The sequence below is a fragment of the Typopeltis vanoorti genome, chromosome 21, assembly GCF_054136105.1.
Source record: "Typopeltis vanoorti isolate ZY-2024b chromosome 21, IOZ_Tvanoo_1.0, whole genome shotgun sequence".
NCBI classification, from domain to species: Eukaryota; Metazoa; Arthropoda; class Arachnida; order Uropygi; family Thelyphonidae; genus Typopeltis; species Typopeltis vanoorti.
Genome location: NC_143569.1, coordinates 92542357 through 92786149, shown reverse-complemented (window position 1 = coordinate 92786149; position 243793 = coordinate 92542357). Strand labels below are relative to the sequence as shown.

General features: G+C 35.8%; 1 protein-coding gene and 1 pseudogene across 1 annotated transcript; one reads left to right on the top strand and one right to left on the bottom strand.

The window, feature by feature from the left end:
• Nucleotides 1-16081: 16081 nt before the first annotated feature.
• Nucleotides 16082-210797, bottom strand: LOC150095112 (protein phosphatase 1A-like). Its single transcript, XM_090410848.1, has 7 exons — nt 210669-210797; nt 175460-175531; nt 157248-158123; nt 75631-75748; nt 56064-56166; nt 39518-39572; nt 16082-21512 (listed from the first exon to the last, which is right to left on the bottom strand). Exons 3-7 carry the CDS (start codon nt 158100-158102, stop codon nt 21495-21497), a joined length of 1149 nt encoding a protein of 382 aa, XP_090266974.1. The 5' UTR covers nt 158103-158123; nt 175460-175531; nt 210669-210797; the 3' UTR covers nt 16082-21494.
• On the top strand, nt 184438-184556 carry LOC150095113 (5S ribosomal RNA; annotated as a pseudogene).
• Nucleotides 210798-243793: the final 32996 nt, after the last annotated feature.

Sequence of the window (243793 nt, the reverse complement as noted above, 5' to 3'; positions counted from 1 at the left end):
AGCCGTATATACAGTTAACTTCCAGAGTGTTATTTACAATAACATCTAAAACAAACAAAGTTTATTTTTACAATATTCACATGGGACTTAACCTAAGTAAACAATCGAATGTAATCTGCTTTGGAATATTTAAGCTACAATCGAATTTTTACAGTACCATATGACTGGTTACATAGCAACAAATGTTTTGTATGAAAATTCGTTTCTGCACATAAAAACCGTTCACCGTTTCACTTTAGATTCTGGAGGCAAGCATTTAGCCTGCTCTCGCTGCAAAATTGTAAACAGCCAGCAATATATACAATTTTTTAAAAAATTTTATTCGGTGTATCCAGCATTATTTATTTTAATATTGATCATTTCATGAATTTTGTTTCTTAAAAATGAACTTATGACCCGTGCCCCGGCGCCCCCTTCGTAGCGTTACCTGCATGCCCACCCTGCACATATATGTAGAAAGTTTTTACCTTGGGTGTAATATACGTTAAAGATACTAAGAAATTTTATATACTTGGTTTTAATCCTTTTCTCAAGTAAGCAAAACAAAGTTTTGCACATGAAATATATTCACGTCTGAGCTACTTGTATATAGAGGCTAAGGACTTCATATCACTTGCCTTAGTATGTATCCCACAATGCAAAGCACACCCCTTTCAGGCATGTATAATGCAATGCATAATGGGAAGGGCCACTACCCAGACCGGTTTCGACCTTTATCGAGGTCTCTTCAATGGGAGCCAGACCTGGTAGAGATACCAAGGTTAAAGTAATGCAGAAGTCATATCTCTTATACAAGTAGATAAAAGGTGCTTGACCTTCTTAATAAAAATCTCTGGATGAGAAATAGATGTAGAAAGTTTTTTACCTTGGGTGTAATTAAAACTAAGTATATAAAATGTCTTGGTATTTTTAACGTATATTACACCCAAGGTAAAAAAAAAATTTCTACACCTATCTCATCCAGAGATTTTTTATTAAGAAGGTCAAGCACCTTTTATCTACTTGTATAGGAGATATGACTTCTGCATTATTTCAACCTTGGTATCTCTCCCAGTTCTGGCTCCCATTGAAGATACCTCCATAAAGTTCGAAACTGGTCTGGGTAGTGGCCCTTCCCATTATGCATTGCATTATATACATGCCTGAAAGGGGTGTGCTTTGCATTATGGGATACATACTAAGGCAAGTGATATGAAGTCATTAGCCTCTATATACAAGTAGCTCAGACGTGAATATATTTCACACACAAAACTTTGTTTTGCTTACTTGGGAAAATTAAAATCAAGTATATAAAATTTCTTGGTATCTTTAACACACATATATGAGAGAGATAGTGAGCATAAATTTTTGTGATTGGATATGTATCCAATAAAAAGCAAGATAACACATACAGCAGACTAGAAACACTAAAATTTACTGTCTTTTTAAATGTTCCTCTTGTTTTCACTTTAGATTAGTAAATAATTAAGTTGGACTATTGTACTATTTGAAGTTATGACCAAAGCAGCTAAATCAATGAGGAACGTGTAACTTATCTGGTAATTGCGCATTTTTTTTTTGGTCATGTTGGACCTCCCGTTTTAAGGGAGTAAAAACTCTGCTCTCTGTATTAGGAAATAACTAGGTAATTTTCCAATGCTCTCCAGTCTGCAATGACAAGATGTGTAGCAAATTTATTTTGTTGTAGATCTAAATATAGTATTTTTTTTGTTAATTTGGTCTTACAGATGTAATTATATATATATATATATATATATATATAATTACATCAATTCTTTGCAAGGGAAACAAAATAAAATGTATATTTTGAAGTTAAAATGTGCTCAGAAAACTATATTTACACATTTAAATTTTCCTGTAGAAATACTAGACATCCATTTGTAGGATTAGTTCAGCTCCTAGCTTCTTAGATGATAAACAAAATGCCAACTATGCTGGCCATTTATGTAACTAAGATCTTTCCTCTTTTGTTATCAGTTTATCATACTACTGATGTTGATCCCAGAAGATAACTTTTTTTTAACGATAATTTCATGTATAAATATAAATGGTTATAATCCTATAGTATTATAGTACTATAATATAGTACATTTCTGCAATTCCAGTGGATATAAGTAAATTATCATTCAAAGACTTAAATACTTTAAAGATATATAGTATCTAGTTTAAAGAGACATAGTTGTTTGTAGAAGATGCTAAATTAGATAGGTATGAATAATTTGAAATAGAGGATTGCATCAAGGTGTAATAATAAATTGCTGAGTACCAAAATTTTATACTTAGTTTCTCTGAAAAAAGATGTACTTAATGCATCTATTTCAGAGAAACTTATGACTTAACTCACAATACCTGAAATTCTGAACTCTGTTCCACTAAAACATTATCAAGTACATATCAGTTGTAACAACTGACTAAATCAATTAGAATTTCAGCATATTTCAAGAAATCATACTGAGTAGGATTTATAGAACAATATGGACATACTTTTCATAAATCCAAGTGATGCTTCACTATCATAAACAAAACCTACATTTAGCAAATTGAGACATGTGGCCATACTTATTAAAGCAAATAATGAATTTTAATGTTTAAGAACAGTTCATAACATAACTAAACCTAACAAAATTAAAATAGGAGTTTTATATGCAATGCTCATACCAAGATTTTCTTAATAAATTCCCTTACTTCTCTTGAGAAAAGTAATTTAAAAACTGTACTGCATATTCACTTATAGTGAAGTTGCTGGAAAAACCACAGAGTAGTTAACATCTTTGTAAACGTACTTATAAAAATCCAAACGTTTTCATGCAAAAGACACCAGATCCTTGAGACAACAACGGGTGGGGGTATGTAATATTCTGTATGCATGCAAAAGCAAGACGATAAATAAAAAAAGTTTTATATTACATACTGTACCGTCGACAGGGTGTAGCATAGAGGCAGCCTGCCTCACGTTGCGGCTTAATAAGGGCGCTCGTTCAGTCACACTGGGTAGGCGCAGTCGCTACTCTATCAATTTCTGTTAGCGTAGCTAGTGCGGAAAGAAGTTTTTCCAAGCTTAAACTGATTAAAAATTATTTGCGAAAGCAATGACCCAAGAAAGATTGGTTGGTCTAGCAACTATATCGATAGAGGCAGACATAGCTTATAAACAGTTTTATTTTGGGATATCCCCATAGAGCAAACATTTAATTATTATGTAATCGTTTTGCATTAATGTTTCTCTTGTAATAAAAAAAACAAAATAGCAATTGGAAGTTTTCTTATATATTTTGTCTTATAATCCATCAGGGGCGATATTTGATTGTTTGCCTGAGGACGCGATCTAATCTGGCGACGGCCCTGATTACATAAACACATTGAGTTTATCCATACAAAAATTTAGGTAGACATAAAAGGGGACTGTATTTCACCACGATCGTACCATGAATATTTCTCCGATGAAATGATCTTAATAGCAAATTTTGGTCTTTCAACACCTTATTATAAAACTTCTTACAATGACACAATTTTGTCTTACAACTAACATAGCCCTCATTGTCTCAACACTTAATCTATATTTCTCCTTTGACCTGTTCATAACAGAAAATATCATTCGGGACACCTCCAAATTCTCTCAACAGGTGCTGTACTTCTTGTAAGAAAGAAAAGACAATATTACAAGTCTTAAGTCTAGGCGCATGTTGCTCATTTCAGAAAAAAATCTGTACCCAGCTATCAGATACAGGAAAGTTTTCTTTATTCCATATATCCAACTGACTCACAATTATAGATTTTATGAGGATCCACTGATCAAATACACGAGTTTCTTCTGTTTCTGTGCGTGTGATGAGTTCCTTGTCCAGGCTGTCCTGTATTTCTTTCCATTCAGGTATCTTCTTTAGTAGCGCCCACTTGAACTTTTCAGTGTTTCCTAAACTGCACCTCCACTTGTTGACATATTCTAATTCTAAGCTGGTTTCATAGAAATTCTCAACTACCTCAAAAAAACTTGGCCTCATTAATTTCTCCTGAATCTACTAACATTTTCAGTTGTTTTTGAGCTGATTTTTTAACTGAAGCCAGTCTTTTCAGCATCCTTATGTTTCTGGCTACGTAGATGTTGGTTGATATCGCTTCTGCCTCCATGAGCAACGGAAAAATGGGCATTACAATGTTGGCATACTACTTTTGTTCCATCACTACACAGCTTGTCCAGTTTAATAAATTTGAATTCTTCTGGAGATCGTCATTAAAACTGCAGTTTTGCCTCTTTGACATTGCAAGGATAGATTCAGTTTTAAAAAAGACTTAAAACTTTAAAAAATAAGAAATTTATACCACCGGCATTGAATAATAAAGCGCCACCAGCATACAGGCAAAACAAAAACTAACGCTACAGCAGAACAGACGTCGCGCAAGTGTTGCTAACGTTTTTTTTTTTTTTTTTTTCCTGAATAAATCACTGCAGATGTCAATATTTAGTATCTGACAATACGACTGCATGGTTATAAAAATTACTGGTTTCCATATTGATATACGTTTATGAATAATAATTTATGATTGACCAATATTAAAGTATATTTATAGTTTTTATTAAAAAAGGAACAAATTTGATATTTTTATTAAAACGACGAGACGGATAACTGCAACACCTATGCTTAGGTGTTGCAGTTATTCATCTTAGGTTCAGTAGTATTAAACACAAAAACTAAAAGAAAATAAGATGTCTATAAGGATGCTAATAACTGATGGATTTCAAATCAGTATCTTGAGAGCACCAACTTTTCACTGTACACAGGCATTAATAACCAAATTACAGTGAAAAGGTTGGTCGATTGGTAGAGCCTCTGCAACTAATGGCTCAGTTAAGTAAGTTTGAGCGCGGTTAGTAATTGGAAGGAGAACAGTCGTTCGATGCTGTTGGCACACTCTCCCTCGATGAGTCCTTGGACTCCCTGGAGGTGTCAAATAATAACTATTTTAACTGTGAAAAAAAAAAAAAAAGAACCAATATTCCATAAAAAGAAGTTTTTGGTAAATTAATGAAGTCATACTAATTTTTTGAAGTTTTAGGAGTGTTGTTGCTTACACTCCAAAAATAGCCCGACTTATAATTTTCACACATTAGGTTTAATAGAATAAATACTGCACAGAAGAACAATAAAATTTATTAGCTGATATAATATTTCATCTGTCACAGACATTGTCAGGGATATAATTTAAAAATTGTAAAAGTCTGCATGTGTACACGTGCGCGCGCACACACACAATAAGTGGGGAAAAAAATAGGCTAAAAGCCTCAAGTCCTATGAAAGATGTCCATATGGGTATGGTTGACTAGCCTTAGCTGTCTGACAGAAGGCCTAAGAACTAGTTTCCCAAACCTTGAGAAGTTTAAGAACTATATTTATTAAGATTAGGCTCATTTAATAAATCTGCAGCTGATTCTAAGAAAAGTCAAGTTTATATTTGTTGAGGTGAACATACTAGTTTTTTATCCCACCTGATTCTGTGCAAGATATATAAAGCACCATCAGCTATACCACACTGATCATAGTTATTGCAGTGGATATATTCGTTCTTCTAGGTGGATGTTGTCATATCTTCCAGTTTGACCATAAGATAATTTGCAAGAAGTAACCATGTAAACGTCCGCGCGGTTAGCCTAGTGGCTTTGCGCTTCGCAACCATATGCCTGGGGAAGGAGTGTCCTAGGTTCGATTCCCGTCGGAGACGTGAGGAGCTGAAGGATCTTCCTCAGCCATAGCCAAGTTAGCCGGTCTTGGGCGCGGGCAGTAGGGTTTTTCCCGCCAGTTTATCTGGTGTTTTTCATCCCGCAAGCAGGCAAACCGGCCCCTTGAACACACAGGGATACAGCCAAGAATACCTTGAGGCATAGGAGTGACCATTCTATCCTCATATTTCGGTTACGAAATCCAAGCATACTTGGAAGGCTGTGGGCCTTAAAGGCCTGTTTAAGCCATTGGGATAGATAGATAACCATGTAAACACCTGGAACAGAGTAGTAGGAGGGGGGGGGGAGGGGGAGGACAGTGGATCCTTTGGAGAGCAGTTAAGGTTTGAAAGCAGTATAGCTATTACACTTTTTTTTTTTTGTTGTTGTTGTTCTATTTGTTCTAAGGAACCCTGAATATAGGAAATAGTAATAGCACTGCTATAGTCTTTTTTTTTTTTTTTATTTTTTACTAAATAATTTAAGGAAATTAGGTCAACTAGGATATACATTAAAATAAATTTTAATATACAAAAGTATATTAAAATTTATTTTAATGTATATCCTAGTTGACCTAATTTCCTTAAATTATTTAGTAAAAAATGCATAACCAATGTCTAAGCTTTTCTACAAGAATTGCTATAGACTGTTTGTAGGGCGTGATGTGGGGAGAAGGGAGTAAAAACCAATGTTAATTTTTTTTTTTTTTTTTTTTTTTTTTAAACATTGTAATCATTTGACAATTCAACATGTTTATGTTATGCAAAACAGATCTTTCTGGATGTGATAGAGAATGGAGCATGTCTTTTTGAACAGTTCAGGATTGCTAGTTTGATGTGTGGTCTGAATGTGGTGAGATTATATTTAATTAGCATTTTGGCTTTATCTTTTGATATATCCCAGATATACAGGATATGAATAACTGTGCTAAAATTGTGTATGCCTGGAGAGGAGGGATGCAGTGTTTTATAAGATTTGACTTGTAGCCATTGGCTAAAAATGTGGTAAAAACAGCTGTTTTGTGGTAAGAGCTGTAGTGCTGGAACAAACAGCCATAACATAACACTGTCTGAACACTTATAGGCCCTGTTAGTGTTCTGAGGAGACTGAATGACTTTGATTGTAAGTCTTATCCCAATACATGCAGACTTTCTACAAACACAAAATTATAATGAACTTTTTGAGAAATGTGGGACTAATGTACCTAGGAAGAGCAGATAGTTTATTCTTCTAGTGAAATGTAATTTTAGATGTTGGCAGTTATTAAATATACACTATGAATGAATATAATGTTTCTGGGTTAAATCATAAACATCAAATGCAAAGCACAGCCAGACTACAGCTTTCAGTGTAGCACAATGCTTTGCTCTTTAAGTGTTCTTATAGAAATCTGCTAAATTCATTGCATCCCCCATTCACTTGTATATTTTCTTTTACATGTAAAATAACCTGCCTGTACCATAAAATTTGAATTCAAAAGATTAGGAGCTTAATAAATATTCTACTCCCCCCCCCCTCCCCGCTCGTGATATTGTATTTTTTATTATTATCCAAGACCTCTGGGAGTCAAGGACTCATCGAGAGAAGTTATCACATCACTTAAACCAGCTGTCATAATCCGATCTTATTCCAACCAGATGTATTTACCATTTCAAGATGCCAACTGTTCCGCTCATTCATTCACTGCTCTGAGAGAAAAAAAATTAGCTCTTACTTCTTTCATAACCACGAACTTAACTTCAATGGAAGCCCAGTGTTCTCTCCCCACCTTCCATATCATAAAAAATTCACTAGATGATATCCTATAACACCAATTCAGAAGTTTCCGGACTTTATCATACGACCCCTCTTTCTCCTGTTAACCAGTGTGTGTGTGTGTGGGCACATACTTGCAATCTGTCCTCATAATCTAAATTCCACAATCCCAATATAATCTTTGTGGCTCTTCTTTGCATGCTTTCCAAAGCTATTTTTATTCCCTTGAAAACCAGGAGATCAAATATGTGCACAGTAATCCAGGTATAGTCTTATAAAGAGGCAAAATGACTTCCTTATCACTATATGTCAAGGTTCCTTTCAATGTCACAATTATCTTCCAAGTTGTATTTACAATTTTTGCCATGTAACCTTTGAACTTCAAATTCCTATGCACCATAATGCCAAGACCTCTTCAAGTTATTCTTGAAGCATAACCCCAGTAATGTGCCACTGAAAATTTCATCACTCCAAAGTGCATAATAACATTGAACTGACAGCTATTATCATTTGCGTAAATTTCCAGCCTACTTAAATCATTCTGTAAGTGCTGGATATCAGTAGCATTCCTGGTTGCACTCACTATCAGCAAACAATTGCGCATCTCCTGTTAGATCCTTTCTAATGTCATTAATGTACAGATTAAACAACAATGGTACAAGGATTGATCTCTGGGATAGTACACCACAGGTCATTTTTAATCTGGCAGATTCACACCCACCACATACACAGCACTTTCTGATACATGTCCATCAGCTAGTGATCCAAGTCGAGTTTATATTCCAAACCCATACTCTCCACTTTATGCAAAACACTTATCCAATCAAATGCTTTAGCAAAATCCAACAGTACAGGCATATCACAGTCATACTCTTTTAAAAAAAAAAAAAAAAAAAAAAAAAAAAAAAAAAAAAAAAAAAAAAAAAAACCCACTCATAGATGAATATAATGGTTCAATAATGTTTTTAAACAGTCAATATATGTGCATAAATGACTTGAAGCATTTATTCGTGTCAGATGCGCAAACAAAAATTGAATCATTTTTGCAAACAAAAGTTATTCTGAATAGCTTGGCTTAAAAGGAACATGCCAAAAAGTGTGGTCATCAATCTACACCATTAAAGTTTTTACAATTAGGAATAAGATGGTCAACTTTTACAGATAAATGTAGAATAAACTAGTGTAGCACTTCACATAGAACTTCAGTTTTTTTTTTTAACAACAGTAGTGCAAGATAAGTTTTGCTGGCAGCCTATCTTAGTGTTTGATACACCATCTTCATTAAATTTAATAATTTTAATTATAGCATGTAACATAATAGGTTTATGCATCTTTTTGCTGGAAGGCATTAATTTCAATTTTATCTGTTTTATTACCAATAATAAAATAACAGTTATAAATAATTTATAATTCACAGTGAAACACCAAAATACAGAGATGAAACAATCAACATCTTCAACAAACAGTTCACAAAAAGTCTGCATCAGTTGATTCACGGGAGCACCGTGTTGCTAAAACTGTCATATGAACAAATGCAGCATCATATGAATGGATACTGATCATGATCGAGATGTGCCATATGAATGGATATGCTATGATAAAGTGTATTACTTTATCATAACATATCCATTCCTTGTGTCCAACTCAGCTGTAACATTATAAAACATAAGCAAACTGCTAAAACATGACCTCCTTTAGCAAACCCAAACCCAACAGAACATAGTTTGTCACCCTATTTCTGTATGCAAGTTCTAACTTCTCTAAAATCTTCACTACCACTCCAGAGATACTGATAGATCAGTTGTGAGATACGTTGGTTTTTGCACCACCCTTGTACAATAGAATTATCATACATTCTTTCCATTCTTATATGTTTTCTGAGCTGAGACTCAGGTTGTACAACTATGTCAAAGGCCTAGCAATTCAGTTGAACATTCCTTTTAGCATGTGCCGATATTCTATCTGTTCATATTGCTGACTTCTTATCTGGGTTAAGCTCTTGACCTCACTCTCATATGCTTCTATCTTTTCATCCAATGTAGTGGTAGCACTATGTACCATATCACATACACCTGGTTGACAGATCTTACTGAAGTGAGCACTCTATCTGAACAATCTCATCACCTTCTGATATAATGGTACTATATACATTTACTAAAGTTATTCTTCCTTTAACTTATGGCATAATGATAACATTCTTTTGAATTACCTTTAGCCTGCACACTTAATTTGTTTTTGTACTGTGATTTAGCTTTCCACACAGTATGTTTAACTTTTCTGGCTTCTGCTTTATATATTTCATAACTCCTCTCACTCTTATTCTCACAATATTCTTTCCACATCATCTTTTTTATGGATCTCTTGCTTAAGAATGCATATCCATTTCACTCCCATGTATTATTCATTCTTCATATTCTATGGATAAATTCCAATACTGCTTCATTTACACACTTTTTTCAAAGATTCCTATGCATTACTGATATGCTTCCCATTCAGTAACTGATACAATGAAACTAAAGGTGATATTCTCTTGAGTTGGTCAAAATTTACAGCTTTGTAGTTCAGCATGTAACCTGTCCTAATTAGAACTACAACATAATTAGTTACTTCCCATGAAAATATGGCATAATCAGTGTCACCCACTAATGGTGGTCACATTCTTAAATCACGTTCATACCTGAAACCCATTCTGACGCTATGATTAAATCTAACACTTTTTGATGAGTTCTTTCTTTCACATGTCGATTGAGAAAGTTGTCTTGCAACTGAATAAATTCTTCTTCATTCTTGTCATGAGATTTGTCTTCTTCCCAAGCAATGTTGGGATGATTTAAGTCATCTCTAATGAGTATCCATCAGGGTAGTTTGTTGAAGCATTTCATTGTCCCAAGCAGCTGACCCACCAGGTCTGTGGCAACATTGCATCATATTTCATCCAGTTAGCCTCAAACTCACTGCTACATGGGCCATTATTACCATTACTGCTTTCACGTGTCTCCTACCCTAAATGGACTCAAGTCATCTGATACCAATAGTAGTACTCCCTCCTCCATCTTTCCTGTCTCTTTTGTCATTCCTAAAATATATACCCTTTATACTTGATCTGAGTCAACATCTGACTCTGATAGCCAGCTAATGCCAACAATCTTAAGCAACAACATATTCAATAAAGGAACATACTTACACAAATGCCTGGAGCATCAGGAAAAAAGGTTGAGTTTGTTCCTTTATTGAATATGTTGTTGCCTAAGATTGTTGGCATTAGTGAAATCTGGCTATCAGAGCCAGATGTTGACTGGGATCAAATATAAAGGGTATATATTTTGATAACAAATTATCATCTGGCTTTTTCTTCTATTTTTTTTTTAATTTTTAATGTTGAGCCCATACATGAGAGGTTGGTAGATCAACCTATAATACATTAATACTGTGTATGGGTTGGGAAAGAAGGTAGTTCGCATTAGATTTAAATGACTGTAGATTGTATTCTCTAGGGAACACATCAAGGGGAAGGCTGTTCAATAGTGTAGCAGTTGCAGGGACAAAGGAGGAGAAGAAATTTGTTCTGTCATTTCAAAGTACACTGTGTAGGGATGTTGAGCAGCAGCTGCACGTGTTCCAATGAGATTAAAACTAAATGGAGGAATTATTGATGCTATTTTGGATGAACATTTTCCATGGAAATATTTGTAGAAGACACATAGTGCAAAGACCAATCATCTGTACAAAAGTAGGGGGAGTGAGTTGGTAAGAGATGGGTCAATAATAAGTCTGACTGCTCTCTTCTGTATGCAGTCGAGCAATTTGAGGGCTCCACCCCATATGTAGGAGCAGTATTCGATAGTTGGGCAGATTTGTGATTTGTATAAGGTTAATAGCTGTTCAGTGGTGAAGTAACATCTTGAGCAAAAGAGAAATCCTAGTTTTTTAGAAGCTGAGGATGCAATGGTTGTTATGTGTTTATGCCAGGAGAGGTTTGATGTCAGGGTAATTCCAAGTAGAGAAATCTCAGATTGTCTGGAAATTTGGGTTTTGTCAAAAATAATACTGGGAGAAACTGTTTTATGAGAAATGAGACAGTACTGGGTTTTATTTGTGTTAAAATTGACTAGGTTATCTGAACCCCATTGGAGGTCTAAATTGAGGGCAGGGGTGGTTGCTGTTCTGTAAGTTGAGGTGAGTTGTGTAGTGTAAGGTTTATCAAAAGAAAGGGAGGAGTGCAATGTGCTGTCATCTGCAAAACTGTATTGGGTTGGAGGTAAGCTGAAGTAGGTCATTGATATATAGTAGGAAGAGGGTTGGTGGGAGGACAGAACCTTGAGGAACTTCGGCATTAGTTGAGTGGTAAGAGGATAAGAAATCATCGAGCACCCTCACATAGTGAGTATTTGGACAGAAAGCTGGCAATCCAATTATTAGAGAGGTCTTGAGATAGACTAAATGATGGCAGTTTGCTTAGTAAGCCCTTGTGCCAGAGTCGGTCAAACGCCTTGAAAATATCAAGTCCAACCACTTGTGATTCGCCAAACTTCTCCATGGCATTTGACCAGAGATGGGCGACATATGTGAGCAGATCTCCTGTTGATCGGCAGCGATGGAATCCATACTGGCAGTCGTTTATTAGACAGGTAGCTTCAAGGTAGTGTGGGAGTTGGGAATTGATGATTTTTTCCATTACTTTAGACAGGACTGAGATGAGCGTGATGGGCGGTAGTTGGAAGGCAGTGACTTGCCGCTCTTTTTTGGGAATGGGTTGAATATAGGCCAATTTCCAGGCTGTGGGATAGATACCAATGGAGTAAGACAGTATATATAAGTGACATAGGACAGGTGACAGTTCTGGTGAACAAACCTTCAGGACAATTGGAGGAATGCCATCAAGGCAGGAGACTTCTGTGTGTCTGATTTGGACAGTATTTTACTGATCTCTTTCTGGCAAAAGGATATGGTGGGCATCTGGAATGGTTGGATGACATTTGCCACTGTCGATTATGCGTGCATTGGAAGCAAAGTGTGAGGCCAGGAGACTGGCCTTTTCTGTAGATGATGCAATGGAGCTATCTGGATATGATACAGGTGGGAATAGTGTTGGACAGGCTGCTAATTTCCTGCTTTTTGCTCTTTCAACTCTGTTTTGGAAGCAATGATTGTTTTTTTTTGCATTTATTTCGGGCTTGGGTATAAGCTCTAAAGGAGGATGGGGTTCTTGATCTGAGCCAGTGAAGGTATGTTTAGTTTATTTGTACTGCCTTGGCTGGCACATCTTTTGGAAAACCAGGGTTTATATAGGGAATGGCAGATCAGAGTACTGTGGGAAATGTATGATTCCATGCCAGTGAGGATTACTTTGGTTATGAGTTCAATGTATGTGTTTGGGTTGGAAGCAATAGTCTAAACATGGGAATGAGGCATAGAAGTTGCAGAGGCTGTCCCACTTGGCACTGTTATAATGCCAAACTACTCTTGTATGGGAGTGGCTGTGTAAGCGTTGTTGCATGGGGGAAGAGATGAGCACTAGGTTGTGGTCAGAATTGCCTAGCGGGCCCTCTATATTCACTGTATATTTGGATAGGTCATTGGTCAGGAAGAGGTCTAGGGCATTTGGAGAGTGGTTTGGGTTATCAGGTATTCCGGTTGGCATCTGAACGACTTGTGTAAGGTCATTAGTGATAGTGAATGTTTCAGCATCTCTGCCTGCAAGATCTGTACAGCTGGAGGAGGAAAGCCAGTTGATATTGTGGACATTAATTGACGATCTACAGTTTGTTTGGCTCTGCTGGACAACTTACTCTTCTCCCTCCCCAGAAGCTTTAGAAATTTGGACAGAAGTCCAATAAGATAACTCAGCTGAATCATTCTGTCAGATGCTCACATCAGTACAATTCTGAAGGAAGAAATGAGACAGCAGACTCCAGTTCTTCCATGCACAACATGAATGAAAATTATTCCTCTAATGAATATATTTACCTTAAGAAGGTAATGAACAAAAGTGCAAATTTTTTTTGGAAGAGAATTTGACAAAATATATCACTCTCAAAAAAGTGAGATTCATCATGAGTTTAGGGTCACATTACTCATTTCTCTATCCTATTCATCTACTGAAATTCGCAACGACTGTGGCATCTTGCACGTCAAAATTAAATCAGATATCTGCACTGATGATTTAGATTCTGTTAAACCTATTGTCAAAATGATTTGTTTGATGGAAGTCACTGATTATTTAGTATTATAAGTGAGGCAACAAAGGATACAAACTATATGTACATCTGCTATATGCATCCTGTGTTATTTTGTGAAGAGGAAAAGTTCATCTTCACTTGAGAGATTGGCTAATTCAATTGAAATGTCCATATAATTGTTCTCTGTACTCTAGACAGGATTCTTTTGCAAAAGGTCTGGGCTACAAAGGCATAATGCCTATGAAGCCCAAGACCTACAAACAAAGCACAAAAAACCATTTATAAACCACAAAAGGTTATAAATATAGTACTACCATGAGTCAGCTAACGATGAAATAGTCATGATGGTAATGTAGGATATTCTTACCCAGACAATGAACACTTATCTGGTTTCTGCTGCATTCTTTTATTTTGGTTATATACTATTAATTAAGGCATTCTATTCAAAGTCGGCTTACTGAATAATAAGTAAGGAAAGACAGTAGATTCCAGTTAATTGGTCCACTGGTTAATCAGGGCAGCCATTTTATTGGGACACGTCCACAAGACCAAAAACAAAATGAGAATATAAGAATTTGCTGTTATTTGGGACGTAATACTGTTTAACTTGGCCAGCAAGCCAGTAACCTTTACCATATCGAGTGTTAGAAAAAATTATGTACTTTTTTCAAAAATTTAGTGCTGATAACACCTGCAATACTGATGAAACAGGACTATTTTATCTTTGCCACATTGGATGGTTACCTATGTTATAAACATGCTACACTGTTTGGATCAATGAAAGCATTGCGTAACAGTGTTATGCTGTTCGAAATTGTTAGGAACTAGTAAACAAAAGTTATCAGTTATTGGAAAAATGACCAAACCATGATGCCTTAAAAGGATTAGAATGGAGAGTTTACCAGTTTGATATCATGTGAACAAAAATGTATGGATGATATCTGAATTTTTTAAGAATTGGTTAATGAGTTGGGAAATAGAATTACAACAGAAATCAAGAAAAATTTTACTGGTTCTTGAAATTGCAAAGGAGGTCAGAGCAAAAGTTAATCTTTTACAAGCTATATTGTTTATGACTGATTTGGTGAGGGATAAGCAACAAAACCATTCAAAATGTTTTGTTCACTGTTTTAAGCATTCAATCATGGATATGCCAAATACAGACAATAGTGAAAATGATGTCCCATTAGATGTGAACACACCAGAAACTATGAAGCATTTGCATCCATTGATGGTCATCTTCAATACTATAATGAAAATGAGGACAATACTCCAGAGCTTGGATGAGTGACAACCTAGGATACTAGAAAATTTATTACTGAATTACAACTCTATTTCATGTAGGAAGACAGTATTATATTGCATTAAATACCTCTGTGATTTTAATTGCAGCCAATAAAAAGACAGAGTATGTTCAATCTATTCATACAATCACTAACGGCTAAAAGAACTGCACGCATCTTTGATATGCATATAAATGAAATTCTTTTTATAACAAATATTTTACTTTAATTAAAGAAGTTTATAAGTCGGTAATTTTACTACACAATAAACAAACAAACAACCTTTTGTTTGTTTGTTTATACAACTTTTTATGTACATACAATTTTTAAACTCTTGATGTGAAACTTTGTTTAATTGGGTCAAATTAAACTTTTAAATGAAAGCCAGTGAAAAATTATTCAAAATTTTAATCATTTTGGCAATAAAAATGGAATGATGTGGAAGTGGCAGGAAGAGAATACTCAATACTCTTCAATACTGTTAAGGATTTTTTAAAAATTTATTTTGTCAGTCGCAACACAAGAGACTACAAAGTATGTGTGGGCAAGCGCCCACACACACCTTGTGTGAGGAAAAACTATTCCAAAGCTAGAGGTAAATAATAGAAAGCTGAGTTAAATGAACTTCTGCACACATGAGCAAAGATGTATGTGGGGGTATTCAGGATAACACTAATAAAAAGAAATGAAAGAGTGAAACAGTTTTGAGTTTTCACATTATATGAAAGGAATTTCAAGAAAGGAACTCTTATTTATGGATATGCTGTGAGCTAATAAGTGTATAATATAAGAGAGTTTATCAAAATCAACCTCTTATAATTGAAAGTGGTTGATGCTTTCTCCATATTAACAAATGTTTCAAAAGTACAGAAAATAGCAATTCGGGTAAGTAATATACATAATATAATTTCCAAATTATAGGATCCTTAACATTATATGTTACAACTTCAGTAAGAGGCAGATGACAGCTATTGCTTTCCCATAAGTGCTTTGGGACATGCTCATAGCTGAATTTCTTGAAATTAAAAAATTAAAATGGCTCCCTCATAAGCTAAAGCAGCTAATGCTCATATTCCAATTTTGTTTACATCCATGTGCTACTACTGAAGCTTCTTCACATACAAATATTTCAGCAAGAGTACAGAGAATAGTAATTCAGGTAAGTTTAATACGTATAACAATATAACTTCCAAATTACAGAATCTCTTAATTTCATGAATGTGTTACAACTTTGATAATAGCCACATTACAATAAACTACAATCATTACATATCTATGTATGCAAGCTGCTAAGCAAGTAAGTGACTGAAATTTTGAATGGAGGTAACAGCAGCTAAAGGGATAGAGCACTTAGTTTTTCACATATTATCAGTAACCAAAATAGTTAAGTAACGAAAACAATTTTTTTTTACATTACCAGAGCAATCCAATAAAATTAAAAAGCAAAATAATTCTTTAAAGAATTCAATGTAAACCTGGTGTAGAACTGTTTAACAAAATGAACTTATAATCGCAATCAATAAGAGCAGATATCCAATGAAATATGAAGCAAGATATAATGTTTATTGGATCAGTCCTAGTTTACAAAGGCTACCCTCATAAGATCAATTTCAAGAATATTCACTATCCAGCCATTAGCTTGCGCCATTCACAAAAATATTTGGTTCAACTACTTGATATCTGAACTGAGTGTAGATTATTCTGACATGGAATAATAACTGAAAAACTCAAAGGCACTTTTCATGTTCCAAATATAGTTCAATGCATGATGCTTATGCACTGAACGATATTTTACAGTTCTCTCTCTCTCGCACACAAACAAACAAAATGAAGTAGCGCCACACCGAGAAAACTTTACAACTCATTTAAGATAGGCACAATATCTGAAGTCTAACAATGAAGTCATCTCTAGTGTCATACTTTAAAAGCAATCCAGCATTCTGAATTCTTACATTTTGAAATCATTTATAATGGTTATGTATTGAGAGTACAATTTCACTATATTACTGCATATAAAATTGCTAACACTATATCCTGAATCAAATTAGCACTGACATTTCTAACCAATTATTATACCTACATAAAAAAAAGTAAAAAAAAAAAAAAAAAAAAAAAAAAATACTAATAACTTACAACAAAACCTTCAAAGCAATCTCTTGCAAAAAAGGGGGATCCAGTAATGTGTTTTAAAACTCATACAGCTCATGGTATTTTAAAAATTGTGGTCTGATAATTTTTTTTCCCTCTTTATCTACACTGCATTATTAACTTACAGACTTCTTTTATTATTTTTTTTTGCATTATTAGAGTATAGAAGGAAAGATTTCTACTGCAACATGTATAAAAAGACACTGCTCATAAAGTTTAAATATTTTTGGATCTGGAGCAGAAAGACAAATATGCATAAAACTTGAGATTATGACCATTATCATGTTATAACTCATTTTACTACAAAGGGTCAGTTTCGGAAAAGTCAAGTGTATGGAGATAATTCTTGCATTTCATGAATGGAAAGAATATGATGTAATATCTTCAAGTTTTAAACAAAATGTCATAATTCATATCACTGCTATAATTGTGTATATTAAAATACAGAATAAGACATAATATAGTATAACATAATAAGACAGAATAAGATATACTAATTCATGATGTTATAACATCCTGATGAATATTCACAACAGTGATGGGTTAAAAATAGCACAGAATGTATGAGAAACATAGCATTTTAAACAGAAAATTAGGAAAATATAATTTTATGTGCTGTTTCATAGAGAACTGAAGGATGTGAAACGTTTTCTTTATGTGTGTGATAGAAGAGCATATTAAGAAACCGATATTGCAATAATAGCATCCATGTGTTCATTAAGAAATCACTTGTTAATTTTATAAATCATAATTAAAATTACTTTGCATAAAAAACAATGCACACAAATATACAATTTACACACACACACACAAAAGGACCAGCAGAATCTGATAAGTGTGAATTCCATGGTTTGACATTTTCACTCAACCAATTACCTTTTTTCTAAAAGCACAAAAAAAAAGTGATAGGGCAGAATGCCTGTACAAACTGCAAATTAGCTGAACACATTTCGCACAACATTCATACATAAAAAACTGAAAGTAATCTGATAGTAAATTTTGCCATAATTAAAAAGAAAAGAAAATCATTTAAACAAGTGATAAATATTAACTCCCAAACATATCACTGACTAGAATAACATGACTCCACTGTATATCAGATAAAAAACATGAAATTACAATATGCAGAATCACATATGTGCATGAATGCAATAGCATCCATAAACAATTTCATAATCCCTACTGAATAACCATCAACAAACATTTCTATATGAACAGATGTCCAAGTAAGGCTTAGAGCCTACAAAAGGAGCAATTTACAATGAAAAAAGATGAAAATTCAAGAGAGGGCTTTTCTCTAAAAATAAAATTATATGAGAGTGAGAGAGAGACTGTACTTTCTTAGTCATTGAATAATCCTTATATTTTTTGTAAGTTCTGAGTACTACTTAGTTGTTAAACTGCATTATCAAATTTCCAAATAATATAAAAAAAAATAATATAAAGTATGCTGCAGTTTGAAACAACTATTCAATTTTCTACAAATATATATGCACTGCTAAACACCATTCACATATTTAACACTGTTAAACGAACACACCGAAATACTTTATTTCAAAAATGAAAATTCAAACAGTAATCAATGATTTCAGGCTTGTGAATTTTGTACAATTTAATCCATTCAAGAGAATTAAAAGCAATCTTGCTGTAGTGAAATATTTTAAGGTCTGAAATATCAGCTTGAAGGAATCTGCTATTACTATTATATTATAAAATGCATTTTTTTAAACCTATACTGATACTTCAACATCTGTAGGAGATTAAAAAATAAAACTAAATTATGAATTTCTTTGCTGCTAAGGGCTGCAAAAAATTCAAATGGTTATAAAGCACCATTAAAATATCTGTAATCAGATTTATAAAATTGTAGAAAAAAGTCATTTTAATGGCACATCAACATTGTCTTTTATATAAAAGTGCAGTATTTATTAATTTTTTTTTCTTTTTAAATGGAATCTGATTGTTAGAGTAATTTTTTTTTGCTGAAATTACATATTATTGATTTACACCACAAAACATCTTCATGCTTTTAAATATTTTTTTAAAATAAAATTAGGTAAAGTATATGTAAAAGTTTCTAAAATGAAGGTCTACATTTTTGGTTATTTCATTAATATTCTAAAAAAGTAAACAGTTTAATATATATATATATATATATATATATATATATATATATACTGCAAGAAAACAACTGAAATTAGCAACTAAACTGAGTTAATTCAAGTTCCAGTGGAACATAGCCATCTTTGATGCAAAAATGATTGTGTTGAGTGTAACAAGTTTCATTAAAAAAAAAAAAAACTAAAATAAATAAATAATGAATAAATAAATAAACTTGAAAAGTTATTCAAGGAGTGAATATTTACATACTCCTAAATCTAATAATGTTAAAATGTTTCCATGTTTATATAAGACCACAATAATAGCACCTCCAATACGTGTAAATTTTCAGAAAAAACAATACAGTGATAATATTGCTAAAGCAATATTAAAGCAATCACCTAAATATCTAAAATGACTTACTTCATAATTATTTACTTGTAGAAAAAAAAAAAAAAACAGCAAGGGAAAGTGATATTAATGGAAAATGCTTCCAAAAATGACATTATATATTTAAATATTTGATCATTTACTCTTAACACTAAACCCCCAATAAAATCTCAATCTAATTCATTTTATGCAAAAAATATGCAAATAGAGAAAAAGTTTATTATAACAGTACACTACTATAATAAACTATATAATTAATTTCAATATTTTATAAGGCTAGCCAATGATCAGAATTACTGCTGATGTAATGTAGTTGCTAATTAAAGTTGTTTTATTACAACACCTTAAGTTTTAGATGAACAAGAATTACTATATCAAATTAAGAATTTGCATGAATGTTTAAATTCTGAGACCAAATAAAGTAAAAAGAATCTTCATCAAGAATTTGCATTTATTTCAGTAGCAATAACGGCTCTTGTTCACCTTGCTGAATCAGCACATACATTCACGAGTATGTTTACTAAGAATGATGGAAGGATTTGTGATGCCACTAACACTGCTATTTTGTACGTTTCAAATAGATTTTTAACTACAGCAGTTGTGACAAATTGTTCCACATAAGCTGTCTTGTAAAACATTTTTAGATTTTAATAATCAGTGAATTCTTTTCCTTTAACTGATCATAGAATATGACATGACTTGGTTAGAAAATCTTTTACCTAAGTAGATATAAAATAATGATTCAGATCTGTTCAACTTAATTAAAAGTGCATAAAATCGATATGATTTATGTATGGAGGGATCTCATCATGACGTGAATCAATAATAGTTGTTTCACAGGAAATAAAGAAAACTTGTGTAATTTATATTTTTTAAACATGACATTAAAATAAACTAACGAGCTGAATTTTCTGGAGTGACATGCAATAAAGCAATTTTAAAATAAGAGGGATCAAGGGAAAAAAAAAGATGCATGTGATTTCCACTTTGGAATATCTGTGAAGTGATCTTAAACTATTCTACAATATAAACATACATTTCATGCCAAAGACAGTGCCAAACAATGCAGCCAACAGGCAAGAGGAGTACAGGTCATTAGGCTAATATCCACAATGCCACTGTTCCCCAGCGTTAGCTGTTATCATAACTTCTACTCTGATGAGAAAGAGATTCCAAAATTAACAGACAAAACTATTACAGATATTCTACATAAGCCTACTTCATTTCAAATAACCACCAATTACATATCAACTTCAGCTAGGTAGATTAGTTAATATACATCAGTGCACATCCTTTTCATCAAGGGGAAAAATATATGCCAAAAATTCAATAGCCCTGTCTCTAGCATGGAAACTCTTAGAAATAGGTTCAAGTGCTAATATTTCCTCCAATTCTACTGCAAAATGGTGACATTTGAAAGCAACATAGCTGTTTAGTCCAGGACGTTCCAGGGTCACCATTTCATGTGGCTGGAGTGATGGCCCACTATATACAGCATACTGTACAATAAGTACACCTTGGACCTTAAGGTATATTCCTGATTTCTACAGTGGAGACTGAAGCATTTGAACTAGCAGTATTCTTCTGTATGACTGCCACTGAGGATATTCATACAAAATATCTTTTCTTTCCTATTTAACCTGCTGGGACTTTAATATGAAGGACAGGCATTATGGTATGAGTGGCTACATTAAAAGCCTCACTACTATTAGAATCACGGGTAATATGTGGAGTGGAAGGTGCACCAGGAGAGGAAACAGTCCCTTAATCATAGCTCTAGAGTCTTGCCTGATAATACCTGCTCAACACTTTAATTACTTCTTTTCTCTGGTCTACAAGACAAGAAAGGCTCACAACGACATGCAGACAGAGTGAGCAAAATGCTAACACTGAAGTACAGCAGCCTTAGGGACTGTGCTTATCTCATGTACGATCGTCAGCCTAGAAAGAAGGAGAAAAAAGGAAAAAACATTTTATTAGACATTGTTAAAATTTACAGTGCAATTTACTAAGAAACATTTATAAACAAAAGAAAATAACAACCCTATGAGATATACTAACCTGTATTATATATAATACTTAACAAACCTACAATTTATAGAATTAGAAATTACTGACAAAAATGATAATATTACTTAGCATCACAAACACTATGCCAAAAAAGTGCAGATACAGTTGACTCTCACATTATAACAAATTACTATGACATCGTTGACTGCAGTCCCAAAGACATAATACCATTATAAAAGAAGTTCACTATAGCAAACTATTCCTAATAAACCATTCGTTGGAATCTGAATTTATTTTATTGAGGGTGAACTTATATCTTCCACCTATAACATTTTTATGTTCTTATATATTTATACACATTTGTAGATGTTACACCTTTGATTATTACTGTCTCTGGATGTAGTCCGGTCTGACAGGCACAACGACACTCCTACAGATTATTATGACTTTTTTGAAAGACAAATTGAGTCTCACAAATCTTAAGTCAACTTGATGATCCTTCTTTCTACTGGAGAATAGTTGGTATTAAGATCAGTGTTTAAGAAGAGGTACATTTTCTTGAAAATCTGTTTTATCAGTTTATATTAGGTTTTTGAAATTTTTTGCAGCCAGAGAAAGAAGTCATCACCAGGGATCACAAAAAAAAAAACAACGATATATGCATGCAAGCACTAACACACAGAGCAAATGAGGCATAAAGGCAACAGAAGTTGGGCCTAGAGTCCTAAACGATATCCCCTAGTGGTCTTGGCATTTGGGCTGACGATCTTAAAATGCTTGCTTCCCAAATTTGGGGAAGTCTAATACACCGAAATTTGTTGACGTTTGGAAAGTTTTTTTGAAGCTGAGGCAGATTTGATGAATAGTCTTTCATACTTATATTTACTGCAGTGTAATAGAGTGACCTTCTTCCAGCATATCTGGTGGTGGGTGTTCAAAGTATGGTGAGCAAGTCCTAAATGGCTGTACTGGTGGAACTGGATGTAGTCCTTGTTTGGATATCCTGATATTGACTGTCCTGCCTGCTTGGCCATAGAAGGACAGTTTGAAACTGCAAGGGACCTAGTATACTCCTGGTAGGTCTAGGGGATGTGACTAGTCTCTGGTGAGCAGATAAGAGATACCAATTTCTTATGTGGTCTGTAACTGGTTGTAAGGAGATATTTCCTTAGGATTTTTTGTTAATTTTTCAGATGTGCCCCAGATATATGGAATAGTGATAGCTTTTGAGTAATCTCTGCTTCGAAGAGGGAGAAATTGCTGTTACATGATTTTATTATTTTCGAGGGGAAGGGGAGGGGGTTGTAGCCACTTGTTAAGAAAATGTTAAAGATATAGTCTAGTTCAGCAGTTAAGGCACTGTTATCCAAACAGATTAATTTTGCCATGTTATATAAAGTTTTTATAATTCCATATTGTTGGGGGGGGGGGGGGGGTGATTGCTGGTCAATGTATCTACCTATACGTGTAGAATGTCAGGGATCAGGCTGCCATGTAATCAGAGTATCTGGGATGGGAGAATGTTGATTGTTTAGGTGTGTTAAGAAATTATGGAGTATATCCAGGCCATGAGGCCAAATGAAGAACACATCATCCATGTAGCATAGCCAGACAGTGAGTTTATGTGGGGCAGAGTTTAAGGATTTTTCTTCAAAGATCTCAATAAAGAAGTTGAACAGGGGTGGAGAACCCATGGCAGCCCTCTCTAATCTGTTTGCAGTTGCCAAATGAAATAGCCTAAGTTCATGGTGACCTGAAATAGGGATGAGATTATGGCTTAGATGAGGTCTAAGTGGGACATTGGTGAATAAGGATGAGACATCATAACTGACCATTATGTCAGCATGTTGGTGTGTGAGGTTTTCTATACTGGCTTTAAAGTGGGCTGAGTTTATGTGTGAAGGTGTGTTGCCAAAGTGCTCATATATTGTATGGAAAGTATCATTGTGGATGGCATTGATTCACCCACATACAAAGGGACGTAATGGCACATTATGTTTATGGATTTTTGGTAGTCTATATATCCCTAGGGGGGGGGGAGGTCTAGGGTTATAAGGTTTTAGTTAGTAGCTTCCACAGGCCAAGAGGTAACCTTTTTAAGCAGCGTATGGAATTTTCTGATTTGTGTGCTGATGGGATCACAGTCTATAGGGTAATTACACAGTCCAACACAATTTTTGCTGACTTTTATATGAGACTTGTTTTTTACTAATTTGGGTGCGCTGATTTCAAATATCAAACCCATTTTTCTCTATCATGTCAGGTTTTTCCTCTATGGCATTTTCTTTTTGCTAATTTGTAAGTTTTTGATAGTTTTAAGGAGGCAGTACTATTTAGAGGATCAAAAAAAAATCGATTTTTTAATATTATTTTCTGAAAGTATGTACTTTTAAAAATCTGTTCCTAACTTTTTATCATGAAATTTGAAAAATTCCCGAAGATATAGCCTATTATTCAAAGCGGTGCGCAGATCAGAATCGGAGCACTCACCGCTCTCGCTTGTTAATAAACGAATAAATGCGTAAGAACCTGCAACACGTACTGGCGCTTTGAATGCGAGAGAGGCCGATAATTAGATACATAACTACTTACAAAACTAAACTAACAAAAATAGCAATCATCTACGTGATTTTTCGGTTCACGCCAAATCGTTGGAATGCGAAAAGCTAATTTTTGGCGTTTTCCCTTGCTCCACTGTCGTAAATCTTCTACACGACTTACACACTTTATTTGGAGCCCATGACTTGTCCTGATCTGCAATTTTTACATCAAAGTATGCAAAGTACACTTTCTTAACGAAATCAGCGATATTTGTCCTTTGACTGGAACAGTAAAGCTGCCACAAATGTAGCAGAAGGAATCTACACTATTGACACAATTTCGAGTAGTAGACATGATGTATTTTCTTCACCGCTGACTAACATGCAATTAACAAGACAAAAAAAAAAAAACACCAGAGACTTTATTGAAACATTATAAGCGCTCATCATACTTTCACGATCGATTAACAATTGACTGATTTCGATCGTTCTTTGTCCGCTATGACGCATATAGCATTCATTTGTTTTAGGCAGTTGTCATCGCCTACTTCTCCTGAGAGATTTGTGTTTTTTGTTGATTTATTGGTGTTTTGGATTCAATTTAATGGACTTAAGTGTGTAATTTTGGTATATTATTGGAGCTTTATTAGCGTGGTTAGTGTACTAAAGTGTTTTATAACATAATCTATGTCGGGAAGTCGCCGCTAGATGAATTCGTAATGTGTAGTGTTCGTGCAAGCTCCAGATAAGATAAGTATCATTTTCAGTTATCGATACAAATTACTTAATATTGTGTAGTTTTGTTTTGTTTGCCTTGCGTATTTTAGTGCGTCTATTTTTGGTGTGTTATAACGTATAATTTGACAAAACACGTTGCAAATAAATATGGCACCTGTGCGAAGGAAAATGGCGGCTAGTAATGAAGGTTCGCCATCGTTATCAAAGAACGGTAGCATAAAAGAAATGAGTCAGTGTACTAGCTGTGAAATGTACGCTTTGCGGAGTGCAGTCGGAGTGTGGTTAGATGATAATAAAGGATTGAATGTGTGTAGAAAATGTAGGGAGAATGAGGAATTGAAGTGTATTTCGGATCGTGAGTGTAATATTTTTGACAACCTTCAGAATGAAGGAAATAGGGATATGAAAAGAAACGGCAAGGTTGTACATGAAAATTGTGAGAGTGTGAATGTAGAAAGTGTGAATGATAGTATAAATGGTTTCTCAGAGAACAAAAAAGATGAGATAGATGCATTGAGTGAGATCGCGTTGTTGAATAGTGCGATAGAAAGAGCAAAACAGCAGTTAGAGTGCATGAACAAAAGTAGACTGAATGAACCAACCAATAATAAAAGGTATGACAGGAAAAATAGATGTATGAATTTAAACATGAACAAAATGAAGGATAGAGTGCTGTATGGAGACTCGTTAGTACGAGGTGTGTTAGTAGAGGATTTGACAAAATCGTACCAACCTGGTGCGACCATAAAGGACGTAACTGCATCTATTAGAGAGCAAAAGGAAAGGGTGAAAGAAATGATTGCTGTGGCAGGTACGAATGATTTGAAAGGAGATAAAATGGAAATGATAGAAGACCTGAATGAATTGTTTGAGGTAGCAAAAGAAAAGAGTGAGAGAGTTAGAATGATTAGTCTTTTGCCACGGTATGACAGTGAAATGTTTAAAAGGAGGACTATAATTGTGAATGACTTTATGCGTGGGTTATGTATGACGAGTGGTGTGGAATTTGTGGATGTGTGGAGTGAGTTTGATGGGCGAAAGGATCTATATAAGATGGATAGCTTGCATTTGAATGGTTACGGTGTAAGAAGACTTGAGAAAGTGTTGCTGAATGTAGTGGATGTGCAAATTCAGGGAAACTAGATTTGTTAGTGGGGGGGGGGAGTAGAGATACAGTCCTTATGGAGGCAGTTGAATGTAAGAATGAATATAATATGCCAGAGCAAATAAGGACAACAAATCTGAGTGGGATAGTTAATATAAGGCATGAAGGTAGGGTTGGGGCTAATGGGGGTCTTAAATTCATGTACACTAATACTAGGAGTATTAGGAACAAGAAGGAAGAGTTTTTGGCTATGGTTGGCACTTCCAGACCACAGGTTATAGGTATTAGTGAAACATGGCTGACTGTAGATGATATAACTAGTGGGAATGAATGTGATGGGTATAGTGTGTTCAGGAATGACAGAGAGAATAAAATGGGGGGAGGAGTATTGTTGATGATAGCTGATGAGCTCCAGCCAAGGAGAATAGAAGTTGAATTGCAGGATAGAGAAAAGAGCACATTTGAGGCCATTTGGTGTGAGATTGTGGCTAGCAGAACTAAATATACAATTGGGTGCTGCTATAGACCAGGTGATGGAAAAGATGGTGGTGACAGTATGCACAAGCAAATAGAAGAAATGGGTGGAAGGAGGGTGATTATTATGGGAGATTTCAACTATGGTCGCATTGATTGGAGTGAGGAGAGGACACACGGGAGGAAGGAACTGGATTTTATGCGGTTATTAAGGGATAATTATCTGCGACAGCATGTAATGGAAAATACTAGGGGTCAGAGAGTGCTTGACCTAGTAATCACATCTGAGGATTTGGCTGTAACAAATATGACCACATTGCCACCAATCGGTGAGAGTGATCATAGGGTCTTAACTTGGGAGGTGGCTAAAGGTGTAGAATTTTCAATTAAGACATGGTACATGTGGAATTATCGGGCTGGAAAGTACGACAAGCTTAGGAGTTTGATTGGTTCAGTGCCATGGCATGTACAACTGCAAGGACTAGAAGTTGATAGTGCATGGGAGGTAGTTAAGAAGTGCTTGCATGAAGCAATGGCTGACTGTATACCTAGAGTCCGAATAATAAATCAGGTAGGGGTTAAATGGATGAATAACACCATTAAGCTTGAGTTGCAAAAAAAGAAACAACTATGGAGGGAATTTAAGGAGAAGGGTGACCGGCAGGCACATGAACAGTATAAAGCGCAGGCCAGAAGGATGACGAGTGTGGTAAGAAAAGCAAAAAAGGATTACGAAAGAACATTGGCCATGCAGGCTAAAGAGAATCCTAAACAGTTTTTTAGATATGTAGCAAGTAAAAGGAAAAATGTACATGGCAGATTGATTTTAAAGAATGCCGATGGTAGGGAGGTAACTGAATCAGTTGAGATAGTTGAGTTACTGAGTGAGCACTTTGCAAAAGTATATCATCCAGGTGGTGACATTGCAGAAACGAATAAACCAGTAGATTATACGGGAATTGTGGTTAATGAAGTGGAGGTGAGTAGTCTATTGCATAACCTCAATGTCAATACATCTGTGGGGTTGGATGGTATACCAGCTCGTGTTGTACGAGAAGCAGCTAATGAATTGTCAGTGCCCTTGACCATTTTGTTTAATTTGAGTCTCGGGTCTGGGTTGGTCCCGAGCGGGTGGAAAGAGGAGAAAATAGTTCCACTGCATAAAGGTGGTTCCAAGACTGCTGTTGTAAATTACCGACCGATTAGCATATCAGGAATCATTGTCAAGGTCTTAGAGAAATTAGTCAAGAAAAGAATACAGGATTGGATAGATGAAAATGGGATATTGTATGGGGGACAACATGGTTTTGTGAAGGGTAGATCATGCCTCAGTAACTTGCTCACGTTTCATAACACAGTGACGGCTGAACTGGATAGGGGTAATGGGTTTACAGTGATACTACTGGACCTTGCCAAGGCCTTTGATAGGATACCACATGGAACCCTAATCAGTAAACTGGAGCAGATGGGTATAGATATAGGGTTGGTGAGATGGATAAGAGGGTGGTTGAAGGAGAGATATCAAAGAGTGGTTTATTCAGGAGTGGAGTCTAAAAGACGTCTTGTGACTAGTGGAGTGCCACAGGGCTCTGTTCTTGGACCACTGCTTTTCAATTTGTTCATCAATGATATTGGAAAGGATCTGAGAGGAAGTGTTCACTTGTTTGCTGATGATGCAAAGTTGGGTAGAGCAATTGTGAGTGCACAAGATGTCAAAATTTTACAGGATGATTTGGATAGTTTGGAGGACTGGGCTAGGAAAAATGGATGTCAATTTAATGTGGCAAAGTGTAAGGTTATGCACTTTGGGGTGAAAAGAATAGCAGCAGTATATCGCATTGGTGGAATCATACTCCAGGAGATTGATGAGGCCAGGGATTTGGGAGTGTTGGTGGATAGGGAGTTGAAGTTTAGGGGGCACATTGCAAAAGTAACTAAAACAGCTCACCAAATCACTTGGCTTCTGAAAAATACTTTAACATGCAGAGACGAACAAGTTGTTGTGACTCTGTATCGAGCCTTGATAAGACCCCATCTGGACTTCTGTGCCCAGCTATGGGCACCAGGGTTTCTTCGTGATGGGGAGGAAGTGGAGAGGGTCCAGAGACGAGTGACCAAGATGATAGCAGGTCTGTGGAATGAACCTTATGAGAATAGGTTGAAGATTTGTGGGTTGCAGAAATTGGACGATAGGCGAAGGAGGGGTAATATGATTGAGACATTCAAATTACTGAAGGGTTTTTATAGGATTGATCCAGAAGATATTTTTGAAAATATGACTGGTGGTGGGAGGACTAGGGGCCATGCATGGAAGCTGGGCAAGAGCGTGGTTGACAAGGGTGTTAGAGCTAGGTTCTTTACTTGGAGAGTGGTAAATGAGTGGAATAAGCTTCCAGAGTCTGTTGTGGGTGCTACGACCGTGAATGAGTTCAAGGCAAGGTATGATAGATACTGTGTGAATGTTGAATAGTTGTTCTTGACATGATGTTAGGGCCTCCCTCGGTGAGTCTGTCGACTCCTTGGAGTTTCCCAGAACAATAATAATAATAATAATAATAAATATATTAAGTCAGTTATCAGCCTCTCTCGCATTCAAAGCGCCAGTACGTGCCGTTGCTGGTTCTTACGCATTTATTCGTTTACTAACAAGCGAGAGCAGTGAGCGCTCCGATTCTGATCTGCGCACTGCTTTGAATAATAGGCAGTATCTTCGGGAATTTTTCAAATTTCTTGATAAAAAGGAACAGATTTTTAAAAGTACATACTTTCAGAAAATAATATTAAAAAATCGATTTTTTTGATCCTCTAAACAATACTGCCTCCTTAAAACTATCAAAAACTTACAAATTAGCAAAAAGAAAATGCAATAGAGGAAAAACCTGATGTGATAGAGAAAAATGGGTTTGATATTTGAAATCAACGCACCCAAATTAGTAAAAAACAAGTGTTAGATCATAATCAGCAGAAAAAAAAATTTTTTTTGTTAGCCAGTGTTATTATTCTGTTGTTGCTTTTAATCTCTTGCAGAGCATTAAATTCTTTTTTTTTTTTTTTTTTTGCTAGGTTATTATTTTTTTGTGGTTTAGCTTGGAACACTGGTTACATCCAGTCTGATGTTGTTGGCAATATGGCTGGGGAGGCCAGATACGCCGTTCTACTTGTATCATTATTTCCTCTGCAGGAATTTTCTTAGGTGCTATTGCAAAGTTATGGCCACGTGCAAGAGCACTAATTGCTTCAGGCTTCAGAGTAAGGAGAAGATAGGCTTATTACTGTGTTATGAGGTAGTTGAGGTTTGGAAGCTGAGTTTTTTTGGAGACTTTCAAATTTCTTAATGTGCCGACATCGTATTCTTTGAAATTTTCTGTCTGATGAAGCATTCAAGATGTCGGAAAGGAGTGTCCAAAGGCCGATGTGTCATGGCAAGCTCTTCTTCTAATGCACAGATAGATTTGTTGGTGTTGGCAATCTGCTCCTGTAGAAGAGAGATGCGCATTTACAGATGCTAGTGCATCTGTAAATGTGCAGTCTTTAGTGATGTGAATCAGTGTTTTAATTTAAGCCAATTCAATTCATTTTCTGGAAATCATCAACTTCAACTTGCTGTATTGACAGGCCATGCGTGCGATGGAATCTCCGTGGATGTTCATACTTCTTGTGGTTAAGCTTATACATGGTTACACATAGCCTTTAATTTTTCAGGAAATGACAACATATACTAGAATATTTAATTATAAAAAACTTTAATATCTTCCTATATTTGGCAATGTTACTTTGCCATCATCAAGGATCACAAAAAACTATGTGCACACAGGCATTAACACTGAGAAAATGAAGCTCAATAAAGGCAACAGAAGTTGGGATTAGTCCTAAATAATGCTCTCTAGTGGGCAAAAAAGATCAGCCACATCCCCTAGACCTACCAGGCCCCTTGCAGTTGCAAACTGTCCTGCTACGGCCAAACAGGCAGGGCAGCCAATATCAGGATATCCGAACACAAGGAGTGCAAAAAAACATTTCAACCTCAACATATGCTATAATGCAAAAACAAGAAAAACAACTAACTTTGTGGGAAGTATTCAGTATTAAGACCACACTGTTAATTAATCCGTATTTTGGTTTATCAATTATATGTTACAGTTCTGAAGTTATCAAAAACATGTAATGTGTAATTAATTATTAATAGGTTTTTGTTGTGAAAAAATGTTTGGTACCAATGATGTAAGTCGTACAACTTATGAAACTTGTCGGGTATTAATTTTTTATTTTTATTAAACTCTTTAATTGCATAACAATGTGGTCTCAATACCAAAAACTTCCTGCAGAACTACTAAACCACAGAAACTTACGTTTGTAACAATTAGCTTTGTTTATCACTACACATAGTACAGAGACATTTAGAGTCTATGTACTATATTTAGCAACAATCAGTGTAAGAGACAACTGAAATGACACTCATAATGGAAACACTCCCCTCCCACACTATGCTACATGCATACAAGCAAGCAAAATAGATTTATTGTAGCACTAAACACATTTGTTCTAATATCCTCTTTCAAAATTTTCAGTTCCATAAAATATGTATAACAGTTGTTTATAATACAGTCATTAGATACAGAAAGCACACAATTTATGTAAAGCAAAGAAGATAAATATGAGGAAACACACACATGGGGTTTCAAAAGGGTGTGTACAACTTTGCAGGAGAATAGAGAATAACCCGTAAGACATACAAAAGCTGAATGAGTGTCATAATGCAGTGAAACCCAATTTTTGGTCACGTATTTTATTACTAAATGACAACACTAGATGGTGTGATACATCACACACCATTTGAAAATGGTGACTTTCAATGCTGCAGAGCAAGCACATTTTGTGTTTTGGTTTGAGGAAACGAAGCCTGCAACACAAGTTCAGAGGAATTTCCACATGCAATACAGCAAAGAACCTCCTAGTAGGTGCATGATCTACACATGGCACAAGAATTTTGTGGAAACAGGTTGTTCTGTGTGCCATCCAAGGTCAATGGGAAGGCTGCATGCTGCTGATGTGGAAGAAGTTTGGGAAAGTTTCCAGAGAAGCCTGGAAAGTCAACCAGATGGGCATCTTGTCAAATTGAAACTCCACAAGTGAATGTATGGTGTGTTTTATGACAGTGTCTACATTTAAGGCTGTACAAATTTACCCTCATCCAACATTTGAAGAAAGATGACAAGAAGATATGCCAAGATTTCTGTACAGAAATGATCAATAGGATAGAACAAAATGAGGACTTTTTTGGACATGATAGTTTTCAGTGATGAGTGCACTTTTCATATTAGTGGGCAAGTAAATACAACTGCAGAATCTGGGAAAGTGAAAATCCACATGCTATCACAGAACATGTTCATGGCACCCCAACGACTAACTTTTTTTTGCACCATAGCAAGAAGAAAGTGTATGGACCTTTACTGGTGGTGTGTATCTGGACATGCTACAAGGATACCTAATACCATAATTAGACGATGGCCAAGATGGAGCACCTCCTCATTACCTGACAGATGTAAGGTCGTACCTCGACACCCATTTTTCCAGGGGAGGAGTGGTAGTGGATGTCTGTAGAATGACTACCACATTCCCCCCAACCTTACGTCATTAGATTTTTGCTCGTGAAAAAATCTAATAACGCAAGGTTGTGGTTGGGATAAGGTTAATATTTTGTGAAAGATCAAGTGTTTGTACTACAGTTACCAGCTAATTTGGATGAGCTGCATTCCAGAATTACTGCCGCCATTACTGAAGTTACACCAGATATGCGCTGCCACGTCTGCCAGGAAATTGATTACAGATAGGACATCTGCAGAATTACTGGAGGCAGCATACTGAACTTTAACAGCCTGTGTTGAAACTTCAAGTGTTATGCTACATTTTCACCCTAATAAAAATTGTTCATCTATTGCTATTTACCTTCTATTGTCATTCAAAGTTGTATACCCTCCTTTGAAATATCCTGTATATACACACACACATACATATATGAGGTACTATCAAAAAGAAACTGGACTGTGCCTGACACTTGGCAACATGGCAGAGACATTGTTGAGTCATCAGCCTGGCACATGCCATTGAGCTATGTGCACTGGAACTCATGTAATGCGCGTTATTCTTATTAAGTGTTTGTGCTATTCTGCAATTTTACCAAGAATGCAAAATTGGAACAAAGGGCAAACGTAAAATTTTGCATAAAATTGAGGAAATCTGCCAGAGACCCTTGAATTACTTCATAAGGCATATGAAAATGAAGTAATAGCTGAACTCAGTGTTTTGAGTGGCACTTGCATTTTAAGAAGGGCAGAACCATCTTGGAGGAAGACAGTACACCAGCACAACAAATGAAAATATTGAAAAAATTCGCAGATCATCCATGCAGATTGGTGCATTACCATCCAGGAAGTTGCTGACAGTTGAGATTTCATGTGGAACAGCTCAAGCAATCATTACAAAAGATTTGAACATGCATTACTCACTGCCAAGTTTGTTCCCCATCTGTTGACTTCTGACTAAGAAGGAGCATCATGTGAATGTCTGTTAAGATCTTCACATGATAACCCAACCTTCATCTCAAGGGATGAGACTTGGCTTTACGACCCAGACACAAAACAGCAATTGTCACAGTGGAAAAGTCAACATTCCCCAAGACTGAAGAAGGCAAGTCAAGTCAGGGGTGCGACAAAGAGAATGTTAATCGTCTTTTTCAACATTAAGGAGACTGCGTACTGAGAATTTGTCCTGCTTGGTCAGACGGTAATGCAGAATTCTACTGCGGTGTTTTGAGAAAAGACATTCATTGCAAAAGACCAGAAGTGTGGTGAAGCTACAACTGGCTCCTCCACCAATCAATGTTCGCTCCCACAGCAGCTTAAGAACACGAGTTTTTTGGTGACCAACAGCATGGCAGTTGTCTCACATCCTTGTGACTTCTTTTTGTTTCCAAAAATGAAATTGAAGCTGAAGAGGTGGCTGTTCAACACCATTAAGGAGATCCAAGACAAATCGCAAGCAGTATATGATATACTTCAACAAAAAGATTTCCAGGAAGAATTTGAAGCATAGTGAAATTGGTGGGATTGCTGCATTAACTCAGAAGGAAACTAGTTTGAATGGGGTTGAATCCAAATTAATTTGGGTAAGTTGTAAAGATTTTACTACCCTAGTCTGTTTTCTTTTTGATAGCACCTTGTGAGTATGTCTACACACACACACACACACAAACTTGAAATCAGTTTGAATTACATTCGAGATATTTGATATCATCCAGATACTTCAAAAATGCTAATTTTACAAATAAAATTCTGCCCAAAACATTGCAATTATCATGTTGTATCAACTTTGTGAAAATGCAACCACCCAACACGGAAACAGCATACACATGCTATAGGAAGTTTACGCACATGCAGATACTGCCTGGCACAAACGTGTTAAGAAGCAGAGAAAAAAAATTTTTTTTTTATAGTCAACAGTTTCCTATAATCAACTTTCTTTAGAATAGCACTGTGCTTATAGAGATGTCATCAGGACTTGCTAATCTGTTATAGTAAGTAAATTTGTTATAATGGTGTTTGCTATAGCGGAAGTCAACTTATTAAGCTTAATTAATACAGATAACATTACCCTCATAAATAAATCAGCTAAAGTTTTTTTTTTTGAAAGTGTAGCTACATTAAATAATAGCTCTGCCAAGTTTGTTCTCTATCTGTTGACTTCTGACCAGAAGGAGCACCATGTGAATGTCTGTCAAGATCTTCACATGATAACCCAACCTTCGCCTCAAGGGATGAGACTTGACTTTATGACCCAGAGACAAAACAGCAATCGTCTGTTTTGAATATCAACAATGCAAAAAAAAAAATTAAACTTCATTCTTAATAGTGAACGTATAATATAGGCAATACAGTTTAGCTATCTAGATACATTTCATAGTGAAGATAGCACACTAAATATGCTTTGAGAATATGCTAGGACCTCAGACTGTAGGCATTAGTGAAATCTTGCTATCAGAGGCAGATATAGTAACTGGTGTCAAGTATACGGGGCACAGTATTTTTAGGAAGGATAAACAGGATAGAAGGGGAGGAGTGTGTGTGTGTGTTGCTATTGATATTAGATGATTTGAGTCCGGTTAGAGTAGAAATTCATTTTAGAAATTATGGACTTTACAACCGTGTTGTAACTATTTTAATTTCCTGACATTTCGACCTTCATATTAAGGTCATCATCTGGAGTATAAGTATACACAAATATACAAGGACAAGCTCAGTTATATTTCACACAGTGTGCTAAAGAGACAATGATTTGATCAACAGTTATTCTACTGGCATGACCTCTAGTGGAAAAAAAGAAAAAAAAAAATATATATATAAAATACAAATAAAATTAAAAAAATTACTTAGAAACTACACCAAAGCTATATTCTATTTAAGATAACATCAGAGAAACATTCTTTCATACAGATAGTTTTCTTACAGTAACAATGATGTCCTAATTTAACATGACAATTGTTATATTTATTATATAACAACTGTTATATGCCAGCAAAAGTTGGTCGATTGGTAGAGCCTCTGCTACTAATGGCTCACGCAAAAAGTTAAGCAAGTTTGAGCACAGTTAGTAGCTGGAAGGGGTTCAATTGTTCGATGCTGTTAGTAAACTCTCCCTCGATGAGTCTTTGGACTCCTTGGAGGTGTCACATAATAATAATATTAGATTTAAGATAATGGATTATCTACAGTTCTGTTTATAGTTAACTCTTAGGTAGAAAGGTTCCTTGGGTAGAATATGTGCCTTCCATATGCTTGGGATTTTTAGGCTATCATCATTGTTCAGATTGGGGTGGTTGATAAGAATCTCACAGGCTGGCTTCCTTAAATTTGCATTCATACCATGTTTTGGTGTGATGTAAACAACTGGTGCTTTTCCAGTCAATTCTATGTAAAGTGTTCATGGCATGACAGAAAGGCCAGCTTCACCATAGTTATTATATTTAATGTGTCGTTTATGTTCGTTTTGTCTGATAGGAATTGTGCGTCCTATTTCTCCTATATAGGATAGATTACAGGTGCAATAAATATGGAGTACTCCAGGGTGGGCTAGCGGAGGGAGTGGGCGTTTGGATGAGTTGAGTAAGCTTTTTAATTTTGCAGATTTAAAGGTGGCTTTAAGGTTGTATTTCTGTAGTATTCTGTTTATTTTATCTTATGTCCCTTTAATGTGTGGAATTGTTATAGTTTTATTGTAGTCTAGTTTATCTTTGTTTTTTATTGAGGTCTTGTAGAGAATTTTGTTGATAATGTTTTGGCTGTAACCATTTTTTTAGGAGAGTATTATTGATAACTTTAAATTCGTCTTTAAGGACTTGTTCGTTGGAGCATATCTTCAAAGCCCTGTTTTTTAAATTGTTAATGACACCTAGTTTTGACACCAGACTAAAAGAAAGAATTAGAGCAGAAATCTATGACTGTTATACTAGTTAAAAGAAACTAATTTCCATGCGGCAATGATTGAAGCCACCTGGTTGGTTGGTTTATGATTTATTGGTGCAAGGACAGCAAAGATTATAGTGGTACACAGGGTAATATTAAATGGTCAGAGATAAATTAGTACAATGCAGTATTTACATATAAATAAAATTTATAATCAAATGTGCTTGCAGAAGACATCTGGTGTGAGGTGGAGTCTAACAAGATCAAATACATAACGGAGAGTTGTTACAGACCTAGTGGATCGGTTGCTAGTGATGAAGAAATGCATTACCAAATAAAGATGGGTGCAAAACAAGTAGCTATAATGGGGGACTTTAATTATCTGAACACTGATTGGACAGTGGTGAAGAATAAAACTGAATTTATTGAACTGTTGTGGGACAACTTCCTCAAGCAGCATGTGACAGAAGGAACTTGAGATCAAAGCATTAGATCTGATTATAGAATCAGAGGGAGTTTCACTTAAAGATGAAACTGTTCTGCCTTTGGGTTGGTGACAGCAATTATGCAGTACTAATTTGGGAAGCAGCTAAGTTTATGAATGTTTGATTCAGAAAAGATTACAAGCTGAATAACAAAGCTGGAAATTATGACAAACAGTTAAGTATTCTAGGTTCTGCTCCATGGTATCAGTTGTAGATGGGCAGGATATCAGCAGTGCATGGAAAGCATTTGAAAAATACTTAAATGATGCAATATTGGAATATGTCCCTAGAATTTGAAGAATAAATTCTAGGGACACATCAGTTAAGTTATGAAAATTGCAAGGCTCAGTCCAGAAGAGTTACAAGTATTTTATGGAAAGCTAAGTTGAGAATGAAAAGAAACTGGCTATGCAAGCTAAAGACAACCCAAAGAATTATATCGTTATGTTGCAAGTAAAAGAAAGAAAATGAATGTGAAAGATTAACTCTCGTCAATGCAGAAGGCTGTTCAATTAATGAGTGCCCATTTTCTTAAATGCTATCAACCAGGTATATGCAACACTGAGCTAAATGCTTTCTTTACACTGGAAGAAAGACCTGAGGAGCATGAGGAGGAGTTGCAAAAACTAAATAGGAACCCAACAATTAGGGGTTGATGAGATATCAGCATGAATGCTGAAAGGGTGTGAACTGGATGTTCCTTTACCCAGGCTATATATAATCTGAGTCTCAGAACAGGAAAGATTCTGCAGAAGTGAGGGGAAAAAAAAAGTATGATAATCCCATTGCACAAAGGTGGAACAAAGACTGATGTATCCAACTATCGACCTATTGGTATCTCTGGAGTGGTGAATGTTTTGGAAAAGATGGTTAGAGCTCACATACAGAAATGGGTTGATGGAGAATCTATACTTTGCAATGAAGAGTGTGGGTTTACTAAGTGAAGGTCACATTTGAGCAACTTGCTCACATATTATAATGTTAATATTGAGTTACACAAGGGGAACATATATACACACCATGATGCTTTTGGACTGTGCTAAGGCTTTCAACAAGATATAGCATGGAAGATTGCTGCATAAACTGAAGAATATGGGATTGGATTATAAAATATTAGTGTGGGTAAGAGGATAGCTGACTAATGACCAAAAAAAGTGATATATGGGGTGTGCAAGTCTGTCTGCAAGATATAAGGTGACAGTGGTATACCATAAGGTTCAGTCCTTGGTCCATTGTTATTCAATCTATACATTAATGACATTGGGAAGGATTCGATAGGAGGCATACAGCTAGTTGCTGATGATGCAAAGATAGGCAGGGTAATCAGGAATGCAGCTGATATGCAGCTTACCGAATTATTTAAATAAGCAGGAATTGTGTATATGCGAAAAATGGTGTCAGCTGAATGTTATTAAATGTAAAGTTATGCACTCTGGCATAGAGATATCTAATGTTATGCTATATTGGTGGGATTGTGCTAAAGCAACTGATTAACCTAAGTATATAGAAGTTTTATAGAGAAGTTGCAATTCAAGTGCCATATAGCAAAGATTGCGAATACAACTCAGAAGATAATTGCAATGGCAAAACAAACCTGGACATGTAAGAATAAGAAAGTCATTTTGCCTGTTTACAAGGCCTTAGATATGACTTCACTTGGACTATTGTGCACAGGTCTGGGCTCATGGTTTCTGTTATGCTGATAGAGTGGAGAAAGTGAAAAGAGTGTTAAAGATGATATTAGGACTAGAATATAGATTATGAAAACAAATTAAGAATTTGTGGAACTGCAGACACCAACATCCTCTTCACACATTCATTTTATGAAAGGTGGGAAGAGGATGAGAATTCATCCATGGAAGTTGAGAATGAATGCAGTGAAGGGGACGAGAGTTAGATTTCCATCTCAGAGTGGTACATGATTGGAATCGATACTGTAGGTGGTGAGTATAGGCAGTGGGAACGAATTCCAGAAAAGGTATGCAGCTAGTAGGGGGTGATATATCTACTCTCTCGATGAGACCCTGGTTCCCTAGAGGTCTGTCTTCATAATAATAATAAGAAGAAATAAGAAAGTATATAATAAAATACATAAAGCTGTCATTGAAACTACAAAGTTAGCAGTATGCAAGATAGTTTAGGGATGGAAATAAAAGTTCTTCAGACTATTGATACAAGAGTTATGAGGAAAATCAGGAGTGAATGGATGATATCAATAACAAAATCAAATGTAGATATCATAAAACAAAATATTAATATTCAAGACTGTGTAAGCAGAAATAATCTAAGATGTCACGATCGCTTAAACAGAATGGGAGAAAAAGAGACCAAGAACAGAATGGAACAAAAACTCTTTTTGCTCTAAACACATATTTGAAGCAAAAAGAGCATGTAAATAACCCAGAGAAGACCAGATATAATAGGTGGATGCAGGAAAATCTTTAGAAAATCAAAAATACAAGAACAGATCAAATCAGAGACTAATTTGGTAGAAAACTCTGAACAGTAAACTAATCACAACATTATAAATTAAAGATACCAAGAAATTATATACTTGGTTTAATCCATTATCCAAGTGTAAGCAAACACAGTTTGCACCTTTAGTGTCTTTCAGGACTGGGGCAACTCGTGGCAAAGGTGGTATAAGTTCTCATCACTTGCCTCAGTATCCCATAATGCAAAGCACATCTCCTTGCAGACATGTATAATGCTATGCATTAAGGGAAGGGTCACTACCCAGACCGGTTTCGACCTTAACCTATACCACCTTTGCCACGAGTTGCCCCAGTCCTGAAAGATACTTCAGGGCAAACTGTGTTTGCTTACACTTGGATAATGGATTAAATCAATTATATAATTCCTTGGTATCTTTAATTTATAATATAAAATAACCAAGTGAAAAACTTTCAATAATCATGACATTGTTTTTTCTTCTTATAATATGCAGTATATCTCCTTGAATGCATACACCAGTAAATTATGATTTAACTGCACATTACATTCATCCCCATTTTTGTTTGTTTGTATGTGTTTGTACATGTTAATCATTTATTTCACTCTTTCAAAAACTTTATCTATTTGATTATGACATAATATATATAAAAATGATTAAGATGCTGAAGAAATGAACACTTACCAAGTCTGACATTTTAAGTTTTACTCTGCTGTATATATCTTCAATTGCAGTACGTCTAAATGAAATAGTAAAAGCAGAATTCATTAAAAGTTATAAGATCTAGAGAATTGAATTTCAAACATCTTTTCTAAATGATTATTCTAGATCACTATTTCATTTCATGGAGAAAGGTTATTCAATGCTTAAACTTATAACCATTCACCTTGAATAGATGACCATCAGGTGCAATTAGTGAAGTGATGAAAGTATCTACATATAACAGGTCATCAACTTATAGATGTATTATGTTCCAAAAAACTGTTCTTATGTCACACAACTTTGTTACAATGTAATCAGTAGTTAAGTATACAGGATTACAAGCCTACATAACCTATGAAGCATGTAGTTTTGCTAGTAAAGCTGTACAACTGAGAGGAGACCTCCACATAGCCTTTAAAGGAATGCAGAGAACCGACCAGGGCTTCTGACCTAATGTCCAATCCTCACCTTCTCGTGGTGCACCCTGTTGGGTATCTACTTTGATACTGAACGAACGAGGATGGGCTGGCAATTTAGGATTTAGCCGACCAAATTGTATTCTTATTGGTTAAACCAAAATAAAAAATAACTGGTAATTAATTTACGGAATTAACAACGCATATAAAGTAAATTAATTAAAGATAACTTTAATGAATCACTTCTATATTTCGACAATGTCACATTGTCATCTTCAGGAACATAAAGATATGGTATGTGCACTACAGGAACTAACAAAGCAAATGAGGCAGAATTTGCTTTTTTTAACAAAGCAAATGAGCAAAGCTCATTTGCTTTGTTAGTTCCTGTAGTGCACATACCATATCTTTATGTTCCTGAAGATGACAATGTGACATTGTCGAAATATAGAAGTGATTCATTAAAGTTATCTTTAATTAATTTACTTTATATGCGTTGTTAATTCCGTAAATTAATTACCAGTTATATCTAACCAACGTATAAGTCTTACCACTAGAATCAAAATAAAAAATGATGGTACAACATGACAAAATTTCATGCCGGCTGGGGCGTCGCCTGGTTAAACAAGGCTCCCGTTGTTTTCGCCAGGGAACCAGGGCGAACAGCGAAAAGTCAGCTACTGGAACAAATCTGAAAACAAACCCCAACTCAACATCACCAGAGTTAAAGATCGGTACTATCAAAGTAGCCTGAATGGCAAAGAAATGGAGCTAGCTGAGGAATTAGATAAGTACCAGATCGACATAATAGGGGTGAGTGAAACAAAAAAGACCAAAACTGGTGAGATCTTTCTGAGCAATAAATACAAAATGTTATATTCAGGCAATGACAATCAAGGAAAAGAAGGAGTAGCCATAGTATTCAACACAAAATACGACGCTAATCTTCTTGAATGGCAGTCAGTCTCAAGTAGAGTAATGTGGGCAAATATGAGAATGGGGAACTGGACAATGAGACTTATTTGTGCCTATGGTCCCACAGAAGGTTCTACTAAGGTAGAAGTGGAGGAATTTTTTGAGGCTTTAGAAAAAGCAACTGACACAATGAAAAAGGAAAAGTTGGTCATTGTTGGGGATCTAAATAGCAGAGTAGGAAATGATTGTGAGACATACAAAAATATTTTGGGAAATTTTGGTGAAAAGAGCAATAATAATGGCAAATATCTGTTGGATTTCTGCTCAGGACATGGACTGGTTATTACTAACACCATGTTCCAACATAAAAATGTGCACAAATTCACATGGAGAGAAGAGGCTAGATATAAGAAAAGTCTCATTGACTATGTTATTGTTGATAGTGATGTTTTCTCCCTGGTGCAGGACACCAGAGTGTACAGAGGATTTGAAATTGGAAGTGATAACTATTTAGTCTCGAGCAGGATAAAATTGAATTTCATATTCAAAAGAATAACATTTGAGAAAGTTTTAAAGCGAATAAAAGTTGAGCAGCTCTCAGATGTGAACTGTAGACTAAAATACAGAAAGATTATTGAAAAGAAAATGAAAGAGTTTGAGAACAGAAATCAAGCCTTGGAGATTCAGTGGCAAACTCTGAAGAAAACATTGATTGATTCTGCCAGAGAGGCATGTGGTGAGGTTGTGTGCAAGGATAAAAAAATCAGAACTCCCTGGTGGACACAGGAAGTTAAAGAGGCAGTGAAGGAAAAGAAGAAAGCATATCAAAAGTTCCTGGCAAATAAGTCAGCTTTTACTCTTACAGAATACAGAGACAAATGTAAGAAAGCTAAACACTGTGTAAAACTAGCTAAACAAAAGTCATGGGAGGATTTTGGCAAGAATATAGAAAATAAATATCAAGAAGGTGGCAAAATATTCTGGAGGTTGTTGAAGAAGCTTTGGAATGGAGGAAAGAGTGCTGTAAAAGGAGTTAGAGATGATAAAGGTGACATGAAAACAGGAGAAAAAGATATCCTTGAAGTATGGAGTAATTACTTGGAAAAACTGCTAAATGAAACAAGCAGTGATGACAGCACAGTGATAAAAAACACTGACCAGGCATGCAGTCAGGAATACATATCCATACTTGAAGTAGAAAAAGCCATCAAAGGCTTGAAATGTGGAAAGGCAGCAGGAGTAGATGATATTCGACCAGAAATGCTGAAGTATGGTGGTATAAAAGTCTTACAGTGGCTGCACTGCATAGTTCAGAAAGCCTGGACAAAGGGACGAATTCCCGATGATTGGAGTAGAGCTCTCATAGTACCCGTATATAAAAAGGGAAATAAAACTGAATGTGAGAATTACAGAGGTATTTCCCTACTGAGTGTTCCTGGCAAGATCTATGTAAGTATACTTGAGAAACGGTTGAGAAGAATTGTGGAAGAAAAGCTTGGTGAAGAACAAGCTGGATTCAGGCTAAATAGAGGCTGTCAGGATCAGATCTTCACTTTACGACAAATAGTCGAGAAAGCCTGGGAATATAACAAAGATCTGTATTTAAGTTTTGTCGATTTGGAAAAGGCAGATGACAAGGTGCCAAGAGAGAAGCTATTCAATACGCTGCAGTTATATGGTGTCAATGGGGCATTATATCAAGCAATACTTAGTCTTTATTTGAGTTGTAAGTCAGCAGTTAGAATTGAAGGAAGTACAGGAAGATGGTTTAATGTTAAATCTGGTGTGAGACAAGGATGTACATTATCCCCTCTGTTATTTGTTATCTATATGGATCACATTATGAAGGAAAGTGGTATTAAACCTGATATCAAAATTGGAGATGTTAATGTCAGCTCTTTGCTTTATGCGGATGATGTTATACTTCTAAATAAATCCGCTATAAGTCAGCAAGATTCTCTGACTAAATTGAATAGCTGTTGTAATAGATATGGTATGAAGGTCAGCAATAAAAAGACAAAGACAATGAAAATAGGCAGAATCATTGAAAATGTCAACTGTGTTGTGAATGGAGAACCTGTGGAACAAGTAAAACATTTCAGCTACTTAGGCACGATTTTTAGTGAAGATGGTAAATTAAATATGGAAATAGACAACAGAATCAACAAAGCTGGTATGGTAGGAAGTCAATTGAATAATTTCATATGGAGTAAGAGAGAAATTAGCCAAACCACTAAGTTGGCTGTATACAAGACAGTGTTCAAACCAGTTTTAACTTATGGATCTGAGAGCTGGGTCAGAAGTAAAATACTTGACCAAAGACTAGAGACCACAGATATGAGAGTCCTGAGAAAGATTTGAGGCGTGAACAGATGGCATCAATGGCAATGTCATATTAAAAATGAGGATATTAGGAAAGAACTTGACATTGTCAGCATCCAGGAATGCGTTAGCAGAGCTAATCTCAGGTGGTATGGTCATTTAAATAGAATGGGAGAGAAAAGATTAGCAAAACAAGTGTTCTCTGCCAGGTTAGCAGGAAAACGACCCAGAGGAAGACCAAGATATAGGTGGATCAATACGGTACAAAGTACCTTAGATGATAGAAATATAAGATCTGATAATGTTGGAGTCTTGACAAGTAACAGACTGATTTGGAGGAAAATTGTAGATAGGAAGTTAGTAATGATGTAATTTTTTCATGTAGTACTGTCATATCCTGTACACCCCTTGAGGGAACATGCCAGGAATTTGATGATGATGATGATGATGATGAATATACAGCTGAAGAGCACATTACTATCTTTTTTTCATAATGTGCTTTGATGTTTGCACTAGTTTAATTTGATAGAAGTTCTTACAGCAGACACCTCATAGTTCACTCTGTCATGGGATTTTCATCTGCTGCAACAGGAACTTCTTTCAGATACAAAGGTGACAATAAATAGGGAAATTACTTATTCCAAGAAATTCTTGGAATACTTTTTTTTTTTTAAATCTTTGAATACCTTAAGCTCTTTCAGATATCCCTTCTACATACACAACAAAAGTTTTGTCACTTGATTAATACTAAAGACCCACACCTTTCTTTGCAATTTTGGCAAATATTTTCACAAATGTCATGGCTGAATTTCTTAGGAGCAACAAAAGATCTCAATTTCAAAAGTATACTTGAAAATATGCTTAAAAGTTTTGAAAAAGATTAGGCTATATGACTCGAAGGCTCATTTCTTGCATTCTCATGTATGAGTATTTTCCTGAGAAGAATGCTGATGTATTGAGCAATGAACAGGGTGAAATCCCCCCCCCCAAAAAAAGGATAAGAAAAAAATAAGGAGGTTGAGAATGTGGAAACATTAACATGACAGAAGAGACCCTTCCCATAAGAAATAGATGAATGCAGGTTTGATTCTCAACTACAGATATTTGAAATGTAGCCCTACTCAAATGAACATAATTATTTATTGGAAGAAAAAAATATCACCTTGTATAGTTAATAAATGTTCATAATGCATCCAAGCTGCCAGCTTGGATGCATTCTGACATGGGACAGATGGATATTCTTTGGGATACTAACAGATCAACAATACTGTGTTATTTAAAGATTTGCCTCCTAAATCCACATTCTTCCATGGTATCAACAGAAACAACTTCCTCACAGATGTCATCAAATGATACCAAATTCACTTGATTGGAGTTTCTCATGAAAACTGTCACTGTTATTGGTAGCTTGACTTGAATTAATATATATATATATATATATTTTTGGCGGGAGGGGGGAGATTACATTGTATAGTTAAGTTTAAAATGTTCAAAATGAAACTATCCATCCAGCAACTTTCCTTCTCCAGTTCCACTTATCAATAGCAAATACCTTGGAAGGGATGTTAAGGTATCTGCCATCAACCGCAGTCTAATGCATAGAATTACATAAGTATTTCCCTACTGAGTGTTCCTGGTAAGATTTCTGCAAGTATACTTGAGAAACGGTTGAAAAGAATTGTGGAAGAAAAGCTTGGTGAAGAACAAGCTGGATTCAAACCAAATAGAGGTTGTCAGGATCAGACCGTTATATGGTGTCAATGGAGCATTATATCAAGCAATACTAGTCTTTATTTGAGTTGTAAGTCAGCAGTTAGAATTGAAGTACAGGAAGATAGTTTAATGTTAAATCTGGTGTCAGACAAGGATGTACATTATCCCCTCTATTATTCATTATCTATATGGATCACATTATTAAGGAAAGTGGTATTAAACCTGATATCAAAATTGGAGATGTGTCAGCTCTTTGCTTTATGCGGACGATATTATACTTCTAAATAAATCCGCTACAAGTCTACAAGATTCCCTCACTGAATTTTATAACTGTTGTAATAGATATGGTATGAAGGTCAGCAATAACAAGACAAAGACAATGAAAATAGGCAGAAGCATTGAAAATGTCAACTGTGTTGTGAATGGAAAACCTGTGGAACAAGTAAAACATTTCAGCTACTTAGGCACGATTTTTAGTGAAGATGGAAAATTAAATATGGAAATAGACAACAGAATCAGCAAAGCTGGTATGATAGGAAGTGAATTGAATAAATTTATATGGAATAAGGGAGAAATTAGTCGGAATACTAAATTAGCTGTATACAACCCAGTGTTCAAACCAATTTTAACTTATGGATCTGAGGAGCTGGGTCAGAAATAAACACTTGACCAAAGACTAGAGACTGCAGATATGAGAGTCCAGAGAAAGATCAGGGGCACGAACAGATGACATCAATGGAAATATTATATTAAAAACGAGGATATTAGGTAAGAACTTGACATTGTCAGCATCCAGGAATGCGTTAGCAGAGATCTCAGGTGGTATGGTCACTTAAACAGAATGGGAGAGGAAAGATTAGCAAAGCAAGTGTTCTCTGCCAGGTTGGCAGGAAAACGACCCAGAGGAAGACCAAGATATAGGTGGATTGATATGGTAAAAAGTGCCTTAGATGATAGAAATATAAGATCTGATAATGTTGGAGTCTTGACAAGTAACAGACTGATTTGGAGGAAAATTGTACATAGGAAGTTAGTAATATGTAAATTTTTCATGTAGTACTATCATATCCTGTATACCTTGAGGGTACATGGCAGGAATTTGATGATGATGATGAAAATATAGCACTGTTGCATTCCACCACAAAATGTGTATCAGAGCCCACTTCTGTAAACATGAGGTTTTTGATGACCAGACAATATAGGATGATACTTTGGGGTTTCTGTTGAAGTGAATATGTATGTGTAGTATTTCTGAAGAATCTTTGAATTTTCCAACAAAACAGTTATGGTCATTTTACGGCATTTCTGTTTTCCCAAAGTAGAATATAGCCTTCATTAGTTGTGTGATATGCAACTGGATTAATGTTTTCTCTTCATTTTCATATCATTAAGATCTCAGACATGTGAATCTCTCCAGAACAACCTGTTTGACCTATAGCATACATCAAACAGTGTATCTTGTACACACTACTTCTTAAGGAAAGGGTGAGGTGATTTCAAGGGATTTTGTAAGAATCTTGAAATTTTGTACAGAGAAATGAAAGTCACTTTTATGCCATAACCCTTCCTCACAACCATAATAAAATACACAAAACAGCTCAGAAACTTCAATGTTCTAGGTAATATTTCTAAGTTTGAAATATTCATAATTTCACAAGAAATAAGCAAAATAAAAACATCTTTAATCTTTCACCATTCAAAATATTACAAGATCTACTGCCAGTTTATTTAATTTAATAGTTCAAGGTGAGAATTAAATTCCTGGAATGGCCTTGTACTATAACACATATGGCAAGTTAGGCAGTATAATATGACTGTGGGTGCTTGGAGAATGCTGGGCTACTGCCTTGATTCTTAACAAAACAATCAAGCAAGTAGTTGACAAGCTGTGGAATTTTTGTACATGTGTCCGTTGATTTCAGCAGAAAAATGAGTAAACACAATTTCGAACAGCACATTAATGAGTTACGTGCACAGTTGGGTAAAAGCACAAGTGAAAATCTAAACATATTAAGAGTGGTTCATAGTAATGATGTCATGAAAAAGTCTAGCATATAATATGTTCAGAAGTTCAAAGAGAGATAGGAAGACATGAGAGACAAAAGAACTGGGCAACCAAACACTCACTAACGATGTGAAAATGAGGAAAAAGCACAGCAATTAGTTCAGGCCAACAGACAATTATGTGTATGGTAAATGGCAGAAGAATCAAATTTACAGAAACAAAACAGCGAGGAAAATTTTGATAGATGATTTGGGAATGAGAAAAAAATTCTACACTTCTGTGAATTTCGAGTGAAGATCAAGAGCAGCAGCAGCTTGATGTTTGGTCTGATCTTTCTTCACAATTGGCTGTTTTGGACAGTTATTACTGGTGATGAAATTTAGTGCTTTCAATATGACCCTGAAACAAAATGCAAAAGCATTCAATGGAAAACATCTTCAAGACAATGTCATGATCACAGATCCAGACTATTTGTGCTTGTTTGATTTTTGATCGTAAAGTCAGAGTTCACTGTGAGCTCATTAAACAAGAACAAACACCACTATTTAGAAGTGCTTACAAGGTTAGGTAAAGCCATTCATAAGTCCTAAGAAAAGACACAAATTTTGGCCAAATAACTAAATCATCTGTCATGAAAGTGCCTCTACCTACGATTGATGCAACAGATATTTATGAGTATAAAAATAATAAATAAAATAAATTGCACCATTTTCTGTATTCACTATTCAACCCTTGCAACCTCTAGCCATTCTCAAAACTGAATGCCATTTTTGGAAGGTGGCAGAGTGCTTGGAGCTTATACAGATTTTCTGAATCCAATGCCATGTGGTGACAGTAATAACAAGCATTCCAGAAATATTTTGATCAATGGCAACATCATCATCTAAGTGTACTGCTACATAAGGGATTACTTTGAATTCGTTTTAGATAAATTATGGACTCTACAACCATGTTATAAATAACTATTTTAATTTCCCAACGTTTCGACCTCCATATTATTTGAAGAGCATTCATATTTGAAGCGCCTCTGTAGCGCAATTGGAAGAACGACGGTACGTTGTGCCCTTCGATTCTTGTAATGAAGGGAGGATATGGACTTTATATGGACTTTTTCAATTGAAGGTGAGTTAGCCGATCTCATACGGAGGTAGCAGGGTTTTTTTTCTCCCAGAAACTCTGGATTTTCATCCCGCATACAGATAAATCAGCCCTTCAGAATACACACAATTTACAGACAAAAAATACTAGCTATGGTGGTTGTGAGCAGTAGATGTTGATGTAGGTGATTAGTAGTAGAGATTCTATGTAGTGGTGGAGATGGAGAGTTGTAGAGTGGGTGTCCTCCCGCGATGAGTCTTCGGACTCCTTGGAGGTGTCACGAATAATAATAATAATATTAAGGTCATCGTCTGGAGTATATACATATACAGAAAAAACTGAATTACATTTCACACAGTATGCTAACGAGACAATGATTTGATCAACGATTATTCTATTGGCATGACCTCTAGTGAAAATAGAATATAAAAAAAAAATAATTACTTAATTAAAAACTACATCAAAGCTATATTCTATTTGAGATAACACCAGAGAAATATTCTTTCAAACAGATAGTTTTCTTACAGTAACAATGATGTCCTAATTTAACATGACAATTGTTATATTAGATTTAAGATAATGGATTATCTACAGTTCTGTTTATAGTTAACTCTTAGAGAGAAAGTTTCCTTGGGTAGAATATGTGACTTCCATATGCTTGGGATTTTTAGACCATCATTATTGTTAAGATTAGGATGGTTGATAAGAATCTCACAGGCTTCCTTAAATTTACGTTCATACCGTGTTTTGGTGTGATGCAAACAGTGGTGAGCTATAAGGGGCTCGCCCGAGCCCTTTGTTCAATTTTTCTCAAATTTGCGAGCCCCTTGTTCTTCTTATTTACTTTATTTTTTCAAAAAAACACTATTAAATAAAATATTATAATTACTGTTACCACCATTTCACAAATAAGAATTGACTTTTGGTAATCGCATATAAATAAATAGGACTATAAAATAATGCCCCTTGATTGGTACCGTTGATTATCACTTGAAGTATAAAAACAAAGAGAAATATAATGTACTTCAATATTATTGAAGCCATTGATACCAATCAACCAACCAGCAAAGGTTGGTCGATTGGTAGAGCCTCTGCTACTAATGGCTCAGTTAAGTAAGTTTGAGCATGGGGACCAACCATTCGATGCTGTTGGCACACTCTCCCTCGATGAGTCTTTGGACTCCCTGGAGGTGTCAAATAATAATAATAATAATTATTGTGTTTAGATAATATTTATTTATTATTTATAGACTGTTTGTCATGAAAACTTCTATCGCAAACAAAAGAAATTTATTTTGTTTATAAAAAATGCAGACTATTTCATATGTGCGATTATAAAAGATTTTATTCTTATTATATTTTGATAGTATTTGATTGGCATTTGTACAGAAGCTGTATTAATAAACATTTTTGTGTGAAATACGGCTTTTTTTTTTTTTGCTCAACGATGCGAGCCCTTCGTTAAAATTTCCATAGCTCACCACTGGATGTAAACAACTGGTACTTTTCCAGTCAATTCTATGTAAAGTGTTCAGGGCATGATCAGAAAGGCCAGCTTCACCATAGTTATATTTAATGTGTTGTTTATGTTCCTTTTGTCTGATAGGAATTGTACATCCTGTTTTCCCTATATTAGGGTAGATTACAGGTGCAATAAATATGATATATTGACGAGTGGGGCAGCGGAGGGAGTGGGTCTTTAGATGAGTCAAGTAAGCTCTTTAATTTTGCATGAGGTTTAAAGGCTTTAAGGTTGTATTTCTGTAGTATTCTATTTATTTTATCTGATGTCCCTTTAATGTATAGAATAGTTATAGTTTTATTGTAGTCTAATTTATCTTTGTTTTTTAGTGAGGTCTTGTAGAGAATTTTATTGATAGTATTTTGGCTGTAACAAATTTTTTAGGAAACTATTGCTGATAACTTTAAATTCATCTAAGAGGACTGTTCGATAAGTCTGTGCAAAGTCTAAGAGATAGCACCGCCAGTATGTATCGAGGTTATTTTTAGTTGCTGGGAGCTGTTGGAGGATCACACACTTAGTTTCAGTCAGATCTATTACTCTGTGTTTGGCATTCATTTGAATCAATCAAGTACCCGATTTGTGAAAAATGGATGAGAAAGAATTTTGTGTAGTGATTAAACATTACTTTTTGAAAGGCAAAATGGCTAAGGAAACCAAAGCTAAGCTTGATAAACATTATGGTGAGTCTGCACCTTCGATTAGAACGGTTTATAAGTGGTTTAGTAACTTTCAAAGTGGCCATGTGAGCACAAGTGACGCTGCAAAATGCGCTCCTCAATTGCGGTTGTAATATATATATATTTTTTTTTTACTTCTACTACTTCTTGTAATTTTACTTGTGTTATTTATATTCTCTTAATTGGCTTTATGCTTTAAGGTTATCCTATTCCTAATGATATCTCGTCTTATTCCCCACAGCTAGCTCTTAAAGCTCCTATATAAGGTGATGCTGTTAGTGAATTGACTTAAGTACTAGACAATTCTCAGATATAGATAGCAATCTCTTACGCTGAAAGGAACTTAGGAAAATTTATTTGATTTGTGACTGCGTCACTTAAGTTCCTAATTAATAAGCATCAGAGATGAGCTATAACACCTATAGGACATTTCTACCAATTGTCTAAGGCTTAATTTACAATCGTGGCTATTCCTTAGTTTCCCTTGTTCACAGGTTCGAATATTTTTTCCAGACAGTGCATTAAGTAAAGATCAGACGAAGTCTCCATTTAACAAACAAAACATGTTTAATGCAACTTGAAACAAATTTTACACTATTCCATACACTTTGTACAGTCTTAATCATAATCTTAACCTTAAACAAAGAAAAATTTATCATTTACATAGAAAAAAAAACCTCATGTCCTACAATATCTCTTTTACTATATCATCTCCCCAAATTTATCTCATATCTAATGCTTCAGTCCTAAATTTTTGTCATCTGCCACAACACTAAAGTTCTATGAATGTTACAATCAGAAAGTCACAATTCTCCTTTCGCACTTCACTGATAATACTGGAAAATGTACTTTCCTTCAAGTCTTTATGATCCTAATCTGTTTCAGAGTTGTTCTTCTGTGCAGGCCTTCTATGCACGTTGCTCAATAGTCGTCCTTTCGTGGTTCACTTGTGGGAAAAGTGATTCCCATTTGCCAATGGCACTGGACCAAGTCGAAGGCACCCTACATCCGATGCACCGAGTGAACTCCTAGCTGCAATTTATCGCAGAAATTTCTGCTGCTCCTCCGCCGCCGCTGCTCCCTGTAAGCATGGATGCTTTCTGATGAACTCTAGTCAGGTCTGCAAACTGTCCCAAAAGAAAGCGAGAGTGACTTCCTTCCAAGGCTCCCTATATACTATTTTTTTCAGGTCCCTGTTTTAGGGTCGGAGACCCCCAAATGTCCCATGTGCACACTGATGTCAGTCATCGTGACCTTCATTTCAGGGCGGCAAGAGTTCGTTGCTTCAGGGTTGGAGACCCAGATAACCTGCGTCAGCGGCTGTGACCTTCAATCCATTGTTCACTATCACATACATAATCCTCTGTAATTCCTTTAGCTTGGGGTATAAAGGCTTCAAAAATAGGTCATCTCTACAATTTTACTCTAAGAATAAAATAAAGTGCACAATCTTAACAACTATTTTATCTTACAATATACAAGCATTTCTAAGTTGATGCAAGTTCCAGATACCCACATGGGTTTACAAAATTTTCGGCAATGAGTATTCTAGAGTTATTTACAATATGAATGACCTCTGTAAAAATTGATGCTACATTAAAGGAACTTCTGCTGCATCGAATTTTATAATGCTGAACGTTCTGGAAGATAGAAGAGTGAAGGTGCATGAAATTGCTAAGGCTGTGGGCATCTCAAATGACCACGTACATAATATTTTACATGAATATTTACATATGAGAAAACTATCCACAAGATGGGTGCCGCGGTTGCTCACACCGGATCAAAAATGGCAACGTGTGAACTGTTGCAAGGACAGCTTGAAGCTGTTTCAACGGAATCCAGAGGAATTTTTGCGTTGTTTTGTAACAGTGGACGAAACATGGATTCATCACTACCAGCCTGAGACCAAGGAACAGTCAAAAAATGGGTTGCAAGTAGGGAATCTGCACCAAAGAAAGCAAAAACCATTCCTTCAGCAAGAAAGGTTATGGCCACCGTCTTATGGGATGTTCGTCGCATAATCTTCATAGACTTATTGGAAAAGGACAAAACAATTACCGGAGTGTATTATGCATCCTTGCTGGATTGTTTAAATAATGAAATAAAGGAAAAATGACCATATTTGGCAAAGAAGATTCTTTTTTCACCACGACAACGCACCAGCTCACTCTTCTGCAATTAAGACCTCAAAATTGTTCGATTTATGCTATGAAGTCCTTTTGCATCCCCACTACTCTCCAGATTTAGCTCCCTTGGGCTACTATCTGTTTCCAAATATGAAAAAATGGCTGGCAGGAAAGAGATTTTCATCAAACGATGAGGTGACTGCAGAAACAATTGCCTATTTTGAAGAGTTGGACAAATCATACTATATGGACGGGATCAAAAAACTCTAGCATCGTTGGACTAAGTGTATAGACCTCAAAGGAGACTATGTTGAAAAATAAAAAATGTTTGTCCCCAAAAAATGATATTTTCTTCATTTTTGCACAGACTTATCGAACAACCTTTGTATAAGCATTTGTTCACTGGAGCAAATCTTCGAAGCCGTGTTTTTTAGAGTATTAATGACATCTAGTTTTTGTGTTGGGTGGTGGTGGTGGTAGGAGTTTATGTGTATATAGTGGTCAGCAAGTGTCGGTTTCTGGTAAACAGTGAAGGACTTCTGACAGTCTTTCCTTCACTGTTTATTGGAAACCAACACATACTGGCCAATATATACACAAACTCCTACCACCACCCAAAACAAAAACTAGGTCTCATTGATACTCTAAAAAAACAGGGCTTTGAAGATTTGCTCCAATGAACAAGCACTTATAGATGAATTTAAAGTTATCAGCAATACTTTCCTAAAAAATGGTTACAGCCAAAATACTATCAACAAAATTCTCTACAAGACATCACTAAAAGACAAAGATAAACTAGACTATAATAAAACTATAACCATTCCATAGTTAACTCTTAGAGAGAAAGGTTCCTTGGGTAGAATATGTGCCTTCCATATGCTTGGGATTTTTAGACCATCATTATCATTATTGTTAAGATTAGGGTGGTTGATAAGAATCTCACAGGCTTCCTTAAATTTACGTTCATACCATGTTTTGGTGTGATGTAAATATACTCGATTAAAGGGACATCAGATAAAATAAACAGAATACTACAGAAATACAACCTTAAAGCCACCTTTAACCCTCCTGCAAAATTAAAGAGCATACTCAACTCATCTAAAGACCCACTCCCTCTGCTGCCCCACCCAGAAGTATACCATATTTATTGCACCTGTAATCTATCCTATATAGGGGAAACAGAATGCACAATTCCTATCAGACAAAAGGAACATAAATGACACATTAAATATAACTATGGTGAAGCTGGCCTTTCTGATTATGACCTGAACATTTTACATTGAATTTGATTACATAAAGAAACCTGTGGAGAATTCATGAATTCACTAAATAAACAAACGTAAAACCACAGCAATAGGTTTTTTTAATACATAAATATTTCGACCTAAGTGTCTTAGGACATCGTCAGCACAGTTGGGAACAATACTAGGAATAACATACAGATAGGGCACATGAAATGGAATCCAAATGCATGCAGCAGCGTTTTCTAGCGTGTAAAAAAAAAAAAAAAAAAAAAAAAAAAAAAAAAAAAAAAAACAGATTATTTACATTAAAATTGAATTACTTTACACAATTTTTGAAAGACGACCTTTTCAGGTCGCTACATCCACAACTCTTCTCAAAAATTTGGCATCATCAAATCACTGGTAACCAGAGCACACAGATTTTGCTCCTCTGAGAAGCAGGAATTGGAAATAATCAAAAACACAGCCATTCTAAATGGATACAATCCTAAAACTACTCAAAAAATCATCAGCCACTTCTCCATACATCACCCTAGACAAGAACAAGCCCATAGAATTCCCATACCGTATATGAAAGGCATCTCAGAGCGACTTTCAAAAATGAAAATATACAATCTTGCTGCGACCTACAAACCCATCAACCAGATCTACAACTTGTTACCTTCACCTAAAGACAAACTCCCACCTCTGTTACTACCTGGCGTGTACGAGGTACTATGCTCCTGTAAACTGTCGTACTATGGGCAGACAGGCAGATCTGTTCTTAAACACATCTCTGAACATCAAGCAGCAGAAATCCAGCCTCTCCCAACACAGAGTTGAAAACCCAAACCATAGGATCCACTGGGAAAAGACCAAACTTCTGCACAGATCTTCATACAAACATAAACGTTTATATAAAGAAAGTGCTGAAGCCCTACTTCACAGACCCAATCTAAACCGCAATGATGTCCTTGCCATTCCTAAAGTATGGAAAATTGTCATACAAAATTGTGTAAAATAATTCCATTTTAATTTTAATGTAAATAATCTAATGTATTTTTTTCCTTTTTTTTTTTAACGCTAGAAAGCGCTGCTGCATGCATTTGGATTCCATTGTATTCATGCACCCTATCTGTATGTTATTCCTAGTATTGTTCCCAACTGTATTAGGAATAGAAATATTTCGTCCTAAGACACTTAGGTCGAAATATTTACATATTAAAAAACCTATTACTGTGGTTTTACGTGTGTTTATTTAGTCTTATATAGAATTGACTGGAAAAGCACCCAGTTGCTTACATCACACCAAAACATGGTATGAACGTAAATTTAAGGAAGCCTGTGAGATTCTTATCAACCACCCTAATCTTAACAATAATGATGGTCTAAAAATCCCAAGCATATGGAAGGCACATATTCTACCCAAGAAACCTTTCTCTCTAAGAGTTAACTATAAGCAGGACTGTAGATAATCCATTATCCTAAATCTAATATAACAACTGTCATGTTAAATTAGGACATCATTGTTACTGTAAAAAAACTATCTATATGAAAGAATGTTTCTCTGATGTTATCTTAAATAGAATATAGCTTTGATGTAGTTTTTAATTAAGTAATTAAATAATTAATTTATTTTTTATTTGTATTTATTTATTTGTTTATTTTTTTAAATATTCTATTTTCACTAGAGGTCATGTCAGTAGAATAATCGTTGATCAAATTATTGTCTCTTTAGTATACTGTGTGAAATGTAATTCAGCTTGTCTCTGTATATATGATGACCTTATGTAGATTCCACAATTTATCTAAAATGAATGCTGGTCATCATGTAACACTAAAGAAAAAGATTACTTTGAAGGTGATAAGTCATTAGTCTACAGGTAAGCAAATACAGTTTTTACATGTGCATTCCAGGAGTTGCCACAACTTGTAGCTAAGATAAGGAACTGTTGTGTTGTTAGTGGAGGCATGATGTTCCATTCAGATAGCAACTTTCGCTATTAGTTGTCAAGATATAACCTTCTTTTCTTTCATAGTTACTGGGTGATCAGCATTCATTCTAATACACAATAGAGACAACTACAATGTTAGATTAATTATCTCAATTTAATATATTAAATTGAAGTTATTACCCTTTAACATGGTAGTTGATTCCATAATTTATATTAGAATGAAAGTCGAGATATATAGTTAATCATTATTATAGAACTAATGAAAAATATAAAAACTATGAAAAATTTTGAAATCTTTTAGATCAACTTGTATGTAATAACATCTATAACTTTAATAAATAGACTTCAAAATTTGCTCTAAATTAAATGAAGAATGTTCAAAAATCAAAATACATTAATATACACAAATGTGAAGAATATACCACGCTATGCTGTTTTAAGCATTTGCATCAATGAGTTCTTCACTTTTTGTCCCTCATAAAATGATGCAGTATTGGCCACAAAAAAAAAAAAAAAAAAGATTTTTTTTTTCTCTTCTAAATTATAAACATACTTAGCCAAAAGGCCTCCTCCTGGGGGTAAACCAGATATATCTTCATCCACGAGGATTTGCATCACATCATTTAATTCTACATCATCCCTACATGTTACAATTTCTGCAAAAAAATTTTTTTAAAATAAATTTAAACATAATGGCAGGAAAAATTGATAACAAAGTTATCATTTAAATACCACAAAAAGACGACATAAAGATGATAATTATATCTAAAGAAGATACCTGATACATACAAATCAGAAGATTGAAAAAAAAAAAGTTTTAGTCATACTAATTTTCTGGACAATTTTATTTTATTAACAAAAATATTAAATAAAATATATTGCATTAAAAATAAATATTTTTAATATAATCAGTTTCAGAAAGCACTCCACTTCTTAAACTGTCACTTAGCACTCAGAAAGACGAATGAAAACTAAATTGGTAGGGAAGACTAAATAGGATAATGTTAGTTCAATATTAGTAAATAATTCAATATTTCATTTGAGTGAAATCTAGAGAGCCATACCTACTGTTTTATGCTCACTAAGCCTGTATACACTAATTCACTGCATTACATGTAGAAGGAGGAAACAAGAAGTTACCACCCACAGTTGTTCAACTAATGGCAGGCACCATATCCTCATTAAATACTGCCATATAAACAGAAGCTCAAATTTCAACCAAAATATCAACTATATACTTTATATACTAAAGACTTCACAGGTAATTTTTCTACTCTTTCTTTCATAGCCAAATTTTACTATTTCTTGAGCAAAGTGATATGCATTTTCCATTAATAAAATTCTTCTCCTCTTCAAGGATTAGGCATTTGCCTGTTCCAGCTTCACTGGTCTTCCTCTCTCTCTATTTCCCTTTGGTCTATATCTATCCACCACTTCTGGTAGCTGACATCTATTAATAAAATTAGTAATACTAATTTAATTAATATTACTCCTATCTACAAAAAAGGAGCAATAGTAAGATATCCTGCAATTATACTTGTGTTCAGTCTAATTACTGTTTGAATTTCATTCTGATAAAGAGGAAAAACTTATTTGTGCCTATGGTCCCACAGCAGTACCCACTAAAGAAGTGAAGGAATTTTTTTAGGCATTAGAGAAAACAACTGACACAACGAAAACAGAAATTGGTCCTTGTTGGAGATAGAAAGAGCAGAGTAGAAAATGATTACCAGACATATAGAAATGTTTTGAAAAAATTTGGAGAAAAGAACAAACCTAATAAAAATGGTATATGTTGGATTTCTGCTCAGGATATGGACTGGTTATTACTAACACCATGTTCAAACATAAAAATGTACACAAATTCACATGGAGAGAAGAGGAGGCAAGGAATAAGAAAAGTCTCATTGACTATGTTATTGTTGATAGTGATGTTTTCTCCCTGGTGCAGGACACCAGAGTGTACAAAGGATTTGAAATTGGAAGCAATCACTATTCAGTCTTGAGCAGGTTAAAATTCAATTTCACATTGAAAAGAATAACATGTAAGAAAGTTTTAAAGCGAATAAAAGTTGAGCAGCTCTCAGATGTGAACAGTGGACTAAAATACACAAAGATTATTGAAGAAAAAATGAAAGAGTTTGAGAACAGGAACCAAACTTTAGAGATTCAGCGGCAGTCTTGAAGAAAACCTTGACTGATTCAGCCAGAGAAGCATGTCACAAGTTTGTCTGCAAAGATAGAAAAATCAAAACTCCATGGCAGACTCAGGAAGTTGAAGAGGCAGTGAAGGAAAAGAAGAAAGCATATAAAAAGTTTCTGGCAAATAAGTCAGCTTGTGTTCTTAGAGAATACAGAGAAAAATGTAAGAAAGTGAAGCACCGTGTAAAACTAGCTAAACAAAAGTCATGAGAAGTCTGTGGTAAGACTTCTCATGACTTTTGAATACAGAAAATAGAAAATAAATATTTGGTAGGTAGCCAAATATTCTAGAGGCTATTGAAACAAAGCTTAGAACCAAAGGAAAAAGAAATGATAAAGGTGATATGCAGTAATTACTTTGAAAGATTGCTAAATGAAACAAGTTATGACATGGTAGAAAAACACTCTGTCAGAACATACTCAAACATGCAATCAGGAATGCATATCAATACTTGAAGATGGACAAAGCCATCAAAAATGTGGACAGGCAGCAGGAGCAATGATATTTGGCCAGAAATGCTCAAGTATTGAGGTATAAAAAGCTTTACAGTGGATGCACTGCATAATTCAAAAGACTGAATTCTGGATGACTGGAGTATAGCTCTTATAGTACCCATCTATAAAAAAAAAAGGAAAATAAAACTGAATGAGACTTACAGAGGAATTTCCCCACTGAGTGCTGATAAAATTTATGCAAGAAAAGCTTGGTGATAAACAAGCTGGATTCAGACCAAGCAGATGTTGTCAAAATCATATTTTCACCAAGACAAATAGTTGAAAAATCATGGGAATATAACAAGGATCTGTAATTAAGCTTCACAAATCTGGAAAAAGCATATCACAAGGTGCCAAGAGGAAAGCTCTTCAAAGCACTATAGTTATATGGTGTAAATGGGACATTATATCAAGAAATGTCTTTATTTGAGTTGCAAGTCAACAGTTAGAACTGAAGGAGGTACAGGATGATGGTTCGAGGTGAAATCAGGCATTAAGCAAGGATGTAAGTAATCCTCTCCATTATTCATCATCTATATGGATCACATTATGAAGAAAAGTGGTATTAAACCTGATATCAAAATTGAAGATGTTAATCTCAGCTCTTTACTCTATGGAGATGATGTTATATTTCTAAATAAATCCAGTACAAGTCTGGAAGATTCGCTGACTAAACTGAATAACTGCTATAATAAATTTGGTGTGAAAATCAGCAATAAAAAGAGACCAAAATATTGAAAATATCAATACATCCCGAAAGAAGAACCTATAGAACAAGAAAAACATTTCAGCTATTCAGGCACAATTTTTAGTGAAGGTGTCAAGCAAATTAAATATGGAAATGGACAACAGAATTAGCAAAGCTAGTAAGGTACAAAGTCAACTGAATAAATTTATGAAAGAAGAGAGAATTTAGTCAAAACATTAAATTAGCTTCATATAAGATGGTGTTCAAACCAATTTAACTTATGGATCTGAGAGCTGGGTTAGAAATCAGACATTTGACCAAAGACTGGAGACCACAGATATGAGAATTCTGAGAAAGATTAGTGAGTGAACAGATGGCATCAATAGCAATATCGTATAAACTAAAAATGAGGATATTAGGAAAGAACAAAATAAGTGTTCTTTGCCAGACTGGCAGGAAAAAGACCAAAATCTGGTAATATTGGAGTCTTGACAGATATATTAATTTGGAGGAAAATTGTCAATCATAAGTTTACATCTTTTCATGCAGTACTACCATAATATCCATACTTAATTGGATGTTAGTAATACCAGAACGGTTGTACTACCATCTGATTTCCTAAAACACGTCCTCTCAGGGAGTGAATATCCTATACATTCTGAGGGTACACGTCAGGAATTTGATGAAGATAAAAAGACAAAAACATTGTCACATGAAATATGTGAATAATAAATTTTTATGCATTCTAAACCTCTGAATAAAAGAATTAGAATAATCAAAAAATAATCAGCATCATCTAAATCTGCATACTTTGTAGATTATATAACCATGTAAACACATAAAAATGTAATATAAATGATAAGAAAACTTATTTGAAAACATTCACAAAATTAGAGTATTCCAAATTTTTCCTGATTGGTTGTAGAAATAGCATATATTTCAGTAGCTGTGGGACTGACTCATGTGTGAGGAATCGTTTGCATGTGGATTTCAGTTAATCATTTTCTAAACATATATCGAATGAGTGACATATCGGAAGCTAAGAAGTTTTATATAGTGTCTCTACACAAAGAAGACCAAACTCAACAGCTTATAGCTAAGGCATTGAAATGTTCTAAAGCAAGCATGAATAGAGTATTGAGACAGTATTCTAATAACCAGAGTTTTCAAAATAATTGCTGCAATAGCAGTCTAAAGGTAATAACTACATTATAAGATGAGAGGAGATTGAAGAATATCGTGAAGAAAAACCACTTCCGAAGTGTAAGGTACTTTCACAGATGAATGTGTCTAAATCTACAATGTTGAGGCGACTTCACAAATTGGGTTTTAAAAAAACAGCCAGCCTGGTTGGCTGAGTGGTTATCTCTCCAGCCAAAAGGCTGTGGGTTCGAATCCCACCCACAGACAAGGATGTTTGTGATTGTCTGTGAAAATACTAGTGGTGGTGGGCGGTAAATGGCATTGGTGTAACTGATGATTGTAGTTGGAGAATGGGTGGAGACAGAGTTGTAGAGTAGGTGCTCTCCTTCAACGAGTCTTTGGACTCCCTGGAAGTGTCATGTAATAATAAAATCAAGTGTGCTTAAGACGAAGCTGCTTATGACTTCCAAGCAAAAGGCAGTTGGAGTGCAATTGTGTAAGCAAAGAGTGTTGTGGGGTCAAGAGGATTGGAAAAATGTAGTTTTTAGCAATGAAAGTATGTTTTGTGTGTCCCATGGTCATCAAGGGATATGTGTTTGGAGTCTTAAACAAGCATTTGATAAAGAATGATGAAAATTTGCAACCTCTGCCATGGCATGGGCTTGTATGACTGCAGAGGGTCCAGGTAAGTTGTGTACTGTGTACGAAAGAGTCAATTCCAAAGTGTACCAAGAAATTCTTAAGTACTTTATGTTACTGGCATCAGAAGATTTATGTGATGTGATTTCCTTTTTCAGCAAGATTCAGCTTCTTATCACACTTCCAAGAGCACTACTAGATGATTCAAAGAAAGGCAAATAAACAGCAAACTCACCAGATTTAAATCCCATTGAGAATTGTGGGGAATTATGAAGAAACATCTTGAAGGAGTTGCCCAAAGAGACAAAATGAACTTTAGCTGATGCAAATTCATATTTGGTAATAATTATTTTCTATGCAATAAACTAGAATTGCAAATCGTCCAACACATTTTTTTTGATTATTTTAATTTTTTGATTTGTAGGTGTACAAACTTGAGACAAACTAAGAATGTTATAAGTATATAAGTTAAATGTAACAGAAGTTACTAAAAGTAACTTCTGTTACATTTTAGCTTACACTTTTCACTACTCAGTTAAATATCACTAACTTAAGCTTATCAGACTCTAGAATGGCTCATGCAATGTCTGGTCTCCTACTTTCTTCCTACATGTAATATAGGTGTGATAAAGCCTCCTCCTCAAGGGCAGCAGAAAGTGGTTCCACAAGCTAGGTGTTGGACAGTAAGAATAGCTAGTTATCACATAATCCTCTTCCACATTGCTACTTGGAGGAAATCCAAGTATAATGATGTATGGGGTGAACTGCTGAGACAAAGTTATAGCCAGGAACCCAGATGTTTGCATGGAAGATATCTCTGAATATCACCCTGCACTATACATCTAATCTCCTAAGACACTGATTAAAAAAACCTTTACACATCCACTTCAATATTCTGATCTAAGCATGATGTGTGCTACCACTCAGACATCCAAGAACTAAATACAAATTCTGAACCTCAACTTGAAGCCACAAAGACTATCTCAACTCTCCATACTAAACTTCACGCTGTATGATTCCTTCTGCCACAAGGGTTGTTGCTACACATTTGTGAATGATAACATCCCATACCAGAAAAAATGTCATATCTAGGATCTCCTCATTTTTGATTTTCTTTGGCTCAAAATTTTCTGGCTCCATTCACTTGCAATCTTTATAACTCTCCAAATTCTGATCATTCTGGCTTCTTTAGACTGTCATTACAAAGCTTAATTTTCTACAGTGTTGGAAGTTTTTTTTTTTTGCTTACACGTGGATAAAGGATTAAACTAAATTTATTACAGTCTAACCCTTTATCCAAGTGTAAGCAAACAAAGTTTGCGCCTGAAGTATCTTCAGGACTGAGGCAACTTGTGGTAAAGGTGGACCAAGCTCTCATCACTCCTTGTCTTAGTATCTCCCATAATGCAAAGCACATTTCCTTGTGTCAAAAAAATAGTCAAAAAATCTTCTCCCCCCATACAGACACCTACCTTTACAGGGTGCATTATAAAGTCAAAATCTGAAAGTTATATTTTATAGTGCTTTAGGCCCAGTGAGAATTTCATCCCAACTGGAAATAAACAGAATTGTAAAGGAAGAGAGTAGAAAGTAACATGCTGCAGACACAACTACAAATTGTATGATTCAAACAACCTCAATGACTCCAATCAACCAAGTATTGATAAAGGAGGAGATGTCAGATGAATTTAGGAACACCAACTTGGCTACCAGTGTTTTAATGGCTAAGAATTTAAATGCATCTGATAATTCCAGCAACACATCTCATAAAAATGTGCAAAGTAGCCACTTCTAAACTGCAGTCAAACTACTTTTTTCTGTACTTTGCTCATTTTTTACATATAAATTATATTTCAGGGGTGCTTAAGGGTCAAAGCTGTATAACTGAGAGGAGACCTCCACATAGCCTTCAAAGGAAAGCGGAGAACCGACCAGGGCTTCTGACCTAATGTCCAATCCTCACCTTCTCGTGGTGCACCCTGTTGGGTATCTACTTGGATACTGAACGAACGAGGATGGGCTGCCAATTTGGGATTTAGCCGACCAAATTGTATTCTTATTGGTTAAACCAAAATAAAAAAATGATGGTACAACACGACAGAATTTCATGCCGGCTGGGGCGTCGCCTGGTTAAACAAGGTCCGTGGCGAACAGAGAAAAGTCAGCTACTGGAACAAATCTGAAAACAAACCCCAACTCAACATCACCAGAGTTAAAGATCGGTACTATCAACGTAAGAAGCCTGAATGGCAAAGAAATGGAGCTAGCTGAGGAATTAGATAAGTACCAGATCGATATAATAGGGGTGACTGAAACAAAAAAGACCAAAACTGGTGAGATCTTTCTGAGAAATAAATACAAAATGTTATATTCAGGCAATGACAATCAAGGAAAAGAAGGGGTAGCCATAGTATTCAACACAAAATACGAGGCTAATCTTCTTGAATGGCAGTCAGTCTCAAGTAGAGTAATGTGGGCAAATATGAGAATGGGGAACTGGACAATGAGACTTATTTGTGCCTATGGTCCCACAGAAGGTTCTACTAAGGTAGAAGTGGAGGAATTTTTTGAGGCTTTAGAAAAAGCAACTGACACAATGAAAAATGAAAAGTTGGTCCTTGTTGGGGATCTAAATAGCAGAGTAGGAAATGATTGTGTGACATACAAAAATATTTTGGGAAAATTTGGAGAAAAGAGCAAAGCTAATAATAATGGCAAATATCTGTTGGATTTCTGCTCAGGACATGGACGGGTTATTACTAACACCATGTTCCAACATAAAAATGTGCACAAATTCACATGGAGAGAAGAGGCTAGGAATAAGAAAAGTCTCATTGACTATGTTATTGTTGATAGTGATGTTTTCTCCCTGGCAGGACACCAGAGTGTACAGAGGATTTGAAATTGGAAGTGATCACTATTTAGTCTTGAGCAGGATAAAACTGAATTTAATATTGAAAAGAATAACATGTAAGAAAGTTTTAAAGTGAATAAAAGTTGAGCAGCTCTCAGATGTGAATTGTAGATTAAAACACACAAAGATTATTGAAGAAAAAATGAAAGAGTTTGAGAACAGGAATCAAACCTTGGAGATTCAGTGGCAAACTCTGAAGAAAACATTGATTCTGCCAGAGAGGCATGTGGTGAGGTTGTCTGTAAGGATAAAAAAATCAGAACTCCCTGGTGGACATAGGAAGTTAAAGAGGCAGTGAAGGAAAAGAAGAAAGCATATCAAAAGTTCCTGTCAAATAAGTCAGCTTGTGCTCTTAGAGAATATAGAGACAAATGCAAGAATGCTAAACACTGTGTAAAACTAGCTAAACAAAATCATGGGAAGACTTTGGCAAGAATATAGAAAATAAATATCAAGAAGGTGGCAAAATATTCTGGAGGTTGTTGAAGAAGCTTAGGAATGGAGGAAAGAGTGCTGTAAAAGGAGTTAGAGATGACAAAGGTGACATGAAAACGGGAGAAAAAGATATCCTTGAAGTATGGAGTAATTACTTTGAAAAACTGCTAAATGAAACAAGCAGTGATGACAGCACAGTGGTAAAAAACACTGACCAGGCAGGAGTAGATGATATTCGACCAGAAATGCTGAAGTATGGTGGTATAAGAGTCTTACAGTGGCTGCACTGCATAGTTCAGAAAGCCTGGACAGAGGGACGAATTCCTGATGATTGGAGTAGAGCTCTCATATTACCCATATATAAAAAGGGAAATAAAACTGCATGTGAGAATTACAGAGGTATTTCCTTACTGAGTGTTCCTGGCAAGATCTATGCAAGTATACTTGAGAAACGGTTGAGAAGAATTGTGGAAGAAAAGCTTGGTGAAGAACAAGCTGGATTCAGGCCAAAGAGGCTGTCAGGATCAGATCTTCACTTTACGACAAATAGTCGAGAAAGCATGGGAATATAACAAAGATCTGTATTTAAGTTTTGTCGAATTGGAAAAGGCATATGACAAGGTGCCAAGAGAGAAGCTATTCAATACGCTGCAGTTATATGGTGTCAATGGGGCATTATATCAAGCAATACTTAGTCTTTATTTGAGTTGTAAGTCAGCAGTTAGAATTGATGGAAGTACAGGAAGATGGTTTAATGTTAAATCTGGTGTGAGACAAGGATGTACCCTCTGTTATTCATTATCTATATGGATCACATTATGAAGGAAAGTGGTATTAAGCATGATATCCAAATTAGAGATGTTAATGTCAGCTCTTTGCTTTATGCAGACGATGTTATACTTCTAAATAAATCCGCTACAAGTCTGCAAGATTCTCTGACTAAATTGAATAGCTGTTGTAATAGATATGGTATGAAGGTCAGCAATAAAAAGACAAAGACAATGAAAATAGGCAGAATCATTGAAAATGTCAACTGTGTTGTGAATGGAGAACCTGTGGAACAAGTAAAACATTTCAGCTATTTAGGCACGATTTTTACTGAAGATGGTAAATTAAATATAGAAATAGACAACAGAATCAGCAAAGCTGGTATGGTGGGAAGTCAATTGAATAAATTCATATGGAATAAGAGAGAAATTAGCCAAACCACTAAATTAGCTGTATACAAGACAGTGTTCAAACCAGTTTTAACTTATGGATCTGAGAGCTGGGTCAGAAGTAAAACACTTGACCAAAGACTAGAGACCACAGATATGAGAGTCCTGAGAAAAATTATAGGCGTGAACAGATGGCATCAATAGCAATATCATATTAAAAATGAGGATATTAGGAAAGAACTTGACATTGTCAGCATCCAGGAATGTGTTAGCAGAGCTAATCTCAGGTGGTATGGTCACTTAAACAAAATGAGCGAGGAAAGATTAGCAAAACAAATGTTCTCTCCCATGATGGCAGCAAAACGACCCAGGGGAAGACCAAGATATAGGTGGATTGATACGGTACAAAGTGCTTTAGACGATAGAAATATAAGATCTGATAATGTTGGAGTCATGACAAGTAACAGACTGATTTGGAGGAAAATTGTAGATATAAAATTAATAATGATGTAATTTTTTTACATGTAGTACTATCATATCCTGTACACCCCTTGAGGGTACATGGCAGGAATTTGATGATGATGATGAACTTATATTTCAAGTGGTGTCTGCATTACTCAAAAATAATACTTTGGAGAGGAACTTCTGAACCGAAAATAAACTTTGTTTTTTTTAAAAAAATAAAATAAAAAAAGCTGCAACAATTTTATCTAGAAATCTATGAAAAATGAAGCAGGGAATTTTTTTTTTAAAAAAAAAGAAAAAACGTTTTTTCAAAGGCACTAACTTCTGTTTATTTTAAACTCACATTTATTTTTAGGGTGAATTTTTTTTTAAATTTTCTGACACAAGAGATAACACAATTCGATATGTGAGCAAGTGGTTAAAAGATAAAGTAAGAATCTATTAACAAGTTTCTCAAAAAGCTGGAAGTTGTATTCATTTGGAATAACAGTATTGTAGAAGGCCATTCCAAAGAACAGAGGTAAATGAAATGAAGATAATGAGAAGTTGGTTGGATATATTTTGATCTGCTCTGTGGAGAGATGTGGACCAGTGGCTGCTTATGTTCTTTCATGATTAGAGGAAGGTGGGAAAATATTAGTGGACAGACTATGAAAAAGTGATTTAGAAAGGGAAAGGAGAGAGAAAGTGTTTTGAATGAAAAAGAATAAGTTTTTTTGGAAGCTGAGGAGATTATGAATGTAACATACTATGCAGTGATGAGCTACAGTACATGAAGTTTTTGACTAGAACTGAAGAAAAATTATCTTCTATGAGACAGGCTTGTGTTTTGACAGCATTGAAATTCACCAAATTATTCTTATCCCACTTGAGAATGGCGAAGAGGTCAGTTCTTAAAACAGCTATGGAAGATACCTTGAAGCCTGAATGATGAAATGGAATGCAGTGTACTGTTATCAGCAAAACTATGAACCGATATGAGGGGGGGGGTATTGATGTACAGGAAGGAAAGCATGGGGAGAAAATACAGAATCCTGAATGCTCCAGCATTAAAAAAGAAATCTGATGATAAGCAGGCATCTACCATGACGTACAATAAACAACAGAAGAGGAAGTTGGCAATCTAATCACAAAGGCACGAGGGAAACCATAAGATAACTTACTTGAGAATGGCTTCAATGCCAGATATGATCAAATGCCTTATGGATATCAAGAGTGATCATCTGATTTTCTCCAAGTCTTCCCAATGACCAGTGTCCACAGGCAGATAAGGCAGGCAAAGAATTCTGTAGAACAAGAATGGTAGAATACATACTGGTAATTACTAATTAACTGATGAGTTTCCAGGTAATGAAGATGATGGTTGTTGATGACCTCATCCATTATGTGTGAGAACAATGAAAAGACAGTCTGATGGCTGACTTGCATCTCCCCTTTATGAGGATAGGTTGGATAAAGGCATGCTTCCATGATGTTCGGTAGATGCCAGATGAGTATGACAAGCTTACAGGTAATAAAATAGGCATTAATTCTGGAGCACCATTCGGACCAGGAGTAGCAAGAATAATGAGAATTTTTTTTTTTATGTCCTTCTGGTGAAAGAGCAGAGACGGACAATACATGAACAGCTTATAGTATTGAAAGAGGTGATTTGCTTCGTTTGTCTATAGAGGAATTGGAGACAAAGCAGATCACAAGAGGTTTGACTTACCATGTGGATGACGTTACTACAGTAACATCAGGATGTGAGAGAGGTGAAAATGGGGGTGGGTGATGAGTCTTCTAGTCCCTTGTTAGGACCCAAATGCCACAACGAGGGACTATGCAGTCAAAGATACATACACTGAATGTTTTTATCAGGGATGCTTAAGGATCAAAGCTGTATAACTGAGAGGAGACCTCCACATAACCTTTAAAGGAATGCAGAGAACCGACCAGGGGGGCTTGTGACCTAATGTCCAATACTCATCTTCTTGTGGTGCACTCTTTTGGGTATCTACCTGGATAATGAACGAACAAGGATGGGCTGGCAATTTGGGATTTAGCAGACCAAATTGTATTCTTAGTGGCTTAAACCAATATAGAAAATGATGGTACAACATGACAAAATTTCATGCCGCCTGGTTAAACAAGGCCCCCGTTGTTTTCGCCAGGGAACTAGGGCGAACAGCGAAAAGTCAGCTACCAGAACAAATCTGAGAGCACACACCAACTCAACATCACCAGAGTTAAAGATCGGTACTATCAACATAAGAAGCCTGAATGGCAAAGAAATGGAGCTAGCTGAGGAATTGGATAAGTACCAGATCGACATAATAGCGGTGACTGAAACAAAAAAGACCAAAACTGGTGAGATCTTTCTGAGCAATAAATACAAAATGTTATATTCAGGCAATGACAATCAAAGAAAAGAAGGGGTAGCCATAGTATTCAACACAAAATACGAGGCTAATCTTCTTGAATGGCAGTCAGTTGGGCAAATATGAGAATGGGGAACTGGACAATGAGACTTATTTGTGCCTATGGTCCCACAGAAGGTTCTACTAAGGTAGAAGTGGAGGAATTTTTTGAGGCTTTAGAAAAAGCAACTGACACAATGAAAAAGGAAAAGATTGGTCCTTGTTGGGGATCTAAATAGTAGAGTACGAAATGATTGTGAGACATACAAAAATATTTTGGGAAAATTTGTAGAAAAGAGCAAAGCTAATAATAATGGCAAATACCTGTTGGAATTCTGCTCAGGACATGGACTGGTTATTACTAACACCATGTTCCAACATAAAAATGTGCACAAATTCACATGGAGAGAAGAGCAAGAAATAAGAAGTCTCATTGACTATGTTATTGTTGATAGTGATGTTTTCTCCCTGGTGCAGGACACCAGAGTGTACAGAGGATTTGAAATTGGAAGCAATCACTATTCAGTCTTGAGCAGGTTAAAATTCAATTTCACATTGAAAAGAATAACATGTAAGAAAGTTTTAAAGTGAATAAAAGTTGAGCAGCTCTCAGATGTGAATTGTAGACTAAAATACACAAAGATTATTGAAGAAAAATGAAAGAGTTTGAGAACAGGAACCAAACCTTGGGGATTCAGTGGCAAGCCTTGAAGAAAACATTGATTGATTCAGCCAGAGAGGCATGTGGTGAGGTTCTGCAAGGATAGAAAAATAAGAGCTCCATGGTGGACACAGAGTTAAAGAGGCAGTGAAAGAAAAGAAGAAAGCATATCAAAAGTTCCTGGCAAATAAGTCAGCTTTTGCTCTTAGAGAATACAAAGACAAATGTAAGAAAGCGAAATACTGCGTAAAACTAAATAAACAGAAGTCATGGGAGGACTTTGGCAAGAACATAGAAAATAAATATCAAGAAGGTGGTAAGATATTCTGGAGGTTGTTGAAGAAGCTTAGAAATGGAGGAAAGAGTGCTGTAAAAGGAGTTAGAGATGATAAAGGTGACATGAAAATGGAAGAAAAAGATATCCTTCAAGTATGGAGTAATTATTTCGAAAAATTGCTAAATGAAACAAGCAGTGATAGCACAGTGGTAAAAAACACTCAGTCAGGAATATATATCCATGCATGAAGTAGAAAAAGCCATCAAAGGCTTGCAATGTGGAAAGGCAGCAGGAGTAGATGATATTCGACCAGAAATGCATGTAGTGGAAAATACCAGGGGCAGGGAGTGCTTGACCTAGTAATTACATCTGAGAATGTGGCTGTAACGAACATGACCATGTTGCCACCAATAGGTATGAGTGATCATAAGGTCATGACTTTGGAGGTGGCTAAAGGAGTGGAATTTACAACTAAGACAGAGTGCATGTGGAATTACCGGGCTGGTAAGTATGACAAACTTAGGAGTGTGCTTGGCTCAGGTGCCATGGCATGTAAAACTGCAAGGGATGGATGTTGATAGTGCATGAGAGGTGGTAAAGAAGTGTTTGCAAGAGGCAATGGTTGAATGTATACCAAGAGTCCGAATAATAAATTAAGTAGGGGTTAAATGGATGAATAACACTATTAAGCTTGAGATGCAAAAAAAGAAACAACTGTGGTGGGAATTTAAGGAGAAAGGTGACTAGCAGGTGCAGGAACAGTATAAAGCTCAGGCCAAGATCGTAACAAGGGTGGTAAGAAAAGCAAAAGCGGATTACGAAAGAAAATTGGCCATGCAGGCTAAAGAGAATCCCAAACAGTTTTTTCAATATGTTGCAAGTAAAGGGGAAATGTTCATGGCAGAATGATTTTTAAGAAATGCTGAGGGTAGGGAGGTAACCGAATCAGTCGATATAGTGGAATTACTGAGCGAGCACTTTGCAAGAGTATATCATCCAAGTGGTGACATTGCAGGAATGGAAGAACCAACAGCTTATACTGGAATTGTGATGAATGAAGTAGAGGTAAATAGTCTATTACAGAACCTCAATGTCAATACAACTGTGGAATTGGATGGTATACCAGCTCGTGTCGTACGTGAAGCGGCTAAAGAATTGTCAGTGCCCTTGACCATTTTGTTTAATTTGAGCCTTGGGTCTGGGTCAATCCCAAGGGGGTGGAAAGAGGGGAAAATAATTCCGCTGCATAAAGGTGGTTCCAAGGCTGCTGTTGAAAATTACCAGCCAATCAGCATAGCAGGAATCATTATCAAGATCTTGGAGAAAATAGTCAAGAGGAAAATACAAGATTGGATAGATGAAAATGGGATACTGTATGGACAGCATGGTTTTGTGAAGGGTAGGTCATGCCTCAGTAACTTGCTCATGTATTATAACACAGTGATGGCTGAACAGAATAAGGGTAATGGGTTTACAGTGATTCTACTGGACCTTGCTAAGACCTTTGACAGGATACCACATGGAATTCTAATCAATAAATTGCAGCATATGGGGATGGATAGGAGGGTGGTTGACGGAGAGATATCAGAGAGTGGTTTATTCAGGAGTAGAATCCACAAGACAGCCTATGACTAGTGGTGTGCCACAAGGATCTGTTCTTGGACCACTGCTGTTTAATTTGTTCATTAATGATATAGGAAAGAATCTGAGAGGAACAGTTCATTTTTTTTGCAGATGATGCAAAGTTGGATAGGGCAATAGTGAATGCAGATGATGTCAAAATTTTGCAAGATGATTTGGATAGATTGGAGGTCTGGGCTAAGGAGAATGGATGTCAATTCAATGTGGCAAAATGTAAGGTTATGCATTTTGGGGTGAAAATATTAGCAGCAGTTTACTACATTGGTGGAACTGTACTCAAGGAGATTGATGAAGAGTCTTGGTGGATAGGGAGTTGAAGTGTAGGTGACACATTGCAAAAGTGGCTAAATCAGCTCATCAAATCATTTGGATTCTGAAGAATACTTTGATGAGCAGAGACAAGCAAGTTATTGTTCCTCTGTATTGAGCCCAGATTTGGTCACCTAGGTTTCATTTTGATGGGGAGGAGGTTGAGAGGATCCAGAGGCGAGTGACCAAGATGATAGCAGGGCTATGGAATGAACCTTATGAGAACAGGTTGAAGATTTGTGGGTTGCAAAAATTGGTTGATAGGTGGAAAAGGTGAGATATGATTTGAGACATTCAAATTGCTGAAGAGTTTCTATGGGATTAATTCAGAGGATATTTTTGAGAACAAGACGACTGGTTCTTGTTCTCAGAAATAAAGACTAAGTATTGCTTGATATAACGCCCCATTGACACCATATAACTGCAGCGTATTGAATAGCTTCTCTCTTGGCACCTTGTCATATGCCTTTTCCAAATCGACAAAACTTAAATACAGATCTTTGTTATATTCCCATGCTTTCTCGACTATTTGTCGTAAAGTGAAGATCTGATCCTGACAGCCTCTATTTGGCCTGAATCCAGCTTGTTCTTCACCAAGCTTTTCTTCCACAATTCTTCTCAACCGTTTCTCAAGTATACTTGCATAGATCTTGCCAGGAACACTCAGTAGGGAAATACCTCTGTAATTCTCACATTCAGTTTTATTTCCCTTTTAATATATGGGTACTATGAGAGCTCTACTCCAATCATCAGGAATTCGTCCCTCTGTCCAGGCCTTTTGAACTATGCAGTGGAGCCACTGTAAGACTCTTATACCACCATGCTTCAGCATTTCTGGTCGAATATCATCTATTCGACCAGAAATACCATGCTGCCTTTCCACATTTCAAGCCTTTGATGGCTTTTTCTACTTCAAGTATGGATATGTATTCCTGACTGCATGCCTGGTCAGTGTTTTTTATCACCGTGCTGTCATCACTGCTTGTTTCATTTAGCAGTTTTTCAAAGTAATTACTCCATACTTCAAGGATATCTTTTTCTCCCGTTTTCATGTCACCTTTATCATCTCTAATTCCTTTTGCAGCACGCTTTCCTCCATTCCTAGGCTTCTTCAACAACCTCCAGAATATTTTGCCACCTTCTTGATATTTATTTTCTATATTCTTGCCAAAGTCCTCCCATGACTTTTGTTTAGCTAGTTTTACACAGTGTTTAGCATTCTTGCATTTGTCTCTATATTCTCTAAGAGCACAAGCTGACTTATTTGACAGGAACTTTTGATATGCTTTCTTCTTTTCCTTCACTGCCTCTTTAACTTCCTGTGTCCACCAGGGAGTTCTGATTTTTTTATCCTTATAGACAACCTCACCACATGCCTCTCTGGCTGAATCAATCAATGTTTTCTTCAGAGTTTGCCACTGAATCTCCAAGGTTTGATTCCTGTTCTCAAACTCTTTCATTTTTTCTTCAATAATCTTTGTGTATTTTAGTCTACAATTCACATCTGAGAGCTGCTCAACTTTTATTCACTTTAAAACTTTCTTACATGTTATTCTTTTCAATATGAAATTCAATTTTATCTTGCTCAAGACTAGATAGTGATCTCTTCCAATTTCAAATCTTCTGTACACTCTGGTGTCCTGCACCAGGGAGAAAACATCACTATCAACAATAACATAGTCAATGAGACTTTTCTTATTCCTAGCCTCTTCTCTCCATGTGAATTTGTGCACATTTTTATGTTGGAACATGGTGTTAGTAATAACCAGTCCATGTCCTGAGCAGAAATCCAACAGATATTTGCCATTATTATTTCAGGTGGTATGGTCACATAAACAGAATGGGCGAGGAAAGATTAGCAAAACAAGTGTTCTCTGCCAGGAAAACGACCCAGAGGAAGACCAAGATATAGGTTGATTGATACAGTACAAAGGTATTGATACGGTAGATAGGAAGTTAGTAATGATGTAAATTTTTCATGTAGTACTATCATATCCTGTACACCCCTGGAGGATACATGTCAGGAATTTGATGATGTTTTTATCAAGGACTACAAAAGGCACAATTTTTAGAGAACAAAGACTTGAATAGAGTCTTTGTTCAGGAGGTTGAGGTGGAGAGGGGAATGAAGGCCTTCATTCCAGTAATGATTATTTCAGTCATTTGGTAAGAGCAGATGCTTGGATTGGGAGAAAAGAAATAGTAATCAGACCACAGAAATCAAGTGTGGAAATCCTAGAGGTGATCCTATTGTTATTGTTATAGTCCATAGGTTATGAGGTTGAGAATGGCTGGGAGGAAAGTAAACATCTACAGTATTTGCTGGGAGAGCTGATTAAGAAAAGGTCCAGAGTATAGGAAGAATAATGAGGATTGTCTGTTATTCTAGTTTGATAGGTTAGCAATTTGCATTACATTATGACTGAGAGCAAATAATTCAGCTTCTCTTTTAGCTTGATTCACAAAGTTAGAGAAGGGCAGACTAGTTTGTGTTTTGAATGCTATTCTGCTAAGAAGATAATCTCACAGTTTTAATAACCAAACTGTGTGAAATCAAGTTTTAGAGATGTGTTATAATTGTATATTTAAATTTGTCCAAAAAAATAAAAAATATGTAAATAATAAATAATCAAGTCTGGACTTTTTTTTTGAAAGGGTGAAATTAAGTGGAACGTCTTAATTTGGTTTATACTTTATCATTCAAGCTAATCAGAACAGTATGAAAATAATCATTATGGCAGTGACTTTCAAGCAAAGTTTTACAAATTTATTGACTACTCTTATTAAAAGAATTCTTAGGGCCAAAATTTCACCTTCTGCATAAACTTGGTTTTTTATATCAGTCTGTATTCAACAGATATTATTCATGAATAGGAAACACAGCCTGCCAAATTTGAAGTATTAATTCCAATTAATGAAAAGAACTAGAACACCATGAAAATATCAAAACCACAAACTAAAGCACCATTTTATCCTCCTCCATAAACATCACAAGTCACATCATTTAACTAATTTCAAAAGACATCTGGAATGAAGCTAAATAGCTATGTTCTGATATTGCAGATGGTCGACCTTTTCAATATATGCTCTCATCACTACAAAAACCAAAGAATCAAATAATCCATATGAGGCTTGATGAAGGCCTTATATCTCTTTACCTCATACCTCTATTTTGGCACATTAAGATTTTCTGCATCATTGCAATAATTTGATGTGATGACCTCACAACTTGCACAATATAACCTCTGAACTTCAGATCATTGTCCACCACCACTCTAAGGTCTCCTGTCTCCTCTACTTCCTCCAAAATTTCCCCACCAAGTACATATTTTACATCCCATTGTTGGCTACCAAATTTCAGTACCTTACACTCTGTAACACTGAATTGAGAGCTCCATACTGTTGCCCAGTATACAATCTATTCAAGGCCACCTCTAAAGCCACAACATCTGCTTGATCCCTCAACACTCTCCAGCATAATCTGCAAACAGTTGTATATCACCAGTTAAACCAATCCCAATATCATTTATATACAAATTATATAACAATGGTTCCAAAAAAGTCCCCTGCAGCACATCCCTAGTGACTTTCCTCTTCTAGGATGCTGCGCTGCCTGCAATACACAACTTGCTGATACCTATCCAATTCACGAATCTATCAACCAATCCTATATGTTCCAACTTGGGGTATAGCACTCTATCAAAAGCCTTTGCAAAATCTAAATGTACCATTGTATAAGCATCTTCCTTGTACAAAACATTCATCATCATGTTCTAATAGATAACATGATGATAAATAACATAAAATTCAAATCCTTCATAATGTGATCCATATAGATGATGAATAACAGAGGGGATAATGTACATCCCTGTCTTACACCAGATTTAACATTAAATCATCTTCCTATACTTCCTTCAATTCTAATTGCTGACTTAAAACTCAAATAGACTAAGTATTCCCAAGATTCGGGAAATTAATTCTAAGCATTAAAGTTTCATTCTTAGCATCAAATTCTCCCATCTAACAGCATTGACCGTTTTGTGCAACTGTGTGTGTGTGTGGGTTTATGAAATTTTAATATTGTTTCCTTGATGATGTCTCAGTGGCTGAGACAAAATATAGAATTGGTTAAACTTGTATTTAATTATTTATAATTTGCTGTATTTATTCCATTAACCCTTATAATAAATTAATGTTCTATACAAATTAGTAGAGTCCTGAGAAAGATTAGGGGGCGTGAACAGATGGCATCAATGGCAATATCATTAAAAATGAGGATATTAGGAAAGAACTTAACATTGTTAGCATCCAGGAATGTGTTAGCAGAGCTAATCTCAGGTGGCATGGTCACTTAAACAGAATGGGAGAGTAAAGATTATCAAAACAAGTGTTTTTCTAATATAAGCTCTGATAATGTTGGAGAGTTGACATTACTAAGTAATGTCAGGAATTTGATGACAACGACAAATTAGTAGAGTAATATTTTACAATATATCAAGTTAAAAAAGACCACATAGAATATACTGCAATTACAATACAATAAACTAATACGGAAGTCAATTCAGCTACAAAACATTTAATCAATTAGATACTAATTAAGTTTTAAAAGTGCCAAGTGCTTTTAAAAATTGAATTCTTTAATTATGAATTTACAATGAAGACATCTTAAATAAATAAAAATAAATAAAATTTTACCTTTAACTTTTCTTTCTAAAATATTATTTAATTCTGCTTCAATCCGTAAAGCTTCTTCTGAAAGGGTAGGTGCACCAGGCAAAGTAACAAGCACGATACTCATATTATCTTTACTTCCCTGTAAAGAATGATTTTTTTTGTTTTGTTTGTTTAGTACATACAGTCAACTCTCACTATACAAACAACATTATAACAAATTCACTCACTAAAACTATTGAAAATACTGACCAAAGTTCCCACAAGTATAATGCTAAAGGAAATTCACTATAGCAGACTGTCTACTCTAATAAACAATTCCTGGTGACTACAAGATTACTATAATGACAGTCAACCGCATGTCCTAAAATTAAAGTATTTAAAAATAAATCAGTTGTTCTTACCATACAATAAATTTCATAGCCCAATACAAATATAAAACTTCTTAGGTCTACACCTAAGAAGTTTTATATTTATGACTACATGGGTCATTTTTCAGTCTTTTACATCTCACATTCTCTTCTGCTTTCAGCAAAGCATACTCTGTCATAAAACAAAGTTTTTATTATTTTTTTTTTTTTGTAAGCTACCTTTTTCATATAAAAACTAATATATTTCAACTTATATAAGCAAAGTGGATATTAGATTCAGCATTATTTGAAAGCCAAATGTAGAAACTATGAAAGTTTCATAAGTTGACCAGAGTGGTGGTCAACTACAAGTTGACCATTGGTCGGCATTTACAAGTTGCCTTAGTGTGGACTACTTAAAAGACATAGGTGCTGCCCAAGTGTCTATATATTTGTCTTTTATTAGTCCATTTTGATAAGGTTTCATGGCCTGACAGCTGTTTCGAACGGGTTGGTTCTCTTCAAAGACTAGGCATAAACTTTAAGAGAGCAAAAACGCTCATTCAGTACTAAGGAACTTGAAATGTCAGAAATGTTTTGTAAGCGAACTCTTGGTCGGTGCATAAAAGTAATTACTAAAATAAAGAACAAAAAGGTTTCAGTTTGGTGATGCAAAATTGCATGATCAAAGTGGATATTACATCCAAGCATTATTTCAAAGCCGAATGTAGAAACTATGAAAGTTTTGTAAGTTGACCAAAGAGCTTATGGGAATACATTCCTCAGCATCCCCAAGTTGCCTTAGTATGGATTACTTAAAAGACATAAGTGCTGCCCAAACATCTACATATTTGCCTTTTATTAGTCCATTTTGATAAGGTTTCACTGACCTGACAGCTGTTTTGAACTGGTCGGTTATCTTCAGAGACCAACTGGTCTCTGAAAAGAAATAACTGACGATCTCTAATCTGCCTGGTCTCTGAAGAGAACTAATGAGTTTGAAAGAGCTGTCAGGCCAGTGAAACCTCATCAAAGTGGACTAATAAAAGGCAAATATATAGATGCTTGGTCAGTGCCTAAGTAGTCCACACTAAGGCAACTCAGGGATAACCAAGGAATGTATTCCTGCAAGCTCTTCGGGCAACTTGCATAGTTTCTACATTTGGCTTTGAAATAATGCTGGATCTAATATCCACTTTGCTTATGTAATTTTACATCACTGAAATGAAGCCTTTTGGCTCTTTATTTTAGTAATATTTAACTGGTTAAAAAAAAGAAGCAAACTATCCATTTAACACTAGGAAGAATTTTTGTTTTCAAGGATCTGAAGGTTTGTTAACTTCAAGTGATATGTGTGCACTATAGAAAAGCACTACAGTGGAACAGCAAATGTTTCACATCATTAAGTTAACAATAATTTATTTAATTTTATGTAATTCAGTGAATTAAAATCACTGAAACTTTCTAATTTATTCAATATTTAAAAAAAAAAAAATAAATAGCAAATAACTGTTTAGGCAAGCTTTCTCACAAGCAAAGGAAAGCACCAAATGTAACCTTCTTAAAGTTACACTTCAATAATTAGCAGAGTCAGAGTTAATCATAACTTTAGTTTCACATTCTATATGAATGTTTCCAAACGAAAGTTAGTATTTCCCTTAAATTGTTACTTCCTTTCAAACAAATGCAGAATTCTATCTCTCTCTCTCTCTCAGTTTATTTATTTATTGAATTTCTTTTGGATTGTTGTTAGAAAGAAAATGCAAATACCATAGTGGTTATTGGTAGTTATCTGCTATTAATTAGCGTTTCATAGCAGACAGGATTCTTTTCTTCTTTTTAATAAATGAATCAGAAAGAAAAGGCCTGCTGATTATCTTGAAAGTAAATAAAATAACAAAGTAGTCAACATTCCCTTTAAGCCAGGGAAGCAAATGCAGAAGTTACAACATCTTCTGAGCAACAAATGGACAGGTCTGAGTAACTCTGTGCCAGGAAATAAAACAAATATATTTATAAGCTCCCAAAATTACTTAAAAAAAAAAATTGAGACATTAGATATTTTATTCAGCTGAACATATATGTACATAAAATATACACATACAAATTGTACTGCATGCTTTCACATCTTTTTATTATTATTATTATTATTATTATTTTGACACCTCCAGGGAGTCCAAAGACTCATCGAGGGAGAGTGTGCAGACAGCATCGAACGTTTGGTCCCCTTCCAACTACTAACCGTGCTCAAACATACTTAACTGAGCCATTAGTAGCAGAGGCTCTACCAATCGACCAACCTTCGCCGGCGGTAAGGTGAGGTAAAACTTAAAACTTCTAAAAATCACATGCTACTTATCTACTGTTGAAATAATACTACAATAACAAAAACACACTTCACTAGAGAGCATCTTTTTTGATAGTGAGCTGGAGAATGAGGTGTGAAACAGCAACTGTATGGTTGAACAAGCACACAGCTTAGAAGGAACAATGATTGCAGTGAAGGAATTTGTATGATTATCCACAAATTAATTTGAACTACCATTTGTAAAATTAAAGTTTAACCTTCTGTACTGAAAAAATCCTTTAGTTAACAGTCTCAACATAACTTTTAGGATATTTTCTTCTCAAACATTTCACTAACATAAAAGCATCAAATAAATATAATCATTTATTTCACTGCAACATCTTTACCATGCTGACTTAATATTCTCTTCTCTGCCAATTTCTTAAATGCTACTTTTACAATAATAATATCAGCAACGAATAGTTTAACTGTGTGCACGTACACATGCTAAGCGAGTAACTGCAAAAAAAAGTTACTAGGCAAAGAATATTTGGTATTTTTCCTTTCAGATGCTTACTGAAATGAACTAGTTTAACAACACAAATTAAGGTACTGAAATACAGATATTTCTACCACGAGAACATTCATCAATATGCCATTAATATGCACTTCCTTTATGAAATACCTTAACTTGCATAATTCCACCAAAATAATCTTTCTGCAAATTACATCATAAAGAAAAAAAAATGACAAGTCAAAAATGCTGATTTTGAGTTCTGATACTTAAATAAAACATGGATGCACTTTAACCAGAAGATACACAAGTATGTTACAATAATCACTATTTTCCCCTATAGCTGAAATCACCACAAACTTCTCTGGAATTATTAACGCTTTGAGTCCATATGATATTGTGCAAGATAAAATATTTAGAGCAGTGAAAGTTTTTAAAAGAATATTAGTAAGAACCTTACATAAAAAATGGAAAGTCTTTATTGCATTAAGAATGTCAAGTTAAAATAGGTTCATAAATGTTTCTCTACAAAAGTTATGCACACCACAGGTAAACTAGCATTAATAAACTGATCCTTCCTGCATACGGGCGAAGCCTATTGTGAAAATTCACAAATCCAATATCCCATACTTGATATAGATAGTCCTGCTTACAAACTTACAAGTCAGCAAAGCAACTTGCTCCACCTCATAGGTAACTTTCATACTTAAAAAAAAAAAAAACATTTCATTTGAAACCTTCAATAAAAGAAAATCAAGTCCTTAAAAATTCAGATTTTCATTTACTAATGTACCAAACAGAAACTTGATTTTTATCAAGTCAAATCCCACCCCTCTCCCAACATTTTTCTTTTTCAATTATTCAAATTTATTATGTATATAGGTTACTTTACAGTACCTCCCCCCATCATTTTCTTCAGCTAGTTTTTATAGGGAACATTTGGAGAACAAAGAGATTAGCACAGCTACTTTCAATAAATTATAAGGGCCAAGCAATTATGTTCTAGCCTCTATATGCAAGTAGTTTAGTCAATGAAGGTACTTCATGTGCAAGTTTTGTTTGCTTACACTTGGATAAACAATTAAACAAAACTAATTTCTTGGCAAATATAATTTACTTTGTTACCAAGTGAAAAAAACTTTCTACAACTACTTTTAAACCTCAGTCTGGTGATCTGTGTGCAGGGTAATCAAAATTAAAATACCACTGTTTTAAGTGGTATTTTAAATTAATTTTAATAAGGTCTTGTGGAACTTGTGAGCATGAAGAAGCAATATCTTGGGGGGAATACTTCCAAAATTTGCTGCATGCCAAATGCATAGAATCTGCATATCTCACAACTTGGCAGGTGCCAAGAGAGTTTAAAAAGAAGGACATAGGAATTTTCCTCTTCATTCCGGTTGGTATTGTCCCCGATGTTCTTTGCTCGTGAAGCTGTACTACCTAAACAATTGCAATGGTATTGCTGTACTCTGCAAATTTCATTGCCTGAACAAATGTTGATGAGGTCTACCATCTCCATGTGCTATGCAACGAATGAATAGTCGTTTCGAAGAAACGGGATCATTAGGAGTTAGACCTGGCAGAGGTTGCAAACCAATCAGTTCACAGCAAGTGAATGAAGCTGCTACTGCATTTGTGGAGCAAGTCATGAATAACAGCATTGGTTCCTGCAACACGCACACACACACGCTACATCAATACACATGGATGTACCTTACACAGCCATATGAAAATTCTAAGGAAGATTCTGCATTTCTACCCATTAAAGATAACACTGACACAGGGGTTGCACCCGCAGGACTTTGAAAGTAGACTGATGTTCACTTTCAAATTTCTTGCTCAAGTTTAGTTGGATGCTAAGTGGCTGGGATGATTTCGTGGGCAGATGCTCACTTTCAGCTGAATGGAGCCGTGAATACCCACAACTGCTGAGTATGGGCTATGCAAAACCCGCATACAATCCAACAAATTCCTCTGCATCCATCCAAAGTTACTGGCTGATGCAGGTTCACAGCTTCATTTATCATTGGACCATTCTTCTTTGAGGACATTCGTCAGTCAGTATCATGATATGATAAACAATTTTCTTGTGCCACAGTTACAGCAGTGCCTATGCATGGATTCAGTTATTTTCATACAGGATGGAGCTTCTCCACACAGGTTGATTCGCATGGGAAGTTCTTCGAAAACATTTCATGGAAGCCAGGGTGATCAGCCATGCATTTCCTACTGCATGGCTGCCTCATTCACCTGATATGGCCCCTTATGACTTCTGGCTATGGGGATTTCTCAAAGACAGGGTTTATTGGTCATCCTGATAACCTGCCATGCTGAAAGATAGCAAAATACAGTATGTGTGTGACATCAGTCCCAACCAGCTTTGTTCTGCCAGTTCAAAGAACACACACATTCAAAGGATGCATACCAGGAAGGGCAGCACAATGAACAGAACAGCACAGCCCATGAATGTATAATGAAAGTGAATAAAAAGGTGTTATTTCTACTCGTGTTGCTTTTCTCTTTCTTACACACAGTGCTCCTGGTGGTGATTTTTGGAATTGCCTTCATTTTTCGCATATATCGCTTCCACTTGATGCACAATGTATTCCTGGTGCTCTACAAGGCCTTAAACAGGGAAAATTTAATTTTGATCATCTTGTAGAGTTTTTTGGCTCCATGAACAAGATACTTTAAAATCCTTTGTAGCTTATTTAAATAGCTATATAACTGTCTGCCCTTTCTTGACACAATAATCACATATTTTTCAGATGGTTCACTACCTTTTTTCCATTTTAGAAGATACTTGCATAAACAATCACACACCATCATCCAGTTCAAGAGCATGGAATCTTCAAAATACTAATGCACAGTGCTAGGATTATTTGTTCTGGTGATGGAGCTTTTGTCACAGAATTCAACTACCATTGCCACACTTTTTGGATAATGTCCTACAAAAGTGACAAAATACTACATGCTTCCATGCCTTCCCCTTGGCGAAACCCACAAGATCAAAACACTATTCCTCTCACATGTCCAGGGTACCAATGAAAAAAAAAAAAAAAAAAACTTAAGTGGCAAAGCAATATAACCTTCATATCATAGTCAAACCACGCTTAAAACTAGCAACTCTGCTCTACTCACAAAGGACAAAGTTTGGCCAATGACATGCCTTTTACCTCCACATCCCCAAACACACCAGACCAAGACACCATATTCCTCTCACATATGTCGGAGGTACATCAGAACAGATATCTCAAGTAGTAAAGAAATAACCTTCACACCACACTTGAAACTTCCATCCCCCCACACACACTGTTAACAGATGCCTCAGAAATATATTCACTATCATGACATGGACTGGCATTCACGACAAGCACTTTATGTTTCAGATTTATCAGCAATACAGGATTAGATGGAACAGAAACAATGTGGAATAAACAAGTTATTACAAGTCAGGACTAGTTTTAGATTCACTATGAAGCATTCTCCTAACACCGGCAAGTATGACTGCACTCGAAAAAAAAAATTAAGGAGACAGTTAGGTTAACTAACATCAACCTCCTCCCCATCAACTGTAAAGTACTTCTATTCATGCAACATTAGAGGGTGCCAAATGAGAATGATTCTGAATTCGTTCCTATACTCATTGCCACCTGCATACTCTAACAAGCAGTTGTGCTCTGAAGATGCTGGTTTGAAATTCAATGAAATATTAACAATCAATTTCCTAATATGTACCCTCAAGGAGATGTTCAGGCTACTATGACAGCACTACACGATTAAGTTGACATTATTATTAATTTCCTATCAACAATTTTCCTCCAACTTCGTCTATTACTTGTCAGCACTCCAATATTGTGGAAATCAACATTTTGTTCTTAAGGCATTTCTGACTGATTCAAATCCACATAGACCTTGGTCATCTTCTGAGTCGTTTTCCTGCCAACTTGGCAACAAACATCTGTTTTGCTAACCTTTCTTCTCCCATTCTATGTAAGTAACCATACCACCTTAGATTACCCCTGATCACACATTCTTGAGTGCAAACAATGTCAAGTTCCTTTCCCATTGTCTTAATTTTTAATATGATTCTGCCATTGATATCATTTGTTTGGGGCTCAAATTTTTTCAGAACTCTCAGATGTGTGGTCTCTAATTTTTGATAAAGTGCTTTATTTTTAAACTGCCTCTCAGAACATACTCAAAACTAGTTTGAACATTGTCTTGTATACTGCTAGTTTAATGTTTTTGGCTAATTTCTAATTCCATATTAATTTATTCAACTAGATCCCCATCATCCCAGTTTTGCTTATTATGTTGTCTATTTCTAAATTTCATTTGCCAACTTCACTAAAAACTCTACCTAAATAGCCAAAATATTTTACTTGTTCTATAGGTTCTCCATTGAGAATGCACCTGAAGTTTTCTGTTCCTGCCTATTTGTCATGGCAAATTTGTTACAATGTTATTCAATTTAGTTCTGGAGACTTGCACTGGGGTTCTTTGGTGAGTACATCTTCATAGAGAAATGAGCTAAGTCTGATATCTCCTCTGATTCTGACATCAGTACCTTGTCATATGCTTTTTCCAGATTTACAAAACTTAAGAGTATAGATACTTGTTTCATTTCCATGATTTCTCAACTATTTGTCATATACTGAAGAAATACTCAGAAATTATTTGCTCTCTAAAACTAGCATGACTTAAAAGTAACCTGATCTATTACAGAATTATATTTTCACAAAAACAAAACCTGCAATATTCGGAAATCAATTCAAATATATATACATTCAACTATATCCATGTGGATTTAAGTAACACTGTCCTTGTGTGCTCTCATTTTATGTTAGTCATCACAGCAGCATATGTACTATCAGCTAACGCCTTTTATTATCGTATAGGGAGTAGGTGAGGCCGTTTTAGCCGTATTTAACTTTTGGAGACTGAATGGGCAGTTCAATCTCCACTGGTACCCAATCAGAGATAGCTGGCCCAAGGTTATCACTAATTAAGCGGCACACAGTGAAGAGAGACAGCTCAACAAGTACTGCCATCTTGTGGTCCCTAATCCTAACACAATATATTTAATGTCTGAAATAGTGTGGGTTCTACGGTTGATTTTTTTGAGTTTCCAGAGGAAAAAAACCCGCTTGCCTGTGCCAGAGATCGACTAACTCGGGAACCAGTTGAAAAAAGGCTTAGAAAAATTTCCTCTAGTCACTGACTAGATTCGAAACCAAGAAGTCTTCCTTCGTGTACTATACTGTGACCTTAAAAGCAAGCTACAAAATGCTTAACACCATGACTCTCAACATGGAAAATGAAGCTTTCCCCTAACTTGCACATTGTTTATTACAAAGGAATGGGTGAGGTCAGAAATGAAATGAAATGAAATAAAATCATGGGTGCTGAAAAGATGAGTAGGTTGTTTACACAGAATAGCAGGAGGTAGTAGTGTAGAAGAAAATCTGATGGGCAAAATGATCTCAAATCAAACTATTATAGGATCATTTTACTGAAAGAGTAGAAGCAACATTCAGAATATTCGACAAGTAAACGTTTTATCAAAATTTTATGTGCCTAAAAATGAACAATTGTGTAAACCCACCAAGAAAAATTTTTTATTAAATAAAAAAAAAAAAAAAAAAAAATCTAAAAAATATATATATGATATACCACAATTTACTTAGCTTTCCAGAATATTTCTGCTCAATGGATTGGACAAGGTGGGTGTTTTCTCCTTGTACAATCCATTGAGTTTGATAATTTATATGAGTAAATTGTAATACTGATGAAGCATCATGCTTGTAAGAACCACACAAATGAACTGATACTCTTCAGCAGCCTTTTATTTTATAGGATGATCTTAACAATTACATCTGTCAACTTGAATTTGTATTCACAATAATTGTGCTTACATTTCAACAAATATAAAGGATATAAATTACTACATACAGTAAAATTTTCCAGTGGTTTCATTGTAAATATTACATTGAGATGACTAAACATACACACGTAATCACAGTAATAAGATTTTTTAATAAGTAAATATTTCGGCCTAAGTATCATAGACATCATCAGTACAGATAATTCAAAAAATACTGAGAATCACATTGTATTAACAATTACAATGGAGAGATTCCATTGTAAGCATGCGCTTACAATGGAATCCCTCTATGCGTGCAATAGCATGTTAAAGAATTAAATTAAAATATATCTGGAGAGGGGAAAAAAAAAAGATTACATTAAAAATCAGATAAGATATATGAATTATTTTACACAATTTAGGATGACAATTTCCCAGACTTTAGGGATAATAAGAACATCATCACATTTCAAATTGGGTCCATGATGTAGGGCTTCAGCACTTTCTTTATATAAACGTTCATGTTTATATAAAGATCTATGTAGAAGTTTGATCTTTTTTCAATGGATCCTATGGTTTAGGTTTTCAATTCCGTGTTGTGCAAGGCCAGATTTCTGCGGTTTGATGAGACGGATATGGTCTTGATGTTCTGAAATGCATTTGCTAATGGATCTACCTGTCTGTCCATAGCAGGACAATTTACAGGAACATGGGACCTCGTACACGCCAGGTAGCATCAGAGGTGAGAGTTTGTCTTTAGGAGAAGGTGACCAATTGTAGATCTGGTTGATTGGTTTGTAGATAGCGGCCAATTTATATTTCTTCATAATTTTTGAAAGATGTTTGGAGATGCCTTTACCATAAGGTACGGAATCCTAAGGGCTTGTTCTTGTCCAGGTTGATGTGTGGGGAAGTGACTGATGATTTTTTGAGTTATTTTTGGATTATATCCATTTCTATGGCTATATTTTGATTATTTCCAATTCTTGGTTTAAAGATTCTTCGGAGGAGCAGAATCTGTGCGCTCTGGTTATTAATGATTTAATAATGCCGAATTTTTGAGATGGATGATGAGTCAAAGAATTGTGAATGTAGCAATCTGAAAATGTCGGCTTACCATAATAATGCCAACTTACAGGTTTGATGCAATCCAAAATAGAAAATTTCCTTCTCACATCAATAACTATCAGTAAATTATCCTTATCTAATTTATCCAAAATGCACTGGAATGTTCTTCTTATATAGTAAGTTTTGAAGGTAGCAATCACACTCTGGTCAAGTGGTTGTGTTAAGGATGTTGTATTAGGCGACAGAAAACAAAATTTCACAAACGGGATGGACAGGCACATTGTTTATAATCAATAAAACTTTATAAAGTCCAGATTTTTTTCCGTCAAATAGCATTTAACTTCTGGAACAAAAGATTGATAGAACAATTCATTAAAAATTTCTTTTGTAACTCAAATTTGTTTTTATTTGCCTTCCAGTGCACTGGTAACATATTAAAATCCACACCTTTCATTGCCTGTGGTCTTATGGATCAATTAATGAGTAATGGGTTTAATTTAATATACGATCTCCTGAAGCATTGCTGCAAAATAATAGTCACACAATCCTTAGTTGCTTTAAAGCCACCATCACTTTTTTGTGATTTCACTATATAAGTTCTACTTGGCATTTCTCTACGTTCTATAGCTTAGAGTAATCCTTGATATTGAAAACATCGGGGGGGGTTTGCCAAAATTCAAGTTAATACATATATACTATACTACGAAATGATAAATATAATGGAAATACCCTTTTTAACAGAACTGAATTCAAACAGAAATTTTAAAAATAAGCAGCATTTGAACCATGTTAAAATCAAAATATACAGTGTAGAAATAGAATTGCTTTTGTTTTCTAAGTGTTATTTCAAAATTGTGTAAAAAAAAAAGCCATATAAAAAGAGAATTAGCTGTGTATGTATAAGCGAAACAATTTTTTTAATTAAAAGACATTTTAGTTATGACACTGATACACGCGTGTGCGCACGTGCACACGCACACACACACACAGAGAGAGAGAGTAGAAACAAAAATCATGGAATTTAAATTTTGAATAATAAAAAAGTTTACAAGAGACTAATGAAATTATTTGTCTTGGGAAAAAGCTAATTTGGTCAAATCTGGTTCTATATTCCAGTTCACAAATGTACAATATTTTGGGAAACACTGCAACAGGAGTAGCGCATCATGCTGGATTCAATCACTTTGTTCATTAAATCCCACACTCCAATGCTTCTGAAGCACTTTATCCTTTTTAAGGCTTGAACAACTCATATTCATGCTCTCTCCTTACCCTTTTTTCCTGAAAGCCCTCAAATTCTTATGAATTTATTACTATTAGAGCATGCTGGCATAGAGATTATGTATCTTCAGCAATCTGGCACAAAATTCCTGGAAATTCACAAAACATTTTTGTTGTTTCCACAGTGTCAAAAAATAGGCCTTACATCTAAATCCCATTACTTTGTTCAGTTGCATAAATTAAAATGTATCATCAATAATTCTGCCAACATTTCTTAGCTATAGATGATGAAATGAAAGCCGATATGCTATAAAATTATCAGGAATCTGGTATGGATGTTCAGATGCTGATTATTGTTCATATCAATGTTTGGTGGAATAAATGCACGTCTGCAGATTATTATTATTCCACATAGGCAAGACTCCTCCATGAGTCCACAGACTCATTGTAGGAGGTCCATTTCAAAAGCATTAATTAGATAATAAATACTAACTAAATTGCTAAGTTAATAAATAAATACTGGTATAATAATTAACTAAATAAATTTAGTTAGCATTTATTATCTGCAGGCATGTTTACCCCACATGAGAGAAAATAATTATAAGTTCTGATGGAGAAACTGAGAAGAAAATTTGAGTCAATTTCAAGATTTTTTTTTATGATTATTTTACTCTTGACTCCCACATCGAACACCTGCCATTATTCTGAAGAATAAGTGAGGAAAATGAAGGTTTTTTTTTTTTTTTTTTTTTTTTTTTTTTTTTTTTTTTTTGTAATGATCAAGATTTCCCTCTGATACATATTCTATGTTAATGTTATAGTTTAGCACTACTCTACAAAAAGAAGTGCTAATCAATATATCAAAAAATTATAAATAATGGAAAGCCACAAGCCTAACAACCAATGTGCATACAGAAGCACTTTACTGCAGTATGCAATTTGGATTTCAAATCTGTTTTTCAATCAAACCCACAACCCCCACCCTTTAGTATTATTTCATGCTTAAGTTTTAATAACTAATGTTTTTTTTTAATATTTAAAAGTTTAATACTTTTTTTTAAATATTATAAAGTTTAATAGCTTACAGTATATATTAGCTACTTTATCTATGTATTTTTTCATAAGCCAAAAAAATATTATTCAGGATCTGGGATGAAGTCGCCAGACTCACCGTGGAAGACTCAGAGACAATACAAAGTAACATATCACTCATTAAACTTGCCCCTCCCTGTTGGCACACATTTGTGGTGGAGGGGGACCTCCCACCAATGGACTGGTCCTTTTCATTCTTCCTCTTTTTTTTTTTTTTTTCCTTTGCTTTTCTTCCCATATTCTTCACTCTACTTCTCTTTTTTCCAGACCACCATCACTGGGATCCAACACCCTACTGCCATGCAGTGAGACTTGTGGACATCCAGCAAGTAGTGCAAGACTATCAGGTGGATCCTGGTAGTCTTGCACTACTACAAAACAAAAGAAATGAAAGTTATGTGATACCAATATAAATGTCCCAGTGTTTCTGATCATTCAATGCAACAAGTGAAAATCCAACAGGCAAAATGTCACCCTTCTTTATTCAACAGGGTGTAGAAGGACTGGCAGGATCTCCCAAAACTGTTAAAAAATTATATTTTGGTGATATCCTTGTGGAAACATCAGCAACATTCTGATGTTTCCACAAGGGAATATTAGGGAACAACATTAATGGGTAGAATTCCAATCAAGTAACACCTCATAAAACATTCAATTCTTGCAGAGAAGTGATATCAGAATGGGATCTCCTTGATATTCCTGATGAAAAGACATGTTCAGAGTTAAAGATCAAAGAGTGATGGTGTGAGGCACATCCTGATACATAGGGATGATCACCTGGTTCTAACCAGGAACATACCCCTTTGTTTCTGATACTCCTAACAGTCATGTAGAGACATAGTAAGTTACCTGGATGCATTTTTGTATACTCTTCTCTATAATCTGCATGGCACAGTTAGATAACTTGCAGATCTCTGTTCTTATATAGTGCCTTACTTATGCATACATCCTTGCATATGCTTGATAAGTCCAGACCAGGCAAAAATACAAACTCATTTCCTTCTCATAATAATGCACATTCTCACCATTTACACAGTTACATAACACTGTCACTCTTGCACAGAGATTCTCACCATTCCACTCAATCATAATCTAGTTTCCGTAATCTCTGTTTGGTCTCACACAGTTAATAATTTTTCCTGATACCAACCGCATTTAAGTGTAGGCCATCTACAAATCCATTCTTCAGACAAACTCACTCCAGATATGCAAAAACTGGCATCAATTACATCTATACTGCCTACGCATCAAATCCTTTCTTAATTCATTTCTATATAAATATCTAGGAAAAATACAATTTTCACTTTCTCACTCTTCACTCTCGCTTCTTCCAACAATCCTCACTCACATTGAACTCATTGTTTGCTCCAGGAAAACTTGGAATTATAACTCAGTAGCATGTTTTATGATAGTCACCACACCAAATAACACCTGTTTTACAACTCACTGACACTGCCTATCTGATTTTCGTTATGCAATAACTTATCTGATTTCATGCTTTGTTGTTTCTCATTTTGCTACTTAACTTTCTTATTCTCCCTATGTTCTTTAAATGCTGCTCAACCTTATGTAATTCCCATGCTTCCTGTCTAATAATCTATTTTAACTTTGCAATTGTGGAAGTTAAACTATTTTCAATATCAAGTTTGTCTTTAGCAGAGACAAACTTGTTCGAGTTCTGTTTTTTTGTGCCATTTTACAGTTCTATTTAATATTGCAATATCTCAATAAAAATATACTATGAAAACCCTAAATACTATGGAAACACAAAAATCTGCATAATAAAGTATAAAACACTATTTTTCTAGGAAAAAAACACAATTAAACAGGTAAAAAAACATCAATTTTACATAAGTGCTAAATACACTGACTACTCGAAGTGTAGCCTTGAATCTGAAGTCAATATTGCTCTGTATAATTGTATAATGTTCAATTTACTCCATATAATTGCAATATTCTGAAAAGCTTATCTCTTAGCACATGATCATTGGCCTTTTCCAGATCTACAAAATCTAAATATAGATCTTTGTTATATTCACAGGATCTCTCAACTATATGCTGTAACATGAAAATTTAATCCTGACACTTATTTGGCGTGAACCTGCCCCCCCCCCCCCCCAAGTATCTCTTCCACAATTTTTCTTAGCTGCTTCTTCTCAAGTATGCTTGCAAAAATCTTTTGTGGAACACTTAGTAGAGAAATTACTCTAATTCTCACATTATTTTCCTTTTTTACAGATGTAACTATGAGAATTGTACTTTTCCAGAATTCAACCTTCTAACCAGGCATTTTGAAGTGCACATAATAAAGTGTAGCCACTGTAAAAATTTTTTACCTCCATATTTCAGCTGTCTTTCCAATAAGGATTCTGACAGCTTTTTTTTCTATTTTAAGTATTGTATTCCTGATTACATTCCTCTTGAATGTTTTCTACCACTCTTCTCTCACTGGCTTGTTTCATTTTAGTTTTTCAAAGTAATTACTTCAGACATCTAGAATATCTTTATCTTCAGTTTTCACATCACCAACATTATCCGATTCCTTTTGCAGTACTCTTTTCTCCATTTTCATGCTTTTTTTAATAGTCTAGAACATTTTGTGACCTTGAAGAAGTACGTTTACTTCTTTTAAAATATTTTAGATAATGAACATACTTGCTATCTAAAGCTTACACCACCTTTTCACTAAAAGCATAAGCAAAGAGTCGGTAAAAGCATTTAGTCAACTGTATTAAATACAATCAACTCAATACACACAATGAAACAGTTTACAAGCTCTGAAAACATTTGCAAGATCTAGGGTATGCCACAATGTGTGCAGTCAGGCACACATTGTGGCATACCAATAATATGTATATATATATATAAATTTTTTTTTTTGCTTAAAATCACCTACAAAAACAAACCCCCTGAAGTTTGGCAGATTCCTCATTTTTATATGCAAAATGTGGTAAGATAGTTTAAAATTATAATAATAATTCTGTGAAGTTGGTAGGGATCCAGCTGAATAAATTTATGTGAAATATGAGAGAAGCAAACCAAAACACAAAACACAAACAGTATACAAGACAGTGTTCAGACTAGTGTTAAGTTATGGATCTGTGAATTGAGTTAGAAATAAGCATTTGATCAAAGACTTGAAACCACAGATACAAGAGTTCTGAGAAAAATTAAGGACCTGAATCAATGGCAGAATAACATTAAAAATGAAGATATTAGGAAGGAACTTGACATTTTTAGTATTCAAGAATGTGTGACTACAGCAAATCTAAGGTTAGCAAAACAGGTGTTTAATGCTAGGTTGGAAGGAAAAAGATCCACTGAAAGACAAAGAATAAAGGGGATTGATTGAATCAGAAATGTCCTAGAAATCAGAAATATTATGTTTGCCAATATCGAAGTGCTAAAAAGTAATAGACAAACTTGGAGGAATAGTTTTGACAGGAGTTTTAATAATAATAATATAAACTTAAACAATGTAGTACTGTTATAATAGTTTGTATACTCCCGATATGAGTACATATCAGGAAACTGATGATTCTGCTCTGACTTAACGGAATTTAATGAAATTATGGTGTTTTGAACCTTGAATAAAATTTTTCCTGTCACTTCAATGCTGGTTTTAAGTTAAGAATTTTTACAGGTAAAATTAAGCAAATATAATTACATATCTACTGTATGCCCACAGATGCGAGACCCTTCCGACACTTGCCAGAAGGAGAATCCATTTCAGTAATAGGGTAATCAATCCGTCTTATGGGATGTGTTTATTATTACACGTCGGAAAATTAACTTTTCTTTTATGAACATTGTAGTTTTTAAAGTGATAACTATTTTGCTTGTATAACAGTAGGAAAATTTTAGGTATAAAGCACATGATTTTGTGTGCTGGTGACCAATTCATACATCGCCTTATTCCTTTCTCCCCTTCAACATGAATTGACTATTCTTGGCAATCTGCCAGACCGGGTTCTATGAAATGTGGACACACAATGTAGCACATAAGCCTAAAAGAGCTCTAGGGTCAACTGTTGTAATAATTTTTCATAATAAGAATGCAAGATTATAAAACGCGTTTATGTTTTATAATCTTACATTCTCTGATCATTTCCCTACTTCAGGTGCTTTTCACAAAACACTTAAAACAAGTAAAAAAGTATTTGTTTTGTCTAGATATGGACAATCTTGGATCCAGGTGAGAAGAATTTTATTAAAATTAAGTATTTGAAATCATTCTGAAAATTTGTTTGGCCACCTTAATTTTCCACTCAACTGGACATTTGCAAGCAAAATTGGATTATTATTATTATGTTTTTTACAAAAAAAGATGTAATATATAATAACTGTGCTAAATGGAATTTTAAGGCAGTTTGATATCTAGGATGTTCTCTAAAATCTGTTCAGTCACTCATAATTTTGCCAATAAAAATTGCAACTGAGCAACTTTTATTGGCAAAATGATTTCAACTAATAATAGTAAGATTATCTACGGTATATATATCAAAAACATTACTAGATTTGTTTGATAATGAATGGTCTAACTATACAGGACAATATACAGGAATGCTATTATGGACTGCACCATTTTATGATAGTCTCTGATCATTTTCTTATTTTCATTTAATTGGCCTGAATATTACAAAAGTGAGACGAAAACTTCCTGCTCTGTCTTCTTTTGCTGAGATGAGATTTGCTGTATTTCCCATTTTGCTAAACGCTTTAACTGTATCTACACAACAACAACAAAGCTAATATCTGGATGTACCAATTAAATCGAAAAAGAAGTGGCTACAAAATGTATGCTAGAATAATATTCCCTAATTCCCATAGCAAAATCTCAAACCCACTTTTGCCTGCAACTGCTAAGTCTGCATGAAGAATAATTCCATATATCTGCCATTGTATAATTGCAATTAAAAAATATAATGTAAAAGTTAGTCTAATAATACACTGGTGTCCAAAAGCTAAGGACAAACTACATTTATAACCGTACATGAAAAAATTTTCATGATTACAGCAATGTGAACATAAATTTATTGCCAGCATACTAATAAATTATATTACACAAAAAATGGGTTATAAATATTATACAAATAAAACTAATGTTTTTGGCAAAATTTACAAATTTCCTAAGGATGTAGTTAAGGAATTAATGTACACTTACAGTCTACGCAGAGGGATATTTCAGTAAAGAATACATCCGCCATGAACTGTGATGCAGCTCTCACAAGGTCGTACCATGCTTAGCACCAAGTGATTCAAGAATTCTTGAGACAAACTGGCGCACTCCTTCTTCAGAGCCTTGTTTGTTTTCTGGAGGGGAGTCTGCCTATTATGTTCCAAACATGTTCTATGGGGTTGAGATCTGGGGAGCATGCTGGCCACTTGATTTGATTAATATCCTCAGTCTCCAGACATATCTCTACTGCTCATATAAGATGTGGTGTGGCACTGTCATCCATAAAAATGAATTCTTCGCCTACAGATTGTTTCATGTTTCGCCTACATGATACAATCGAACATGACACTGAAGAACTTTGTTGCAATATTGTTCACCAGTCAGTCCCTTTTTCCAGCACGTGTCATCTAGAATCAGAGGAAAGACTAAAACTGCTGTCATCTGCGGACTAATGTAATCTGTAAAGATTACATTAGTCCGTTTGTGTTTTATCTGATTTTTATATATACAACACCACTGAAACCATGCTCTACGATTAGCTGTGGATAAAGGGAAGCAAACTACAAGTCTTCAGGGAGTATAGGTCTACTTGTCGCAGATGTCTTGCTACAGTTTGTCGAGATATTGTACCTGTGCTTGAATGGAGCTGAAAATTTGAACGTGTACCTGCTTTCCACTAGAAATCATCACTTATACATATTGCCACAAGCTGATTCATCTGAATTTGCAGTTGTAATCTTCAGAAATAGTGTTCATTCTTAGGTTTTAGACACCTGTGTGTGTGTGTGTATATATATAAAACAAGCAAAGCAGAAAGTTTTCTTTTCTTTTTCTTTCTTTTTTTTTTTCAGACCAAGAGAAAACAATCCTAATAAGGAAATTCAATTTTTGAGGGAAATGTGGTAATATGCATAATTACCTATCTACTTACCAAAACGTAAGAAGAATCCACTTTTAATATAATGAATGGCATATCTACTTGTAGAGAAGACAAAGTTTAGATATACATTAAATAAGAAAATTCAGCTGTAGTTTAAATATTACAAAATTAATTGCTTAAAGAAGGACCTAAAAAAAAAATACTGGGAGAAGTTCTAATTACAAATTAAACCTTATTGTTAAAGATAATTAATTCATTAATGTAAAAATAGTTGCACAAATCTTGTGACTGTTTTTTTTTCTATGGAAGCATTTATTAGCTAAATATTTATTTTTTAAAGTGAAAAAAAGCTGCACTTCACTAGCAAGAATATAATACAGCGGATGCCGCTTATTGTGATCACTTTGGGACAGTTGCTTTTTGATAACATTAAGCAAAGGATATAAAAAATTGCATAATTTATTTCAATTTATTGTTATGAACATTATTTTAAAAAACTTATCTACTGTTGTCTGTCATATGTTTGAATATAGCAGTTCATGAATAAATTGTTCATATTCATAATGCCTTTCGAAGTTTGTTACTCTATGTTGCACACTTCAACGAAGTATTCATAGAGTTTCTTATATCTGGGCATCAGGACAATATTCTCTCACTTTTTCCACCTGTTAAACCATCCATCAGTTGTGGTGAAATTTTCTTTGCCCATTGTTTTTACAAGTTCTTCTGGTTTTTGACCACCAAAGTCCCGTTAATCAAAGTATTCTTTTCACGAACATTACTAAACCAAATTTTTAATGCTGGTTCAATTTGAGTATCCTTAGTAGATTGAGCTCTCTTCCATTTCATGTTCTCATTAGTAAGAGCTGAAGTTTCAATGTCTAATCTGTTTTTTAAGATCTCACAAAAGAGTGGTTGTGAATTTTTTTAAATGTATAGCCACACTATGCAGATTCATTTTGGGCAACTCATCATAGCACTCCAAAATTTTTTGCTTTTCTTGAAAAGATAATCTTTACATTTACTTGCTTCTTCCATAATGCTAAGAGCTGTTTTACCGAGCACTTAAAGTCAAATTCACTTACTGAAAGAGAGCAAAAAATAAACTCGAAAAATCACAATTCGATGTGTTTATACCCACCTGTATCTGCCTGGAAGATTTAAGATTTACGGAAGATTAAGATTATAAGAAGATAACCCACCTGCATTTGCCTGGAAGATATAAGATTTATGGAAGAATAACATTAAAAGGAGATTAACACAAAAGTCAGATTTCGACAAATGTTCTTTGTCAAATTTTCTCCTGATTAACCCTTAAAGTTCTTAGTTGATATGCAAAAGGCTAAACATTCAAGGATTTTGATAACAATAAATTCATTTTAATAAATAATTATTATTTATTAAAATGAATATGTGTTTTGGGACCGACTGATTTTGATAACAATAGCCGATTGATAATATTATCAGCGATCACAATAAGTGGATTCTACTGTATAACCTCTACTTTTGTTTTCTACATGAAACCAAAGCAAAAAAACTTCCTATTACAATAAGGTCTATTTTTGAAGTGTCCTACATGGCAAACCACAATCTCAATTTAAAGAGAGCTTGACAAATTAACTGAAGTATTCTTTAGTTGAGTTGTTTAAAGTTTTTATTATTCTCTAAAAGCAAAACAATCTATGAAAAACACACTTTACTGCTTTACATTCGTAACAACAAATTCAAATATTTACTTGGTAATTATTCACCTTCCAGAGCCCTAGTTCAAGACAATGACCCTGAATCCCTATGTTCTTCCATATGCAGGTGAGACATTTATCCTACAAGACAACAATGTTCGCAAGTCAATATTTTCCAGAAGAGACCATTGTACATATAGCATACTGGCCAACCAGGCCATTGGGCATGTCTGGGATACTATTATTATTATGTGACAGCTCCCTTCCCCAATGAGTCCTTAAGTTCAAGGACTCAGTGGGGAAGGGTGCTCTGTTCCACACATCTAATCATCTCCCCTACTACTTAATTCTCCTACTACACACAACTACCATCAATGCCATCTATCACCCATCACTACCACCAACAGTATTTTTTGTTTGCAAATTGTGTGTGTTCTGAAGACCGATTTGCCTGTATGCGGAATGAAAAAATCCTGCCTCCGTACAAGATAAGCTAACTCACCTTCAATTGAAAAAGCCATATAAAGATTCCTCTTGTAATGACGAGAATCGAACTTAGGCCTTTTCCAATCAAAGGGCATGATATAACATCATTCTTCTAATTACACTATAGAGGTGCTGGGTACTCTACTCAAACATGTTGCTGCTCTCAAATCCCCCCTGCCCCCCCTTAAAACCTTGATAGACTTAAGAGATATACAGGAGCAATGATTGCTTTTACCAACTGAGCTCCTGGACGCCATAAACAGTATGAAACATTGTTGAGCACTGTGTTGCTGTGAGGGCTGCCCACATTCTTTATCGAGACACTTTCACAATATCATTTTGTTCTCTTGTTTTGGACCATTGTCTTCATGTACCCATTTCTTATTGAATTAAACTATTTCTTTACATTTTTTTGGGGGGTTTCTTTCACATCTCATATCATACTGCATTAAACTGAAATGCATAAAAATTCATCAGTTTTTAAATTATTGTGATTTTTCTCTTTGTTCCTTAATTAATGGAAACCAGTGTAACAGAATCAGCCCTTGATGCTGATCGATGAAACCATGAGTTAAAATTCCACATTTCTATAAAGTGTCACTTAGATTGAAACATTATAAATCAAGAGTTGCAACTTATGGAAAATAAGAAGCCAGATTCCCAAACAAAATAGATAGGTTAAAAAAAATTAATTCAATATCCTATACTTAAAAACACAGCAAATGACCTCATTCTACGTCATCTGTAAGGCTGATGTAACATTTTTTTCCCCTTCTCGTAAGTAATCACATTCCACAGATTCACACATGCATTCCATTCTGAAAAATCTATGATAAGCACTTAAACACAGGCTGATGTAACATTTTTTTCCCCTTCTCGTAAGTAATCACATTCCACAGATTCACACATGCATTCCATTCTGAAAAATCTATGATAAGCACTTAAACACACACACACACACACACACACACACACACACACACACACACACACACACACACACACACACACAAAACTAAATTCTTACAGAAATTTTACACTGTAACAGATGTTTGGGCTATTAACTACAAAATAATTTTCCAATGTTTAAGATAATTGTTTATTGTTCTGACAACATTTGAGATGGTTTGGCAACTGTTTTCAGAATCGCTTCCTAGCAGAAATGGTTACCAGGCATACCATTTTATCTTTGTTCATTTTTTGTTACATCAAAAATTCAACATCTCCTACACAGTATTTTATATTCTACTGTCTAACCCTTCATATATTTCCACGTTAAGTACAAGATCAAATATCAGAAAAAATTCATTCTCTATTCATGTCATTAATTCAGTCTGAAACTCAGAATAACCAGCATACATGCTGATGAAAACAATCATACAATGCAGTGATTAATTTTAAATAATGAATTTAAATCAATGCTCAACATATCAGAGATTATTTAAAAAACTTATTTTTAACATTAAAGTAAAAAGACTTTAATGGAAATGGGAGAAAGAGATATCCTTGAAGTATAGAGTAATTATTTCGAAAAATTGCTAAATGAAACAAGCAGTGATAGCACAGTGGTAAAAAACACTTAACAGTCATACAGTCATGAAAATATATCCATGCTTGAAGTAGAAAAAGCCATTAAAGGCTTGAAATGTGGAAAGGCAGCAGGAGTAGATGATATTCAACCAAAAATGCTGATGTATGGTGGTATAAAAGTCTTACAGTGGCTGCACTGCATAGTTCAGAATGCCTGGACAGAGGGACGAATTCCTGATGATTGGATTGGAGCTCTCTAGGACCCATATATAAAAAGGGAAATAAAACTGAATGTGAAAATTACAGAGGTATACCCCTACTGAGTGTTCCTGGTAAGATATATGCAAGTATACTTGAGAAACCGTTGAGAAGAATTGTGGAAAAAAAGCTTAGTGAAGAACAAACTGGATTCAGGTCAAATAGAGGCTGTCAGGATCAGATCTTCACTTTATGACAAATAGTGGAGAAATCATGGGAATATAAAAATCTGTATTTAACATTTGTCACTTTGGAAAAGGCATATGACAAGGTGCCAAGAGAGAGAGAGAGAGAGAGAGAGAAGCTATTCAATAGGCTACAGTTATATAGCATCAATGGGGCATTATATCAAGCAATACTTAGTGTCTTTATTTGAGTTGTAAGTCAGCAGTTAGAATTGAAGTACAGGAAGATGGTTTAATGTTAAATCTGGTGTGAGAAAAGAATGTACATTATCCCCTTTGTTACTCATTATCTATATGGATCACATTATGAAGGAAAGTGGTATTAAACATGATATCAAAATTGGATATGTTAATGTCAGCTCTTTGCTTTATGCAGACAATGTTATACTTCTAAATAAATCCGCTACAAGTCTGCAAGATTCTCTGACTAAATTGAATAACTGCTGTAATAGATATGGTATGAAGGTCAGCAATAAAAAGACAAAGACAATGAAAATAGGCAGAATCATTGAAAATGTCAACTGCGTTGTGAATGGAGAACCTGTGGAACAAGTAAAACATTTCAGCTACTTAGGCACGATTTTTACTGAAGATGGTAAATTGAATATAGAAATAGACAACAGAATCAACAAAACTGGTATGGTGGGAAGTCAACTGAATAAATTCATATGGAATAAGAGAGAAATTAGTCGGAACACTAAATTAGCTGTATACAAGACAGTGTTCAAACCAGTTTTAACTTATGGATCTGAGAGCTAGGTCAGAAGTAAAACACTTGACCAAAGACTAGAGACCGCAGATATGAGAGTCCTGAGAAAGATTAAAGGCGTGAACAGATGGCATCAATGCCGATATCATATTAAAAACGAGGATATTAGGAAAGAACCTGACATCGTCAGCATCCAGGAATGAGTTAGCAGAGCTAATAGAATGGGAGGAGAGATTAGCAAAAAAAGTGTTCTTTGCCAGGTTGGCAGGAAAACGACCCAGAGGAAGACCAAGATATAGGTGGATTGATATGGTACAAAGTGCCTTAGACGATAGAGATATAAGATCTGATAATGTTGGAGTCTTGACAAGTAACAGACTAATTTGGAGGAAAATTGTAGATAAGAAGTTAGTAATGATGTAAATTTTTCATGTAGTACTATCATATCCTATACACCCCTTGAGGGTACATGGCAGGAATTTGATGATGAAGTAAAAAGACAGCAAAAATTCCTTAATTTTGCATTGTTTCTTCTTGAATCTCAGTGAGAAATAATTAGAATCAAAATTTCTTAAAAACTTTTGGTGAAAACCCAAAACTTGTCACAATTTCTGACCGTGTAAAACAAGTACTCTGCGAATTGGACATTGACTGTACTATATATTTCAAGACATAAAGAAAATAATTTCATTAAAACATATATTAAGTATTTATATGCTATTATAGGCCTGGGGGAGACCTGACTCCTACCAGGCGCGTCCCTCGGGTGGCGGATGAGGGAAACCCCAACGGGTTGCTCTGAATAAAAAATAAGGAGTCGTGGACCAAAGGATGCAGCAGAGGAGTGGCAAGCCAGCTGCATTATTCTGCCATTCAACCCTATGAATCAGGAGTCTCCACTGTGTCAAGAGAATGCTACTGTGTCCAAGGAAACCAACGCGACTCCTAGATCACAGGGAGCAGTCGAGAAGTTTAGTATGCGGTCAGCCAATAGAATTTCGCATCTCTTAACCTTAAATAAGGACACTGTTAAAAGCTGGGAAAATAAATTTGATGGAAAATTAACTTGCTAGGATTAAATGGGACATTTTAGGTTTGGCTGAAACCCATTGGACAGGAGGAGGAGGAGTTATAAATCTAAATTCAGGAAAACTATTCTACTCGGGCAATATACATAGAGAAGGAGTCACCATTTTAGTGAATAATAGTCTACAAAATGCAGTCATGGCCATAGAACCACATGGCCCAAGAATGATCGCTATCAGATTAAAAGGTAAAGAAAAAAATGTTCACTGTACAATTATTCAAATCTATGACCCTGACCAGTCACATGAAGATGAAGAAAACGATACCTTTTATGATAAGTTGCAAGATCTAATAGACAAGACCAATAAGAAAGCTATATTAATAGTGATGGGAGATTTTAATACCAAAATTGGGAAGTTCACCCCAGGCATGGAGGATGTTATGGGCAGGTTCGCAGTTGATAACAGAAATGAAAGAGGTGAAAGAATTTTAGAATTTTGTAAAGCAAATAATCTATTTATCTGTAACACCCTTTTTTTCCATAGACCTTCCCACAAATACACATGGACCTCACCAGATGGTACAACAAAGAACTGTATTGATTACATTCTAATCAAACGCAATTGGAAATCATCAGTGCAAAATGTTAGAACTTTAAAAACTCCAGACTTCGACACTGATCATGAACTGCTAGCAGCAAAAAATTAAACTAAAATTCAAGTATCGTAAATCACGAGCTCCTATCAACAAAGTGGACCTGTCAAAACTGAAAGAGAAATCTATGCAAGATAATTATCAGACACTAATAGGAAATGAGTTTAGAAGATTATCCTATGACAATATAGAAAATACATGGAATCAAGGTAAAAAAATTGTTACAAGTACTGCAAGAAACATACTTGGTACAACATCAAGACCAAATCATGAATGGATAACCCCTGAAATTCTAAATACTTTAGAAGAAAAAAGAACAGCAAAGCATATATTAAATATAAAAAATACAGAAGAAAATAAACAACATTATAAGAATCTTAAAAACAAAATTGATAAAATGTGCATATCTGCCAAAAATAACTGGTTGGAGGAAAAAGCAAAACTCTGCGAAGAAGCTAATAAAAGAAATGATAATAAAACGGTATACAAAATTATCAAAGAATTAACTAAGATCTATAAAGATAAACCATTAACAATGAAAGATAAAAACAATCTCGAAACTGGGTCAATACAAAATATTAAAATAATTTGGAAGGACTACTATCAAACATTATTTCAAAAAGAACAGGAGGAGGAAAGTATAACAGAAAAGATGATATATGAAAAGGCACCACCAATAACCTCAGCAGAAATTATAAATGTAATAAACCAAATGAAACTTTCAAAAGGTATGGGTAAAGATGAAATATCTATAGAACTATGAAAATATGGTGGCAAGGAAGCCATTAATTTCTTAATGAATTTATTTAATCAAATTCTTTATACTGGAGTAATTCCAACTGACTGGAAAACAGGAATTATTATACCAATTCACAAAAAAGGAGACAAAAGAATATGTGAAAATTACAGACCCATAACACTCTTAAGTCACAGTTATAAACTATCCATTCGAATTATACACAAAAGAACACAGGTTCTTACAGAAAAAATCATAGAGGAAAACCAAGCAGGATTCAGGCCACATAGATCCATATAGACCATATCTTCACCATTAATAATATAGCAGAAAAATATTGTGAATACAACCTGCCCATATACTGTTGTTTTATAGATTTCAAGCAAGTCTTTGATTCAGTTAATAGAAACAAATTGATTACTATCCTAAAAAACGTAAAAATGGATTCTGATATTTTATCATTTATTACAAATTATTATGGAGACTCTTAACCTTAAATATAAGGTTAAGAGTTTTAACCAAAGCTTTTGTTAAAACAAACAACATTAAAACCGAGAATTTCAGAGTCAAGAAAGGTGTAATGCAGGGATGCCCTCTCTCACCTCAACTCTTTATCCTCTTCCTAGAAGAAGTCTGTAAAACCATAGCCGATGAACCAGGTGTAAAATTCAATGGTACCAACATTAATCACATAAAATACGCGGATGATATCATTATTTTAGCAGATTCTAAACCACAGCTAGAAAAAACTATTAATATTTTAAATGACTATTGTAAAACTTATGGTATGAAAATAAATCTTCATAAAACAAAAATAATGAAGATAGGTAGAGAAGAAGAAAATATTTCTATAAATCTTAAAAATCACCTGTTGGAACAAGTTAATAAACATGTTTATCTTGGCAGTCTTATATCTAGTAACCTCAACAATATGGAAACAGTAAAACACAGGCTAAACCTAGGTTGGACCAACATGAATAAACTAAACAAAATATGGAAAAATAAAAAAATCCCAACGAGTCTAAAATTAAAATTATATAAAACAATTATTCTTGTTGAGAGGCTTATACGCTGGTTAGACATAATAACTAATATTTAAGGAATTGACAGCGTATACTGGAAATATAGATTAAATAAACTTTAATATACACTTTCCGATATTTCGGCGAACGTTACGTTGCCATCTTCTTGGGAACTTACTAAAAGGACACGTGCACACAAGTACTAATACAACAAATGAGACTGAGGCTAGGACGCTAACGTTTTCCTAAAGTCCTGATGGTGCCCCCTGGCGGGCTATATTGGTAGTTCTTGGCCTTTGGGCTGAAGTTCTTTTGATAAAAGTTTCCCAAATTTGGGGCAGTTTCATGCATCCAAATTTGTTGAGGTTTGGCATGTTCCTAAGGGCCGAGGCTGATTCCATGAATAGTCTTTCATACTTGAACTTGCTGCGGTGTATTACTGTGGCTTTCTTCCATCTTATTCTGTGGCGAGTATCCAGAGCGTGGTCTGCAAGCCCAGAGTGGCTATACTGGTGGAATCGGATGTAATCCTTGTGTTCTGAGATTCTGATATTTGCTGTCCTGCCTGTTTGGCCAAAGTAGGACAGTTTACAGCTGCAAGGGACCTGGTATACACCAGGTCCCTTGCAGCTGTAAACTGTACAGCTGCAAGGGACCTTTCAATGTGTATTTGTACTGTACAGTACAAATACACATAGAAAACTGGCATCCCTTATCCGCTCTACCAAAGACCAACCACTTCCCCTAGACCTACCTGGTGTATACCAGGTCCCTTGCAGCTGCCCACTCAGCCCACTTCAAAGCCAGTATAGAAAACCTTACACTCCAACACAATGACATAATGGTCAGTTTTGATGTCTCCTCCCTATTCACGAATGTCCCTCTCAAAGAAACCTTAGAGCTAATCCAAGCTAAATTTCCTCCCGATATCTCAGCCCTATTTCAGTTTACAATGAACTCAGGCTATTTCGTTTGGCAGGAAAAATTCTACAAACAGATAGAGGGGACAGCCATGGGTTCACCACTTTCTCCACCCTTGGCCAACTTTTTCATGGAGATGTTTGAAGAGAAAGCCTTAAACTCATCCCCACAAAAACCTACCATATGGCTTCGCTATGTTGATGATGTTTTCGCTATTTGGCCACATGGCCCGGATTCACTCCTCTCCTTCCTAACACACTTGAACAACCAACACCCTAGAATCAAATTCACCCTGGAAAAAGAGGAAAACAATAACCTCCCCTTCCTAGACACACTAGTCACCCGCCAACCTGATGGAACCTTGGTTTTCTCAGTTTATAGAAAACCCACCCATACAGGCAGATACATCCACCAACAATCCCCCCCCCCCCTCACAACAATATGGAGTTATTAAAACATTATTCAACAGGGCAAAAATAATCTGTTCTAATGATCAAGCCCTAACCTCTGAACTAAATCATATCCGTGACACTTTCTCAGCCAACGGCTACCCCCTCCAAAAAATACTTAACCCAGTTATCCACAACCCACCACCCCCCTCCCCCTCACAAAAAAGATTACTCTAAATCCATCACTATTCCCTACATCAGAGGCACCTCAGAAAAAATCAATAAAATCTTAAAAAAACATGACTTGACCACTTGTTACAGACCACATAGAAAACTGCCATCCCTTATCCGCTCTACCAAAGACCAACCACTTCCCCTAGACCTACCTGGTGTATACCAGGTCCCTTGCAGCTGTAAACTGTCCTACTTTGGTCAAACAGGCAGGACAGCAAATATCAGAATCTCAGAACACAAGGATTACATCCGATTCCACCAGTACAGCCACTCTGGGCTTGCAGACCACGCTCTGGATACTCGCCACAGAATAAGATGGAAGAAAGCCACAGTAATACACCGCAGCAAGTTCAAGTATGAAAGACTATTCATGGAATCAGCCTCGGCCCTTAGGAACATGCCAAACCTCAACAAATTTGGATGCACGAAACTGCCCCAAATTTGGGAAACTTTTATCAAAAGAACTTCAGCCCAAAGGCCAAGAACTACCAATATAGCCCGCCAGGGGGCACCATCAGGACTTTAGGAAAACGCTAGCGTCCTAGCCTCAGTCTCATTTGTTGTATTAGTACTTGTGTGCACGTGTCCTTTTAGTAAGTTCCCAAGAAGATGGCAACGTAACGTTCGCCGAAATATCGGAAAGTGTATATTAAAGTTTATTTAATCTATATTTCCAGTATACGCTGTCAATTCCTTAAATATTAGTTATTATATAAAACAATTATTATCCCAAAGCTACTTATGCTTCAGAAGCCTGGAGATTAACTCAACAACCAATCAAGAAACTTCAAGCATTTGAAATGAAATGCCTCAGAAAAATTAATAACACCCACTGGATGCAACACAAGACTAATGATCAAGTCAGAACAGATTTAGACTTCCCAGATAATATAATAGATCCAATCATTAAGCATCAACTGAGATGGTTTGGTCATATTCAGAGAATGGCCCCCTCATAGACTCCCATATTTAGCTCTGAATGGATATATCGGAAGAAAAAAAGACCTAGAGGCAGACCAAGAGGTACTTGGATAAAGTTGCTGAAAGAACATTCACATCTACCCAGCTATAGAGTCATGATTGAGATGGCTAAAGATCATGATAAGTGGAGAACTTTTCTTCTTAGTGGACTCAACCTGTTACCAATCAGATGAGATGAGATGAGATATGCTATTTAGACTTTAGGGCACAAATGTTTTGCAGGTAAGTTCAAAAATATCCATTTGCGATGGGGGAAGTATTATTAGAACTTTTTTCTGAAAGAAATCAAAAGTGATCAAGAACACACACACCACAGACAAACAAGCAAAACTTCCATTATAGTCCACTGTATCTGCCCATTAGATTTAAAAACTATCTAAGCAGCATTATAAAGTGCACTACAAATGACATCAAAATTTTGACTAAAAGTTATCATAATTCATCCAGAGTCTAAGGACCCATCAATAGAGGACTATTTTTAGTCAATAAGGCCTCAAACTACTAAAACATTTCTTTGCATATATTTGATTTTAAATAATAAAGAAACACGTAAAAACCACAGTGATATCTTTAATTAGTAAAAGGACAAATATTTCGTACTAAAATTAATAGTACATCTTCAGTGTCTGTTACAGTAATAGGAATGGAATACAAGCAAAACGTTCAGTGGATCACCTATTAAAATACAATTGTTACCATGTGCTAGGAAATAATAGAAAATAACAAATTTAATCTATTAAGATAAATGTTTTTTTTTTTTACATAAGATAAAAGTCTCCCAGATCGTTGCATATATTTATCAAAGATGCACTTACAACATTCAACACTAGCCTGTTTCACACCCACCCATCCACCACATTATCAGAGGACCTGGACTTCACCTGCTTTCTGACTGAATGCTTAGTCAAATTCCAGGGATGATTCCAGTAGTTTTACTACCACCTACTATGTCAGGTGGAGTGGTACATTGCCACTCATCAAACTGCAACAACTCCCTTGTATTTATACTATATAATCCTCTTATTAACTCGCATTTTTCTGTCATATCTCTTCTCCTGTGTTTATTCCTTGAACTGTGAAGGCCACAACATTTGTCAATGTCATCCTCATACATCCAATTCCATAGGCTAATCATCTTGGTTACCTGCCAGTGGACCTTTTCAACAGTTCAAACTGCATTTCCTTTAGGACCCAGGTAATATAGCAGACCAGATGTTACCTTATCAAAGTTTTGTAAAGAGAGAGAGAGAATAACTTTCTATTTCTTAGAAATTAGGGTTCTCTTCAACATTGCAGTTATCCAAAGCAATGGTCTGAACCATCTCAGTAATGTGGTCCCTAAACTTTAATTCTCTCTCTCTCTCTCCATCATAATCAAGGATCCTAACACCAATAACTACTGGCAACAAATTTCCATTAATATAATCTGCTGGCAATGTGTTCAGTCCAAATTCTATAAACTTGAAATCAAAAAGAATAAAGTGTTATTTGTGAACATTTGTCCATAGAATATGGAAAGTCTGTTCAAATCAGACTGCAAAAATTTTGTATCAGACACGTCTTGTCACCATCCTTTATCAACTGCCTCAATGAAGCATCTTCAACAAGTAACCAGATATTATCTTCTAAGACCAACCTCAAGATAGCTAATATACAGTTAAATAATGGCCAAGAACAGAAAGCTCTGTTCTTTACCATTATTTAACTTGTACATTAATCAGGTCATTTTCCTTTTAGAAGCAGCACCTCCATTACTTTTTCATACCTGTCAATCATTCATCCTCCTACCCGTGTTGCAAGTCTATTTTGCATATCCATTCCTTTGAGTCTAACAAACTCACATACATAATCCCATCAAATGCCTTAGTTAAATCCAGAAATATCCACCTAATAGAAATATGAACAGATTGCTAAAGAAAGATGTATCTTTTAACAAAACCATGCTGTTTTCTCTAAACAGGATCATAGCAATATACTCACTTATGGATGCAAGTCCTTTCTAATACTTTTGATGACCACCAAAGACAATGATTAATCCATTATTTAATTCCAACAGTCCTAGCTCCACCCTAGTGTAATGAATTATCTTGATTTCCTTACACTCATTAGAAATCACACATGCTGGTAGCAGATGGAACAAGAGTCACATCTGCCAAAGATATGGTGGAAATGTTTAATGAGTATTTTGTTAGTGTATTCCATTATGGGGGAAGGGGAGCTAAGAGGAGTGTTGAATGGCAATAAGGAGGAGGACAGATGACTGACAGACAGTACAAGAATAAAAAGTGTTTAGAATTGTAGATAACCCTGATGTTAAATAAGGCTGTGGGATTGGATGGAATATCACCACATATATTAAAGGAATGTGCAAAAGAGCTGGCTGTATCCTTGATTTCATTGTTCACCAAAAGTCTGAGAAAGGGAACAGTCCCAGAAGAGTGGAAAGAAGGAAAAATAGTGTCACAGCATAAGGGAGAATCTAAGTCAGTAGCATCAAACTATAAGCCAGTGTATATATTAAGTGTAATGGTGAAGGTGTTAGAGAGGCTGATTAGAGACAGAATACAAATTTGGATTGATGAGAAGAGAATTGAAGGCTTTGGAGAGAGCAGTATGGGTTTATTAGGATGACCTAACAAGCCCATACTGTTGTTAGGATTTAAAATAGGATGACCAGTGTAATGGTCATCCTATTTTAGAGGGAGAAGACTCTGGAATAAACTACAAACAATACCTGATTACAGATTCAATTATGAAACTCTACCTTGACACCGCTTGAGCCAGGACCAGATAAGGCTGCTGTGCTCACTTTTCAAATACAAGGTGTTAAGCAGGGATGTGTATTTCTCCTCTTCTGTTCAATCTCTACAGTGAAGAAATTTTTGAGAGTGCAGAACAACTGGAAGGAGTAAAAATTGGAGAAAGAAATACAGTCTTTGTTATGCAGATAATACTGCTGATTGCTGAGAAAGAGGAAGACTTGCACAAGTTAACAGAGCAAATAAATACACAGTAAAAAATATGGCCTTACATTAAATTCAAAAAATTATAAAAGTAAGCAGAGAAAAACATACCCCAAAGTTAAAAATTAAAGTAGAAAATCAAATTATAGAACAAGTTAAATGTTACACTCATTTACAGAGGATGGAAAATGCAAAACAGAAATTAGAAAAATATAAACTGCAAAATCAACCTTTAACATAATCAAGAATACATCAACATCAAGAGAAATAAGCAAAAAAAAAAAAAAACTAGATTAACAATGATTAAATGCTTTACTTGGTTTTCTTTTCTCGATGGAGCAGAAATTTGGACAAACAAGGAAGAAAGTAGAAAAATCTTCAGTGCTCTTCTGTACTGCTTTTGAGATGTAGTACAGAAGAGCACTGAAGCTCTCGTGAATTCAGAAAAAGAGAAATCAAGTTTTGGAGATGATGGGCATTAAATTGGAACTAACATACAACCAAAAGAAAAATATCATATATGGGTCATATTGTGAGACATGCAAGTCTTCAAAAAGATTTATTAGAGGGAAGAAGAAGAACATATGCCTTCGTAGCACAACTGGAAGAATGATGGCACATTGCACCCTTAGGCTGGAAAAGAACTGCGTTCAATTCTTGTTGTGACAAGAGATATCTTTATATGGGCTTTTTCAATTGAAGGTGAGTAAGCCGATCATGTACGGAGGTAGCAGGGTTTCTTCTCACAGAAACTCGAGCTTTTCATCCTGCATACAGGCACATCATTTACAGACAATATATATTAGTGGTGGGCAATAGATGGCACTGTGTGTTGACGGTAGTAGAGTCATGTTGTAGGAAGTAAGGGAAATGGCAAGTTGTAGTGGAGTAGTGTGCTCTTCCATGATCAGCCCTTGGACTGCTCGGATGTGTCATATAATAATAACTGAAAGCAAACGAAAAAAAAATCAAGACAGCAACATACATGGTTCAAAAAATAAAGAAATACAGGACAGGATAATATACCCTGAAACTAACACATTCCCTCCTCAACACAGATTTGGTTATAATTGAAGAACACATCATAACACATACTGCATCCACCGATACGCAAACAACAAACTGTAGTACTGTGATATGCATACTCTAGCCCCATCCCAAGGTCAAAGTAGCAACGACAGTTTTCCACTCGCCCCAGCATGAACATGTTAAGAGTAATATGCTTACACAAACACAAAGTTTATTATTTTGGTGGTCCTATATCATATAAAAGTAGTTCAAAGAAGAAAAATGACAGCAGTAAGTTGTATAAAGTAATTTTTATTAGGCTTAGAACAAATTAAAGATAGGAGACATTTATGTGCTATATGTTCATGTTGGGACGATCAGCACTCTTTCACTACCACCATCCTGGTGAGGCAAGAGAAAACAGCGTTCCCCAGCAAATTTGTGTCGCACACATCGTGATGGGTTTTCAATTGCAACCAAACAAATCTACATGGGGTGGAGAGAAACAAATGCCTTTGTTTTATGATATAGAGGTATCCCTTGCTTAACGCGGGATTTGATTAATGCAGTGAAATTAAATACGACAATCACTTGATGTACGCAGCAAGAGTTTTAATTAACGCGCCTTTAAATTTACCATGCAAACACATGCAAGCCTTGAGGAGTGTTTCCTGGCCGAGAGAAAGTTGTAAGCAGATGACGTCATTCCTCCCATTAAGCATTAAGAGTGGGTATATTACAAGCTCCAATTGTTCTGTTGTATTTAAAAAATACAGCAGAACTTCACATTTAGATAACGCACCTGGTCATCCAAATTCTCTTAATGATCTGTGTGATGTGAAAATTTTATTTTTTCTACCAAATACAACATCATTGCTACAATCCATGGACATGAGCTTCATTGCAACTATCAAAGCCTATTTTCTTAAAAAGACATTCTCAAAGGCAGTAGAAACAACAACGGGAGAAAATGCAATTATCTCCAAGAATTTTGAAAAAATTTTAACATTAAACATGCAATTGAAAACATTCATGAATCGTGGGAGCAAGTGTCTTTTGGCTGCATGAGAGCTGTATGGAAAAACATTTTGCCAGAACGCTAATGAATTAGGTGGTTTTCAAAATCCTGTGAACAACGTGGTTGAAGAAATCGTTGCAATTGGTGAAGACTTTGGTTTTGATGGTGTTGATGCAGAAGATGTTAAACAATTATTTGATTCAAACTCAAAAGACTTCAGTGACAACGATCTTCTTGAAATTGAACAACTCGCATATGAAGACAACGAACAAATGGAATGTGAAGATGAAGTTCAAAAGGAGACAACAATCAAAGAACTGGATGGAATATTTTGCAGTTTAGAATCGCTTAAACAAGTAATGGATATGGATCCAGATGTTAATCGAGGAATGCTTGTTTGCCAAGGTCTAGAGAGTCATTTTGCTTATCGTAGAATTTACGCTGATAAGAAAAACTAAAACTGTTCAAACGACTCCTGATAACTTTTTTTGATACATTTACTTTGCATTTATTTTTTATCTTTCCTAAAAGACTACCATATAAAACAAATTATTAATACAGTAATTGATCATGGAAGAATTGTAATTTTTAGCATTGATTATTATATTTGATTAGAGCGATTTTGATATACAGGGTAATATTGAGGGATTAATTAATCGTGTTAATCAAGGGATACCTGTATAAAAAACTAATTAAGGAGAATGTTATATTTGGTTGGTATATGTGAATTACTAAAAGTTGTAAATATATGAACTATCATTAATGAGTCATATGTAATGGGCAAATATGAGTAAGAGAAAGAACAGTTGTGAATAAAATACGTCATCACTGGAAGCTAATTATTAATAATTAGCATATGTGATATTATATGTGTGTTCAAAAAGTTGCTGGGTGGAGTGAATAACTTGTGGTTCTAAATAAAAACTCTAGACATAATGATGGCATAAATAAATAAATAAATAAAAAAAAAACAAAAAAACAAGGAAAGTGAAAGAGATCTGTTTGCAAAATATAAATAGGTAACCAATAATACACAGCAGCTGTACACATTTGGTAACTGATTAAATGAATATAGGGAAGAGCGAATCCAATAAACTAATAATGTTGATCAGATGATTCATGTGGGATGATGGAACAGCAAATCTTTTCAAAATTTGTTTGCTTGTTATGTGTATTTATTTCTGTTTTATTTATATTTTCTTGGTTTTCTAAGAATATCCTTTTATTCAGTATGGGGTGCTTAATGGTCAAAGCTATATAACTGACAGGAGACCTCCACATAGCCTATAAAGGAACGTGGAAAACCAACCAGGGCTTCTGACCTAATGTCCAATCCTCACCTTCTTGTGGTGCACCCTGTTGAGTATCTACCTGGATACTGAACGAACGAGGATGGGCTGGCAATTTGGGATTCAGCCAACCAAATTGTATTCTTATTGGCTTAAACCAATATAGAAAATGATGGTACAACATGACAAAATTTCATGCTGGGACATGGTTAAACAAGGCCCCCCATTGTTTTCGCCAGGGAACCACGGCAAACAGCGAAAAGTCAGCTATTGGAACAAATCCTAAAACACACCCCAACTTAACATCCCCAAGGTTAAAGATCGGTACTATCAACATAAGAAGTCTGAATGGCAAAGAAATGGAGCTAGCTGAAGAATTAGATAAGTACCAGATCGACATAGTAGGGGTGACTGAAACAAAAAAGACTAAAACTGGTGAGATCTTTCTGAGCAATAAATACAAAATGTTATATTCAGGAAATGACAATCAAGGAAAAGAAGGAGTAGACATAGTATTCAACACAAAATATGAGGCTAATCTTCTGGAATGGGACATCACCAGGTTGAATTGAAATATTGAAAAGAATAACATATAAGAAAGTTTTAAAGCGAATAAAAGTTGAGCAGCTCTCAGATGTGAACTGTAGACTAAAATACACAACGATTAATTAAAGAAAAAATGAAAGAGTTTAAGAACAGGAACCAAACCTTGAAGAAAACCCTGATTGATTCAGCTAGAGAGGCATGTGGTGAGGTTGTCTGCAAGGATAGAAAAATCAGAACTCCATGGTGGACACAGGAAGTTAAAGAGGCAGTGAAGGAAAAGAAGAAATCATATCAAAAGTTTCTGACAAATAAGTCAACTTGTGCTCTTAGAGAATACAGAGACAAATGTAAGAAAGCGAAACACTCTGTAAAACTAGTTAAACAAAAAGTCATGGGAGGACTTTGGCAAGAACATAGAAAATAAATATTAAGGAGGTGGTAAGATATTCTGGAGGTTGTTGAAGAAGCTTAGAAATGGAGGAAAGAGTGCTTTAAAAGGAGTTAGAGATGATAAAGGTGACACGAAAACAGAAGAAAAAGATATCCTTGAAGTAATGAGTAATTACTTCGAAAAATTGCTAAATGAAACAAGCAGTGAGAGCACAGTTGTAAAAAACACTCAACAGGCATATAGTCAGGAATACATATCCATACTTGAAGTAGAAAAAGCCATCAAAGGCTTGAAATGTGGAAAGGCAGCTGGAGTAGATGATATTCGACCAGGAATGCTGAAGTATGATGGTATAAGAGTCTTACAGTGGCTGCACTACATAGTTCAGAAAGCCTGGACAGAGGGACAAATTCTCAATGATTGGAGTAGAGCTCTAATAGTACCCATACATAAAAAGGGAAATAAAACTGAATGTGAGAATTACAGAGGAATTTAAACTGTTCATTTTTGGTCTAAGCTGTTAAAACTGAGAACTTTTATTGTTAAAAGACCATAAGATTTAATGATTACAAATACAAAGAGCCAACAAGTTTCACTAGCCACTGTCTTGCATTTTCAAGGCTGTACTGGTGTGAAAACAAATGCATCAAGTTACATGAAAACATACATTTTAGTAACTGTTAGGCCGTTACATTTGATAATTCGTGTTTGATGGCGTGCATGCGAATGGTTCAGTCAGAATCCGTTACATGACCACGTGTTGTGTAGTTTTTCGCATATTGTAGTTCTGTTGAGCTGAGAGAATTGATCAGATATTTCCATATGTCTTTAAGAATAGCACCTTGATTTCTATTTAAATTTGTTTAAATAGGATGCATTTCTTTTCACACCAGTACAGCCTTGAAAATGCTAGAGAGTGGCTAGTGAAACTTGTTGGCTCTTTGTATTTGTAATCGTTAAATCTTATGGTCTTATAACAATAAAAGTTCTCAATTACGAAGGAATTTCCCTACTGAGTGTTCCTGGCAAGATCTATGCAAGTATACTTGAGAAACGGTTGAGAAGAATTGTGGAAGAAAAGCTTGGTGAAGAACAAGCTGGATTCAGGGCAAATAGAGGCTGTCAGGATCAGATCTTTACTTGACGATAAATAGTTGAGAAATCATGGGAATATAACAAAGATCTGTATTTAAGTTTTGTCGATCTAGAAAAGGAATATGACAAGGTGCCAAGAGAGAAGCTATTCAATACGCTACAGTTATATGGTGTCAATGGGGCATTATATCAAGCAATATTTAGTCTTTATTTGAGCTGTAAGTCAGCAGTTAGAATTGAAGGAAGTACAGGAAGATGTTTTAATGTTAAATCTGGTGTGAGACAAGGATGTACATTACCCCTCTGTTATTCATTATCAATTCATTATCTACCTATTTTCATTATACAATGAAAATAGGTAGAATTGTGGAAAATATCAGCTGTGTTGTGAACGGGGAACCTGTGGAACAAGTAAAACATTTCAGCTACTTAGGCACGATTTTTTAATGAAGATGGTAAATTAAATAATCAACAAAGCTGGTATGGTAGGCAGTCAAATGAATAAATTCATATGGTATAAGAGAGAAATTAGTCAGAACACTAAATTAGCTGTAGTTTTCAAGTTTTCAAGCAAGAGTGTTCAAACCAGTTTTAACTTATGGATCTGACAGCTGGGTCAGATGTAAAACACTTGACCAAAGACTAGAAACTGCAGATATGAGAGTTCTGAGAAAGATTAGAGGCATGAACAGATAGCATCAATGGCAATATCATATTAAAAATGAGGATATTAGGAAAGAACTTGACATTGTCAGCATCCAGGAATGCGTTAGCAGAGCTAATCTCAGGTGGTATGGTCACTTAAACAGAATGGATGAGGAAAGATTAGCAAAACAAGTGTTCTCTGCCAGGTTGGCAGGAAAATGACCCAGAGGAAGGCCAAGATATAGGTGTATTGATACGGTACAAAGTGCCTTAGACGATAGAAATATAAGATCTGATAATGTCGGAGTCTTGATAAGTAACAGACTAATTTGGAGGAAAATTGTATATAGGAAGTTAGTAATGATGTAAATTTTTCATGTAGTACTATCATATCCTGTACACCCCTTGAGGGTACATGTCATGAATTTGATGATGATGATGATATATATATATAAAGACACAGAGAGAGAGAGAATTTCCAATCATCATCAAAATTATCCATCATTTCGCAAATCCTAAGTTCGTTTTTTTTTTTTTTTTTTTTTTTTTTTCAGTGGTACCTGTCATATCAATAGTAGACATCTCAATATGCTAGTATTTTGCTGGAGATCAATGAATACAGTCCACTTTTTAGCATTAAAAATATTCTATCCTCAACAGACATTATACTGCAGAAGCAAGATAAACAAGTAGTGTTCTTGTATCACTAAATGCGGTACAGAGACATTTACAGTCTATGTGCGATATTGAGCAACAATTAGTGCAATGAAAAATCTTTGCTCCTACAGACACCATGCTGCATACACAGAAGGAAATTTATTGTAGCACTAAACATAGTCTAAACACATTTGTCCTAACATCCTCTTATAAAAATTTTCAGTTGTAGAAAATACATATAACAACTGTTTATGATGCAATCATTGGGTGCAGAAATTATATGATTTATGTAAAGCAAATAAAAATGCATCAAGGATACATGTTGAGATTTTAAATATTATTAAGACATTTCATAAATGATAATTTTACAAATAAAATTCTACCAAAAAAAATATGTACTTGGTTTAATCCTTTATCTGAGTGCAAGCAAACAAATCTTGCACCTGAAATACTTTCAGGACTGGGCAACTCGTATATAGAACCTAATGACATCACATCACTTGCCTTAGTATCCCATAATGCAAAGCACATATCCTTACAGATATATATAACACTATGCATTATGGGAAGGGTAACTACCCAGACCGGTTTCGACCTTTGCTGAGGTCTCATTAGTGGGAGCCAGACCTAAAGGCAATACTAAGGTTGAAGTAATGTCGAAGTCATATTTTTTATATACGAGTAGCCAAAAGGCTTCAACACACCTTATTATTAAAATACTCTGGATTAGAGATAGTTGTTGGAAGTTTTTCCACTTCATTATACTATAAATGAAAGATACAAAGAAATTGTATACTTGGCTTAATCCATTACCCAAGTGTAAGCAAACAGAGTTTGCACCTGAAGTATTTTCAGGACTGGAGCAACTTGCATATAGAAGATAATTACTTCACATCACTTGCCTTAGTATTGCATAATGCAAAGCACATATCCTTACGTGTATGTTTAATGCTATGCATTATGGGAAGGGTCACTACCAGACAGGTTTCGACCTTATCACCTCTGGGTCTGGCTCCCACTGATAAGACATCGATAAAAGTCGAAACCGGTCTGGGTAGTGACCTTCCCATAATGCATAGTGTTAAATCTTGAATGAAAGGTTTATTATATTGTAAAATATTTCATTCAGATTTAACAGGTACAAAAAAATTCCTGGAGAAAATGCTTGTATATAGGTATAAGTGAAATTGTTGACAGAAGTAACGAAATAATCATTTAATTGGAAATTCTCCTTTGTATTAGATTGGAAATAAAAACTTTGTAAAACTGATAAGGTTGGAATTTAGTGAAATTTATGTTAACATGAGAAAGTTACATCTAAATATACAATGAGATAATCGGCTTAAAGAAATGACCCCAGGTAGTCATGTAAGCGAGGTCCAAGTTGCGTGCGTGGAGAACGCAATGAGGAGAGAACGGTACCAAGCAAGAAGTTTAGGTGCCAGCCGGAAAAGAGTGACATAAGAGGGAGAACAGCTCAGCAAGGATATATATAGAGCTTGGTGATCACGCCAACTCAGAGCTCTTTTTTTTTTGTTCGGGATTCCTGTTCCATTCGTTCCTGGAGAAGTTGCGTGAGAGCAGTCGAAAAGAACGATGTCCAGATAGTGATCCAGTGCGGGCATAATCATCGGTACAGCGGAAAAGTCAGCGCAAACCGATCAATATGCAGAACCACGTGGACCGAACCCGGCAGAGCAGCTTTGCCCACATCAGAAAGGGTGATTCGTGATCGTAATCACTAGTTTGTCCTACCTGAAGACAACTGACCATAAGAGAGGGTAACAAGCCATGTGAATTTTTCGGGAGATCGAGAGAAAAAGGCAAGAGAGATCCTGATGCTCGGTAATGTATAAACCTTCCAATTCCTTTGTATGCAAGAAATAGTATGCAATATTGTGCAGATATGCTCAGTGATTGGACTTACAAAACTGAACCAGGACTTTAGTATCTAATCAACTGGTAAATTGTCTTAGCTCTGAGTAAGAATTCATGTACAGTGTGTGGTATTGAATTGTTAAAGTTTGTTATAGCCTGATAGTTCTTGAATCTAGAATAAGATAAATGCTTGCACAAGAATGTTAGTTGAATAGGATCAAACCAGAAATTTAAGTGGTAGTAGATATTGTATCATATTGTTTATGACTAGGAGTATTAAGGTTATGTCTGGTTAATCATTTTAAATTTTGTAGGAGAGATTCAGTTTTGTTAAGTGATCTTAATATTTGTACATCATATTAGAGTAATGAATAAACCTTTCCTTTTCTTATCTAACAAGTTGTCTGATCTGTGAACTCAATGCACCACTCGTAAAAATAGAACCAGCACGAGTTAAATTGTGGGGATAGCCACAACTGCAGTAAGAGTAAAGATATACAAAGTTTTTTTTTGTAATTGGGAATTTTAATTGCTTGATTATCGAATAGTGTGTCATTCTGAGTGTTAACTCCCTGACAAGGAAGATTCTCCTGTCTAAGAATTTGGATGGCACAGCTTTAACAAACAAATTTTTCCATATTCTGACATGGAGTTAATTCCAGATTTGTATCAAAGAAATTTGGCTCTAGCCATGGGCAATTTCTTTGTCTACCAAGTTTTGCACACGTGAGCAATTTAAGTAGTGGTCACAGAGCAAAAAGGGTGAAAGCAAGCACGAGAAATTATATGAAGTAATAGGGATATTCACTAAAGATAATAATCATAAGTTTTAATAATAACAAATTATAAACACACACACAAGGTAAGAATTTAAAGTAAAGTAAAAAAAAAAAAAAAAAACAGAAATTTAACAATTGCATCATACATACCCATAAGGATATGTGCTTTGCATTACAGGATACTAAGGTAAGTAATGTGAAGTCATTAGTTTCTTCGATATACGAGTTGCCCCAGTCCTGAATGAAAATACTTCTGATTGCCTATCAAACTTAGAGACTGGGGGGGGGGGAATTCAATCTCCACTGGTAGCCAATCAGGGATAGCTGACCCAAGACTATCAATAATTATAAATGACACCCAACAAACAGAGGAAGACCAGTGCTGCCATCTCGTGGTCTCTCATATAGTATATTGTTTATCTGAAATAGTGGGGTTCTATGGTCAATTTTCTTGAGTTTACAAAAAAACACTAAGTTTCCAGGAGGAAAAACCCACCTGCCAATGCCTGAGATCGACTAACTCAGGAACTGGTCAGAGAAAGGGTTAGAAAAACCTCCTCTAGTTGATGATTAGATTCAAATTGAGAATGGCTTTCTTCAGGAAGCCTAGTGCTATGGATAAATACCACTTCCTCAGGACTACACAGGACTCCACATGCAGGAAGTTAAAATAGCCCTGCATTCTGAAAAATATTCTTCCCACATAAGGCACCCACAGTCATGCTAGCAATTTCCACAATCTGATGACAACATGTGATATTGTTGGATCCTACTTCTTTTCAATCTATACCTTGGATCCGCCATGTTAATCACTATGATGTTCTTAGACAAAATAGAAGGTTGCTAGTTGATTCCTAATTCAAATATAGAGAAAATTTATATTTAAAGACTGTGCCACTCTATATCTGAATTAGTTCAAGAACTGAAGAAAAACCAACTCACAACTATCTCTCCTTTTAGGTGTTAATATTGTATATACTGGCCGAGTATATTTAACTTATTTATCTCTCCTGCTTTGGTTCGAATATTTTATGAATGGAGCAGTAAAAGAGATTCAGGCAAAACACAACTTTAGATTAACAAAAACAAACATTTAATTTAGAATCACAATTTACACTTAAGTTCAAATCACTAAGTAAGATATTATAAACATTTCAGCTCTCACAAAATTCAATTAACTACTTGGTAAAGCTCAAAGTCACAAAGTTCCTCAGTAACCGATTGCACAAATATCTCACAGTTTTTTAAGTTCCAAATACAATAAAAATTCAGTAACACTTTTTCTGAAGCAAACACTTTTACATCTACACTTCAGCTAATCTCTGCAATAGTTACTGTTAATATAAGGAAAGTCTAGGATGAAACTCACACACTTCTCTGTATAGAAATATTAATGGTTGGAATAATCTTACCGATAATCTTTTTTCTTCATCTACTTATACGTAAATACTTTTTATAACTGTAAACACTTAAACAGTATACAGCACTCATTAAATAATTCTTCTAAGCAATAATTGAATTAATCATCGGTCACTATACACATAAACAAACGTTCTTGCATGAAATACTACTGATCACTCATGAATTAAGGCAACACACAATAATTCTTAACTTGAGGTTTTATATGCACAGTTGTTCATTCTTCCTGCATTCAATTAATTCTTCAGGCACTATAATTCTAAACACAGCTAACGGTAAACTTCAACTTCACAGCCTCTACTATTCTCTAGAAACTTCGTACTTTGCTTCAAGGTTCCATATGTCCTTGAAAGGTCGGTGCTGAAATTAAATCTCAACTCAAGTATCGCTAGTCTATTTAATAGTCTCTCAGCTGTTTTCCGTAGCTATAATTGTTATTCTACAACTTATTAGCTAACTGCTTCTCGATTAGTAGACTTAATTTAGCTGCTTGAGTGACTTGCCGACTCTCTAATATCGCACTCTGATTCCCGAATGCTGAATACTCCGATTCCAACCGAATGCCAATCTCTCTTTTTTCCTCTCTAATCTATCTCCCTCTAATCTATAATTTTAGTGTTCTTCCTTTTTATATCCATTCTTCCCGCCTAAATTGTTCTCGTGATCTCTTTAACTAAAACTCTTTTCAATAATTTTCAACATTCTCCCCACGTGCTGTTCCAAAAACGTGCATGCTCACTTACATACGTCTCCATGACAACCAAACAAAATATAATAAAATTGAGGTATTGCATAACGCTAAACTTCTACAAATAGGAATAAATAAAGAATATTTACATTTCAATTAATGCACAGTTAAAATATCAAATACAAATTCTTATAATATTAACATAGTAATAAATAAAATAGCTTAATAATATTTAATACAGTCTTTTCATTATTAATACATATATCTTTGATTAAATAATTAAATATTAGACAAAATTAAAGGTAGTTATATGAATATTAAATTGTAAAATAAGTTGTTTACATTAAATATTTACAAGTCTAGCCTTTGTGATGGAAGATCATGTTGGATTCTGAAGCAAATAATAATTACTTAAATCTCTATATATTCAGAATCCAACAATTAGTGAAAGAAGGAGCTATAAATATTCAAAACAAATCATGAAGATTTTCTTAAATAATAGGACAATTTCAACTAGTGATGTGGACAAATATCAAAATGAAAAATTAAACAATGAGGCATGTTGTTCCTATAAACACACAAGAAGACTGTAGTAAGAAAGATATGGAGGAATTTGAGTCATGAGAGAAAGGAGATGATAAAGAAAAAGTCAACTACCTGCTGGATTTCTGTTCAAGACATGGACTGGTCATCACAAGCACAATGCTCCAACATGTGCACAAATTTGCATAGAGGAATGTTATTAGAAATTAAGAGAAGTTCTATACTATTGTTGATAGTGATATTTTCACTACTGGTTTGGGACATAAAAAAGTACACAGATTTGAAGGAGGAAGTGATCATCACCATTTACTTTTAAGGAGGATGAATAGTGAATATTATACTAAAAAAGAAAAGTGTGTAAGAAAGTTTTAAACAGAATCAAAATTAACCACTTTTCAGGGATGAGTTATAGACTCAAACATACAATTATTCAAAAAAGAGCTTGAAAACAAGAACCAAACATTTGGGACTCAATATTTTCTTTTGAGTCTGCAGAATGAAGACCTTCATTCCCCAGTTCACTGCAAACACTGATTCTCTAAAATTTGTGCCTATGCAGTTCATGAGAAAATTAAAGCATGCATTCAAATGGCTCAAGTCAAAAACTCCAAGTTCTCACTCACTATAGCCCAAGAAGAAACAAAATTAACAAATCAAAAGCACATCACTTTAAATTAAAGATGCCAAGAAATGATATTCTTGTTTAATCCCTTATTCAAGTGTAAGCAAACTTTGTTTGCATATGAAGTATCTTCACGACTTCACATTAATGGCCTTAGTCAAGTCATTAGGCTCTTTATAAAAATAGCCTAGTCATGAAGATACTAGTCGTGAAGATATGAAGTATCTTCACGACTTCACATTAATGGTCTTAGTCAAGTCATTAGGCTCTTTATAAAAATAGCCTAGTCATGAAGATACTTCATGTGCAAAGCTGTTTGCTTACTTACATAAGCAAAGTGGATCTAATATCCACTTTGCTTATGTAATTTTGCATTGCTGAACTGAAGCCTTTTAGGCTCCTAATTTTAGAAATTGTTTGCTTACACTTGGATAAAGAATTAAACAAGAATATAATTTCTTGGTATCTTTAATTTAATCTATAACTAAGTGAAGAAAAACTTCACTTGGTTATAGTGAAGCAGATTTTGTAAGAGCAAAATGAAATAAGCTTGCTTCTTGCTCAACTAGCCACTAAGCCTTCTGGTCCCTCACTAAAGCTGTTAGGTGTAGCTTCTGCCCTTTGTCTACCTCTGTCACATCCTGCTGGTACCATGGTAAAATTATCCAAAATTAAGGCAGACCTATTGGCATTGGTGTTTTCCTCCAAGTGTTATTGAGAGACAACCACGGCAAATCACCTCCAGCAATAATACCAAAAACTGCTCACAGCATACATCCTCTGTTCTTTCACCATGAAAATATTTAGAACCTGCATGGTCACTTTTGATATCTCAAAGGCATCTGATCGTGTCTGGCATCAAAGCTTTCTCAGCAAGCTGCATCCCATCTTAGTCTCTTACTCCTACTCTTACCCTTCATGATCACACTGCCAGCATCCTCTTTGAGTTGTTTATCAATACTGGAGTACTTTGGGGCTATTTACCTATACTCATCATCCTTTACATCAATGATCTCCTTTTCTGACTTTGAATGCTATTCATGGTTCTGCTAATGACAGTGATTTGACTACATAAAATTCACGATCTTTCCATGTCAGGAAAACCTCTCAAAAAGGTGGGTGAAGTCCTAAAGAAATACAGTCTCAGTATTTCTTTTAAGTACTACTTTTAAACCATACAGAAAAAATGAGCATCTCTTATATGCCCAAAGGATGAGTCTACCAGCCCTTAAACTTGGATGAAATCAAGTCATATGACCTGAAATAGCAGTCATCAAAATTAAAGGATACAAAGACTGCATCCATTTCCATCACTACAACTGCTCAATTCTTGCTGTTCATTCCTTGGACACATCACAAGATTTACTGGGGAAAAAAAAAAAAAAAAAAAAAAAAGCCACATTACTTCATAGAAGGATATATAAATTTGAAAACTTATGAACTGGCTTCTGCCAATTAGTACAACCTGCCAGAGATTTGAGTTTCTTATCCTCAAACCTTCAGACCAACTGCCAAGAATGCTCGACATTACTTGCTAGGTGGCTTAATTCAAGATTAAGAACAGCTTTGCTTGTCTTACTTATGCATGTGTGCCTGTATGTAAATATCTGTATACTAGTGTATAATTCCTCTCATTATGCGAATTTTGTTTTCATAATATACAAGAAATGATTCCCTCCCCCCTTATGTTTCATCTACTTGACAAAAACAAAACATAAGCTTAGAGGCAAGAACATAACTGATATTAAGTCATGTAGAACATTATATCTGAGACTTCAGATATTAGCCACTTTGCCTTGAATGAGTCCCTCTCCTTTTTTTTTTTTAATGGAGAGAGCCCATATTTGACAACACTCATACATTTTTTGTTCTGAGAAATCTTATCTTTCTAAGTCAATCATTGAACTTTATGTTTTTACTGTAATGTTAGTTTTAAGAGATAATTCCTTGACCACCACCAATTTACTGATCACCAAAGACAAACAGTCAAGTTGGAGTGCCTGCATGCACATATCAATTTGTTCTTTTTGATGATGATGGCAGTCTGACTCGGCCAAAATACTGGAAATATCAATTAAAAGTTATTCTAATTAACATAGTGTATGTTGTAACTTCCTTAAGTAATATCATTATGAACAACGCATAAGCCTTGCTACCAGAATTACTATAATCCATGGAGATGCAATAGTATGCAAAGCCTATCAATACAGCAAGTTAAAACTGAAACCATCTAGACCAGTGCTTCCCAAACTTATGGATGTAAAGGCCTCCTTTGGAAAAATTTAAATATTTCATGGTCCCCATCGAAAAAAAAAAATCGTAATACAGACATATATTATTATAATATTATTGTATTTATATTCAATACAATCTATATTCAAGATTTTGTTTTTGTAAGCTTTTTTTTTTTTTGTGCTTTAAGTCAATATCTTTGAAATGAAACTTATATGAATAAGCATATATTTACTAATATTCATTAAGCGACGAAATACACAGGAAGCAAAATTTGTGAACCAACCAATGTTTAATTTTTTCCATTAAAATATAAAAAATAACAAAAAAGAAATAATAAATAATACAAATTAAATACGTTCTTTTAAGATTAAAAAAAAAAAAAAAAAGAACTACTCAGTCTTTAAACATTTTCAATTTGTTTTCATTATTTCATGGCCCACCCCTCAACAAAACTTATGGCCCACAGTTTGGGAAGCGCTGATCTAGACAATTGAACAGGCTAGCCTTTCTAAAACACTGCCAGAATAACATCATCCCTAACTGCATTAAATTAAAGCACTGTTTTGAATCACAAACGGCTCTCCACACATGCAAGTTCACTAGCTTAGGCTCTCTGCATATATAACATACCCTTCACCTTTTTACAGGAAGAGATTGGAGCATGTGCTTTTTTCTACTTGACAACACAAACTATTCCAGTAAACAAATAGCCTGTTCTAGCTATTTGTACACTGGAAAAAGAGCTCTATTATTGAATGCTGATCTCTGCACAATCCTTTCAGACATCTTCGATCCACTAAGCAGCAAAAGAATTAAGAAGTAAAAAGTCAGAATGTAATTAAATTTGCAAATCTAATAAAGGAAGATACTTCCAAGCCTCCCACTAGAAAAAACTGCTGTCCTTCCATATTTCTCAATCCAGAAGTTTTTAGCACATTTGGTCAGGACCACAACCACGCTTTCGCACCTAAAAAAAATACCTATTGAAGAAATTATGATACAGGCAAAAGAGAGATTCACAGCTTTACTACCCATATAGCAAATAACATCAGACTGGATGTAGCAAACGTCCTTACACATGCAAAACAGCTGAAAAGCAAACCTCCCTAGCAGGAATTAGAAGCACTATTAACTATGAAGAACAAAAAGAATTACAAAAGCTACTGTGGGAAATGCCACAGTAGTTCTTAACAAGATTACACAAACAAACTTACCTCTCTGCTTAAGGATCATTCCACCTACCACCCTTTGTACTATGATCATAACAACACACAATCAGAACCCTCCAAAAGCTCCTTAAAAAAAAGTCACAACCTTGGCCTGAGTGAAATTACAAATAAACAAACCATTCATGAAATTACCCCCCCCACACACACACAAGACATATCAGCTGCCAAAATCCACAAACAGAATGTGCCATTATGTGCAACTGCAGATGGCACTGATTCATTCACATACAAACTAGCTAAAAAGTCAAAGTGCTCACCCAGCATACTGGCAACAACTCTTCACACATTAAATACTCTGCTCATTTTAAAGCTAGTACAGAAAACATCAAACACCAACATATTGACAATAATGGTCAATTTTGATGTCTCCTCTTTATTCAACAGTGTTCCTCTTAAGAATACTTTAGACCTTATCCAAGCATAATTTCCTCTAGATATCTCAGTCTTGTTTAAGATCACCAAGAACTCTATTTCGTTGTTCATTCTTTACGCAATACTTGTACCATGAGGACTGCACAAGGATCATCACTGTAATTTAACTACTGTTGCAAGTGATGATGGCCTGTAACATTCAGGTTGAAATATATGGTTTTAAATAAATATTGCTTATTTCCTTGTGTTTTCATGTGAAATAAAGAAATTACCACAGCCACAACTATTTTGCTTGACAAGAAACTTCTATAACAAACAGAAGAGACAGCCATGGGGTCTCCATTTTCTCATCTCCCCCAGCAAACTACGTCATGGAAACCTTTGAAGAAAAAGCCTTAACCTCTGTCCCACAATGATCTGTTTGGGCTTTGCTATGCAGATGTGTTCTCCATTTGGCCAGAAAGCACTAAGGTTCTTAACATCTCCCTAACACATCCTAATGACCAGCACCCTAGAGTCCAGTTCATCTTGGAAAAAAGAACAAGTCTCACCTTCTTAGACACCTTGATTATATGCCAGCATGATGGATCCTTAGCATTCTCAGTTTACAGACCAACAAGCATAGACAGAAACATTAACCAATAGTCATCCCCCCCCCAAGAGTATGAGTTTATGAGTAATGCCTTCACCACTTAACATGAACACATTCACAACACCTTCTTAGCCAATGGCTACAATCCTCAGCAAATCCAAAAAATATTAAAACTTCAAATCACACTCTTCCTTCCCTCCTCCAAAACAAAATTAATCAAATGTATTACCATTCCATATATCCATGGCACTTCAAATAAACTAGCAAAAATTTTCAAAAGATGCAACCTTAAACACACTCAAACTCCTTGCAGACACCACAATCTCAGGCAAGGCATTCCAATCATTCACAACTCTGCAAGAAAAAAACCCATCTCTCGCTCCCCTACTCACACCCTCTTTATACAGTTTCCAGGGATGACCTCTGGTTCTCCCCTGATCTCTCACTATTCTCTGTAGAACTTCTCCACCATTGATCTATTAACAACCCCTTACCAACTTGTAGGTCTCTATCATAGCTCCCCTCTTCCTTCTCTCCACCAGACTCTGCAAATTACATCTTCTCAATCTTTCCTCATACTCAACATTCCAGAGGTCAGAAACTACCTTAGTCAGTCGCCTTTGGACCCTTTCCAACATCTCTTCATCCTTCTGAAAACCCTGTGACCAAATCTGGGCACAATAGTCAATGTGTGACCTAATCAAAGCCTTATACAATGGAACAAGAATCTCCCTACTTCTAGACGTCAGTGTCATTCCCAGAAGTCTTTGTGTTGTCTTCACAATTTTGGCGATGTGTCCCCTAAATTTTAGATCCTTATCCACTATCACCCCCCAGATCTCTTATTTCCTCTACCTCCAACAATATATTCTCACCAAGCATAAATTCTGCATCCCATCTTTGTTTTCCAAATTTTAAAACCTTACATTTTGCAACATTGAACTCACATCCCCATTTCCATGCCTAATCACTCAATTTATTCAAGTCTTCCTGTAAAGCCACAACATCTTCACTACACTTCATGGTTCATCTCAACTTTGCATCATCTGCAAACAACTGAATATCTCCATCCAAATCTTCGCCAATATCATTAATATACAAGTTAAATAGTAATGGCCCTAAAACAGACCCCTGGGGCACTCCACTAGTGACTTTCCCTTTCCTGGATATCGCAAACCCCATACACAACTTGTATGAGTTTATTAACATCCTGTACGACAGGGAAAAATTGATCAGCTCCAATAGTAATGCCTTCACCACTTAACATGAACACTTTCACAACACCTTCTTAGCCAATGGCTACAATCGTCACCAAATCCAAAAAATATTAAAACCTCAAATCACACTTTTCCGTCCCTCCTCCAAAACAAAATAAATCAAATGTATTACCATCCCATATATCCATGGCACTTCAAATAAACTAGCAAAAATTTTCAAAAGATGCAACCTTGTGATCACTTACTGACTGTATAAAAAATTGGCACCCCTTATCTGCTCTCCCAAAGATAAGCAACAGTCTTTAGATTTGCCAGGTGTCTACCAAGTACTATGCTTCAGTGCACTGATATTTATTTTCATTCTCCTTTATTTATAGCTACCGTATATTATCACGTATACTGTGAACAATTTATGGTAAAAAATACTACTTAAAGTTAGGGGTTCGCATTATATGCAGATCCTAAAAATATAATATCTTATTAGACTTGCACACACAATATATACTACCTAATGCCTATGCAACCAAATCTACTTGACCCACTCGCATTCGGCGATTGACCACGCATCGTATCTGCACATAAAGCTACTTACATTACTGGCTTTATGCGCAGATACGATGCGCGCTCCGTCACCGAATAATGATAGAGCACAGTGAGATAGATAGAGCACAGTTAGGTATATCAATTTAACCACAGTTTATTTTAAATATCATTCGTCAAACAAACCTAGCCTGAAAATGAGCCAACAGAAATGTAAACGTTCATCTTTTGAAGCAGGATTTAAATTGTGTGTTGTGCAGTTTGCAGAAAAACATAATAACAGTGTTGCTATGAGAAAATTTGGTGTAGCAGAGCGTAATATTAGACTTTGGCGTAAGCAAAAAGACAGTCTTGAAAAAATAAAAAATCCCCAAAACGAAACGTGCCCAGCGTGGAGATGTAGCATCCTTTCCAGAACTCGAAGAAGAGCTAAATGAATGGATTTTGACGCAACGACAAGATGGCATTATAGTAACAAAAATGCAATTCGTTTTCGAGCTCTACAACTCAAGAATGGTAAATTCAAGGACACACCATGTATTTCATCTTTTCTTGCTTTGCCTGGGTGGTGCAACAGATTTATGGAACGCAAAGCATTAACATTACGACACCGAACAAAAATTGCACAGAAGTTACCAAAGCAGCTTGAAGAAAAAGTGCAGTCCTTCCATAAATTTATCATAAAATTACAGAAGTGTCATGGATTATGAACTTTCCCAAATTGGCAATATGGATAAGACGCCCATGTACTTTGATATGCCTGGGAATCGAACAGTTAACTCAGTTGGTGAAAAGGGTGTCTTCATAAAAAAATGGGATATGAAAAAAAACGCATTTTACAGTTGTTCTAGCATGCATGGCAGATGGAACCAAATTAAAGCCAACAGTGATATTTAAAAGGAAGAAAATTCCGATGCATATGAAATTTCCATCAGGTGTAATTGTTCGCGCCAATCAGAAAGGTTGGATGGATGAAGGTGTACAATTGTGGCTGGATCAAGTATGGAACATACGTCCAGGGAGCTTGTTACGTCAACAAAGCATGCTAGTCTGGGATATGTTCCAGGCGCATTTAACAGAGACAAGCAAAGAGAAAGCACCTGAGCTACGTACAGACCTAGCAGTCATACCGGGTGGTCTAACTTCCGTTTTGCAGCAGCTTGATGTCAGCTTGAATAAGCCATTGAAAGATCACTTACGTGAAAAATAGAGAGAATGGATGTCATCTGGTTTGGTGAAGATGACAAAGAGTGGGAATTTTCAGAAGCCTGAGATCACCCTAGTCACCAGCTGGGTTAAAGTAGCATGGGATTCGATACCATCTGAAATGATTCAACGCTCATTTCTTAAATGTGGAATAAGTAATTCAATGGATGGATCTGAAGATCACGTCATATATACTAAAGCAAGGATGATGCACAATAAAATGGAGAGCATGAAGACGATGACGACAACTGCTACACTGATGACGCAATCCCTACAGACGAATTTATAAATGAAATGTTTGATGACTCAAAAGATGAAGAAGAATTGAAAGGATTTTGACATTTTGTTTTAAAATAAACATTTCTTTCATTAATTCGTATTGTATTATTTATAATGTTATGGAACAAGATTAACAGATCGCATTATACATGGACATGGCATTTTAGGGCTAGTTTTCAAACAAAATTTCTAGTTTGCATTATACGTGATAATTAGTTGTATAAGTGCTTTTTTATGGTAAATAAAGAAATTTCCACGAAACTTCTCATTCTTAAGATTGGAGAGTAAGGGAGGAATGCAGATGACTACTTTGAATCTGATTTGTGAGATAACGGATGACTTTCCTATTGTCACAGACACATTTTCTTGTGCGATTCTTTAGTTGAACTTTAGTCATTGACTACTAAGGTTATCATATTTCTGAAAGGTTGCATATTTTCTAAGAAGAAAGAGATTTTCTTCCTTCCTTTTCAGAGGAAGGTGATTTAGTTACTGTAGCGATATTATGGAATGACAAGGAAAATTCAACATAAAATATGAAGTCGTCGATTGGAGGCTCAATTCACCTTCTTAGACACCTTGATTATATGCCAGCATGATAGATCCTTAGCATTCTCAGTTTACAGACCAACAAGCATAGGCAGATACATTAACCAATAGTCACTCCCCCCCCCCAAGAGTGCGAGTTTATTAACATCCTGTACAACAGGGAAAAATTGATCAGCTCCAATACTAATGCCTTCACCACTTAACATGAACACATTCACAACACCTTCTTAGCCAATGGCTACAATCCTCACCAAATCCAAAAAATATTAAAACCTCAAATCACACTCTTCCTTCCCTCCTCCAAAACAAAATAAATCAAATGTATTACCATCCCATATATCCATGGCACTTCAAATAAACTAGCAAAAATTTTCAAAAGATGCATCTTGTGATCACTTACTGACTGTATAAAAAATTGGCACCCCTTATCTGCTCTCCCAAAGATAAGCCAGTCTAGATTTGCCAGGTGTCTACCAAGTACCATGCAGTTTTGTAAGCTGTCCTATGACCAAACAGGCAGGAGAGCCATAAGAACTGCCAAACAAAGACTAGATCCTGTTTTGCCACTACAGTAACTCAGGACTTACAGACTGTGCCTTAGACATCCACCATAAGATAATGGATAAAGGACGCCTTACCTCAAAGGAGCAAATTTAAATATGAAAGACTATTCTTAAAATCTTCTTCAGCTTTCACCAACAACTACCTAAACTTAAAAAAATTTGGTTGTATGAAACTACTGAGCTTCTAAGAACTCGTCCTTAGAACTTCAGCCCAACAGCCAAACATGTCCATCCCAGTGAACTAAGGGTTCACTGGGATGGACATGTTTAATTGTTCAGAACTTTACCTTTATTGTTCTGCTTCAGTCATATTTACCTTATACAGTGCCTGCATGCACATATCAGTTCTTTGTTCCCTGATGATGGCAATTTGACAAAGCAAAATATTGGAAATATTAAGTTATAACTTAATATTTGAATTTATTTATATGTAGTAAATTGATTTCTTTGTCACTTTATCTAGTAAAGGGTTTCCAACTAGATCTGATTTATCACAGCAATAAAATGCGTTTTTTTTGTGTGTTCTTTTCTTCAGACCATGATGATGTACTAAATGCCCACAGCAGAACAATTCTCAATTTACATAACCAATTACTGGATTAGTAATGCCCAAGGGATATTTTATAAAGGCACAAACTATAAAAAAAGATAGATTACATGCTATGGGTTTCCTACTTTCCCCTGCCCTCCCACTAACTTCTTTCTGAAAGATTTCAAACAGAAAACATCACATTAAACAATCCTAAAACCATCTTTCTGGTTGTGTTAAAACCAGACGAATTTTAGGAAAGTTCTAACTGAACAACTAATAAAGGGTTCAGAGTATGGTACAGGTAAGGAGGACAATCACATTCCTCAATATTTAGAAAGTCATTGTATTAATACCACTATCATGTAAATAATGCTTTGTTTTAAATAACGGTATCACTCCAATTCCTCAAGATGTCTATTCTATATGCATAGAACAGACATGTAACCTGAATAAAATACTAAGTGTAAACAGTTCACATTAATCTTAACAAGGTTCTTTTCACTAAATCAATAACAACAATACATGCCTCTGTGCTCAGAAAGGTAGTGAAATGAATACTTTTGTGCTTGAACTTAAAAAAAAAAAAAAAAAAATTCTAGAAAGATTATTATTATTATTATTGCAGAGCACCTCCCATGGAGTCTGAAGACTCATAACGGGACATCCAAAGTCTCGAAACAATATCTATTATACTTTTCCTTGAACTAAGTGGTGGAAAGTGCTCACAATGGACTCTGGCAAACCCATTCTGCTCATTCACCATTTTCCAAGTGAAAAATCTAGTCCTCACATTCTTGCTAGCCACACCCTTACTCAATTTCCAGGAATGACCCTTTGCTCTTTCCCTTTCTAGCAAAGTGTTGAAACATTTCCTTTGCATAATCCTACAATACCCTTTTAGTTTCTGTCATATTCCCTCCTTTTTGCCTATTAATCTTTTGCAGCCTACAAACTTCAATCTATCATTACAAGGAGTAATCCGCAGACTACTCACCAACTTGGTGAGTAGTCTGCGGATTACCTCTGGATCCTCTCCACTATTTCCTCATCTCCAAGAAACCCAAGTAATCAGACCTATGCTCAGATCTGGTCAACATATAAAATGGCACAATTCATAACAAGCGAATATACTTCGATTACACAGGCCTGCGATGGAAAAGTTGTCTGAGAAGTAAAAATTGATTCTTACAGATTTTTAGGTGCTGAGTTCAGAAAAAATAGTAAATATATTCCATCACCCACCAATTTTACCCAATTTCTAATTTTATCGTTTTTATTAGTAGTATTTGGATTTAAATTCAGTGCATTGGTATTTATTTTCATTCTCCTTTATTTATAGCTAATTAGTTGTATAAGTGCTTTTTTATGGTAAATAAAGAAATTTCTTCAAAACTTTTCATTCTTAAGATAGGAGAGGAAGGGAGGAATGCAGATGGCTACTTTGAATCTGATTTGTGAGATAACGGATGACTTTCCTATTGTCACAGACACATTTTCTTGTGTGATTCTTTAGTTGAACTTTAGTCAATGACTACTAAGGTTATCATATTTCTGAAAGGTAGCATATTTTCTAAGAAGAAAGATTTTCTTCCTTTCTTTTCAGAGGAAGGTGATTTAGTTACTGTAGCGATATTACGGAATGACAAGGAAAATTCAACATAAAATATGAAGTCATCAATTGGAGGTTCAATTCCTCAAAAAGAAGCCTCAAAGTTGTACTTCTCCATAATTACAATAAGTATGTTTCAGTACCAGTAGCACATTCCGTGCACTTGAAATACAATATAAAAATTTAGCCTTCATTCTCAGCAAACTTGAGTACAATGATCATGGATGGACAGTTTGCAGTGATCTTAAAGCCATATCTATGATTTTGGGACAACAAAGAGGATACACCAAATACCCGTGCTTTTTGTGCGAGTAGGACAGCCGAGGGGAGAAAGAATCACGAGTCACATTAGAACCTGGAAGTAAAAATGTGTTACAAGAAACTTTGGTTGCTCGGGAAAAATCCTTTTATCCCCGCTTCACATAAAGATGGGATAAAAGGTTGATGAAGCAATTTGTCAAGGCTTTGTTGAAAGAAAGAGTGTTTTAAATACATCTGTGCAGAATTTCCAGGATTATCTACAGCAAAATTGAAAAAAAATATTTTTATTGGTCCGGACATCAGGAAACTTATGAAGGATAAACTGTTTGAAGAAAAAATGGCAACTATTGAAAAAGAAGCGTGGAAAGCTTTGAAATAGATGGTGACCAAATTGTTAGGAAATCACAAAGACCCCAACTATAAAATATCAGGACAGGTGGAATGTCAACATGATGGTGGACTACTGTAGGATGTTGCACAGTGTTTTCTCTGTTTACAAAAAACCAACCCATACAGGTAGATACATTCACCAGCAACCACCCCCCCACACACTCACAACAATATGGGATTATAAAAACCCTATATAACAGAACAAAATTAATCTGTTCAGATAACAATGCCCTAACTACTGAACTTAACCATATCCTTAACATCTTCTTAGCCAATGGCTACAACCTCCCTCCCCCACCCCCAAAAAAATCTAGAAAATATTAAAACCAGTTAAATCTCCCCCCCACCCTTCCATAACAGAGATCACTAAATCTATCACCATTCCTTATATCCAGGGCACATCTGATAAGCTAACAAAATATCCTAAAAAAATATGACCCGACTACCTGTTACAAACCATATAAGAAATTGGCATCCCTTGTCCACCCCCACCAAAGACCAGCTGCTTTCCCTAGACCTACCTGGAGTATACCAGATCCCTTGCAGTTTTAAACTGTCATACTATGATCAAACAGGCAGGACAGTTAATATCAGGATATCCGAACACAAAGACTACATCCGGTTTCACCAATACAGCCACTCAGGACTTGCTCAGCATGCACTAGACACCACCACAGAATACGCTGGAAGAAAGCCACTTTACTACACTGCAGCAAATATAAGTACAGTAAACCCTCAATTTAATGGACTAATAGGGGTTAAGGGGTATCTGTTAAATCACAAATTTTTTAAAATAAAAATATCTGTAACATTATACTGCAATTTTATCAATATTAGCTTTGAAAAAACTATCAAGTTTTTTTTTGAACTTTAGAATTCTGCTGTTTTTTTTTATAATTAACTCCCTAAAATTACGAAAATGCGTGTAATAAAACTGCCGCAGAAAGTCACGCCACGCGACAAAAGAACCAATTGCAGTGCGATTGGTGTGATCACGTCCTAATCATTCGCCGAACATGTTTTATGAGCAGTGACTCATTAATGTCGGCTAAATTACTAGTGTTTTTCCAACATATGATGGCCTATTCGTCAAAATTTGTTAAAAATAACAGGAAATCAATAAAAAAAATAACCTGTTAATTTAATTATAAGCAAATCTCGGTTAAAAGCATTTTAAAATTAACAGGGTGTTAATTTTCACGTGACATACAGACTGGAAAATTGAGGGTTTACCATATGAAAGATTATTCCTAGAATCAGCCTCAGCTCTAAAAAAACTTCCCAAACCTCAATTTGAGTGCATGAGACTGCTCCAAATTTGGGAAGTTTGCATCCTAAGAACATCAGCCAAGATAACCCATTTTAGCCCACTAGGGGAACACCTTTAGGACTCCAGGACCAACTTCAGTTGCCTTCTTCAGCCTCATTTGCTCATTGTTAGTGTCTGCATGCACATATCATAGTTTTGTGATCTCAGAAGATGGCAATGTAACATTGCCGAAATATGGGAAGGTATTGATTAAAGTTTTATAATTAATATTTTAGTATATGTTGTCATTTCCTGAAAAATTTAAAGCCATGTCTAACCAACGTATAAGTTTATCTTCAAGAATTCATGGACATATTCTTTTGTTTATCTTAAACATCAAATTTCGTTGAATTCCAGCCAGCCAAAACAAAGAGAGCTACATTAAAAAATCAGCTAATGCTTTAAAAAAAATTTTTTTTATATTCCTGTATAGGGAGTAGGCGAGGCTGTTTTAGTCCTATCTAACTTTTGGAGACTGAGTGGGCAATTTAATCTCCACTGGTACCCAAAAAAGAGATAGGCTATCACTAATTAGTGGCATGCAGTGAAGAGAGAGATGGCTCAACAAGTGCTGCGATCTTGTGGTCACTAACCCTAAAACAATATATTTAATGTCTGAAAATAATGTGGGTTCTACAATTGATTTTATTGAGTTTACGGGACGAAAAACCAGAGTTTCTGGGAGAAAAAAATCTGCTTGCCCATGATTGACTAAGGAACCGGTCGAAAAAAGTCTTAGAAAAATTTCCTCTAGTCGCCGACTAGATTCAAAAGCAAGTCTTCCTTCGAGCGGTCAGCACTGTGGTGAGTAAACACCACATCCACTGAGCTACACAGGCTCTCCAAAAGAGCCACAATAAAAGCATTTTTCTAACTTATGAAACACTCAACTCATATAAGAAATCTCAGACTTATAAACTTCACCATAAACCCAAAATATATTTTTTTAAACAGAACATTGTGTTACACTATCAAACTTGTACTGCCATCTCTTAACACTGAACAAATTGATGTTGAACAGTTGACAACAACATTCTGGCTGTAATCTGATATGGATTATTGAAATCAAGTTAGCAACAGTAAAGTATGCAGAGGATTTGGACTGAGATCTCTCAAGAACCAGAAGCCAAAAAAATTTTATCATAATGGAGATGATTCTTGGATTCCAATGATATGTTAGCCTGTTACTGAGAGAGAAAATTATGGAGAGAAGGGCCAATTATCCAGTCATCACTCAATAAGTGTTTACCATCCACATCTGATTAAAGTTATCAGGTGAAAAGCTGCTCTGAGACCAATGGACTTAAAACAATTTGAAGATTTGTATTAAACAGACATTTGATATATGGAATGACCGTTCAAGACAAATCAAATTGTTTTAAGTCCGTTGGTCTCAGAGCAGCTTTTCACCTGATTAATAACTTTAATCAGATGGAAACACTGTGTAAAACTAGCTAAACAAAAGTCATGGAAGGACTTTGGCAAGAACATAGAAAATAAATATCAAGAAGGTGGCAAGATATTCTGAAGGTTGTTGAAGCTTAGAAATGGAGGAAAGAGTGCTGTAAAAGGAGTTAGAGATGATAAAGGTAACACAAAAACGGGAAAAAAGATATCCTTGAAGTATGGAGTAATTACTTCAAAAAATTGCTAAATGAAACAAGCAGTGATAGCACAGTGGTAAAAAAAACACTGACCAGGCATGCAGTCAGGAATACATATCCATACTTGAAGTAGAAAAAGCCATCAAAGGCTTGAAATGTGGAAAGGCAGCAGGAGTAGATGATATTCGACCAGAAATGCTGAATTATGGTGGTATAAGAGTCTAACAGTGGCAGCACTGCATAGTTCAGAAGGCCTGGACAGAGGGATGAATTCCCGATGACTGGAGTAGAGCTCTCATAGTATAAAAAGGGAAATAAAACTGAATGTGAGAATTACAGAGGTATTTCCCTACACAGAGGGATGAATTCCTGATGATTGGAGTAGAGCTCTCATAGTACCAATATATAAAAACGGAAATAAAACTAAATGTGAGAATTACAGAGGTATTTCCCTACTGAACATTCCTAGTAAGATTTATGCAAGTATACTTGAGAAATGGTTGAGAAGAATTATGGAAGAAAAGTTTGGTGAAGAACAAGCTGGATTCAGGCCAAATAGAGGCTGTCAGGATCAGACCTCCACTTTACGACAAATAGTGGAGAAATCATGGGATATAACAAAGATCTGTATTTAAGTTTTGTCAATCTGGAAAAGGCATACAAGATTCCAAGAGAGAAGCTATTCAATATGCTACAGTTTTATGGTGTCAATGGGCATTATATCAAGCAACTTATTTGAGTTGTAAGTCAGCAGTTAGAAATGAAGTACAGGAAGATGGTTTAATGTTAAATCTGGTGTCAGACAAGGATGTACATTATCCCCTCTGTTATTCATTATCTATATGGATCACATTATGAAGGAAAGTGGTATTAAACATGATATCAAAATTGGAGATGTTAATGTCAGTTCTATGCTCTATGCAGACGATGTCATACTTCTAAATAAATCTGCTACAAGTCTGCAAGATTCCCTGACTAAATTGAATAACTGTTGTAATAGATATGGTATGATGGTCAGCAATAAAAAGACAAAGACAATGAAAATAGGTAAAATCGTTGAAAATGTCAACTGCACGGAGAACCTGTGGAACAAGTAAAACATTTCAGCTACTTAGGTACGATTTTTAGTGAAGATGGTAAATTAAATATGGAAATAGATAACAGAATCAACAAAGCTGGTATGGTAGGAAGTCAAATGAATAAATTCATATGGAATAAGAGAGAAATTAGTAGGATCACTAAATTAGCTGTATACAAGACAGTGTTCAAACCAGTTTTAACTTATGGATCTGAGAGTTGGGTCAGAAGTAAAACACTTGACCAAAGACTAGAGACTGCAGATATGAGAGTCCTGAGAAAGATTATAGGTGTGAACAGATGGAATCAATGGCAATATCATATTAAAAATGAGGATATTAGGAAAGAATTTGACATTGTCAGCATCCAGGAATGCGTTAGCAGAGCTAATCTCAGAATGGGCGAGGAAAGATTAGCAAAACAAGTGCTCTCTGACAGGTTAGCAGGAAAAACGACCAGGAAAATCTTTATGATACGGTACAAAGCGCCTTAGACGATAGAAATATAAGATCTGATAATGTTGGAGTCTTGACAAGTAACAGACTGATTTGGAGGAAAATTGTACATAGGAAGTTAGTAATGATGTAAATTTTTCATGAAGTACTATCACATCCTGTACATCCCTTGAGGGTACATGGTGGGAATTTGATGATGATGATTATGATGATGACCTCCATACTGTTTATAACTCCTTTCCTCATAGGCTCAGGGAAAATGAAAAACACCAAGTCAGGTGAATTGATCTATCACACTCTAGCCAAGTGGACAGATTTATGGCTGTTCCCAAGGCACATCTAAATTTTATTAAATTCCATGACCTAGAAAAAATCTGGACTTGCCAAACAGAATTTTGTGGAGAAGAAAAACAAAAAAAAAAACATAAGTTCTACATAAGCTATTTTCTAGTGATCGTGTAAGTAAAGTTGTAAAACCTTGCTGTACTGCCCCAATTTGAATAGACCTGAACAATAATTTACCCCGAAAATACTGTCATTAGGACCTGAACAGTTTATGGTGCTACTCTCTACTTTTCCCATGTGTGACTGATATGTTCTCATTGCTAGTTTATCAATTACATTACTTGCACCCCGCTTAATTTTTGTATTATACTGAAGCTGCCCTTAGAGGAAAAATCATATGCAATTAAATTCTAAATGTATGTGTTCTCATGTATTAATTTTTATTTAACACATATCTCAAATCACTCACAAAACATGCAGATTCTCAGAAATAAAATACAAATGAAGGGAAGATTTGCATATGGTGATCAAGAGACCTAAAAACTGGGATAACATAACAGAAGCAATAAAATTTTAGATTACCTTCATTGACTCCTACTTTGCAATGATATAACTCTTTTAAGACAAAGTATTCCCCTTCCCAATTATCTTGATGTTAAGTAATAAGTCAAATATACATCACTGAACACCACTATAAGCTACCAACCATAATTGTATTTACTCATGTATAGTCTTCAGTTTATCCCCAACCACCAAATTGCATCTCAAAATGGTGGATTATGTAGTCCATAACATTTGTGAATTTTTATCCCATCTAGAATAAATTGAATGAATGAAAAAGCCAAAACTAGGATGACACCTGTGCAGACACAAACCTAACATTACTGAAATAACAGAATGCCCCCACCATAATCAAATTGCTGCTAAGTACCTACCCACCCACAAGGGGTGTGTGTGTGCAGGATACCATAATACCAATTTATAACACCATCTTAGACTAGCTCTGTTCACACATTCTTCAGGCTGTCTTTTGATAATAAAGTTCTATTCTACACAATGATGCCACCAATATCATGTTTCCTCTCCTAATTTTTCTCAGCAACTCTCATATCTATGGCTCTAATCATCTGCCCAGTGTTTTATTCCTTACCCAACTCTCAGATACAAAAATTAAAAACTGGTTTGAAACATTTTGTGATGGCTTGTCAGTCAGGCAAATATCTCACCCATCAGATGTGAGCCTGGGAGCACTCTACAATGGTAACCTAATTTTTCAGTCACATGCTTATTCCTGGATTTGGTCTATTTATAAGCTTTTGTTAATGCTATGAATGAATGAAAAATGAATGATATCCCACAACCCAAAAGACCTACAAGAAATGGGTGAAAAAATATACACAAACAGCAGTAAGATAGGCTTAGAAATGAATCTAGAAAAAACAAAATGGATCAAAAACATCTACACAAGTGACAGTCATCTATGTATTAATAACATCCTTATAGAACAAGTTGACTCCTACAATTACTTAGGACAAACAATAAAAATGAATAATGATTTATCTGAAGAACTAGCAGAAAGAAAGAAAGCTGCATGGCTATCATTCAACAGACTAAAAGAAACACTTACTGATCCAAATCTTGATATCTCTGCAAAGGCAAAACTATTTAATAGTGACATTCTTCCATCACTCACATATGGATCAGAAACATGGAACATGACAAGAAAAGAAGAAGAGACTCTCAGAATAACTCAGCATGCAATAGAACATAGTTTGTAACATCAGCAAAATGGAACATGTTAGAAACATGGAACTAAGAAAGAGATCAGGCATAAAAGAGGGAGATAACTGCAGTATATAAAAGCAAGATGAGATGAGCAGGTCACATAGCCAGACTCAGGGATAACAGAAGGACATATAGAATACTCAACTGGCAACCAAGAATAAAGAGAAAACCAGGAAGACCACCTACAAGATGAAGATCCACTAGAGAAATCTATGGATATAACATGGAAGAGAGAGGCTCAAGATTGTTGGAGGAATCATTGTGACCTGCACTCATGGAGAAATCCTGATTGAAACACAGAATCAGTGTCGAAGCAAATATGTTAACTACTTTATTTATTTATTTATTTTTATGTTGAGCCAATACACGAGAGGTTGGTTGATCAACCTATAGTACATTAGTACTATGTATTGGTAGTGGGTTGGAAAAGGAGGAACTTGTTTACATTTGATTTAAATGACTATATATTGTATTCCTTGGGGAACATAACAGGGGGAAGACTGTTCCACAGTACAGCAGTTGCAAGGATGAAGGAAAAGAAACTTGGTCTGTGGGTTTCAAGGTGCACTGTGAAAGGATGTTGAGCAGTAGCTGCACGTGTTCCAAAGAGCTTAATACTAAGTGGGGGAATTATTGATGCTATTTCAGTGCTCATCAGTCAGTAAAGAAAAAAAATCCATTTATTTTATAAACGATACCACATCATTTTTTTAATAATATATTAATAACAATAATAATATAGTACTTCCATAGTGCAATTGGAAGAACGACAGTACATTGCACCCTTCGATTGGAAAAGGCCTAAGTTCGATTCTCGTCATCACGAGAAGAATCTTTATATGGTTTTTTTTTCAACTGAAGGTGAGTTAGCTGATCTCATACAAAGGTAGCAGTGTGCTTTCTCCCAGAAACTCTGGTTTTTCATCCCACATACAGACAAATCGGCCTTGAGCACACATGCAATTTACAGACAAAAAATACGAGTGGTGGTGGGTAGCAGATGGCATTGATGTAGGTGAGGATGGTAGTGGTGGTTCACTGTAATGGGTAGATTGGGTGGCGGAGAAGAAGAGTTGTAGAGTAGCTGCCCTACCTCAATGAGTCTTTGGACTCCGAACACTTATTACACGTCTTGAATTGCTTTTATGATAAAAAAAAGAATTTTCTTCTTTGTCATGTCATTATAAACAAACACTGAAAAAATTCACAAACTATAACCTAACTACATTAGTGCTTTTCTTAATTCTATTTGGTCCTGACACACTGTAGGATTGACAGGGCGAGTGATGTCATACGACACAGCAGCAACTCTGAAAACAACTGAAAAAACTTAGGTCAGAATCAATAAAAAGAAATATTTTGGAGAAATAAATCTTTCTTTCTCAACTTTCCTAGTTTTAATATTCACTGTTAACAGTCAAATTCTTCATTTTTCATCACTGGGTAAGAAATAAGCTAACTGCCACTCTCTGGTACATATCTATTTTAGTTTGCCATGTTGTAACTGCTTACCTCATAGTATGAATGAGCACTCTATATGATAAAATGTGTATATATCCTCTTCCATTATGAAAAAATCAGTGATAATCGACAAAACAGGTTTTTGTAATGACAAGCATTTCCCAACAGACGCAATAAGTAAAGTCAACATAAAAAAAATCTATTTACAACATAAAATAGAACCAGAATTGAGTATATAATATTGATGATTTAACCAAAACTTCTCAAACTGTCAGCTAAAAATTCTAATTTTTCACAGATGAGTGCATTTTCCAAGCCCTGTGTATACTGCTAGTTTAGTGTTTGACTAATTTCCTTCTTATTCTACAAATTTATTCAATTAGCTCCCTAGCACACTAGCTTTGCTTATTCTATTATCTAATTTACAATATTCTCTACAATTTATGACTAAATAGATGAAATTTTTTATTTCTTCTATAAGTTCTCCACTAGAAATGCAGTTCATGTTTTGGATGTTATATAATTTTATATAGACATATGTCTACAAGAAATATAGACATATGTCTATAAAGAGCATATAGGCATCAATGTGAAACAAATAAAAAGTTTTGAATACTTGGAAGCCTAATAACAGATCAAGAATAAACAATGCAAAAGCCCAATTCTCTAAAATGAAAAACATTTTAACAGGAAACCTTCAACCTACAATTGAAAAAAAAAAAAAAAAAGACATTGATATGGAGCATCGCACTGTATGGATGTGAAATCTGGATTCTAGGCAGAGAAGACATAAGAAAATTGGAGGCTTTTGAAATGTGGTGGCATCACATGAACAGAATAAAATGGACAGAGAAAAAAATCAAATGAACAAGTTCTGAGAGAGATAAGTGACACAAGAAGTCTAATTAGATCAATCAAAATTAGAAGGGATAGGTGGCATGGACATATATCAGCATGATGGACTTATGTAAAGAATAACAGAAAGCAAAATGGCGGGGAAAAGAGGAAGAGGCTGACCAAGTCAACAAAGCTTTTCCTGGTAGCTTCTCAAGGCACGGGCCTGAGAAGCTACCAGGAGATTAAGAAGAAAGCCAATGACAGGACGGAATGGAGGAAATTGCTGCTGCTCTACCAGTCCCAAGACTGATGCAACCAATGATGATGATGATGATGATATAATTTCATAGATTTTGTCTGCTTAAGGGTCAAAGCTTTATAACTGAGAGGAGATCTCCACATAGCCTTTAAAGGAATGCGGAGAACCAACCAGGGCTTCTGACCTAATGTCCCTTTATCACCTTCTCGTGGAGCACCCTGTTGGGTATCTACTTGGATACTGAACGAACGAGGATGGGCTGCCAATTTGGGATTTAGCCGACCAAATTGTATTCTTATTGGTTAAACCAAAATAAAAAAATGATGTTACAACATGACAAAATTTCAGGCCGGCTGGGGCATCGCCCGGTTAAACAAGGCCCCCGTTGTTTTTCCCAGGGAACCAGGGCGAACAGAGATAAGTCAGCTACTGGAACAAATCTGAAAACAAACCCCAACTCAACATCACCAGAGTTAAAGATCGGTACTATCAACGTAAGAAGCCTGAATGGCAAAGAAATGGAGCTAGCTGAGGAATTGGATAAGTACCAGATCGACATAATAGGGGTGACTGAAACAAAAATGACCAAAACTGGTGAGATCTTTCTGAGCAATAAATACAAAATGTTATATTCAGGCAATGACAATCAAGAAAAAGAAGGAGTAGCCATAGTATTCAACACAAAATACGACGCTAATCTTCATGAATGGCAGTCAGTCTCAAGTAGAGTAATGTGGGCAAATATGAGAATGGGGAACTGGACAATGAGACTTATTTGTGCCTATGGTCCCACAGAAGGTTCTACTAAGGTAGAAGTGGAGGAATTTTTTGACGCTTTAGAAAAAGCAACTGACACAATGAAAAAGGAAAAGTTGGTCCTTGTTGGGGATCTAAATGGCAGAGTAGGAAATGATTGTGAGACATACAAAAATATTTTGGGAAAATTTGGAGAAAAGAGCAAAGCTAATAATAATGGCAAATATCTGTTGGATTTCTGCTCAGGACATGGACTGGTTATTACTAATACCATGTTCCAACATAAAAATGTGCACAAATTCACATGGAGAGAAGAGGCTAGGAATAAGAAAAGTCTCATTGACTATGTTATTGTTGATAGTGATGTTTTCTCCCTGGTGCAGGACACCAGAGTGTACAGAGGATTTGAAATTGGAAGTGATCACTATTTAGTCTTGAGCAGGATAAAATTGAATTTCATATTGAAAAGAATAACATGTAAGAAAGTTTTAAAGCGAATAAAAGTTGAGCAGCTCTCAGATGTGAACTGTAGACTAAAACACACAAAGATTATTGAAGAAAAAATGAAAGAGTTTAAGAACAGGAATCAAACCTCGGAGATTCAGTGGCAAACTCTGAAGAAAACATTGATTGATTCTGCCAGAGAGGCATGTAGTGAGGTTGTCTGCAAGGATAAAAAAATCAGAACTCCCTGGTGGACACAGGAGGTTAAAGAGACAGTGAAGGAAAAGAAGAAAGCATATCAAAAGTTCCTGTCAAATAAGTCAGCTTGTGCTCTTAGAGAATATAGAGACAAATGCAAGAATGCTAAACACTGTGTAAAACTAGCTAAACAAAATCATGGGAGGACTTTGGCAAGAATATAGAAAATGGATATCAAGAAAGTGGCAAAATATTCTGGAGGTGGTTGAAGAAGCTTAGGAATGAAGGAAAGAGTGCTGTAAAAGGAGTTAGAGATGATAAACGGTGACATGAAAACTGGAGAAAAAGATATCCTTGAAGTATGGAGTAATTACTTTGAAAAACTACTAAATGAAACAAGCAGTGATGACAGCACAGTGGTAAAAAACACTGACCAGGCATGCAGTCAGGAATACATATCCATACTTGAAGTAGAAAAAGCCATCAAAGGCTTGAAATGTGGAAAAGCAGCTGGAGTAGATGATATTCGACCAGCAATGCTGAAGTATGATGGCATAAGAGTCTTACAGTGGCTGCACTGCATAGTTCAGAAAGCCTGGACAGAGGGACAAATTCCCGATGATTGGAGTAGAGCTCTCATAGTACCCATATATAAAAAGGGAAATAAAACTGAATGTGAGAATTACAGAGATATTTCCCAACTGAGTGTTCCTGGCAAGATCTATGCAAGTATACTTGAGAAACGGTTGAGAAGAATTGTGGAAGAAAAGCTTGGTGAAGAACAAGCTGGATTCAGGCCAAACAGAGGCTGTCAGGATCAGATCATCACTTTACGACAAATAGTCGAGAAAGCATGGGAATATAACAAAGATCTGTATTTAAGTTTTGTCGATTTGGAAAAGGCATATGATAAGCTGCCAAGAGAGAAGATATTCAATACGCTACAGTTATATGGTGTCAATGGGGCATTATATCAAGCAATACTTAGTCTCTATTTGAGTTGTAAGTCAGCAGTTAGAATTGAAGGAAGTACAGGAAAATGGTTTAATGTTAAATCTGGTGTGAGACAAGGATGTATGTTATCCCCCTCTGTTATTCATTATCGATATGGATCATATTATGAAGGAAAGTGGTATTAAACATGATATCGGAATTGGAGTTGTTAATGTCAGCTCTTTGCTTTAAGCGGACGATGTCATACTTCTAAATAAATCAGCTACAAGTTTGCAAGATTCCCTGACTAAATTGAATAACTGCTGTAATAGATATGGTATGAAGGTCAGCAATAAAAAGACAAAGACAAAGAAAATAGGCAGAATCATTGAAAATGTCAACTGTGTTGTGAATGGAGAACCTGTGGAACAAGTAAAACATTTCAGCTACTTAGGCACGATTTTTACTGAAGATGGTAAATTAAATATAGAAATAAACAACAGAATCAGCAAAGCTGGTATGGTGAATTGTGGGAAGTCAATTGAATAAATTCATATGGAATAAGAGAGAAATTAGTCGGAACACTAAATTAGCTGTATACAAGACAGTGTTCAAACCAGTTTTAACTTATGGATCTGAGAGTTGGGTCAGAAGTAAAACACTTGACCAAAGACTAGAGACTGCAGATATGAGAGTCCTGAGAAAGATTATAGGCGTGAACAGATGGAATCAATGGCAATATCATATTAAAAACGAGGATATTAGGAAAGAACTTGATATTGTCAGCATCCAGGAATGCGTTAGCAGAGGTAATCTCAGGTGGTATGGTCACCTAAACAGAACGGGCGAGGAAAGATTAGCAAAACAAGTGTTCTCTGCCAGGTTGGCAGCAAAACGACCCAGAGGAAGACCAAGATATAGGTGGATTGATACAGTACAAAGTGCCTTAGATGATAGTAATATAAGATCTGATAATGTTGGAGTCTTGACAAGTAACAGACTGATTTGGAGGAAAATTGTAGATAGGAAGTTAGTAATGATATAATTTTTTCATGTAGTACTATCATATCCTGTACACCCCTTGTGGGTACATGGCAGGAATTTGATGATGATGATGATGATGATTTTGTCTTTATTGCAATTTAGTTAGAGTCCTGTAAACTTGTCCTGAGTTTATTTAGAAGCATAAAGTAAAAAGGTGAGTTGAATATTTCCAATTTTGTTATGAGGTTTAATTGCCACTTGTCTTCATAAAAATGATGGTGAAGATAGCATGCACCAGTCTTATAGGTAACCAACAATCTTCTTTCAATTCCAGCTGATTTAATTACAGGCTACATATTCCTCTGTATAAAATGCCCTGTTTACAGCAAATTTCTGCTATACAGTTTCTTTTTTTTTTTTTGTATTTGTAAAAAGAAACAAATACCTAATAAAAAAAAAAAAAAATATACTCCATTACTTTTAATTGGTATTTATTTACTAATATTTCTATAAAAGAAATCCACGTATAGCTACAGTCTATCTCAAACTGCTTGATTACAATATTTATTAGTATCAGGAAAGTAAAAAAAGACACCTCAAATTGCTAATTATTTCTGGAACATTAAACCTTGACAAAAGTAGAAAATATTAAAACTTCCAATTAAGTTTTTATGCAACTGTTGGATCCTACTTCTTCTCTATCTATACTTTGGATCCGATATATAGTTATTACGATGTTCTTAACTAGTTGATAGATTGCAAGTTGATTTCTAATTCAAATATAGAGAAAATTTATATTTAAAGACTGCGTATCTGAGAGACTCTATATCTGAATTAGTTCAAGAACTGAAGAAAAACCAACTCACAACTATCTCTCCTTTTAGGTGTCAATATCATATATAATGGCTGAATATATTTAAGTTATTTATCTCTCTCGCTTTGGTTCGAATATTTTATGAATGGTGCAGTAAAAGAGATTCAGGCAAAACACAACTTTTGATTAACAAAAACAAACATTTAATTTTAGAATCATAAATTTTACACTTAAATTCAAATCAGTAATTAAGATATCACAAACATTTTAATTCCTCAGATAAATTCAATCATACAACTTACAATGGCAAATCTGATATCTCTAGTACAGTCTTCTCACAGTTCCTCTTAACTATTTAATAAAGTTCCTTAATGATCATTCACATCAACATCTCATAGTTCTTTAAGTTTCAAATACAATAAAAATTGCAGTAACACCTTTTCACAAACAAATACTTTTAATTTTACACTTCAGCTAATTCTCCGCAATAGTTACTGTTAGCATAAGGAAATTCTAGGATGAAACTCGCACACTTCTCTGTATAGAAATATTAATGGTTGGAATAATCTTACTGATAATCTTTTTTCTTCATCAACTTACACACAAACACTTTTTATAACTGTAAACACTTTAAACAGTATATGGCACTCATTAAATAAATCTTCTAAGCAATAACTGAATTAATCATCGGTCACTATACACATAAACAAACGTTCTTGCATGAAGTACTACTGATCACTCATGAATTAAGGCAATACTATTTATTTATTATTAAGGCAATACAATAATTCCTTATCTTGAGGTTTTATATGCACAGTTGTTCATTCCTCCTGCATTCAAATAATTCTTTATGCACTATAATTCTAAACACAGCTAACGGTAAACTTCAACTTTACAACCTCTACTATTCTCTAGAAACTTCGTACTTTGCTTCAAGGTTCCGTATGCCCTTGAAAGATCGGCGCTGAAATTAAATCTCAACTCAAGTATCGCTAGTCTATTTAATAATCTCTAACTGTTTTCCGTAGCTATAATTGTTATCCTACAACTTATTAGCTAACTGCTTCTCGACTAGTAGACTTAAAATAGCTGCTTGAGTGACTTGCCGACTCTCTAATATCGCCCTCTGATTCCCAAATGCCAAATGCTCCGATTGCAACCTAATGCCAATCCTCTCTGTCTCTGTTTCCTTTCTATCTCTCTCTCATCTATATATTTTTTCAGCATTCTTCCTTTATATATGCGTTCTTCCCGCCTAAATTGTTCTTATGATTTCTTTGATTAAAACTTTTTTCAATAATTTTCAACATTCTCCCCACGTGCTGTTCCAAAAACGTGCTCACTCACTTACATACATCTCCATGACAACCAAACAAAATATAATAAAATTGAGGTATTGCATAACGCTAAACTTCTACAAATAGGAATAAATAAAGAATATTTACATTTCAATTAATGCACAGTTAAATTATCAAATACAAGTTCTTATAATATTAACACAGTAATAAATAAAATAGCTTAATAATATTTAATAGTCTTTTCATTATTAATACATATATCTTTGATTAAATAATTAAATATTAGAGAAGGTTAAAGGTAGTTATATGAATATTAAATTATAAACAAGTGAATTACATTAAATAATATTTACAAGTCTAGCCTATGTGATGGAAGATCATGTTGGATTCTGAAACAAATAATTACTCCAATCTCTATATAATCAGAATCCAACACAATTGAATAACTGTAACCTTGTTTATAACAAAGAGGCTACTTTCATTTTCACTACCATGTTGATTTGATGCACCAAGTAGTAGTATACTTGTACCAAATGACGTATTTCTGAATAGGAAGTTCAGTATAATGAAAGTGGAAGAGATGGAAGTTTTGGGGAGAAATATAGTGTAAGTGAAGGATTTTAAATGAGAGAAAGATAAGATTAGTGGATGAATTTACTTTTAAAAGGATGCCAAGCTGAAATTGTGGATAAAATTGTTAAGAAGTAATAGTTTTCCTAAAGCAACAAACAATTTCTTTAAAATATGTGGAGCAGTGAACTTGTTCTGATTAAATGTTTCAAAGAAGGAAGAAATGATTTTTTTAAATGCTCAAGGAGAGTGAAGGAGTTTTCAGAAGAAGAAAAATGTAAAATGATTGGTATGCTTTACTAGAAAACAAACAGAAAGGACCTATACATTTCAAAGAGACATTTAAAAAAGAAAAGCTTATCATATTCCAGATAAGCAGAACTTCAGAAACCGGAAAGGATCTCAGTGATAATATATATGATTTTTTAATTTTAAAGGGAGAAAAAGAAAAAGGTTAGTCTAACTTAACTAGTTTAGAATGAACCCCCTCAGGCATGAAAGGAAGAATGAAGTATTTATTTACCTTAAAAAAAAAATGTGATTTTTTATTTGTTCTAATAAATTGCTATGATTTTGAGAACAAACAAAAACAGAGGAGACTGGAAGCAAATTAGCGAAATTTTATATTTCTACTGTAAAGTTTGTGGGCTCTTTCAGATAAATTTTATTTATAAGGCTGAATTATATATATAGTGCTTGAGAGAGAGAAATATTTTACACACACACAATTACATTTATGCACATCAAAGTATATCAATTATGTTTATTTTGTAAATAAAATATTATCATCAGACCTCCACAGTTAAGTGACTCACTATTAGAAACACAATTTATCATACCATGCCTTAAATATATTCACAGCCTCTGCATTCACAAACTCTCAGGCAATGCATTTCAATCACCCACCATTCTCCATGCAAAAAAAATCTGCTCACCTCTTCTCACACCCTCCTCATACAGCTTACACAAATGACTTCTTGTCTTCACCATTCTATGATTTAAAACATCATCCACATTAATCTGGTAACAAACCCTTAATAACTTTAAAAAAAAGCCTCAATCATACCCCTTCTCCTCCTATCCACTAATCTCTGCAATTTACATTTCCTCAATCTGTCTTCATACTTAACATTCCAGAGACTAGAAGCCACCTTAGATCCATTGTCTCTAGATCTTTTCTAACCTGTCCTTTTGAAAGTTAGATGACCAAATCTGTGTACAATAGTCCATATGTGGCCTAATCAAAGCCTTATATAGTGGAACCATAACATCCTGACTTCTGCATCATTGCCATAATCTGTTGTCCTGTCTTCATGATTCTAGCAGTGTCCCCCCAAAATTTTAGGTTTTATCCACAATCACTCCCAGATCCCTACTCTCCACCACTTCCTCCAAGATACTGCCACCAATTGTATACTCTGAATTCCATAATTGCTTCCCAAATTTTAAAACTTTACACTTTGTAACATTAAACTGGCAACCCCAATTACTTGCCCATTTAGCCAGCACATTCAGGTCTTGCAAAGTCATATCAGCTACATATTAGATTGAATTTATTTTGTCTCTTGCTCAGTTTTAGTTGTTTTATTAGAAAAATTAGTCGTGCAAAAAAATACAAATAATAATAATAAACACCATGCATACAAACCTGTTTGATTAACTTGATGAATAATAAAAATAGCTAACAAACCACTTAGAACACAACTGACAAAAAATGGTGCAGATTGCAGGATAGGCTAAAATTAAAATTTTACATAAAAAATTCAAGTTATTTTCTTAATGCTAATAAATATTGTAATGAAACAATTTGTGAAGACCAATTTTGTTTATACTAACACTACTAACGAATGCTTTCCAATTAAAAGAAATACTAATTGTGGCTCCCACTCATGAAAGGTTTATTTGTAAACCTATAGTACATAGAACTTTTTTCAAGACACTACAAGCCTCCAATAAGTGGGACGGAGGTCTCACACCAGGCAATGAAATTCATCTTACACCTAAAGATTATCATAAATATCCATGCCCAAAGAATTTAAACTCTCAGCCTTTTGGTTGGAGAGTGGATACACTAACTACTCAGCCAACCAAGCCAGTATTTCTCATGGCACCTTATCAAATGCATTTTCCAGATATACAAACTTAAATAAAGATTATTCTGTGTTTTGTTTGTTGAAAAGTTTCAATCAACAACACACAACTAATAAGAAAATATTTATTTACTTATTTGCTAATATTTCACTGGTATTATATCGAGCATCTTCAGAGTACAAAAACAGTTTGTCATAGTACACAAATACTGTAAATATTTATGGAAAAACCAGACATACTGGAAGATATCAGAACAAACCATCACGCATCATCCAGCTCAACAATATGGTATCCTAAAAAGAATCTGATGATAATACTTCTACAACTGAACTCGCCTACCTTCACTATACTTTAGCCAATGGCCCCAAAATATAAAAAATACTAAATACACCCACAAATCCCCTCCCTCACACTTAATGCACCACACACAGCAAAACTGTTACTATCCCATACATTCAGGGCACATCTGCAAAGATATCCAGAGTGATTAATAAATATCAACTCCTCAGCACAGTTACACCATATATCAAATTGGCAACCCTCATCTATTCACCTAAGGACAACCTTCTTGTCCTTAGGTGAATATATTATGAGGTCCTATACTTGTGAGCTGGCTTACTGTGAACAAACATGAGGATCTGTTGACAACTGCCTCAGAAAACATCAAAAATGCATTAGGCACCGTCATTATGGTAAGTTGTGACTAGCAGACTATGCCTTGGATGTTGTCCATTACAATTTTAAACTGTTCCCATGCAAACAATAACAATTTACTAATTGTTGCAGTTTGCATGTTGCTATGACAAACTGTTTTTGTGCTCTGAAGATGCTGGATATAAGACTGATGAAATATCAGCAAATAAATATTATTTTCTTATTAATCTTGTGTGTTGCGAGTTAAAACCATTCAATAAACTAAACACAAACCTCTCCATCAGTTTAAGCATCCATGTTAAATTCCATTTTACATGGAATGATCTGGCCACTTCAGGATTAGAGTAGTTGACAAGGACACCAATGGCAGGATATTTTACCATTTATCGAAATTTTCACACTATAAAAGGCACTTAGCTGCAAATCTGCGAAGGGTTGCAATCAGTTAGATGGGGGGGAGGGGTTTCCCTGGCATCCTATTAATTATAGCAGCCATTTTTATTCAGTGGATCAACAGAATTTTAACAATTTTGAAAGATTTTAAAATAATAATCATTATTATTATGGACACCTCCATGGAGTCTGCATCACAGATCTACTAACATTCCAAACCAAATACTAACCATCATTTAAACAATACCCCATCATAGTTCACTTTGAACTCATTCGCTAACACAGCATGCACAAATAACTCTAGCAACTCATTCCCCACTATCCAAGCAAAAGAACTAGTCCTCATGCTAAATGAGGACTAGTTCTTTTTCTAAATGCTAAAAAGTCTGTGATCTTCCTCATAAGGAAGATCACAGACCTGCCACCAGCTCTGGTTCCTTTCCACCTCTTTCACATTTCCAAAGGGAACCAGGTGATCAGATCAGTGCGTAATAGTCGATGAGACTCTATCAAGGCCTTATAAAGAGGTATGACTTTATCTCTGCTTGTCAATCTATTCCTCAATAACCACATAATCCCATGAGCAACTTTAGTCATCTTTGCAATATGATCTCTCAACTTTAAGACAGTCCAATAGCACTCCTAAATTCCTAGCAGTTCAGTTCTGTCAATGTGGTATACGTATAGCTGGTAACCTTTTCATCTCAAAATGAATAATCTTACATTTTGCCACATTAAACTGCCAGCCATTCTTCTTTGCCCATGAAGCAGTCTGTTAGTCTATATAAATCATCCTGCAAGATCTTCACATCATTCTTATTAAGTATCGCTCTATTTATTTTTGCACAAGATGAATAGCTGTGGTCCATGACCATTTCAGGATTGGGGTAGTTGACGAGGACACGAATGGAAGGATATTTTACCATTTATCGAAATAGTCACACTATAAAAGGCACTTAGCTGCAAATCAGCCAAGGGCACTAATCACAGACCACTAGTCAAATCTTCTCCTGGACTCAAGCTCTCTATAAACCACTCTCAAGCACAGCACGCCAGAAATATCACTTAAAGTAGATTTTAAAAATGCTTACTCGCCCATAGTATGAATTATGATAAAAGGTGTGCATGTTTTTCACCCCCTCCACACACACATACGAGGGGCTAAAAAGTTCTGATAAACACCTAGAAAAAAAAATTATATTAAAGCAACTGATATAACCACAAGAAAGAACATATCTTAAACCCTTTAACTCCTATATATATATATATATATATATATATACACAATAATTCATAAGATCTGGTATGTCTCTTTAATTTTGCCACTAGTCCATTGGTTTTTTTCTTCTTCAACATGTTATATGATACTTCTGTTCCACTGCCTGCTAACTAATTGCCAGTCTTCCATGAAATTATTTGTTTATTTCCCTCTCTCATCTATCAAAATACATTGTGTCTAAGTTTTAGAAAGGACATATATAAACAAATGCCTCCTCCAGTTTTTAGCTATGCATCTCATGTAACGGACAACATTCTCCTCATCTGAAATAATATCTATAGAAGCAAATAGAAAAAGACTTACAGTAGGAGTCTTCAATTTCCTTAACTTTTTGTTTAATGACATCAGCAGTAACTGACAAATTTCTTTACATTTCATGTCATTTTTATACCATTCTACTAATCTACTCTATAATATAAAAGGATAAGGCTTTTTTGGTAACGTTTTTTTGTCAAGTTATTTGAAATGTTTTGAAACTCAGGGCTACCCTGAGTGTCGAGTCTTCAAAATTCAAGGAGAACAGGTCTACTAGTCCGGAACTCAGGGGGTAGGGCGCCGTAGGTGCTGGATCCCCCGCTTTCGAGTCATCAGAATTCAAGGAGAACCGGCCTACCAGTCCGGAACTCAGCAGGAGGGGGCAGAGCCCCCCCCTAGTGGGCCTATAAAGTTTTTGAAGTCAGTAAATGATTTATTGAATTTATTTCTAATAGGTTGAGTTATAAAAGGCATTTCAAGTGTTCAAACATTTCAGAATCCATCCTTCTTTGGAAAGCAGCTAAAAATGTGTTTACCATGCAATTTCTGGCCAAGTTGTCATCATCAATTTTCTTGAAAATTGAACTACAGGTCTCAAAAACTTGTAATCTAGAGTTCCTGATAGCTGTCACAGAATATTTTTTATACATTATAGAATGCTGCTTTGTCTTTGTAGTACAACCACTTAAATTCATTGAACCATTTGTTTTGAAAGCATATCTTGGTTGTTTTCAGTTGACGAAACAAGAACTCTTTCCATTTTTAATACTATCTGGTTTGTGCTCAGTTTTGCACCTAAACAATAGTAAAAAGTGTAGTCTGCATTTCCTTTCATTTATTGTGCATAATGAATGGTGAATTTATATAACTTATCTCTAAAAATAATTCAAGAACAGGAAAGACAAATAATAAAGTTTATGAAAACAACAGAAAATGGTCAATGCTGGCAACAGAGCCAGACTAACTTGTCATGGTGTCATTACAATAACACGATCCAGTCTTGGCTTTGTAGAATAAGTGTTTAAGTAACACTATTGAAAGGGGCTTTTCATCGTGTCTGTATGTTTAAGTATATAATTACAATAAGCTAATTGATGCTGTGAAATTGTGAAATAAGCTTATGCCAATACTACTGCATACCTAAAAAGGGTAATGGGAGAATTATAGTTGATAGTGAAATAAATGAAAATCGGTCTTGTTAAATTATGTTTATTTTATTTTATTTATTTTTAGTTGTTGAATGGTATCTGATTTTTATAAGAATGGTAATGACTAAGTTATGCAAAATAAGATATTGTTTGAGAGAATACTGGACTATTTATTTCAAAATTAATCTGAACTGAATGTAAACTAATTACATAAGATACTACATCGTGGATGAAAATAAAACTTCATTATACTCGTTGGAAGCTGCAAGTAATTAAATAGCTTGACAATGAAATGTTTTAAGATGAATAAAATTTGTATCGTCTTATTTTCTTGCCATAATTTACATCTCAAACGCATTTAGAACAAGGCTGAAAATCCACTCACCACTTGCCGTGATTACTCGTGAGTAGGTGAGTTGATTTCTGGAGCACTTCTCATGCCTATCCATTAGCCATCCTTTTATTCACTGCATCAACTTTATATCCAAACCATTTGGCCCAATTTATATAACTAAGTTCTGTGCAGTACCATGTCAAATACTTTCGCAAAGCCTAGCAATATCATTGTTGTAGCGATTTCCCTTATTCAACTCAGCTGTTAAGTTACTATAAAAAGTGAGCAAATTACTGAGGTATGAACTATCCTTCACAAAACCATGATGCTTCCCCCATGCAGTATCCAATTACTATCCACTCATTCCTGAATCTTACCATTAACCAACTTCTTCAATACTTTGACCACTCCTGATAGTCAATAACTTGCTATTCCGTCTTTGAAGCTCTTTTAAGCAATGGAACTATTTTCTCTTCCTTTCCTTGGAGCAGTATTGGAGCTGAGACTCAAACTGAACAATCTAGTCAGACACTACCAGTTCCCCAGTGCATTCTCATAATATGTGAACTGACATTCCAGAGTCCTGACATCGTCTTAGTCATTAAATTAAGGGGATAAAAATCCCTTATTATTTTACAGCCAGTATGCGAAACTCTAAGATCGAAAACTACGATCTAAGAGTTTCATGCCGACAAACTATTGGCAAATCCGAGCATAAGTGACCACCTGGTAGTACCACACCAAGGCAACTCGAAGCAAAGGTGGAGCAAGATCCCTCACTATCCTTGATATTTTCTCATAATGTAAAAACACACAGCTCCTAGGAGATGTAATACTGCTTTACATTATGAGGAGAGGTTACTACCCTCGGGTAGTGACCAAATAGAGGCTCCAGGATCAGATCTTCACTTTATGACAAAGAGTTGAGAAATCATGGGAATATAACAAAGATCTGTATTCAAGTTTTGTCGATCTGGAAAAGGCATATGACAAAGTGCCAAGAGAGAGAAGCTATTCAATACGCTACAGTTATATGGTGTCAATGAGACATTACATCAAGCAATACTTGGGAAGATGGTTTAATGTTAAATCTGGTGTGAGACAAGGATGCACATTATCCCCTCTGTTATTCATTATCTACATGGATCACATTATGAAGGAAAGTGGTATTAAACATGATATCAAAATTGAGGATGTTAATGTCAGCTCTGCTTTATGGGGACGATGTTATACTTCTAAATAAATCCTCTGCAAGATTCCCTGACTAAATTGAATAACTATTGTAATAGATATGGTATGAAGGTCAGCAATAAAAAGACAAAGACAATGAAAATAGGCAGAATCGTTGAAAATATCAAGGAGACATTAAAACAGTGTTCATACCAGTTTTAACTTATGGATCTGAGAGCTGGGTCAGAAGTAAAACACTTGACCAAAGATTAGAGACTGCAGATACGAGAGTCCTGAGAAAGATTGGAGGCGTGAACAGATGGTATCAATTAGGGCCGCCCCCTAGGAATTTTGCCGCACTTCTCCCTTATTTTTTGTATAGTCACCCCGTGCAGTAGCATATTTTGCTGCCCCTTCTCCCTTATTTTTTGTATAGTTTATGCCAACTTTGCCACCTCGTGCAAATGCACGTCTTGCACTGTCGGTAGAGCCGGCCCTGGCATCAATGGCAATATCATATTAAAAACAAGGATATTAGGAAAGAAGTTGATGCCAGGGCCGGCTCTACCGACGGTGCAAGACGTGCATTTGCACAAGGTGGCAAAGTTGGCATAAACTATACAAAAAATAAGGGAGAAGTGTGGCAAAATTCCTAGGGGGCGGCCCTAATTGATACCATCTGTTCACGCCTCCAATCTTTCTCAGGACTCTCGTATCTGCAGTCTCTAATCTTTGGTCAAGTGTTTTACTTCTGACCCAGCTCTCAGATCCATAAGTTAAAACTGGTATGAACACTGTTTTAATGTCTCCTTGATACTTTCAACGATTCTGCCTATTTTCATTGTCTTTGTCTTTTTATTGCTGACCTTCATACCATATCTATTTCCACCTCGTGCAAATGCACGTCTTGCACCGTCGGTAGAGCCGGCCCTGGCATCAATGGCAATATCATATTAAAAACAAGGATATTAGGAAAGAAGCTGACATTGTCAGCATCCAGGAATGCATTAGCAGAGCTAATCTCAGGTGGTATGGTCACTTAAACAGAATGGGCGGGGAAAGATTAGTAAAACAAGTGTTCTCTGCCAGGTTGGCAGGAAAACAACCCAGAGGAAGACCAAGATATAGGTGGATTGATATGGTACAAAGTGCCTTAGACGATAGAAATATAAGATCTAATAATGTTGGAATCTTGACAAGTTACAGACTGATTTGAAAGAAAATTGTAGATAGGAAGTTAGTAATGATGTAAATTTTTCATGTAGTACTATCATATCCTGTACACCCCTTGAGGGTACATGGCTGGAATTTGATGATGATGATACAAAAATCAGCTAACATCTTTTATTCCTTCATAGGAAGTAGACAAGGCACAATTTTAGTCCTAATTTTTGGAGACTGAGTGGGCAGTTTAATCTCCACTGGTAGGCAATCAGAGATAGCTAGCTATAATCAGTTATATGGTATAACTAATTCCAGTGGCATGCAGTGAAGAGACAGCTAACAAGTGCTACCATCTAATGGTCCTTAACCCTAACACAATATTTTTAATGTATGAAATTTTAATGTATTGTTTACAGGAGAAAAAACCCTATTTGCCTGTGCCAGAGATCTACTAACTCAGGAAGCAGTTGAAAAATGCTTTTTATAAAAATAGCTGTTTTTATAAAAAGACAACTAGAATCGAATGTTTTTCCACGACGCTTTTCATTCAGGAAGTCTAGCGCTGAAGAGTGCATACACACCACTTCCACTGAGTTCAGTGAAATATGAAATAATAAATGAGTTCTTATATGAAATTATATAATTTTAATCACTAAACAAAACTAAATTATAAAATTATTAACTTATAAAGAAATAAGTAACACATATGGATATATAACTAACATTTAATAATTCTATACTACAATTATTAAATGTAATTTATATATCTACAGTATCAGAGATATTAAATGTTACTCATCCACACATGCTGTTAAAATACATGAGAGTGAAATTTATCATTCCCAGTGTATAACCTCAAGAAGCATACACCAGATGTTATTTTTGCTTAACACACTATTTGGTGATTAATTTCAAATCAACAATTTTCTTCCCAAAAATTTGTTTATTATTTATGAAGTCTCTGATTTGATCAGATGTTTCCATCTCCTAATAGAAAGTCTGAAAATAAAATACATATATAAAGCACTAGTTATAACCTCTGATCTCATTATACCATATCCTCCATGTCTCAATAATTTTTTGTATTTATAAAATTGCTAGTAGCAAATTACTTACTGATAATGTTTTTCATATACACAACAAAAATATTTATTGTAATCTGTGAGAAAAATGCCCTGTCTCATTCTTGTTATATTTAATTACCTGTCTCTCTCACACACAGAGGGGGAGGAATTGGATTCTGGCACTTTTTATGGTAAGTCGGAACTTCATACCAGATTTAAGTGTTTTACTAGATATAAGATATCAACTAGCTAAAACATACACATTCAAAAACCCACTGAAGGACCACAGTTTATCTAGCCTTTATGTGGTTCATCAATCAAAAAATGAATATATGCTTATATAATTATAATCATCACAAAAATGACTATTTTTACAGAATTATCTACTTACCAGCTAATATAAGTTAAGTGTTATATTAGATACTGATAAACAATTTTTGTCTGTTTTAATGCATGCCTCAAGATTAAGATAATCATACAAGATCATTTTTTTATGCTTCTCAACTCAACACACATACAGACAATGCACAAATAAAGGAAAACAACACTTAATGTCATGAAGCAGCAAAAATCATGTGTGCATCCAAATGAAAGTAACTCAGTAAAAAAAAAAAAACTGTTCTACCACTTACCTTGTAGAGACAGGTATCAATAACAGAGCTACAAATAAACTCCAGATCAGTAGTTATCTCGAGCATATGCCTGATATAATCACACAGTTCATCATTACTCATCACATCCCATATGCCATCACATGCCAGTACTAGGAATTCATCATTCTCATTATTTCTTTCTTGTATTGTCACTTCTGGTTCTGGCGAAACCAACTGTTCACAAGGACCTTTTCCTTCAACTTGTTTATATTCATAGTCACCTAAAGCACGGGAAACTGCTAGGGAACCATTAACTCTCTGTATCATCACACTCCCACCAGCTTTCTGTATTCTTTCTTTCTCTGAAGGATTGATTGGCTTATGGTCTTGAGTTGAAAAAAAAGACTTTCTGTCCCTTGAAAGGACAGCTCGTGAATCACCACAATTGGCAAAAAAGAAATGAGTAGGTGACACTAGAGCACACACAGCCGTTGAACCACTCTTATCCTCACCAGAAGCTACTTCTGGGATTTTTTTCATCTTTTCATCTAGCCTCAAAAATCCATCTCTAATACCCTTTTTTACACTTTCTATTTGCTCTGTAGTTACTTGTCCATTACAATAATTTGCACTGTTACGAAAGTCTTCAGTCTGAATAATAGAATCTAATAAGTTCTCGGCACAGTGGGCACTAACCCTTGCTCCAGCATGGCCATCAAATACTGCAAAAAAACTCCACTCCTTCAGTCCATGAGGCAAGCCTACAACAGCACAATGTGCATCTTCCATTTCAATACGCCAACCCTGCATGCTACTTAAACCAAATCTTAGTCCATTCCCCGATCCATGTTCCATGTGCTTTTCTGTCTTTGGCTTATCCAAGAAAGCCCCCATTTTTTTTTGTGTGTGCTAATCCTACAGGAGTAAATAAAAATAAATAAATAACAAATCAGATATATACAGCCAAGTGAATCCTTTAACAAACAATTTAAAAAAACATGTGAGCTATACTTGAATTTAATGAGAGAGGAAAAAAAAACAAACTCTTTCTATATCCTAATGGCATAATGAGTATTATATAGAAGTATAGTTTGCATGCACGCACAAATAGTTATTTTTTTTTGGTTGTTAAACTTGATATCTAGCATAAAAATAAAAATTTTTACTAAAATATGCCACACACACACAAAAAGCATTTTACATTTTTGCCACCCTACATACACTGCTTGGAAAGAAGTCAATGGACACCATAGCATGAGGAACGAACAGCCATGGTGACCACCTTGATAAGATGTAGAACTCCTTTCACTGTGATGAGTGCAGCAATGCTACAGGGCATACTTTCCACAAGCATAAGATAATAAATCAATGAGAATTTTGAACCATTCTTCCCATAGGCATGTAATGAGGTCCTGGACAGTTGTGGGGAAAATGTCCCTTGAATTCACTTGATCCTCCAGTTCATCCCATAAATGTTCAATATGGTTGAGATCAGGGCTCTATGGAAGCCAGTCAAGTGTGGTGAAGTTCACATCCACATACCATGCAGCTACAGCAGCAACCTTATGACACACAGTGCATCGTTTTGTTGAAAGAGAATAGTGAGTTCTGTAGAAATGCCACAAAGAAGGAGGTACTGCATTGTCTATAATGTTCAGATACCTTTCTGAGTCCAATGTTTGTGTCACCACAAACAGAGGTCCAAGGCTAAACCAGGAAAAATAAAGCCATACCATCACACCGCCACTTTCAAATTTCATAGTTAAAGTTATGCACTCTGGAAAGAGATATTCACCGGACACCTGCCACACCTGTCTATCTGCTCGGTAGAGGGTGTAGCATGATTTGCCACTCCATAACACAGCTTTCTAAGTTTCCATTTCTCACTGTAACATGCTTTTTGCGCCACTGAAGAAGCTGCATGGTTGGACTTCAATATGCAAATGCATATTGATCGCACATATTGAGGTCTTACCATGGAAATCCATGTTGTGAGCCTCAGTTCTAAATGTTTTTGTGCCGATTTATGTTCCAGTAGATGCCCAGAACTCTGCATTTAATGTCAGCCAACGAATGGAGATTTTTACATATTATCTTTCATAGCAGCCTATGGTCAATATATGGATATGAAACGTGACCATTAACACCAAAAGATATAGACTGAGAATCTTTGAAAGGAAAATATTAAGGAAGCTATATGGACTCATTTTCGAAATTATGGATTCTACAATCGTGTTAGAATAACTTTTTATTATTCAGACGTTTTTCGATCTTCATATCAAGATCATCTGGAGCATACATAAATATACAAGACAAGCTGCGTTACATTTCAAACTGAAAGCTAGAGAAACAATGATTTCACTAAACAACACTAGACACATTCCTTAGCCACCTAAACAAGCAACACAAACGTAGACAGTTCACAATTGAGATTGAAAAACATAACGCACTGCTGTTTCTAGATACACTTGTCACACGTCTCCCCTTGGGCAATCTTTCCTTCACTGTTTACCGGAAACCGACATATACTGGCCAATATATACACATAAACTCCTACCACCACCCAACACAAAAACTAGGTGTCATCAATACCCTAAAAAACATGGCTCTGAAGATCTGCTCCAGTGAACAGGCACTAAAAGATGAATTTAAAGTGATCAGCAATACTTTTCAAAAAAATGGATACAGCCAAAACACTATTAACAAAATTCTCTACAAGACAACAATAAAAAACAAAGACAAACCAAACTACAATAAAACTATAACCATTCCCTATATTAAAGGGACATCAGACAAAATAAACAGAGTACTACAAAAATACAACCTCAAAGCCACCTTTAAGCCTCCGGCAAAATTAAAAAGCTTACTCAATTCATCCAAAGACCCACTCCCTCTGCTGGCCCACCCTGGAGTATACCGTATTTACTGCACCTGCAACATACCATATACAGGAGAAACAGGATGCAATTAAATCTAATTTGATGTTCTATTTTTTCTTTGCTAGGTCATGCCAGTGAGTAGCATGTGATCAAATCATTGGTTCTCTAGCTTTCAGTTTGAAATGTAACACAGCTTGTCTTGTATATTTATGTATGCTCCAGATGATGATCTTGATATGAAGATTGAAACGTCGGGATACTAAAAAGAGTCATTCTAACACAGTTGTAGAATCCATAATTTCAAAAATGAATGCTGATCACCGTGTAACACTAAAAGAAAAGAAGATAACCGGACCAATGAAAGAAGAAAATGGGATATGGAGAATAAGAACAAATAATGAACTTATTTGTTCTAATTCTTATTTGTTCTCACCATTAAAAATTGTAATAAGGAATTACAATTTTTAATGGTGAGATATAGTAATATATATAAAGTCACAAAGAATAGCGTGGCTGGGGCATATACAGGGTGTCCCAAAATTCACGCAAAAAGTAATTTTGATAGAAAACACAGGTTTTTAATTAAAAATTGTAATTTCTTATTGATTCATAAAATATACAGTATAGGGTTATGCATGGAATAGCATATCGGGTAAATGGCTTCCACAGCTTTGCTGGCACACATGCACTCTTTTGTTGAAATTTTCCATGACCGTTTTGCATAAATGTGGCTGAATTTCGTTGATACAGTGCTCAATTTCCTCCTTCAAGGTGTGGGTGGTCGTGGGCTTGTTGGCATAAACCTTAGACTTCAAAAAATCCCAAAGAAAAAAGTCCAATGGCATTAAGTCACATGATCTGGGCGGCCAATTCTGATCACCAAAACGGGAAATTACACAACCAGGAAATGACTCATGCAGTAATTGAATTGTTTCTTGGGCTGTATGGCATGTGGCACCGTCTTGTTGAAACCACATGTCGTCCACATCCATATCTTGCAATTTAGGCACAAAAAACTGGATTATCATGTCGCGATAGTGAGCACCTTAACTGTTATTGACTTACTAGCCACATTTTCGAAGAAGAATGGACCGATGATGCCTCCAGCCCAAAATCCGCACCAAACAGTGACACGTTGTGGATGCATTTGTTTCTCAACAATCACTCGTGGATTTTCTGAACCCCAAATGCGACAATTTTGTCGATTAACGAAGCCATCGAGATGAAAATGAGCCTCGTCACTGAAGATGATTTTGTTCGAAAAATAAGTATCCACGTTGTTGTTCCATAATCCATTCAACGAACTCTCTTCGCTGTGTGTGGATAGTAGGCTTCAGTTCTTGAGTCAATTGAACTTTGTAAGCATAAAGATGCAAATCTTTCGTGAGAATACGCTGTAGAGAGCTTCTCGAAATGCCCAATTCAAGACCACAGTGCCGAATTGATGTTCCTGGACTCTCAGCAACACTCTCACGAACTGCTTCGATGTTTTCTGTTGAACGACTTGTTGAAGGACGGCCAGAGTGCATATCACTAATTGATCCAGTTTCCTTGAATTTTTTAGTTAATCTTTTCACAGTTGATGAAGTTAAATCACTATTCCAACCATATTTTGTATGAAAATTGTGAACTGTAGCTGCCAAACCTTCATTATTTTTAAAATATTGCTCAACAATGAAAATGAGTTGTTCTTTCATGTAGCGCCCCATTTTTAATAAACCTGAACTATCAGCTGTCACGCTGTCTTTTTTTTTCTCGTTGGCAACACTTTACCGCACAAATGGCGCTAAATTTAAATCTTGCGTGAATTTTGGGACACCCTATAGAAAGAATGGAAAAAGATAGCCGACGTAAAAAAATATTTGCATGGAAACGTTAGGACAAAGGAAGAAAGGTAGACCAAGAAAAAGATGGATCGATGATGTAGAAAAAAATCTTACAGTATAAAAATTAAGAATTGAAACATTATCGCACAGAAAAGAATGGCTAAAAACTGTTTTGCAAGCTAAAACTCATAAAGAGTTGTAAAACCAAAAGAAAAAGAAGCAGCCTACGGTCATGTTCGGCGAGTGTGGTGGGTCATCTACTGCATGTAGCACTTGCAGTTGACTCCCTGTACTGTTGACTCCAAGTTAACAATTGGTGATACCATACTGAGACAGAAGTATTACCAATTGTTGACTTGGGATGGCCCAATTTGTCAACAATTTGCTGAATATATATACCTGCACAACATGGCATCCTATCACAATGCCTCTTTCAAACTTCATTAGTTTCCTTCTCATAGTCATTTCACCTGGACACAAATGCACCGACTTGGGAACATCATATTCCTCCAATTTATACCAGCTACAAACACGTGACTTGTTACACGGCACGATGTACCTTGCCCATGAGGGTGTCCCACTGACTTCTTTCTAAGCAGTGTACATGCATAGCAGGGAGAAGAGAGATCCTTGTTTTTGTTAGAAGAATGTCAATTATAATCTCTCATATTTTATATTTGCAGATTAGAAAAAAACCAAGGATTTTTCTTCCCTGTTTATACTTTGTTACTTCTCTTCCAACATAAAGATGAAAGTGTGTAACAAATGTCCATCTCATTATACCACAGTCCAACACATTGTCCATTATGTGTTGTTGAATTGTATGCTTGGTGCATTAACACCATCTTCATTTGATCTATTGACATCTTTCTAAAACAGCTGAAAATAATAAGCTAATAAACAGCATTAATAATGAACTTCATTAATATTGACTATCCAAAAATTACTACATAATTAGTAAAAAAAATTTTTTTAAAAATGCAGTAGTTAAATTTTACAATTAAGACCTAACCAAAAGAATTAACAGGATACTCTGTAAATGCAATATCAAAATACCTTCAAACCTCATGGTAGGAGTTCCCCCCCCCCTTTTTTTTTTCTTAGGCTTCTGCCTAGTCTCAGATGAGAACCAACAGTTCAAGAAAGCTGTCAGGCCAGTGAAATCTAATCAATGCACTAATGAAAGATGATTATACAGATTCCTGAGGCAACTCCCATGCTGAAGGTTTATCCTCAAACTGGTAAAATTCAAAACCTTTATGTTTCAAATATTTCTTTTATTTGGCCATAAAATTATGATGGATGTCTAATATCCTCATTAAATATTATCAACCTTGCCAAACTAAAGCCTTTTATGCTTCATATTTTAGAAATAGTTTTAGTTTATGATAAAGGTAGCATATGACAGTGGGACATGACAATGTAATACAGAAACATTAGTTCTGAAAAAATTCTAGTCATAAATGCTGTAGCATACCAGAATGAGGCAACATTAATTGTAGTTTCACTCTCCATGAAAACTCCATAAATAATGATATTACTTGATTATCTTATCTTTATGATTATGATTATCTTTATCCCAAACATGGTTTAGGGATAAAGTTTCACATTTGGTCTTTAAAGCTGTTTCTAGATCACCTAACCTTTAGTCTAGCCATGAGTTTTTACCTTTCATAGCTGAGAGTTAAAAAAAAAGAGTGACAAGCCATGTCACTCTTACTATTTCCTGTAACAATGCAATCAAAGAAACACATCCCCTCTTCCTTAGCATCATGAGTTCTGGTTGGTGATCTTCCATCAACTTTCCTAGTATCCAAAACACAAGCAACCTTTACAGTACCCTAACTCATTACAAACAAATATTGTGCACATCTCTACCCAATGGACATTCAACAGTGAATATCATATCTCACCAGCAAAAACTGATAAAATTGTTTCCTTAAATTATCATCATCACAAGCTAATGTGATAATCTGTTTCCTAAAATCACCACATCCAACTTGTGCTGCATTACATTTATGTGTTGGACATGTTCAAACACATATCCTGAAATGCTTCAGAGAATACTGCTTCTCGCATTATTAGATTGGACTATTTTGTAACGTTTTTGTGATTCAATATACATTTCCTATAAACTTCACAGCAAGCTGACAAATTTCAGTTGCTGCTGATGTGCATTTATTGATAAAAAAAAATCAAATGCCATAAACTGCAAAAAGATCACCATTCTAAATCTAAATAAAAAAAATTAAATAAAAAAGAATACAAGGTTATTTAAAAAAATAACCTTTTTCTTACTTTCTGATCAACTTCTCCTACCTATAAAGCATCAATCTTTAAATAATATTAGTTATATAGCTGTTATATCTAATAATAGACAGGACAAAATAAGATGTTGGAAGTTTTTTTTTTTTCACTTGGTTAGACTATAATAAATTTAGTTTAATCCTTCATCCAAGTGTAAGCAAACAAAGTTTGTGCCTGAAGTATCTTCAGGACCGAGGCAACTCGTGGTAAAGGTGGACCAAGCTCTCATCACTCCTTGTCTTAGTATCTCCCATAATGCAGAGCACATCTCCTTGCAGACATGTATAATGCTATGCATTAAGGGAAGGGTCAAAACCCAGACCGGTTTTGACCTTTATTGAGGTCTCGTCAATGGGAGCCAGACCCAGGGAGATATTAAGACAAGGAGTGATGAGAGCTTGGCCCATCTTTACCATGAGTTGCCTCAGTCCTGAAGATACTTCAGGCACAAACTTTGTTTGCTTACACTTGGATAAAGGATTAAACTAAATTTATTAAACTCCGCCCCACAAAAACCCACTATTTGGCTTCGTTATGTGGATGATGTGTTTGCTATTTGGCCACATGGCTCAGACTCACTCCACTCCTTCCTAACACACTTAAACAACCAACATCCCAGAGTCCAGTTCACCTTAGAAAAAGAGGAAAACAACACCCTCCCCTTCCTAGACACTTTAATCACCCGCCAGCTTGATGGATCTTTGGTTTTCTCTGTTTACAGAAAACCCACCCACACTGGCAGATACATTCACCAGCAATCCCCCCCCCCTCACAACAATATGGGGTGATAAAAACACTATATAACAGGGCAAAATTAATCTGCTCAGATGACAAGGACCTGACTATGGAACTAAACCACATCCTCAACACTTTCTTAGCCAATGGCTATAACCCCAAAAAAATCCAAAAAAATACTAAAACCTGAAAACCACAACCCCTCTCCCCCCCTCAACAATAAAGACTACACCAAGTCTATCACTATCCCCTACATCCAGGGCACCTCTGAAAAAATAACTAATATCCTCAAGAAATATGACCATACTTCCTGTTACAGACCATATAAAAAGTTGGCATCCCTTATCCGCTCTACCAAAGACCAACCACTTCCCCTAGACCTACCTGGTGTATACCAGGTCCCTTGCAGCTGCAAATTGTCCTACTTTGGCCAAACAGGCAGAACAACAAATATCAGGATTTCAGAACACCAAGACTACATCCGGTTTCACCAGTACAGCCGCTCTGGGCTGGCAGACCATGCCTTAGATACCCACCATAAAATTCGTTGGAAGAAGACAAAAATAATCCATCGCAGCAAGTTTAAATACGAAAGATTATTCAAAGAATCTTCAGCAGCTCTAAAAAACGTTCCTAACCTCAACAAATTTGGGTGCATGAAACTGCCCCAAATTTGGGAGACTTTCATTATGAGAACTTCAGCCCAACGGCCAAGACTACCAAATTAGCCCGCAAGAGGGCACCATTAGGACTTTAGGAACAAAATTAGTGTCTTAATTTCTTCCTCATTTGCTTTGTTAGTTCCTGTAGTGCACATACCATATCTTTATGTTCCTGAAGATGACAATGTGACATTGTCGAAATATAGAAGTGATTCATTAAAGTTATCTTTAATTAATTTACTTTATATGCGTTGTTAATTCCGTAAATTAATTACCAGTTAAATTTATTAAAGGACTAAATAAATTCTAATGTAGATTTCTTATGACCACTTGTAATATTTCTAGAACACATTTGGAACAAATAGGACCTCTTCTGTACATCATATGACAAATTATATTTACCATACCGTATTTTAGATACAATATATATTCAGAAGTATTCTATGAGATATCCCGAAACAGATTACCGTATTTGCCGGCGTATAAGACGCCCTTTTTTCTTTTAAAATAGGTCTGAATGGAAATTTTCTCTGTTCCGAGTTACAAGATTTCTTTCTTGCTTCTTTGCGGTGTGTGAGAGCATTCCAGTTACATAGAGTTCAGTGGATGCCCATGCGCTGTCATAGACGATCACAGCTGTGTTCCTGTTCGTTTAAACTTCCCAATTCTTGTCGCAGTTGTTGTGCACGGCGATAAATTTCTCCGTTAAATTTTCTCTAAATTTCTTGCCAAATTATGGCTGAAAAACATCGGCATTGCTACAATATTGCATTCAAGCTACGTGTGATTGCGTATGCTAAAGAACATCAAACAGGACTGCAGAGAGGCATTTCTGTCTCAGAGAGGCTACCCCCAACTGAGAAAATGATAAGAATGTGGCAGAATCAGGAAGAGGATCTAAAAAAAGCAACTCACAATAAACATAACCTACAAAGTGGAACTGCAAAATGGCTAGAACTTGAGGCAGAACTGAATACTTGGATTTTAGAACACAGAAAAGCGCTACTTTCAGTGTCTACAAATTGAATTTCATTGATTCGTCATTAACGCAAGGAAACGAGAAAATTTTGAACTTGCGCAAATAGGAAACATGGACGAGGTTCTGCTGACTTATTCCCTCATATTCCCTCAAACAAAACTGTAGATTCCAAGGGCACAAAAAGTGTTACTGTTAAAACTTCTGGACATGAAAAAACTCACTACATGGTTGCTTTATTCTGCTGTGCTGATGGGACAAAATTGCTGCCACTATGGATTTTTAAAAGGAACACGCTACCCAAAGAAAAACTGCTTAAAGGAGTGTTTGTACATGTTCACGCAAAAAGCTGGATGGATGGAGGAGGAGGAATGAAGTTGGATAGATAAAATTTGGTCTAGGTGCCCTGTAGGACTGTTGAAGAAGCCTGCCCTGTTAGTATGGGATCAGTTTCGTTCTCACAGAACAGAAGATGTTAAAAACTCAGTTAGCTGTAATTCCAGAAGGTCTAACTAGTCAGCTTCAATCTTTAGATGTCTTTATTAATAAACCATTTAAGGGATTTATGAAGGGGAAGTGGAACAGCTGGATGCAGTCTTCAGATTTTGAGGTCACATCATCAGGAAGAGGCCTAGCACTTCACAAGTTTTTGAGTGGGTCAAAGCTTCATGGAATGCTGTGAAAACTGAGACAGTGGTTAAATCATTTAAGACATGTGGCATTAGTAATGCACTGGATGGTACAGAGGACAATTTGTTGTATGAGGACTCAGATTCTGATTTAGAAGAGGTTTCAAGTGTCTCTCCATTTAGTTCTGGAGATGAATTTCTGGATTTTGACGAAGAAGATTAAAAGATGAGACTCTTTCCTAGTATTTCAAACATCAAGTACTTATTACTTTATATTTGAAATACTGCAAATTCATTATAATATTCAGTGATAAAGTTTTTTTCCTAAAAAATGTCTACAAAAAAGGGGTGCGTCTTGACTGACTGCATGAATGAATGAATTGACTCTTCTTGCCATGTTGCCAGACTAGGATCTTGGATCTGTGGTCGAACAGTAATTAGTCATCATTTATGCTCTCTATTGAATTATTAGGGACATATCATTGAAAAATGGGGATATAGTTTTGAGCAAGTACATTTTTAAGGTAGTAAGTAGGATTTTGCATAATTTGTCGAACTCTGTATACATATATATATATTGGATAAAGGAACTACAGAATACTGTGATATCAAATTAGGTGCAAGTTGGAGAATACATGAAATTGCATCATTAAAGAAATATAAATCTTTACTGTAAGAAGGTATCTTAAATAAATCTGCTAAAAAAAACTAACATCTTAAATTAAATTAATAAATCTCAAATTAAACAGCAGCTGTAGCAAAATGTGTATACAAAATAAAACATACTGACAAAGAAAACAGATAGGATAAAAGTAAACAATTTCATTCTAGTAGCAAACTGAAAAAACATATAGTACATTTTGGCAAAGGAGATAAATATACAAAGTATGGTAGAAATCTAGATGAATATGGAAAATGCATATGAAAAATAAGTTATCTGATCAATGCACTTATTTAGAATTGTGTTGGTTGTATGTTAATAAAGAATTTTAATGGTTTGTAGTCAAGTCTTACTATAGCAAATACCACCATGTAACAAGCTAAATCACTTACTGTAATGAACTACTGAAAAACCCTGATAGGAAAAATGCTGTGCTAAAAGAAATTCACTTACTTAACTATCCACTATAACACCTACTTCTGTGATCCCTATGAGCTTGCTATAGTGAGTCAACTGTATTCAAGTTTCAAAAAAATGGAAAAGCATACGATAGGAATTTATCTTCTCAATCAAATAAGCATAATTTTATAAATTATGAATAAAATAAACAAAACATAACACTGAGTGCAGGAAAGATTGTATTTAAACCAATTTTAACAAATTGATCAGGTTAGAAAGAAAACAGATGATTAGAGGTGGCAGAAGGTATATAAAAATTTCGACAGAAATTAGATAAGCAAACAGGTGACATTGATGGTAAAACCATATTAAAAGTAAATATAATGAAAACAAACTTGACATGAATATTATTATTACACCCTCTATGGAGTTGGCAGACTCATTGTAGGTTTTTCATTCAACTGATAATACATTTATTGTACTCAATCTGAAAATCCTTGACACCCCTTGCATTAACAACATATTCTGGTAATGTGTTCCATTCACTCACAATTCTCCATGTAAAAAATATACTCCTCACACCCTTCTTCACCTTGCATAACTTCCAGGGATAGCACCTAGTACTTCTTCCTTTTGTCTCCTACTCTTTTTATAATCCTTTCTGGATTAATCTGATAAAATCCCATTACTAACTTAAATGTCTCTATCATATTGCCTCTTTTTCTCATATCCACCAAATTCTGCAATCCACATTCCTTCAACCCCTCTCTCCATCGTCAACATCCCAGAGTCCTGATATTGTCTTAGTCACTCATCTCCACTGTTTCCACATCACAATGAAAACCAGGTGATCAAATCTGAGCACAACAGACCAAGTGTGGTCTGACTGGTGTTTTGTACAGTGGCACACCCACCTGCTTATCCCTACATGCAGTGCCAAATTAAGAGGCGGGCTGACTGGGCACCCACCCAGGGTGCCAAACATAGGGGGCACCAAAACCAAGGCCAACACTCCTTTCAAAAATAATGACTAGCAAATTTCAAATTCAAAAAACAACAGTTTACTTCCAGAAAACATCAATTGGCTGTTAGAAACTTTACAATTTTTAAAAGCAAGCAATTTGCAGAATGTAGTTCCAAATACGTGGATCACATCAAGAATTTTGCTGCCAATTCCTATAACAGTAGCAACAGCTGAAAGAAGTTTTAGCAAATTAAAACTTATCAAAACATATTTGCGATCGACAATGGGGAGTGAGAGATTAAATTCTTTAGCCTTGTTACCTATTGAAAATGCTGTTGCTCAGAAAATAGATATTAGTGAAAGAATAAAAGCTTTCGCAGATTTAAAATCAAGTAAAAAAAATCTAAATTAAAATTGATTAAATTAAAATTACAGTGTCAAATCAATATTTGTTTGTAATCATTTTTATGTTTCTTTTTTATGTAGTATATCTGAGTGAATAAAAATGATAAGTAGAAATAATGAAGTTATGAAATTATTAATAATTCAAAAAAATACTTATACTTACAATTAGAAAGTACTTGTGTGTGTGTGTGTATAAAACTTAGGGACATCGCACATGGAGTCTGCCTGAGGCCCAAAATTATCTTCGTCCGGTACTGCCTACTATTACATGTTAGTGTATTCTTATCATAGCAGCCCTACAATGTGCAGTCATTGCAACACTTGCAGTCATCATCATCATGCATATCAAGGATTTAGCCCTAGTGTGGCCTGTTGCCTTAGAAGTCATCGTTGAATCGTTTAAGAGGACGTCCTGGTTTTCTTTTTCCTAAAGGCTTGTTTTGGTAATCTTTCTATTTTCATTCTTTGAACGTGTTGCATCCATTTATGTTTATATTTTTTAATTTTTTCTATTACTGGTTCTTGGTTTAATTCTTTCATAATTTCTTTATTGTCCAGATTTTGCTTCCATACAGTACGACTGGGGGCTAATGTATCGTATACTTTTAGTCTGGTTTGTTTTTGAACTAGGTTTGGTTTAAATATAGAGTTAATTACACCTGTTATTTTTAAATATTTTGCAATTTTTACGTTTATATCTTTTTCATATGAAATCATACATCCTAGGTAGTTAAATGAATTCACCTGTTCTTAGATCTTGTTATCTATTACTATCTTAGTTCTTGCTGGATCTTGTCCTTTAAAGGCCATAGTGTTTGATTTTTCTGTTGATATTATCATACCATAATCTTTGGCTATCTCATTTAGACACTTACAGTATGCCCTCTAAACTCAAGTCTACTGTCAGCCATGCCTTTGCAAAGTCCATGAATATCACTGTATATCATCTCCCTTATTTAATACACTTGTCACCTTATCATAAAATGCGAGTCAATTGCTAAAACAAGACATATCTTTTACAAATCCATGCTGAACATCATAAAGAATACAGTTGCCCCATCAATCCAATCTTGAAGTCTACTCCTAACAAATCACCTTGACTACAACTGCAATTATACAGACTGGTCTATAATTGTACACTTCTGTCCTAGAACCATGCTTGTGGAGTGGTACTATTTTGGCCTCTTTCAATTCCTTAGGAACCATGCCCACTGCAAGATATGTCATCCATTCTCACAGCCTTATTAACATCTAACCCAATCACATCTGATGTCTGACGGTTAGCCGAGTGGCTATGCACTTCGCAATCATATGCCTGGGAAAGGAAGGTCCTGGGTTCAATCCCCATCCCTGATGTGAGGAGCTTAAGGATCTTTCTCAGACATAGCCAAGTTAGCCAGTCTTGGATGTGGACAGCATGGTTTTTCATCCCACAAACAGGCAAACTGGCCCCTGGTGAACACACACACAGATACAGCCAAGAATACCTAAGACAATCCCTCTAGCCATAGCATAGGTCAGAATTGTCAGCTATGCCAGTCCCGAGCCCAGATAAAAATTGAGGTGGTACCATACCTCCCCATAAAAGGGGCTCACGGCCATTGAATCATACGGGGAAAAAAAAAAAAAAAAAAAAAAAAATCTGATACACCTCGGATTCTTTCACTTCCAATTCTCCTAATACTTATCTCTCTTCCACATGTTGCATGCCATCATTCACAATAATGAATTCTTGAATAACATTCAAGAATGTACAAGTAATGGTCACTGAAATCAACCATGAAATGAAAGATTAGCAGCAAGCAGGATGTCAGAATCAAAATTGTTCATTCTAGAAGACCAAGACATAAATCTGATATCCTGGCCTTCTAAAATAAAGGACAGGTTGATATCCAGCACAAAACTACTGCAATAATGAAATCTTGTACTAGACAGCAAACCTCTCCTTTAAAGATATGCTTCAAGAAATCTTTATGTACAGTTTCATATGAAAACAGACACAATATTGAAATCTTACAATATTGTAATAAAGTAAACCACCATGGCCAGTTTCTTGAAGCATATCTTCTTTAAAGGATAGAAAGCTATCCAAGAAACAAATCTGCTTTAAATAATGCAGATTTGTTTCAATTGACTATAAATTCCACATTTGAATTTAAAATTTAAAAAAAAAAATTATATATATATATATAAAATAAAGAGATTGTATTTCATTCCTACTGAAATATGTTCAATGCATTTCTACTGAAGTTTCATATGTTTTGCTAGAAACACACACAAAAAAATTAAATAATTAACCAAGTTTGAATCGTAGATTTTTTTCAATTAAAACAATGTTTCTCCCACATAGCTATTTATATGGCTGACAGCATCTTCAGGAAGATATTTAACACAAACAAAAAACTCAAAATTGTCCAACAGCCAATATTTCTAGAGTAAATCCTCGATTTAATGGACAAAATATCCGGTCCGTATGTAACGTGAAAATTAACACTGTTAATTTTAAAATGCTTTTAACCAAGATTTGCTTATAATTAAATTAATAGGTTATTTTTTGTTATTAATTTCCTGTTATTAAAGCTTATTTTCAGAAAAATGTTTATTTATTTCGATATAGATCGCAGACTTGTTTTTAGAGTCTGAAAACCATGGTGAGGTTATAAGCAATAATACGTATAGAAAACTTTTCTGTGAAATTAAACTTTTCATAGACACAGTACTTAATTACATAAAAGTTTCTACATAATTATGTAAAAACATGTAAATTAGCTAATTTATCAATTTTTTTAACATACACATTTGGAAAATCTACTTAATTATATAATGGACTTTCGGATTTAACAGACACCCCCTCGCCAGAATTAGTCCGTTATATCGAGGTTTTACTATAAACTGAAAAATACTGGATTGAGAGTTTAATCACGTGTATCATTCATTAGACACGTCATCTGCAGTCCATATGTTGTGTAAATTCTGTATATGACTGCTGGCATGGGAGAGGGTGTGAATGTTACATATTGTTGCACCTGATATCTTAGGAATATAGTAATCTCAGTTATCATGGTGTAACATGAAGAATAAATATCATAAATTAAAACCCCTGCATGAAAAAATGAATTATTTAATGGAAAATTTCTTGCATCCAGTAAAATGTATAAAACGTAAGGGTTGTTGTTAAAGTATCTGATAAAGGAAGGAATGTATTAATATTGTAATATGACTTAAAATAAGGAATTCTAACTAAATAAGGAGCTAACAAAGGAAAGTATAGATTAATATTGTAATACGATTAAAAATGAGAAAGTTAAGTAAATAAGTAGAAAGGGGTGAGTCATAAAATACGTTATGTGAGAGATTAAGTTATTAAGTAGAATTCATAGAAAAAGTTTGAAAGGGGATTAAGTCAGGCTAGCACAAGAAAAGCAAAGCTATCGCTTAGGGCCGATCCCCGGATTGAAACATTGAGAACAGGCTTGCCGATCAAATGACGTTTGGCGAGAAAACGCCACCCTAATTGGTCGATGATTAAAAAACAAGTAGAAGGAGGAGAAAGGAAGTAAGAAAAGGTGCCATTAGGGAAGCAGCTATAAAAGGGTTGGTAACCCCCACGGGGAAAAAAAAAAAACTTTTTTGGATAGTCACTTTTGGCCTTGGAGTTTGGTTTTGGTTCTGGTGGAGTTCACGGGGTTTTCCTGAGTGGCGACAGGGGTGATATTTCCTCGTCACAACACGGAAACGAAAGTGAGTGGGATTTCGATTCCCGTTTTCCCGAGTAGGAAGCAAAGGAAAAATTGCCATAGAGTCCTAGAGAAGGAGGGATCTTCTTCGTTTCGACACTAGTGATAACTACGCAAAGCAGAAAGCTGTAAAGAGATCGATGTCCTCGTTGCTAATAGTAGAGCAAATATATGTGTGTTAAAGTATTCCAGAGTTACGAGAAGTTATACCAGAGGTTCGTTTGGAAAAGGATAAAGGCCCATACGAAAAGCTCAAGAAAGGTACTGTAAATCATAACCTATGTTAGCTAGAAATTTGTCTGTGAAAAGTATCGTGATTCCAATACCGAACTGTTGAAGTTATACTAGGACTTTAGTATATGATAGAATGTGTTATGTGTAGATTGACTAGTGTTAAAGATTTGTGAATGATTAAGAGTCCTAAGGTATTTTTGCATGTCTATTATATTGCACAAGATATTTAAATGACATAATTGTGTGTTAGTGCAAATAACGGTATAACGGAATAGTGTAAATTAAGTAATTACGTATCCTAAGAATTGAATGCCTAATGTAATGTATAAAATAATTGAAATGTCACAAGTATGTGTTAGCAGTGAATGATTTGTTAATCTACTTCAGTATGAATAATCAGATAGTGTGAATTAATCTAATTTGTTCACATCAGGTGAATTTATGAATTAATGTGTATGGCGGCATAATCACAAATAGCCATTGCTTGTATTAATTTAATGTTAGTCTATAAGTATTTTAGTTTAGTATTTGAATTGTACCATGTTTAGAAACTTAATAAACCTTTTGTTCAGTGATAAAAGAGTTGTCTGATGTTGCTAATCCAATGCACTGCTTAAAATCATCGTACCGGGAAATTTAATGTTGAGGATAGAGATTAAGAGTCACGACTGCAATAACATTTAAATACTAAGAGATATATTCGAGATTGACTTTCTCCCTATTTATGACAACATAAATGGTGCAGCTGATAACCACTTGAAAATATTGTACTTAGTCACGCGGAAAATTTTAGTTGAGAATCGAGTTAAGTGTCACGCCTGCAATAGTTACACTTTCAGATATATTTGAGTTCTTTCTCCTTGTTTATGTATGTAATATCCTAAACTAAATATCCCAAAAGGCGCAGTATAAATACAAATATTAGGGGTACTACGGGGAGCAATAACTTAGATATTGGTATAAGTTTTGGTAAAATCTCGGGCATAGAAGTTGGAAGAATATAGATAAAAGGAATTTGTAAAATTAGAGTAGAAATCGTAAATTGGGACACAACAATATCACAGTAATTAATGACTTCCAGATCATTAATATTACATACACTAATGTTATATAGATGTGAATATTACCTATACTAATTAATAGCTTGCAGATGTATACTAATTAATGACTTCATTACCTCTCTCTCTATGCCAAAAATCAGAGTTTACACACCAATGTATAGGCTGCACATGATGTGCCTAATTATACACATTTCAATCCAGTATTTTTTCAGTTTATAGAAATAATGACTGTTGAGAAACGGTGTGTTTTGGTAGTTTTTGTTTATATTTTGGTAGTTTTAGCACGCACGCACGCACGCACACACACACACACACACAGTAAAATATGTCAGAAAAATATTCAGTTTTAATAATAATAATAATAAAAGTCTACAAACCTAAGCTGGTAATTATTAAAGTTGATCTAGTGAATTACTTAAAAAAAACATTCTGCATGCATAGGTTGCTTCAGTGTAATGTAATTTTTATATCTATGTTAGAAAGGGTGTCCTTTATTTTCCATAAGAATGGAAGCTTGTGATTTCTTTTATTATAATATTACTTACCTATTTAAGTTTAACAAATCTGCAAACAGCTTAATTACCAGACATTTAAACTCTTCAGATTTCATCTAAGGAAGAGCAGGTAGCTACTTCATCAACAGCTAAAATGCTGATCAAAAGACAGAATATACTGAAAAAAAAGCTACATATTAAGAGATCTACCGATTTTCATGCAGGTGGAATATTTTTTATACATTATGTAGCCAAGAAGAAACAAATATAATAAGCACTTACTTTTGCAACAGGGATGAAAAGATCAACTAACTTCAATATTACCATGGAGCAGCATACCACTTACATAAAGTCCTGTAAATAAAAATTAATTCCTTTAGTTTAAGATAAAATGCAAAATTTTAATCTTGTACATATCAAACATGGAAGAAAAACTGTTACTTGATAGAAATGATAAACACAATTTCCAGTCAACAGCAGCCTTTGAGAGGTAATACTCCCAACAATGATCAATAATCAGCAAAATGGTATACGATCATATATATACTGAAAGTAGGTATACTTATAGTAGCATAAAGGTGGTGGTAGTAGTGAAAGAGCAACAGTGACTCCCCAATCCTAGATCAAAGTCAAGAAACTTAGCTTACCAGAAACTCTTTTCTCAATTGAGCACTTCATTATAACATAAAACAAGCTGTTCTTGCAAATATAAGAAAAAAAGTGGCAGATGAGTCATAGATGAATGAATGATTGCAGTGGAATGGTGGAAAGTAGCATAGTGTTATATGGAAAATCTATGGTGAAACGTGAAAATGGAGCAGGTGTCAAAAGCATTTTTGACAACTGCTCCATTTGTGCTGGTTGGAACAAATGAAGGACAAGGAAGTGTGAAGGAGGTAATAAGGGATTTGTGAGTTATTAGCAGTGGCGTCGGATGCCCATTTTGGTTGGGTATGCTGTTCTGTGGCTTAGGCAACTCAAGATAAAAAAATTCATGTCAATTTGACTGTATGATTACATTTTTATTGACATATGAAAGTTTTAAGAGTGCATAGTGTATCAGCACTCATTCATTTTAATTGGTCCAATGCAATTAATTGTAACCAAATTTGTGTAGAGAGGGACACAATGTTTGTTTTAATATATATTAGAAAACAATGAAAGAGAATGGTATATTTGGTTGGTATATTCGAATTACTCAAAGGTGTAAATATGTGAACTATCATTATTAAGTCATGTGAGAATGGGAAACGTAAAGGAATGAATAAGTGTGAGTGGAAATACTTTCATTAACAGCAAACGAATTATTAATAATTAACATTTGTGAAATGTGTCCTGTAAGTTGCAGGGTGGAGCGAATAGCATGTGATCCTATAAAGTCTAGACATGTATAAATGAATTTATGATTGCATAATTAAAAAAAACTTATGAGGAGAGGGGAAAGAGATTTGTTTGCAAAATATAAATAACTAACCCATAATAAACAGTCACTGTATACATTTGGTAGTTAAAAACTACCATTCTAGTGCATTGTATTGTGAAATATGGAAGTATCTAAGGTACTCAGTTTTTGTATCTTTGTGCTTGCTTAGTAAATTTGGCAGAGGAGGACAAAGCATACCTCCATTGGCTACAATTATACAATCCATAAATTAAAGATATCAAGGAATTATATACTTGGTTTAATCCTTTATCCAAGTGTAAGCAAACAAAGTTTACGCCCGAAATATTTTCAGGACTGGGACAACTCGTATATAGAAGCTAATGACTTCACCTTCCCATAATGCATAGTATTATACATTCCTATAAGGATATGTGCGTTGCATTATGGGATACTAAGGCAAATGATGTAAAGTCACTAGCTTCTATATATGAGTTGCCCCAGTCCTGAAAATACTTCAGGCACAAACTTTGTTTGCTCACACTTGGATAGAGGATTAAACCAAGTACTTTATAGTATAACCAAGTGAAAAAACTTCCAACAATTATACAATTCACAAAAGCACTGGCAAAAAACAGGACATTCAGTAGACCATCAACACTGTTTCCCATTGTAAATATGGGCCAAAAAAGTTATAAATTGTTTTAGAAAATTATATATTAAAAATTATAATTATATAAATTATAATTAAAAATTAGTTTATATCGGTGTCCTAAATGCATCAGTTCACACTTCATGCATGCAAAACAGATGAAACTCAGAACACAAAAAACAGCAACTCATGACAATGACAACATGCAATTGGATTGTTTGACACAATAACCAATCAAAGCCACTGATTTCTGTGTTCTGTTGGCTCAGCACACACACACATCCTACTCGCCTTCTGGATGGTTTAAAACCACTGGAACACTAAGAATTTGACCCACTGTGTCATCTCTACATCTGCTCAAAGGGATCAAAGGTGTCCATATTTGTGACTGCATGAAGTGAAGGCAAAAAACAATTAGGGGAGTCTTTAACAGGAATAAATCCAAAAATATAATATATGTGATATTGCTATTCTGTTGGCATGCACCACACACACACAGCACATCCTAAATACATGCCCCTGGTTATTAGTGACAGTAAAGGGTGTGAGAGGGAGAAACTAGATTGCCAAAGTATAATAGTACACCGCTGACGAGAAGAGCAATGATCATGATTAGAATGCCTGCTAAAATGTGCTGGAAGAGAAGACTTGAGTTTGTGAATGTATGGGATAAATTTAAAGATAACAGCTGTTTACAGAAGATGGTCTGCATTTGAGTGAGAGCAGAAACATGATCTGGGTACACTGTTGATGAGAGGAGTAGAGTGTGTAGCCAATCAAAGAAATGAAACTAGACAGTAGACTGTGAGTGTAAGCAGGGCTTGAATACAGTTCAAACGAGGCAAGTAAACAAAGACAAGTGATGAGAGAATTTTCAGCCTCGTTTGAACTGTATTCAAGATATTTTTTTTCCCACATAATTTACACTTAAAAAAAATAAAAATATATCTCGTTCACACTGTCAAGTTATTTGATCATGGTGGCTGCTAACAAATTCATTAGAGAAGTTTTATTTTCAGAGAGTTGGAAATAAAACTTCTGGATCTGAAATCCTTAATTTAACCACTACATCGTTCTCTTTTAAAGACTTGCCGAAACAATAGCAACTTTGGTTTCTGCTTTTCCTAAAAGTCAAAATGTATGCCAATCATCTTCACTTCAAGTTTTTTTTCCCTATAGTAATAAAAAATTCAACCTTTTGTAACTCTCCACACCAACAGTTGTTCTATTGTCATTGTCGTAACATAATTTATAACTTTTAAACCTTTTTCTTTCTATATGAAAGACATAAATATCCGATTTTAAGTTCCAAAAATCTTTCTCTCACAGCATTATTATAAGGTTCTTTTCACTTCGTACATATTCCACTAAGTAACACACTTCTGGCTCTTGTTTCAGTCATGAAAAGATTAAAATGAGTGGTCATTATGTATTACAGTTCTTTACTTGAAAACAGAAATTATGTAAGTTCTTCATATCATATATGCATTTAAATTAAATTGAGTCATTTCCAATAACAATTTCTAATCAAATTAATGCATTTATTTAGTTCAATCTCTGTTCTCAGGTTTTATATTAATCTTAAACATATGCACTGTAATTTTTCTTAATATTTTTTATATATCTGATCCACACACAAAAGTCCACAAGACCTATAGCACATTAGTGTCATGTGTGAAAAAGAGAAATAAAAGAAAGGAGGAATCTGTTCACATTTTGCTTGAACAGCTGAGGGCTGTAATCTTTGGAGAAGGCTGTTCCAAAGGACAAGAGTAGATGGGAGGAAGGAGGAGGCAGTGAAGTTGGTTTAGTGAGTTTCAAGATGGACTGTAAAAGGGTGTTGGTTAGCAGTGGCTCTTGTTTTGGAGGAGAGTACAGAAATAATAGTGGCCAATTCAGCAGAGCACTGTCCATTAAAGTATCTGTAGAAAAGGCACAAGGCAGAAACTGAACATCTATGAGAGAGGGATTGAAGTGGGTATGTGAGAGAGAGACAGAGAGGGATCATTAGTCAGGCTGTCCTCTTCTGAATAGAATCAAGCAGCCTTAGAAAGGATGTTGTGCACTACTCCAAATATGGGAGCAATATTCCATGGCTGGGAGGATTTGGGCTTTGTAATAGAGTTAGCAGCTGCAAAGGTATGAAGCAGTGTCTGGTGTGAGAAAGTATACCAAGTTTTTAGGCGGCTGCAGAAGCTATAGTTGAAATGTGGTGTGCCAGGAAAGATCTGAGATGCAGGTCAGTCCAAGAAGAAAAATCTGATCATGTTTGGATATCTCAGTATTATTCTTTCAGTTATTTCTTGAATTATAAGCACAAAGAAGGGCAATTTGAAAGCTACTTCTTTTTCTTGTGAAGGGCAAATTTTGTCAGCTTGATACTACATATAATTATTCCATATTTATGGGAATGGGAAAAAAAAAAAAATCTTCTTTTAACCATCTCCATCGGTTTCTATCCTGAGCTTGTTGGTGCCAAAGAGTTCCAACTGTTTTTATCATCTGACCATCTTCTTTCAAGTCTTCCAGGTGATCTTTTACCTTCATATGGCCACCACTCCAGTATAACTTTCGTTCATCTACTGTATTTGAGTCCTATAATGTGTCCCATTACATTTCTTTTTCTATTTCTTTCAAATCTCCAATATCTAAAAAAAATTGTTTTAGCTCTTATTCAAAAATGAAGACATTTTTGATTTTATCTGTGAGTTATGTTTAGCAGACATCTTTCGATTCTTCATTCTGTTTTTTTGCATTATATCTATTATTTCCTTTTTGATTGGCCAGGTTTTTGCTCTGTATGTTCATAACAGGCAATACACATTGGTTGAACAGTCTTGCTCTGTTCTCAAGTTTTATTTTGCTGTTTAAAAACTCAATTTTCTGACCATCACATTCCTATTCTCCTTTTGACTTCATCCATAACTCCTTGTATCTTCATTGTTAATAATTTTCCTAAGTATACATACTCATCTACTATTTCAATTTCCTCATTGTTTACCTTAACACAATAACATTGTGTTAAGGTAAATATGTCTTTAATCATATCCTTTTCAGTTTATCATTATTTTTGTTTTCTCAGAATTAATGTCTAATCCAATTTCTAATGATGTAACTGTTAGATCTTCTATCCTTTCTTTTAAATCTTTCATATTGTTTGCAATAAGAATATCATCAGCAAACCTCAGGTTATTTAATTCCATTAAATTGACTTCTTTATTGGACCATTCTAAATTACTCATATGTTCCAGTTAATGTAAAGAGTTTGGGAAGAAGTGGTGTCTCCTTGCCTTATTCCTTGGTTTATGTGAAATTTTTTGTTTATTTCATTAAGAATGATATTTGATGTAGCATTTCCATAAATATATTTTATTATGTTAATAAATTGTTTTTCAATGCCATAATCTCTACGAGTTTCTATTATTAATGATGTTTTATGCAACCAAAAGCTTTGTTTTTAAATCTTTGAGGGCCATATGAAAAAAAAAACATTGTATTCATTGCATTTTTCAATAAGCAGGCTTATTGATTGAATATGATCTATTGTACTGAAGTTCTTTCTGAAACCAGCTTGTTCAGAGGATTGTATTGAATCAAATCTTGTTTCTAATCTACTGAAAAGCTTATAAATGTGAGATAACAAACCAACAGGTCTGTAGTTCATCATCAAATTCCTGATATATACCCTCAAGGGGTGTACAGGATATGATAGTACTGCATGAAAAATTACATCATTACTAACTTCCTATCTACAATTTTCCTCCAAATCAGTCTATTACTGTCACGACTCCAACATTATCATATCTTATATTTCTATCTTCTAAGACACTTTTTACTGTATCAATCCAGCTATATCTTGGTCTTCCTCTGGGTCATTTTCTTGCCAATCTGGCAGAGAACACTTATTTTGCTAATCTTTCCTATCCCACCTGAGATTAGCTCTGCAAAACACATTCCTGGATGCATAGGTCTGTAGTTTTCTAGTTTTAATTTACTTCCTTTTTTATGTAGTAAAATAATGTTTTGCATGATTCCATATTTGGGGTGTTTCTCCTTTTTTAAATACATCTATTGAAGAGGATTTTCAATTCTTGTTTTAGAATATCTCTGCCTTCTTTAATCATCTCTATTATTAAACCATCCTCTCCCACAGCTCTATTGTTTTTCATTTGTTTTAATGCTTTTTTCAATTTCAAAGATTTCTAATGGAGGTATATCAGAGGAAGAATTATAATTCTTTCATTCTCTAATAATAATCTGGGACACTAATGGATCTTGTAATAAGAGCAGATGCTGGTTCAATATATGACTTTTTACTCTCCTTAATACAGTTTTGTATTATATCTTCTGCTCAACATCTTTGATCTATATTTTCCCATGCTTCAAAGACTCCTGCTCAGCACCTAAATTAAAAATACTTCTCTTTCATATTCCCTTAATGTATGAGGTGACATTTCCTGTAGTTTCACAGACCATCAAGATTACATAAAATTCCATTTCAAATTCATGAACTTTCAGTCTCTTCTTTCTCTTCCATCATATTCAATGCTACATACATCCTTTCCTGAAACAGGAAATATACACACACACAAAATATTCAATGAAAAGTTATATTATACCTTTACTAATATCTCCCACACAAATCTCACAATTCAGTTTTCCATACTTATCTTTTATTCTAATTTCCCCTTCCTCATCATGGCAGTCACTTCTCTGGCTTGCCCTTATACTCCTCATGCAGTTGATAGAAGCCACAAACTAACTGGCTTCCATTTACACAACAATTCACAGAAAAGTGAAAATTCATTAAAGCTAAACTGTGAATGTTCTTGTAGTCAGATATAACTTAACATGACTATTAAATAAGTTAAGACAATGTCTTAAGACACAAAAATATACAATCCATCTCCTTCTTAAAAATACATTAACAAAATCAGACTAAAAATCTGATGTTTTATTGACACAAAAAACTATCATACAGGAAGACAAAATTATTTGATATCAAAAAAAAAAATTTTTTTTTAAAATAATAGTTTGAGAAGGAGTGGAGAGGGGATACTGATAATGAGTAAATATGTGAAAAGCAAGAAATGATAAAGCATAGAACATAAGAGAATAAAGCAAAGCAAATTTGGATGGCATGCCTAAATGAGGAGGAAAAACAGCATTTAATGATGGTAGTTTGTTTTCTAATGAATAATTCTCCTTGGCAGAAGTTTTGTCCTTGGATTATGGGACGACAGTGATGAGATACTGGATGAATAACTGTCCTTGAACCTGTGCCTTGTAAGCTGATGTGATTTTTTCTGATAATAATGAATTTAGTCTTTCATTAATCTTTCTCCTTCAAGTAATGTACTTGTGATCCAACTTTTTTTTTTCTTTTTTGTTAGCAAATTTCTATACATTCAATTCCTTTTAAGCTGAGGGTCATGCTTAGCTAATGCATTATTATTTTTATTTTGTAGAGTTTTCAATCACAGGAAGTAATATAGTACACTAATACTATGCATCCATAGCAACTTTGGAAAAACTGCTAGCATTGATTGAATACCTACAGGTCATAACTGTTAAGAAATATATCTCTATGGAACACTGTTTCAAAGACTGGAAATAAAGAAGATGAATAAGAGGAATGAAAGTGAAATGAGTCAAAATGGATGGTGTGTTTTAAATGGTTCAAATAAAAGTTGAAGAATTATATAGAAAAGACTGGGATGCACATTAAACTGCTGATGAACTTCTCAGAAGATGCTTGTCATTCTTCATGGCAGGATTCCTCCACACCTGAAATTTATGGATATTTCTCACACTACCACCCACTACTACCCAAGCAGCAAGTCGTTTTAATGGTGAGTACTATTGCAAGCAGCTATAGAAAGACTTGTTTGATGAGGAACAAGGTCAGGGTTACAAGAGATTGCGCGCACGCACGCACACACACACACACACACACACACACATGCTTGTCCCTGAATTGGCTGCCACTATTCCTCTACAAAAATATCTATTACTGTTTTATAGATCTTAAACAGGCATTCAACTCAATAAACAGAGTAACTTTATTAAGAATATTAAAACAGAAACAAATCGAAGATTCCTAGACTTCCTAGAAAAATATTATAGTCTCACAGAAGCAATAACTAAATTTAACAGTATAACAACAGATAAAATATACGTCAGTAAAGGGGATGTCTCATCTCCCCATACCTTTTTAACATCTACCTAGAGGATATGGTTAACCAAGCTTTGGAAGGAGAAAAAGGAGTCAAACTATATGGTTATAATCTTAATAACATAAAATATGCACATGACGTTGTAATGATAGCAGACACAAAAGAAAAAATGGTGAACCTGATAACCATAAATATGGACAAAACAAAAATCTTGGTAATTGGAAAAAACAAAGAAAAAGTAAACTTCTCCTTGAATAGATCAACAATTGAACAGGTAAAACAATTCAACTATTTAGGAACAGTAATAACAGAACACTTAGATACCATGACCACTAATAAACATAGAATATTGACTGCATGGTCATCATTTAATAAACTAGGTAAAATCCAGAAAAATAATAAAATCTCCAAACCTCTAAAAATGAAATTATATAATGCAATTTTAATACCCACTGTGCTATATGCTTCAGAAACTTGGACGCTCAAGAAGACAGAGATATGAAAACTGGAGGCTTTCAAAATGAAATGTCTCAGAAAAATAAATAAACAAAATGGACAGAAAAGAAAACAAATGAAACAATAATACAAGATCTAAAATATACAGGCTCATTAATACAAGAAGACAACTTCAATGGTATGGCCTTGTTGAGAGAATGCCATCAAAAAGGATACCCAACCTTGCTCTGTATGCAACATTAAAAGAAAAAAGAAAAAAAGGAAGACCAAGAACTAAACGGATAACATCAATAAAGGTCAACTCCAGATTACAAACAGACAGCTCACGAGCCACGCAAGAAACCGAGACTCCTTGGAAGTTGTTGTAGAAGCACAGAAGACTCAACCCGTACCCGACAGAAGAGGACAGTAAATAAATAAGCATTCCTCTACTTCTCTCTAATCATGTACAAACATGAGAAGCTGTTGGTCTCTATCCATAGATCATTCAGTTCCATATTCAACAAACCCACTATTCATCTCTTCATTCCATATATATCTAATCCTTTGGAACAGTTTTCCCAATATCATTTCTTCAAATAAATACAATCTCTTCGTCAGCAGCTAGATTGGATTGAAAGCACCAGTTCTTGTCTGATCACTGAAGTTAAGCAAACCTGAGCCCAGTTAGTACTTGGAAGGTCGACCACTTGGGAACTCTGGGTGCTGCTGGCAATAACTGTTGGTCTGGTTGGTCAAGTAGTTAGCATACCTGCTCTCCAACCAACAAGTGTGTGTGTGTGGGGGGGGGGGGGGTTCAAATCTTGCCATGGACATTTGTGATTGTTTATAGGCGGGAGCTGAATTTCATTGCCCGGCGCAAGACTACCGTCCCACTTATTGGAAGCCTGAAGTGACTGAAAAACTTCCATATTTAGTCTCTAGAGCAGGGTTTCTGGACTATGTAAAAATAAAATTAAAAAAATAATAACAATAAATATATAAAGTTGATAAAAAATAAAAAAATCCTTAGCCCACCCACAGTAGAAATGTACGATAGGTTTAGTAATAACCTTTCATGGTGGTAACACACACACACACACACAAAAAAACTCCAACTCTTAAATACATTAATAGATTCCTTTCTTCTCTCTCTCTAATCATTTGCTCACACATAGCTACTAGTGTATTAAGTAGTTCAAGTCTAGAGATGGTGCAACACCAGGGCAACTGCATATATGTAAAAAAAAAATTAACACACACACACACACACACACACACACACACACACACACACACACACACACACACACACAAGAAGCGGAAAACACTTGTATAAGAGAGACATGAGACATGCACTTGAATGTTGCATCAGGAGCCAGGAGATGTTATTACAGTGAGACCTAATGCAGCATGTCAAAAACTACATCATCTTGGAACACTGAGAATCTGCATGCAATTTCAGCTAAAGTATGCAAATATGATAATGATACAAATTTCAATGAGTGTGGCTATGAAACTGATAAAGGGGTGAACCTGTATGCTTTGAGCTTAGACTCTTTGAACATGTCTAGGGTCAAAAAAAGAGAAAATTGTAAGTGTACAAAAAAAAAAAGCCAACAGGTGCGAGCAGCATGAAGGGATTGAGTTTGTTGCTTTGATGAATACATAATGACCTATAAAATAGTTGGTGCTAACAAAACCTGGCTCTCAGAGTCAAATGTAGTTACTGTAATTAAGTGTATAAGGTATAAATTTTTTTTAGGAATGATAGAAGGGATACTATAGTCCTGGCAGTTCAGGTGATGGGGACTAAGAAATCCATCACCAAATTACTCATAGGTATTAAATGAGTAATTATTATCGCTGACTTAAATTATACGAACACTATTATAAAAAAGAGACATGCGCTCGGATGTGGCATCAGGAGCCAAGGGATGTTATTCATAAGAATCAGAAGAAACTCATAAGAATGAAGGAGAATTTGAGTTATTGCAAGACAACTTTCTCAAGCAGCATGAGAAAGAAGCAATTCAAAGCGAAAGAGTCTTAGATAATGATCATGGCATCAGAGGAAGTTCAGTTAAGAATGTGACTTTTCCATTAATTGGTGGCATTAATCATGCTCTACCCACTTCTTTCAATCATGCTCTGAGAAGTAGCTAAGTATATAGATGTTCTGATTAGAATAGTTTATATGCTGGATTACAAAGCTGGAAATGTTCATTTCCCATGGCATCAGTCAATGAATGTGAAAGACATCAGCAGTACATGGGAAGCATTGAAAAGATGCTTAATAATGCAGTATCTGAATGTATCACTACAGTTAGAAGAACAAATGGGATGGGGGTGAAATAGATGTGCAACCTTATTAAGCAAGATATCCATAAGAAGAGGATTCTGTGGAAGGAATACTGTGAGAATGTAATCGTATGACGTGTGACCTACCCCTTAGTATCAAATATTACTTGTGACATACTGTATGGCATGTGACCTACCGTAGGAGAGGACACATCGTGAGAGGGGGATAGACTTGGGCTGTATATATATAAAGGCGAGCTACTCTAGGATCTACTCTAATGACAGTAAATGTCACATCGTGAGAGGAGATAGACTTCGCTGTGTATATATATATATATAAAGGCGAGCTACTCGAGGATCTACTCTAGGGATAGTAAATATCATGATGAGAAGCCGAGTATTTTACTCAGTCATCAGCAGTGAGGAAAGCGCAGTAATCTGGCTTCAAGAACAGGGCATTTTTCAAGATGAAGCTGCTACGCCTCAGTGTACAAGATTGGGATGAGGAGGAGAGACAAAGATGGTCATTCGAAAGAAGAGAAAGCGAGATGGGACCGTCACCAACTATCCTGGGTTCAAGTGCTAGAGGAAAGGGTGCCAATCAACACAATTGGTTCGTCACTTCAACAGCTTCTTCACTTACTTAGATAGCCACAGCTGAGCTCACAGCAACTTTTCTGTACGGAGTATTTTGGAGGTTACATTTCTGTGGTATAGCAACCTGTCTACTGCACAAGTGGAAGAACTTACTGGTCACTGCCACCAAGTGGTAGTAGACTGGTTTAACCTCTGCCGTGATGTCCACTTTTGACTTTGAGAGAAGAGAGACAAAATGGGAGGACCTGGCACAGTTATTCAGATGGATGAAACTCTACTGCGAGGAAAGCAAAAAGGCAATCAAGGGAGATTGCTTCTTGGGGACCGTGAAACTGTACGTGGAAGATGTTGGCAGTTACAAGAAAGCTCTCCTTCAGGAAGTGCCTCCTGGACGGAGAAATTATGGGATGGATGGGTTTTTTTGGCTGGTCCAGAAACATTCTGATCGGATTGTCGAGCGTCGATTCTTTGTGGTAGAGCATCAAGATAGACTCTTCACTCCATTATCACGGTAGAGGTTGCACTTGAAACTACCCTCCATTCTGATGAATGGTTGACATACAGAGGCTTAGCAACTCATGGCTATGTACACCAAACTGTAAACCATAGTGAGAACTTCGTTGACCCAATAACTGGAGCACACACCCAGCTAATCGAAAGGCTGTGGAGAGATCTGAAACTGAAGATGTTGGGAAAAATGCATGGGACAACCCCTGACCTTCTGCCAAGGTATCTCATTGAAACTTGGTGGTGCGGACTTAACCCAACAAACAGATTTGAAGCATTCATTCGAGACATCAAGGCTACATTCGGCAACAATATACTAATTACTTTTAATTAGTATATTCGTTGATATATAAATTATACATACTTGATACTAAGCGGTAGGTCATACCTCATACGATTACCATGAGAATAAGGTTAGGAGGAGTTATGAAATATATGAAGCACAGGCTAGAAAAGTTACAAGTATTATATGGAAACTTAAGTTGAAGTATGAAAAGAAATTGGCTGTGCAGACTAAAGACAAGCCAAAAGGAAATATATCATTATACTGCAAGTAAAAGAAATATTGAATGTGAAAGAATAATTTCTGAATGTAAACAGTACTCGTGTCAGAAGCAGATGAAATTGCTGAAATAATGAGTGCTCAATACCACTACAAGATACTGTATTTACTTGAATATAACTCGCACTTTTTTCCCCAAAATTAAAGTAAAAAAATTATGGTGCAAGATATACAGGGATTTTCTAAAACTGAAGTTTTTCAGGAAAAAACTAAATTGATGTTTATAATTAAATCCTCAGTTTTCATTATAATTTATAATTGCACATATTTATAAAATGAATGTATTTACATTTTAATTATCAAAGTTATTTATGTGATCAGCCACTCACTTTCATCACACGATATATTTAAATCTTCAGAGAGAATGCTTCTGTAATTAACTTAAAACACAGTTTCATTCTTGGCTGTCCTTTTAGCATTTTGGAATCATAAAATCTTTGAGTTTAAAACCAGCACTGTAACTTGAATGTTTCTCCATATTTCAAGCAAAACTTACAAGTAATTTACAAGACTTGAGATATGTAATGAACAATCTTTCACGAATGACTAACGAGAAGTGAAAGCAGAAAGCGAAACGGATAGCAATGGTAGGCTGGTAGAGATAGAGAAGCCATGAAGACAAGAACATAATTGGTGTGGTATTAACAAAAGATCGCACAACTCAATGACAAAGGCAAACGGACAATTGTTGAGTTGAATGCTGATTCTCTTCAACCAAATTCCAAAATAATCTGAAACTGCCATAACAACATTCACTGTATATTTCTTAGTTTTAACATGGTGTTTCGCCTGTTTATCATTCCGACGGGACTTCTCGTTACCATTTGAGTACCGCTTCGGTGTCGCAGGGCAGACTCAAATGACACAAAGTTTCAACCCTTTGGTTGAATTTTATTGATTCCTGTTTGCGTGCTGCTTCCAGGTCAGGCTGGCAGGTGGACTCTCTCTCTCACACACACACACACACACACACACACACACACACACACACACACACACACACACACACACACACACACACACACACAATATGCATGTTAATTTCAATTCGCCAGTAGAATTTTATTTGAAGTTTGCCTTTGTAATCTGTCTTAATGACAGTTTACATTCCACCCCCTTTAACATCAAAAATTTCAAATGCAATCAAACAAACACTTATTTCATGAAATAAGTTTGTCTGAAAATTTGGACAAATGTTTGGACAACAGTTTTTAGTTAGATACTGTGTTTGGCAGTACAACATATGGTTTTGCTTGAGTCTATACAGCATAGAGTGTCTGTGGGAGGGGACATGTGATTCATTAGTTGGTGCCATTTTTATCCCAGTTGTCTCTAATTAGGCTATTTGTTGACAAATATATTACACAGACTGCAAATGTCCTTGTACCTAATTCAGTGACACAATAAAACTACTTGTTTTTCTTGGTTTTGCAGTATAGTGGCTGTTGGGGGAGGGCGTGTTATTTACCACAGCGAGTGAGTTACTATCGCACCGACATGAATGTGTTTAAACTTTTTTGTGTGTGCGAGGTATATGCAAACTTTTTAATTTCTTTTTTCATAAACTAAAATCAGGGGTGCGAGTTATACTTTAGTAAATATGGCAGATGTCAATGCTATCCATCCATATTGCTGAAGAATATATGCTAAAGAAAGGTTCGATAAACTGGCTAGGCCCTGAACATGCTTGTATAATGTATAATATATATATATATATATAGAATTCTGATGACCCAAAAGGGGTCCCCCGGTGCCTACAGCCTACAGTAGGTAATCTACTAACGGGGTGCACCACATGAGGATGGACTGGTGATTTAGGACTTAGCCAACCAAATTGTACTCTCTATTGGCTTAAACCAAAATGCATATGATGATACAGCACACAATGAGATTTAATGCTGGCTGGGGCATTGCCTTGTTAAAGAAGAACCCTGCTGTTTTCATCAAAGAACCAGGGCAAACAGTGAAAAGTCAGTTACTGGAACAAGCTCCAACTCAACATCTAGAAGAAGAAGAATAAACCCAATGTCAGAAGAACTGAAGAAAGGAATCATCAATATAAGGAGTATTAATGGAAATTAAATCAAATTTGCAGAAGTGAAAAAAGTGCCATGTGGACAAAATTAGCATTACTGAGACAAAGAAGACAAAAACAGGTGCGACCTTACTAAATAATAATACTTTCCTTGATCATTATTGTCTGAATATAATATCTGAAGATATTATATTCAGACAATAATGATCAAGGAAAGAAAGGAGTAGCAATAGCATTCAACACCAAACATGAAAATAAACTTGTTGATTAGAAGGCAGTTTCAGGTAGTAATGTGGACACACTTCAAAATAGGGAAATGGACAATGAAACCTCTTTGTGCCTATGGTCCTTGTCAGAGATCTAAACAGCAGGGTAGGAAATGAATCCCACCAGGCATACAGGAATGTTCTGGGAAAGTTTGGAGAAAAGGGCAAAGCTAATAATAATGGTAAGTATTTGCAGGATTTCACAGAATAGTCATTACTAACACCATGTTCCAACATAAATATGTACACAAGTTCATGTGGAGAGAAGACACAAAAAAATAAGAAAGCTTCATTGATTATGTCATTGCCTTGATTTACTATTACTTTATCTAATTTTGCATTATCACCAAACAACTGAATATTTCCTTTCAGACTATTTCCTATATCATTTATGTACAGATTAAACAGTAGTGATTCTGGCGCTGAACCTTGTGGCACATCACTAACAAATTGATGGTTTGTTATTAGACAATGATAGATAAAAAAGAGGAGATAACAAACATTAGGATTTTTTTTTAAATTAAAGATAGCAAGAAATTATATAATTAGTTTAATTCTTTAACCAAGTGTAAGCAAACAAAGTGTGCCTGAAGTATTTTCAGGACTGGGGCAACTTGTATGAGTGGAATGAATGACAGAGGCAGTGGCGAATGTTGTGTGGGTGAATGAATTTGGGGAAGAGGGGGTTGTATAGGTCTCCTGCACAAGGAGGTTCATATGTAATAATAACATACATTAATATGTACTCTAGATATATAATTTATGTAATACATAAATGCAACAAATACTGTTACGCTTACCATGTTTGGCAAGCATTATTATTATTATTACTGTATAGGCACCTCCATGGAGTCCAAAGACTTAACACAGGAGACCCAAATTACCCATACAATCTATCATACCTCTCCTTGAACTCATTAATAAACAAGTGCTAACAAGCGACTCTGGCAACCCATTTCATTCATTCACTGCTCTCCAAGTGAAAAATGTATTCCTCACAACCCTATTAACCACACTTTTACTCAATTTCCAGAGATATTGTTCTGTCCCCTCTAGCTAAGAGCTGAAATATTTCCTCTGCATTAATCCAATAAAACCCTTTAACTTAAATGTTTATCATATCTCTTCTTTTTTGTATAGCAACAAACTTCTGCAGTCTACAAACCCTCAATCTATCCTCACAGGGAATATTCCACAGATCCCTCACCATCTTGGTTGCTTGTTGCTGAGATAGTGAGGGAGGGAGGGAGAGAGAGATAGTCTCTCTCCTTTCCCTGGCTTCATCTAAATCCTGGAGTAATGTTATCTATTTATGCTATTTATTTATAATAGTCTATTTAATAATCCTGTAATTATTTATCCCAAAATGCATAACTTTACATTTCTCCACATTAAACTGACACCCATTATCTTTTGCCCAGCCTATCTAAATCACACTGTCTTAATTCACTATTACTCTACCTAATTTTGCATCATCAACAAACAACTGAATATTTCCTTTCAGGATATTTCCTATATCATTTATGTACAAATTAAACTGAACCTTGCAGCACACCATTAGTCACCAGCTTTCACCTGAATTCTCTCCACTGTATACCAGTTTTTGATATCTGTCCAGCAGCCACCCTCTTATCTACATAACCAGCGTCATATCTATCCCCATTTGTCTAGCAGAGTTCTATGTGGTACTCTGTCAAATGCCTTTGCAAAATCCAGTAGAATCATTGTGTAGCCATTGCATTTATCCATCTTTTCATTTATCATCTGCTACTCTATTATAAAAAGTTAGTAAATTACTAAGGCATAACTGACCGTTCACAAAGCCATGTTGCTCCTCATACAATATCATATTCTTATCCATCCACTGTTTAATTCTCTTTTTGACTAATTTTTCCAGTACTTTTATCACCATGTCCGAGATACTGATTAGGCCATAATTTGCTACTGCAGTTTTAGAACCTCCCTTATGCAAGGGAATTATTTTGCCTTCTTTCCACTCCCTTGGAGCTCTATCAGAGCTGAGACTTAAATTAAAGCGCCTCGTCAGAGACATTGCCAGTTCCCTTGCATATTCCTGCAAAACCACTTTTTGCAGTGGTTTTGATATTATACACAAGCTGATATTATTATTATTAAGAGAGACCTCCAGGGAGCAGGGACTCATCGGGGGAGGTCACATACTACACGCACCAGCTATATTTATTCCTGAATTCATTCACACTGCTTTGCACTCACAACATCCAATGGCAATCCACTCCAATCATGCACCACCCTATGAGAGAAAAATCTAACCCTCACCCCCTTAGCAGCATTCATTCTCTCCAAGGATATCCTCTTGTCTTTCCCTACCCTCCACAAATTAAAAAATTCCACCAACAGAAGTTTCTAAGTCTATCACCCCTCTTTCTCCTGTTTGCTAATGTCTGCAGTATACAAATTCTCAATCTGTCTTCATAACCAGTATTCCACAATCCTGATATCATTTTTAACAGTCTCATTTGCATTCTCTCTCCACTATATCAGAATCACAACAGAAACCAGGAGACCAAACCTGCACACAATAGTCCAAGTGAGGTCTTATCAGGACAAGGCATTGTAAAGAGGCAAAATGGCATCCTTATCTTTACATGTGAACGTTCATTTCGGCATTGTGATTATCTTTTGAGTTGCATTTGCAATCTTTGCCACATGGCCCCTGAACTTCAACTTCCTATCTATTAACACTCCAAGATCCCTAGCCTCATCAGTTTCTTCTAGCCTAATCCCACCAATATAATCTGACATTGAACTGATATTCATTTTCCTATGCCCACAATTCCAGCCTGTTCAAATCATTCTGCAAGAATATCAGCGCATTCCTAATTACCCTATTGCATCATCAGCAAATAGCTGTATGTCACTTGTCAAATCTTTCCCAATATCATTAATGTACAGACTGAATAACAGTGGACCAAGCACTAATCCTTGTTTTTCACCACTGGTTACCTTAAATCTTGCAAACTCACATCCCCACTATACCACTTTTGATATCTGTCAGTCAGCCATCCTCTTATCCACACTAATATTCTATAACCCAAACCCATATTCTCCAATTTATGCAACAGTCTACCAAGCTGTATCCTGTCAAAAGCCTTAGCAAAATCCAAAAGTATCATAATGTATCTTCCCTGTTCTGAGACTCATATTAAACAGCCTGGTCAAAGGAATAGCCAGTTCAGCTGAACATTCTTTTAGAACATGCTGATATCCCATCAGGTCCTATTGGTGAATTCTTATTCAGTTTGTGCAACAGCTCTAATACCTTGTCCTCATACAACTGAGTTTCTTCATTCAGTGAAGCGGTAGCAATGAGCTGAATGTTGTGTACACCAGGTTGATAGCTTTTAACAAAATAGGTGCTCATTAGTTGAACAACCTCTTCCGCATCTATTACACGAAATCTGCATTTAGAAAAGTTATTCTTTCATATTCATTCTTTCTTTTACTTGCAGTATATTGATAGAATGCTTGTGGGTTGTTTTTTTAGCAAGCACAGGCAGTTTTTTTCATACTCAGACTTTGCTTTCTGTACAACAGTTGTGACTCTTCTGGCCTGCTGCTTATAATTTTCATAATACACATCTTTATGCACTTGGTATTTCTTTCACATCATCCTTTCTTACGAATCTTTTGCTTAATAAGATTTCACATCCATTTGACTCCTACCATATTTATTTTTCGAACTCTCTGGACACATTCCGATATCACATCATTTAAGTATTTTTTAAATTCTTCCCATGCACTGTTGATTTTCTTCCCATCCAGCAAAACCGATCCCATTCCACTGAACTCTATATACTTCTCAGTTGGTCATAATTTCCTACTTTGTAGTTCAGCATGTAACCTCTTCTGAATGGAACATTCATAAACTTAGTCACTTCCCAAGTGAGTATTGTATGATCACTATCACCACCCAGAGGCAGAATAGTTATGTCTTTAACAGAAACCATCTGACACTATAATGAAATCTAATGCTTTTTGACCTCAAGTTCCTTCTGTCACATGCTGCTTGAAGAACTTGTCCGCAACAGCTCAATAAATTAATTTTCATTCTCTGCATGAGATTCTATTCATATTCGGATAATGCCAACTATCCGTAATTGGCATAATCCCAATCAATATTTGGATAATGAAAGTCTCCCATTATAATTACTCTTTTCTGCGTTAATCTTTTCTATTTGGTGATGCATTTCTTCATCACTAGTAACACTTTCCACCAGGTCTATAACAATATCCCACTATGTAATTGATCTTGTTAGATTCCACCTCACACAAGATGGCTTGAAACTCATTGCCACATGAAATACTGTTAGTAGTAGTACAATCAGTCTCAAGTATAACTGGATTCAAGTCATCTGATATCATTAGCGGCATGCACCCACCTCTCCTATCCTTTCTATCCTTCCTAAAAATACTGTACCCATTACACTCAATACCAGTTAGTATATCAGATTCTGATAGCCAGGTGTCACTGAAGCTTACAATCTGAGGTCCCAACAAAGTGAATCAAGGCAACAAACTCTACCCCTTTGTTTCTGATACTCCTAGCATTCCTAACATAATAATCTACCTGCATGTTCTTTTGTATACTCTTGTCAGAAGTCTGCATGACACAGTTGGACAACTTACAGATCTCTGTTCTTCTCTATATCCCATCTAATTCCACAGTTAGTGGAATCAGTGCTTGGGAAATTGTGAAAGAATATTTGTTAGCAGCAATGGTAAGCTGTATTCTACGAGTGAAGAAGAGGACACAATCTGGAGTAAAGTGGATGACAAACAATATTAAGCATGAGCTACATGTGAAAGAGAGGCTATGGAAGAGATAAAAGGAGACAGGTGAAGAGAAGATGCATGAAGAATATAAGACATAGGCCAGAAGAGTGACTAGTATGGTAAGGAAGGCGAAAATGGAATATGAGAAAAGATTGGCCCTTTAATCCAAGAAAAATCCTAGGGTATTTTTTTTTTTATCTACGTGGCCAGTAGGAGGAGAAATGACTGTGGAAGAATGACATTGTGGGATAAAAATCGGAATAGAGTGACTGATGCAGAGGGCATAGTGGAATTGTTCAATGAACACTTTATTGGAGTATTTCATCCTGGAGGAGTCAATTTGAATACTAGAGGGATAGAGCAGGTTCGAGGTTTAGAGGTGCAGGAGGAGAGTGTGTTCCACATACTGAGTACTCTGGATGTTAGTAAAGCTGTGGGACTGGATGGTATTTCACCACGAGTTTTGAGAGAATGTGCTAAGGAACTGACAGTGCGCTTGATCTGGCTTTTCAATAAAAGTCTGGCTGCGGGAAAGGTGCCCATGGAATGGAAGGAAGGTAAGATAGTGCCATTGCATAAGGGCGGTAGCAAACTGGAAGTGTCTAATTATAGACCAGTTTGTGTGTCATCAGTAGTTAGTAAGATCTTGGAGAAAGTAGTGAGGGACCATATACAGCATTGGGCAGATGAGGGTAATGTTATCAGTGAGAGTCAACATGGATTTGTGAAGGGGCGCTCTTGTTTTAGCAATATGCTAGCTTTTTTATAATAAAGTTACAAGAGCAGTAGATGAGGGAAAGTCATATACTGCCATTTTCCTAGACTTAGCAAAGGCATTTGACAGGGTGCCACATTTAAAGCTGATGTTCGAGTTGCAGCAGATGGGTTTGGATGTCAGGTTGGTCAACTGGATTCAGGATTGGCTGTCCAATAGGTATCAGAGAGTTGTGTATGGTGGAGTAATATCAAAGAGACAGAAGGTTACAAATGGGGTTCCACAGGGCTCACTGCTGGGACCTATATTGTTTAACCTTTATATCAATGACATTGTCCATGGATTGAAAGGGGATATTCGGTTGTTTGCGAATGATGCAAAGCAGGGAAGGATTATTAGTAATAGTAACAGATGCGGCAGCCCTGCAAGAGGATTTGAATAAACTGGATAGATGGGCAAATGAATGGGGGTGTCAGTTTAATGCAGCAAAATGTAAGGTCTTGAGGTTTCGGACACATCGATGGGACACTGCATACTCTATGGGAGGAGTTAAACTGGAGGAAGTAGGAGAGACAAGAGATCTGGGGGTGATGACTGATAGAAGATGCCTGAATACAGCCATACCCCGAAGTTACGCGGTAGGTGGGACCTACAAAAAGCACGCAAGTCAAATTCGTGTAACTCGGGGTATAATTTTGCATGTAATTTATATATACAAACATTCAAAATATTAGTTAATTGGGACCAAAAGTTTACAAAAACACCTATTATTCTTTAAGAAATATAATCATAATTGTAGTTTTTCATACATAAAAAAAAGAAAGTTATTTCTATGTCGATCGTTTCATAAAATCTAATAGATTCGTCTGACGGCATGTCTTTTTCTTGTTACGCAAAATTTCTTCATAGCAAGCCAATGATTTTTTTTATTCCTTGCCTTGTGGCTACAATTCATTCCCCGTTAGAATCTATGTCATCCAAAATCTGTAAACCTTTCTTTTATGATTGTTCTTACTGTGGATTCGTGTAGACCAAACTTCTTTGCTGGCTCACAAATTTTCATTCCGCCTTCAAAATCCTTAATAATGTTCAGTTTTGTTTCCAAAGTCGATGTTTTTCTTTTCTTGCTAGCTATATCAGAATTGAACTTGCTTCTTTTGGACGACATTATTATTTTTTTATGTGATAAAATTTGTATCAAGAACATAACATTAAACAATTGCAAGGTTTGTAGACTATAAAAATCGTGTATGAATGGAGAACGTGCGAAACACGTCAGTGCTTCTTCGCAGCATGTGCGACACTGATGAATGTGGCCAGCACCGGGAAATATACCACTTGTGGTGAAGTGGAACAGGAATACATACATATAAGAAACCGTGTAACTCCAGATTCGCGTAAGTCGGGATATGACTGTAATAATAAAAAGTTGTATTCACACTGAGATTCTGCAATATCTCAAGAATATCCAATTCATCCATCTGTTCCCACATGAGTATCACATATGTCACAGCATTAACCTCACTTGTATGATATATCCCTGCAAAGTAGTCTCTCAGTAACTCAACTATTTTACCTGCTTCTGTCACTTTGTGACCATCAGCACTCATTAAGATTATTCTTCCACATTCATTCTTCCTCTTACTTGTCACACAGCAAATGACCTTTTTTTTAGGATTTCCTTTAGTCTACACAGCTAATTTCTTCTTACAAGGATCAGACAAGAGGGAATGACCAGTATGGTAAGGAAGGAAAAACATACTGGTCATTCCCTCTTGTCTGATCCTTGTACTGTTTATGAGTTTGCTGGTCACCTTTTTCCTTATATACCCGCCACATTTTCTTCTGAAGCTCATGCTTAATGATATTACTCATCCATCTAATTCCTTAACTCCTTACCTTAGACATACTATTGACAGAATATTTCTTGTTTTTTACAATTTCCCAAGTCAAGACAGCCACCTTAGTTACTGATAGATCTGATTCTATGACCAGGTCTAATACTCTTGTACCTCGAGTCCCCTCCATTACATGTTGCATCAAGTAATTATCTCTCAGCAGGTGTATAAATTCCATTTCTTTAACCTGTACTCATTTTACTAATTTGCCAAAACGCTTCCAGATCATGCTACATGATCAAGTTTCCAGATCAAGAATGCTACAGGTTTTGTCAAAACTATTATAAAACACTAAATAACCACTCTACCTTTACCTGAACACTTATCAAATATAGCTATGACATATGGGTGATGCCAACGAACAGCAATTCTGCCATTAATACATGATCTAATTTTTATATATATCAACCCCACACAGAAAAAGTTGCAAAATCCATAGCACATTAGTGCTGCATCGCATCGTCAAAACTGATGACTTACAATTACAGTGGTCAGTTAACCGCGTGGATAGGCTTATGTGTTCGTCACAAATGTTGAATTGGATTTAAACGGCATTGATGCGAACACAGATTGATAAGAAAATAACTATTTATTAACTTAAAAGCTAATATTTTGCTGGTATTATATCCAGCATCTTCAGAGCACACAAAGTTTGTAACAAATGCAAGACAACCATAATCTGGTGTAACAGTGGGGCAAGTATAAGTAATTGCAGCGTGCAACACAAGACTAAAGTCCTAATAAGGTGCCATCTAAGTTTTTAAAAAAAAAAAAAAAAAAAAAAAAAAAACAGTAGTCCAAAGTTTTGAAAAAATATAGTAGTCCAAATAGTAGTCTTTGGTCTTAGGATGACTGTCTCCCAAACCTTTGGTAAATTTATACAGCCATACTTGTTAAGGTTTGGAGTATGTTTTAAGGCTTCTGTTGATTCCAAGAACAACCTCTCTGTCGTGTAGAAAGTTATGTGCAGAACTTTTTTTTTCTCAATTGATCCTGTGTGCCAGGGTATCCAAAGCATGGTCTGCCAGACCTGACTTGCCATAGCGAAAGTGCCAGATATATTTTTTTGTGTTCACTGAGGTGGATGTCCACAGTTCTTCCTATCTGTCCGTAGTAGGCCTGATGACAAGAACAGGGCACTTCATAGACTCCTGGATGTGATAAAGGAGTGAATCTGTCCTTAGGTGAATGGATGAGAGTTGCCAATTTCATATAAGGTTTAAATATGGTGTGCAGCTGGTGTTTGTTAAGCACCCTAGATATCTTTTCAGATGGGCCTTTAATGTATGGGATGGTGAAGTTTTTTGTAGTCTTCTGTGGTAGATGGTGGGCGGATTTCTGGGTAGCATTTAGTATTTTATCTATCTAATGGGGATTATAGCCTATTACAAGAACAGATATATGCTACTCACTGAGAACTTTCAAAAATAAAGTCTTCCATCAGTGCACTACGTGATATATTATCTGACATTTTGAACCCAGAGCTATGGGATATCCTGGATAGAATCTCCGACTCCACAGCCAACAAAGAATTTGCTAAAGTTAAAAATCGGCACCAGAAGAAATTTGAAATTATCAGGAACGCAGTGCTACGCAGCGGCCGCAATTACATCAAGATGGTGTCATTGTGAACTTATCATCGTTAACCTTTAACCAAAGAAGCCACAAGTGCATTAAGTCTTGGACACAATTTTGCCGTTACTCGTAAAGAAGTTCCAAAAATCAAAATAATGGCTTCCATTGAACATGGAATATACAACCTGCCTCCAGCAACAGCCAATAATATTAGGTTAGATATGGCCAATATCCTAATCCATTCTAAGCCTCCCAAAAATAATATCTCACATAAAGAAATAATGGCTCTAAAAGAGTTATGCAATAATAACCAAATCAGACAAAGGAAACACAGAATATGAAAGCAAAATGCACGCACTTCTCCAAGAATGTGCCAAAAGAAGAGGTCTGGAGTGTGTTTGAAAAAAAAAGACAGTTCTATGCTAGAGATGGGCTGCATCTGAACATGGAAAGACATAAGCGATTGAAGAAGTTACTGTTTTCTGAACAAGTTGAAGTAATTGGGCAGGAAAACTAAGATTGAAAAGGTTGAGTGTAAGAGAGAGAAACTTTAGCAGTGATTGTATATTTATTGATCCTTATTCGCAGAATAAATTGCAGAAGAGAGGGGATAAAAATCAGCATGGGACTACTGAAATCAGTGACTTGTATATCAGTTCTAAAGCTGGTCCAAGAACTAGAGGGAATCTGCAATTTTTATATACCAATGCAAGAAGCATTTGAAATAAGAGAGAAGAATTTTTGGCATTAGTCAGTGCAATCTCACCAAAAGTTGTAGGCATTAGTGAAACTTGGCTGTCGGCAGATGTGGTCACTGGAATTGAATGTGATGGGTACAGTATTTACAGGGAGGATAGAGAAGATAGAACAGGGGGGAGGAGTACTGTTGATGATAGACATGTGAATGAGAGTTCATTTGAGGTGGTCTGGTGTGAAATAGTGACCAATGCAACCAAATATACAGTTGGATGCTGCTATAGGCCAGGGAAGGATATTGAATTCATGCATCAGCAAATTAGTGCAATGAGTGCAGGTATAGTGCTTATTATGGGGGATTTTAATTATGATATCAATTGGAAGGAGGAAATATCACGTAGCAAAAAGGAAATGGAGTTCATACATCTTCTACAAGATAATTACTTGAAATAGCACATAACTGAAGGGACACGTGGTGTGAGAGTGTTGGACCTGGTTCAGAGGACATATGCATAAGTAAGGTGTCCTCATTATCTCCAATTGGTGAAAGCGATCATGTGGTATTGACTTGGGAGGTTGCAAAATCTATGGATTTTTCTGTTAAGAAGGGGTATATATATGGAACTTCAGGTTAGGCAATTATAACAAGCTTCGGAGTGAGCTTGCAGCCATCCCATGGCAAAACATATTGCAAGGGAAAGATGTTAGCAGTGTCTGGGATAAAATCAGCAGGTATCTGAAAAAAGCAATATCAAATTGTGTCCCCATGGTCAGGAAGACAAACAAGGTAGGCGTTAGATGAGCAGTAGAATCAAGCTTGATCTGCAAAAAAAGAAAATGTTATGGAGAATGTACAAGGAGAAATGCGATCAGTACACCCATGAGCAGTACAAGGCTCAAGGTAGGAAGGTTACCAGCATAGTAAGTAAAGCTAAATCAGATTATGAGAAGACCTTAGCCAATGAGATCAAGGGTAACCCCAAAGAATTCTTCCGCTGTGTGGCAAGTAAAAGGAAGAATGACTTCGGAAGGATAACTTTAGTGGGTGCCGATGGTATTGTGGTGACAAAATCAGATGTAATAGTCGAGTTACTGAGTGATCACTTTTCAAAAGTCTATCAGCCAAGTGAGGATATCTCTGTACCTGTAGCAATAACTAATGTGAGAATTGAAGTTAAGAAATCAGAGGTATTTAATATAATGCAAAATTTAAATGCAAACACTGCTGTAGGTTTAAATGGAATATCAGCTTGGGTGTTGCATGATTGTGTAAAGGAATTATCAACCCCCTCTTACTAGGATATTTAACTTAAGTTTGAACTCTGGAGTGGAAGTTAGGCAAAGTGGTTCCTTTGCATAAAGGTGGCTTTAAAACTGCAATTACAGACCAATCACCATCTCAGGAGTAGTGGTAAAAGTATTGGAAAAGTTGGTTAAAGACAAATTCAAGAATGGGTGGATCAGGATATGATACTCTATAGAGGCCAACATGGTTTTGTTAAAGGTAGATTCTGCCTTAGCAATCTATTAACTTTTTATAATAGAATGACATCTGAGTTGGACAAAGGAACTGGCTACACAGTGGTACTTCTGGATTTTGCTAAGGCTTTTGACAGGATACTCCATGGAACACTGTTACGCAAATTGGAGCAGATGGGAATGGATACTAAATATTGGTGATATGGATAGCAGAACGGCTCAGGGAGAGATACCAGAAGGTGGTGTATGAAGGAGCCGAGTCCAGGATGAGGCAAGTGACCAGTGGTGTACTGTAATCATAGGGTGGTTTAATCCTGTCGGAACTGCGCCATTGTAAACGGGGGGGGGGGGTCTATTTTTTTTTCTTTCATATATCTCTTTATTATATACTTTATTTCTTTTTATTATATGTACTTTATTTTTCTCTCTATCCTATCTCATTTTTATGTCTCTATCTTATCTCTTTATATCTCCTTATGCTCAACTACCTTTCGCACTTGCCTTCTTATTCTTCGAACACCAGAAAATTTATTTCTTTAAAAGCTGCGCCACTGATGTTCGTTTTCTATTAACAAGAAGTGTAATATGCATCCAGTAGTTTTCTATTTACCCTCAGAATATCTCTAATTTAATTAGTATATCTGCAGTCGTGGTCTACTATCTATCCTTTACTATTCTTGATCTTGGGTTCACGCTAATAGGCTCTAATATTTTTTTCCGGAACAGTGCATCAAATAATTAAGAATCATGTGACACTTATTTAATATTTAAACAACAAAATTTAATTCACATAAGACAAATTTACACTGCATTTTCAGTAATAGAAAGAAAAAAACATCTCGTTTCAAATCTGCATAAATAAATTAGTTAAGTTGATGCATTTTACTCACACAATTCATATCACATATTTAACTAATTTTCTTAATATATCATAAATCATTTATACTGAGCAATGGTACTTATTGTTAACTCTTATTCATCAAACACAGACTATCTTTTACACACAATTGCTCCTTCCTTTCTATGTTGGGAATACTCTATAGGCAAGTTTCACAATCCAACAAACAGTTACACTATGACATATTTCAACTATAAATTCATGACAATTACTTTATAATCTTCAACTGTTAAATATGCCTATTTAGATCAGCCTCTGCTTTACAGTCCACTAATAAAAGTTCTCTTAAAAGCTCAAGAAAATTTAACAAACGGGTCAACTCACTTTATAGCTGCTACCCACTGTGCACTTGGCTTCGAACTGGACTTCTGTTCCTTTTTTTTTAATTCCGTGTCAGGTTTTTCTCTCCCTCTTTACACAGCCGATAGATTTACTGACGCTTTTGGGATGCTGTACTCGCCGCACTTCAGATGAAGATTATCAGCTTGTGGAATGTTTGCATGCGTGTTGGACCAACGGAGCAATTTCTTCCCTCTGATTAACAGCTCCCGACGAAGACTCGTCAATTCGTCATCAAATATCTGCTTTGCCTGGCGGATCAGCTCCTCGTCATCTTTCTTTTAGATCACTGGCATGATTTTTACTGAAGTCGCGTTCCCGATGATGCACATCTGACGGATAACTGCCGAAAACTTCTTGAAGAATGGCCGACGACCTCTGGATCACTGATGAAAATTTCTGGAACTGATGTTGCGATCTTTTCACCAATGCCTTTTATTCGGTCACTTGCGAATCCTTGCACGGAGATATGTGACCCCTGAACATTTCGGTAAAATTCTTTGATCCTTTTCTCAGATGACCCTTCCTTTGTTTTTCTCCAACACTCCCTAAATCCTATTCATTCAGGCAGAGGACATTCGTTTGAACCGTTTGTCGGTCCACCTAGCACTGACCTTGACGTTTCCATGTAGAACACACACAAAATTTGACGTCTTTACAAAGAGTTAAAAATATACTGTTTACTAGTGGCAAGGTATTGCCTTACTGCTACACTTCTAGAATATTCCCTTATTTGGCAGAGAGCATATACAATTCCCATTGGGATTATTTACATTTAAACAAACATCTATGTACAAGTTACAATTCTTACTGGGCTTGACCTTGGTAAAATTTATGTAAAAATATTTAGACTTTTTGGAGCTACATAAATATTTTTACAGTGCCTCAGGGCTCTGTGCTTGGGCCATTGTTGTTTAATTTGTATATAAATGATATAGGAAATGGCTTAAAAGGAGATATTCAGTTGTTTGCTGATGATGCAAAGTTGGGTAGCGCAATAAAAAATCAAGCTGATGTTGAAAGTTTGCAGGATGATTTCAATAAGTTGGTAGAATGGGCAAAAGGTAATGGATGCCAGTTCAATGTGGAAAAATGTAAAGTTATGCAGTTTGGGATTAAAAGATTACCAGCTGTGTACTACATTGATGGAACAGTACTCCAAGAGATTGATGAGGCTAGGGACTTAGGGGGTGTTGGTAGATAGGGAGATGAAGTTCAGGGGACACATTGCTAAGGTGTCCAAGATTGCACATAGGATTACTTGGTTGTTGAGGAACACACTGACATCCAGAGATAAAGAGGTTATTATTCCCCTTTATAAAGCATTGATACGTCCGCATTTGGATTACTGTGCTCAGGTCTGGTCACCTGGATACCTTGGAGATGAGGCTATGGAGAGAGTTCAGCGAAGAGTGACTAAGTTCGTGAATGATGTAAAAAATGCTTCCTACATTGATAGATTGAGAGCTTGTGGATTGCAAAGGTTGATTGATAGGAGGAGAAGAGGGGGATATGATAGAAACATTTAAATTACTGAAAGGTTTTTATAGCATTGATGCAGGGGAAATGTTTCAGCTGTGTGATAGTGATGGAAGAACAAGAGGTCATCCCTGGAAATTAAAGAAGAGTGTGGTGAATGAGTGGAATTCATTGCCTGACTTAGTTGCGAGCTCTTCATCTGTAAATGAATTCAAGAAGAGATATGACAGATATTGTTTTGCTAGTTTGGGTCTCCCGCGATGAGTCTGACTCCAAGGAGATACCCGTAATAATAATAATAACTGTAGTAATGCATACAACAGAATATGAAAGTAAAATGCACCCACTTCTCCAAGACCGGTCAACATATCAAATTATAAATCGAGATCCCACCAACTCACAAAAGAATAAGGTGTGCAAGTTATTGAACAAAGTCACTTCCTGGCAAAAAGAAACAGTCAACAAACTCAAACCCTTTCATGTTAAAACACCCAGAATATATGGAGCTCCAAAAATTCGCAAACAAGGTACACCTTTATGGCCTATTGTAGATAGTATAAACAGTCGTACATATAAACTAGCTAAACATTTAGCCAAACTACTAACCACTTACACAAACAATTCTCCCTCTTTTGTTAAAAATTCTATCCACCTAAAAAGTATTTTAGAAAACCACCTTAAATAGTTCAGACCTAATGGTGAGTTTTGATATCACCTCATTATTCACTAATGTACCATTGACTGAAACACTTAACTTACTAAATTCACAATTTCCCGATATATTTCAGCTACTTAAATTCACAATACAGGCAGGTTATTTTACATGGAAAGGGAAAATATACAAACAATTAGATGGGATAGCTATGGGATCCCCATTTTCTCCTCCCTTAGCCAACTTCTATATAGAACATCTGGAAAAGCTAGCTATCAACACAGCCACTCTCAAACCTAGTTTCTGGCTATGCTATGTTGATGATGTGTTTACTATTTGGCCACATGGCCAAGACACATTGAATACATTTTTAGAGCATCTAAATAGCCAGCACCCTAAAATCCATTTTACTATGGAACTAGAAGCCAATGACTGCCTGTCTGTCCTGGAAACACTGATCACGTCTTCCAGAAGGTTCCTTATCATTTTCGGTTTATAGAAAACCCACACATACAGAGAGATATTTACACAAACAATTACACCATAACCCTTCTCAACAATATGGTACCTTAAAAACACTAACCCATAGGGCTAGAGCAATCTGTTCCAATGACATTGCTCTCACTGCTGAACTTTCTCACCTGCATCACACCTTCCTAACCAATGGCTATAATCCCCATAAGATAGATAAAATACTAAATGCTACCCTCTATCTACCACAGAAGACTACAACAAAACTATCACCATCCCATACATTAAAGGCACACCTGAAAAGATATCTAGGGCGCTTAACAAACACAACTGCACACCATATTTAAACCTTATGTGAAATTGGCAACTCTCATCCATTCACCTAAGGACAGATTCACTCCTTTATCACATCCAGGAGTCTATGAAGTGCCCTGTTCTTGTCATCGAGCCTACTATGGACAGACAGGAAGAACTGTAAACATCCACCACAGTGAACACAAAAAATATATCCGGCACTTTCGCTATGGCAAGTCGGGTCTGGCAGACCATGCCTTGGATACCAGGCACACAGGATCAATTGGAAAAACAACAACAAAAGTACTGCACAGAAGCTTCTACAAGTCAGAGAGGTTGTTCCTGGAATCAACAGAAGCCTTAAAACATACTCCAAACCTTAACAAGTATGGCTGTATAAATCTACCAAAGATTTGGGAAACAGTCATCCTAAGACCAAATTAATATTTATTTATTTTTTACAACTTTGGACTAGTATTTTTCGAAACTTTCAAAGACTATTATTTGGACTACTATATTTTGTTCAAAACTTTCGACTAGTTTTTTTTTTTTAAAAAAACTTTGATGGTGCTGTATTAGGACTTTAGTCTTGTATTGCACCATGCAATTACTTATACTAGCCCCACTGTTACACAGGATTGTGGTTGTCTCGCATTTGTAACAAACTTTGTGTGCTCTGAAGATGCTGGATATAATAACAGTGAAATATTAGCTTTTAAGTTAATAAATAGTTATTTTCTTATCAATCTGTGCTCGCATCAATACAATGGATCATATTTATACAAAGTTGCAACTACAGAAGCCTCCATTCAAAGATTCTCCTTTCCCTATCCCCTTCTTTGGGCAATATCAATGTAGAATAAATCTCAGAGGAAACTTCAGTCCATTTTTCCCCTCTACTTATCAACTTGAAAAGAAATCCTATCTACTACAATCCTTTAGACTTTACAAAATTTTTAATTTTGTAAAGTCAAAAATCCATTTATACATCTTTGTATATGAACCTTTTTGCAATCAGTAAGTCAATTCAAGTTTGTCAATTATGTTGTCCACCAGGTCTATGGCAGTAATCTAAAAATCATATAGAAGTGCATTTTAATTACTCAATTGGAAAACTTAAGGGTTGTCCAAATTAAATCAAAATTGCAAATGCCAAAAATCTGTCCAAAGCAGGGTAGCCTAACTATCTATTAATATATATTAGTCAGTCCCAAAGCACCTATACTCCTAGATGATAAGAAAGAAAATAAAGTTTAAATTATATGATGTTCATCATATAAATAATTCATCACATCAGAACTCAAACATCAACTTCAAGTGTGGATACCATTGTTCTCTGCACACATGATACATACCAGGTCTGATGATCAATTTTTTTTTAAACATCTTTAAACATCGGTTCTCCATTGTTCTGTTGCTTCATATCTGTTTTGTAAAGATTTACTTAAAAATGTTAAAGGTCAGTATTGCCTTAGTAATTTATTAACTTTTTATAACAGAGTGGCAGCTGAGTTGGACAAGGGGAATGACTTCGAAGTTCTTTTCTTTTGGGAAAAGAAAAAGACAAAATAAGCAATATTTTATCATGTCACACTTGGAAAGGACTAATCCAAATATAATCTACATAGTAATCCGCTTCAAGAATACAGTTACCTAGAAAGTACATTTGTTTCTAGACTAGTTTTGTTTCTCAGGTGAATAAACATTCTCTGTTATTATTTGTAATCTTTCCCCACATTCAAATTCAAAGTAATCTTTCCCCATAAAGTGTCCATTAAGAAGTGAAGGTATCTAATATATTCAGTTAATAAAAACTAACTTTTCCAATTTGAAAAATATCATCCTGATTAGTAATATCAACTTCGTTACAAGTCCTAAGAATGAAATAATTTTGAAGGCTGTATTTATGTAATTTAAACAATTTGGGAATACTGCAGATCATACTTTTATTACAATATGAGAGAGGGTAGAGCGAGAGAGAGATTAACAAGATGTAATAAAATATTTTATAACTTAATGAAATTATTTTATTCAAAAAATTCTTTGTTATAGACAATCTTTACAGTCTTTATAGACAAATCAGCTTTGAGAACATACAATTTACAGACAAAAACTACTAGTGGTCAGCAGGCAGTAGATGGTGTTGGTGTAGTTCATGGAGATGGAGAGTTGTAGAGTAGGTTCCCTCCTTCAATGAGTTGAACTCCTTGGAGGTGTTATGTAATAATAATAATTAATTATAACTATTATTATTATAAAAATAATAAATCATTTAAGTTTTAATCTGAAATCCTTTTCTGGTTCATACAGTTAGTACTGGATAACATGTGATTCACTAAAATCCTGCCGATCCCTTATGTAATGTATACTATTCCAATAAAAACTCACTTATTCCAAGAGACTAAGTAGCTCTACTCATAGTTCAATCATCTCATATTTGTCATAATGAATCAATGGAATCATATAATTTTTACCAAATTATATGAAGGTGAAGAAGTAAAAATGTCTGAATACTACATCCAGCAAACACGTGAAATTATAATAAATAATTTAACAGAATCAGTAATCGCAGAATTGAAAACTGGGAAATCAGCTCAACTGATGGAATTTATAATGAAATGAAAAATGGAAGTAAAGAAATGACTAAGAACATAAGAAATTTAATTAAACGTCTTTGAAAAAATAGACATTCCCAACTAATGAAGAATGAATATCAATATCAATATCTGAACCTAAAATTATCAAGGAATAGATTTATTGTGCACTACTCAAAAAATGTGTAGAAAAAATATCAAAGAAGCACTGGAAACAAGACTAAATTATAATGATAAGTATTCCATGATGGAAGATCATGTACTGATGCGATATGTGTTATATAATGTAAATAACAGAAAAGCAGTAGAATAAAACAAAAATTCATGTTTCACTGACTTAGAGAAGGCTTTTAAATGGAATCAGATTATAGGATGCCCTGAAAGTATTAGCATCAAAAGGGAGATCATCATCATAACACTGATTATGGGTATAGACCATATTGGTCTGTTCCAGTCTCATTATCCATCCAATATCCTTTTTTGAGGTCTACCCTGCCTTCTCTTTCCAAAGAAAAAAAGAAAGATATCAAGAAAGATATTGCTGCATATCATCAAAATGATCAAACATATACAAAAAAAAAAAAAAAAAGGAAAAAAAAAAAAGGAAATGTATAATAAGATATCAGAAACAGAAAAACCCTATAAGGAAAGGAATCAAACTTTACAGTCAGTTTTAGAAACTTAAATGGAATAAAAATCAAAAAAGAAAATTTAAAGTTGGTTGGATATTCAGATAATGTAAATTATTTGCAAAAAAAAATAAAAAAATCTCTTCAGTACAATAGTTTTAACATGCAAATATCAACAGAGAAATCAAAAACTATTGAAAAAAGGAATTAAATTTAAATTACCAGGAATAACTGTGAACCATGAAAATATAACAACATAGGATGAAGTAAAAGAACAATCCTTGAAGGCTAATAAAATATCAGGATATTTAACTACATAGAAAAATAAAGATCTAACCAAAGAAACAAAAGTAGGAATATATAAATCAGAAGTCTAACCAATAATGATGTATGTATGTGAAACAAGAAAAGAAATTATCAAAATACATGATGAAATGAAAAACATTAAGAAATAGTTAATAAAACAAAATTTGATAGAATAAAAAATGAAAAGATTTATGAAGAATGTCAACTACAACCATAAACAAAGAGATAAAAAAAAAACATTGGAATGGAATCAACATGGTCATAGAAAGGACCCAAAAACAAACTAGTCTTAAACTAGCAAGAGACTCAAAACTAAATACAAAAAGACCAGCTGGTAGACCAAAAAAATGGACAGGCTGTTTGCAGTGAAACATTAGAAATGCAACACACTGAAGTTTAAAGCAAGAAGCAGTGATCATTATAGAGAAATTTAAAATCTTCCGTTTCTTATTTAACCATATGAATACATACGCCTTAAACCTCCAAATATAATAAGCTGCTTTCAGTTTCTAATGTTTCACTTGTAACTTAATATATTTAAGAAGTAAATGATAAAAAATTTTGCTTTTAAAAATATCCTCACTTATGAAATAAGATACCCCCTCCCTTTCAGTCTAAATAAATAATTATCTATATAAGTCAAATCCACATATGGATCTTAACTACTCAGGATATGAAGTGCTTCAAAATATAATCCTCATGACATATACTTGCAAATCAGTATATTAAACATATCAAAACTCATTACCACAAAAGTAGCAATGCAGATCAGATGGAAAAACTTGCATAAGTTATGAAAAGGAACTAAATGAAATGGTACTGGAATACATGAATTCGTGTAAGGAAAGCATTATGGTTTTCATAAAACAAAAATGAATAAAGTGCATCATATGTTAATTTCACTTGATTCTACTCTGCTGGGAAATTTATTCGCATCTCTATTGAAAATATGAATACATACAGATTTGTCTGTGTGTATAACTGAATATATATATATATATATATATATATATATATATATATATATACTAAGATAAGACTTGATTATTCAATTAATGCTTATTGATCATCACAGGGTTTATCTATTCCTACAGGTAATGTTTAAGTTTTCCATTATGCCACCTCATTTGACAAATGCAGACAGTGATGCATGCAATTTGAAATGTATCAATACTTAGGGATTATGCGAAGGATGTAAATGCGGAAGGACTTTAATTTTTAACACTGATGAAGCATATTTTAGCATATACAGCGTGACATGCAGTTTAAAATTTTCGGGAGGGAAAAAAAAAAGAAAAAGTAAAATACACCTAATCTCATACTTGAATACATTATCAAACTGGAAAAAAAATAAATAAAAATTAAATTAAATTAAATAAAAAAAAAGTTTCAAAACTGCCCAGCGAATTTGAAGTTACATATAATCTGATACCCAAATGGCTGTAGTTTTGCTTCCAATACACACACCGATTTTAATAAAACTCATAAAAATTGTCTTCGCAAACTACTTGATACGTGTGGATATTTTTTCCTTGAAGAAGCTGGAGTGATATTCTTGATTCAGGTACTCAATCATTTCCTTTTACTAATGCTGAAGATTTCGATATAGGCTTACTCCAAAGTATTCGAACCGCCTTCGCAAAATGATGGAGTTGAACATTATCATGAAATTCCCCAAGTAAATAATGTAAATTCAGCTCTTATCAACACCTTAAAATTATAATTTTAGTATTACTCACTGTGTGTATAAGTTCAGTGTTGTCAGGAAGAACAAGTGCATAAAAGCCTCAAAGGATTTCCTCTTAATGTGTTCACCATATCCGTCGCCATCATTCGAAAAGCAATCGTCACCCTCGGCCTTGGCTTTGATTGTAGACTACTTATGCGCCCTCTATTACCGTTCAGTATAAACAAAAAATTTAGTGCATTACATCATCTCAACGGTTTTGTATAGGAGAATACGGCCGAATGGATGCAATAATGTGTAACGTGAATGGCTTCAACACACATGACGTCATCCAGCAACAACCACAGGGTAAACAAAACAAATTTTTTCGGTATTTCAATAAGGTTTACATTGAAGTTTAGAAGCGCTGTTACAAGCGGTTGCATTAGACTTCTTTCCTCTTATAAATGTCATTCGAATTTTTAATACTAATTTTAAATTTTTTTTAAAATTTCAGGCCATTGTCTCAAAAAATACACATAGCAAATGTGATTTGACAATTCAGAGTTTGGATGTCTTGGTCTGTCAATAAAATACCTCCATGGTAATTATAAACAACTTGATTAATTCCCTATATTATAGAAATACAATAATATCGATAGTTATAGAAGTTCTCATATTTCAGCTTTAATAACGATTCCTTAAAGTCAAACATAGTTCAAAAAGCAGAATGAATGAGGCAATGTACAATTCAGTATTCAACGAATACACATAAAAAATCGCAGCCAAGATTCTGATCGTAAATTTCCGTAAGTTTACCCCCCCCCCCCTTACGATATGAACAAAATAGTACATACATTCATATTTTCTTCCGAACGGAGAGTTTAGAGTATACACACTTTTTATGAACAGAGGAAGAGTATGTACAAGGACAAATGTATTAGCATGCATAGTGTCAGGAGTGCTAGTGATCAGAATGTAGCTAGGTTTTTAAATTAAAGATACCAAGAAATTATATACTTGGTTTAACACTTTATCCAAGTGTAAGCAAACAGAGTTTGGGCCTGAAATATAATCAGGACAGAGCAACTCGTATATAAGCGCTCATGACTTCACATCACTTGCCTTAGTATCGCATAATGTAAAGCACATATCTTACGGGTATATATAATGCTATGCATTATTTTGGAAGGATCACTTGGATAAAGTGTTAAACCAAGCATATAATTTTTTGGTATCTTTAATTTATAGCATAACCAAGTGAAAAAAACTTCCAACAACTAGCTAGGTTTTTAGACTAACTACGCTCCTTTTACAGTGTCGCAATTTCGATAACTGGCAAATATCTTACCACAGATTATTATTATTATTATTATTATTATTATTATTATTATTATTATTATTATTATTATTATTATTATTATTATTTTGGTAACCTCCATGGAGTCACCAGATTCATCGTGGGAGGCCCGCTCAACCAGCAACATGTCTATAATTACGAGCTTTGAAGTGATTTACTGCCTGCATTCACAGTACATTCAGCTAGTGCATCCCACTCACTAACAACTCTTCACGTAAAAATTCTAATCCTTACACCCTTCTTCACTACATCTTTAAACAACTTTACAAATTGAAGGTCTCTGTCATATCTCTATTTCCTCATATCCACCAACCTCTGTAATCCGCATTCGCGAAACGCTCTTCATGACCAACACTCTTGATATCACTTTCGTTATTCGTCTTAAGAACTTCTCTAATATCTCCACTTCACAATAAAAACTTGATGACCATATCTGAACACAATATACCATATGTGGTCTGACAGTGCCTTATATAGAAGCACCACCACCATCTTATCCCTACACGTTAAAGTACTTTTTATCATAGCAGCAATAAAATGTGCAGTTTTGCAACATTTGCTCTCGGAACTTCAGTCCACTCTTGTCCACGCGGTTAGCCTAGTGGCTTTTCGCTTCGCAACCATATGCATGGGAAAGGCGTGTCCTGGGTTACGATTCCCGTCACCGCCAACGTGAGGAGCTTAAGGATCTTCCTCGACCATAGCCAAGTTAGCCGGTCTTGGGCGTGGACAGCAGGGTTTTTTCCCCCAGTTTATCTGGGGGTTTTCATCCCGAAAGCAGGCAAACCGGCCCCGTGAACACACAGGGATCTACAGCCATAAATACTTAACCCCCCCATGAGGGGGCTCAACTCGTCCCAATACGGATGGGGGAGAAAAGGGAGGAAACTCCATATGAATAAATAAATAAAGTCCACTCTTTACCATCACTCCAAGATCACGAATCTCATCCACTTCCTGAAGAACAGCTTCACCAATACAGTAAGTAGCATTATATTTCTGTATCCTAAAGTGTAATACTTTGCATTTATTAATATTAAAGCTGCAACACCACTCATTTGTCCAAGCTAAAAGTCTACTCAAATCTTCCTGTAGAGAATTAACATCAGCAACACTCCTGATAATTCTACCTAACTTTGCATCATCCACAAACATTTGAAGATCCTCAGTCAATCCACATGAAATACCATTAACAAATAAATTAAACAGTAGGGCTCAAGAACAAAACCCTGAGGTTTTGTTCTTGAGCCCTACTGGTCACTTTCCTTTTCTGAGACACGGCTCCATAATACACAACTTGCTAGTATCATTCAGAGAAAGCCAATTTCCAATCCAACATATAATCTACTTCTGTCCTCTGTCCATGCTTATACACCAATTCTGTCCATGCTTGTACACAAACATATCATGTGGTAATCTATCAAATTCTTTTCCAAAGTCCTAGAACATCACTGTATATGATTCCACCATATCCAAAACATTCCTCACCTTATCATAAAACATAAGCAAGTTGTGGAAACTAGACCTTCCCTTCACAAACCCATGTAAATCAACACAATCCTGTATTCTAATTCTAACCAATTTTTCCAACACGATCACAACTGCAGATATACAGACCGGTCTATAATTGGAAACTTCTGTTCTCAAACCATATTTCTGGAAAGATATTATTTTTCTTTCTTTCTTCTACTCAGGAACCTTCCATACGGCAAGACTTTCATTAAATGACCAGCGCATGGCTAACTCTTTTGCACTTTCTTTAAAAATACGTGGTGATATGTCATTCATTCCCACAGCCTTATTAACACCTAACCTGAGCAACACTTGATACACCTCTGATTCTTTCACCTTTAATTCTCCGAATTCTTATGTCCATTCTACATGTTGCACCAGCATCACTCACACCACTATGATATACACTGATGAAGTGTTCGTTAATTAAATTACATTTGCTATGATTACCCGGCAACCATAGCTATCCATCAGTATCATTCTGCAGTAATTATTTTTGCTCTTGCTTGTCACACAGCAAAAAAATTCCTTTGGATTAGCTTTGAGCTGACTGGCCAATTTCCTCTCATATTCTACATTTTCTTTTTTTAACCATGCTTGTAACTTTTCTGGTCTGTACAGTGGCGTACCCAGGGAGGGGGGACTAGGTGCCCTGCAACATATGGTTTTGCTTGAGTCTATATATACAGCATAGTTTCTGTATGAGGAGACATGTGATTTATTAATTAGTGTCGTTTTTATCCCAGTTGTCTCTAATTGCACTATTTGTTGAGAAATATATTACACAGACTGCTTATACCTTATTCACTGACAATAAAATACTCGTTTTTCTTGCCTCTGCAATATAGTGGCTATTGGGAGAGGGCGTGTTGTTTACCGCGGGAGCAAGTTACTATCGCCCTGCTCTGAACGTGCTTCAGCTTTTTTTATTTGCGAGGTATATGTGAAACTTTTTAATTTATTTTTTTTCGAAAAGTAAAATCAAGGATGAGAATTATATGTGAGCAAGTACGGTATTTCAATTATGGATAAGTACATTGGTATCTTCTTTAAACGGAAAAATATCTCGGATGACAGTGATAATACAAAACGAGTTTGTAATGACAGTTTGTGTGTAGTTTCTGAAGAGAAAGAGGTCTGTAACGAAACACAGAATTCCCATCAGTTGCAATGCGATAATAATAATACGCTGAACGAAAGGAAAGATTTGGTGATTTGCTGGACACTAGACCAGTGACATTTAAAGGTAAATACAGTTGGTTATTTTGTAGGAACATTTTTCTGTTTAATGACTTTTCTCCCTTTACGGTAATTATGCCTACATTATTGTGTTATTATTCAACAATTGTTTACAGGTTTGAATGTGTATATAAAGTCAATATCAACAGTAGCTTGATTACGAACGCGTGATGAAAGGAACGGGGAGGTTTAAAGCTTCCCCGGATAGTATTCAAAAGGTAAATACAATTGGTTATTTTGTATAGGGCCCCGAAACTTATTAGTTTAGAATTTAACCACTGGGAAAGGGTTTGTGTCCACCTCAAAACTCTGAAACAGAATTTGGAAACATTTTCCAAATAACTTTTATAAGAAATTTTTGTGATTTCACAATCCATTTCAGGCTTGCAGTCACGAGAACGACCTTTCGTTATCGAAAAAAGAGCAGCCAATGGAGCTTTCAAGTGACAGTGGGCTTAAAATGCAATTCCGTGATCGTGGTTTGGCTCGATTCTGGTCTCGCCTTCAGTGAGAAGTGAATTTCCCGAATTATTTGAAGAGGTCGAAAATCATCATGCAGTTTTCTACAACCTATCTTTGCGAGAATCGATTTTCATTGCTCCTTGAAATAAAAACAAAATACCGAATTCGTCTTAGTGTGTGTGCGCCGATCTTCGACTGAAGTTGACCAATATTGAGCCAGATATCCAGCAACTCTGCAAGGTCGAGAAGCTCATCCATCTCATTAAAAGTAAATAGTAACATAATTATATCATTTAATTTATTTGTTTAATAAAACTAAAAATTTTGGTTTAATTTTTACCCACAAAAGTTAATTTTTTTATCCATATATCCAGCCTGGTTGGTCGACTCTCTAGCCAAAAGGCTGTGAGTTCGAATCCGCCGTGGGCATGGATGTTTGTGATTGTCTGTGAAAATACTAGTGGCAGTGGTCGGCGGTAGACAGCGTTGGTGTAGATGATGATGATAATTGTAGTTGTGGTTGGTGAAGACGGAGAGTTGTAGAGTAGGTGCCCTTCCTCGATATGTCTTTGGACTACCTGGAGATGTTATGTAATAATATAATAATATCGACAAGCTTTATATGTTCATTGTGCACACATAGTTTGAATTTAGCACTTGGAAATGCTATGTCTGTAATAAATAAGAAATTGCATTGGCATAATTGAAAAGGTACACAATTTCTTCAACCCCTAAAAGACAGGACGTCCTTGTTGTTTATAATATTATAATATTAATATCTTTTAAGATTTATAATATCTTTATTTAGCTTGCAAAAAATATTTGTGTGCACCTTACCATTGTCTAAAATAATCCAAAAATCTGACAGTGACCTCTTAATTGCCCTAAATTTTGTTGATGATGTTGTGACTCAATTAAATACCGTTCGTAAAACACCAGATTCTTCATTTAAAGATATTTACGATGAAGCATGTATAAAAGCCAATAATTTTAATATAGACATTAAAAAGCCAAGGACTTCATCAAAACAAACATTAAGGTCCAATGTTTGTTTTGATGAAGCCGATTCTGTAGAAGAGTATTTCAGGAGAACTATTTCATTCCATTTATTGACCAAATATTGACTCAACTTTTTGAACGTTTCACTCGGCACCGCAACATTTTGAAATATATTTTTTTCTCTTCTACCAAATGGAAAAGATTGTCCAACAGCAACTACAATGGAAGATTTTCATCAATTGTGTGAATTTTATGCCGGTGATTGGCCTTATACAAATCCAGCAATTTTGAACGCCGAATTCTAGTCGTGGTATAAGAAATTTGAAAAACCGTATGCAATAGATCCATGCAAATATGCCATTGATGCAGTTTCAAAGTGTGACAAAATGATATATCCTAACATCTATAACTTATTAAAAATATTTGCAACGCTTCCGGTATTAACATGCGTCAGTGAAAGGTCATTTTCTAACTTACGCCTTTTAAAAACCTATTTAAGATCTACCATGACACAATCACGATTGAAAGGGCTGGCTTTGCTATATATATATATACACACAGAGAGAGATTCATGTAACCACGACTGAAATAATTCAAGAGCTTTGTAAAAAGAAAAGAAAACAGGATTTTATTCTTTAAATAAATTTTTATAATTACTTAATGAATTTTATAGAATGAATAAAATTTAACGAATTTTAGTTGAACGGATAAAAATATTTTTAATGCAAATTCATTGTATTTAAAAATTTTTTAATCCGTTCAACTCGGCCCACCCCAAGATTAAATCCTAGGTGCGCCAGTGGGTCTGTACTTTATATTCTTCGTTGCTGCCGTAGCGCAATTGGAAGAACGACGGTACATTGCGCCCTTCGATTGGAATAGGCCTAAGTTCGATTCTCGTCGCGACGGGAGAAATCTTTATCTGGACGATTTTCAATTGAAGGTGAGTTAGCCGATCTCAGACGGGAGTAGCAGGGTTTTTTCTCCCGGAAACTCGGGTTTTTCATCCTGCATACAGACAAATCGGCCCTTCAGAAAACACGCAATTATCAGACATAGAATACCAGTTGTGGTTGTGGTGGAGGTGGGCGGTAGATGGCGTTGATTCGTAGTAGAGGTTCGGTGTAGTGGTTGAGACAGTTGTAGGTGTCCTACCGCGATGAGTCTTCGTACTCCTTGCAGGTGTCAGGAATAATAATAATAATAATAATAATAATAATAATAATCTGTTCAGTGCAAACTTTCTTGTGCTTCCTCCATAAGAACTTCTGTAACATATTGCCTTATTACTTAAATAAAAGAGCCAATAGGCTTCACTTCGGCGATGTAACATTATTTAAATTAAGGGGATATTAAATCCCACATTATTTCAAAGCCGAATAAAACACTCAAAGATCGGAATCAAAGCGTTTAGTGCAATATAGTAAACTATAAAAGTTTCGGTGGATTGTAGCGTAAGCTATAGCACGTAGTTCAACACTAGGGCAAATCGTTGCAAAGGTGGGTAAAGTTCTGGTCACTATTCTTAGTAATACCCATAATGTAAAACACATCTCCTAGGAGATGTATGATGTTATACATTATGGTGGAAGGTCACTACCCAGACCGGTTTCGACCTATGTGTAGGTGAACTGGGCTCTAAATAGGCGATCCCGAAAGATCGCCCATCACACAGTGACAGGCTCACCCCATCACCGACAAGAACTTCTCAGCATAGGCTCTACCAAGTGGCAGGCTTACCCCACCACCAAGTAGAGCCATAATCTCAGTGGTGGCCCCATTCAGAGAGGCAAAAGCCTACCTCCAAGCGGAACCTCTCAGGGCCAGGTACACCCCCCACCGGTTTGAACCCTCATTGGGGTCTCATCAGTGAGTAGGTAGACCAGGTAATACTGACGTTATAGCGAAAAGCACTTATGTACTTTGCTATACGAGTTGTCAAAAAGGTGCACCCATAAATTACTTAAATAAAAGAGCCAATAGGTTTCACTTCGGGGATGTAACTTTATTTAAATTAAGGGGATATTAAATCCCACATTATTTCAAAGACGAATAAGAAACTCTTATTCGGCTTTGAATTGTATCGTATTTAGCTTACGAATTTGAGTTTGAATTGTGCTTTAGTTTACGCTACAATCCGCCGAAACTTTTATAGTTTACTATATTCGGCATGAAATTCTTTGATTCCGATCTTTGAGTTTCTTATTCTTCTTTGAAATAATGTGAGATTTATATCCCCTTAATTTTAATAATGTTACATCGCCGAACTGAAGCCTATTGGCTCTTTTATTTAAGTAATTTAAGTACGTAAGTTCTTTTTGCTATAACGTCAGTATTACCTGGTCTACCTACTCACTGACGAGACCTCAAAAAAGGTCGAAACCGGTGCGGGTTAGGCTTGGATTCTGAGAGGCTCTGCTTGGGGAGTAGTTTTTGCTTGTCTCTGACTGGGGACACCACTGAGATTATGGCTCTACTTGATGGTGGGGTGAGCCTGCCTCTGAGTGGAACAACGCTGAGATGGGCGATCTTTTGAGATTGCCTAATTTTTAGAGCCTGCTTCACCTATACAATTTTTTTTTTCGTAATGGCGGATCGTTTATTGATGGTGAATTGTGAATTTGCTTGTCTCTGAGTGGGGCCACCGCTCAGATTATGGCTCTACTTGGTGGTGAGGGTGAGCCTGCTACTGGGTAGAGCCAATGCTGAGAAGTTCTTCTCGCTGGCAGGGTGAGCCTGTCACTGAGTGGAACAACGCTGAGATGGGCGATCTTTCGGGGTCGCCTAATTTTTAGAGCCCGCTTCACCTATACATATGTTGAAACCGGTCTGGGTAGTGACCTTCCACCATAATGTATAACATCATGTATCTCCTAGGAGATGTGTTTTACATTATGGGTAATAATAAGAATAGTGACCAGAACTTTACCCACCATTGCAACAAGTTACCCTTGTGTTGAACTACGTGCTTTAGCTTACGCTACAATCCGCCGAAAATTTTATAGTTCACTATATTCGGCATGAAACTCTTTGATTCCGATCTTTGAGTTTCTTATTTGTCTTTGAAATAATGTGGGATTTAATATTCCCTAAATTTAAATAATCTTACATTGCCGAAATGAAGCCTATTGGCTCTTTTATATCAAGTAATTTATGGTTGCACCTTTTCGAGAACTCTTATAGCAAAGTACATAAGTTCTTTTCGCTGTAACATCAGTATTACGAATTTGTTTGGCGCGTATGAGAGGCGTTTTTTTTTTTTTTTTTTTTCGTAATGGCGGATCGCTTATTGATGGTGAATTGTGAATTGGATTGATATGTTTTTTAGTGATTTATGCTTATTCGTTAGCAATAGTAGTTAGTTGCTTGCTACCATGAACAAACACTTTATTTTTCCTTGGTGATTTATCCAGGTAAATCAATTGAAATTACAAGGGCGATACAATTGGCCTACTGCCGCTAGTATCTCCATTGTTTCATATTGTGTAATCATAAGCAACTGTCTATTTGCTATCGTGACAAGGGCAAGGCATGTCTTGCCCCACAGAATTGACTTTGGGCCAATCATGGAGGCACCATATGAAGAACTAAATTTCAAAGAACTTCTGGTTGTCTTCAAACATGTAGGCAATCTACTGCACACTAAATGGCCAGGTAAAGTCGTAATTCATCAAATAGAAGATGTTGATTCAGATGATCCTCAACTCTCTGAATTTCTTCCCAGCATCCATCAAGATAGCACCAGCGTAATAGAAATAACTGCTGATGACAATTCCATTGCAGATCACAGCGATTATCAGGAGGTTCGCGCTAGCAAAAAACGCAAAACTGTAGCCTCTGGACCACCTAAAGCGGATCGAATGGAAGAAGACGGTCCCGACCTGGACTCTCCTACCTCATCAAGGGAAAAAATACCTCCGATTATTCTGCGAGAAAAGAAAAAATGGATGTCCCTAAGGGCTATGATGTCTAATTTAAAGATTTCATACAGTCAAGCAAAGAATGTCACAGAAGGTACTAAAATACAGCCCTGCTCAGTGATGGATTATTGAAGGTTGACTGGTGAATTGGATGCCAAAGGTATACAGTATCACACCTTTTCACTAGGATCAGAAAGAAACCTCAAGGTAATAATCAGAGGTGTCTCGGAAGACATATCCATAGAAGAAGTGGTTGCAGATCTACACCACCAAGACCTACCACCCGTTGAGGTCATTAGAATGACCAAAAAAGACCAGACTCCAATGCCACTGGTTCTATTTGAGATCAGTCAAGCTTATAAGCAAATATATGATTTGACATCCATCTGTGGACTAAAAATCACCATAGAACCACTAAGAAAAAGAGCTTCAACAGTGAAGTGCCACAGATTTCAAAGATTTGGCCATGCCCAGAAGATGTGCGGGGCTGAATTTAGATGTCTAAAATGTGGGGTCAGCCAACCAACAAATACATGCACTGAGCCAAATTCTACCCAGGCAATTGTGGCGATCCTCACACTGCCAATTACAAAGGATGCGCTCACAATCCAAGAAATAGAAAATCAGAAGCAGAAACATTTTCTTCCTCACTGAGCACACCTATATCAGAGACTACTTGATAGTTTCCTGAAGTTCAATATAAAAGGTCAGACGCCCTTCAGACGAAGCCAGAGGTTCCCAAAAGAGTAACTCCGCAACAACAATTTAGGATGTGGATGTAACTCGTCCTAAACAGTCATCCCGTCAACAGAAAACACCACACACAAATCTGACAGCTATCATTACCTCTTCTCTCGCAAATATGCTGTTGGATTTTAGCAGATCCAACCCTTCACAAAGTTCTACTAACAGATTTCTAAAGGACACACAAGCCATTATTTGAGCACTCACTAATGAACAGTAACAAATTAAAGCCAGAATCTCTAGAGATCATTGCGTGGAACGCGAACGGCCTGAGGAGTAAGATTTTAGAACTTCAAAATTTCATCCCAAACATCAGCCAAATGTCCTTTTATTAAACGAGACGCAGCCTAAGACCTTCAGAAAACCCCAAAATTTGTGGATACCAACTGTACAGAGCTGATAGATTATCTCACAGAGGAAGCACAGCAATTTAAAAAAAAAAAAAAAAATTCATCTCTCATCACTCCATAAACATCCCTCCTACCACCAACCTCGAGGTCACCGGCATTGAGATTCTCACGATTTCTCTCGGCAAATTAAAAATCTTTGCAGCATATCATCCTCCACAAAAATCATTACTGTTCTCGGATTTAAACGCCTTATTCGATACAGGAGAGCCTATCATTGTGGCAAGTGATTTAACACGTTCATTGCCAATCACGCGATATCACGCGATGTGAGTTCTCACCAAACGGCCGATCACGCGTTATCGCGTGGACGTCGTTAACTAAATAAAAAAAAAGTTGGCCACCACACGAAATTCCAATTTTCAGCTTGGCATCTGCAGTGAGAGATGCCCTCGCAGCCCATAGAACTCAACTCTGGGAAGAAAAACTGACCTCCTTCTCTACTGATAACCACTCCATATGGAATCTCATCCGAAAGATTAATTTTATCATCAACAATCCTATACAGTTCTCTTATTTTGTATAAAAAATAATAAAAATCCATCTTGTAGCACTTAGAACCGCGAAGGACGCTAGCAGCACCGTGTTTACCACAGTGTCATATTGCTACGCTCGCAAGCATATGCACGTCATAGTGAGATGCGGGCTATTAGCGTAATACGGCACTATCCGTCGCGCAGTTCCACTGTTCTTTATATCGAGATATCTTTTCGATTTTTTTTTTTCGATTTTTCGATATCTCGACAAGATATCTTTATATCTTGTCGAGAGCTCCTGAAAAGATCAGTATTATTTTGTGTTAACATTAGATATTTTACCAGAATTTTAAGTAGTATTGTTTGCTTTTTGTTTCTTGGTGTGTCTGTGCAATTTTTGCGTGTTTTCTGTTATTTTAATTATTATTTTTAAGAAAAGATAGCGTACACATGGCACCGATAAAGAAAAAAATGGCGGCCAGGTCGCCATGCTTGCTTAAGAGTTTTGATGTAAAAGAATTTATGCAATGTGCTGTCTGTGAGATGTATGCCTTGCGAAGAGCGGTAGGAGTCTGGTTAGAAAGTGATAGTGGAGTTAATATGTGTAGAAAGTGTAAAGAGAATGAGGACTTCAAGCGTGTTTCGTGTATCGAGACTGATATCGTTAACGGTAGTCAGAATGTAGAAAATGGCGGTGTACTAGAGAATTGCGTGGTAGTGCCAGATATGTGTGAGAGCGTCGCTGAAAGTGTAAATGAAGGTAGAAACACCGAAGGAATGGATGATTTGATCGATAATGAAAATGGTGAGATAAATGCGAGTAGCGAAATTGCCCGTTTAAATGGCGCGATACACAGAGCCAAACGACAACTGGAGCGTATGCAAAAATGTGTGTTGAACGTACCGACAAATAACCGGCGGAAGTCTGTGACGGCAAATAATAGAATGTACGTAAACGTCAATAAAATGAAGGAGCGAGTGCTGTATGGGGATTCGCTATTAACAGGCGTAATAATTGAGAGTTTAACGAAGTCGTACCAGCCGGGTGCGAACATAAAGGACGTCAGCGAATCTATTCGACTGCAAAAACAAAGGGTGAAAGAGTGATAATAGTGGCAGGAACGAATGATTTGAAAGAGGACAAAATGGAAATGATAGAGGATGTGAGGGAGTTGTTTGAGGTAGCAAAAGAGAAGAGTGAGAGAGTTAGGATGGTGAGTATCTTACCGCGGTATGACAGCGAAGTGTTTAGAAGGAGGGCCATAATTGCCAATGACTTTATGCGTGGGTTATGCATGGAGAGTGGTGTGGAATTTGTGGATGTGTGGAATGAGTTCGATGGGTGAAAGGACTTATATAAGATGGATGGGTTACATTTGAATGGAGTTGGTGTACGGAGACTTGAAAGAGTGTTGATGAATGATGTGGAAGTGGATGTACAGACTCAGGGAAACTAGATTTATTAAGAGGGGGGGGAGTAGATATGCAGACTTTAGGGGGGGCAGTTAAGTGTATGAATGAGTATATTATGCCCGGGCGAGTACGACGGACAACAAATCAGAATGGGATAATTAGTATAAGGAATCAACGTAGGGATGGGACAAATGGGCTTCTGCGATTCATGTACACTAATGCCAGGAGTATTAGGAACAAGAAGGAAGAGTTTTTGGCCATGGTTGGCACTTCCAGGCCACAGGTTGTCGGTATTAGTGAAACATGGCTGACAGAAGATGATAAAGCTAGTGGGATTGAATGCGATGGGTATAGCGTGTTCAGGAGTGACAGGGTGAATAAAAAGGGGGGAGGAGTGTTATTGATGATAGCTGATGAGCTTCAGCCAAGGAGTATAGAAGTTGAACTGCAGGATGGGGAAAAAAGCACATTTGAGGCTGTTTGGTGTGAGATACAATCTAGCAGAACAAAATATACAATTGGGTGCTGCTATAGACAGGGTGATGGAGTGGATGGTGGGAATAATATGCATAAGCAAATAGAAGAAATGAATGGAAGGAGGGTAATTATTATGGGTGATTTCAATTATGGTAGCATTGACTGGAAAGAGGAGAGGGCACATGGGAGGAAGGAATTGGATTTTATGCAGTTATTAAGAGACAACTATCTACGGCAACATGTATTGGAAAATACCAGGGGGCAGAGAGTGCTGGACCTAGTAATTGCAACTGAGAATGTAGCTGTAACGAACATGACCATGTTGCCACCAATTGGTGAGAGTGACCATAAGGTCATGACTTGGGAGGTGGCTAAAGGAGTCGAATTTACAATTAAGACAGGGTATATGTGGAATTACCAGGCTGGTAAGTATGACAAGCTTAGGTGTGTGCTTGGCTCAATGCCATGGCATGTAAAACTACAAGGGCTGGATGTTGATGGTGCATGGGAAGTGGTTAAGAACTGTTTGCAGGAGGCAATGGTTGACTGTATACAAAGAGTCCGAATAATAAATCAGGTAGGGGTTAAATGGATGAATAACACTATTAAGCTTGAGCTGCAAAAAAAGAAACAATTGTGGAGAGAATTTAAGGAGAAGGGTGTCCATCAGGTGCATGAACAGTATAAAGCTCCGGCCAGGATGGTAACAAGGGTGGTAAGAAAAGCAAAAGCAGATTACGAAAGGAAATTGGCCATGCAGGCTGAAGAGAATCCCAAACAGTTTTTTCAATATGTTGCAAGTAAAAGGAAAAATGCTCATGGTAGAATGATCTTAAAAAATGCTGAGGGTAGGGAGGAAACTGAATCAGTCGATGTTGTGGAATTACTGAGCGAGCACTTTGCAAGAGTATATCATCCAGGTGGTGGCTTTGCGGAAATGGAGGAACCAACAGCTTATACTGGAATTGTGATGAATGAGGTAGAGGTAACTAGTCTATTACAGAACCTCAATGTCAATACATCTGTGGGATTAGATGGTATACCAGCTCGTGTCGTACGTGAAGCGGCCAAAGAATTGTCAGTGCCCTTGACCATTATGTTTAATTTGAGCCTCAGGACTGGGTCAGTCCCAAGGGGATGGAAAGAGGGGAAAATAGTTCCACTGCACAAAGGTGGTTCCAAGGCTGCTGTTGAAAATTACCGGCCAATCAGCATAACAGGAATCATTATCAAGGTCTTAGAGAAAATAGTCAAGAGGAAAATACAAGATTGGATAGAAGAAAATGGGATACTGTATCGGGGACAGCATGGTTTTGTGAAGGGTAGGTCATGCCTCAGTAACTTGCTCACGTATTATAACACAGTGACGGCTGAACTGGATAAGGGTAATGGGTTTACAGTGATTCTGCTGGACCTTGCTAAGGCCTTTGACAGGATACCACATGGAATTCTAATCCGTAAATTGCAGCATATGGGAATGGACATAGGGTTGGTGAGATGGATAGGAGGGTGGTTGACGGAGAGATATCAGAGAGTGGTTTACTCAGGAGTAGAGTCCACAAGACGGCCTGTGACTAGTGGTGTACCACAAGGATCTGTTCTTGGACCACTGCTGTTTAATTTGTTCATAAATGATATAGGAAATGATCTGAGAGGAACAGTTCATTTGTTTGCGGATGATGCGAAGTTGGGTAGGGCAATAGTGAATGCAGATGACATCAAAATTTTGCAGGATGATTTGGATAGATTGGAGGTCTGGGCTAGGGAGAATGGATGTCAATTTAATGTGGCAAAATGTAAGGTTATGCATTTTGGGGTGAAAAGAAGGGAGGCAGTTTACTGCATTGGTGGAACCGTGCTCCAGGAAATTGATGAGGCACGAGATTTAGGAGTGTTGGTGGATAAGGAATTGAAATTTAGGGGACACATTGCAAAAGTGGCCAAATCAGCTCATCAAATCACTTGGTTGCTGAAGAATACGTTGACAAGCAGAGACAAGCAGGTTATTGTTCCTCTGTATCGAGCCTTGATAAGACCTCATCTCGACTACTGTGCTCAGATTTGGTCACCTAGGTTTCTTCTTGATGGGGAGGAGGTGGAGAGGATCCAGAGGCGAGTGACCAAGATGATAGCAGGTCTGTGGAATGAACCGTATGAGAACAGGTTGAGGATTTGTGGGTTGCAAAAATTGGTTGATAAGCCGAGGAGGGGAGATATGATTGAGACATTCAAATTACTGAAGGGTTTCTATAAAATTAATTCAGAAGATATTTTTGAGAACAGGGCTGGTTGTGGGAGGACTAGGGGACATCCATGGAAACTGGGCAAAAGTGTGGTTAGTAAAGGTGTTAGAGCTGGGTTCTTTACTTTTAGAGTAGTGAATGAGTGGAATGCGCTCCCTCAGTCTGTGGTGGATGCTGTGACAGTGAATGAGTTTAAGGCGAGGTATGATAGATACTGTATGAATGTCGAATAGTTGTGATGAAAATGATTTGGGGCCTCCCTCGATGAGTCTAATGACTCCCTGGAATTGCCCGTAGTAATAATAATAATAATAATAATATGCAGTTTGCGCCAGTAGTAGAGTGTTCGTAGTGCTTATCGTGTTTACTTTGTCTCTTTAAACATTTGGACATTACGATTGAAGATATAACATTTGTTATAGTTTTTATTATAGAACATTATTTGGATTATGATAAAGAATTTTATTTTAAAGTAATTTTGAATTATACTGAACTGTATAATTTTATCGATAATAAACAATATTTTTTCACGTTTAATTTTTTTTTTAAAATTTTTACCATAATTTTGATATTTTATCCAAACACGTATACACTGTACTTGCAGTGTGTATGTATATTTCAAAAGTTGCAGCATCCCCACGATTTCAAGCCACGAGCCGCCACTGGTCAGTACTATCACTGAGGAAGGTATTAACTGTTGACTGTTGACTTCTATGGCAAGATGGACATCAGTCCCTTAGATTTTTATCCTGTGAACGATACGTTTTAATTATTTAATGGAAGAAATTTATGAGCACCTGGCTCGCCCTAATTAGGGCTGTGCAGAATTATTTCAATCTGTGATCAGAGCCGCCTTTAGGCGTTTGTGTTTCCATCTGTGTTTTTCATCGTAATCTGATGATTCACGAATGAGTTGGTTGGGATGGAGTGATGCCTGAGCAAAGTACTTAGCTGCTATCTGGAAGAGAAACGTAGCATGTCTGACAGGTTTCCGTCTTGGTGGACGAGAGTGTTCCTTACAAACCATGGGGCATCGAAGATCATTCGGAGGCATTTATTTTGGATTACTTGTAATCTTTTGATATTGTTAGGGGAGGTGTGGCTCCACGCGGGTGATCTGTAAGTTAATGTGGGTCTGACGATTGCTTTGCATATTCTTAGTTTGTTTTCTGGACTGATTTTGCTTCTTCGGTTGAGTAGAGGGTAGAGTTGAGCTATTGGTGAGTTAGCTTTGTTGCAGGCATGAGAGATGTGGGAGTTGAAGTTGAGTCGGTTATCTAGTTTTATTCCCAGGTATTTTACTTCTTTTTGCCATGGGATATCAGTATTGAACATTGTGACTGCTCCGTGGTGGTTTGCTTTCTTCCTTGCAAACAGTATGAGCGTTCTGTCATCTGCATTGACGTCTTTTCTCCATTTTTGAAACCATATTTCAAGATTTGTTGCTTCATTTTGTAGTCGTAGTGTGGCTAGGTGTGACCAGAGTGATCTCGCTAGTATCACCATGTGATCTGCATAAAAAGAAAGCCATGATTGTTGATGGAGTGTTTGGGACGTCTGAGATGTAAATATTGAAGAGTAGTGGCGATATAAGGGCGCCTTGCAGGATACCTGCTGTGATACTTTTTGCAGAGGATCTGAGCAATTTCACGCAGTTCAAGATCACGTAGTTTCAATTGAAATTTTCGGTCTTTCAGATAAGTCTATGATTTGGATGAGGTTTAGTGAGTATTTTGCAGTTATTAGTTTGTGGATGAGGCCTTTGTGCCACACTTTATCGAACGCTTTTGCCAATTCCAGGAAGACTGCACCTATATGTTGTTTTCAATTGAATCCAGTAGTTCTGCATTCTATAAGTCTGTGAACCTGTTGAGTTGTGCAGTGACCTGTTCGAAAACCAAATTGTTCTTTTCGATTAGGTCGAGATTGTCCGTTTGGTTTTGTAGGCGTTTTAGTATTACTTTTTCTGCGATTTTCTCTAGGCCTGACAAGTGGCTGATAGGTCTGTAATTCTGGAGGAAGTGTGTTGTTTCCCTGGTTTGTGAATGAGGATTATATCTGCTTGCTTCCAGCGAGGAAGCAGGCAGATATCTGCCTGCTTCCTACTACACCAAAGGAAATATACAAAATCATCAAGAACTTCAACAACAGAAAAGCATGAGGGAGTGCTTTTATAATTGTATTTGAAATTTGATCAGGACCTCATGCTTTTCTGTTGTTGAGGTTCTTGATGATTTGGTATATTTCCTTTGGTGTAGTATAGCTTGCGATGTTATGGTTGGTGGGATGATGAAGTGCATAGGGTACTTGTCTGTGGATTTTTTCAACGAAAAAAATCCACAGTTGGGTTGAAATTGCAGCTCCAGAGCATCTGCAAAGGCTTCTGCTTTCTCATCGTCTCGGTAGACTATGCCTCTTTCTCCATGGATTCGATGTATTTTGGGGCGGTTGCTGCGAAGGGGTATAGTCATTTTACATAATGAGTTGTCTTCGGTGTTTAAGGAGCTTAGTTTCCTCTCCCATAGCTGGTTCTTATGGTCTTTGATCGCATATCGGACTAGGTTTGTCACCCTGTTTAGCTCTTGTTTATCCTGGGGTGATAGAGTTGCATGGTATCGACGTCTGATCCTGTTTTTATTGCGGATAAGCTTTAGAATATCTTCTGCGAGCAGGTTAGCTTGAGCGGGAATGGTATCGGTGGAAGCTGTTGCAAGGCCAGTTTGGATTATACTTTCCAGTTTGTTGATTGCTGTCTACTTCTTTGGGTGAGGAGATTGTTGGGACAGGGCCTGTGAGGTTGCAGAGAATTGCGTTGAGCTTTTTAAAATTTGTGCAGGACTGGTTGGGGATGATTTCTGTTTCCCCACCTAGGCTTAGCAGAACTGGGTTATGGTCGGAGCTGAGATCATTAACAACCTGTAACCGGAATTGGTAAGAGGTGTTCCTGGAGATGACTATATCATGCACATCAGGTTTGCCCAGCGGTCTGTAGTGTGTTGGTTCGGCAGGACCTGCTATGGTGATGTTTCTTGTCATAGCAAATTGTGTAGGCTCCTCCCATTGTTGTTGGAGTTTCTACTAATCCACACTTAATGTTTAGCGTTTAGGTCTCCTAAACTAAAACAGTTTAGCTAAATAGTCCGCGCGGTTAGCCTAGTGGCTTTGCGCTTCGCAACCATATGCCTGGGGAAGGAGTGTCCTAGGTTCGATTCCCGTCGGAGACGTGAGGAGCTTAAGGATCTTCCTCAGCCATAGCCAAGTTAGCCGGTCTTGGGCGCGGGCAGTAGGGTTTTTTCCGCCAGTTTATCTGGTGTTTTTCATCCCGCAAGCAGGCAAACCGGCCCCGTGAACACACAGGGATACAGCCAAGAATACCTTGAGGCATAGGAGTGACCATTCTATCCTCGTATTTCGGTTACGAAATCTAAGCATGCTTGGAAGGTTGTGGGCCTTAAAGGCCTGTTAAAGCCATTGGGATAGATAGATAGATAGTTTAGGTCTCCTGCCATTATTGTTGCTTCATTTGTGTCGAGGAGCTGGGGGAGATCCATGGCTAGTAGTGGTTTGCTTGGAGCGTTGTAAACAGAATACAGTTTTATAGTTTTAGTCTACCTGTATTGTTGGTGTGTAACTCAATTCCAGTTTCTTCCAGGTTTGTGGTCGTTGTTTTCTTGATCTCATTGTATCTTATGTTTTTTATTTGATGAAGCTAGCTGTGCTGCCCCCTCTGGCGTTGAGCCTATCATTCCTCAGTAGTGTGTAGCATCTTAGTTTAGGGTTATCACATGGCTGGAGGTGAGTCTCGTTGATTAAAAGGATGTCCACTCTATAACGCGCAGCAAATTCTTCCAATTCTAGGAGATTATTGTTTAGTCCATTAGCATTCCAGAATGCGATCTGTATGAGATTATTCGAAATAGGCGTATTAGTCATTGTCTAACTTTTAGAATATTATCTGAGTGTTTTTAGGAATTTGTGTGTATCACTTTAGTTGGGGTTAGTCTTGCTGAAAGTCGTTAGCATATCCTAGGATGGCAGCTAGGATACAACTGAGTTGTTAGTTGGGAGTAGATTCTGTTGGTTTGATCTTTAAGGAAACTGCTGCTGCTCCATATGAGCTGTGATGGTGTTTGCTGGTAGGTACCTCCTTCCAAAAGTACTGTACGTTTTTGAGATAGTGGAATGTTTGCTTTTCTTTTTTTGCCAGGTTATCTGCGTGGTTATCTGAGTGCAGCCCTTATAGTTTGCTGGGTGTGGTCCACCACAGTTTGTACATGTGGCTGGAGTAGTGTGTGTGGTTTGGAGCATGTGTGAATAGGGTGATTGTTCCCGCATTTTACACATTTGTACTCCGCTTTGCATAATTTTTGTGAATGTCCGTATTTCTGGCACCGATGGCATTGCCCTGTAGTTGCTTTCCGCCTTGGTAGTTCCGTTTTAATCACTAGATTGCATACATTCTTTAGATCATATATTTCTCTTTGGTACTTGCTTATTTCAACTAGCATGAGGGGCATGGGACGCTTGTCCGCCCTATACATCCTAGAGATCTTAAGCGGTTCGAGGTCTTGTGTTTTTAGGTTAGAGGCTATTTCTTCTGCTGCTGCAGTTTCTATGAGCCCTTTTAATACCACTTTTAAGTGTTTTTTCACTTTTCACCTGGAACGTATGGTACGGGATTTCCAGCTCATCCTGTGTTTGGTAAGTCGGCAGTAGTCCGATACTCCTTTTAGCTATATTCGGACTCCTTCATCTGAGTTTTTAGCTGAAGTGAAATTAATTTCTAAGTTTTTCATGACCTCCACAACTGTTGACCATTGTTCCTTAGCACGTAGAATCACAGGTGGTATTCGTTCTTTAATCTGTGCAGATGCGTCCATTTTTGCTTCATGGTCTGCAGTGATAGCCACCTTGTCAGTGGGCGCTTGGGGCTCTACTGTTGTAACCAACTACCTGTGCTTCTTCCTACTGACTACCTGATAGTCGTCAGTGACGTACAAAAATCAAGCTAAGGAACGCAGTATCTACATATAGAAAAAATTACAGCAAATAGTATTACAGCAGTACATAAATAGTCAAAAAGGAATTATTATACAGTACAATATTAGGGATCCCAGATACATTAGAAAAAAATACGGGACATTTATGACTGAGGGTGAAAGTTTAGTATGCGCATCCATCACATATGACAGTCTTACAAAATTATTCTAACTTTCCAAGTATAGTATGTGCATGGTAAGGTTTACTATGCACACATTATACTAAGTACAAGTAAACAAACAGTAAATCCAATTGACAGACTGCATATTTTCATTTAAGCCACTTTAAGTTGCCTTCAGGTGGTTTTTTGCTTACTATTATAGATACAAAATAGATTGTTAATACAGTAATGTTCTTCTCACCTGACAATATTCTTATTAATCAATCAGTCTTGCTCACTCTTGCAGTACCTTTCTGAAGAATGAATTCTGAAGAAAGAATGCGTCCCGTTTCATTCTTCAGAATGAAACGGGACGCTTTAGCAAAAAACGGGACGTCTGGGATCCCTATACAATATGCATGAATAAATATTAACTTGAGGAATGTGGTATCTACATATAAACAAAATGACAACACGGTTACACAAAAACACAATGTCAAAGCTGCAGCAATATATAATTAGTCAAAAAATAAACTAGTAAATAATAGGTATGAAGAAAAGTTAAGTTAAGCAATGCAATATCTACATATAAACAAAATTACAGTCAAATGTGTTTGTACCAATTAATTGCTTGTGGAAAGTTAAAAATATCATATCAAAGCCATATGGCTTGGCCAGATAGGTAACATTCCATTCCTCTCTCGTGTAAAGTTGTGGCATTCTACCAGAATATGACAAATACTGAGACGTGTATTGCGTTTTTCACATGGGAGGGGCATCTGCTCTCAGTAAATAAGAATGTGTAAGATGACTGTGACCTATGAGGAGTCTACCAAGAACAACGTCCTGTCTTCTTTTTATAGACTGAATAGAATGCCTATTCTTAATTTTAGGCTTAATGTCATATAATTTGTTTATCAAGGCTTCCTGCCATGATGACTGCCATTGAGCAATATGCTTCGATCTTATGCTGTCTGTAGTCTGTATATGGTACTATCAAACAGTATGTGTAGAAAGTAAGCGCCGATTTAGCAACTGCATCTACAGCCTCATTTCCCTTAATTCGACTTTGGCTGGGAATCCAGCACAACTGAGCATCAAAATGAAGGACTTTCATTTTGTACAACAGGTGTTAACACCTCATACGCACACGATGTCGATTATTCATAGGAGAGGAGAAAGCCTGTAAAGAGCTCAATGAGTCTCAACTGCTACGAAAATACACTTTTGGTAGCGGTGTTCTTTTATATGCACATGCAACTCTGCATATGCATATAATGGCATGCAACTCTGCTGTATAATTGCTGCAATTACATGGGATCTGACTGGAGATAATAATGTCAGGATACACAACAGCACAGCCAACAGGGGTACTAGTTCTTGATCAATCAGTATAGATGGCCAAGAGATCAGAGTGGGCTGCTCTGTGTGCATTAAACAATTGTACGTAGACAGATGATAGAATATGAGACTTCTGTAGCTAAAAATGTGAGCTGTTGCAGGATGGAGTGCAAACCAGCCGTTGAGGGATGCTGTTATGTTTAGTGTAGACAATGTTGTCAATATTCATACCATCAGCTTACACAGTCTCTTTAACATGCATACCAAAAGGGTGCATGGCAGTCTGAAGTGTGTGATATTGAGCTTCCCAATGCAGAGAAAAGAGACTAGTCCATGTAGTATGATTTGAGAGAGACTTTATCTTTAGGGCATAATTAAGAAACAACTGATTCCGTCGAAGTGATAGAGCCGGTTCATTTTCTTCAATATAAAATTCTTTGAGTGGGTGATGTGCGAAAGGCACAGGTAGTTATCCATGTACCCTGATAATGAATGGAGTCCAACCGTCGCAGATGACTCTGTTTTGTAGAACCATAGACTTGAGACCCATAATCCAGTTTTAAATATATAAGTGCACGATAAAGACGGAGCAATGAAGATCGATCAGCACCTATCTCAGTAGAGGATAAAGTGCGAATGAGGGTCAATGCTCTCTTGCACTTTTCTCTTAGTTGATAGATGTGTACTAGAAATGAAAGTTTTCTGTCAAAGATGAGTCCCAAGAACTTGGCTTCTGTAGCTACTGGAATAACAGTATCTCCCATTTTTAATTCAGAATCTGGGTGAAGAGTGCGTTTTCGACAGAAGTGTACACAGGCACTTTTTCCTCTTGAAACTCAGAAAGCATTACTAAGAGGGCACGGAGAATCATGAACAATTGCTTGCTGAAATTGTCTTGCAATTACCCTCATGTTACAAGAGTGACAATAAATTGTAAAGTCATCAACATATTGAGGATTGTCTAATATGGGAGGAAGCTGTTCGATGATTGAGTTAACTTTAATAGCAAAAAGAGTCATATTTTAGACAGAGCCTTGGGGAACACCGTGTTCTTGATGATGTGGTCGATATAGCGTAATTCCCACTCTGACTTCAAAAGTTCGCCTAGACAGAAAGTTTTTAATAAATACAAGAAGGTATCCTTTGAGATCCCAGTTACAGAGATCTTTCAATTTTCCATGTCAAAGACAATTGAAACAAGATGTTCTTGCTTTAGAAATGCATCTCTTATTTCTAAACGAACCAAATGGTCTAAAGTTGAACGATGTCTACGGAACTCACATTGTGTATTGGAGAGAAGATCGTTGCTTTCTAAACACCAGAGAATCTGGCATTAACCATTTTCTCTAGTATCTTACAAAGAGAGCTGGTCAGAGCAATAGGTCGATAATTATTTGCTTGTGTTGGATCCTTTCCTGGTTTGGGAATAGTCATGACAACTCACTTATGCCAAGAATCTGGAAACTCTTTCATTTTATAGATGTTTTATCAATTCATAATAGATGTCACCTGGCTTGACTGCACTAAGGTGAGACAGTAGAGGAGCTCTTTATAGTTCCTCCTTAACAGATGGCTGGTTGTATGGCCAAAACATTCAGGAGGATATGAATCTGTTGCTGATCTGGTAAAAGTTTCTCCCAAAGTGTCTACAGTAGATTTGGGATCAGCAATAACACTTTCATTATGGTCTAAGGTAGACAATGTGCGTTCAATTTCTACCTTCCATTTTCCAGATTTTATCCCATACAATTTTTGTAATGGTCATTTGATTAATTGATCTGGTATGTTGGATCCATGATTGTTTTTGACTCCGACGTCTCAAATAATGCGCTTTGGCCTGAGCACGCTTAAAAGCTATTACATTTGATTTTGTGGGTTAATCGACGAAATATATCCCATTCTCTGTGTTGATCTTTTTTGACTGTCCGACATTCTTGGTCCCACCAAGCCTTTGAATAGAGTGGAAATCGAGATGATGTTTTCAGGATGGAAGCTGTTGCTACCTGGACAATGCAGTCTGTTATATATTTTACCGCTTCATTGATAGGTGTTTGACCGACGGGATCAGCATGAAATTTTCAAGATCAGAAAAAGTGTTCCAGTAAGCATGGTTAATTTTCCATATTGGCATCCGTGTGGGTGAAGATGGGTCATGTGAAGATATTGTGTTGAAAACAGGAAAGTGATCGCTTCCATATATGTTCTTTTCAACGTCCCACGTGAGTAGTGGAAGAATGGAAGGGGAGAGATTGTAAGATCAATTGCAGAATATGAGCAGGTAGGCATATGGAAGAGAGTATTGCGTCTATTATTCAAAAGGGAAAGGATCTGATTATCAAGTATTCTTTCAATGATTCAACCTCGTCTATTAGTGTTGCCGCTACCCCACAGAGTATTGTGACCATTAAAGTCACCCATAAAAAGTATGAGTACAGGCAATTGCAAGATAAGTTTATCAAGATCAATTTCATTTAACTCAGCACTCGGTGGTAAATAAATTGCACATACTATAATAAGAACTCACACGGAGAGGCGAATCTCTACTGCTTCCAGAGCAGAATTAACTTGGACATGATGGAAAGGAATATGAATACCCATTAGGACAGCTACTCTTCCCTGAGCAGGATGACCTCCAGTTCTGTCCTTACATACAACAGTGAAATTCGGAAAGGTATGGTCCTCATTGGGTCTTAAGTACGTTTCCTGTAGACAGAAACAGAAATGTTTATGTTTCTACAAGAAAATCTTGATGTCATCGATATTCTGGAGAATCCAAGACAGTTCCATAGTAAACATTTTCCTATTGTTTTGGCTTTATAGACTTGTCGCGTTTTCAGGAGGTTGAGGACTTACCTTTTTCGGGTTTATATTTATCAATTCTTTTTGGGAAGTATGGACGGCCAGTGTCCATCTCTTCCTCTGGAGAAATAATCAATACGTCTGATGGGTTAAGGTCAGTTGGTAAGTTTAATTTAATTTCATTGGATACCCAGGTATCAATTTATTCTGTGTGGATGTCTGATGGTTTATCTTTAAGTGATATCTTTGCCATAATTTTTGTGACAAGTGGGTTCTCATCGAATTGGACCATTTTTGGAGTTGTCTCTGGAGAAAGGCCATAGGTCATGTGATTGATGCTCTCCACATAGAAGCACTTGCGATCATAAAGTTCAGATATGGTGACATTATTGGATGGTGGAATAGACATGTGAGTTTGAGTTGCTGTTGGCATTTTCTTAATTGTTACTTTCTCAGCATACGAGGATCTCAGACAAGGTGTGGCAGTGACTAGCTTTCTGTTTCACCCTGATATATGTTTTTGTTTTCATTTTTTGAACTTCTTTTTCATCTTTCCACTTCTGACACTAGTAAGCTAGATGATTTCTCTGACAGTAGACACATTTTGTCTTTTCTGCAGAGCAAGATTTGTTATCATGCTCTTTACTACCTGACTGGCCTCCACTGAGCACTGATCTCAATCCTATTGGATAATTGGAAGATCGGATGAAGTCAAGGGACGTCATCGCCACAGCACTTTAGGACCTCATTAAATGCTCACGGGAAGAATGGTCCAAAATTCCTATTGATCACTATGATACGCTTGTGTATCATAGCGATCATGGTGCCCTTTGACTTCTTTCCAAGCTGTATATATATATATACACTGAGTGGCTACTTTATTAGGAACAGCATTTAATAACGAGTGGGACTTTATTTTCCTGAAGCCTGTTTTCTCTGGAATTGATTCGCCTATGTGTGTCCAAAGCGTTCCTCTGGAATATTTGTGCATGCTGTTATAATGGTATAGCCCAGTTGTTACAGTTTAGATGGCGGCACGTTGCTGCTACGAATTTTTATTTACACCTAACGCCAGAGATGTTCTATTGAGTTGAGGTCTGCAGCCTGCGCAGGCCACCGAAATAAAGGAAACTGGCTGTATGTTCCTCAAATACTTTTAAAATGCTGTTAAATGCCAAATATCAAAACCACTCATTGTAAAATGGGTAAACTGCAGCATGAATGGCTGAAAGTGATCAACGATTTGTTAAGATAGGGTGTAGCATTCAGACGATAGTTAACTGGTATGAGGGGACTTATAAGATGCCAAGGGTACCAGGCTGCCCATTATTACATTTCCATCAGCAGCCTAAGCTGTTGGAAGTTTATTTTGCACTTGGTTCGACTATAATAAATTTAGTTTAATACTTTATCCAAGTGTAAGCAAACAAAGTTTGAACCTGAAAATATCTTCAGGACTGAGGGAAGGTTGAGCAACTCCGAGCAAAGGTGGACCAAGCTCTCATCCCTCCTTGTCACAGTATCTCCCATAATGCAAACCACATCTCCTTGTGGACATGTATATATACTGCTATGCATTAAGGGAAGGACCACTACCCAGACCGGTTTCGACCTTTATTGAGGTCTCGTCAGTGGGTGGCAGACCCAAAAGTGGAGATACCAAGGCAGAAGCAACAGGAGAGGTCATATTTACCTAAACAAGTTGCTAATAGGTGTACCACCTTATTATTGAATTACTCTGGATTTAGAGAAAGATTGCCTCAGTCCTGAAGATATATTATCCCTTCCAACTACTAATCGCGCTTAAACTTGCTTAACTTTTTGCATGCCATCAGAAGGTCTACCGATAGACTAACCTTTGTTTTATCAATTTTAGTTTCATTACTATCTAGCCATAGGTTTTGACAGAAGTCCAGCCAGGTTTTCTCATTGATTATTTCAAGTTTCACTTTCTCTTTTAACATCCTATTCATATTTATTAGAATTCTGCATGTTTTTGGTCTCTTCACTGTATGATGTTTTCCCAATTTTGTTATGAGGGTGTCTTATGTCTCTCTATTCTTTTTTCTGGCATGGCTTTTTATTTTTTTTGTTATTACTCTTTTGTGTTTATAATTGTAATTGTGAAAGGTGCAGCTCAGTGGATGTGGCGTTTGCACACCACTTCGCTTGACCGAACAATGGAAGACTTACCTCGTATTGAATCTAGTCGCCGACTAGATTCGAAACCAAGTCTTTTTTCAACCGGTTCCCGAGTTAATCGATCTCTCGCACAGGCAAGCGGTTTCTTTCTCCCGGAAACTCGTGTTTTTCATCTCGTAAACTAAAGAAAATCGACCATAGAACCCACACAATTTCAGACATTAAATATATTATGTTGGGGTTAGGGAGCACGAGATGGCGACACTTATTGAGCCGTCTCTTCACTGCGTGCCGTTTAATTAGTAATAGTCTTGGGCCAGCTATCTCTGATTGGCTACCAGTGGAGACTGAACTGCCTACTTAGTCTTCAAAAGTTAGATATGGCTAAAAAGGTCTTGCCAACTCCCTATACGGAAATAAAAGGCACAGGCTGATTATTTTAAATTGTGAAAGGTATAAACTTCTCTCTCCTTTGTTTGGTCTTTGACTCCAGGAGAGTTGATGTAATAATAATAATAGTTAATTTCTGCTTCTAGTGATTTTGTGAATAAAACTTGAGCAGCTTTCAGATGTGAACTGACACGAATATTATTGAAGAAAAAATGAAAGAGTTTGAGAACAGGAACCAAACCTTGGAGATTCAGTGGCAAGCCTTGAAGAAAACCCTGATTGATTTAGCCAGAGAGGCATGTGGTGAAGTTGTCTGCAAGGATAGAAAAATTAGAACTCCATGGTGGACACAGGAAGTTAAAGAGGCAGTGAAGGAAAAGAAGAAAGCATATCAAAAGTTCCTGGCACATAAGTCAGCTTGTGCTCTTAGAGAATACAGAGACAAATGTAAGAAAGCGAAACACTGTGTAAAAGTAGCAATACAAAAGTCATGGGAGAACTTTGACAGGAACATAGAAAATAAATATCAAGAAGGTGGCAAAATATTCTGGAGGTTGTTTTAGAAGCTTAGGAATGAGGAAAGAGTGCCGTAAAAGGAGTTAGAGATGATAAAGGTGACATGAAAATGGGAGAAAAAGATATCCTTGAAATATGGAGTAATTACTTTGAAAAACTGATAAATGAAACAAACAGTGATGACAGCACAGCGGTAAAAAACACTGACCAGGCATGTAGTCAGGAATCCATACTTGAAGTAGAAAAAGCCATCAAAGGCTTGAAATATGGAAAGGCAGCAGGAGTAGATGATATTCGTCCAGAAATGCTGAAGTATGCTGGTATAAAAGTCTTACAGTGGCTGCACTGCATAGTTCAGAATGCCTGAACAGAGGGATGAATTCCCGATGATTGGAGTAGAGCTCTAATAGTACCCATATATAAAAAGGGAAATAAAACTGAATGTGAGAATTACAGAGGTATTTCCCTACTGAGTGTTCCTGGTAAGATATATGTAAGTATACTTGAGAAACGGTTGAGAAGAATTGTGGAAAAAAAGCTTGGTGAAGAAGCTTCTATTTGACCTGAAGCTGGATTCAGGGTCAAATAGAGGCTATCAGGATCAGATCTTCACTTTACGACAAACAGTGGAGAAATCATGGGAATATAAGAAAGATCGGTATTTAAGTTTTGTCGATTTGGAAAAAGCATATGACAAGGTGCCAAGAGAGAAGCTATTCAATACGCTACAGTTATATAGTGTCAATGGGGCATTATATCAAACAATACTTATTCTTTATTTGAGTTGTAAGTCAGCAGTTAGAATTGAAGGAAGTACAGGAAGATGGTTTAATGTTAAATCTGGTGTGAGACAAGGATGTACATTATCCCCTCTGTTATTCATTATCTATATGAATCACATTATGAAGGAAAGTAGTATTAAACATGATATGAAAATTGAAGATGTTAATGTCAGCTCTTTGCTTTATGAGGACGATGTTATACTTCTAAATAAATCTGCTACAAGTCTGCAGGATTTGCTGACTAAATTGAATAACTGCTGTAATAGATATGGTACAATGGTCAGTAATAAAAAGACAAAGACAATGAAAATAGGCAGAATCATTGAAAATGTCAACTATGTTGTGAATGGAGAACCTCTGGAACAAGTAAAACATTTCAGCTACTTAGGCATGATTTTTAGTAAAGATGGTAAATTAAACATAGAAATAGACAACAGAATTAATAAAGCTGGTATGGTAGGAAGTCAACTGAATAAATTCATATGGAATAAGAGAGAAATTAGTTGGAACACTAAATTAGCTGTATACAAAACATTGTTCAAACCAGTTTTAACTTATGGATCTGAGAGCTAGGTCAGAAGTAAAACACTTGACCAAAGACTAGAGACTGCAGATATGAGAGTCCTGAGAAAGATTAGAGGAATGAACAGTTGGCATTAATGGCTATATCATATTAAAAACGAGTATATTAGGAAAGAACTTGACATTGTCAGCATCAAGTAATGCGTTAGCAGAGCTAATCTTAGGTGGTATGGTCACTTAAACAGAATGGGCGAGGAAAGATTATCAAAACAACAGTTCTTTGTCAGGTTTGCAGGAAAACGACCCAGAGGAAGACCAAGATATAGGTGGATGGATACGGTACAAAGTGCTTTAGACAATAGAAATATAAGATCTGATAATGTTGGAGTCTTGACAAGTAACAGACTGATTTGAAGGAAAAATGGTAGATAGGAAGTTAATAATGATGTAAATTTTCATGTAGTACTATCATATCCTGTACACCACTTGAGGGTACATGGCAGGAATTTGATGATGATGAGTGATTTTGTATTTGGCCACTGTTCATGTGCTTCTTTCGTAACTTTATTGCTTCAATGTTTTCATCCCAGTTACTCATGCCCTTTCTCCTCTTCCATCTACTTTTTTTGTTCCAAGACATTCTGTTACAGCACTTATTAATGTTTTCTAAATTATTTAATTCTATCTCTGTATTATTATTTGCTGCTAAGAAGGGGGGTGAGGGCTAGATTTTTCTCTGATATGGTAGCGTGTGATTGGAATGGATTGCCATTGAATGTTGTGAGTGCAAGCAGTGTGAATGAATTGAAAAAGTATGATAATTGGTGCGTGTAGTATGTGGCCTCACTCGATGAGTCCGTGAAGGTCTCTCTTAATACTAACAATAATTTTCTTTTATTTTCTCGTTTTCCATTCATTCTCGCAAATGGCAGTAATACTTTTATCATTCAAGAGTTAAACTGTTAAAGATTCCTGGGCATTTCTCTTTCGTTCATCTTCTTCTTATTATTATTAGTCCTGACACCTCCAAGGAGTCCAAAGACTCATCGCAGGAGGACACCTATTGTACAACTCTCCATCTCCACCACTACACCAATACTACCAATCATCTACATGAGTGCTATCTACTGGACACCACCACAGCTAGTATTTTTTTTCTGTAAATTGTGTGAGTTCTGAAGGGCCAATTTATCTGTATGCGATAAGGAAAACTAGAGTTTCTGGGAGAAAAAACCCTGCCGCCTCCGTATGAGATCAGCTAACTCACCTTCGATTGAAAAGTTCATATAAAGATTGCTCCCGTCATGACGAGACTCGAGCTTAGGCCTTTTCCAATTGAAGGGCACAACTTCTTCACAAAGTTTATCTTCTCCATCTGATTTAAGTTTTGCAGTTAATATTCCTGCATATAACTTATAACCAATATTGATTCCAATACTTCTTGGCTTCGCGTATTAGGCAATTGTTTGCCTGTAACATTTGCAAGGGTTTAGAAAATCTTCTGCCCATCTCCTCCTGGGTCTTCCTCTTGGTCGGTGTCCCTTTGGTTTATGTTTCCAAGCAATATTTGGCTATCTCTTCTCCTCCATTCTTCCTACATGGTTTTTCCAGTTCTTTCTATAGTTTGTGATGTCTTCTGTTATGTTAATTATAGATAACTGTTTTCTTATTTCTTCATTTTTTTATCTTATCTATTCTTTTATAGCCTGCAAGCAGTTTTAGGAACTTCATTTCTGCAGCTTCCACTTGCCTTTTATCTCATTCTCCCTAAGTCCATGTTTCACTGCCTTTGCTTTGGCTATTGTTTTTTATAGTTTTATTTGGGTTGTTCCTAGACATCTGTTTACTTAAGTGTCTATTCAAAGTTCCAATGACTGCTAGGAATTTTTGCTTTTTATATGCGATGTCGATCTCTCCATTGGGCCTTATGCAAATTCCTAGATATTTAAATTTGTTCACTTGTTCTATTACTTTGTTGTGGATGACTAGTTTTCATTTTTTAATTTGTTTATTTTGAAATGTGATACATAGGGCAAAGCGACAGATGGAGTGTTTTCAAAATTGTTTACCGAGCGCATCAGCTAATAAAAAGCAAATGTATGAAAAGAAAAATAAGAGTATGATCGGGAGTGTAAGAAAAATGAAGGAGCGAGTGTTGTATGGTGATTCTTTAGTAAGAGGCGTAATAGATGAGAGTTTGTTAAAATTGTAGTTACCCGGTGCGAAAATTAAGGATGTAAGTGAGTCTATAAGAGTGTAAAAGCAGAGGGTGAAAGAAATGATAGTAGTGGCAGGAACGAATGATTTAAAAGAAAAAAATTCTATGAGAGAGGACTTGAAGGAATTACTAGAGGTAGCAAAAGAAAAGAGTGAGTGAGTTAAGATAGTGACTCTGTTTTGCCGTGGTATGACAGAGAAGAGTTGAGAAGGAGGGCCATAATTGCAAATGATTCTATGCACAGGGTTATGCAGGAGGAGTGATGTGGAGTTTGTGGACGTGTGGAATGAGTTTGATGGGCAAAAGGATTTATATAAGATGGATGGTTTGCATCTGAATGGATCTGGTATGCAGAGACTGGAAAAAGTGTTGTTGAATGAAGTGAAAGTGGATGTGCAGATTCAGGGAAACTAGAGTTATTAAGTGTGGGGAGGAGTGGATATGCAAACTTCAGGGAGGCAGTTGAGTGTCTGAATGTGTATAATATGCCTGAGCTAGTACGGAGGACAATAAATCAGAATGGGATAGTTAGTATAAGGCATCAAGATAGGGGTGGGACTAACAGGTTTCTGCATTTCATGTATACTAATGACAGGAGTATTAGGAACAAGAAGGAAGAATTTTTGGCCTTGGTTGGCTCTTCCTGGCCACAGGTTATTGGCATTAGTGAAACATGGCTGACAGAAGATGATATAGCTAGTGGGATAGAATGTGAGGGGTATGGCGTGTTCAGGAGTGACAGGGAGAATGAAATGTTGGGAGAAGTGTTATTGATGATAGCTGATGAACTGCATTCAACTTCTATTCTGCTAGGCTGCAGTTCATCAGCTATCATCAATAACACTTCTCCTCCCATTTTATTCTCCCTGTCACTCCTGAACACACCATATCCCTCACATCAAATCCCATTAGCTATATCATCTTCTGTCAGCTATGTTTCACTAATGCCAATAACCTGTGGCCAGGAAGAGCCAACCAAGGCCAAAAATTCTTCCTTCTTGTTCCTAATACTCCTGTCATTAGTATACATGAAATGCAGAAGCCTGTTAGTCCCACCCCTATCTTGATGCCTTATACTAACTACCCTATTCTGATTTGTTGCCCTTGTTACTAGCTCGAGCATATTATACAGATTCATGCACTCAAATTCATGCAGGATAGAGAAAAGAGCACATTTCAGGCAATTTGGTGTGAGATTGAGACTAGCAGAACAAAACATACAGTTGGATACTGCTATAGACTATCTCCACCATCTATTCCAGGTGATGGAATAGATGGTGGAGATAGTACATAAGCAAATAGAAGCAATGAGTGGAAGGAGAGTAATTATTATGGGTGATTTAAACTATGGTAACATTGATTGGAAGGAAGAGAGAACACATGGGAGGAAGGAATTGGATTTTATGCGGTTATTAAGGGATAACTATCTGCGGCAGCATGTAATGGAAAACACTAGGGGTTCGAGAGTGCTTGACCTAGTAATTGCATCTGAGAATTTGACTGTAATGAATATTACCATGTTGCCACCAATTGGTGAGAGTGATCATAGGATCTTGCCTGGGAGGTGGCTAAATGTGTGGAATTTTCAATTAAGACACGGTAGTACATGTGGAATTACCAGGTAGGTAAGTATGACAAACTTAGGAGATTGCTTGGTTCAGTGCCATAGCATGTAAAACTGCAAGGGCTGGATGTTGATAGTGCATGGGAGGTGGTTAAAGAGCGTTTGCAGGAGGTAATTGCTGAATGCATACCTAGAATTCGAATAGTAAATCAAGAAGAGCATAAATGGATGAATAACACCATTAAGCTTGAGCTGCAAAAAAAGAAACAACTGTGGAGGGAATTTAAGAAGAAAGGTGACCTGCAGGCACATGAACGGTATAAAGTGCAGGCCAGAAGAGTAACGAGTTTGGTAAGAAAAGTAAAAGTGTACTATGAAAAGAAATTAACCACACAAGCTAAATAGAATCCAAGACAACTTTTTCAATTTGTTGCAAATAAAAGAAAAAATGTATACAGCAGAATGATTTTAAAGAATGCCGATGGTAGGGAGGTAACAGAATCAGTTGATATAGTGGAATTACTGAGTGAGT

What these genes read in the sequence shown, in the direction of transcription:
- LOC150095112 (XM_090410848.1), bottom strand. Translation starts at nt 158,102, where the DNA reads ATGGGGGCTTTCTTGGATAAGCCAAAGACAGAAAAGCACATGGAACAT. An exon ending in TTTAGAAAGAAAAGTTAAAG is followed by an intron (nt 56,167 to 75,630) that starts GTAAAATTTTAT and finishes ATTTTTTTGCAG; the next exon opens with AAATTGTAACATGTAGGGAT. An exon ending in GGAGGAGGCCTTTTGGCTAA is followed by an intron (nt 39,573 to 56,063) that starts GTATGTTTATAA and finishes TATTTCATTTAG; the next exon opens with ACGTACTGCAATTGAAGATA.